We start from the raw sequence: 288358 nt of genomic DNA, 5'->3' as shown, positions 1-288358 counted from the left end.
GGTGGGAACTGCAGGGCATTCAATGATTCTGTAAGGGTAAGAGGAGCTAGTTATATCCCTAATCTACATTTATAACACCAGTTGTCACGACGATTCAAAACGACAAGGGACTTACATCTGGGTCAACAACTAATAAGAGCCGACTTAGGGGTCTCGACAGTGAAAAGTGATTTACGCACATTATGGAATTTGAGTCCAATACAGGGCCACCATAAATGTGGCACCTGTGTCTCATGTGCAAGCACAATAGAGGGGACTAAATTTGAACATAACTCCATTAGATGGAATCGCTACGAGTTCACTAATTGCAAAAGCAAAAACATTGTCTACGTAATACTTTGTCCTTGTGACAAAATATACGTAGGCAAAACCAACCAACAAATCACCCAGAGATTGGCCCAACATTGCTCCAGAATAAAGCAGAAAGTCATGACAGCACCAATGGTCCAACACTTCGTAGAGAAAAACCATACTGAAAAAGACCTACGTTGGTCTGTCCTATCTGGACTAAAAACTCCTCCGAGAGGAGGAAATGTGGAAAATCTGTTACTGAGAAGAGAAGCATACTTAATCGCTAAGTTCAACTGCGTGAATACAGGACTGAACGAACAATTCGAAATTTGAACGTACACTGATGTCCGCTGTAAAGACACTGATCCACTAATTTCAACTTAGGACCACATCTCCCACAATCCCCTTAACGGATGACTAGATTTAAACAGAAGTGGTCATGTGACCAAACACCACTGAACACCAGTTCGTCACGGAAGCAGGAAGGAAAACTACGAGCGTTCAAAAGACTCAAAGGTAAGGGCAATAAATCGCGGGGCAAACGAGGCGCCAACACGGCACAAATTCCAAATAAATCTTTCCGCCCTCTATTATTGTTTTTTTAGTTACACGTGAGCTCCATGAAAATAAATCCATAGGCGACACTGTGCACTAAAAAAAGCGGCGGCGCCCGGCGGACTAAACCCACAAGTAAGCAAGTCTAATAATAGGTTTTCGTCTTATGATTAGAAAATATATGAACTGTTTACTAAGGATTCTCCACACGTCTCATTAGAAACAGACCCTGCCGCAGCAGCCCAGAATAACGAGACCCAAAAAAAAGGAAAAACAAAGCACAAAGGAAAAACAGACTCCCATCTTTAACACAAACAACGAGGTTCCAATAACGTAAGTCCCTTATCGTTTTGAATCATCATGACAACTGGTGTTATAAATGTAGATTAGGGATATAACTAGCTCCTCTTACCCTTACAGAATAATTGAATGCCCTGCAGTTCCCACCACAATAGATTCAACCCAACGCACATAAAGGTAATACCATCGCAAACGGTTTTTAGTACAAAACTGATGCAAATGCAAGGTCCCATTGTAAATAGGATCTCCCCTCAATCTTTTAGGTACCCAATTAACAAAAGCCCTGAAGAAAAGTCTGGCGAGCAACACACAGGCTTGGAAACGCGTCGGCTTGTTTAATACTTGATTCGTTCTCGAACATTTAATGCGCCAAGGGCCATTAGTCGAACACTGTGAATTCACACAGAAAGGTGCATGAAAAGTGGCATGCCCTGGCGCAACCAGTCCTTAATTATATTGAAGTTATACAGTCACGGCCTGGTAGCAAAAATTGTTAGTAGGGTTCAACAAAAGCTTGTTGCACATCATATGTAAATATATGTAAACATGTATAGTAATGTATAGTGTTGTTGTTCAAATCGTTTGTTTGAATGTTTTTTGTAAAATTTGTATACAAAACATCAGCTTCTGGTGATTGAAGAAAAAACCCTCGGACTAATACATTGGTCTATCCAAGTGAAGCAACTTGCAAATGTGGTTATGAATTAATAATTCACAACACCCACGAAAATAAATAAAAATTGGGTGTAATCTGCTTCAAATAAAATAAAGCAGTAGAAAGAAATAGCGACTGGGTTCCTTTTATTTGATACTTTTAGAAGGTGGACATTTCTCTGCTCTTATGGCTCTGTGTGCCTTGCAGCCTGTCTCCAATACACGTTTGGGATGGGTGACAGCTACACTTTGTGCATTTTCTCTAGACAGTCACAAACACACAACGGGTGGGTGTGACAGAGAACTCATCTGCATTCATCTACATTCTGATAGCTCTTCTTGGGCAGGAAGAGGGAGGGGGAGCTGACACCTACACCTGAATAGGCAATGTCCTGTATCACACACAAAGGGCTGATTTCCAACCACAGATATCCTTGCAGACAGGTTTGGGATGGGATGAAAGAGAGCCTGCTCTGAAGTCATTCCCACTTTAAAGACACATTTGGGTTTAAGTACTGGGGCTCTGACCCTACCAAGACAGTACACTAATGGACCTGTGAAGAACTCAGTCAGAAGTAAATACTGATGTGCTACAAGGATTGCCACTCTGCTTGACTGAGTGTTCTGGAGGAACTGCTTCTCTGCTTTGCTGAACTGCCCTGCTGCCTGTGGATCTCTGCCCTGCTGAGGACAAGGACTGGACCCATCTCACTTGAACCCAGAGTGACTCAAAGGGCTTGATACTGCTTTCAGAAGTCTCAGGGTCATCAAAGACTTTCTACTACTCTTCTGCCATCTGAAAGTCAGCCTCAGAAGTAGGTTCTGCAGCTGTTCTTCAAAATTGACGCATCAATGACTCTGCGCCGAACGGAAACTACGCAGCACCCTTCTCTGTCGACACAATGCCAATCAAAGGACATCCCTGAGAGGCTCGTCAACTATGCGGGACCCGCCAGTGAGGTTCGACAACAACGCAACGCCTGTATAGTAAAGGGTTTGATACCAATGTGGGACCTGGCTGCGAGGCTCCAGGATGATGTATTAATCTAACTGAATCAGAACCGACGCATCGAATCCTCAACACTGACGTTTGCCCCATCCAAGGTACTTTTTCAGCCAACCCTCCATGGGTCTCGTAGCTAGCCTGCCCATCATTATGGTCAGACAGAACTTTGGATTCACCAAGGTCTAGCATGACCTCAGGTAACCTTTTTGCGCTATTGACCAATTTTTGGCATATTCTTTAAAAATTCCGAACTCGGTTCTACTTATCGGATTTTTGTTGTTTTGGTCTTAATTTTCTCATTACAATATTCTCTATTTTCAAAGCCTATGTGGAGTCTTTTGTGGTGTTTTAATTGTGTTACTGTGTGAGTGTGTTGCATAAATACTTTACACATTGCCTCTGTATATAGGCCTGACTGCTCTGTGCCAAGCTGCCCTTGGGTGAGCACAGGTTATCTTTTAGTGTTTATCTAGCTTACCCTGACTTGGATTGTTGCCCCTACTTGGACAGGAGACCCAATTTCTAACACCGCTGCACCCAGAAGAATAGAGGTGAGCAATTAGACATTGCACCAGCATAAGTGGAAAGCAGGTGTATTCTGAAGCACCAAGGCAAAAGAGGAGAAGGAAGTGTGACCTGCCGGTTCATACTGGGAAGCCTGATGACTGACCTAGCCCAGAAGAAGGGAAGCTCAAGAGTGGACAGGCCTGGAATGCGGGCTTGAGAGGACTCGAGCCACAGATGGAAAGCATTTATCCACACAAAGAAGCCACCAAGGTGGAAAAAGAATGGCACAGCTGCCCCCACGACCAAGCTGCAAGTATGCACAAACTGAGTCTCTGCCCCAAGCCCATTGAGAGAACAGGGAGTAATCCACAAGCATGTGCACTGAGTCTCTGGCCAACACGTCCCAGCATAACCGTCCATACATTGTAAATGGTGACTCAGCAACCCAGAGTATCAAGGCTGAAGGATAAGGGTGTCTCCACAATGAAAAATGTAAGTAGCTGGCAACCATCACTCCACGTTGTTGACGACCCATGAAGGAATGCTCATGACCATCTAGGCAAGTCATCACTACCTGTCATACAGGATCACCACGCAACTGGCAACCCCATCATGCCAGTCCTGTCTAGTGCATCATCACTACCACCCAATGAGCATCAAAGAACCAGAGTGGAGTCCGACACCTTTGATATACCAACAGGCAAGAAGCACCAGTCACACTCTAAAGAATTGATCTACCAATGACCACCTGCTCACCCTGCCTACACCCTGATCCTGGTGGCGACAGCATGTCTTGACCAAGACCCATCTACCCCAGCAGTTTCATGGGCGACTAGGCAGTGGCTCTTCAGTGGTCTTACAGCAGCCCAGATGTGGCATACATGCAACCCCGGTGCATACCACAAGCAGTCCCATGGTAACCAAACCAAGGGGCCTCTACAAGTGCAAGAGATGGACTTTCCACTGCCCCACAGAGGATATCAGGAGCTAGTGGGGACTAAGAGTGGAGACTTCAACAGATTGTAGCACGCCAAGACTGTCTTCAAGGAGTCAAGCAGCACCCACAAAGCAAGCTTTGTGATGGAATCCGACAACATTCCTAACACACACTGGTCTTGAACTCTTGACATCAAGCACAAATTATCCAGAGCATCAGCAAGGTAACCAACTTTACACAATGGACATGACTCGAGCTGCAAAGCAGCCAGGAGGTTTTGGACATCCTTGAACCAGTGTTCGTGTCCTGTCTCACAAAGGTTAAAGTATGAATGCGAGCAGAGATGTCCTGTTACAGCTAGCGTCATACATCCATGCATCTATTGCTGTCTTGCTGAGTGGCTCTAGAGACGGATGGACTACATGGTATCCTGTTTGTGTTGTTTTCACACGCTTAGACTTTTTGTCCTTTTTGTTTGGATTTAGGGAGTATTGTAGTGTCCTGCTGGACACATCATATGGCACCCCCCTTTAATGGCAGTGTCTAGACTCACCCAAAATAGGCATCTGTAGTGAAGAATAAGCGGACATAGCTTTAAGTCATCACTGAGTTTATTTGGCAGATAACAACCTGTGTCTGAAACCCCAGACACATTCTTCATCGCAGTTCACCAACTGACATCAAAACCGGTCATGCCACTAATCAAAGCCTCTTCCAGCACCTATGACATGAACAGGATTCCACAGACACACATTTTAAAGGCCAATGTTAAACAAGCAATTCTACAACAAGCCTATAGTACAACACACCCCTTTTCTTTCCAACAACAACACAACAGAACACAAGAACAAAACACTCCACTCCACATAAACACAAAGAGGAGCAAGATCTCACCCAGACATAGGGAAACAACCTCAAACCACATCAGAGTAGACATAACGTAAACAAAGTAAATGAGAGGCACGGATAAGCCTGCAAACATACAGTACATATAACACACATAACATATAGACTACCTAACTAAAAGCATAATCATCCCACCAAGCAGGGACCTGCTCACCCGAGCCCCTTGCAGACCGGTGTAATCACCTCTCACTCCAGCTCCCACAACTCCTCTAGCATCACTCATTTGAGAACTAACAAATTAATTGTCATCCATTAACAACCAGCCTGAGCATTTCTCCTCCTTCTCAGACGATGGGACCATGCCTTGCCCATACTTCTAAAATAATGCTGCCCCCCTGAGATTCCACGTTTGTCCATTTTCCAACTTCATCCAATTACCTCCAACTTCTTTAACTTTATATGGGCCACATAATTTGGATTAGCAACTCACACCTCCAGATTTCACCTTTACCCAATCATTAGTTTCAATCAAACTCTGACCCTTATCCACAGTCTTGACCTTGTCCACCAATTTGAATTCACTCTCATGCAAGCATGATGGAACAAATTTAGTTCCCGGCTTTCTGACCCTCATTAACTCAAGAGGTATTTTTCCAGTGCTAGAATTTCATGGTGTTGCCACAACATGTGTTTGATTGCCCTCTGCATGTCCAATCCAGCTTTATCAGCTGATTCCAAGGTGCCTTTCGTAAAACTGTTCAGTCTCTTGACCTGGCCATTGCTCTAGAGGTTAAACATGTGAGGTACACATGTGTTTGACACCCAATTTGCCCAAAAATGTTCGCATCTCCGTGGAAGTCAACTGTGTACAGTTGTCAGTAATTAATTTAGACTGTATGCCTTCCCTTCTGAAAATGTCCTCCAACACGGAAATGGTGGCTTCAGTGTTAATAGTTTTCATGAATACCACCTCTAATCATCTAGACCACCACCGTTACATACCTCCCAAACTCTGAATGGCCCACAAATGGCCCAATGAAGTCCATGAATAGTTTGTCCCATACATGATCTGCCTCAACAACATGCTGATTGAGGTCAGTCACTCCCAACCCGACTTTAAATATTTTTTCAGATTTTTTACATGCTTCACAACTCCAACCCATTTTGTTGCTTGGATGCACATCTTTGGCCACCAAAATCACTCTTTCTATCTTTTAATTGTAAGGTTTTAACCCAAATGTCTTTCATATGCGAACTCTATGAGTCTATTTCTTACTGCTGTAGGTGGCACAAATCTTTCCTTCGGCATAATCAAACCTTTCCTCATAAGAGATAATTCTTCTAGGGCCTCGTAAAAAGGTCTAATAGACTTCGGTATTGTACTTTCTTTTCTCACTTCTCCTCTGAGCATTTCCTTCACTTCTTCAAGAGCCTTGTCACTATCCATCGCAACCCTCCATTCATTCATGGATACCCATACATGAAGGCCCTCAGTGGCATCCTGCATATCAGCCGCCACCTCTTCTGAAACAAATGTGCATTCAAAAACACCTTTATCAGGCAATCGATACAAAAGGTCTGCCAGTTTATTTCTCCAACACTGTAGATATTCCACATAATAATCATACTCCGGTAAGCTAACTGCCAGCCTTGCCAACTGACCTGAACATTTGGTTGTGCCATTTGGCTCAAGTACTTGTAACAATGGCTTATGATCAGTCCTCAGCTGAACTTTCCCACCCCAAATGAAAACTCTGAAATGATTAGTGTCCCAGGCAGCTGCTAATGCCTCACGCTCAATGACTGAGTGGTTTCTTTCCGCCTCAGTCAACAAGCACGACCCAAACACCACTGTCCTTTCCATCCCTTCATGTACTTGTGACAAGTCTGCCCCAATACCATTGGCACTCGCAGCAACAGTTAAGATAGTTTTTAGGCCAAACTTACACAGAACCAAGATTCCGGAATGAGCAATGCTGAAAAGCAATTTGCTAGACCCTTCCCCATTCAAATTGTTTTCTTTTCTTCAACAAGATCTGCAAAGAATTTGACTCATGAGCAAAGTCCTTCACACACTTTGAATAATATTCAGGAGATCCAGAAACGATCTCAACATGTCCTTGTTTCTAAGAACGTGAGCATTCACTATTGCGCTGATCAAGTTCATTTTAGGTCTTATGCCCTCACTAGTAATCAAGTGCCCTAGATATTCTACTTTCTTGACTAGGAACTTGCGCTGGTCCTTGTGTAGGGTCATGCCTGCCTCAGCTATCAAGTTTAATACTTCGCGCAAGACTCCATTGAGATCAGTAACATCCTCTCCAATGATTAGAATGTCATCTTGAAAAAAGACCACATTGCTTATCCCAGCAAACAGGTGTGTCAATAGTCTCTGGAATACGCTGGCAGCTGACTATAGGCCAAATGGTAACCTGTTAAACTGTAACACCCCCTCAGTGGTGATGAAAGCAGTCAGGTGTATAGAGTCTTGATGCAGCTTCACCTGATGATAGGTGCTCCTAAGGTCTAATTTGGAAAAATATTTGCTTTTGGACAATTGAGGGATTAGTTCATTTTTATTTGGCACAAAACAGTCCATGACCATAGCCTGATTCAGACTGTGCAAATCCACACAGAACCTCAGGGAGGTATCCGCTTTCTAAGTGGTAACTATGGGGGACACCCGTTGAGACACTTCCACAGGCTCAATGATTTTGCCCTTTAGCATTTGATCTAAAATAGGCTTAACCTCTGCCCGAACTGCCAATGGTACTTTCCTTAGAGAGTGCTTCACTGGGAAGGCATTTTTCCTTAGAACTATTTTGTGTTGAGAATCTTTGGCTTCACCAATTCTATTCTCAAATTTGTTTTCAAAGTTTTTGAGTAAAGCTTTTAGGTCTCCCTCCTCAATGAACAACACTTGTCCTCTGGCTCTAGGATTCACAATAATGTGCATGTCATACGGATGAGATCGACCCAAATACAGAGAACCATCGGCTGCTATATAAACTCTCCCTTTGGTGGTGCAATTTTTGGATTTTATCTCTGTAGTGAACTAACCCATAACAAGATCACATCAGAGGCGCTTAACTTTTCCTTCGGCCATAGATTGTCAAACATGTGCCTCAGTAAAATCATATACAAGGAGCCTGAATCTACCATTAACACTGCGACTTTGTCATTAATCTCGAATTCTGCCTTGAGTCAAAATTTTCTTTTCTCATGCTGGTACTCCTCTTCTCCTACAACCAATAATCTGAGTTCTGTCCCCTCTTCCACTTCTTCTGAAAGATAAACTCTTTTGAAAGATGCTTTGCAACCATGTGGAAAGTGACCTCTTTTCCAACATATGTGACACTCTTTGCTTATTGCAAAACAGTTTTCATAGTCTGCCATGTGAGAATAGCTACTGTACCTGTCACAAGAACGGTTACTTTGAGCCTTCTACATGTTGGGATTAACATTTGTTTTTACATAGGTGCTCTTCCCCACACATTTACTTGGACCAACATTTTTTTGAGAAAGTTTTTTTCTCACTGCGTTAACCAACTCATCACCATAATCAACTCTTGCTACAAGACCATCAGGTTTTATTTTTGACCTTTGCAACCCTCTCATGAATCTTTCTGACTCCTCCACTAATGAAGCTATTTTAATTGCATCTTTTTTTTAAACTCTTTTTATTAATGAACAAAACAACAAAGAAAAATAACTCTCAGGTGAAAGCAGCCAATTACATCACTTAGGTTCATGTGGCACAATACAGGATAAAACAGTCAAAGATGAACACTAGGGTCAAGGGGATTCCTGCGCTACTGGGTCCAGGACTTGTGTAGGCGGTTCACAGAGTCCCCCACGATGATTATTCCATGCTTCCCAAATTTTCCCCCACTTCCGAGGGCAACCCCTAGCAACATAGACTGCCCGTTCTCTGAACATGCAGCAATGAAGGCCCTCCGCCCATTTGTTGACCCGGGGCGGCTGAGGACCACCCCACAATTGTGCAATATTGTGTTTGGCCACCATACATGCTAACTTGACCCACTGCTTCTGGTAGTCATTTATGTCAGTCGGCTCCAACACGTTCAACAAACATCTCCGGGCCTCCAGTCGCACTTCCAGCCCTACCACCTCTCTCAGCTCATCGTGAATCTTCACCCAATATTATTGTATTACCGTACAGTGCCAAAGGACATGCATCAGGGTGCCCTCCTCCCCACACTCTCTTCTACAAGCTCCGCTCTCAGCTCGCCCCATTCGCACCAGACGCGGCCCGGTCATATAGGACCTGTGCAGTATTTTCAGATGCACCAGGCGGAGCCGCATCTGGATAGCAACTACCCTGGAGGAGGACACTGTTTCAGTCCAATTATCATCATCTAATTCCAACCCATCCGCACTCCACTGAGCCCGAAGTCTCACCAACGGGTCTTCTGTGTTGTTAATCAATTTCCAATAAATGAGAGAGATGGTTTTCTCCGGAATATGCCCGCCCAACACTCGGTCCTCAACAGGGGATGCCTCCAGGAGCTCCGAGCCCTTGGGGACATAGGTGACAAGAGCATGCCTCACTTACAGATACCGGAAGTATTCATTCTGATGCATACTTTACTGTTTTGCTAGGGAGTCGAACGTAAGTATCAAATTCTTCCCCCACACATCCTTAATCTAGGTAATTCCAATGAGGTCCCACCTATCAAACCCTTTAGTTTTCCACAAATTACCTAATTTTTCCGAATTCAGCAAGGGAGTGGCAAGCGTGAGTTTGCCCTCCCAACCCAAACATTTGGTGGCAGTGTGCCATACCACTACCGCATGCGCCGTCGGGCCTGACAGCGGATATCTCCCTAGCCTTGAATAAAGCGCTCTGTCTATCTTCCCACCAGGTGCTTGACTCCGGCCCATGGCATAGCCCGGATCTCCAGGGAGTCCGTAAACGATTTGGTTCACTGTAGCTAAGTGCGAGGCCCAGTAATACCTACGCAGGTCAGGAAGTCCTATCCCGCCATCATACCAGGAGAGAGTTAATTTATTGAAAGCAATACGGGCCCCACCATCCCACAGAAGCTGCCTCTGAAGAGCCTCTATCTCCTTGAAATACACTACCGGCACGGGGTCCATCCAATTTTGCGCGGCATATAAAAACCGCGGCAGAGCCATAATTTTGAAGAGAGTGGCTCTGCCAAGCAGGGAGAGTGGAAGGGTTTTCCAACGCTCCTCATCGCATTTACTCTGAGCCAGTGGGGAAGCCAAACTATTATCGTAGCACAACTTTGGGTCAAGCGTGATAAATATACCCAAGCATTTAAACCCTACCGTCTCTACGTGAATAGGGCAAGACCGCTGGACCTCCCGGGGATCTCCGGCCAGCACAAAGATCACCGATTTATTCCAATTGATAGCTAACCCAGAATACCTTCCAAAGATTGCAAGTACATCAAGAATAAAACGGAAGGAGTCCTTGGGCCTTGTGAGAGAAAGCAGGACGTCATCTGCATACAACGAGATCTTATCCTCCCAGTCAGGCGTCCACCGCAGACCGCGTATTGGTATGTCTCATCTTTCCCAGGCCGCCAATGGCTCCATCGCTACCACGAAGAGCAACGGGGACAATGGGCATCCCTGTCTGGTGCCCCTCCCGAGGGAGAGATCACTCGATTTACAGTTGTTAACAACCACTCTCGCTAGGGGGACAGTATACAACAGGCGCACCCAACCGAAGAAATCACACCCGAAACCCAACTTCGCCAGTACCGCAAACAAATAAGGCCATTCCACTCTATCAAAGGCCATTGTGGCGTCTAAGGATACCAACACCGCCTATTCCTGTAGTTTGGTGGCTGCCCCAAGAATACTATCTAGTCTACGCAGATTTAAGGCTGTGCTGCGGCGCGGCATAAATCCGGATTGATCTGGATGAATCAAAGTCGTAATCACCTTCATCAATCTGGTAGCCAGGAGTTTCGACAATATTTTGGGCTCAGCGTTAAGAAGCGATATGGGCCTATAGGAGGAACACTCCGTCTTTGACTTATCGGCTTTATGGAGAACCACGATATTAGCCACTCACTGGTCATACGGAAGTTCTCTGTTCTCCCTGCTTTCCACGAACATGGCACGGATGTAAGGGGCGAGTTTATTGGTGTTCAATTTATACAGTTCGACAGGTATCCGTTGGGGCCTGTAGCCTTGCCGAACCTAACCTGCCGAATCGCCTGGGCAACCTCATCATCGGTCAGCACCAAATCAAGATAACTCCTATCGTCGTCCGATAGGCGCGCATAATAACATCTTTAATCATTTCGCCATTCTCCTCTTCAGTAAAGTCACTACCCGCCGCATACACCCCTCAATAGTACTCAGCAAATTCATCCGCCACGACCTGTGGATCAGTGATCTTACCCAGCTCTGGCCCTACCAATTCGGGCACCAACCGAGAAGCATGTTCCCCTCTTTCAAGCCATGCACTCAACTTACCCGCCTTATCACCGTGTTCATAAATACGGCTCTGGGTGGCATTATGTTGAGCTACCGCGCATTCCCTAGCGAGATTCCTATACTCCTCCTCTCGGAGTCTCAACAGATGGAGGTCTGCCGTTGTATGCGACTCTGCCACCCTCTCCTCCAAAAGCAAAACCTCCTCCTCTTTCCGAACCACAGCCGCCTGTCCCTCTTTCTCCTTCCTCGACACTATGGATAACACCTCGCCTCTTTCAACAGTTTTATACGCTTCCCAGATTGACCCAGCAGAGTCCACTGACCCCTAATTTTCCATAAAATACCGATCCGACATCCGGAAGACTTCCTTCTTAATCACAGGGTCTTTACACCGCTAACCCCTATAGGAGCAACTCTGCCCACGGTCGGCAACTCAAGGGCGAGACTAAGCCACAGCAGGGAGTGGTCTGATATTCCTCTCCCAAGATATTTGACGTCTTTAATCGAGGGCGTCATCGCCGCCGGGATCAGCACATAATCCAGTCGAGATAGGGTGCCATGCGTGGCCGAGACATGCATGTAGTGTGTGTAAGCTGGATTACGCACTCGCCAACTGTCAACCAACCCCAGCGTAGCCAGAAAATCAGACAGCCACCTCTGCATCTGCGTGAGCACCCGGGGCGGTCGACGATCAATCTCCCCATCCACCACAGAATTAAAATCGCCACCTAATACTAGACCTCCAAGGGGAAGGGCGAGAAAGATAGCACTCAAATCTCAGAACGTCTCGGTCTGAAGGCCAGGCGGCACATATATCGACAGTAGAGTGATCTTCTGGCCCCCAACCTTTCCAGAAACGCCAGCATATCTGCCCCTCTGATCAATCCAGGTCGACTGTATGGATAATGGGAAGGAATTCTTAACCAGGATCCCTACTCCCTTGGAACCGGAAGTGAAGCCTGCGTGAACCACCAGTTTGTACCCCCCTTTATAGAGAACCATAGATTTATTGCCCACTAGGTGTGTCTCCTGGAGTAGTACCACATCCGGGGAATGTAGCTTGAAGAGCTGACTGACCATCCCACTCTTGATCTTGTCCCCGAAACCATTAACGTTCCAACTCAACACTCTCATCCCCGACCCATGAATATCACGAACCCACGTGTAAAATGTAGCAATACGTTAGTTTCACCTGAGATGAAATGATAATAACCAACAAAATCACTCACGCACATACACATACAACACATCACGCCCCCTTCCCCCCCACCCTGCACCCCTGCACGTGGCCATCGCCAACCCCCAACTCGCAGTGTGCCTGTCGCCCTTTCATCTAACTAAACGACTATCTAAAAATAGATCTGAGGAGGAGTTCGGTCCTCCGCTGCCCCGCACACCCCCGGGATGCTAGACTCAGCCTTATCAATTTTATCAACAACATTTACGGGAACACCCAACAACTGACCCCCCACCCGGAACTCCCGGCTGCACAGAAATCAATCGCGCTCATTATTACTGTTCTTGCGAGCCCCCTTCTTCTTCGCTGCTCTGTCTCTGAGGGCCTCCCCGAAAGGGTAGGCTCTCCACCCAGTCCGAAGCAATTTCGGGGTTATCAAAGAACCAGACCTTCCCCTCTGTCTCAACTCGCAGCTTGGCAGGATACATCATAGCGTATTTAAACCCTTTGTTGCAGAGTCTCTTCTTGACTCCTATGAAACTCTGCCACTGCCGCTGAACTGCCTGTGTAAAGTCTGGGAAAAAGTTAAGGGTTGAGTTCTCAAACTGTAAAGGCCCCCCGGCCCTGGAGGCCTGCAGGATAGCGTCTCTGTCCCTGAAATTGAGCACCCTCGCAATCATCGGTCGAGGTGGGGCCCCCGGTCGCGGTCTTCCTCCCGGGATCCTATGTGCCCATTCCACCATAAAAAAGTCACTTAGTCCCTTCGGATTCAAATGGTTGACTATTATGTCCTCCACAAATAGATCAGGAGCTTGACCCTTGGCCCTCTCTGGGACACCGATAATTCGCACGTTATTCCGCCGGGCCCGTCCTTCATAATCATCCAGTTTACGACTCGCCATTTCACTGGAGGCCTTGAGGTTCCGTACCTCCTGCTGCAGTTCTGCCACGTCGTCGGTCAGACTTGTTGTTTTAATGTCCAGCGACTTCACCTTCTCACTAGTTTTAGTAAGATCAGCACGGATTAGGTTCACCTCAATGGTCGCACTCTCCAACTTAGGTTCTAGTGACTCCATCTTCTTCCCAAGAGAGGTCTGAACCCCTTTTATGGCTGCCATCACGTCCGACAACGTAGGTTGTGATGCTGGGCCCGAGGCCTTCCCACCGCCGTCTTGTGACTTCCCAAACCCTTCAGGGGAACCCCTGGGCTGTGTGTATTGGTCTAGTTTGTTCGACTGGACAAGCTGGGATCCCCTAGATTGCTGCTTATCCGCCTCCGGCTTGGTCGCCATTTCACCCTCCGGCCCGGAATAAGTCGCCCAACCAAAGAAGCACAACGTCTCTTTGTCCTCCAGGCGGATCACAACACTTGAGGTCTCTCACAGCCCTTTGCAGCAGCAACTTTTCAAATTAGAAGTACACAGGCCTCCGGGCCACTCCTCTGCCCCAGAGCCCGACACCTCCATCAGCTGCTCTGCAAAAGTGCCAAAACCGTGGTGTCTATATGTTCCTTGATTTCTGCAAACGTGCTAGCACGAGTCTCTACTAATCCCGTTAGATGGCTTGAGCCGGCCCGGGCGGGAGGCGGGGACGAAATGGTAACTTCCGGTGATTGGTCCCGTTGTTGTTGCACTCGGGCTGGGGTCCTACACCCACTCGAGGCCCCGGCTTCCTGGCTAGTAGGCCGTAAACTTTCACTCGGCGCTTCTCAGGTCCCCGGGGGCAAAAAGTTCGCAGAGATCAGCATCCAAGTACACTCCGCTCACTAGTAGCAAAGAGGGGGAAAGGGGAGTTGGAAGAAAAAGAGAGACTGCACCGCTTCTCGTCTTCTTGACTGTCTCGAGTTGTTGTCCTCAAGAACTCCTGAAACCCAAAAACATTATTTAACACCTTCAAATGACACTATACCAACTTTACTAGTACTCTTATCAAATACCTGTCATTCGCAGTGCCTAGCAGCTCTCTGTTGGGATGGATATAGGAAAATAGAACTGTCCTGTACCCTTCCTATGTGGCTGTCTAGTTACTATAATTTCCTGTAAAGAAATAAATCACATTTGTAAAATCTGTAACCAACTAACGGATTCCCTTTTCTTTTTGTTTTCCCAATTACCTGCGCTCCAGTAACTTTACAGTTAAATAGGTTTTCTCTTTATAAAGCTCTTTCTGTATTGGGGGACCTCTATATTCTTCTTTCTCCTAGCTTAGTTGTTTCAGGTCTCAGTCCTCTTGTAGTGTGGCTCACTGGTTAGAGGCGGCAGACCCGAGAGCAGAGGACGGCCCGGGACCAGGGTTCGATTCCCGGTGCGGCAGGTTTCTGGACCAGGGTCAGCGGACTCGATAATTCTCTCGCCTCGGTGCCCACTCTGATCAGCGATCACACTCGGCAACTCTGGGCATTAGCTTGCCTCATCTTCACTAACGGCCCCACCAGACCGCCGGGGATGCCTGGTCTCACCCTGGAGATACCCATTAAGGGGCCATCTCTCAGGGAAGCCAGGAAGGGTTTCGCAGCGGTCGAAGCGCCTTGGGACCCTCCGGGTAAGTAGTGCGCTATATAAATGCCTATACATACTTTACATTTTTGTTGGTAAGAATTTTTATATCTATACGTATACATATAACTACACCTACAGGCTTTGAGTCTTTAGTGTGTTTACAATTGAATTTGCTGCTGTAATGTAATTCTTCCTCTTGCTACAGGCTTACACTCCGAATATCTCTAGTCAGAAAACAATTGTAATCCTTAGAACTTCACTTACGCCACTAAGTTCCTGTATAGATTACTGTCTTGGTCTACTGCGTCACTGAACTTCAGAGATAAATACCTGAACTGTTCTTTTCTCTAGTCTCCAAGCTTCAATTGAAAAATAATGACTTACTTATGTTGCAGACTGCCTTTTTCTAAAGCTGAACGCTGGCCAAAACTCTGCTTACTTCGAACTGCGCGCCTGCCAAAACTCTGCTTATTTCGGACTGCGCACCTGTCAAAATGCTGCGGACTCCCAGCTGCTTCTAGTCTGACTGAAGTTCAGGTTTTGATCAGACAGAATCGCTGGCGCTCGAACTCCTCACCATGAAGAACTGGAGCATTGTTAAACCTCCAGAGAATGGTAAAAAATACTGGAAAATGGAGCGTGAAGTAGCAGCGGAAAGCAAAAAAAACAACTATGCCCCTGCACTGTAAACATTCAGTGAGTGAATAGTATTAGTGTAAGTTTTTTAGGAAAATAATAAAGGCATTAGGACAAATCTAAACATTTAGTGAATCTCCGAGAATGAGTATATGTGCATGGAGATACATAGGTGGAGATACAGTCTGTTCTTGGTGCAGTCACTTCTGTTTATTGTTCCATTTCAAAAGCCAACACGTGTTTCATCGCAGGGAACAAACTGCAAATCTTCAGGGCTGGATGAAAACATAAAATAAATTTTTTGGGAACATGTTCTTATTGCGAGCACATTTAGGTAGTGACTTGATAGTGTCAACCCCGTGTGACAAAAACATGCCATTTATGTGACTTGGTGCGGTGAAAAATCAAATGACTTGGTGACGTTTGTGGGTGAGAAATATGTTAGATGTCTACAGGGACAGAGAACACTGGCCGGATCAGAAGGTGAAGTGGCAAGGTGACAAAGTGTTTTTCTCTTTATGTAACGAGACCCCGAGTGACTTGCAAGTGGTGTTGATAAGAACAAAGGAAAGAATGGCAGCATGAATTCCAATTTTTAACGCGTCGGACATTGTGCACATATTTCCATACATGATTAACTCTTTCTAAAAAGCATACTATTGTTATTTGTGCACTTGTTTTTAAGAAACCTTAAATCCCTCTTGTGTAAGTAAACCATTTTATTTGGTAGAGATCCTACCTTGATTGAAAAAAACTTATGGACTAGCTGCAATCCATCCAGATGTTTAATCCTATATCACTTTTATGGTGATGAAATTTTAGGGAGATGGCCGGTCAGTGTGCAGACTCTGTTCAGTGTCTACAAGGAGTAATGGAAAATGAAAAAAGAAAGAAAAATGAGAGCAAGGGAGATAAATTTGTGGGATATGCTGGGTGCTAATCAAAATACGCTACAATATGTAGTGTACTACAGAATGGTTTCGTTGTCCGCTGTTATATACAGCGGAGGCCATATTTGAGGAGATGCACATGAAAAATAATCAACACTCACCCTCGTAGGAAAACGATATGGCTAAAGTTCGTTATGCAAAACGCCCAGTCCGGGCATTGCGTGGAATCCTAATTCGGATCTCCAAATTATTAGATCGGGCTGTACGAAATCTGGGGAATATAACGTGTACATAACCCCGTAAACACAGTGTCTCATCTATATATCCTTAGATATGTACGTACACAATCATGAGAGATAAGATGCCTTGAAGGGAGCATACCTCGTTAATTCTCGAGTGAGGCGGCAACAGGGAGGAGAAGTACGTTTGTGGATGGGCGGGTGCGCCGTTTTGTCCACGTAGGCAGTTCACCTGGTTGTAAATAAGGGCAGTAATTAGTCGACAAGAAATGGTATGAGATTATAATCTCATGTCCATTATGACGGAAAACGTCAACCCTTAATTCCAATTCTGGAAAGCGGGAGCTCGCTTACCTAGTCTTTGTTGATCTCCCTCTCTTAGGTTTCTCGGCGCTGTGTATCAGGTACGGACATGTGACCGGAAGTCAGGCCGGATTAAATACTGGTGTTCAGAATGGAACAGGAAAACAGCTAGAACGTCAACTAAAATGCTTATTCTTAGTAGCTGGCATATGAAAGAAGAAATACTATACTCCCTGAAGTGTGGAGTATATTAGGGATTTCTGTTCTGAGATGTTTCTGTGACAATACTGACACTTGTTTACGGGTATATAGGACAAAAGGCGTGACCGGACAGTTCTTCCCCAATTTATGGCATTCGTACAGATATTTTATTTATTATTATTTTTGTCCGCTTTTGATGTAGTAAAAGCCGGTATAGGGCAAAAACAAAAGAAGGAGATTTGTATTAGATATCCTATACGCGAGGGTACTTGTGGAGTGCCATGTGTATTTACTCGTCTGAGTGTCAATCCATGGGGGAACGAGCGAGGTGAAAACGAGCACATTCGTATCGTGATGAAACCCAGCAAAGACCTTTTAAAGGCGACAAGAGGGTTAATGAGAGCATAGTTATGCCCCTTAAAATACTATTGTATAAATGTTGTTGTTAACAGTGTAGGCATACTAAAATATAAGTGCCATGTATCAGAATTATTCCGTATCTCAGTTGATCAATATTCTTCGGATACAAAAAATATTTTGTTTTGCATACTGGAGTTGCATAAGTATCCCTCTCGTCTATGCTTACTAAGCACCAAATATCTTATGTGAACACCGAGTAAGTGACATAAATATATACGAACAATGTCTAGTTATGAACACAAACGAAAACAAACGTTACTGCAAGGAGGAAAGTTTTGAGCATGCAAACAATTACAAAATGTTTTCTTTTTTTTAAAATCAAAACAGATAATTATTAAATGACAAAGAGGCATTGTTCTGATTGCCTGGTGAAAGAAAGATCCCAATGAAACCCTATTTCTCAAAAATCAGTTGGGCCTAGTTTCCCAGAAAGAATTGCAGTTCAGGGTCATAGTTTAGGCCTAGCTCAATGCTTCGAAGACACATATTCCAAGTTGCTTCTTTACATCTCAAAGCTAACTCACGATTGCCACCCCTCACATGGACGGGCACAGTTTCAATTCCGAAAAATGATACTTGGAAATCTTCGATATTCGCTTGACATTTGGCTACATGTAGAGCTACTGGGTATTTAGGGTCCTGTTTTTGAATTGCCCTCATGTGTTCTGATATCCTGTCCTTCAAGGCCCTTATTGTACTTCCAACATATTTCTTGCCGCATTGGCATTCAATGATGTAGACAACATATTTTGTAGTGCAGCTAATATTCACTCTGATATCATATATTTCTTCAGACGGGCCCTTGAAGTGCTTGGTTTTATGTTTAGCCCACTTACACATGGTGCAAAAGCCACATTTAAAGAACCCATTGCTGCGTTGTGTTAACCAGTTAGGGGTTATGTCGATGCGTGGGACCGTAGGACTCAGCCTATTCCTCAGTGTTCTCCCTTTGCGAAATGTGATCTGAGGGGTTATTGAGATCATTTCTTTTAATGTCATGTCATCTCTTAGCAGACCCCAGTGTTTAGTCATACTGTTCCTGATCAAATAGTGAAGTGTGTTGTATTCCGTGATCATTCTCACTGTTTTGTCAGTCGCCTTCTGGTTGTCTTTAATTCTCAAAGTATCTGGTCTCTTAATTTTGTTCAATTTCCTTTTGGCTTTAGGAAATTGAACAAAATTAAGAGTGTTTGATTGATTCACCTTTCTGTGTGAATTCACAGTGTTCGACTAATGGCCCTTGGCGCATTAAATGTTCGAGAACGAATCAAGTACTAAACAAGCCAACGCGTTTCCAAGCCTGTGTGTTGCTCGCCAGACTTTTCTTCAGGGCTTTTGTTAGTTGGGTACCTAAAAGATTGAGGGGAGATTTTATTTACAATGGGACCTTTCATTTGCATCAGTTTTGTACTAAAAACCGTTTGCGATGGTATTACCTTTATGTGCGTTGGGTTGAATCTATCGTGGTGGGAACTGCAAGGCATTCAATGATTCTGTAAGGGTAAGAGGAGCTAGTTATATCCCTAATCTACATTTATAACACCAGTTGTCACGATGATTCAAAACGACAAGGGACTTACGTCTGGGTCAACAACTAATAAGAGCCGACTTAGGGGTCTCGACAGTGAAAAGTGATTTACGTACATTATGGAATTTGAGTCCAATACAGGGCCACCATAAATGTGGCACCTGTGTCCCATGTGCAAGCACAATAGAGGGGACTAAATTTGAACATAACTCCATTAGATGGAATCACTACGAGTTCACTAATTGCAAAAGCAAAAACTTTGTCTACGTAATACTTTGTCCTTGTGACAAAATATACGTAGGCAAAACCAACCAACAAATCACCCAGAGATTGGCCCAACATCGCTCCAGAATAAAGCAGAAAGTCATGACAGCACCAATGGTCCAACACTTCGTAGAGAAAAACCATACTGAAAAAGACCTACGTTGGTCTGTCCTATCTGGAATAAAAACTCCTCCGAGAGGAGGAAATGTGGAAAATCTGTTACTGAGAAGAGAAGCATACTTAATCGCTAAGTTCAACTGCGTGAATACAGGACTGAACGAACAATTCGAAATTTGAACGTACACTGATGTCCGCTGTAAAGACACTGATCCACTAATTTCAACTTAGGACCACATCTCCCACAATCCCCTTAACGCATGACTAGATTTAAACAGGAGTGGTCATGTGACCAAACACCACTGAACACCAGTTCGTCACGGAAGCAGGAAGGAAAACTACGAGCGTTCAAAAGACTCAAAGGTAAGGGCAATAAATCGCGGGGCAAACGAGGCGCCAACACGGCACAAATTCCAAATAAATCTTTCCGCCCTCTATTATTGTTTTTTTAGTTACACGTGAGCTCCATGAAAATAAATCCATAGGCGGCACTGTGCACTAAAAAAAGCGGCGGCGCCCGGCGGACTAAACCCACAAGTAAGCAAGTCTAATAATAGGTTTTCGTCTTATTATTAGAAAATATATGAACTGTTTACTAAGGATTCTCCACACGTCTCATTAGAAACAGACCCTGCCGCAGCAGCCCAGAATAACGAGACCCAAAAAAAAGGAAAAACAAAGCACAAAGGAAAAACAGACTCCCATCTTTAACACAAACAACGAGGTTCCAATAACGTAAGTCCCTTATCGTTTTGAATCATCGTGACAACTGGTGTTATAAATGTAGATTAGGGATATAACTAGCTCCTCTTACCCTTACAGAATCATTGAATGCCCTGCAGTTCCCACCACGATATATTCAACCCAACGCACATAAAGGTAATACCATCGCAAACGGTTTTTAGTACAAAACTGATGCAAATGCAAGGTCCCATTGTAAATAGGATCTCCCCTCAATCTTTTAGGTACCCAACTAACAAAAGCCCTGAAGAAAAGTCTGGCGAGCAACACACAGGCTTGGAAACGCGGCGGCTTGTTTAATACTTGATTCGTTCTCGAACATTTAATGCGCCAAGGGCCATTAGTCGAACACTGTGAATTCACACAGAAAGGTGCATGAAAAGTGGCATGCCCTGGCGCAACCAGTCCTTAATTATATTGAAGTTATACAGTCACGGCCTGGTAGCAAAAATTGTTAGTAGGGTTCAACAAAAGCTTGTTGCACATCATATGTAAATATATGTAAACATGTATAGTAATGTATAGTGTTGTTGTTTAAATCGCTTGTTTGAATGTTTTTTGTAAAATTTGTATACAAAACATCAGCTTCTGGTGTTTGAAAAAAAACCCTCGGACTAATACATTGGTCTATCCAAGTGAAGCAACTTGCAAATGTGGTTATGAATTAATAATTCACAACACCCACGAAAATAAATAAAAGTTGGGTGTAATCTGCTTCAAATAAAATAAAGCAGTAGAAAGAAATAGCGACTGGGTTCCTTTTATTTGATACTTTTAGAAGGTGGACATTTCTCTGCTCTTATGGCTCTGTGTGCCTTGCAGCCTGTCTCCAATACACGTTTGGGATGGGTGACAGCTACACTTTGTGCATTTTCTCTAGACAGTCACAAACACACAACGGGTGGGTGTGACAGAGAACTCATCTGCATTCATCTACATTCTGATAGCTCTTCTTGGGCAGGAAGAGGGAGGGGGAGCTGACACCTACACCTGAATAGGCAATGTCCTGTATCACACACAAAGGGCTGATTTCCAACCACAGATATCCTTGCAGACAGGTTTGGGATGGGATGAAAGGGGACCTGTGCACTTCGAGAGCCTGCTCTGAAGTAATTCCCACTTTAAAGACACATTTGGGTTTAAGTACTGGGGCTCTGACCCTACCAAGACAGTACACTAATGGACCTGTGTAGAACTCTGTCAGAAGTAAATACTGATGTGCTACAAGGATTGCCACTCTGCTTGACCGAGTGTTCTGGAGGAACTGCTTCTCTGCTTTGCTGAACTGCCCTGCTGCCTGTGGATCTCTGCCCTGCTGAGGACAAGGACTGGACCCATCTCACTTGAACCCAGAGTGACTCAAAGGGCTTGATACTGCTTTCAGAAGTCTCAGGGTCATCAAAGACTTTCTACTACTCGTCTGCCATCTGAAAGTCAGCCTCAGAAGTAGGTTCTGCAGCTGTTCTTCAAAATTGACGCATCAATGATTCTGCGCCGAACGGAAACTACGCAGCACCCTTCTCTGTCGACACAATGCCAATCAAAGGACATCCCTGAGAGGCTCGTCAACGATGCGGGACCCGCCAGTGAGGTTCAACAACAACGCAACGCCTGTATAGTAAAGGGTTTGATACCAATGTGGGACCTGGCTGCGAGGCTCCAGGATGATGTATTAATCTAACTAAATCAGAACCGACGCATCGAATCCTCAACACTGACGTTTGCCCCATCCAAGGTACTTTTTCAGCCAACCCTCCATGGGTCTCGTAGCTAGCCTGCCCATCATTATGGTCAGACAGAACTTTGGATTCACGAAGGTCTAGCATGACCTCAGGTAACCTTTTTGCGCTATTGACCAATTTTTGGCATATTCTTTAAAAATTCCGAACTCGGTTCTACTTATCGGATTTTTGTTGTTTTGGTCTTAATTTTCTCATTACAATATTCTCTATTTTCAAAGCCTATGTGGAGTCTTTTGTGGTGTTTTAATTGTGTTACTGTGTGAGTGTGTTGCATAAATACTTTACACATTGCCTCTGTATATAGGCCTGACTGCTCTGTGCCAAGCTGCCCTTGGGTGAGCACAGGTTATCTTTTAGTGTTTATCTAGCTTACCCTGACTTGGATTGTTGCCCCTACTTGGACAGGAGACCCAATTTCTAACACCGCTGCACCCAGAAGAATAGAGGTCAGCAATTAGACATTGCACCAGCATAAGTGGAAAGCAGGTGTATTCTGAAGCACCAAGGCAAAAGAGGAGAAGGAAGTGTGACCTGCCGGTTCATACTGGGAAACCTGATGACTGACCTAGCCCAGAAGAAGGGAAGCTCAAGAGTGGACAGGCCTGGAATGCGGGCTTGAGAGGACTCGAGCCACAGATGGAAAGCATTTATCCACACAAAGAAGCCACCAAGGTGGAAAAAGAATGGCACAGCTGCCCCCGCGACCAAGCTGCAAGTATGCACAAACTGAGTCTCTGCCCCAAGCCCATTGAGAGAACAGGGAGTAATCCACAAGCATGTGCACTGAGTCTCTGGCCAACACGTCCCAGCATAACCGTCCATACATTGTAAATGGTGACTCAGCAACCCAGAGTATCAAGGCTGAAGGATAAGGGTGCCTCCACAAAGAAAAATGTAAGTACCTGGCAACCATCACTCCACGTTGTTGACGACCCATGAAGGAATGCTCATGACCATCTAGGCAAGTCGTCACTACCTGTCATACAGGATCACCACGCAACTGGCAACCCCATCAGTCCTGTCTAGTGCATCATCACTACCACCCAATGAGCATCAAAGAACCAGAGTGGAGTCCGACACCTTTGATATACCAACAGGCAAGAAGCACCAGTCACACTCTAAAGAATTGATCTACCAATGACCACCTGCTCACCCTGCCTACACCCTGATCCTGGTGGCGACAGCATGTCTTGACCAAGACCCATCTACCCCAGCAGTTTCATGGGCGACTAGGCAGTGGCTCTTCAGTGGTCTTACAGCAGCCCAGATGTGGCATACATGCAACCCCGGTGCATACCACAAGCAGTCCCATGGTAACCAAACCAAGGGGCCTCTACAAGTGCAAGAGATGGACTTTCCACTGCCCCACAGAGGATATCAGGAGCTAGTGGGGACTAAGAGTGGAGACTTCAACAGATTGTAGCACGCCAAGACTGTCTTCAAGGAGTCAAGCAGCACCCACAAAGCAAGCTTTGTGATGGAATCCGACAACATTCCTAACACACACTGGTCTTGAACTCTTGACATCAAGCACAAATTATCCAGAGCATCAGCAAGGTAACCAACTTTACACAATGGACATGACTCGAGCTGCAAAGAAGCCAGGAGGTTTTGGACATCCTTGAACCAGTGTTCGTGTCCTGTCTCACAAAGGTTAAAGTATGAATGCGAGCAGAGATGTCCTGTTACAGCTAGCGTCATACATCCATGCATCTATTGCTGTCTTGCTGAATGGCTCTAGAGACGGATGGACTACATGGTATCCTGTTTGTGTTGTTTTCACACGCTTAGACTTTTTGTCCTTTTTGTTTGGATTTAGGGAGTATTGTAGTGTCCTGCTGGACACATCATATGGCACCCCCCTTTAATGGCAGTGTCTAGACTCACCCAAAATAGGCATCTGTAGTGAAGAATAAGCGGACATAGCTTTAAGTCATCACTGAGTTTATTTGGCAGATAACAACCTGTGTCTGAAACCCCAGACACCTTCTTCCTCGCAGTTCACCAACTGACATCAAAACCGGTCATGCCACTAATCAAAGCCTCTTCCAGCACCTATGACATGAACAGGATTCCACAGACACACATTTTAAAGGCCAATGTTAAACAAGCAATTCTACAACAAGTCTATAGTACAACACACCCCTTTTCTTTCCAACAACAACACAACAGAACACAAGAACAAAACACTCCACTCCACATAAACACAAAGAGGAGCAAGATCTCACCCAGACATAGGGAAACAACCTCAAACCACAACAGAGTAGACATAACGTAAACAAAGTAAATGAGAGGCACGGATAAGCCTGCAAACATACAGTACATATAACACACATAACATATAGACTACCTAACTAAAAACATAATCATCCCACCAAGCAGGGACCTGCTCACCCGAGCCCCTTGCAGACCGGTGTAATCACCTCTCACTCCAGCTCCCACAACTCCTTTAGCATCACTCATTTGAGAACTAACAAATTAATTGTCATCCATTAACAACCAGCCTGAACATTTCTCCTCCTTCTCAGACGATGGGACCATGCCTTGCCCATACTTCTAAAATAATGCTGCCCCCCTGAGATTCCACGTTTGTCCATTTTCCAACTTCATCCAATTACCTCCAACTTCTTTAACTTTATATGGGCCACATAATTTGGATTAGCAACTCACACCTCCAGATTTCACCTTTACCCAATCATTAGTTTCAATCAAACTCTGACCCTTATCCACAGTCTTGACCTTGTCCACCAATTTGAATTCACTCTCATGCAAGCATGATGGAACAAATTTAGTTCCCGGCTATCTGACCCTCATTAACTCAAGAGGTATTTTTCCAGTGCTAGAATTTCATGGTGTTGCGGTGTATCCACAACATGTGTTTGATTGCCCTCTGCATGTCCAATCCAGCTTTATCAGCTGATTCCAAGGTGCCTTTCGTAAAACTGTTCAGTCTCTTGACCTGGCCATTGCTCTAGAGGTTAAACATGTGAGGTACACATGTGTTTGACACCCAATTTGCCCAAAAATGTTCGCATCTCCGTGGAAGTCAACTGTGTACAGTTGTCAGTAATTAATTTAGACTGTATGCCTTCCCTTCTGAAAATGTCCTCCAACACGGAAATGGTGGCTTCAGTGTTAATAGTTTTCATGAATACCACCTCTAATCATCTAGACCACCACCGTTACATACCTCCCAAACTCTGGATGGCCCACAAATGGCCCAATGAAGTCCATGAATAGTTTGCCCCATACATGATCTGCCTCAACAACATACTGATTGAGGTCAGTCACTCCCAACCCGACTTTAAATATTTTTTCAGACTTTTTACATGCTTCACAACTCTCAACCCATTTTGTTGCTTGGATGCACATCTTTGGCCACCAAAATCACTCTTTCTATCTTTTAATTGTAAGGTTTTAACCCAAATGTCTTTCATATGCGAACTCTATGAGTCTATTTCTTACTGCTGTAGGTGGCACAAATCTTTCCTTCGGCATAATCAAACCTTTCCTCATAAGAGATAATTCTTCTAGGGCCTCGTAAAAAGGTCTAATAGCCTTCGGTATTGTACTTTCTTTTCTCACTTCTCCTCTGAGAATTTCCTTCACTTCTTCAAGAGCCTTGTCACTATCCATCGCAACCCTCCATTCATTCATGGATACCCATCCATGAAGGCCCTCAGTGGCATCCTGCATATCAGCCGCCACCTCTTCTGAAAAAAATGTGCATTCAAAAACACCTTTATCAGGCAATCGATACAAAAAGTCTGCCAGTTTATTTCTCCAACACTGTAGATATTCCACATAATAATCATACTCCGGTAAGCTAACTGCCAGCCTTGCCAACTGACCTGAACATTTGGTTGTGCCATTTGGCTCAAGTACTTGTAACAATGGCTTATGATCAGTCCTCAGCTGAACTTTCCCACCCCAAATGAAAACTCTGAAATGATTAGTGTCCCAGGCAGCTGCTAATGCCTCACGCTCAATGACTAAGTGGTTTCTTTCCGCCTCAGTCAACAAGCACGACCCAAACACCACTGTCCTTTCCATCCCTTCATGTACTTGAGACAAGTCTGCCCCAATACCATTGGCACTCTCAGCAACAGTTAAGATAGTTTTTAGGCCAAACTTACACAGAACCAAGATTCCGGAAGGAGCAATGCTGAAAAGCAATTTGCTACACCCTTCCCCATTCAAATTGTTTTCTTTTCTTCAACAAGATCTGCAAAGAAGTTGACTCATGAGCAAAGTCCTTCACACACTTTGAATAATATTCAGGAGATCCATAAACGATCTCAACATGTCCTTGTTTCTAAGAACGTGAGCATTCACTATTGCGCTGATCAAGTTCATTTTAGGTCTTATGCCCTCACTAGTAATCAAGTGCCCTAGATATTCTACTTTCTTGACTAGGAACTTGCGCTGGTCCTTGTGTAGGGTCATGCCTGCCTCAGCTATCAAGTTTAATACTTCGCGCAAGACTCTATTGAGATCAGTAACATCCTCTCCAATGATTAGAATGTCATCTTGAAAAAAGACCACATTGCTTATCCCAGCAAACAGGTGTGTCAATAGTCTCTGGAATACGCTGGCAGCTGACGATAGGCCAAATGGTAACCTGTTAAACTGTAACACCCCCTCAGTGGTGATGAAAGCAGTCAGGTGTATAGAGTCTTGATGCAGCTTCACCTGATGATAGGTGCGCCTAAGGTCTAATTTGGAAAAATATTTGCTTTTGGACAATTGAGGGATTAGTTCATTATTATTTGGCACAAAACAGTCCATGACCATAGCCTGATTCAGACTGTGCAAATCCACACAGAACCTCAGGGAGGTATCCGCTTTCTAAGTGGTAACTATGGGGGACACCCGTTGAGACACTTCCACAGGCTCAATGATTTTGTCCTTTAGCATTTGATCTAAAATAGGCTTAACCTCTGCCCGAACTGCCAATGGTACTTTCCTTAGAGAGTGCTTCACTGGGAAGGCATTTTTCCTCAGAACTATTTTGTGTTGAGAATCTTTGGCTTCACCAATTCTATTCTCAAATTTGTTTTCAAAGTTTTTAAGTAAAGCTTTTAGGTCTCCCTCCTCAATGAACAACACTTGTCCTCTGGCTCTAGGATTCACAATAATGTGCATGTCATACGGATGAGATCGACCCAAATACAGAGAACCATCGGCTGCTATATAAACTCTCCCTTTGGTGGTGCAATTTTTGGATTTTATCTCTGTAGTGAACTAACCCATAACAAGATCACATCAGAGGCGCTTAACTTTTCCTTCGGCCATAGATTGTCAAACACGTGCCTCAGTAAAATCATATACAAGGAGCCTGAATCTACCATTAACACTGCGACTTTGTCATTAATCTCGAATTCTGCCTTGCGTCAAAATTTTCTTTTCTCATGCTGGTACTCCTCTTCTCCTACAACCAATAATCTGAGTTCTGTCCCCTCTTCCACTTCTTCTGAAAGATAAACTCTTTTGAAAGATGCTTTGCAACCATGTGGAAAGTGACCTCTTTTCCAACATATGTGACACTCTTTGCTTATTGCAAAACAGTTTTCATAGTCTGCCATGTGAGAATAGCTACTGTACCTGTCACAAGAACGGTTACTTTGAGCCTTCTACATGTTGGGATTAACATTTGTTTTTACATAGGTGCTCTTCCCCACACATTTACTTGGACCAACATTTTTTTGAGAAAGTTTTTTTCTCACTGCGTTAACCAACTCATCACCATAATCAACTCTTGCTACAAGACCATCAGGTTTTATTTTTGACCTTTGCAACCCTCTCATGAATCTTTACGACTCCTCCACTAATGAAGCTATTTTAATTGCATCTTTTTTTTTAAACTCTTTTTATTAATGAACAAAACAACAAAGAAAAATAACTCTCAGGTGAAAGCAGTCAATTACATCACTTAGGTTCATGTGGCACAATACAGGATAAAACAGTCAAAGATGAACACTAGGGTCAAGGGGATTCCTGCGCTACTGGGTCCAGGACTTGTGTAGGCGGTTCACAGAGTCCCCCACGATGATTATTCCATGCTTCCCAAATTTTCCCCCACTTCCGAGGGCAACCCCTAGCAACATACACTGCCCGTTCTCTGAACATGCAGCAATGAAGGTCCTCCGCCCATTTGTTGACCCGGGGCGGCTGAGGACCACCCCACAATTGTGCAATATTGTGTTTGGCCACCATACATGCTAACTTGACCCACTGCTTCTGGTAGTCATTTATGTCAGTCGGCTCCAACACGTTCAACAAACATCTCCGGGCCTCCAGTCGCACTTCCAGCCCTACCACCTCTCTCAGCTCATCGTGAATCTTCACCCAATATTATTGTATTACCGTACAGTGCCAAAGGACATGAATCAGGGTGCCCTCCTCCCCACACTCTCTTCTACAAGCTCCGCTCTCAGCTCGCCCCATTCGCACCAGACGCGGCCCGGTCATATAGGACCTGTGCAGTATTTTCAGATGCACCAGGCGGAGCCACATCTGGATAGCAACTACCCTGGAGGAGGACACTGTTTCAGTCCAATCATCATCATCTAATTCCAACCCATCCGCACTCCACTGAGCCCAAAGTCTCACCAACGGGTCTTCTGTGTTGTTAATCAATTTCCAATAAATGAGAGAGATGGTTTTCTCCGTAATATGCCCGCCCAACACTCGGTCCTCAACAGGGGATGCCTCCAGGAGCTCCGAGCCCTTGGGGACATAGGTGACAAGAGCATGCCTCACAGATACCGGAAGTATTCATTCTGATGCATACTATACTTGCTAGGGAGTCGAACGTAAGTATCAAATTCTTCCCCCACACATCCTTAATCTGGGTAATTCCAATGAGGTCCCACCTATCAAACCCTTTAGTTTTCCACAAATTACCTAATTTTTCCGAATTCAGCAAGGGAGTGGCAAGCGTGAGTTTGCCCTCCCAACCCAAACATTTGGTGGCAGTGTGCCATACCACTACCGCATGCGCCGTCGGGCCTGACAGCAGATATCTCCCTAGCCTTGAATAAAGCGCTCTGTCTATCTTCCCACCAGGTGCCTGACTCCGGCCCATGGCATAGCCCGGATCTCCAGGGAGTCCGTAAACGATTTGGTTCACTGTAGCTAAGTGCGAGGCCCAGTAATACCTACGCAGGTCAGGAAGTCCTATCCCGCCATCATACCAGGAGAGAGTTAATTTATTGAAAGCAATACGGGCCCCACCATCCCACAGAAGCTGCCTCTGAAGAGCCTCTATCTCCTTGAAATACACTACCGGCACCGGGTCCATCCAATTTTGCGCGGCATATAAAAACCGCGGCAGAGCCATAATTTTGAAGAGAGTGGCTCTGCCAAGCAGGGAGAGTGGAAGGGTTTTCCAACGCTCCTCATCGCATCTACTCCGAGCCAGTGGGGAAGCCAAATTATTATCGTAACACAATTTTGGGTCAAGCGTGATAAATATACCCAAGCATTTAAACCCTACCGTCTCTACGTGAATAGGGCAAGACCGCTGGACCTCCCGGGGATCTCCGGCCAGCACAAAGATCACCGATTTATTCCAATTGATAGCTAACCCAGAATACCTTCCAAAGATTGCAAGTACATCAAGAAAAAAACGGAAGGAGTCCTTGGGCCTTGTGAGAGAAAGCAGGACGTCATCTGCATACAACGAGATCTTATCCTCCCAGTCAGGCGTCCACCGCAGACCGCGTATTGTTATGTCTCATCTTTCCCAGGCCGCCTATGGCTCCATCGCTACCACGAAGAGCAACGGGGACAATGGGCATCCCTGTCTGGTGCCCCTCCCGAGGGAGAGATCACTTGATTTACAGTTGTTAACAACCACTCTCGCTAGGGGGACAGTATACAACAGGCGCACCCAACCGAAGAAATCACACCCGAAACCCAACTTCGCCAGTACCGCAAACAAATAAGGCCATTCCACTCTATCAAAGGCCATTGTGGCGTCTAAGGATACCAACACCGCCTATTCCTGTAGTTTGGTGGCTGCCCCAAGAATACTATGTAGTCTACGCAGATTTAAGGCCGTGCTGCGGCGCGGCATAAATCCGGATTGATCTAGATGAATCAAAGTCGTAATCACCTTCATCAATCTGGTAGCCAGGAGCTTCGCCAATATTTTGGGCTCAGCGTTAAGAAGCGATATGGGCCTATAGGAGGAACACTCTGTCTTCGACTTATCGGCTTTATGGAGAACCACGATATTAGCCACTCACTGGTCATATGGAAGTTCTCTGTTCTCCCTGCTATCCACGAACATGGCACGGATGTAAGGGTCGAGTTTATTGGTGTTCAATTTATACAGTTCGACAGGTATCCGTTGGGGCCTGTAGCCTTGCTGAACCTAACCTGCCGAATCGCCTGGGCAACCTCATCATCGGTCAGCACCAAATCAAGATAACTCCTATCGTCGTCCGATAGGCGCGCATAATAACATCTTTAATCATTTCGCCATTCTCCTCTTCAGTAAAGTCACTACCCGCCGCATACACCCCTCGATAGTACTCAGCAAATTCATCCGCCACAGCCTGTGGATCAGTGATCTTACCCAGCTCCGGCCCTACCAATTCGGGCACCAACCGAGAAGCATGTTCCCCTCTTTCAAGCCACGCACTCAACTTACCCGCCTTATCACCGTGTTCATAAATACGGCTCTCGGTGGCATTATGTTGAGCTACCGCGCATTCCCTAGCGAGATTCCTATACTCCTCCTCTCGGAGTCTCAACAGATGGAGGTCTGCCGTTGTATGCGACTCTGCCACCCTCTCCTCCAAAAGCAAAACCTCCTCCTCTTTCCGAACCACAGCCACCTGTCCCTCTTTCTCCTTCCTCGACACTATGGATAACACCTCGCCTCTTTCAACAGTTTTATACGCTTCCCAGAGTGACCCAGCAGAGTCCACTGACCCCTAATTTTCCATAAAATACCGATCCGACATCCGGAAGACTTCCTTCTTAATCACAGGGTCTTTACACCGCTAACCCCTATGGGAGCAACTCTGCCCACGGTCGGCAACTCAAGGGCGAGACTAAGCCACAGCAGGGAGTGGTCTGATATTCCTCTCCCAAGATATTTGACGTCTTTAATCGAGGGCGTCATCGCCGCCGGGATCAGCACATAATCCAGTCGAGATAGGGTGCCATGCGTGGCCGAGACATGCATGTAGTGTGTGTAAGCTGGATTACGCACTCGCCAACTGTCAACCAACCCCAGCATAGCCAGAAAATCAGACAGCCACCTCTGCATCTGCGTGAGCACACGGGGTGGTCAACGATCAATCTCCCCATCCACCACAGAATTAAAATCGCCACCTAATACTAGACCTCCAAGGGGAAGGGCGAGAAAGATAGCACTCAAATCTCAGAACGTCTCGGTCTGAAGGCCAGGCGGCACATATATCGACAGTAGGGTGATCTTCTGGCCCCCAACCTTTCCAGAAACGCCAGCATATCTGCCCCTCTGATCAATCCAGGTCGACTGTATGGATAATGGGAAGGAATTCTTAACCAGGATCCCTACTCCCCTGGAACCGGAAGTGAAGCCTGCGTGAACCACCAGTTTGTACCCCCCTTTATGGAGAACCATAGATTTATTGCCCACTAGGTGTGTCTCCTGGAGTAGTACCACATCCGGGGAATGTAGCTTGAAGAGCTGACTGACCATCCCACTCTTGATCTTGTCCCCGAAACCATTAACGTTCCAACTCAACACTCTCATCCCCGACCCATGAATATCACGAACCCACGTGTAAAATGTAGCAATACGTTAGTTTCACCTGAGATGAAATGATAATAACCAACAAAATCACTCACGCACATACACATACAACACATCACGCCCCCTTCCCTCCCCCCACCCTGCACCCCTGCATGCGGCCATCGCCAACCCCCAACTCGCAGTGTGCCTGTCGCCCCTTCATCTAACTAAACGACTATCTAAAAATAGATCTGAGGAGGAGTTCGGCCCTCCGCTGCCCCGCACACCCCCGGGATGCTAGACTCAGCCTTATCAATTTTATCAACAACATTTACGGGAACACCCAACAACTGACCCCCCACCCGGAACTCCCGGCTGCACAGAAATCAATCGCGCTCATTATTACTGTTCTTGCGAGCCCCCTTCTTCTTCGCTGCTCTGTCTCTGAGGGCCTCCCCGAAAGGGTAGGCTCTCCGCCCAGTCCGAAGCAATTTTGGGGTTATCAAAGAACCAGACCTTCCCCTCTGTCTCAACTCGCAGCTTGGCAGGATACATCATAGCGTATTTAAACCCTTTGTTGCAGAGTCTCTTCTTGACTCCTATGAAACTCTGCCACTGCCGCTGAACTGCCTGTGTAACGTCTGGGAAAAAGTTAAGGGTTGAGTTCTCAAACTGTAAAGGCCCCCCGGCCCTGGAGGCCTGCAGGATAGCGTCTCTGTCCCTGAAATTGAGCACCCTCGCAATCATCGGTCGAGGTGGGGCCCCCGGTCGCGGTCTTCCTCCCGGGATCCTATGTGCCCATTCCACCATAAAAAAGTCACTTAGTCCCTTCGGATTCAAATGGTTGACTATTATGTCCTCCACAAATAGATCAGGAGCTTGACCCTTGGCCCTCTCTGGGACACCGATAATTCGCACGTTATTCCACCGGGCCCGTCCTTCATAATCATCCAGTTTACGACTCGCCATTTCACTGGAGGCCTTGAGGTTCCGTACCTCCTGCTGCAGTTCTGCCACGTCTTCGGTCAGACTTGTTGTTTTAATGTCCAGCGACTTCACCTTCTCACTAGTTTTAGTAAGATCAGCACGGATTAGGTTCACCTCAATGGTCGCACTATCCAACTTATGTTCTAGTGACTCCATCTTCTTCCCAAGAGAGGTCTGAACCCCTTCTATGGCTGCCATCACGTCTGACAACGTAGGTTGTGATGCTGGGCCCGAGGCCTTCCCACCGCCGTCTTGTGACTTCCCAAACCCTTCAGGGGAACCCCTGGGCTGTGTGTATCGGTCTAGTTTGTTCGACTGGACAAGCTGGGATCCCCTGGTGGTCTTAGATTGCTGCTTATCCGCCTCCGGCTTGGTCGCCATTTTACCCTCCGGCCCGGAATAAGTTGCCCAACCAAAGAAGCACAACGTCTCTTTGTCCTTCAGGCGGATCACAACACTTGAGGTCTCTCACAGCCCTTTGCAGCAGCAACTTTTCTAATTAGAAGTACACAGGCCTCCGGGCCACTCCTCCGCCCCAGAGCCCGACACCTCCATCAGCTGCTCTGCAAAAGTGCCAAAACCGTGGTGTCTATATGTTCCTTGATTTCTGCAAACCTGCTAGCACGAGTCTCTACTAATCCCGTTAGATGGCTTGAGCCGGCCCGGGCGGGAGGCGGGGACGAAATGGTAACTTCCGGTGATTGGCCCCGTTGTTGTTGCACTCGGGCTGGGGTCCTACACCCACTCGAGGCCCCGGCTTCCTGGCTAGTAGGCCGTAAACTTTCACTCGGCGCTTCTCAGGTCCCCGGGGGCAAAAAGTACGCGGAGATCAGCATCCAAGTACACTCCGCTCACTAGTAGCAAAGAGGGGGAAAGGGGAGTTGGAAGAAAAAGAGAGACTGCACCGCTTCTCGTCTTCTTGACTGTCTCGAGTTGTTGTCCTCAAGAACTCCTGAAACCCAAAAACATTATTTAACACCTTCAAATGACACTATACCAACTTTACTAGTACTCTTATCAAATACCTGTCATTCGCAGTGCCTAGCAGCTCTCTGTTGGGATGGATATAGGAAAATAGAACTGTCCTGTACCCTTCCTATGTGGCTGTCTAGTTACTATATTTTCCTGTAAAGAAATAAATCACATTTGTAAAATCTGTAACCAACTAACGGATTCCCTTTTCTTTTTGTTTTCCCAATTACCTGCGCTCCAGTAACTTTACGGTTAAATAGGTTTTCTCTTTATAAAGCTCTTTCTGTATTGGGGGACCTCTATATTCTTCTTTCTCCTAGCTTAGTTGTTTCAGGTCTCAGTCCTCTTGTTGGTAAGAATTTTTATATCTATACGTATACATATAACTACACCTACAGGCTTTGAGTCTTTAGTGTGTTTACAATTGAATTTGCTGCTGTAATGTAATTCTTCCTCTTGCTACAGGCTTACACTCCGAATATCTCTAGTCAGAAAACAATTGTAATCCTTAGAACTTCACTTACGCCACTAAGTTCCTGTATAGATTACTGTCTTGGTCTACTGCGTCACTGAACTTCAGAGATAAATACCTGAACTGTTCTTTTCTCTAGTCTCCAAGCTTCAATTGAAAAATAATGACTTACTTATGTTGCAGACTGCCTTTTTCTAAAGCTGAACGCTGGCCAAAACTCTGCTTACTTCGAACTGCGCGCCTGCCAAAACTCTGCTTATTTCGGACTGCGCACCTGTCAAAATGCTGCGGACTCCCAGCTGCTTCTAGTCTGACTGAAGTTCAGGTTTTGATCAGACAGAATCGCTGGCGCTCGAACTCCTCACCATGAAGAACTGGAGCATTGTTAAACCTCCAGAGAATGGTAAAAAATACTGGAAAATGGAGCGTGAAGTAGCAGCGAAAAGCAAAAAAAACAACTATGCCCCTGCACTGTAAACATTCAGTGAGTGAATAGTATTAGTGTAAGTTTTTTAGGAAAATAATAAAGGCATTAGGACAAATCTAAACATTTAGTGAATCTCCGAGAATGAGTATATGTGCATGGAGATACATAGGTGGAGATACAGTCTGTTCTTGGTGCAGTCACTTCTGTTTATTGTTCCATTTCAAAAGCCAACACGTGTTTCATCGCAGGGAACAAACTGCGAATCTTCAGGGCTGGATGAAAACATAAAATACATTTTTTGGGAACATGTTTGTCGACGTGGGGGTGTGGCGGACCGGAATACCAAGCGCGGAGGCCGTATGTAGTGGGCAATGTTTGTTTTATTTCTAAACCTCTGGTCAAACAGGGTAAGTATCAGTCTCGAATGTTCAACAAAATAAATCCACAGCTCCTCGGTTGGAGGGATGATCCTGGTTCGGGACACGTGCCAAGCTGGTTCTTCTTTAGTTCCGGTTTGGGGATGTCCTCGGAGGTACCGGGAGGGGGAACAAAGAAACAAAAGAAAGGAGCCGTTAGTCCTGCCGGACTTCTCTAGTCGGATCCCTATTACCAACACCCGGGTCCGTGAGGGGAATGAAGACGAAAGTGAGGAGGGGACGGTAGGGTCGGGGTAGGAACGGGACACAAGCCGGGTATCGAGATGCAGTAGGGGTGCTGAGTGGAGGGACGTGAAGGGGCGAGGATTTTATTACAACGTGAGCTGGTGCTTTACAATATCTACACAGTGCTACGGGTGACGACGTGATCCTAAGGGGTTATCTACACAAAGGAGTTATTTACACTGCACCTAATGTGCTACAAGGGTGGTTCTGATTCACTCACCCGCTCCGCCGCAACTCTCCAAGTTGAGTTGCGGCCGCTCCCCAGCAACCTCCGGGGGACTCCACCAATCTTCTGACCAATCTTCTTACTCTTCGGTCGCCTTCTCCTTCGCCGCTCCGGTCGGGGTCTCCTGCCACAAGCTCAATCCGACGTCTGACTGTTTCCTGGTTCCGGCTTTTCCAATGTCCGGGTCTCGCGAGGGGGAGGTGCTTCCGGGGTCGGGAGGGTGTGCTTCCGGGTGTCCGCCGTTCCGGATTGGGTCCTGGAACAGAGGACAGAGGGTTGGACTTTTGGTGGGTCGGGCTGTTGCTATGGACGCTCTGGCTGGGACTTCCGCATTGCACGAAGGGCTGAAGTTACGCGGACCAAGGACGGCATGAGAGGACGCCGCACCACATCGTTCTTATTGCGAGCACATTTAGATAGTGACTTGATAGTGTCAACCCCGTGTGACAAAAACATGCCATTTATGTGACTTGGTGCGGTGAAAAATCAAATGACTTGGTGACGTTTGTGGGTGAGAAATATGTTAGATGTCTACAGGGACAGAGAACACTGGCCGGATCAGAAGGTGAAGTGGCAAGGTGACAAAGTGTTTTTCTCTTTATGTAACGAGACCCCGAGTGACTTGCAAGTGGTGTTGATAAGAACAAAGGAAAGAATGGCAGCATGAATTCCAATTTTTAACGCGTCGGACATTGTGCACATATTTCCATACATGATTAACTCTTTCTAAAAAGCATACTATTGTTATTTGTGCACTTGTTTTTAAGAAACCTTAAATCCCTCTTGTGTAAGTAAACCATTTTATTTTTATTTGGTAGAGATCCTACCTTGATTGAAAAAAACTTATGGACTAGATGCAATCCAATCCTATATCACTTTTATGGTGATGAAATTTTAGGGAGATGGCCGGTCAGTGTGCAGACTCTGTTCAGTGTCTACAAGGAGTAATGGAAAATGAAAAAAGAAAGAAAAATGAGAGCAAGGGAGATACATTTGTGGGATATGCTGGGTGCTAATCAAAATACGCTACAATATGTAGTGTACTACAGAATGGTTTCGTTGTCAGCTGTTATATACAGCGGAGGCCATATTTGAGGAGATGCACATGAAAAATAATCAACACTCACCCTCGTAGGAAAACGATATGGCTAAAGTTCGTTATGCAAAACGCCCAGTCCGGGCGTTGCGTGGAATCCTAATTCGGATCTCCAAATTATTAGATCGGGCTGTACGAAATCTGGGGAATATAACGTGTACATAACCCCGTAAACACAGTGTCTCATCTATATATCCTTAGATCTGTACGTACACAATCATGAGAGATAAGATGCCTTGAAGGGAGCATACCTCGTTAATTCTCGAGTGAGGCGGCAACCGGGAGGAGAAGTACGTTTGTGGATGGGCGGGTGCGCCGTTTTGTCCACGTAGGCAGTTCACCTGGTTGTAAATAAGGGCAGTAATTAGTCGACAAGAAACGGTATGAGATTATAATCTCATGTCCATTATGACGGAAAACGTCAAACCTTAATTCCAATTCTGGAAAGCGGGAGCTCGCTTACCTAGTCTTTGTTGATCTCCCTCTCTTAGGTTTCTCGGCGCTGTGTATCAGGTACGGACATGTGACCGGAAGTTAGGCCGGATTAAATACTGGTGTTCAGAATGGAACAGGAAAACAGCTAGAACGTCAACTAAAATGCTTATTCTTAGTAGCTGGCATATGAAAGAAGAAATACTATACTCCCTGAAGTGTGGAGTATATTAGGGATTTCTGTTCTGAGATGTTTCTGTGACAATACTGACACTTGTTTACGGGTATATAGGACAAAAGGCGTGACCGGACAGTTCTTCCCCAATTTATGGCATCGTTACAGATATTTTATTTATTATTATTTTTGTCCGCTTTTGATGTAGTAAAAGCCGGTATAGGGCAAAAACAAAAGAAGGAGATTTGTATTAGATATCCTATACGCGAGGGTACTTGTGGAGTGCCATATGTATTTACTCGTCTGAGTGTCAATCCATGGGGGAACGAGCGAGGTGAAAACGAGCACATTCGTATCGTGATGAAACCCAGCAAAGACCTTTTAAAGGCGACAAGAGGGTTAATGAGAGCATAGTTATGCCCCTTAAAATACTATTGTATAAATGTTGTTGTTAACAGTGTAGGCTTACTAAAATATAAGTGCCATGTATCAGAATTATTCCGTATCTCAGTTGATCAATATTCTTCGGATACAAAAAATATTTTGTTTTGCATACTGGAGTTGCATAAGTATCCCTCTCGTCTATGCTTACTAAGCACCAAATATCTTATGTGAACACCGAGTAAGTGACATAAATATATACGAACAATGTCTAGTTATGAACACAAACGAAAACAAACGTTACTGCAAGGAGGAAAGTTTTGAGCATGTAAACAATTACAAAAATTTTTCTTTTTTTTAAAATCAAAACAGATAATTATTAAATGACAAAGAGGCATTGTTCTGATTGCCTGGTGAAAGAAAGATCCCAATGAAACCCTATTTCTCAAAAATCAGTTGGGCCTAGTTTCCCAGAAAGAATTGCAGTTCAGGGTCATAGTTTAGGCCTAGCTCAATGCTTTGAAGACGCATAATCCAAGTTGCTTCTTTACATCTCAAAGCTAACTCACGATTGCCACCCCTCACATGGACGGGCACAGTTTCAATTCCGAAAAATGATACTTGGAAATCTTCGATATTCGCTTGACATTTGGCTACATGTAGAGCTACTGGGTATTTAGGGTCCTGTTTTTGAATTGCCCTCATGTGTTCTGATATCCTGTCCTTCAAGGCCCTTATTGTACTTCCAACATATTTCTTGCCGCATTGGCATTCAATGATGTAGACAACATATTTTGTAGTGCAGCTAATATTCACTCTGATATCATATATTTCTTCAGACGGGCCCTTGAAGTGCTTGGTTTTATGTTTAGCCCACTTACACATGGTGCAAAAGCCACATTTAAAGAACCCATTGCTGCGTTGTGTTAACCAGTTAGGGGTTATGTCGATGCGTGGGACCGTAGGACTCAGCCTATTCCTCAGTGTTCTCCCTTTGCGAAATGTGATCTGAGGGGTTATTGAGATCATTTCTTTTAATGTCATGTCATCTCTTAGCAGACCCCAGTGTTTAGTCATACTGTTCCTGATCAAATAGTGAAGTGCGTTGTATTCCGTGATCATTCTCACTGTTTTGTCAGTCGCCTTCTGGTTGTCTTTAATTCTCAAAGTATCTGGTCTCTTAATTTTGTTCAATTTCCTTTTGGCTTTAGGAAATTGAACAAAATTAAGAGTGTTTGATTGATTCACCTTTCTGTGTGAATTCACAGTGTTCGACTAATGGCCCTTGGCGCATTAAATGTTCGAGAACGAATCAAGTACTAAACAAGCCAACGCGTTTCCAAGCCTGTGTGTTGCTCGCCAGACTTTTCTTCAGGGCTTTTGTTAGTTGGGTACCTAAAAGATTGAGGGGAGATTTTATTTACAATGGGACCTTTCATTTGCATCAGTTTTGTACTAAAAACCGTTTGCGATGGTATTACCTTTATGTGCGTTGGGTTGAATCTATCGTGGTGGGAACTGCAGGGCATTCAATGATTCTGTAAGGGTAAGAGGAGCTAGTTATATCCCTAATCTACATTTATAACACCAGTTGTCACGATGATTCAAAACGACAAGGGACTTACATCTGGGTCAACAACTAATAAGAGCCGACTTAGGGGTCTCAACAGTGAAAAGTGATTTACGCACATTATGGAATTTGAGTCCAATACAGGGCCACCATAAATGTGGCACCTGTGTCTCATGTGCAAGCACAATAGAGGGGACTAAATTTGAACATAACTCCATTAGATGGAATCACTACGAGTTCACTAATTGCAAAAGCAAAAACATTGTCTACGTAATACTTTGTCCTTGTGACAAAATATACGTAGGCAAAACCAACCAACAAATCACCCAGAGATTGGCCCAACATCGCTCCAGAATAAAGCAGAAAGTCATGACAGCACCAATGGTCCAACACTTCGTAGAGAAAAACCATACTGAAAAAGACCTACGTTGGTCTGTCCTATCTGGAATAAAAACTCCTCCGAGAGGAGGAAATGTGGAAAATCTGTTACTGAGAAGAGAAGCATACTTAATCGCTAAGTTCAACTGCGTGAATACAGGACTGAACGAACAATTCGAAATTTGAACGTACACTGATGTCCGCTGTAAAGACACTGATCCACTAATTTCAACTTAGGACCACATCTCCCACAATCCCCTTAACGCATGACTAGATTTAAACAGAAGTGGTCATGTGACCAAACACCACTGAACACCAGTTCGTCACGGAAGCAGGAAGGAAAACTACGAGCGTTCAAAAGACTCAAAGGTAAGGGCAATAAATCGCGGGGCAAACGAGGCGCCAACACGGCACAAATTCCAAATAAATCTTTCCGCCCTCTATTATTGTTTTTTTAGTTACACGTGAGCTCCATGAAAATAAATCCATAGGCGGCACTGTGCACTAAAAAAAGCGGCGGCGCCCGGCGGACTAAACCCACAAGTAAGCAAGTCTAATAATAGGTTTTCGTCTTATTATTAGAAAATATATGAACTGTTTACTAAGGATTCTCCACACGTCTCATTAGAAACAGACCCTGCCGCAGCAGCCCAGAATAACGAGACCCAAAAAAAAGAAAAAACAAAGCACAAAGGAAAAACAGACTCCCATCTTTAACACAAACAACGAGGTTCCAATAACGTAAGTCCCTTATCGTTTTGAATCATCGTGACAACTGGTGTTATAAATGTAGATTAGGGATATAACTAGCTCCTCTTACCCTTACAGAATCATTGAATGCCCTGCAGTTCCCACCACGATAGATTCAACCCAACGCACATAAAGGTAATACCATCGCAAACGGTTTTTAGTACAAAACTGATGCAAATGCAAGGTCCCATTGTAAATAGGATCTCCCCTCAATCTTTTAGGTACCCAACTAACAAAAGCCCTGAAGAAAAGTCTGGCAAGCAACACACAGGCTTGGAAACGCGTCGGCTTGTTTAATACTTGATTCGTTCTCGAACATTTAATGCGCCAAGGGCCATTAGTCGAACACTGTGAATTCACACAGAAAGGTGCATGAAAAGTGGCATGCCCTGGCGCAACCAGTCCTTAATTATATTGAAGTTATACAGTCACGGCCTGGTAGCAAAAATTGTTAGTAGAGTTCAACAAAAGCTTGTTGCACATCATATGTAAATATATGTAAACATGTATAGTAATGTATAGTGTTGTTGTTTAAATCGTTTGTTTGAATGTTTTTTGTAAAATTTGTATACAAAACATCAGCTTCTGGTGTTTGAAAAAAAACCCTCGGACTAATACATTGGTCTATCCAAGTGAATCAACTTGCAAATGTGGTTATGAATTAATAATTCACAACACCCACGAAAATAAATAAAAGTTGCGTGTAATCTGCTTCAAATAAAATAAAGCAGTAGAAAGAAATAGCGACTGGGTTCCTTTTATTTGATACTTTTAGAAGGCGGACTTTTCTCTGCTCTTATGGCTCTGTGTGCCTTGCAGCCTGTCTCCAATACACGTTTGGGATGGGTGACAGCTACACTTTGTGCATTTTCTCTAGACAGTCACAAACACACAACGGGTGGGTGTGACAGAGAACTCATCTGCATTCATCTACATTCTGATAGCTCTTCTTGGGCAGGAAGAGGGAGGGGGAGCTGACACCTACACCTGAATAGGCAATGTCCTGTATCACACACAAAGGGCTGATTTCCAACCACAGATATCCTTGCAGACAGGTTTGGGATGGGATGAAAGGGGACCTGTGCACTTCGAGAGCCTGCTCTGAAGTCATTCCCACTTTAAAGACACATTTGGGTTTAAGTAATGGGGCTCTGACCCTACCAAGACAGTACACTAATGGACCTGTGAAGAACTCTGTCAGAAGTAAATACTGATGTGCTACAAGGATTGCCACTCTGCTTGACTGAGTGTTCTGGAGGAACTGCTTCTCTGCTTTGCTGAACTGCCCTGCTGCCTGTGGATCTCTGCCCTGCTGAGGACAAGGACTGGACCCATCTCACTTGAACCCAGAGTGACTCAAAGGGCTTGATACTGCTTTCAGAAGTCTCAGGGTCATCAAAGACTTTCTACTACTCTTCTGCCATCTGAAAGTCAGCCTCAGAAGTAGGTTCTGCAGCTGTTCTTCAAAATTGACGTATCAATGACTCTGCGCCGAACGGAAACTACGCAGCACCCTTCTCTGTCGACACAATGCCAATCAAAGGACATCCCTGAGAGGCTCGTCAACGATGCGGGACCCGCCAGTGAGGTTCGACAACAACGCAACGCCTGTATAGTAAAGGGTTTGATACCAATGTGGGACCTGGCTGCGAGGCTCCAGGATGATGTATTAATCTTTCTGAATCAGAACCGACGCATCGAATCCTCAACACTGACGTTTGCCCCATCCAAGGTACTTTTTCAGCCAACCCTCCATGGGTCTCGTAGCTAGCCTGCCCATCATTACGGTCAGACAGAACTTTGGATTCACCAAGGTCTAGCATGACCTCAGGTAACCTTTTTGCGCTATTGACCAATTTTTGGCATATTCTTTAAAAATTCCGAACTCGGTTCTACTTATCGGATTTTTGTTGTTTTGGTCTTAATTTTCTCATTACAATATTCTCTATTTTCAAAGCCTATGTGGAGTCTTTTGTGGTGTTTTAATTGTGTTACTGTGTGAGTGTGTTGCATAAATACTTTACACATTGCCTCTGTATATAGGCCTGACCGCTCTGTGCCAAGCTGCCCTTGGGTGAGCACAGGTTATCTTTTAGTGTTTATCTAGCTTACCCTGACTTGGATTGTTGCCCCTACTTGGACAGGAGACCCAATTTCTAACACCGCTGCACCCAGAAGAATAGAGGTGAGCAATTAGACATTGCACCAGCATAAGTGGAATGCAGGTGTATTCTGAAGCACCAAGGCAAAAGAGGAGAAGGAAGTGTGACCTGCCGGTTCATACTGGGAAACCTGATGACTGACCTAGCCCAGAAGAAGGGAAGCTCAAGAGTGGACAGGCCTGGAATGCGGGCTTGAGAGGACTCGAGCCACAGATGGAAAGCATTTATCCACACAAAGAAGCCACCAAGGTGGAAAAAGAATGGCACAGCTGCCCCCGCGACCAAGCTGCAAGTATGCACAAACTGAGTCTCTGCCCCAAGCCCATTGAGAGAACAGGGAGTAATCCACAAGCATGTGCACTGAGTCTCTGGCCAACACATCCCAGCATAACCGTCCATACATTGTAAATGGTGACTCAGCAACCCAGAGTATCAAGGCTGAAGGATAAGGGTGTCTCCACAAAGAAAAATGTAAGTACCTGGCAACCATCACTCCACGTTGTTGACGACCCATGAAGGAATGCTCATGACCATCTAGGCAAGTCGTCACTACCTGTCATACAGGATCACCACGCAACTGGCAACCCCAACATGCCAGTCCTGTCTAGTGCATCATCACTACCACCCAATGAGCATCAAAGAACCAGAGTGGAGTCCGACACCTTTGATATACCAACAGGCAAGAAGCACCAGTCACACTCTAAAGAATTGATCTACCAATGACCACCTGCTCACCCTGCCTACACCCTGATCCTGGTGGCGACAGCATGTCTTGACCAAGACCCATCTACCCCAGCAGTTTCATGGGCGACTAGGCAGTGGCTCTTCAGTGGTCTTACAGCAGCCCAGATGTGGCATACATGCAACCCCGGTGCATACCACAAGCAGTCCCATGGTAACCAAACCAAGGGGCCTCTACAAGTGCAAGAGATGGACTTTCCACTGCCCCACAGAGGATATCAGGAGCTAGTGGGGACTAAGAGTGGAGACTTCAACAGATTTTAGCACGCCAAGACTGTCTTCAAGGAGTCAAGCAGCACCCACAAAGCAAGCTTTGTGATGGAATCCGACAACATTCCTAACACACACTGGACTTGAACTCTTGACATCAAGCACAAATTATCCAGAGCATCAGCAAGGTAACCAACTTTACACAATGGACATGACTCGAGCTGCAAAGCAGCCAGGAGGTTTTGGACATCCTTGAACCAGTGTTCGTGTCCTGTCTCACAAAGGTTAAAGTATGAATGTGAGCAGAGATGTCCTGTTACAGCTAGCGTCATACATCCATGCATCTATTGCTGTCTCGCTGAATGGCTCTAGAGACGGATGGATACATGGTATCCTGTTTGTGTTGTTTTCACACGCTTAGACTTTTTGTCCTTTTTGTTTGGATTTAGGGAGTATTGTAGTGTCCTGCTGGACACATCATATGGCACCCCCCTTTAATGGCAGTGTCTAGACTCACCCAAAATAGGCATCTGTAGTGAAGAATAAGCGGACATAGCTTTAAGTCATCACTGAGTTTATTTGGCAGATAACAACCTGTGTCTGAAACCCCAGACACCTTCTTCCTCGCAGTTCACCAACTGACATCAAAACCGGTCATGCCACTAATCAAAGCCTCTTCCAGCACCTATGACATGAACAGGATTCCACAGACACACATTTTAAAGGCCAATGTTAAACAAGCAATTCTACAACAAGCCTATAGTACAACACACCCCTTTTCTTTCCAACAACAACACAACAGAACACAAGAACAAAACACTCCACTCCACATAAACACAAAGAGGAGCAAGATCTCACCCAGACATAGGGAAACAACCTCAAACCACAACAGAGTAGACATAACGTAAACAAAGTAAATGAGAGGCACGGATAAGCCTGCAAACATACAGTACATATAACACACATAACATATAGACTACCTAACTAAATATATAATCATCCCACCAAGCAGGGACCTGCTCACCCGAGCCCCTTGCAGACCGGTGTAATCACCTCTCACTCCAGCTCCCACAACTCCTCTAGCATCACTCATTTGAGAACTAACAAATTAATTGTCATCCATTAACAACCAGCCTGAACATTTCTCCTCCTTCTCAGACGATGGGACCATGCCTTGCCCATACTTCTAAAATAATGCTGCCCCCCTGAGATTCCACGTTTGTCCATTTTCCAACTTCATCCAATTACCTCCAACTTCTTTAACTTTATATGGGCCACATAATTTGGACTAGCAACTCACACCTCCAGATTTCACCTTTACCCAATGATTAGTTTCAATCAAACTCTGACCCTTATCCACAGTCTTGACCTTGTCCACCAATTTGAATTCACTCTCATGCAAGCATGATGGAACAAATTTAGTTCCCGGCTTTCTGACCCTCATTAACTCAAGAGGTATTTTTCCAGTGCTAGAATTTCATGGTGTTGTGGTGTATCCACAACATGTGTTTGATTGCCCTCTGCATGTCCAATCCAGCTTTATCAGCTGATTCCAAGGTGCCTTTCGTAAAACTGTTCAGTCTCTTGACCTGGCCATTGCTCTAGAGGTTAAACATGTGAGGTACACATGTGTTTGACACCCAATTTGCCCAAAAATGTTCGCATCTCCGTGGAAGTCAACTGTGTACAGTTGTCAGTAATTAATTTAGACTGTATGCCTTCCCTTCTGAAAATGTCCTCCAACACGGAAATGGTGGCTTCAGTGTTAATAGTTTTCATGAATACCACCTCTAATCATCTAGACCATCACCGTTACATACCTCCCAAACTCTGGATGGCCCACAAATGGCCCAATGAAGTCCATGAATAGTTTGCCCCATACATGATCTGCCTCAACAACATGCTGATTGAGGTCAGTCACTCCCAACCCGACTTTAAATATTTTTTCAGACTTTTTACATGCTTCACAACTCTCAACCGATTTTGTTGCTTGGATGCACATCTTTGGCCACCAAAATCACTCTTTCTATCTTTTAATTGTAAGGTTTTAACCCAAATGTCTTTCATATGCGAACTCTATGAGTCTATTTCTTACTGCTGTAGGTGGCACAAATCTTTCCTTTGGCATAATCAAACCTTTCCTCATAAGAGATAATTCTTCTAGGGCCTCGTAAAAAGGTCTAATAGCCTTCGGTATTGTACTTTCTTTTCTCACTTCTCCTCTGAGCATTTCCTTCACTTCTTCAAGAGCCTTGTCACTATCCATCGCAACCCTCCATTCATTCATGGATACCCATCCATGAAGGCCCACAGTGGCATCCTGCATATCAGCCGCCACCTCTTCTGAAAAAAATGTGCATTCAAAAACACCTTTATCAGGCAATCGATACAAAAAGTCTGCCAGTTTATTTCTCCAACACTGTAGATATTCCACATAATAATCATACTCCGGTAAGCTAACTGCCAGCCTTGCCAACTGACCTGAACATTTGGTTGTGCCATTTGGCTCAAGTACTTGTAACAATGGCTTATGATCAGTCCTCAGCTGAACTTTCCCACCCCAAATGAAAACTCTGAAATGATTAGTGTCCCAGGCAGCTGCTAATGCCTCACGCTCAATGACTGAGTGGTTTCTTTCCGCCTCAGTCAACAAGCACGACCCAAACACCACTGTCCTTTCCATCCCTTCATGTACTTGAGACAAGTCTGCCCCAATACCATTGGCACTCGCAGCAACAGTTAAGATAGTTTTTAGGCCAAACTTACACAGAACCAAGATTCCGGAAGGAGCAATGCTGAAAAGCAATTTGCTACACCCTTCCCCATTCAAATTGTTTTCTTTTCTTCAACAAGATCTGCAAAGAAGTTGACTCATGAGCAAAGTCCTTCACACAGTTTGAATAATATTCAGGAGATCCATAAACGATCTCAACATGTCCTTGTTTCTAAGAACGTGAGCATTCACTATTGCGCTGATCAAGTTAATTTTAGGTCTTATGCCCTCACTAGTAATCAAGTGCCCTAGATATTCTACTTTCTTGACTAGGAACTTGCGCTGGTCCTTGTGTAGGGTCATGCCTGCCTCAGCTATCAAGTTTAATACTTCGCGCAAGACTCTATTGAGATCAGTAACATCCTCTCCAATGATTAGAATGTCATCTTGAAAAAAGACCACATTGCTTATCCCAGCAAACAGGTGTGTCAATAGTCTCTGGAATACGCTGGCAGCTGACGATAGGCCAAATGGTAACCTGTTAAACTGTAACACCCCCTCAGTGGTGATAAAAGCAGTCAGGTGTATAGAGTCTTGATGCAGCTTCACCTGATGATAGGTGCTCCTAAGGTCTAATTTGGAAAAATATTTGCTTTTGGACAATTGAGGGATTAGTTCATTATTATTTGGCACAAAACAGTCCATGACCATAGCCTAATTAAGACTGTGCAAATCCACACAGAACCTCAGGGAGGTATCCGCTTTCTAAGTGGTAACTATGGGGGACACCCGTTGAGACACTTCCACAGGCTCAATGATTTTGTCCTTTAGCATTTGATCTAAAATAGGCTTAACCTATGCCCGAACTGCCAATGGTACTTTCCTTAGAGAGTGCTTCACTGGGAAGGCATTTTTCCTCAGAACTATTTTGTGTTGAGAATCTTTGGCTTCACCAATTCTATTCTCAAATTTGTTTTCAAAGTTTTTGAGTAAAGCTTTTAGGTCTCCCTCCTCAATGAACAACACTTGTCCTCTGGCTCTAGGATTCACAATAATGTGCATGTCATACGGATGAGATCGACCCAAATACAGAGAACCATCGGCTGCTATATAAACTCTCCCTTTGGTGGTGCAATTTTTGGATTTTATCTCTGTAGTGAACTAACCCATAACAAGATCACATCAGAGGCGCTTAACTTTTCCTTCGGCCATAGATTGTCAAACATGTGCCTCAGTAAAATCATATACAAGGAGCCTGAATCTACCATTAACACTGCGACTTTGTCATTAATCTCGAATTCTGCCTTGCGTCAAAATTTTCTTTTCTCATGCTGGTACTCCTCTTCTCCTACAACCAATAATCTGAGTTCTGTCCCCTCTTCCACTTCTTCTGAAAGATAAACTCTTTTGAAAGATGCTTTGCAACCATGTGGAAAGTGACCTCTTTTCCAACATATGTGACACTCTTTGCTTATTGCAAAACAGTTTTCATAGTCTGCCATGTGAGAATAGCTACCGTACCTGTCACAAGAACGGTTACTTTGAGCCTTCTACATGTTGGGATTAACATTTGTTTTTACATAGGTGCTCTTCCCCACACATTTACTTGGACCAACATTTTTTTGAGAAAGTTTTTTTCTCACTGCGTTAACCAACTCATCACCATAATCAACTCTTGCTACAAGACCATCAGGTTTTATTTTTGACCTTTGCAACCCTCTCATGAATCTTTCTGACTCCTCCACTAATGAAGCTATTTTAATTGCATCTTTTTTTTAAAACTCTTTTTATTAATGAACAAAACAACAAAGAAAAATAACTCTCAGGTGAAAGCAGTCAATTACATCACTTAGGTTCATGTGGCACAATACAGGATAAAACAGTCAAAGATGAACACTAGGGTCAAGGGGATTCCTGCGCTACTGGGTCCAGGACTTGTGTAGGCGGTTCACAGAGTCCCCCACGATGATTATTCCATGCTTCCCAAATTTTCCCCCACTTCCGAGGGCAACCCCTAGCAACATACACTCCCCGTTCTCTGAACATGCAGCAATAAAGGTCCTCCGCCCATTTGTTGACCCGGGGCGGCTGAGGACCACCCCACAATTGTGCAATATTGTGTTTGGCCACCATACATGCTAACTTGACCCACTGCTTCTGGTAGTCATTTATGTCAGTCGTCTCCAACACGTTCAACAAACATCTCCGGGCCTCCAGTCGCACTTCCAGCCCTATCACATCTCTCAGCTCATCGTGAATCTTCACCCAATATTATTGTATTACCGTAGAGTGCCAAAGGACATGCATCAGGGTGCCCTCCTCCCCACACTCTCTTCTACAAGCTCCGCTCTCAGCTCGCCCCATTCGCACCAGACGCGGCCCGGTCATATAGGACCTGTGCAGTATTTTCAGATGCACCAGGCGGAGCCGCATCTGGATAGCAACTACCCTGGAGGAGGACACTGTTTCAGTCCAATCATCATCATCTAATTCCAACCCATCCGCACTCCACTGAGCCCGAAGTCTCACCAACGGGTCTTCTGTGTTGTTAATCAATTTCCAATAAATGAGAGAGATGGTTTTCTCCGGAATATGCCCGCCCAACACTCGGTCCTCAACAGGGGATGCCTCCAGGAGCTCCGAGCCCTTGGGGACATAGGTGACAAGAGCATGCCTCACTTACAGATACCGGAAGTATTCATTCTGATGCATACTATACTGTTTTGCTAGGGAGTCGAACGTAAGTATCGAATTCTTCCCCCACACATCCTTAATCTGGGTAATTCCAATGAGGTCCCACCTATCAAACCCTTTAGTTTTCCACAAATTACCTAATTTTTCCGAATTCAGCAAGGGAGTGGCAAGCGTGAGTTTGTCCTCCCAACCCAAACATTTGGTGGCAGTGTGCCATACCACTACCGCATGCGCCATCGGGCCTGACAGCAGATATCTCCCTAGCCTTGAATAAAGCGCTCTGTCTATCTTCCCACCAGGTGCCTGACTCCGGCCCATGGCATAGCCCGGATCTCCAGGGAGTCCGTAAACGATTTGGTTCACTGTAGCTAAGTGCGAGGCCCAGTAATACCTACGCAGGTCAGGAAGTCCTATCCCGCCATCATACCAGGAGAGAGTTAATTTATTGAAAGCAATACTGGCCCCACCATCCCACAGAAGCTGCCTCTGAAGAGCCTCTATCTCCTTGAAATACACTACCGGCACCGGGTCCATCCAATTTTGCGCGGCATATAAAAACCGCGGCAGAGCCATAATTTTGAAGAGAGTGGCTCTGCCAAGCAGGGAGAGTGGAAGGGTTTTCCAACGCTCCTCATCGCATCTACTCCGAGCCAGTGGGGAAGCTAAATTATTATTGTAACACAACTTTGGGTCAAGCGTGATAAATATACCCAAGCATTTAAACCCTACCGTCTCTACGTGAATAGGGCAAGACAGCTGGACCTCCCGGGGATCTCCGGGCAGCACAAAGATCACCGATTTATTCCAATTGATAGCTAATCCAGAATACCTTCCAAAGATTGCAAGTACATCAAGAAAAAAACGGAAGGAGTCCTTGGGCCTTGTGAGAGAAAGCAGGACGTCATCTGCATACAACGAGATCTTATCCTCCCAGTCAGGCGTCCACCGCAGACCGCATATTGTTATGTCTCATCTTTCCCAGGCCGCCAATGGCTCCATCGCTACCACGAAGAGCAACGGGGACAATGGGCATCCCTGTCTGGTGCCCCTCCCGAGGGAGAGATCACTCGATTTACAGTTGTTAACAACCACTCTCGCTAGGGGGACAGTATACAACAGGCGCACCCAACCAAAGAAATCACACCCGAAACCCAACTTCGCCAGTACCGCAAACAAATAAGGCCATTCCACTCTATCAAAGGCCATTGTGGCGTCTAAGGATACCAACACCGCCTATTCCTGTAGTTTGGTGGCTGCCCCAAGAATACTATGTAGTCTACGCAGATTTAAGGCCGTGCTGCGGCGCGGCATAAATCCGGATTGATCTGGATGAATCAAAGTCGTAATCACCTTCATCAATCTGGTAGCCAGGAGCTTCGCTAATATTTTGGGCTCAGCGTTAAGAAGCGATATGGGCCTATAGGAGGAACACTCTGTCTTCGACTTATCGGCTTTATGGAGAACCACGATATTAGCCACTCACTGGTCATACGGAAGTTCTCTGTTCTCCCTGCTTTCCACGAACATGGCACGGATGTAAGGGGCGAGTTTATTGGTGTTCAATTTATACAGTTCGACAGGTATCCGTTGGGACCTGTAGCCTTGCCGAACCTAACCTGCCGAATCGCCTGGGCAACCTCATCATCGGTCAGCACCAAATCAAGATAACTCCTATCGTCGTCCGATAGGCGCGCATAATAACATCTTTAATCATTTCGCCATTCTCCTCTTCAGTAAAGTCACTACCCGCCGCATACACCCCTCGATAGTACTCAGCAAATTCATCCGCCACAGCCTGTGGATCAGTGATCTTACCCAGCTCCGGCCCTACCAATTCGGGCACCAACCGAGAAGCATGTTCCCCTCTTTCAAGCCACGCACTCAACTTACCCGCCTTATCACCGTGTTCATAAATACGGCTCTGGGTGGCATTATGTTGAGCTACCGCGCATTCCCTAGCGAGATTCCTATACTCCTCCTCTCGGAGTCTCAACAGATGGAGGTCTGCCGTTGTATGCGACTCTGCCACCCTCTCCTCCAAAAGCAAAACCTCCTCCTCTTTCCGAACCACAGCCGCCTGTCCCTCTTTCTCCTTCCTCAACACTATGGATAACACCTCGCCTCTTTCAACAGTTTTATACGCTTCCCAGAGTGACCCAGCAGAGTCCACTGATCCCGAATTTTCCATAAAATACCGATCCGACATCCGGAAGACTTCCTTCATAATCACAGGGTCTTTACACCGCTAACCCCTATGGGAGCAACTCCGCCCACGGTCGGCAACTCAAGGGCGAGACTAAGCCACAGCAGGGAGTGGTCTGATATTCCTCTCCCAAGATATTTGACGTCTTTAATCGAGGGCGTCATCGCCGCCGGGATCAGCACATAATTCAGTCGAGATAGGGTGCCATGCGTGGCCGAGACATGCATGTAGTGTGTGTAAGCTGGATTACGCACTCGCCAACTGTCAACCAACCCCAGCGTAGCCAGAAAATCAGACAGCCACCTCTGCATCTGCGTGAGCACCCGGGCGGTCGACGATCAATCTCCCCATCCACCACAGAATTAAAATCGCCACCTAATACTAGACCTCCAAGGGGAAGGGCGAGAAAGATAGCACTCAAATCTCAGAACGTCTCGGTCTGAAGGCCAGGCGGCACATATATCGACAGTAGAGTGATCTTCTGGCCCCCAACCTTTCCAGAAACTCCAGCATATCTGCCCCTCTGATCAATCCAGGTCGACTGTATGGATAATGGGAAGGAATTCTTAACCAGGATCCCTACTCCCCTGGAACCGGAAATGAAGCCTGCGTGAACCACCAGTTTGTACCCCCCTTTATGGAGAACCATAGATTTATTGCCCACTAGGTGTGTCTCCTGGAGTAGTACCACATCCGGGGAATGTAGCTTGAAGAGCTGACTGACCATCCCACTCTTGATCTTGTCCCCGAAACCATTAACGTTCCAACTCAACACTCTCATCCCCGACCCATGAATATCACGAACCCACGTGTAAAATGTAGCAATACGTTAGTTTCACCTGAGATGAAATGATAATAACCAACAAAATCACTCACGCACATACACATACAACACATCACGCCCCCTTCCCCCCCCCACCCTGCACCCCTGCACGCGGCCATCGCCAACCCCCAACTCGCAGTGTGCCTGTCGCCCCTTCATCTAACTAAACGACTATCTAAAAATAGATCTGAGGAGGAGTTCGGCCCTCCGCTGCCCCGCACACCCCCGGGATGCTAGACTCAGCCTTATCAATTTTATCAACAACATTTACGGGAACACCCAACAACTGACCCCCCACCCGGAACTCCCGGCTGCACAGAAATCAATCGCGCTCATTATTACTGTTCTTGCGAGCCCCCTTCTTCTTCGCTGCTCTGTCTCTGAGGGCCTCCCCGAAAGGGCAGGCTCTCCACCCAGTCCGAAGCAATTTCGGGGTTATCAAAGAACCAAACCTTCCCCTCTGTCTCAACTCGCAGCTTGGCAGGATACATCATAGCGTATTTAAACCCTTTGTTGCAGAGTCTCTTCTTGACTCCTATGAAACTCTGCCACTGCCGCTGAACTGCCTGTGTAAAGTTTGGGAAAAAGTTAAGGGTTGAGTTCTCAAACTGTAAAGGCCCCCCGGCCCTGGAGGCCTGCAGGATAGCGTCTCTGTCCCTGATATTGAGCACCCTCGCAATCATCGGTCGAGGTGGGGCCCCCGGTCGCGGTCTTCCTCCGGGGATCCTATGTGCCCATTCCACCATAAAAAAGTCACTTAGTCCCTTCGGATTCAAATGGTTGACTATTATGTCCTCCACAAATAGATCAGGAGCTTGGCCCTTGGCCCTCTCTGGGACACCGATAATTCGCACGTTATTCCGCCGGGCCCGTCCTTCATAATCATCCAGTTTACAACTCGCCATTTCACTGGAGGCCTTGAGGTTCCGTACCTCCTGCTGCAGTTCTGCCACGTCGTCGGTCAGACTTGTTGTTTTAATGTCCAGCGACTTCACCTTCTCACTAGTTTTAGTAAGATCAGCACGGATTAGGTTCACCTCAATGGTCGCACTATCCAACTTATGTTCTAGTGACTCCATCTTCTTCCCAAGAGAGGTCTGAACCCCTTCTATGGCTGCCATCACGTCCGACAACGTAGGTTGTGATGCTGGGCCAGAGGCCTTCCCACCGCCGTCTTGTGACTTCCCAAACCCTTCAGGGGAACCCCTGGGCTGTGTGTATCGGTCTAGTTTGTTCGACTGGACAAGCTGGGATCCCCTGGTGGTCTTAGATTGCTGCTTATCCGCCTCCGGCTTGGTCGCCATTTCACCCTCCGGCCCGGAATAAGTCGCCCAACCAAAGAAGCACGATGTCTCTTTGTCCTCCAGGCGGATCACAACACTTGAGGTCTCTCACAGCCCTTTGCAGCAGCAACTTTTCAAATTAGAAGTACACAGGCCTCCGGGCCACTCCTCCACCCCAGAGCCCGACACCTCCATCAGCTGCTCTGCAAAAGTGCCAAAACCATGGTGTCTATATGTTCCTTGATTTCTGCAAACGTGCTAGCAAGAGTCTCTACTAATCCCGGCAGATGGCTTGAGCCGGCCGGGCAGGAGGCGGGGACGAAATGGTAACTTCCGGTGATTGGTCCCGTTGTTGTTGCACTCGGGCTGCGGTCCTACACCCACTCGAGGCCCCGGCTTCCTGGCTAGTAGGCCGTAAACTTTCACTCGGCGCTTCTCAGGTCCCCGGGGGCAAAAAGTACGCGGAGATCAGCATCCAAGTACACTCCGCTCACTAGTAGCAAAGAGGGGGAAAGGGGAGTTGGAAGAAAAAGAGAGACTGCACCGCTTCTCGTCTTCTTGACTGTCTCGAGTTGTTGTCCTCAAGAACTCCTGAAACCCAAAAACATTATTTAACACCTTCAAGTGACACTATACCAACTTTACTAGTACTCTTATCAAATACCTGTCATTCCCAGTGCCTAGCAGCTCTCTGTTGAGATGGATATAGGAAAATAGAACTGTCCTGTACCCTTCCTATGTGGCTGTCTAGTTACTATAATTTCCTGTAAAGAAATAAATCACATTTGTAAAATCTGTAACCAACTAACGGATTCCCTTTTCTTTTTGTTTTCCCAATTACCTGCGCTCCAGTAACTTTACAGTTAAATAGGTTTGCTCTTTATAAAGCTCTTTCTGTATTGGGGACCTCTATATTCTTCTTTCTCCTAGCTTAGTTGTTTCAGGTCTCAGTCCTCTTGTTGGTAAGAATTTTTATATCTATACGTATACATATAACTACACCTACAGGCTTTGAGTCTTTAGTGTGTTTACAATTGAATTTGCTGCTGTAATGTAATTCTTCCTCTTGCTACAGGCTTACACTCCGAATATCTCTAGTCAGAAAACAATTGTAATCCGTAGAACTTCACTTACGCCACTAAGTTCCTGTATAGATTACTGTCCTGGTCTACTGCGTCACTGAACTTCAGAGATAAATACCTGAACTGTTCTTTTCTCTAGTCTCCAAGCTTCAATTGAAAAATAATGACTTACTTATGTTGCAGACTGCCTTTTTCTAAAGCTGAACGCTGGCCAAAACTCTGCTTACTTCGAACTGCGCGCCTGCCAAAACTCTGCTTATTTCGGACTGCGCACCTGTCAAAATGCTGCGGACTCCCAGCTGCTTCTAGTCTGACTTAAGTTCAGGTTTTGATCAGACAGAATCGCTGGCGCTCAAACTCCTCACCATGAAGAACTGGAGCATTGTTAAACCTCCAGAGAATGGTAAAAAATACTGGAAAATGGAGCGTGAAGTAGCAGCGAAAAGCAAAAAAAACAACTATGCCCCTGCACTGTAAACATTCAGTGAGTGAATAGTATTAGTGTAAGTTTTTTGGGAAAATATTAAAGGCATTAGGACAAATCTAAACATTTAGTGAATCTCTGAGAATGAGTATATGTGCATGGAGATACATAGGTGGAGATACAGTCTGTTCTTGGTGTAGTCACTTCTGTTTATTGTTCCATTTCAAAAGCCAACACGTGTTTCATCGCAGGGAACAAACTGCGAATCTTCAGGGCTGGATGAAAACATAAAATACATTTTTTGGGAACATGTTCTTATTGCGAGCACATTTAGGTAGTGACTTGATAGTGTCAACCTAGTGTGACAAAAACATGCCATTTATGTGACTTGGTGCGGTAAAAAATCAAATGACTTGGTGACGTTTGTGGGTGAGAAATATGTTAGATGTCTACAGGGACAGAGAACACTGGCCGGATCAGAAGGTGAAGTGGCAAGGTGACAAAGTGTTTTTCTCTTTATGTAACGAGACCCAGAGTGACTTGCAAGTGGTGTTGATAAGAACAAAGGAAAGAATGGCAGCATGAATTCCAATTTTTAACGCGTCGGACATTGTGCACATATTTCCATACATGATTAACTCTTTCTAAAAAGCATACTATTGTTATTTGTGCACTTGTTTTTAAGAAACCTTAAATCCCTCTTGTGTAAGTAAACCATTTTATTTGGTAGAGATCCTACCTTGATTGAAAAAAACTTATGGACTAGATGCAATCTATCCGGATGTCTAATCCTATATCACTTTTATGGTGATGAAATTTTAGGGAGATGGCCGGTCAGTGTGCAGACTCTGTTCAGTGTCTACAAGGAGTAATGGAAAATGAAAAAAGAAAGAAAAATGAGAACAAGGGAGATAAATTTGTGGGATATGCTGGGTGCTAATCAAAATACGCTACAATATGTAGTGTACTACAGAATGGTTTCGTTGTCCGCTGTTATATACAGCGGAGGCCATATTTGAGGAGATGCACATGAAAAATAATCAACACTCACCCTCGTAGGAAAACGATATGGCTAAAGTTCGTTATGCAAAATGCCCAATCCGGGCGTTGCGTGGAATCCTAATTCGGATCTCCAAATTATTAGATCGGGCTGTACGAAATCTGGGGAATATAACGTGTACATAACCCCGTAAACACAGTGTCTCATCTATATATCCTTAGATATGTACGTACACAATCATGAGAGATAAGATGCCTTGAAGGGAGCATACCTCGTTAATTCTCGAGTGAGGCGGCAACCGGGAGGAGAAGTACGTTTGTGGATGGGCGGGTGCGCCGTTTTGTCCACGTAGGCAGTTCACCTGGTTGTAAATAATGGCAGTAATTAGTCGACAAGAAATGGTATGAGATTATAATCTCATGTCCATTATGACGGAAAACGTCAAACCTTAATTCCAATTCTGGAAAGCGGGAGCTCGCTTACCTAGTCTTTGTTGATCTCCCTCTCTTAGGTTTCTCGGCGCCGTGTATCAGGTACGGACATGTGACCGGAAGTCAGGCCGGATTAAATACTGGTGTTCAGAATGGGACAGGAAAACAGCTAGAACGTCAACTAAAATGCTTATTCTTAGTAGCTGGCATATGAAAGAAGAAATACTATACTCCATGAAGTGTGGAGTATATTAGGGATTTCTGTTCTGAGATGTTTCTGTGACAATACTGACACTTGTTTACGGGTATATAGGACAAAAGGCGTGACTGGACAGTTCTTCCCCAATTTATGGCATTGTTACAGATATTTTATTTATTATTATTTTTGTCCGCTTTTGATGTAGTAAAAGCCGGTATAGGGCAAAAAAAAAAGAAGGAGATTTGTATTAGATATCCTATACACGAGGGTACTTGTGGAGTGCCATGTGTATTTACTCGTCTGAGTGTCAATCCATGGGGGAACGAGCGAGGTGAAAACGAGCACATTCGTATTGTGATGAAACCCAGCAAAGACCTTTTAACCCCTTTGATGCGGCGCAAATATCCCTCCCCAGTGCTGCGCTGTCCATTGGAACTAGTGCTGAATGGACGTCCAATGGTCGTGCGCAGCACTGGGGAGGTAGTGCATGCGACGACCGTTGGACGTTCGCAGCACTGAAGGGGTTAAAGGCGACAAGAGGGTTAATGAGAGCATAGTTATGCCCCTTAAAATACTATTGTATAAATGTTGTTGTTAACATTGTAGGCATACTAAAATATAAGTGCCATGTATCAGAATTATTCCGTATCTCAGTTGATCAATATTCTTCGGATACAAAAAATATTTTGTTTTGCATACTGGAGTTGCATAAGTATCCCTCTCGTCTATGCTTACTAAGCACCAATTATCTTATGTGAACACCGAGTAAGTGACATAAATATATACGAACAATGTCTAGTTATGAACACAAACGAAAACAAACGTTACTGCAAGGAGGAAAGTTTTGAGCATGTAAACAATTACAAAATGTTTTCTTTTTTTTAAAATCAAAACAGATAATTATTAAATGACAAAGAGGCATTGTTCTGATTGCCTGGTAAAAGAAAGATCCCAATGAAACCCTATTTCTCAAAAATCAGTTGGGCCTAGTTTCCCAGAATGAATTGCAGTTCAGGGTCATAGTTTAGGCCTAGCTCAATGCTTCGAAGACGCATAATCCAAGTTGCTTCTTTACGTCTCAAAGCTAACTCACGATTGCCACCCCTCACATGGACGGGCACAGTTTCAATTCCGAAAAATTATACTTGGAAATCTTCTATATTCGCTTGACATTTGGCTACATGTAGAGCTACTGGGTATTTAGGGTCCTGTTTTTGAATTGCCCTCATGTGTTCTGATATCCTGTCCTTCAAGGCCCTTATTGTACTTCCAACATATTTCTTGCCGCATTGGCATTCAATGATGTAGACAACATATTTTGTAGTGCAGCTAATATTCACTCTGATATCATATATTTCTTCAGACGGGCCCTTGAAGTGCTTGGTTTTATGTTTAGCCCACTTACACATGGTGCAAAAGCCACATTTAAAGAACCCATTGCTGCGTTGTGTTAACCAGTTAGGGGTTATGTCGATGCGTGGGACCGTAGGACTCAGCCTATTCCTCAGTGTTCTCCCTTTGCGAAATGTGATCTGAGGGGTTATTGAGATCATTTCTTTTAATGTCATGTCATCTCTTAGCAGACCCCAGTGTTTAGTCATACTGTTCCTGATCAAATAGTGAAGTGCGTTGTATTCCGTGATCATTCTCACTGTTTTGTCAGTCGCCTTCTGGTTGTCTTTAATTCTCAAAGTATCTGGTCTCTTAATTTTGTTCACAAAATTAAGAGACCAGATACTTTGAGAATTAAAGACAATAACGATTAGGTAAGCGAGCTCCCGCTTTCCAGAATTGGAATTAAGGTTTGACGTTTTCCGTCATAATGGACATGAGATTATAATCTCATACCATTTCTTGTCGACTAATTACTGCCATTATTTACAACCAGGTGAACTGCCTGCGTGGACAAAACGGCGCACCCGCCCATCCACAAACGTACTTCTCCTCCCGGTTGCCGCCTCACTCGAGAATTAACGAGGTATGCTCCCTTCAAGGCATCTTATCTCTCATGATTGTGTACGTACATATCTAAGGATATATAGATGAGACACTGTGTTTACGGGGTTATGTACACATTATATTCCCCAGATTTCGTACAGCCCGATCTAATAATTTGGAGATCCGAATTAGGATTCCACGCAACGCCCGGACTGGGCGTTTTGCATAACGAACTTTAGCCATATCGTTTTCCTACGAGGGTGAGTGTTGATTATTTTTCATGTGCATCTCCTCAAATATGGCCTCCGCTGTATATAACAGCGGACAATGAAACCATTCTGTAGTACACTACATATTGTAGCGTATTTTGATTAGCACCCAGCATATCCCACAAATGTATCTCCCTTGCTCTCATTTGTCTTTCTTTTTTCATTTTCCATTACTCCTTGTAGACACTGAACAGAGTCTGCACACTGACCGGCCATCTCCCTAACATTTCATCACCATAAAAGTGATATAGGATTAGACATCCGGATGGATTGCATCTAGCCCATAGGTTTTTTTCAATCAAGGTAGGATCCCTACCAAATAAAATGGTTTACTTACACAAGAGGGATTTAAGGTTTCTTAAAAACAAGTGCACAAATAACAATAGTATGCTTTTTAGAAAGAGTTAATCATGTATGGAAATATGTGCACAATGTCCGACGCGTTAAAAATTGGAATTCATGCTGCCATTCTTTCCTTTGTTCTTATCAACACCACTTGCAAGTCACTCGGGGTCTCGTTACATAAAGAGAAAAACACTTTGTCACCTTGCCACTTCACCTCCTGATCCGGCCAGTGTTCTCTGTCCCTGTAGACATCTAACATATTTCTCACCCACAAACGTCACCAAGTCATTTGATTTTTCACAGCACCAAGTCACATAAATGGCATGTTTTTGTCACACTGGGTTGACACTATCAAGTCACTACCTAAATGTGCTCGCAATAAGAACATGTTCCCAAAAAATTTATTTTATGTTTTCATCCAGCCCTGAAGATTCGCAGTTTGTTCCCTGCGATGAAACACGTGTTGGCTTTAGAAATGGAACAATAAACAGAAGTGACTACACCAAGAACAGACTGTATCTCCACCTATGTATCTCCATGCACATATACTCATTCTCGGAGATTCACTAAATGTTTAGATTTGTCCTAATGCCTTTATTATTTTCCTAAAAAACTTACACTAATACTATTCACTCACTGAATGTTTACAGTGCAGGGGCATAGTTGTTTTTTCTGTTGTGTGGATCAGCTTGCTGGTCCCCTTTGGAGCGGTTCAGAGGTATTACCGCTCGCCCCATTGCCTAAACTGACTACCGTTTAATATATTACCTTGCGGCCACCTAGGAAGTGCGCCCAGTAAGTCTGGAAAACTAAAAGACCTCTCAGCTGTTTTTGAGCAGGGAAAAGCAAGGCTGCCTACCTCAGCACGAATTCCAGTTGAAGTGAGCAGCGTTAATATCAAACGCACGCGACGGCAGCTGTGGTTGTCTCTCCAGCAGATGAACTAGACCGCCAACCTTTTTGTACAATAGCGGCAGCCATCTTGGGATTCCGCGATAAAGGAGACAACAGTAACCTGAACCACAAGGTCACCAATCTCATTGGAACTGAATGTCGAAGTCTGGAACACAGGTAAGTAGGGGAACCACCACCCGCAGAGCTATGCCTGAACCCGGACTGGCTATTCCTGACTCCCACATTCCCTCCTGTATTTTTTTACTGCTGTATTGTACGATTATCTGGTCGCTAATCATTTCTTCCGTCATGAAACCAAATTTTCATTTTGCTGCTAATTCAGGGAATTGAGCTACAACATCATCAATCGATTCATCCGGTTATTGTGGCTGCATATAAAACATGTGATGTCTCATTAAAATATTGACAGTATTAGCAAAGCGATTATGTAATCTCAATTTAGCTTCTTTGGACACATCCTCTATAACATCACCATTTTGTTCATGTGCCTCTGGTAAGTATTTAAAAATGTGTTTGATTTCAGGGCCCAAACAGCCCATCAAAACTGCCTTTTTCTGGGCAGGTGAAAGATTAGTGCCTCCAAAAGCTAGAATGTAGTTATCAAAAATGTCAGCCCAATCTTTCCATTCAATGGGTGGATCCTCATTGTACAGTGATTGATTGACTGATATTCATAGTGCTGAAAACAAAAACTGTAACTCAGATTTCAGGGATAAAAAAAACAACAAAAAATAACAATAAAGGTCCCCCAAACAGTAGGTAGCTCTGAATCCAAATAGAGCAGCACTTAAACCATAGAGCATAACCACAGGAAAATTCTCAAAAACAGGAAGTCACTGCAGCACACAAATCAGCAGCCAGCATGAGAAGTACAAGAACAGAGCAAGTAAATAGCTAACTTGTGGGAAGTGGGCTACAAATGGTACTGTCAAAATATTCACTCTGCTGCCAAACTCCTGATTCTGAGGCAGAGCAGAGTGACGATGGAGAATTTTCAACTGAGGTGGCAATTGCAGAGGCAACGCACTGTAGAAATCCTGTATGGAGCACTAAGCTCAGGGACAAACAAAGGTAGAGTTACTCCCTCTCTTGTAGGTAATATGACAATAACGCCGGGTGGTGACAGCAGGCGCTGAGCTCAGGGGAAAAAAAAAGTCTACCTTTGGTAAAAAGATCTCACCCTCCAGTATCCGTCAAACGTCATCTACCAGCCGACGTCTTCAGTGGAACACTGCAGCGAAAGGACGGCTAACATACACCTCTATTTGCTGTAGTAAGGGGATATCACCACGTAGAGCAGCTCCTAATTATAGTGATGGCTGCGGTCTGTAGCACAGGCTACACTCTTCTCCTCAAGCACCTGTAGGAAGCTGGCCCTGTATATACTATACCACAGTAAAGTATAGTGTGCACAGAGTCCTGTGGATCCCCAAAGGCTTACAGAGGTAAATGTAGATATTACCTTACTCTCTATTTGTGGTAGTGTGGGTGAGCAGTAAGGCTTTATCAGAGGGTAGTGTTAAGCATTTACTGTACACACTCAGGCAGGAAATTGTGTCACACACTGGGGGGCGCTAGAGGGCACACAGCAAAATGGCGCTCTGTAGAGCAGTTCTGCAGGTCGAGTCACTAATCCGCCCACAATCCTTGCTTTCCTACCCGTCTAGTTTGCCCAAAGTATACAAAACAACAAGCAGAGCATTGCGGGCTGCTTTGGGTGACCTGATCTGCTTGCTACGTGGTTGTTTGACTGCAGGCAAGACTGGTGCATCATCGGGCCCGTGCCGGCGGTATGGCAGCCCGGTACGCGCTCTGAGTGCCAGGATGCAGCGGACTGTGAGCGGTGTTGGCGGCGACGACTGGGCGGCGGAAGAAGGTCGCGCTGCAGAGTTGGAGACCTGTGCTCTGCTTGGCTCGGGCGGAAGTGGCAGACCTGGTGCACAATTACCTGGCACTCGAAGAGCGGGCCTGCTCTCGGCCTGAGCGGAACACCAACTGTTGTCTACTGGTGGCGGCGCGGCCCAGACTGCGGCCAGGGCTGCCGCTTGTCCCGCCTCGTGGCTGCTGTGGACCCCGCTGGCTTCGGATCGTCTGTACGGGTGCTGCGGAGTGGCTCGGTTTTGTGTGCGGCCCACTCTGTGCTGACTCCTGTTGGCCCCACACCCATTGTACCTGGAAGGCTTCCTGTGTTCCTCGCAGCATGTTCTGGTGAACGGCTGCCGATCGGAGAGATCACTGCACACCGAGTGCACATTTGAGTGGCAGTGATTACAGTCTAGAGCAGCGAACCCATGTGTGTGGCCTACCTTGCAACTATATCCACCTGGGCCTACCCCTGCTGTGGCGGGCAGCCCCTGCTCATCTCTGCTGAGTGGCTTGCTAGGGGTTCGCTAGAGTGGAAGACTCGATGCATGCTGGCTGCACCTGGATTTAGTAACACCTTACCCCTTCACCAGCGGTAGGTGTACTCATACTGGCCTTCACTGCCATTTACCCCGATCTTTCCCGGCAAAGATCACCCACATTGCGACTCCTGCCTGTTCCATCCTGTGCAACTGCGGGGGGTGTGCGGCCCTGAGAGGGTCAAGAACTGCCTTAAAGTTTATCTCTATCTCAGACAGTGCTGCTGGGTTGCGGAAGGAGACACGTGCAACCCCCTAGCGATTGGCAGAGGCCCCTACTGCCTGTGTCACTATTGGATGTGAACCTCCCTGCAGCCTGGGCGACGAACAGGTTATTTGGCACAGTGCAGCTGGCAGTCCCCTGTCTGCAAAACACCCCTCATATTTGTGCGCATTGATCCAGCATTGCCACCATGGGGAAATCGGAGCGCAGCCACCCCCCTTCACTTTCGAGCCCCGCAATTCAGGCGAGGCCTCTCAACACGCTGCCTCTGATTCAGAAGCAGATGCGCCTAGTAACCACCTAACTAACATTGACAAAACCCTTCTAGCAGTGCAGGCCAGCTTACAATCCATTGATGGGAAAATCGATAATCTCAATCTGCACATGGATCGCTGGACAAGCATGCGATGTGCCTGGGGGAGGCAGAAACACGCATTTACAATGCCAAGGACGGCCTGCAACAAGTGACATCCAGGGCATCATCTATGGAGAAAATGTTGGCTGTGATACAAGTCCAGAATGAGAATTTGGAGGCCAGATCCAGGCGCAACAATGTGCAAATTAATGGCCTGCCAGAATCTACGAACACAGCCCGACTTGAGACCTATGTTGAGAAGCTCCTCCAAACGATATTCAGCACGGAATAACTATCTCAGGTATTATTCATGGAAAGGGCTCATCGTTCGCTGGCTGCGTGCCCCCCACCTTCCCCATGCGCTCCTCCATGTCCCATCATAGCACGCCTGCTCAATTATAGGGACCGGGATGCTGTTCTTTGCATGGCACGCGAAAAAGGCACCATCACCCACGAAGGAAACACTCTTGCCTTCTATCCGGAGGGAATATCAACCTGTCAAAAAACTCCTCCTCTCGGAACGGACACTTATGCGATGCTTTATGCGGCAAAACTGCGCATTGAGGTGGATGGGAAGCCCAAAATATTCACTGCCCCAAATCTGCGATGGACTTTGCCGAGACTCTCAAACGTTGCAGCCGGACCCCCTATGGCATAGCGGACGATGTCGGTGGGGGCACATCGAATGCGGCAACTGGACTATAACTTAGATGGGTCATGTGAGTTGTGGGCACATGTGCACTCTCGCCTTGCTGTTATTGCTGTGATTTATATTTGGTTGTGTATCAGGGTGGGTCAGGGCGACTGTGATATGGACTATATATAAGTACTGGAGCTGTACTGAAATATCTATCCTGCTGATCAAACTCAAGTCACTTCCTCCTATTGGGTGAGTCTAGTATTGTTGTATGATGTTGCAATACAATGGGAAGGAAATTTGACTATCTTTGCTGGGCCACCTCCTAGTACACTGGGAGGGCTATTGTGCTCCAGCAATCCCCCCATGGGTGCTCCCCATAGCTGTTTCTTCCCTTGGTGTTATACTCAGGAACTGTTCTGGGATGTTCGCGATGACCTTGGCAAGTTGGGGTTGCTAAAGTGGTTGGGGGGTGATGGTGGGAGGGTGGCATCAGGAGTGTTAGTTTATGTGGCTGATTGTATTTTGAATGCTGTGAGGGTTGCTTATGTAGCATTATGTATTACAGTTAAAACATGCTCAATGTATAACATGTTAAAACTCTGCACCTGGATCACACACTGATTACCTGTCTCACATGGAATGTATGGGGGCTTAACTCACCTAAAAAGATCTGTCAGGTCTTGGCATATCTGGATCGTCATGAAGTGTCAGTTACCCTTCTGCAGGAAACGCACCTGACCCCGCGGTTTGAAACACACGTAGGAGCACAGTGGGCTAGTTATCGCTTGGCCTACTCCTGCTCATTCTATTCCAGCGGCGTACTCACACTTATTAAGAAAAGTATCCCCTTCACAATGATCAAAACTTGTGTTGATGATGCAGGACAGTACGCCATTGTGCATGGAAAACTGGCCAGCAGTTTACTTACTATTGTGAACACCTATAGCCCCAACGTAGACGATTCCTCTCTTTTTGAACGCATTATCTCCACCCTGCGAGACTGACCTGACGCTGTGATTTTATGAGAAGGTGACCTTAACATGTATTTAGATCCTAGTAGGGATAAGTCAAGCGGCATAGGGGTCAGTCCCCCGGAACGGCCCGGGTCATCACTGAGAGAATGGCCGAGTTGGGGCTCTTGGACGCATAGGATCAAAGGCATGCAGAGACATTGGAGGGCATACACATTTCCACTGTGCATGGTAGTTGGTCTTGGCTTGATGAATGGCTACTGAATGAGAGTGCAGGGGGGTGGGTGTCCGGCGTAGAGGGTCTGCCTCGCACCCTGTCTGATCATAATCCTGTTCAACTCAATCTCCTTATCCCATACATTGTTCACTGAGAATTCACGTGGCGCTTTCGTCCTGGAGTGCTATTAGACCCCATATATGTCACCACGATCCGCGAGGCCATTGTGCAATACTTTGACCATAATAAAGGTTCGGTTGATAGTGCTGCGACCCTCTGGGAGGCATTTAAAGCCACGATTTGTGGCACCTGCATTGGCACATCAGCAGGCATCCTACGAGACTTAAGTGGCCAACTCACCACAGTAGAAACCAAATGACAGCACCTTGAGCATGATTATGAACACTCACCTTGCGATCTGACATTGGCAGACATTAAACAATCCATATTAGAATACATTGAGCTGGCAGAGGGGGAGATGAGGTACATCTCCAAACGTCATGTAGCTTGTGCTTACGACACCATTTAGCTAACAAAATCAAGGCTTGCATAGACAGCAACATTATCCCCAAGATCACCGACATGGATGGCCAGGATCACTACACTAACCAGAGTATTCTAGCACAGTTCAGGAACACCTATGCAGAATTGTATACCTCACACGTTACGATTGATACTACTGAAATGGACACTTATTTACGGGCTATTGCCATTGCGTGGCTTTCAGATGGGCAAAGGGAGTTTCTCAGCCAACCGATTGCCATGGAAGACATCCTTGAGGCAATCAAAACCCTTCCAAAAAAAAAGGCCCCGGGCCGGACGATTTTCACAGTAATTTTTATAAAGAATATGCTGAAGAGCTAACCCCCCATTTGTTAGAAATGTACTCGGAGGCGTATGACACGGGCATACTGCCGCTGACGCTCCGGGAGGCTTTCATTATCACTTTCCTGAATAAGACAAACCACCCTCTCATTGTGACTCATATCGGCCGCTGTCACTTATCAATACTGACGCCACAAAACTGCCCAAAATCCTGGCTACTAGACTCCAGCCTCTCATGCAGGGCCTGGTTCTCCTGGACAAGTCCGGATTCATTCCCACCAGGTCTACCTCTCATAATCTACGCACACACTTCGCTATGTTTCATATTCTTCATCAGGGGCTTCAGGCGGCGGTGGTGATGCTTGACTCAGCCAAGGCCTTCGATTCCATAGAATGGGGTTATCTCTTTTAAGTTCTGCGGCGGATGGGGCTTTCTCCTATTTTTATCAACTTGATGCACCTGTTGTACACTGATCCCGTAGCGCGGATACGGGTGGACGGTCGTACCTCCGACCATATACGAATCACCAGAGGGACTAGGCAGTGGTGCCCCACCTCCCCACTTCTTTTTGTGCTGACGCTGGAGCCACATGCCTGTATTATTGGGCAGCGGCACAGATCCTCGGCCCTCCAGTTTGGTCACCGCCCCGTCAGCATTTCACTATACGTGGATGACATGCTGCTTTTTATTCGGGAACCTCACACTTTCATGGCACCAGTTCTGCGAGAATACATTTGATTTGGGCTGTTTTCGGGGCTCACTTTTAACTGGGCCAAGTCGGTGGTAGTACCTCTGATGGTGGGCACTGTGAGAAAGTGCCATCTTTCTTGCACTGGTATGCCCCCACTTTTTTCTGAACTGCTGATGTGCTTTGACTGAGTGTATCCTGGGTTCCTGCCAACCAGGTACCCATGGCCTGTGTTCCTTCCCTAAAAGATGTGTTGAAACTAAAACCAAATTGGCATCTCTGCCCACCTGTCAGCCCCTAGTAAATGGCACCCTAGGTACCCAGGGCATGGTGACCAAAGAAGACCCCTGAGGACTGCAGCACTTATTGTGCCACCCTCAGGGGCCCTGTATCCTGACACCCATACACAGCCTTTGCAGGCTGAGTGTCTAAGTACAGAACTAAACAAAGAGTCGACATGGCACAGATCCCTGTGTGCCATGCCCACAGAACCCACTGCCCTGGCATACTTCAGTCACCCCTCTAGCTGGGTGCCCTATGCCAGAGGTGTGGGCACAGGTGCATGAGCCCTGCGCCCCTACAGTACCCAGGGCCATTCCTGTAAGTGCAGTAATGCCATTAAGAGTATATGGTGCTGGGAGGTTGTCATTACGAACTCCACAGCACCGTAATGGCTACACTGAAGACTGACAAGTTTGGTACCAAACTTATCAGCACATTAAACCTGCACTGAGGCCAGTGTGGCATTTAATTTAAAATGCACCAGAGGGCATCTTAGAGATGCCCCCTGAAAACCTAACCTACAATCCACGTCTGGGCTGAGTGGCTGCAGGGGCTGCCACACAGCAGACATGTTGCTGGACCCCTGGGTGGAGAGCCCCCCACTCTCCTGGGCTTGCAGCAATGCACATCCTGGGCGAGGTGCTAGGTCTCCTCCCCCAGGATGGGCCGGGGGAAGCTTCAAAGGCATGCCGCCTCTGTGAGCTTCTCCAGACCATTTGCTGTACCAAGCAACTGGCCCCCACCAGTCCTGACCCCGACTCGGGCAGGAAGACTGGCAGGAATAACTACGTCAGGAAGGGGGGTGTGCCAGCCTGTGCCAACCCCACCCCTCAGGTGGGGGAGACAAGGTGAAGCACGACCCCGGGCTCAGGCCATCTTGAAGATGGGGAGCCCTGCCCAATCACAGCTAGGATCCTTCCCTCCTCCTACAGGAGAAGAGCAGGCTAAGGGGTGTACCCACCCCAGGACAGGGACCTATTGGTCCCTGTCCTTGCCTTACCTGTAACGCCCCTAAATTCAGTATTTAAGGGGTCGCTGAACCTTCTTTCCTCAGATCCCGATACCAAAACAAGACAGAAGATCAAGAAGAAGACCCGCCGCGCAGCTGCTAACAACAGGCTACAACAACTGACTTGGCCCCAGCCCTACCGGCCTGTCGATCCTGGAACCTGCTCCTGCCTAAATCCCGGCGACTCCTGCGGACAGCAACCTTGGGACAACCAGAGGACCTGCCTGCCTTGACCCTCTTAAAGACTGGGACTCCCATCAGCAGAGGCTCTGCTACCACAACCCCCCTGATGCCAGCCAGGAAGCTCCGGACCAGCCCACTCTGCACCCGCCGAGCCCGGCCCATGCCCGAGTGATCCAAGACCAAGAGGACGTCCCCCCGGGGACTGGGACCCGAAGTCCAGTGCCCAAAGACCCTCCTCGACGAACCAGATGACGCCTGCAGACTCAGAACCAGGGGCCCCCCAAACGCGACCAGCTGAGGGTAAGCTTTTCGGACACCCAAAGACACCCCTGCACCCGGCGCCCTACAGCCCCCTGTGCCTCCCTTTGGGGTACCTACCTGTGCTCCAAGATCCCAACTTAACTCTCGACATGCTGGTCGCCCCTGAAGAGTCTCCTCCCCCGAGCCTGCAGCCTTTGTTCCCTTTTTACCTTTTCCATTGGATCACATTGAGCGCCAGACGGCTCAAAAGCACTCTGCACCCAGCCTCCCGAGTACCGCTGGCTGTGCCACCTTTGTCCTATCCTACTTCCCCCTTTGCCCTGAGCAATCGACCAGGAGCCCAACTCCCACAGCTGCGTGGCCTGCTAGCCAGCAGCCACCAACCGGAGGCCCCCTGTCCCCCATTGGATAACATTGGGCCTAACTACCTCTGCACACGGCCGCCGCTGAGGGTGAACCAACTGTACCTACCTGGCCCTGGGGGACCCCTGAGTCTATGCCCAGAACCACAACTTCACCAGTCGAGTACCCACCAGGAAACCGGTAACTCACTTCCCTGCCATTGAATAACATTGACTGGTTTGACTCGAAAAATCTTCTGTCTACTTTTGAAAACTTAAAATATTCATATAAAATCATCCGAATTCCGAATTTCGAAATACTCACCTGTGATCAGGAGAGGAGCCAGTACTGTACCTTGTAGCCCAGTGCTGAACCGCAAAAGTAATCCCTAGCGGGTTTACTAGTGACTTGTATTTTCTCCATAGGATTCAATTGTCTGCTTTTCTATGAAATTTCTTCTAAGTGTCTACTTTTGAAAACTAGAAATATTCTTTAAAAATCATACGAAAAACTGAAACGTAATTACTTACCTGTTTTAAGTTGAGACCCCAGTACTGGCCCCAGGAGCCCAGTACTGGATTACAAAAGTAACAAGAACGTACTTTACCTGCAACCTGAATTTTCTCCCAGTGGATAACATTGCCAGATTTCTGTTGAAAAGTTTCCAAGTGTGAACTTTTAAAATAGCTTTTTATTCCTGGAAAATCACTGCAATACCTAAAACGTTTTTGCTAAACTGTTTTCAGCTTAGACCCCAGGACTGAATCTAGGAGCCAGTCCTGGAATTACCAAAGTAATCTACAAAGTAATCATCTGTGTTTATACAAGAAAATCTATTGAACTCAATACTAAATTGTGTGTAGAATTGTGTTGCCTACTGCAGTCCCTGTACCTATTGTGTTTAAAAAGTTTACTGCCTTTCTGCAAAGTACTCACCTGAGACCTCTCATATTGAGAACAGTATATTTTGATACCTGTTGGTTCTGTATCTTTGATAAAAAAAACAATTGGCCTGGAGTTCAGTCTTTGAGTGTGTGAAACCTTTTGCTGACTAAGTGTGTACAAGTGCTTTACACTGTCCTCTGGTACTGCCTTACTGCTCGACCAAGCTACCACTTTAGAGAGTAAGGTCACACCAGGCTTTAACCTCTGTTATACCTCTGGGGTTTGTGGATTCTATACACACTGTACCTTATTCTGGTCCAGTGTATATAGAGTCACTTTCTAACAGGCACCCTTCCCCAAATCCTTAAATTTCCGCTTGTATGGTCGACGGAAACTGTAAATTATTTTGGGGTATAGGTTCATAGAGACCCTGGCACAGTTGCTTGCGAGAATTATTGCCCAACCTACAGGAAATTGGAGCAAGAGGTGGGTAGATGGGTGACGCTTCCGCTATCCATAGCTGACCGCATACCGCTTATCATGGTGGTCGTGTTGCCTCAATTTTTATATCTTTTTAGTAACATACTGTTAGAGCTGGCACCATTGGCGTGGGTCTCCCTTCTATTTTTTCACTGTTGCCTCCTATGTTTTTGCTATATTTTTGCTTTGGGCACTTTGCCACTGCTATTCAGTGCCAAAGTGCAAGTGCTCCCTATTGTAGTGTTGTATTGGATTAGTGACTCCATGATTGGCCTATTTAATTTACCTGTCAGACCCTAGTACAGTGCATCATGTGTGCCCAGGGCCTGTAATTCAAATGCTGCTGGAGGGCTTGCAACACTGATTGTGCCACCCACAGAAGTCGCTTGTAAAATGTGGCTCAAGCCTGCCATTGTAGAGCCAGTGTGCAGTCTGGGACTGCCATGTCGACTTGGTTTGATTTGATTTATGATTTCTATAGTGCCCGAATCACCCCAATCAGGGTATCTCAGCACTGTAACTGCTTATGGCCAACCAAGGAGAGTTAGAACAAGTGAACCCACTTGCCAGTCCCTAAACCTTCCCTTTTCTACATATTAGTCACACCAAAGGTAGGCCCAAGGTACCCCCATTAGGCATGGGCGGAAAATCCGTTCCGCTCGAGGATTTTGCGGATTTTCGGTAAAATTCGCAATCCGCGAACGCTCGTGAATTTACCGAAAATCCGCAAATTCGCACGCAGCGGATTTTTTTTTCTTGGTGATACAATTTTGCGGCGTGCGGTGTAAGTTCGCAATTGCGAACATGTAGGTGCGGCGGGCAGCAACAATCTCGCACTCGCGAAATTACAAAAATTGCTATTCTGCACAAGAAATCTACTAGCAAGCAGCATAGACCTTCTGAAAATGATGATTTTTATCAGAATAACTCCTCAGGTTGACATTTGCCTGCACTTTTTTGGATTTGAGGCCTTTTGATTTTCTTTGGATAACTTTTGGATTAGAAATCAACTTTCTCATATAAGCTTGTTTGGGGCATTACAGTTGCTGTAATGCTGTTCTGCAGAAAAACGAGTTTTGCAAAAGTGAAAGCATTCAGCAGGTTCAAAAGTTCAAACTCATCATTAGTAACCATTCCCTGTAGTGCTTCCTGACAAGGGCCCCTCCAGAGTTCAGTTGCTAGTTGCAACAATTGTATGACCCTGCTCTGACCCTCACAGCAGGCTCATAGAATAGCTACAAGTAGGCCACAAAGGACCTGGAAAAAAAAATTGCACTGCAACAGAAAGCAAATTACAGATAAGGAAGCAGGTGCCAGACTGGAATTTTAAAACAGTGACACATTAATAAATCAACCCCAAATTAATTCATGTCAGTTGAAGCAGGCAGGTGTGCTTGCTTTCCCCCCCCATAATCTACAGTGATGATGAACCAGAGGGTGGCATTGATGTACCAGAGGGTGGCATGGGTGAAACAGAGGGTGGCAGGGGTGAATCAGAGGGTGCTGGGAACCTGTGATGATGAACCAGACGTAGAAACAACATAATCGCGACCGTTGCGAGCCGACATGTAAGTTCGCAATTGCGAACTGGTACAAAACCCCCGCGAACTGGCAGGAATCCTTGCGAACTGGCAGAAATCCTTGCGAACACAAAAAAAAATCCACAAATTCGTGAGAATTCGCGGATTTTGCGGATTGCGAGTTCGCAAATTCGCAAAATTCGCGAACGCCAGATTCGCAAAATTCGCCCATGCTTAACCCCCATGGGCGGAGTGCATTGAATGCAAAAGGTAGGACATGCCCTGATGTGTGTGGCAGGTCCTGACAGTGAATTACAACCAATTTTGTTCTTCACTATTGCAAGGCTACCTGTTCCTATAGGCCAAAATAGGCAGTTTGATTATAACATCTTGTAATCCTAACTGACTCAGGGAACGAGGTAGAAATTTGAGTTTAGTATGCCTGAACTCAGAATGTTAAAATACATCTTTTAGTGAAGATGGTTTTTACATTCTGTGTTTGAAAATACCACTTTTAGAAAGTAGGTATTGTTTGCCTAACCATCCAGCATGCCTCTGCTAGGTTTGTGTGTTCAATATCTGGTTTGTGAGTAACAGGGGGCTGAAGAGGGCCTTGGCTCCAGCAGTCTAATGGGTCAGGGCTGGGCTGAATTGGGCTTGCATTGAATAGAGAGTGGGGGCGGAGATTTCCTTTCACTGACCTGATCCCTCATAGAATAGAGAGTAGGGGGAGGAGATTTAGTTTCAGCTACCTAGGCAAGTCTGCTTTCAACAATGCTGCACAGAACTGGTTTTGGCTTGGCACAGGCTCCCTCTGCCCTCAGAGGACAAAGGATTTATTGGTATAAATATTGGGGCCCAGACCCCAGAACATAAGATTACTTCTGGGAATCAAGACAAACCTTTGTCAAGGAGTAGAACCAAGGAAGCTAAAGGAGGCGACTGCCCCTGTGCTGATTGCTATTTCTGGGGTTGGCCTGCAGTGTTATGTTAAATGTTATGTTAAAAAAGCTTGTAAAGCGCACTTACACCCAACGGTTTCATGGCGCTGTGAACAAAGGAGGACGAACGTTCAGCAATTAAGGCAGCAGAGGAAAGAGGGATTAGTCATAAGCTATATGGAATAGGTGAGCTTTCAGAAGAGATCTAAAATGGGCATAAGTGGTAGTGGATCTGAGCTCCAGAGGGAGCGCGTTCCAGCGGGTGGGGGCAAGGAACGAGAATCTAAGGCCCCCGTGCTTCCTGCGTTTAAAAGTAGGAGTCGTAAGCAAGGCGAGATGAGAGGAGCGGAGATTGCACGATGGGCAGTAATGATGGAGAAGAGAGGAAATAAAAACCGGGGCGAGGCCGGCCAAGGCTTTGAAGGTGATGCAGCTGATTTTAAATTCGCACCGTTTGGCTACCGGAAGCCAATGGAGGGTTTTGAGCAGGGGGCGAACGTGATGGTGTCAAGGCTGGTGAAAAATCAATCTCGCGGCCTGGTTTTGAACCAGCTGCAAGTGGTTCAACTGATATGCGGGGATGCCAACGTAGAGAGAGTTGGCGTAATCGATCCTGGAGATTACAAGGGCCAAAAGGGCCAAAGTAAGGGCCTCCGTAGTGAGGAAGCAGGAAAATCTTGCTGATCTTTCGGAGGTGGAAAAAACTAGAAGAGACCACTGCATTAATGTGGGGCTTCATCGAGAGGTCCTTACAAATAATAACTCCCAGGCTCTTTGCAGAGTCAACAGGGCGGGGAGGTAGGCCAAGACCTGGTGGCCAGAAGTTGGAGGTCCATGGATGTGGGGTGCCCCCGATCAAGACCAGCTCGGTCTTGTCGGGGTTGAGCAGTGGTTACTTTATTTGCCAAGGAAAGGGGAAAAGGACTTTTTTGTGAACTTTTCATAATCTTAAAGAGGAATATCTAAGGGCTTGAAGTGTGCTTGCCTCCGGCTTGAAGTCTCAGGGATACAAGACTTCACCACCAGCTCCCCTGAATTCCCTTGCTGGGAATTCTACCTGCAGAGAGGTGCCTGCTGTTGTTTGGGCCCTCTGAGAAGACTGCGTGTTGCTGGGAGCTGGAAGCCTGCGCAACGAGGAGAAGCGTGTCGCCGCTGCAGCAGTTGCCGTCGTATCGCTGAAGAAGCGTGCCGCCACTGCATCACTGGAGAAGCGTGTCGCCGCCGCAGAGGTCGCTGTCGCATCACAGGAGAAGCGTGTCACAGGGCCTGTCGCAGCTCAGAAGTTACCAAGTTCGCCGCACGGACGTCGGCCGTGCACTCATCGCATCCAACTTTGTTGCATCACCTCAAAGACGCCATTTGTGTCGCATTGCACAGGATCATCACATCGCGGCACCATCTTGTTGCATTGTCACCGGGCCGCAGTAAGAAACGAAGCATCAACTCCCCACACATTAAGGAAGCAAGCCTCAACTCCCCTGCCCAGCAGTAAGGAACCGACGCATCCACTCCCCTGAGTGTAAGGAACGGCGCATCAAGTTCCCTGCGACCCTTTTGTTTGTTTTGCGTGACACATCTAAGGTACTTTGAGAGTAAAGTGTTGCATATACCATCTACATTGAACAAAGCTATTTTCTACCATTTTAAAGGCTTATTTTTGTTCACAGTATTGTGGATTTTTGTCCTTTGGTCTTGTGTTAAGTCTAGTAAAGATTACTTCTTTTTCTAAACTGGTGTGGTGTACATTTGTAGTGTTTTCACTGTATTACTGTATGTGTTCAAAAATGCTTTACACACTGCCTCTGAGATAAGCCTGTCTGCTTGTGCCAAGCTACCAAGGGGGGGGGGGGGCAGGGGTTATTTTAGGAGTGTAGCCCCTTACTCTGACTAGAAGCAAGGCACCCTGTTTGGATAAAGGTGCAAACCATTGCCAACTAGAGACCCCCATTTCTAAAACATACCATTAACATTAACCCAATAATTATTTAGCACGGAACGCTCCCTGCTTCTCCGGTTGGTTTGGGGAGGCAAGCAAGCTTGTGTGAGCTGGGAAACCCTCACTTTGGACTACAAGCACAGGGGCTTCAGTGCCTGATCTTTATTTGTAGTTTTTGTGCCTTCATGCGCAATACGCGCACTACTGGATTGGCTCTCACGACTTTATTCCACACATAGCGGTGGGTGGAGGATGGTGATGTGCACCCTATTCCCTTGAGCTCTATATTGACACATGCTCGCCGACAAACCCCCCGCTCAGAGATTAACACTGTTGATACTACAATAGTGGCCTGGCAGGCGATAGGTCTTATGACCGGAAAGTTGCCAATGTACTCCCCTTTATTGCCGCTGGCATTTCACTCGGATCTGTCGGTGACACATGAGATGGGAGCTATGCATACGCTAAAGCTAATGGGGATAACTAAAATGCTGGACCTACATCCTAATGGTGTTTTCTTGACGGATGACAATCTCAGTTATGTGCAGAATAAGATATTGTTATTTGGATTCCTTTTCCACAGGTTAAAAAATGAAATGCAAGCACACTATCATACTTTTCCCGGGGAGCAACCCACATTGCAAACTTTGCACACCAGGCTCATTAGCGCAACACGACGCAAGCTTCTCATCAAACTTTATCAAGATGCCCAGGCTGAGAAGCCCCTGTGGCATAACAGAAGTATAGACAAATGGAATGAATATTTGGTTCCACTACTGACACAGCAGGATTGGGAGCACTGCTGCCAGCTAACCGGTGCCCTAACGTCCAATGGCAACCTCTGCATAATACACTTCATATACATACATCAAGCTTATTACACTCCATACAAATTGTTTAAATATGGGCTTAGGGATACTGATGCATGCAAACAATGTGGTAATGCGGCTGCAGAATTCTGGCATCTAGCCTGGATGTGCCATAGGGTAGCGGTGTTCTGGGCTGACGTGATATGTAAATTATCTAATATGATTGACTTTGCATTGCAGTGTTCTCCACATGTGGGTCTACTGTGCCTGGTGCCATTCCTAAAAGGTGCAACAAGCAAATTTGTGAGAGTGGCTCTGCTTTTGGCTAAGAGACGTGTGGCAATGACGTGGGATGGTACGGCTGGGCCTACAGTTGCATAGTGACTTAAGGATCTAGTGCGCTGCCGAGAGAACCTAGTGTTAAAGGCAGAGGAACTTCCAACCTCTTCTAATCCTAATGACATTTGGTAGCCCCTGTTACAGTACTTGAGAACTGCTGAACAGGCCCCTTAACATGCGGAATGTTAAGTGTTTATCCTTTGGTTGTATGTGTGATACCTCACTATGATATACTATTCAGTGATCTGTTGCTGCAATTTTATATATGCAAGATAGCCACAAGAGGTTCTGTTTGTTTCTTAATTGCATGTGCTTTTCGATGCTGCTTTTTTATACTGCATATGACTTAATTAAATCTTTATAAACAAAAAGAATTGTATCACACACTCAAAGATTGAACTCAGACTAATTTTTTGTATCAAAAATATTTCTTTGGTGTATTTTTATGTATATAACCAAGTAGGACTTGGCACAGGTAAATATGGTTGTACTTTTCAAGACAGATTGTTAAAAAAAGCTGGATGAATATTGACTTTCCTTACAGGTTTGCAAAATATGCAAATACAGTTGTAAGTACTTTTGGATTACTTTTCAGGATTACTTTTTCTACTCAGTTTGATATGCCTATATCACACTGGGACATTTCCTGGATGAAAGGTAAATAAGTCGGTTTTTGTCAAAACACAGTTTCTTAGGCTTTCATAAAATTTTCAACTCCACACATTACTTTTTCAACAGAAAACCAGTCTATGCAGTCCTATGGGAGAAAATCAGGTTATCGGTTTAAAGGGGAGTAATCAGTCTTGGGAGTGGGATTTCTGAGGTTAGAGCTAGAGTTCCCCCAGGGTCAAGGATGGACTCAAAGAGCACCCTCAGTGGCACTAGGGTGGCCGGGTGCAGAGTAATGAAGCCCAATGTTATTCAATGGGGGATACAGGACCTCTGGTTGGTGGCTGCTCATGGGCATGCCACTTGGATGTGGGAGCAAAGCTCCTAAGGTTTAGCTCGGGACAAAGGAGGATCCGACTTAGCACACAAAGTGCAACCAACAGCGGCACAGAGGCAGCCGGTTGCAGGGTGCTGATTTGGCTTTAGGTGCCCTGTTTTCAATGGGAGTTGCCGGTTTGGTGGTCTTGGCTGCAATGTTGGTTCAGGAAGTGTTCCGGGAGGAACCAACAGCTGGGCAGGTAAGTTTGTGGGCTCGGGATGTGGGTGCACATCATGGTGCAGGGCGGCCGGATGCATGGGTGCCTATTGAGGTCGGATTTCACCTTACCGGGTCATTCGTGGTTGAGGGGGTCTCCGTGCAGAGGCTGCAGGCGACGTCAGGGAGTCCAGGGGGGGTCAACCCACAGTGGACTCGAACTCTGGAGTGCTTGGGGACCTTGCTGGGACTGGTGGGCCACTCGAACTCGGGTCATGGCAGCAGGTGCAGTGGTGGTTCCAGGAGTAGGGTTTCTTTGCCCTCAGCAGGCTTTATTTGGTGATTCTTTTGAACAAAGCTGCTGTTCACAGGAGATCAGGTCTTTGTTGAAGGCAGGCAGTCCTCCCAGGGGTACTGTAGGTCCCTGGATGCAGAAAAAAGGCGATATTTGGCGCTGGATATCTGGAAACTAAAGACAGGCCATTAGGGCTAGGGCCAAGTCAGTTCTTCTTTGCAGTCTCCTCTGCTGTTCGTCTTCTTTCGTCCTTCTTCGTAGGTTGCAAGAATCTGCCTTCTGGGTTCAGGGCTGCCCCTTAAATACTGTATTTAGGGGGCATTTTAGAGGTCTCAAGGTTAATAGCCATTGGGCTACTGACTGGTGACTACATTGTTGGCGTGCTCACCCCGTGTGGGGGAGTGGGCACAATCCCTAACACTTATTGGAGAGGGCCTGCCATCTGCAAAATGGCGGGCACAGAAGTGTGGGCTTCACCTCCCCCACCTGAGGGGTGGGGTTGGCAGAGGTGGGCACACCTTCTAGGCTACACAAACATGAGATGGAAGGTGCACACAATTAGAGTCCAAAAGAAAGTGGTATATTTTATATCTTCTTCTTTATTTAACAGTATTCGTCAGATACAGGCACAGCCAACGCGTTTCGTTCCATTTGCCTTGTGGAACTTCGTCAGGGCGAATCTATTCAGATTGAAGTTGTCAACCTATTCGGACAGAACCGTGTGGATCAAACAGCAGGTGGCAATTGTTGGTTAGAGGCATATGACCTTCATATATTATAAGGCGGTGTTCACACTAAGTGCGAGTGAGTCAGCCCAGTAGGTATCCCAACGTTATGTTCAATAATTTTCAGGGTTTGGCAGATTTCAGGTACTCGATACAATGGTATTTCGAAGTTGAGCAAAAGCCCACCGGGGAGTCTAGTGGTTCCCAGGGGAAATTTCTTGTTGCCCTCGTAATTTTGTTCTCCGGAAAGGGGACGCCGCTACAAGCAAGACTACTGAACCCGAGCACCCGACTACAGGTGCTCTGTGGTTATTACCACGAACACCGCGCCACACTGCAGACCGGTGTCTTCTACGCCTTTACTCTGTGCCCTTTCCGGGCTCAACTTCGAAATACCATTGTATCGAGTACCTGAAATCTGCCAAACCCTGAAAATTATTGAACATAACGTTGGGATACCTACTGGGCTGACTCACTCGCACTTAGTGTGAACACCGCCTTATAATATATGAAGGTCATATGCCTCTAACCAACAATTGCCACCTGCTGTTGATCCACACGGTTCTGTCCGAATAGGTTGACAACTTCAAACTGAATAGATTCGCCCTGACGAAGTTCCACAAGGCAAATGGAACGAAACGCGTTGGCTGTGCCTGTATCTGACGAATACTGTTAAATAAAGAAGATATAAAATATACCACTTTCTTTTGGACTCTAATTGTGTGCACCTTCCATCTCATGTTTGTGTATCTCTGATTTATACACCTAATGGTAGCAGGTGTAGGAATAAGTTTGCACCATCCAGAATTTAGAACGATAAGGATCCGTAGTGCTTGACCTGGTCTGCTGCCTTGGTCTTTTGGAACCACACCTTCTAGGCTGTTATAATTTTCCCACCTGTCCTCCTGCCAAAAAGAGGGGTGAGACAGGAAGGGGGCCTGCTCCTGAAGCAAGAGAGGCTGGGGTTTGCGTTACAAAAGCAGCAAGGCCTTTGAAGCTCCCCTGCCACAGGTGGCTCTTCCTGACCTGGGGGGGAGGGGGTGCAGCCACCTCCGCACAGGAAAGGCTTTGTTTCTGGGCCCAACCCAGGGGTCCAGAACATGTCTTGTGGTGGCAGGCTGGTGTTTACCAGTCAGGGAACACACCAGAGGCTGGCCATTTTTCAGGGGGCATCTCTAAATGCCCCCTGAGTGCATGGTATAATAAATCCCACACTGGCATCAGTGTGGGTTTACTATGCTGAAGAGTTTGCTACCAATTGTTCCAGAATTCAATGAAGCCATTATGGTGCTGTGGAGTTCGTAATGGCAAACTCCCAGACCATATACTCTTTATGCCTTAACTGCACTTACAATGTCTAAGAATGGACACATAGGGGTACAGTGATTATGCAACTGTACCCTAACCAGTGTTATGTTGCACCCAGCTAGAGGGTTTTGTACCTATACCATAGGCAGTGAGTTACATGCATGGCACACAGGTATGTGTCCCATGTCGACTCTTCGCTTTTCTCTTTACCAAAACATGCAGCCTGCAAAGGAAGTGTGTGTGTGTTAAGGTACAGGACCTCTAAGGATGGCACGATATGTGCTGCTGCCCTTAAAGGCCTTTCCTTGTCACAGTGTCCTTGGTACATGGAACATTTTACAAGGGACTTACATGTGGCCAAAGAGGTGCCAATTGGGGGCACAAAGGTACAGTTTTGGGAAAAAGCATAATCCCTGAGAACCTGATTAGTAGGGACCCAGTGCACATCAAGTCAAAGTGCATCAGAAACCTGGAAAAAAGAGTGGGGGGTTACTGCAACAGAAGGGTGAGAAAGGCTGCACATGATGTAAGCTGCAGCCATTAGCTGCTTTGTCACTCCCAAAGGGAACACACAGGTTGTTCTGCTGCACAGTAACACCACACCGGGCAAGTGCCTGGCTGATCCCTTGCTTGTCACCAGCATATGTAGTGAAGAATACACAAACACACCTTCAAGTCTTCACTGAGTTTAGTGAAACGCCAGACACCTTCTTCATCGCAATTCACCAACTGACATTGAATCGTGTGATGTCAATACCCAAAGCCTCTGGCAGTACCCGTGAAATTCCACAGACACATTCCAAGGGCCATAACCCCTGCACTCCCCCATACCGTGGGGAAGTATCTACCCCAAGACCAATACCCCAGGCATCCCAATAACTTAGCCAACCAGGTCGTAGTTGTTGTGGTGGTTGTTGGCCGCAGTTTTATTGGGTTCATAAATCATATCTGTGTCATATACATGTCAACCCAATATCCTATAAATTATATCTGGGTCATAAACATGTCATACAACATATCTTGTCATAAATCATACATGCCATCGCCGTGGTCATAAATCATATCTGGGTCATAAATCATACATGCCATCATTTTCATAAATCATATCTGGGTCATAAATCATAGATGTCATCATCATTGTCATAAATCATATCTGGGTCATAAATCATACATGTCGTTTTCATTGTCATAAATCATATCTGGGTCATAAACATGTAAATCATCATATTGTGCAGATCAATATCGTGGTACATTCAGTTCGTAGATGGCACGCCTACCAAACCAGTTCTTTCGTTGATCCTAGGTAGTCCTCATTGTCGTGTTACCTCTGGGACCACCATTTAGCTGGTCACCCACGCCCTTTGCGTGTAGGGAGGGGTAGCATCTCCAAGGAGTTAGGCCCAACTCGCTACCTTTTTGTGCCCTGCCGTCCGGCCGGGTCTGGGCCGCGAACGCCGTCTCCGTTCGCTACTCCCCTTCTTGGCCCGGCCACCTCACCCTGCCGTGCGGCATCCCAAAATGAGTGGCCTACTTCTACACACCGCCCTGTTGGTGTGTCTCCTTAGCCATCCGTTGTAACCATTCCGGCCACGCCGCAGGGGGGCGCACGTCTTCCTGCGGCTCCCCCCAGCTCCCGTGATTTTTGTGGCTTACGTGCGCAATTGCGTCACCGGACGGCACCTCGCTGACTCTCATTCCTCCTTCCGCCAGCCACACTCAGCCGTGGCCGAGAGGGTCTGAGCGACCTTGGCAAACCCCACTGTGAAAGCCGCCATACATATTCTGAGCCGGCCTTGTGGACCTGCGCGCAGCTGTGCTTATTCCTTCATTTGTGAGGCCGGCCCCCCTTTTTCACGCCGAGGTGGGCGCAGGATCTGCGCTCGGGGCCACTCGCACCCGGCGCAACAATCACCTCTCGTTTCCTTGCGGTATTCAATGGCAACGCGTGCCCGGCAGCCCTCTGCCTTCCGCTCCACATTTTTTTTATTTTTTTTTAAATCGCTGCTTGGCTCTGTCTGCCGCGTGAGAGCCGCCTGTGTGCGTGTTTATCATCACATCCCTCTACAAATCGCTCAACCACTATGCTGCGTTAGCTGTCCGCCTGTACACAGCCCTTGCCTGGAAGTTAAGCACCCTGTGTGAGCTGAATATTAACGGGGGCTTTCTAGGCACTGTGGCCTTCCGAGATTTTGTGCGTTACCACGCTTAATAATGAAATCTGACGGCCGTAGGTGTTGTGTTATTCGCATCTTCTTGCTCCACAGGGTACCGATAAGAGCTTCATATCTCTTCTCTTTTTTTTTTTTTTTTTAAATAACTCACGGCTTGCTGCAAGACAGTAGGTAACTGACGCATGCGCAACCAATATACCAAGTTCCTCACGCAATATAATCTCACTCGGCTGTTCAAAACACGCCCCTGCTTGTTTTTTGACGCATCGCTCTCTTGCTTGCTAAAGTAACGTAGTTAGGCCCCAAGAAAGCCTTGCCTACTTTAAACCCTTTAAAATGCCCGGCGTTCCAAACACAGTACCACTGGAGCACTTGCGGTGGTGTGCGACAGTTTGCTACCATTCTGCCGCTCTCAGCCATGGCTCTGGGTCGGCGGAGGTCATTAGCAGTGACTGGTTGGATCGGTTGTTCAGATTCATTAGCATGACATAACCGAACATGTGTATTTTTGAACGCGCGTTCACCTCGCTGCTGAAGGACAGCTGTTTCATGTTACCCCCACTACGTATTCATTTTTATCGACCCCAGATGAATGAGAGGCTGGGTGGGCCCGCCGGGATTTGAACCTGTGCCCATGAGGCCTAACACCGGCTCCGGCGATGGGTACAGAAATCCACTGATACACCAGATGGGGCCTCTACAAATGTGACGCTTGGGAACAGAGGGCAAGGAAAGTGTTCCGATATTGCGCCCACTGCGTGGACTCCCGCATGTGTTTTACATCCGCTGGACTCAAAGGCCCTTTGGAATGCTAGAACTACAATTTCTCAAACATCTTTCACAGTGAACAAACACTTTAACCTGGTGTTTCCCCTGTGCTGACTACCGCCCCCAGTGACACCTGGTGATACAGGCTTGGGGCTCCCTTGGCAGCGCTATGTAATTTCGGCTCCGGGTGCCTAAAACCATACCAACTGGACCGGCCCCTTTGGACGGGCGCCAGAAGGCTGGGACGCGCGGCGATGGTAGATGACGCGCGCATGCTTAATTCTACTCCTATGTCCTGTTAGATGATGCACTGTTCGGACGCACGCGATTTGCATATTGGGAGATGCCCCCCCGCCTCCTTGCGAAGCGTTTTGTATCTTCTACTTATAGTTCGGTGCTTTTATACAGCGCAGGCTCGACCCGAAGGTACTAGAGCGCCTTCTATGAAAACCTGTTACATTACACGTGCAAACGCTCGTATTATGGCACGGGAACTGCTGCTACCCTGCCAAGTGGCTTTCAACACGCAGCATTATTGTAACCTGGTACATAAGTTACTTGCCTTCCTAAGTGTCGTGATGGTTTTAACCCTAGCAAACCTTGTTTTATTGTCCCCCAGTCAATTGCTGGCTTAAGGAATTGACATTTGCATTTTTTGCTCAGTTCTGGGAGAAATACTCGCTCACCGTCACATATCCCTAAGGTTGATGTGTCATTGTGCATCCTCTGGGTGCCTGTAATGGTGATGACGAGGGACTGTTTCCTCATTTTGCAATGGGATAGTTGTTTTGTTACACTGCATTCTGCGTGCGCGTGTCAGTGCTGCAGTCGCCTCCTCAGAAACGCTCCCTCCCCCGAGAGGATGCTGACGCCGCCCTTTTCACTGGCCCAGTGGCGAGTATTTCACAAGCTCCTGCGGATTCCTTTGATCCGCTGTTCCTCCCCCTCAGCAGCACTTCGCGCTAACCTCACAGAAGTGTCGCCCCTGGGCCTCCCCCTTTTGCACGCAGTTTCGTGTGGCAGCATTTTCTATATTCGTTTACGCGCTGACTGTTTCAAAAGAACTTCCCTTAGTCCCACCGGCTAAACTCAACTCATTGGTGGGCGCCGAGCTTAGCCTCGAGGCCCGGGATCTTTGCCGAGGCACGAACTCGGACTCAAAGTCGGTGGCTCTGCCCCTTACGCCACGTCCGCCCCATGCCGTTTGTAAAGCGGCAGTGCCCGCACCGTGTACAGGTTGGATTTAGAAAAACGTACATTTGCGCTGCACATGCTCCTCTATCAGCTAGGTTTCTGGTCAGGAGGTATAATAAGTGGCTGTAATTCTTATCCTACCAGTGTCATCGCGCCACTGTGGAACGCATGAACACCATTTTAGTGATGGCAGTAGGGCATCGCAGTTTCTACCTGCCGTAATTGCTTTTACTTAAAATCTACACTGCACTTCTTATCGCAGGAAAGAGGCGAGCACGCTGCAGCGTGGTGCCAGCCAGGAGCCTCGAACCTGGAATCTTCTGCTTCGTGGGCCGGCGCGTTATCCATTGCGCCACTGGCCCGGTGCCCTATTAGAATTAAGAGGCCGCCCATGCCTAATGAGGGCCCTGGTAAAGCGAGTGGGCATCGCTAAGGCAGAACTACCGGGTTAAGGCCAACAGCGTGCCGCCCGTTACTTGGAGGCATCGTCCAATCAACCACATGAAGCCATTTTGGACGGGTTATACTTCTCAGCTGGGGCCGTGAGCAATTCCATACCTTTGCTTTTAACTGTAGTCCAAAGATTGCGTGTGTGGGTTACTGGCGTTCATGGAGGCTTCACCCCCCGTCACCCCTCACAAGTATGGTGGACCACATGACTTTAGAGCCTCAGTGCTGACTACGGCCCTCGCTCCCTTACTTTATTTATTTATTTAATTATTACTATTATTATTATAGCGCGGACTTTACCCGAAGGTGTCAAAGCGCTTCACAATAGGAAGGTTAAGGATACATGAGGAGAAAAACACAAGTGAACCAATTTACCAAAGCAAAACGCTCGCCTTACTCGCTGGGATTCCAAGAAAGACCTTTATCTGCGAACCTCCCGCTTAGCTGCAGATAGCGCAGCAAAACCCACCTTGCCACCACAGCTCGTCTCTGGAGCTGAGCGCCTCCTCCACTGATGTCCGTGGACGCCGGGTGACGTATGTTGGGCCTCCGGACCCGTCTCGTCGTGGCCCTTTAAGTTCTGGTCGCGCATCATGGTAGCCGGGCTTCTGGCTTGCGCGAGGTTCAAAGACCCGGACAGACCGTCGGGCCTCCACAAAGGCTGCGCCTCGAGGGACCTGCGCCGATATCGATATATGCGGGCTCTTCCCTGGGCCTGCGTTGTTTCTTCCACCTTCTCCCCCGGTCTGCCGCAGCACTTCAAGCACTCTTCTCTCGCCCAGTGGTGCCCCCACCTCCCCCCCCCCCCCCAACTCCGCATGCTCTTCTGAGGGGGGGGGCGAGAGGCGGCTACTGGATACTTGCTGCCCCGGTGATGAGAAAAGGCAGGCCTTCCTCCTGAAACTGCCGCAAGCCTCTCGAGGGTTTCAGCTGGAGAATTATCGAGCGGGGGGTTGTGAGCGGGCGCACCTCACCTTCTTCCGTCGTATTCTCGAAATCCCCCAAGCCATGCTGGGCTTTGCTTCCTCAGTTTAAATTCGGGTTTCCCTTCCAGGCGTAGTAAAGACTGCCTATCCTTCTTCCAAAAATTCAGGTGCCCCGCTTCCCCCGCTCCACGAAAATTAGGAGCTATCTGAGGGAAGCGATGGCTTATATCCCCCCCATCTGCTCGTCCGTTCCGTGCAGCTGGTCCCCCATTGGGGGGTTTGTACCATGCTGTACACCCTATTGGCTGGGGGTTCCTTGGTGCCAACAGGATGCTCCCCTGTGAGGTGTTAAGTCTTCCTGCCGCTTCTGGGCGCCCAGAACCGGTTCCCCCACTGGGGCTCGGCGTGGGTTAAGGCGCCGGCCCTTGAGCCCCCCCCCCCCTTCGGGGGGGGTGCGGCGGCCTCTGCAAATAGTAAACGCAATTCTACGTTAAGCCTACAGTACAACAGCGGCACCAGTCAGGTGACCCTGTCAATATAAGGGGACAGGAACAGTGCCCTGGGCCAGTTATACCTTCATGTCCTTATTTCATTTGCATAGGGGCCTAGGGCCCGTGGCACAACACACAGGTAAAACCTGATTTGCAAGGGCTCCATCAAGGAAGAGTAGGGCTCGGTGTAATGGGCTTGTTTTTTTCAATTTACATTTCCTCCTGTAAGTGCTCATGTTTTGCAAAGTACAAATTCTGATTTGTGTGAATACGGTGAGCAGAGAAACAGCTTCCATCAAAACATCTATGCAGACAAAGGCGTTAATTGCAAACTTAGGTCCGCTGTACTTTCTGTAAATATTTTTGTTTAGAAACGATCTGCCTACTGAATGCTTTTGAAAACACCACAGAGTTCAAAGTAATTCCGCACCAGGAGAGCATTGTGCTAACGAGCTCTTATCTCCCGCTCCTCCAATGCTTAACTGCCAACTCGCAGGATGCCACCTTGTGTCACACGATAGTGGCTACAGATCACCCCGTGAGGAGCCTTATCACACAGTGGCACGCAGAGTTGATTTCAGCGCGTTTCCCGAGGCTTTAAACAGCCCTCGTCCATTAAGTGGTGTGAAAACACCGCATGAAATCGGCACCTGGCTAGTACGTTTTTTTTCGAGGGCACTTAGGGGTGGTGTGGTGGCCCGGGCACACGGTAAGATGTTGCTCATGTTGTTGACAGGTGTGCCTACGGACTCGGAGAAAAAAAGTGAAATGGTTAAGAAAGCATTGCCCTTTAGGCTGAAAATATTACTGAAGGAACGGCCATGAAATATCTCGTGTTCAGTCAAGCGCCTGTTTACGTTCACAGCGCACACGGTCTATACCTTCCTGCTAATTAAACATAGCTCTTTACGCCTTTCCTTTGACCGGCTGCCAAGGTAGAGGCGGGAGGGGATGTGACGATTTTCGCTAAGGATTGTGGGATGACAGACTCAACCTAGTCGTTCCAGTTCATACGAGGGCAGAGAAGAAAGACAGTAGACATATTGATGTAAGCTGCACTGTAAGTGATTGGCATGCGCGTTGTTTTCTTCCGTGGGGTTCACAGTTCACTTGAGTGCATTATTGATGCATACATTTTTTTTCCAAGTATCTTTTTTTAAGGGCTTAAACGGCGTTGCTTAATTTTTAGTAATTGCTGAGTGGTGTGTTTTAAGCAGGTTGAATCGTTTTGGGATTCGTGCAGGTTAAATCTACCTGTCATCTGCTTGTACAAAAAGCGAAATAAAATTACATATATTTTTTTTGGTTGGAAATGCGTCTTTTTCTTAAAGCAGACTCGCCTTAGAATTAGACGCAGGTTGGAGCTGCCGATGACGGGTGGTGGGCGTTTCCTGTGCATGCCCGTACATGCTGCAGATTGCCTCGATATTGGACAAAGTTCAAGGCTGCAAATAGGGTGTGTGTGAATGAATGGTCGTGTTTTTTTTTCTCTTTCTGCATGTTTAAAAAAACATACCAAATACAATAGGTGTTTGATGAGTGTATTTAATCAAGAAATGACGTGTTATTTAACAGTTCGTTGCCTACTAGATTATTTGCTCAGCAGAGCATTAAAGGGTCGATCTACAACTAAGAACAGTCTTTGGTCTGCAGCACCCTTGCCTGAAGGTGCTTTTGAAATACCAATGTTGGTATAAATTATTCATTTCATTTGTTGCTAAATAATATTGGAGTGTGCTCTATGCTTCCGATGCAGACCTGGTCCCTTTTAGCAGTCGTATACAGACTTCTTGATAGGCAGCTGTCACCAGTGGGTATAATCTTTTTTCAGAACGGCCGTTCTTGTACTCAATGTTAGACTTGCTGAACAAGGGGAATGGTGAAATATCCAAGAAACGGGTGACCGGGAAATTTTATCCAGCTGCTGTATTTAGCGATTGATGGTAATTACATCAATATTTGCCAGCAATGTGCTGTACCAACCAGGCACTGGTGTACACAGCACGGTAGCAGTGACCTCATTTAGGATGTATCTCATCTTTTTCAGGAATATCTAGATTGAAAATGGGTGCTTGTCGTCAGAGAGTGGAGTGGGGCTGATGCAGTTGGGTTCTGAGCCCTGCAGAAAGTTTTATTACCGTCTCTCTCAGAAATTCCTGACTTTGGGCTTCATGTTTGAGTCTAGACTGATGCATATTGTGGAGAAGAGTAGGAAAGTTAAACAAACTGTATTAGTCGTGCCATGTCCCACAACATCATTTAATCTCAACACTTAGGAATAATATCCTTTAAAGCCTCTTTTGATAGATATGCATTTTTTTAGACATTCGCCCCATGATCACCAACACTGATAAATGTTAATGCTGCCTTTTCCTAGTTCCCTTTAGTCTCCTGGAGCTACATTTAATTCATGCTCTTCCACTGTTGACCCTGTTAATTGGAAAGGTAACCTAGACACATTAACGCGCTACTTTCTAATATTGATGGTTGTTCTTTGGCATTTGAATGCCCATTTGTCATTAATTAGTTGGGTTAGATAAATGGAAGGAACTGAAATACTAAATTTCAGGGATAAGAAACATGGTTTAAGACTTTTTATAAATCTAAATTTGCCTTGAGACATTCTGTCACCAAGTAGGTTGCCCCAGTGAGTAGAAGTCGACATTGTTAAAAATTGCCCTTCTTTTTCCAAACTCTAAAAAGTGGAAAGCAGAATACATCTATTGTCGCGCAGGCCTTGAAAAATCATAACATTTTACCAGACCTGCATATCTGGTGACTTTTAAATAATCTACTCAACCTAACTGTAAAGTTCTTGACTCGTGCACTGGTCTCAAATTGTGTGATCCTAGGCAAATATTTTATTTTGCAGTCACATTTTTTGTTTATAATCATATATGAGAGTACCTTCAAATATGTCAGTTCAGCGTGTACAAAAATATTTTGTTTGATTTAATAAACTAAACCTTTGCTACATGTAATACGAATCTAGCCCACTTATATAGGGTACACATGACTCCTGAATTGCCTCTTAGTTTATTAATAGCACTGTCATGATGGAATGCTTCTAGGTTTATGTTTAACAACTTTAACTTCTAGTAAATATTTTACTTAAGTATTATGTGCTTGAGCACTGTCATTTACAGACAGCACATTTTCCATTGAACTGGCCACAAACGTTCCCACTGACATGCAGTTTTACTGATAAAATGATATAGTGTACAAATGGTAATATGTGGAAATCGGGATTCAGCATATATTTATTATTTACCTAGCAAAGTATTCTGATGTTAAAATCTTTGTTTCCCTCACACTTCTAAATTACAGTAAAAAATATGATTTTCTACCTGCTGATATATTTAGAAAATTCCTACAGTTAATTTACAAGATATTTAAATGTTTGAATTTTTTTTTTACATTCTACTGCCTTTCATTTCACAGTCCCTGTACCTCCGCATGATTGTAAGACAGTTCACTGTATTAAATCCTTTAACCTTGCAGTGTGAGAAAGAAAAGTAAACATACATTTCCAGGATAAAATAAGCAGCAATATGTTAGAAAATGTAAGATGACATTTGACCTCGATCTTTGATGACACAAGAATTGTGACAAGATTAAAGCAATGTTTAAAGGCTCCCTTATTGCGCATTCACTTTCTGAATGAACTGAAAACCTGTTGTTGCCAGCTCAAGTTCTCTTGCCTGAAGGGGGCCAATAGGTCCTACAAATAGCTTGCCTTATACATTCTGACTAACACAAGTGTCAGTAGATTTTTCAAGACCTGTTGTAGTATGTGAAGTGGGACTTGGCAGATGATATTGGCATGTTGGGATTGGACATCTCATGTTCTTGTTTCTTGGGGCTTGAATTTACGAGTCACTAATGTAGCAAAATCTTCCCTGGATATATGTCCCATTGCCTCAGCAATATTGTTACATCTTTATTTCACACCCTTGGTAGTGTTAGACCAATAGTCACAATATAGTGAACAGCAGGATCAGTGTCTCTATAAGAAAATATCAGGAACAGAAAGAGGGGCTCTATCACTTCAATAATGGAAACACTGAAATGTGACACCTCAATTGGATACCATGGAGTTGCTCCAGTCATGATCCCCATGTTGGCTCTATTAATTTCAGTGTCTGATGGGGGTTCCTGGGTTGGCTTGAAGTACTGCGATTGCCTATCTTGTTGATGACTTTGCTATGGCACTTCATTCTCTGCAGTTTACACTTTGCATGGCAAGTAAAATACACTCTCAAGAAAAACTCAAGTCAACCAGGAGTTGATGCCATTCAACCTGCCGCATCTGTTATAGCTTGTGCCCCCCTATTCTATGTGGTAACATGGTTTCTTTCTTCATGACAAAGTCTAATCAGTCTTGGCATGCATGATGTCAACCAGCTCTCATTATGAACCTTGATTGAATCATAGTGCCACTGCCCACTTCAGTCCCACTTTCAACCTGTAACTGTAATGTTTGTAGAGATCACAACATTAATGTTTGTTATTCAAGAAGTATACATCTTCACTGTAAGGGTTACCACCGTGACCCCATCCGTTGTACCACCTAACCCAGGTCATAAATACTTGATTACATAACCGCATACAGTCTCTCACATTTTGAACAAAAAATTGAATGCCGATCCAGAGGTCATGCCCATCTACTGGCTTTATGCCAGGTCCACTGTGTTAGGGGGGGGATTAAAATGGTGGTTTATCTGAGCTTAAATTACACTTGGAATACAATGGCTTTATTGATGATTACCATTCAAAGTTTCAACAATGTCCCCAGAAAAAATTACCCCAGTAAACATTGGGGAATGTCTTGCTGCCATCCTTTGTCACCCTCTGTTCCGGGTACCTCACATAACGGAGTTTGATAATATTTCACCTGCACAGCTACTCATTCATGAGCTCCCTCAGTTAGGTGTTCCATCCCTACCACACCGCCCTGCTAATGGATGTGCTCCCTACCCATTGGGCAAATATCTGTTCTTAAGCATAACAAAATCAGAATGAGTAAGAGTCAGATCACTTTGCGTACATGGCTCTAACCATTGGAGTTCACTCTTACTACATAAAAGGTGGGACACAGGTCCTGAAGAGTCGCACAGCATCAAAGGCACATCTTTTCCACACTGCCTCTGTTTCAAATGGGATCTGATTCTCTGCTGCCCAATCTATGCAAGGCACCCATCAAGCATGTTTATTGACAGATCATCGTCAACTGAAAAGGTTAAGGCTAGATCTCCTGCCTACACACAAACTAGTATGTACAATCTTGCCTAAGTAACTTTCTATTCAGTTCTATTGCTTCTCCAATGCAACTTTTATTTAAACTACCAAGACTGGGCAACTAGACCTCGTGTTCATCAACGTAGCAATTCATTGATTGCTTCATAGCACAGCATTTGATTATGGTTTCCAGGTAAGTAAGGCCTCCTTTTTGTTTTCATGTTCTCCTAAAGTGTTTCTCTGTGCATTAGATAACGTAACATAACATGTGTATTTTAAAGCACACGTTCACCCAGAGGTATCTTGGCGCTGAATAACAGATGTTTATTGTTACCCAACTCATTGGTACTCATTTTATCGACCTCCGATGGATGAAAGGCTGAGTGGGATTTGAACCTGTGACCATGTGATCGAACACCGACTCCTGTAGTAAATGCATTAGTCCACTGAGCCACCAGACCCGGCTTGGAGGACAAACATCAGCAATATAGACAACTAAAGCTGAATGCTTGAAAGAAATTAATAACAATTATATCCCTTCACACCGTCCGTTATAAGGATACGAAGATAGAGGGCGATATATTGGTTGATTAATTTTATATAGTAGTCACATGTTTCGTTTTTCTATGAACATGGTACGAAACTGTGTGCTAGTGTTATAAGTATAGTTCGTAGGATGGTGACAAAACCAAGTTTTGAGACATAGACCGTCGGGTTTGTAGAGTCACCAATTAGTCTTCCATCTTAGGCCTGCACGGCGCTGTTGTTTGCTTGTTGCTCAGCAGCAGGATGTGGAGAGCAGGTGTTTACCTTTGTAATCCCAACGCTTTTCATTCCTGACGGAGCTTCGGAGTGGTCTTCTAATTAGAGGGTTGACACCTGAGATACTTTTGTTCGACAAACATGTCAGCAGCTGCACGACCAAAAGTTAAAAGAAAAATGGTAAACATGTATGTGTTTTCACCGGGGCTAAACTTCAGTATGAGAGCTTTAATATTTTGTAACCATTAAAATCCAAGCTATTCTGATATATTGCCTGTTAGGGAGGCCAAGGAGTTAGGTGCAATTCATTACAACGCTTTATCTAGATTTGTTGTTAAGGCCAAGGATAGGTAATTTGCTCGTTATATACATATGTGTTCGTATAGGAGCAAAAGTGCACAAATATGTTTTGTTTTTACACAGGTTGCTTCCAAGTCATATTCTAGAGTACGAACGACAAGAGTGAAGCCTGAGTGTTTTGGTACCCCAATGTGGAAGGAAAATAAACTTTCTGATAATTAGTAATGTGGTGTCACATATTGATTTCCATCGTCTCCACCTCATAACCATGAACAGGCAAAGTAATTGCGGAAAGCAGGTGTCTTAAGACATCCGTGTATGTACCATGCCCATCTCCCTGTACTTGCCACTCCTTCTTTGAAATATAGTTAAAGTAATGCAAGGTCTTCTTCCATATCCCCACACCTCCATTAGTTTCATTTATCTCAGTCCAATCCAAATTAAGAACAGGACGACTTGTTTCTTGCCACTTCCCTGCTCCCTCCCAAGGGCTTTAAGTGGGATGAAAAACTGAAGGTTCTCTCAAAGGGGCTTGGCCGATGTAATTATGAGCGTGGCTCAAAAACACATGCTACACATTTTGTTTTTTGTCTAGTGTACCGCCCGACTGGTATTTTGCTGCTTCTGTCATTGCATCCAGATATATAATAAAATAAGTAACATTATACTTAGAACAAGCCAGGGTTATTGGCTTTGTCAATGGCTGTTAGTTGCACAAGATAAAAAAAAGGAAAGCAACAACTGTGGCTTCGTTGTACATAATATTGAAAATGCTTCAGTTCTAAAATGATGAGACTGTGAAATAACTATAACCAGGCTCTTTGAAGCTACATCAAAGACATTAATAGGTGGCACTGCTGCAGAATTAAAAATGTTATATATATCAGACTTCCTCAACGCCGCCACCCAGCAAGCAGGGACAGGAAAGACCACGCAAGTCCAAACGTATTGTCGGCAAAAATTTATTAAAAGAGAGTTACCAAATCTGACGCGTTTCGGGCGTCCGCCCTTGCTCACAGATCGTCAGGTAAAATATATATATATTTTTACCACAAACAATAAAGTGATGGCACTCCACTCTGTAGTTGTTTAAAGTTCTTTATTCCAAACTGTGATCGCCTACGCGTTTCGAACCTGAGTTCTTGTTCACGGCAGTGTTTTTACAGTTTGTCCCTCATCTCTTTCTCTATTTATACTGTCGACCCGTGCAGTGCATTATGGGATATGCAGTTTCTGCATTTCATTACATCAAACTTTATGTGTACCCTTTATATTAACAATTGCACATTTCGGGAGACCCGTGGTGTATATTCACGAGACCACATTTGTGAACACTGTGACTTTGATACCGTATCAATTCACTGCGTGTATCTGCTACCTATCTGCCTAATTGTATTACGCAGATGCGTTTTCGCCGTGTTCATGTTCGTCGCTATGTGAAAGCGCATTACTTGGGCTGAGTGCCCTTATCACCACTTGACTGTCTTCCTAATGTGTTTGTCCTATCTGATGTTGCGGGTCTGGAAAATGTGTATGTGCGGCTCGTGTCTTATGGTATATGTGTGTGTACTTGTCAGGATTGTTTGGATCTCTATCTTTCCTATGTTCTTAGTATCTTTCTGGTCAAACGGTGTTGACGCTACCACTTATATTACCACCCAATGTTTTGTCTGAGTGTTAATTTATATGCCTATGTAATGATATCCCAGTAATCTTCCAGGAGGGGTTCATCCTTAGTGTCAAGAAAAACTGTTGTCATGGATCTAGTGACATGGGAGGAGAATCTCTTGATTTTAATCATCTCGCAATACACAGCACGGAAGACTTTTTTTGGTGGGAACTCAGCTGTGTCCGGATGGGCCCAGAGTTCCCCCATCCCCATATTTGACAACAGTGATTTGATTTCAGACAACCAGGGAATCCTGTGTGAACAACCCAACCCCCTTACTTCCACCAGAGCTTTGGCATACAGGGAGAGCTCTGGAGTAGTCTAGAGATCTCTCCAGAATGCCAGAGGTCTGAAGCGTGCTGTGTCCTCAAGAGCCTGACAACCAAGATCCATCAAAAGAGAAATTTGTGGTGAAGATTGGGGTAGACCTACTATCGATCCCAGAAATTTGTTCTGGGCAATGATAAGTGGGGACAGGTTGCTAAAGCCCAAGATTTCTGCACCGTACATAATCGCGGGCAAAATGTTCAACTCATATATTTTAACAATGGGGGCAATGGGCTTAGTTAGGGACATCCTATGCTCTTTAATCCGTGTACCAGCTAGCTGGGAGTGCTTTAATGCTAACATGTCAATTTGGGGCTTCCAACTCAGTTTGTCTCTGTATGTGACCCCGATGTAAGTAAAAACGTCTGTCTGCTCCAGGGGGTCCCACCCATGAAAACCCATGCTCCAACAGACTTCGACCCATGGAGCACCATAAACGTAGTTTTCCCCACATTGACCTCCAACTCATGTTCGCGGCAAAACACCTCAAAACGAGACAGTGCCAGTTATAATCCCTGTCTCGTTTTCGAAATAAGTAGAGTGTCGTCCGCAAACATGAGAAGGGGGACTTTCATGCCAGCTAGTGTCGGCACGTCAGTCGGGAAGTTAGCAAAGTACTGGACCACCCCGTTGATGAATAAAGAGAACAGGGTGGAAGCCAGCACACACCCCTGTCTGACGCCTTTACCTACAGCAAACCTGTCGGTGACCTCCCCCCGGTTTACCCCATCGAACCTGTGCGTAAGTGTGTTCGTGGAGATTAACAAGGATAGCAACCAGTTCGTTAGGCATCCCCAGCTCCGAAGTATTTCCACAACCTTGTCCCTAGGCACTAGATCAAAAGCAGATCTAAGATCCACAAAGGCCGCAAACAGCATGCCCCGACCTAAAAACACCTCCTTCCAGTACAGTAACACAAATCTAAAAGCCTGATCAAGGGTCCCTATATGTGACCGGAAACCCGCCTGTAGAGGAGTAAGGATGTCGGCTTCACTCATCCAGCACTGCATTCTCCCTAAAACTAATCTTGCTACAATTTTCTGCACAGCATAGATTAGACTGATTGGTCTATAGTTGGCTGGAGCAGAGCGATCACCTTTCTTATAGATCGGTAAAATCTCTGCTCCAAACCATGACTCAGGAACTGGTGCGCCACTAGCAAAAGCATTTGCTAGAACAGTTATATAGGGAACCCACAGATCCTGGTCCAGCTTAAATATATCTGCTGGGATACAGTCACCCCCCGGGGCTCTGCCACTCGGAATCACTTTCAGCACAGACTCCACCTCTTTATGTGAGAATACCAGTGGATCAGCAAGGCTAGGGGACGGGACAGCCTTGTTATTACTGTCAAGAATCTTAAATTTGATTACCAAAATAGGTTACCCTATACCTGTGGTTCGACATGATTACACAGAGTCAATAATTGTGGGCAGTTCCCCCACTTTAGTAGATGCCAAAAGTGGGTCATATTCCGACCATTACATGCCTGTAACAGCTCATTCAACGGTCTTCATCCCACATTTATTTAGCTAGTTTCTGCACTGCTTTATAAGTGGCCCTGCATTGCTTAATGTGGTCCTGCGATCTAGATTTAATAGCTTCCACCAAGGCTTTTTGGGCCTGTCTACAACTATTATTATACCATGTACTAGGCCTCGGGATTTTATTCTTTTTACTAGGGTTATTTTTAATAAAATGCTTTTTAAGGCCCCTGAATAGATCGCTGTGGATGCACAATAAGTTAGCATTAAGCACCTCTTCTGACTCGCAACCATAGAGTTTCGACAGAGAGCTTGAAACCAATTCCCTAATATCAGCACGGGCCCTCTCGTTTGTAGCTACCCTAGGCCACCGTACCCTTCTTTGATCATTAGTAATAGTTACTATTTCCTGGGCCGTAGCACCTTCCCTCATAGGGGAGCTACTAAAACTGATGTCATTAAATGACAGGATCAGGGGGTTTTGGTCACTTTCTGACCTACTCTCAACCACCATATCTACAATAATGGGCCACATCTCCACATTTACTAGTATGTAGTCAATGCGGCTGCCAGATCTGCCGTTATCAAATGTCATCGCTCCCTGCCTATCTGACGGAGTCCTTCCATTGACCACCCTCAGACCCTTGTCCAAGCACAAGCCCTTCAGTTGGAGTGCTGCCTCGGACCATTTCCTTATGGGTTGTAAGTCCAGGCAGGGAACACCCCATAAAACATCCACATCTTCGGAGAGCTTGCCATCGTCTAAGTCTAGGGGCTCAAAGCACGTGTTAAAATCACTGGCAATAATCCGGTTTCTAAAATTATCTTCCTTGTTCAGATGGCTTTCCAATAAAGAAACAACTTGAGAGCTCCTACCACCCGGGAGTCCCCTTGAATAAACGTTATATATGGACACGTCTTGGCCTTTTGTTGAACGAACCTGAATAGCCAGTATATTGGGGCTGTTAATAAAAACCTTTTCCACCTTAATCCAGTCACATTGCCGTAATCAAAGGGACAGCCCACCAACTGGTCTGCCCCTTGGTCCCTTTACTGCTGGTTTGAAAAAGTTTAAATATCCCAAATGAAATGCTCTTTCCACAGACCAAGTCTCCTGGAAGGCCCAAACATCCGTGTTCTCTATAAAGCTCGCCCATTCTGATGAAGGAAGTTTAGATTCCAACTCCGCAATGTTCCATGAGGACAGGGTCACAAGTGGTCTCTTTGAACAGGGGCTCACTGGTGGACGAGCTTCGAGGATGACAGTGGATTCCCGCTGAACAGGGTCCTGGCAAGAATTGCCTGTGCTGCCAGTTAGCTTTGCCCGGGAGGAATCACTCCCCTCACACGACTCCTTATGGTTACCATCTAAATACCTCCTAACCAACCTCCCACCCCCTGGTCCTTGGGCCCACTGTGGAGTGACACATTCTCCCAGTCAATCAATATCTTCTAATGTGGATAATAGCCCAAATCGATTGCTCAGCTGGGTCGGATAGTCAACCAAATTGTAGTCCCTATTGGGAACCCAGGTTTCCTTGTATCTCGGGATCCTGCGGGGGTTATAAAAAAACCCTAGAGGTAGAATTCTGATATCATCAGCAGCAGGGGGGTAGAGGGAATTGAATTGAATTGAATTGAAAGAGAATTTGTAACGCGCAGACAGTAACCCGAAGGTATCAAGGCGCCTATCAAAAGATCAGAGAATGATCAGGACAGGACATAAGACCCTAAACATATGCTTGCTGAAATAAAAGAGTTTTTAAGGCAGTGCGGAAGTTCTGTAGGGACGGGAGAGATCTAAGATCCAGAGGAAGTTCATTCCACCACTTAGGAGCAAGGGTGGAGAAGGCTCTGCCGCCCCACTTGGCTCTTCGTACACGGGGGGCTGCCAGAAGCAGTTTCCCGGAGGAGCGCAAGTTCCTTCGGGGAACATAGTGGGAGATGATGGATCCTATTCCAGTGTCGCTCTTTTTGGCGATGGCTCTGTAGGTCATACATAGGACCTTAAACCGGATACGATATTCTACCGGCAGCCAGTGCAGCGCTTTCCTGGCTGCAGTGGCCGAAGAGCGTCTGGGAATATCCAGAACGAATCTGGCTATGGGCAACAGTTTCAAGCACATGTTGTACAAAGGAAGGAGACCTAAAGCTTAGAACCACGCAATCACCTGCCAAGGATTGGTGTGAATGGCCAACCCAGTTGATGCGCTGCACCATTTTAAATTCATCAAATAGTGCATTGCTAATCCCAGACTTTTTCCTCAAAAAGTAAAGTGCTTTATTTTTAAGGGTTGACCAGTGTTCGTGGGTGCCCAAGGGAAGTGGGGGCACATTAGGTAAGATAATGGTGTAGGGTGTGGCTTCGGGGGGAAGGTAGAGGCTGGGAAGCATATTACAACCCCTTTCCAACCCGGCTTCGTCCCTCCTCTCATTACCTACTACCTCATTCCGCTGCACTGGTGGAGTCTTGGGGCAGGTATTTGAATTCAGCCGAGCTGAGTCCAAAGTACTTGACACCTGGGGGACCCGATCAGGGTATACTTGAGCATTTAAAATATCACCAGCTAGCACAGTGGTAACAGCCTCTGGGGGATTACTTGGGGCCCCCTCTTTGGCCTGGGTAGTAGATTGTCTTGGAGACCTTTACTTGTTCGATTTTTTTTTTTCTTGTTTTTTTTTTTTTAAAGCCTCTCACCAGTCGAGTCTTTTAAGGATGGGGGCAAGAAGGGCACCTAACTGGTCCTTTAATATACTACACGAATTGTCGTGATTAAACTGGACATTGGCGCCACCATTGGGATTAGCTACGGGAGCATTAACCCCTTTGTTCCCAAAAACATATACCCCATTATTTCCATTTGCAGCCACTAGATCGGTTTTTGTAGCTGGGCAACGACCTTTCCTTTTCTTTGTTGGTGGTCGGCCCCTACCCCCTTTAGTGCTTTCCTGCCCCTTGTCTTAACCATAGCCGGACTCTGGGTACTACATTGGGGTAACAAAGTTCTAGAAACAGGGGGAATCGGCACCTCCAATAGCGATCTAGGTGGTGTAGTCTTGCCAGAGAGGTCTGCATCTATACTTGTTTGAGAGGGGGGTGGTTGGGCACAAGGCAGGGAGCCACCCCTGAATGAAGCTGGGTCCAAGGAGAGCCTGCGTTCAGTTTCCTGAATCTCATGTATTAAAACTGATTCAGCTCGATTTAGAAAGGCATTGAGAGTACCCACCACCCTATCTCCGACCTTTCTTTTACTCATGACTACTACACACAGTTTACAAAAGGCCCCCAAAGGTTTAAACCAGGCAATTAACACAATACAACAGCAGATAGTAATAGTAACAGACCCAAGGGATTAAAGCAGTCTTACAGTTCTGCAGATGTTAATAGTGTGGTCCAGCCCGGCCTCTTCTGGGCTCTGATGGGCGCGCCCGGGCACGCCCGCGTTCCGCGGGAGGCGCAGGGTTGTTTTAAGCGCCTTCGCGCTTGGCAGTGATGCCCTAGATGTGCGTGACCCCAGTCTCCCTGGGAGTTGAAGTCCTTAGGCGGCCGTCCCGCGAGGCAAGGTGTCGGTGATATCGGGCAATGCCGCAATCCAACAGCTTAGGGGCGGTCCCCCTGGCAGTAGCGACAACAGGTAGGGCAAAAGGAATGGAGCGTCCCGGGCAAAAGGAATGGAGCGTCCCCAATCGGTGAATCGGCTATTACTGGTTATGCTGCTATTAGAACTGTACAAAAACAAAAAGAAATACAAGTGAAAGTTCCCTAATTTGTGCACATATATACAGTGAGGGGTAATTATATCCATAACAAATGTAGAAGAGACATCGTTTAAGCAGAATATCAGACAGATAATATCAATTAATCCGAATATTCTTGGAGTTTCAAAAAATATATTGCATGAATCAATTTACAGTTCATGCTATACAGATAACCTACCTAGAGTATGAGGACTTTAGGAAAATTCACCTACCCTGGTGCACTGCTACTTCTTCCCCTCGATTCAGTCCCCCTGGCATCTTAGTCTGTAGGTCAATTATGGTGCGTGATTCTAATCTACGTATTTTAGAGACCCTGCCCCCTCCTCTAGGGTTAATCGGTACGCAATCGAGGCCAAAATATTGCAAAAGATCCCTGTTGCTTTGATTTTTCTGGGCGAAATGCCTGGCCACGGGATAGTTTACATCCTTATTGGTTATGGCTCGTTGATGTTCTAAGATGTGCACCTTCACACTATGTATAGTGCTCCCTATGTACCTCAGTCCTCAGGGACACACTAAACAATATAATGCGTGCGATTTAGAACCGGTAATAATTTGCTGATGGTTTTGGGTGTCTTTAGGCCCGCAATATTATAGTTTAAGACCCTCTTACTGCTAGCACACGCTCTACATTTCCCACAGGGAAAGAATCATTTCATCTCTTTCAGTGTACCACTGGTGGACGTGATAGGGGAAAGATGACTCTGGACTAAAGTATCCCTGATAGACCTCGCCTTACGAAAAGTGATAAGGGGTATCCCTGGGATGTCTTTGCCTATTACTGAATCTGTTTGCAGTATATTCCAATTTCTCTTTAGTATACTCCTGAGTTTGTTGGCGTCATTGAAATAGGTAGTTATCATCCAAAACTGCCCTTTTCCTGTATCAGCTATTTTGTCATCAGTGATGCTAATGTTCTTATCTTTCAGTAGGTCTGTTTGAGGGATTTTTTGAACCCGTTTTAAAGCGCTGTCCAACAAGGTTTGATTATAACCCCTCGCTCTAAACCTAGAGAGGCAGCTGGTTGCAGCCCTTTGAAAGTCTGCTGTGTCAGAGCAATTGCGTTTCAGGCGGAGGAGTGCTCCGTACGGGATACTTTTGATCGGTTGGGGTGGGTGGTTGCTGTCGGCATGCAAAATAGAATTGCCGACGGTCGGCTTCCTAAATAATTCTGTCTGTACCAACCCTTCTTTGATGTAAACCCTCAAATCCAGATAATTAACTGTTTCATTGCTTGCCTCATAGGTGAATCTAAGATTGAGGTTATTCTCATTTAGTTCCTGAATAAACTCTTTTGCTTGCTCCATTGAACCCCTCCACACAAGGAAGAGGTCATCAATATGTCGATGCCAGGTAACCACATATTCCACCCATTTGGCCCGACCATCGACGAGGGCCACCTGCTCCTCTCACCAGCCTGCGAACAAGTTTGCATAGCCGTGGGCAAAGCAAGTGCCCATCGCCGTGCCGGAGATTTGTCTATACAGTTGTTCCTGGAATAAGAAAATATTATGAGACCAGCAGAATTCAGTAAACTCTGTCGGCATGGTATTATTTTCAAGGAGCTTCATAGGTCTTGTGTTAAAAAAAAAGTTCATAGCTTCGATGCCCTGCCTGTGATTAATAGACATGTACAGGCTGGTTATGTCCAGAGTTATCAGACCAAATGTGGGATCCCATTGTATACCGTCTATTTTAATGATGAAGTCCTTGGTATCTAAAACATAAGAAGTTAATCGTGATACCATCTGAAAAAGAAAAGAATCGATGTATATGGACATGTTTTCAGTTAGTCCTCCCATGGATGAAACAATCGGCCTCCACGGTGGATCCTTTAGGTCCTGAGATTATGCAGCAGGGTTTCCTGATCTTTGTTTAGGTTCTTCATAAGTTTGCTTTTCTGATTGGTACAATTGTGACGAAATGTTAACAAATCCCGCAAGACTGCCTCAGAGAAAGAATCTATGGCTTCATAGGGCATCTGTGGATTAAATTGTGACATGGGTTTGAAGCTAGTTACTGGTGCCTCTTGTGCAACCCCTACTCTTCTTGTTCTTTGACCCATATCGGTCCGTCCAATGTCATCAAGGACCTGTTCAGTGCGTAGTTCTTCCAACATTTCAAGCAGGTCCAGGTCCTGTGAAGCAAGGATATCAGTGTCCTTCAATTGAGATTTATTTTCCAATTGTCTGGCCTCTGTAATAGAGGGCTTCAATTTGAAGAATTTGTGTAGCTTGATCTTTCTGATGAACTTAAACAGGTCAATCCTGGTTTGAGTGAATTCCAGTCTGTTATTTGGGCAGAATGTGAGTCCTAATTTGAGTGGTTCTTCTTCTTTTGTTGTTAATTCTCGGTTCGTCAAATTTATTATGAAAAGATTGTCAGCGGTCTCTACCATCGGGCTCCTCTCTTCTTGCGACTTCCAGAGGTTGCTGTTCTTCCCCTTCCAGCCCCCACATCGTGTTCTTCTTCTTTTTTGGGTGGCTTGCTCCCCCCCCCCCCCCCCCCCCCCCCCCCTCTGAGCCAGGTTTGGCGGATCAGGTTGAACTTCAAATGAAAAGGAGTCTTCACTTTATTGCTCTGTCCTGTTGATGTTTCATCGCCAGATTGTTCCCCCTCCATTACTTCAGACTCTGAGGTCTCGACTCTTTCTTGTGGGGCAGCGATGTTCTTTTTCGTTAGTTCTCTGCGGGGTCCATCACATTTCTTAGCGAACATCAGGATCCTGCCTTGACTGTAATCCCGTTCGTCTCTTTCAAATTTCTCCTGTTTCCTTTGCCGAATCTTGAGTTCATATTTAGCCAGCCGTTGCTTCATCTGCTCTCTCATCTCCTCCATTTTGCTTTAGTCGTTATCTTTTGATATCTCTTCCTCCAGGTTCGCAATCTCTTCCAGGGCTTTTGCCCGATCACTCCAAGCGAACTGTTGGACGTCTTAGAAAAGTCACTGATGAAGGAAACGAAACGCGTCTGTCTTGAACTGTTGTTGGCTAATTAAAGATCTGCTACGCTACCCGATTGGAGTGCTTTTGACTTGTTTGGAGAAAAGAGGGAAGTTGTTTGGAGCACTGATATATATATATATATATCACCTAGGGGGATGACAAAAATGGAGAGCCCGATAGGGACCCGTTTCGGCACCTGCTTTTTAGAACTGCCAGTGCTGAGCACTGGCAGGACTTGGCCCACTTAAAACCCTGTCCTCCCCAAACGCTGAGAGCAGTCACTGTGCTACTCAACACCACTATCCATCGACTGAGATATTATAAAGCGTAAGCACATTACATTGATTCTCTCTTGTGTTCATAGTCTCTGGTCCAATTGGGAAAGGCAGAATGTGTTGAAACAGTGGCACCTGCTCTGTTCCGCTTTCCTTGAGATGTGCTGTTGTTTCCATGGGAATAAAGTCAAGGTGAGGTGACGTGCTTTAGTACCTGCCTTCCATTTTACTACTTTCATATTTTGAGTGGACTGGAGGTGAGGAGAAGATGCTGAGAGTGCAGTAACAATCTTGTCCTATTTCCTTCAATATATTTGGGACCCAGAAAGGCAGGCAAAGCCACAGAACTCCCTTTGCTGACAGTGCATATGATAACTTAATTTTGTCACCACTACAGATGCCACAGCAGTTAACAACTGGTCCCAAACTGTTCTGCACAATTTCTTCCTATTTAAAATATGTAGAGTTACAAGTTACAAGAGCGAGCAGATAATTCTATCTCGTAATAAATGTTTTATTTTGTTTCTCGTCTGGTCAGTCAGGCTTTAGCAATGGAGTGTGGAGAGCACTCTTTGTGTGCATGCGCATGGGGGGGCTTTAACATTGGAGGCCATGCCACTTACAACAATACGGCCTCTCTGCACTGATGACTTCCCCCGTCACTGTGATTGTGATTGTGATTGTGATTGTGATTGGGTTCTTATATAGCACGCTACCACTCCAAGGAGTATCTTGGCGCTTCGACTCCTAGTTGTCAAATATGTGCTGAGAGATAATGATGGTGAGTCATCAGACATAGAGAGGGTCATAGCAGTGCTTTGTAACCTGATTCCGACAGAGGGTAGATCCAGGTTTTTAGGGCTTTCCTAAAACTGAGTTCAGTTGTACTTTGACGCAGAGACAAAGGAAGGTTGTTCCAAGCCTTCGCCCCGATGACTGCAAGGGATTTCCCTCCCTTGGTCGTTAGCCTAAATCTAGGGACGTGAAGTAGATTGGTGGTGGATGACCTAAGGGTTCGTTTCGGCTGGTAGGATTTAAAGTACTTCCTCAAGTACAGCGGGCCTAGTTGGTGGTAGGCTCTGTAGGTGATGATAAGTACCTTAAAAAGGATGCGCTTGTGCACCGGAAGCCAATGCAGTGAATCTAGTGCTGCCGATGCCGAGGACTTTCTGGGCAGTTTCAGGACAAGCCTGGCTGCTGCATGCTGGACCATTTGTAGTCTATGCAGGGCTGATTTATTCAGCCCTGCATACAGACTGTTACAATAGTCCAGTCTGGAAGTTATGAGCGCTACAGCCACTGTCCGCCTGGCACTCAGCGGGAGAAAATCAAAGAATTTCCTGAGGCTTTTGATGGTTCTAAAACAGGACCCTGCTACTTCTTTGGCTTGTAAATTGAAAGACAGGGTGTTGTCAAACTTGATACCCAAGTTACGAACAGCATTAATTGTCTTAGGAGGGGCTTCCACCATTTCCGGCCACCAGTCCTGTGGTGAGAAGCAGTTATTAAGGCCAAAAGGGACGATCTCCGTTTTTGCTGAATTACATTTTAGATGATTTTGGGTCATCCACTCAAATGTTGCTGATAAACACTCTTTCAGAGTTTGTTCGGCATTAGTTTGGTTCTTGTCAAGTGTCAGCCCAAGTTGGGTGTCATCGGCATAGGCAATTGTACTGATGTTATAGGTGGAAATAAGTTCCAGCAGGGGTACCATATAAAGGTTGAAAAGGGTTGGGCTCAGGCTTGAGCCCTGCGGTACCCCAGATGTCAGGAACTTCTCCTCAGAAAGAAAATTGCCTAGCATGACAACCTGCCGCCTCTGCTCCAGATAATTCTTAAGCCATTCGAACACGGTTCCTGCTATGCCAGGTTTAGTCAGGCGATGTAAAAGGATAGCATGGGACACCTTGTCGAAGGCCGCAGATAGGTCTAATAGGATCAGGGCAGCAATTTTGCCCTGATCTAAGGCCGCACGAATGGTTTCAGCTGAAGATAGTAGAGCTGACTCGGTGGAATGGTGAGCCCTGAAACCAGCTTGGCACGGATGTAATATATTATTGCTTTCTATGTGAGCCATCAGTTGTTTATTGACAAGGGATTCAGTGATTTTACATACTGCAGGGAGGAGGGAGATGGGGCGCAGGTTGGATAATGTCGAGGGATCAGATATTGATTTCTTCTGTAGTGGCCTGACAGCGGCCAGTTTCCATTGCGGAGGAATATCCCCTGATTGCAGGGACGCATTAATGATGGAATTAATGCAGGGGTTGACCTCCTGTATTATAGTTCTCAGAAGCGTGGGGGGACAAGGGTCAAACGGGGAACCAGATTTTGTGGCCAATTTCCTTTGGTGAGATTCTTCCAAACTAATATGGCTAAACTTTGTCCACCTTAGATGTACTGAATTTGTGCCGGAGTTGGCCTCAGAGTCTTTGAAGTCTGGTTGAGGGTGTCAATTTTTTAGTCAGGGTGTCAATTTTTTGGGCAAAGTAGTTGGCGATGTCATTGCACAGGGTCTGGGATGGTGGAATTTCTCGTGATAGAGCTTTAGGTTTGGTGAAACTATTGACTATTTTAAAAATGTCCTTATGTTTATTTTTTGATGCTTCGATGCAGGAGGTAAAATAGGTTTTCTTTGCGTTTTTGATCATTGCATGATAGAGTCTCCTGGCATTTTTATAGTCCTCTTTCGCTCCACTCTCATAAGTCCGGCGCCATTCACGTTCCAAGTATCTAACACCGACTAGATGTTCTTTGAGTTTGTCGGAAAACCAAGGGGAAGACTGTCTTTTTTTGTTCATAGTTCCTTTGGTACCTGGGTTCCTGATCTTATTGCCAATATTGGCCATCCATCCCTCGAAATTTTGATTATCTTCTAGAGTATCCCCTGATAAGATGGGTTTGCTCTCTTTGGTCCATTTGTCGAGGTCAGGGTGTTCCAAAATTTTCCCCCCAGCAGGGGAGGTTTGTCCCTTTTTTTACCGCCACCTTTGTGTTTGATCTGTTTCCCTTCAAGGGGATAGAAAATTCAATAAAAGGATGATCCGTCCAGGTTTGGGGCTTCGGGGGTTTAACTAGTATCTCAGTTAAATTCGAACATATGCAGTCGAGGGTGTGCCCTGCATTATGTGTAGCAGCAAGCATTAGAAGTTTTAGCCCTATAACCTGTAGCGTTTCTTTAAAGCTTGAAGCATAACAATCAGTGGAATAGTCAAGGTGGAGATTAAGATCTCCCAACAGGGTAAAATTAGCGTATCTGAGAGTCAGGTTGCCTAACACCTCCCCCACGTTTTCAAGAAACTGGGTGGGATGTCCAGGAGGGCGATATACCAGTATCCCTGCAAAAGTAAAATTGTCTAGAACTTGTATGCAAAAGCTTAGGCTCTCAGCGCCTCTTATATCAGGTGGTTCTTTCATAGTGCACTTTATAGAGTCTCTGTAAATAATAGCTAGACCGCCCCCACGCTGTTCAGTGCGATCTTGCCTGCATATCGAGAAAGCCAAGGGAAGGGCGTGAACTATATCAGGGTTTGACCACTCGCGGAGCCAGGTTTCAGTAATGAAAAGGCAATCCAAATCATTTTCCGTGATGAGGTCAAATATGTGTAAAGAGTTCTTGACCATTGATCGTGCGTTAATTAGGCCACATCTTAGATTATTTGGGCTTTCTTCCTTAGTGGCAATGTGATATGGTTCTAGTATATTTTTACATGCATGGCAGCAGATAGGACCCACCCATTTATCTACGTTCAAGGAGTGAGTGCATCCATTATATGCATAATTATTTAACGCTAAAATATCCAGTTTGGATAAGTTGGTCACCTGGGTGTCCTGTATGGCCCCTAGACCGTTCTCCAGCCCGTCCTCAGCGGGGACGGGCGCAGACGGGCTGGACTCTGGCGTGACTCCGGCGCTGATCCGCGCGCGTCCGCTGCGCGGAGGCATGCCGTGGTTCCTTATGTAGGGTAGACTGGAGCGCTACCAATTGCAGCCATCCCCCCACCCAAGATGTCTGCTCTCGGCAATCTCCGTTCGGGTCTTGGTCCTCAGCCCTAAGATCGGCTGTGACCGTCCGAGCTGCCAGCGAGGGGAATGGAGCAGCCAAACTGATGGTGAGTGCTCAGGAACGTGCAGGGAGGTGAAAATCGTGTTTTTAAAAGTTTAAAAGTCGCCGCAAAATAATGAAATGGAAATGTGCAACCTAGGCTATTAATCAGCTAAGTACACAGTACACAGTTGTGGGATCACTGTTGACCGCGAAACTACCTCCCGGCTTCCGCCTCAGGAGGGGTCCACATTAACTCACTCGACACTGCAGGAATCAATCGACGCTTTTAATGCTTCATCGACGCATTAAAAACTCTGTGTCCCAGGTGTTATTTAACTAGGTACATTACAAAATGTCGCTGAATCAGCTTCTGTTTCTTGAGTGGTATAATACTACCTTTTTTCCTTCGTGAAATAATTTATTTACATTTCGGTTTCAGAGAGCCTGTATAGTAGCAAGTGAAATTGATTGGGATAAATGAGAACCAACAAGAGTGGAGAAAGTCTGTTTGCTAACAGTCTGGCTAATATTTTAAAGTGCAGATGTAACATGGATTAGGGGTGGTATGAATCCATCTCAAGGAATCTCTCCCTAGTTTATATAGGGTTATTATTATTATTGCTTCATGTTATGTTATGTTAAGGTGAGCTTATAAAGCGCTCTGTCACCGTGGGTTTCCTGGCGCTGATCTGGTGCTGAGGGAGGCAGGGGAGACATTCATGGAGAGGGCAGCACTCCCTTGTCTCTTGAGTTCTTTAACATCTCCAGCAGTTGGGCATCAGTATAGCCCCATAACTAGTGTAAAATTATTGCGGTGACCCATCGCTGCCAGACGTTTTTCCTTTTTACTGGCCCTTCAGGGCTGGCGTAATTTCTTGTAGCACTAACAATACTTCTAGCAGGGTTCCCTGATCAGGGGAAATTATATTAAGGTGCGTATTACATATATACTTTCTTTGACATTCAGCAGAGCGTGTGCCATAGCGTCCATACAGTCTGAAGTAAAACCTAGGTAAGCTTCATTAATGTCTAATTGAGTGTTCACAAGTGCATTGTCTCCATTTCCTAATAGTGTCTGCCAGTAATTTTACTAGGTATTGAGGCAGGTAACCTCACATACACCTCACACACACCCATACACTTCACTCACTCCCATTCATTCACACACACCTACTCACACCCATTCACAACACTCACTAATAAATACACATATTTTCATACATGCACGCACCAAACAAAACAAACGCATACAACTTATCTCAACAGTACCTCTCTGACAGAGAAGCCTCCGAGGTCCCACAGGGGTTGGGACTGCTACCTTCCCTCATTGGCATTCCTACAGTCAGCCAATGAGGAAAGACAGCAGTCCCGATCTTGTTGCGAAGTGGGATAGGGTCATTGAGACTTCCGACCCCAGCCCACTACGTGACTAGGTATCACTGATTGAGGTACGGCCCTGGACCCTTCGGTGCTTATAACTGAAGCGCCCAGGTCTGAGTCAATCGGTGGAGCTTCTCCCTCATCATGAGGGGGATGGCCTCAAGGTACTTTTGCCAGGCTAAGTAGGTCACACCCACAGTGCTGTGAAATCCTCAGCCTGTCAAAGTTCAGCTCAGACAGCCAGGAGCCTGCACTTTTAGCACATGTCTAGATATTCTTCAGGCTTGGAAAAAGTTGGGGAAGTGGCGTGACCTGTCAAGCCGTATGGATGGGCCACTACTGGTTCCTAAAAATCCTGTTGTGCCCTCTCTGAACTAGCCAACTAGGCAAGCATTTTCCTGCTTTATCACCATCACTATTTTTCCTGGCTTTATAATTATGACACCCTTACTTATCCACCAGTTCCGTATGTTGCAGAGTTAACAATAGACACCCAGTCTCATTGGTCATAGCCTCTAATATCAAAACACACGCAACATACTCTCCACAGCAGCAATCTCCCTTTACAACACTTTTGTAACTCCACGTGGCATACTCCTGCTCAATCCCCTCATAGAGACCTTGAACGCTTTCCATAAGCGCTCAGATCCGCTAGTTGTCCTTTTGTTCTCCATGAAATAATGTAAGATTGCAGTATGGAGAGAGTCTCAATGGTACGTCACGGAGTGCTGCAAGCTGCATCAACATGCTGGTATTCGAGCATCCCACTCCATTACAAATTTTAGGGGACAGTGGTCTTAAATATATATTCTGAGGCCAACACTTAACTCCACTTCCACACATCAAAGAAACGGATTGATTCTCGTGTGCAGCATATGAACGTGTGAATAGTTAGAATATTCCCTCACAGCTGGGTACAGCTTCCACCAAGCATCCTCCAATCCCCATTTAATGCACTATCATGTGAATCTAATTGCTGCCTATGTCTTCTTAAGTGGTGGTAGTAGTGACCGTCTAGTTCAGTATTAAGAACATAGTTAAAATTATCTTCACTGCAACTTATCACACTCTGGACTCTGAGCTACCGCCTCAGCCACTATATCCAGAAAATCGTGCTGGGCGAAATTTGGCACATAAACATTTACCTGTCACAGAAGGCACCCATCTAATGTTCCTTCTAAAGAAGTATATCTGTCCTCCTTGTCGCTAATGTGTTTAGATAGCTGAAATGGAATAACTCATGCTAACCAAATAAGTATGCTGGGCATGCATTTCTATCCCCTTTTTTCAAAACCACCACCAGCCGCTGCCAAGGGTATCAAAGCTTAAACTCCATTCAATAGCCCACTAACGTCTTCATGTAGGTGCTACCTTATGATGCACAAAATTAAACAATCTGCTTCCTCAACGATCTCCTTCCTAGGGACCAGTGACAACTCGGATACAACCACTATCAACCATAAACCGATCAAACAAAATTATGTGCACCTTTTTAGTCAATGAGCTAGGTATTTGCTGAGGGGTACAGCCTACTTCACAATAATGTCTCAGGCACCCCCATTCCCAGTTTAGCTGCTAGGTAACTCTAGGACATGACAATTGATCCTCCATCTTTGGTCCCACCCTTCCTGCCACAACATTCTCTTTAACAATCATCTACGTATTACGGCTTAACATACCAAGGCCATACAAAATGTGGCCATTCCAACCTACATGGATGTTAAGTAAATTAAATAATCTTAACACTGAGATGTTTAGAACCCATCACATTTTGGAAAACCATTGAGACAGTTTAGATCATGGTATCACCACATCTGAGGTCCTCTGATTCACTATTGGCATGTCCAGTTTCTCAGTATCCTCTTTCTCTTTTTCAGACCCCGAGAATCCCTGCCAGATACATCATCACAATCAGAAGGAGGAGATATTTCCAGCTGGCCTAACGCAAACTCGCTTGCAGCTGTGATCTTCTCCGGACACCAGGTAGAAACTTTATCTAATAATTTGAGCAAGTCTTCCCTTGAATAGCAGTCCATATGCTTTCCTGATAGCAAAACAGCTGATGCCGTTCTCTTTGGGTCCTCTTGCTTTTACTCATGTGACAGTTTTGGTTTATTTTCCTAAAAACATTTGTAATGACTAGAAGCTTTGTTTTAAACTTCACCGTAATATGTTGCTGATGGTGCTTGGTTCATGATGTATCTAGCACACAGATCTGTGTTTAAACGAATTGTCCGCTCATACAGCGAACAGGTATCAAAACAAGATTAATGTTGCTTGTTTTCTTTGGTTACTATAAGCTTAAACAAAATGTCATCAAACTTGTAAGCCTTCACCTATATCCCAACCGCTGGATATCTTGTAGCAGGTGAGGTCTTTCTGATTGTACATCACACGCATTTATGAAAATTCCTAGTGCTAATTTATAAATAGACTCAGAGGAACCTGATAGCAGATCTGTCACAGTACAGAAGGTGGGCTTTGACTCCCTATCAACAACAACCAAATGTGGACCTGGTATGTTAAGTAGTTCAGGAGCAGAGCCACCTCAGTCACTCACTTTAAAATCTTTTAAATAGGCAGAGATTTAAAATTAAGTTAAGAACTATCGTGAGCAGGAAATGTGAACATACCTGACAACCGGCTAGTTTTATTTTTTGGTATGGTTCACAAAAGTGCATTGTCCCAAGTACTTCTTCCATTCATTTTATTGTTTCCTAACTTGGTCTTACTAGGGTTTGTTTTAGGACTTAGAAAAAAATTGTTGTTAATGTTGTCCAAAATCATGTAGGTCAGAAATTCTATCCTACATAATAAGTTCTCAGATCTGCCGGGCTATGTAAGAAGTCCGCTGCATATCTTAGTAAAGCCAATATGATAATTTGCCGGCTTGCCGGTGGCAATGGGATGGCCAGTCTCTAGAGGATGGTCTTCCTCCCCCTCCATGAAGGGACAGGGATATATAGTTTTGTTCCTTGTTCCCATGGTTGCACGGCAGCTATCCCATGAGAACACATTGCTTATGTGCGAGTGCATGGTAACTCATTGTTGAGCGAGCGCATGTAGTAACACTTATTAATAATACATGTAAAATAGATCTTAGCCCAAAGAGTATACTTCTCTATGAGCAAGAATAAGGCCATGAATTTCATGCTATAAAGGATAGCAATACAGTGGGTGCATAAAAGAACGGAACGGAACTGAAGTGATGAGTGAATATGGCATATCTGGATTTTGGACTGTTAAGTGGAAATGTTTGGAAGTGAGAAAGGGCATAGGAACAAGCAATGGCCATGAAAGGAAAAGATGTAAGTATTAGAACATTTGTCACATGAAAGTTGCAAATCTAATAAGTTAATTCTCCAACACTCAAAAGACATAAGATGTATTGGGCAGGACTGAGGGAGAAAGTCTTATAAGTCGTATATAGATGATTGTGATGAGATCAATAGGAGCATATGGCAGAGCAGACAAAGTTATTGGCTAGATATGATCTCTACTGATCTGACCTGGAATCAAGAGTCAAATTGGGGTCCCTGTTGACCCTTAGTTCTCGAGGTGGAGATCAATTGATTCGGAATGGGTGCCAGAAATTAAATAGATGGGAGATAGGTGTGCTTTCTTTATTCAGAAACGGTAGCCTCATCCCTTCATTGTATTTTAGGCAAATGCACTTGATGTTTCTTCAATGATTTGATGACAGTTTTGCAGGCTATAACATTTTGAGTTGGTGAATAAGTAGACTTCTTAGTAGTCTGATGTGTTTTCTGCTTCAGTTTAGTACAGGAGATTGTGGGTTTTTTCTCTCCACAAGGGGCATAAATGGATGTTCAAAAGCAATGATGATCAGACTTGTCTGTATTTCAATACTTTATTGAGTTTTTCCATGGCTATATCAATAGTGGGACAATGAAAATAAATACACAGTCAAGTCGCCTCACAGGGCAAGGAATCCAACAAGTAAAAATTCAAACCCATAATTAATCTGCATACCAGGTCTCTTGAAGGACCTGCACAACAAAAAGAAATACCAGGAATAGCAGAGTATAGATCTTGGAGCAGACACAGGAGATGGGCAAATCGGTAGCAACTCCTAGTTAAGCAACTTAAACGGTGGGGAAAAGGGAAAATGCAACCATCAGGGGGAAAAAAAGAGGAACAATCTCCCACTGGGGCTTACATGAAACATGGAGGAAGACGAGATACTCAAGAGGGCCCTTCCGTGTGTGGGTGTATGTCTCCTCTGTCTTTTAGAAAAGAAGCCCAAAGCTCCTCATATATCTACAATTTATCATTTAGCGTATAAATAAGGTGTTCAAAGCATGCCATGTCATACATGTTGTCCAGCAAGGTCTGTAAGGTGGGGTTTTTATTCGAATTCTAGTGTTGCAGAATCACCAATTTGGCTATCCCTAGGGCATGGAGATCCATCTATTAACATGTTGGGTCTCTGAGGAGAGATCAGAAGTTTTGTGCAATAGCACTTGCTGGGCTCCCAAAGGCCTGTCTAACCCAACATCCTTCCTCATTTGGTACCAAACCTGCGATGAGAAGGCTTTGAGCCATGCACATTACCATAAAATGTTTATGATATCGCAGTCTGTTAAGCTACATCTCTAACATCCACGCTAAGACGAGCCCTGTATAACGTTGCCGGGGACCATTGCCAGCGGTGGAGGATCTTAAAACATATATACTTAAGACATGCCTCCCATGATCTCTTATTATAGTTAACCTGAAGGGTTTCCCAGTCATCATCCGAGAATTGCGTATTTAGACAAATTTCCCACCATGTACATATTGCTATAGAGGTTGAAGTGGAGAAACAAGGACCCAGCAATGCAGCATACAAACTCGCAATAGTTCCCCCAGTTTTTCAAAGTGTGGGTACGTTGACTAATGGGCTAGCTAGTGTAAGGCCAGTATGTGCTTTCCCCAAGACCTGTGATAGAGAGTGGGGCAATTGATTGCTTCTCCATAACTTGGAACTTGGAATTGCAAATTCCCGTCTTAGTCCGGGGAGCGAGTTGATGGAGCCTTTAGAGACAAGGTCCTCGATGTGGTGAATTCCATGGGTAATCCAGATGAACTGGTGAATCTTCCCCCCATGATGGCTGCATTGCTCCACAATGCAGCTTTAGAGTGAATACAGCTCGTAACTCGCACCAACCGATGAGGCCTATGCCACGTATACTGGAAGTATGAATGATCGGGTTGAAGAGAGGGTTAATCACATTATCCAGAACAATGTCTTCCAGACCTCAGTTAATATGCATCCCAAGGTATTTTAAATGGGACTAAAGCCACTTAAATGGTAAGTTACCCAGAGAGTCTCAGTGGTGGTGGACATTATGGGTAAGGCCTCACATTTCGACCAGTTAATCTTGTAGCTAGAAAACTGGGAGAAAGAGTCCCATTCAGCTGGTTGAGAAATCACAATGGGTGCTGAGGGCAAGATGCCTGATGATGTCAAGAGAATTTCATTCACTTAGTAAAAAGCCTTAACCTCGCCCACTGTTGTGTGAATGCCTTTAATGCTGTCATTACATTGAATATTTCTAAAGACCAAATGTATTTATCCTGTGTATCCTTCGCTGTCTAGGGACCACTGTCTTTAGAAATACTGTATATACTCATGGTCCCTGACCAAGTGCTCGAATGGGTTTCCCTTGTGCCTTGAAACGTCATTACATTGAATTGCACTTGCTAACGGTTCCAGAGACAGCAGAAACAACAGCGGAGAAAAGGGACACCCCTGCTTGGTACCACAGTGGATGTCACAATATGGGGAGGAGAATCCCCCACATACAAAGATTTAGTGGTTAATGTGATAATGTGATAACGTTGCATCCTATACTCCCAGTCGATGCAATTAAAAGCCTTTTCAGCATCCAATGTGAGAAGGACCCTCTTCCACCTCCTCCTTCGCCTTCCAAATAATATGAGAGAGATTGGCAAATGGTTGGTCGAGGAGAATCCAGGGACAAAACCCACCTGAGAAAAATGAATAATGGCCGCAATAACTTTATTCAAGAGCGTCGCAAAATGCTTAATGTCCACATTTATTAAAGAAATCTGGCAGTAGCTAGATAAGTTTAGGGGGTTATTCCCCAGTTTTGAGAGCATCTTAATTCGAGTTCTGAGGAACTCTGGAACAAGGTACCCATTGTTTAGGGCCTTCTGATAGACCGAGACTAAGATGGGGATGGTCTGGGCTTTGGTAGCTTTATAAAATTCTGCCTTAAGGTCATCCTCACCAGGATCTTTCCCAGTGGGCATGGCATCGATTTATTTATTTATTTTATTTATTTTGCATATTTATAGAGCGCTCTCATACCCGGAGGTGTCCTGGCGCTAGAAGGATAGACTGGTGTGAGGGAGCGTGCTTACTGAGTGAAGAGCCATGTTTTTAGACCTCTTCTAAAGGCCATCAGATTCTGGGTCTGTCTGAGCGCAAGAGGAAGTTTATTCCAGGCCTCCGCCGCCCCAAGAGAAAAGCTCCTGCCTCCCCAGCGAGCTTTTTTAATTCTTTTTTATCTTTTATCTTTCTAATTACCGAGGCGATTTCCTCCGCCAAGATCTCTCCTTCCAATTCAGCAGATTGGGCAGGGGTCAACTTTGGTAGTTGCAGGAATTTCAAAAAGGAAGAATCGGCGTCTGGTACTGAAGGCGTTCCAGACGTGTAAAGGGGATCATAGTATTTCTAAAATTCTGCCACTATTGCTTTTGGATGGGTGACGAGACAAACCTTCTGTCTTGGATGGCAGGAATTGGCCCAGAAGAGTCTTGTTGGCGGAGTTGGTTTTCACCCCTTTGGTAATGTCTCTGTTGTATGCGGAAGAGGCATTTCTCCGCATCTGTTGTGCAGAGTGTTTTCAATTGATATTTAGCCAGCAGAAGCTCCCGTAGAGTGAACAAACTTGTAGAGGTGTAAGAAAATGTTAGGAACTGGATCTGTGTTTCCAGCTGCTGTCTGGAGTCTGAAATACTCAGTTTGGTCAGCGCCAAGTTCCCTCATTAACATGCCACAAAGGACAGCTTTCCCTGCCCCTCACAACGTGTGCGCCGAGGCCACCAAACCCCTGTTATCCTCTAGGTACCAGTCTAAATAGTCTGTGATCTGACTTTTCGCCTCCCGGTCTTTAAAATGGAAGGCATTAAGTTGCCAAGGTCCTCGCTCAGGTGTACGCGGATCCAGGTCGAAGTGCAACTCTATCAGGTCATAGAGACCCCGCAGGGGATTATACTCGCATCTGTCAAATGCTGGGTTTCTAAAAGTGTGCAAAGAAATTAGTAAATGTAGTGAATGTGGGTCCGAATATTGTGGGGGCAGGAGGTAAAGGTGTAGACTCTAGCTTGTGGATGCAGAGAGCATGGTCCTGCATCAGGTCACATAGGGCGTGGTTATGGTGTAAATCCCGCCTGCCCAATCTGTCCAGGAAACGGTTGAGTGTCGTGATCCAGTCCCTTCCAGTGCTGTGACTGCTTGGACCCTATTCTGTTTTCAGACTATGCTGGCAGCCTGTGCTTCCCCAGGAAATCTAAGGGTGACTCGCCATATTTGTTGGCACCTAGCTCGCAATCCGTTCAGACTCCATTCATGATATAAGATTTAAGGAGGATTAGGTGATCACAAGTGTCAAAATGGCAGAACTTTATTTTTATTTGGTGTGCCCACCTATGTGAGATCGTTAGTGATGGATTTCAATGCAATATTCATTGATTTACCCTAATTGTGTTGTGCAAGAAGGGCATTAGAGGCAACATAGTGTTTTAGCTGAGCATATTTAAGACATTCTGGACCACCAGGAAAAAATTAAAGGTAACATTACAAATGTTTTCTTGGATGGGACAGCTAAAGATATTTGAGTGGAGTGGAGGTTTCAGCAGAGTGCTACAATAGAGTAAAGGGGTTAATTAAAAAAAAGAAGTAGCAGAGAGGAATATGGCACTCAATGTAGATATGGCTAGCTAGGATCAGTTTTAAAGCTGAATATGTAGAGGTACATAGGTGAGAGTAAATCAGCATGCTCTGTTGGAAAAAGGCATATTTTAGACAGTTGCATCATTGAAGTGACCCAGAAAAAGAGACGCAAATTAGAATAATTTTGGTTAGCAAAGTATAGATTCTAAAAAGTAGATTCTGCGGAGTAGAAAAGAGTGCAGATTACATGAAGACTTGCTTATCTCGATTCCATTTGCCTTGCAGCAAGACTGTGGAGAGTTGGGTTAGAGTTAAAAGGGGCTTGATAGAAAGAGCAGTGTAGAATAAAATATTTATAGTTGGGTTACATGAAACACTTGCCTACACTCTTGGGATGGAGCAGCTGTTTAGGTAACTATCCACTTCTTTCTCTTCTTCCCACTTGTTATTCCATAAGCAGTAGATGGTTTAAACCCTTGCTGCAAGCAAGGTGAGAACTGCGAAGGAGTTGTTTTTAGCTACTTAAACAGTGTGATTGTATTTCAAAGTGAATCAAATTAGCGTTTTACCTGACAAAAGTATCACAGCAATCGCCACCTTGCTCCCACTACCACAATTTATAGGTGGCGAGGGAGTCTGCAGTGAGTGATACAATCCCTTCTAGTCTGTTGTGCATGTCTTGAAAGTGACTTGTCTGCCCCTGGGACTCATCGATGGCCAGGCTAGGGTGAAATAGGTCACCCCTTTTTTTATCCTCCCTTGTTATGGATGCACAATCACGAGAACTCCCACGGACTTCCCCCTAGTACTACTGAATTTATGCATGTATGGCTTTACTGGTGGAATTCCCATGGTTCGCCCATACCCATTGAGTGAGTGTGTGTACCAAGTGGAGGGCAATCCAATGGGTTTCCTATATCACTAGATCTTGATAATTGCTGCGAGATCTCTGCACAGTGCTTTATATTCATGAAATGCAGCACAGTGCTAGCTGAGAGATTTCCCTTGCCAAGGGATCCGTCTACATACTCTTGAGAATGGTCAGGCTACTTGTAGAGCTGAGTTCATCTAGACTTCAGAATCATTTTTAGGTCGAGCGTCAGCGAAAGACCTATTGTTGGCGGCTTGCCGAGAATGTGGCACAGGGGATGTGCACGCGCTTTCCTTCGCTGATTTCACCTCGTGGTCGCGCACGCCCAGCCCAGCGCCGTGCACATCCCCTGTCCCACATTCACCGCAAGTCAGCCTCTCTCAATCACACGCGCGCACACACAGCCACACTCACGCATGCACACACACACACACAAACACGCACACACACACACGCAGGCACACACGCAGGCAAACGCACTCAGGCATACGCGCACACTGCATACACACACGCGCACACAGACACACATACCGCCGCCGCCCCCCATCCCGCCCCACTTACCGTGTCAGCGGCCTCAGCCGCCACTCCTGACTTCTGCTGTGCGTCACGGCTGCTCCTGGGCCATCCACTCCGTGGGCGCGGGCTTCGCGGAAGACGGAAATCCCGCCCTACGACAGGCGTGACGCTCCTGAACTTCCGGTTTCGGGATGCACACGCTCACGGCTTGTATATATTCACACATATACACACACCACTAAATGCAACACTGCTACATCCCGGTATAGCATACAGTGCTCTAAAGGGGCTCGCCTCAGCGTCCCAGGCTCCAAGCAGCGGGCATCCGAGGACCTGCCCTTAACCCACTGATCCCCGATACCATAATGCTTTCTGATAAACTAATTCTCCGTAATACTCTAATACTATGTAAACGCGAGCTTGACCCCAACCCTGCGAGACTAATCCCACTAATTAGGCGCATACTTAAAGAATTGGAGCAGAAACGGATTATTCTGCACAGTGACTCCTGTGAGCAGACTTCTGTGGCTCCCTCGGTCTGTGCCGGGTCTGTCCCGGCCCCGCTGCTCGTACCCCAGACTCTGAGTGAGAAGTGTGGCTGGTCTCAGGACAGCGCCGCCGAGTTGGTGAGATTCACTCCTGTGATGTCAGGCTTGCTGCTGGCAGCCCTACAGCGCCCCCTGCTGCCGGACGATGCCTTTAGTCGAAGATACAATATTATCCAACGAGGCGCCTCACGATCACTATAGCGCCAAATACCACCCAAATAGCAAAGCGCTGCCCCCAACATCAAACTTACATTCCTCACGAGTGGGTCTTTCACGTCTGCAATAAGCTGTATGACTGCCTCAGGGCAGCCATCCATCCTACAAGGCGAAGTGATACTACAAGACACCAGTAGGCGGCGCCACATTTCAAGACTAGACAATGGACTTTAAATACAATAAAACATCAAGTAAATTGAGCTGAGAGCGATCAAACGGAAACATATATTTGTACTCGGTGCACTAAAAATCCTCGCTAAGTCTTAACTCCAGAATTAACCTTAATCAATCAATGCATCATTTTTAACACTCGTAACGCCAGAGCAACCTTCCAAAACTATTGCCAGAAAGTGTGAGACTTCCACTGATTGCTGGATGTTTGAAATAACTTTACTTTGATGAACATCTCTCGAAGAGTATGTGTGATTTTAATTCTCAGTATTGTTGTTGAGCAACATAGAAATACACGCTCTGCTCCTGGCAAGCCCAATGTTATTGTAAGGATGAAATGCTTGCACTGTGCGGTCAGTTGTACCCCCGTCCCGTTTCACTTTTGTGAATATTTCTCTGTGTTTTTCTCTGTAAGCCTCAAATCCTGGGGCAGGTAGGTACCCTTTTCTTGTGCTGCCCCTTTCCCCAGTAGTCTGCTGAACAGTGGGTACACGCAAAGCCAAGGAAGTATATGCTCTGTGACAGTGGCTAGCTGTCTGGGCTACAGGCTGTCCTGATCTGGGGCCCACCTAGAGCTACAGTCAGATTTCTAACACCCTGGTGCAAGGACTCAGTTCAATGCTACAACGCGAGTTAAAAATGCAGTTAGACTTATAGGTGGAAAGTGGTACAGAGGTGTGTACAAAAATGTGACAAAGTAATGGGCTTAATGCAAAATGCTGTGTAGTATGATACCTCATAAAAAGATTGCACAAAAAAATGCAGTTGGACTATGACCCGTACATAACCCACTAAGCAAAACTGTGCGGGGTGGTGTTTTCTGGTCATAATTAACCCCTCTAGATAAGCTCGGGGGCACAGCAGAACTCAAAACCTCCTTTCATTAATGAATGACACTCAAAATAGCACTAACAAGCACAGGGCAACATTTTATAGTGAATATTTTTTTTAAATTCTAGTCTAGAGAATAAAAAATTAATGGTGACCACACAGAACGAGAGAATAAATGCAGCAATGCATAACATGAATAGAATATGAACAGTCCTAACATGGGGAGGACATTCCTAGCATCCTAAGACCCTATCAGCACTTCTGAGCACTATGCTAAAGTTTAGCAGAAGCAGAAATGAGCAAGTCTACATATTATGTGCCCGCACTTTGAGCCCCCTAGGAACCCTCGACAGGGTCTGGTTGCAGCAAACCAGCGGGACCTCTGGCCTGATGGTCTGCCACAAAGCCTCTACAAACTATGACCTAGACCAAGGGATTTTACAGCACATGATCAGTTCCTTTGATCTCATGTTTTTAAGTTCAGTGACACTAAAGTCCAAATAAAATAAAATACATTTGGCATAGAATGCATCATTTCAATCCACATAATAGTGGTTCAGCCTGCGCTGTAAGCGCCATATTAAAATAGCAGCGACCATATTATAATCAATCAAAACATGTCAACCTAGATAGGAGGCCGATATGATGTTGACACTTCTGTACATGCCTAAAACATCACACTGTCTAATAGAAAGAGGTAAAAGAGTTTTCCAACCAGCATGCTATAATAATAATAATATAGAAGTAAAAACGGGCCCTGCCACAATGTTGATGACAAGGCCTTTTTAAGCCTGGGTTGACTGCATCGCTGTCAGACCTGTTTTGAACCCCATCCATGGACTCGGCCCCTTTCAACCATTTACTTTCTTGGACCAGCTTCTTTCTCCCATTGGCTTAAGGATTTGTCAATCACGCTGTGAGTCAGCTCAGTGGAGTATTCATCTCTCACCTAATGCTAGTGCGAAAAACACAGGTTGCATGTTTCAGGCATGTGTTGCATGTGTCAGACCTTCCTGGTGTGGTGTTTGTGAAATATTCAGCTGTCTTATTTTAATTCCCCCCGTTGCTATTTCACAGTTTCATAATTCCTCTTTCTCAACCATTGTGTTGATCTTCCTTGACACCCTCTGCCCTAGCCCACAGTTCCATCCTGCTGTTCTCCTGCAGATGTGTGTATGTGCTTCTGTTTTAACACCATGTCTCTGATCAAAGTCATAAGAGCCATAGGCAACGTTTTAAGTTTGTATGTTGCACAGGCATGCACAATGACAGCCATCCCTGCTCAAGCTGCTAAAGAGGAGAGCTTGTGAACACTTGGTGACCAGTAGAGGCTGAAATGCAGACATCACAGAATTCCCTGGCACGCTCGGGTGCACACTGTGAGGAGCTAAATCGTCTCTCAGCAGCTCTGGTAAAAGGACCTGGCACCGTCACCAGTAAGGTATCCTGCAGGCCACCTCAAGCACCGACTTCCACCAATATTGTAACCAAATGCTCCACCCTTCCCATCATTACTGTAAGTCCAGAGCCTACTTCCCCCAGATCCCCCTTTCCATCATTGATGTAACCCCAGAGCCCCCACCCTTCCATCGCCCAACCACACCTTCACTCAGCACCACAACAGCATCACTCAGCACCACAACAGCACTGTCCTTGCTTGCTACCAACAAGCATTGCTATAGCCAATAGGACTCACATTAGGAAAATGTAGGCTATTGGCTTTGTGAATAACAATGCTATTAATTTATATATTTTCAAAGCCAACACATAAAAAAAATTGTCATTTACAATACCAATAGCTCACACTTTCCTAATGCGAGACCTATTGCATTGCAAATGCTTGTTATATTGTGTATGCAAAATTGAAGGCCTCTTTTTAGGAATTTGTTTGTAATCCTCAGTTATAAGTGGATAGGAGGTTTCCGTGTATAGTATTTCGGCACTGTTTACAGGCCAAAATATGCGTCCTGTTTTAATCCAAACCTGAAACCTGCCCTTAGTTGTGCCAACTCTTTTTGGTCCTGTGCGTAAACGAACCAACTGCTGTTTCCTTATTCTTTCTTCCAACATGAAATCAAGTGAGTCAATTACAGTTGTTAATCAAACAGGAAAAATAAATTGTTATACTTCCAGCACTTTACGTTATGTGGTGGAGGAATGATGCATGTTCTCTAAATTGTGTTGTAATGTCACTGTGTGAGGAAGTTACAAATGAACTGAAGAAATCAAATTGCGGGTTTCTTTACTCAATTTCTAAGACAGAGGGTACAGGGATTTAACGTTATTTAGTTCTTCTTTTCTGTGCAGCAGTTAGTAATATAATTTTGCTACTCAAGACTTAAAAAAGATGTGTATTGTATTTAGCTTACGTTTTCTTGCAATTAGAGACCATTTTCTTTTAGAATGTTGAGATCTTCCGTTTTTTGCGACAAATCTTTGCAAATAATGATTATACCTTAAGTGTAATAAAGAAGATAGGCATAGATGCATCAAGCATCCATTCTGCGAATCCTAAATTCTTGTCTCAGTCTCACGTTTGTAGGCCTTTCCCCTGTGTGCTCTCTCTCTCTGACAAAACCCCACTAATCTCTCTCTGTCTCTCTCACTCTCTTTCACTCTTTCACCCACACACTCACTCACACTTTCAAACTCACTCTCTTACTCTTCCCTGCAATTATTCCTCAAACTTGGCCCTCTTTCCCATCTTCATTGTCTCTCACCTCTGCTGTCTTTTTATCAACTGTCTCTCCACAACTCTATGTTGCTCTCTTTCTGGGCACTCTGTAGTTACTTCTACCTCTCCTCTTTATCCTTTGTTGTCTATCGTTTTGCATCTCTACTCTCTTTTCGTGACAGTGAGAGAAGCTGGGGTGCCTATTCACTTAGCCTATATACATCATCAATAGTAAGTCTACGTATTGCCAATGTATGTTTTCTGTTCTTCGTGCTTGCATATCCAACACGATACAAAAGGGGATGATGGACGGAGCGTTTGAGCCAATCAAATGCGTATCCAACACAGCAGGCTGAATCTGGTTGTCAACAGTTGCTATTGTTTGGTTGGACTGCTATCCATGGTTACTCTGCATGTGTTGAGGGTGCCCCTCCATACCAGGGGGGCAGCAGGAGGGGGAAGAGGCGTGTAGTGTAGTTCCTATATTCTTAATATGCTCTGCGCATTGGAATAATATACCCTATAGATGTGAAATAGGACTGAGGTCAGTATGTCTCTATCGAATATACTAAACATAATTGTGGATGCCAGCTAGCTCAGAGGTCACTAAAAACTTTCTCAAATACACAAGAAGGGATTAGTTTTTGACAACGGCATAAACATGACAACTTTGTTTCTCTAGGACTGGAACACATATCTTCAGAGTCGTGGAAACAATAGATATCTATTTTACTCAGCCAATCGTGCACGCTTCGTTTCTACAGAGTTGCACAGAAATAGAGATACAGGCGTTTCAATAAAAGGGGTTTATTGAACAGTCTTCTTTCTCATGCAAGAGAGGTGAACTGCTACAATTATTAGACAGAATGCAAAGTATAATGCGTACAGCGTAAACAGTACTATACAATAATACTGTAATAGCATTGTCTAGTGCTATGACATATAAAAATACATACATAAATAACACAGGCTAAAATACTCAACTGGTGCTTCTAAAATACGGCTACCCCAATATACCTAACCTAGGTCTAGTACCAGGGAAGAAGTAAGTGTGGTCTTTAGCATAGGCTTTAGTTCTGCCAAGAATTCCAAAGGTTTCTCTAGGTTCTAATCCGCTCCATACCTTAGAATGAAGGAGGTTGGTATATCTGTCTCGGACTCGATTTCCCAACACCCCGCAAGGGGAGTCAGAAACACTGGAGTTGGATTCTCGGCAGAGGAGGACAGCTTCTGATCAGTGCGTCAGCTGGAGAGTCAGCTTCCTTCAGCACTTGCTGTAGCGAGCTGCGTCGGGCAAGTAGGTAGTCGAACTGCACCGAACAACACTGTGCTTTGCTATAGCAAGTGAAGGTATATTTATACCTTGAAGGTGTTTAGGGAGCCAGCTTTGAAGTAAAGTCGGGTATATGAACGTCATGGATGAACCCCTAAGGAATAGTTGTTCATGCATAATAATGAGTTTCTTGGACAAATCAATATCCAGGCTAGGGGGAAGTCCCTTCTGCTTAAGAGTCTGGTTTTCCAAGAATTCATTGTAACGTTTCATGAACGGATGGAAGTAGCCATGCCTGTATTTGGGTAGCATGAGCTATGCCTAAATAATGGCTTGATTTATATGCCAATATAATGGCAACGCGAATTGTACCTATTTAAGGGCATGAATCGGGAAAATTCATTCGGAGTCTAAAACGCCATACAACAGGAGGTGTTATGCCATGCCTCTGGTATCATGTGTTAGTAGTACACAAATGAAGTTGGCAGCCAGAGATCCAGCCTTAAAATATGGTGGTTTTGAGAAGCTCTGGAGATCAACTTCCTTTTTGGTGCATGGTTGGGGTGCCATGGGAATTGGGAGGCATTTGTCTTGAGCTTTCTAGAGACATTGCTTCGTTGACTGAAATTCATCAGGATTTGTGAAGGAGATATTCCAACCTTCAGGACAAACTGCTATACATGGAACATGCTGCAATTAACAACCTAGCAAGAGAGCCAGGAAAGAGGCAAACAAGTGTTCAGCCCTTCTGCGAGCAGTAAGGGGTGGTAGACATTTGCGCTCTGTCTTTTAGAGCTGAACATGACTTTTCACATACAATGTGAATGCACCCTACACACACAAGTAAAGGGGTTTCATGTTGTAAATACATGGCTGCAAATGTATTTTTGCTACATTGGCATTTACATAAAGTTTGTTGCCTTGTATTTGTGATTACTTATTTCCCTGTTCCATCATTATCTATTGATTGTCATTGGAAGGATAAAACACTGGCTGTCGGTCTCGATTCCAACTGGAGACCTCTAGGGTACTTTGGTATTACTGCAACATGCATATAAACCCACTGGGCTGTACTTGTACCTTTTATGTGCACAACATTCTGGCTATATTATTTGTTTATTTGTAGGTATTTGTGGCACAAATTGTCTCATAGGCCTGTAACGCTTGAACCATTGATGCGTATACATTTAAATGAGGCCTTCAGTGTTCATGTTTACTTATCTGGGATTTTTTTACCGGGCGCTTCAGCTGCTGTAATCTAAAGGCACACAATGCAGAATGATATCTTTGGATTTTAGAATTTAGCTTTCCCAGCCAGCATGGGTAGTCTGTGTAGCAGTTACTCATCCCAAATTATCTTCCATCTAGGTCGTCTCATGGCCCATATTGTACTACAGTATTGTTCTAGGAATAAATATAGTTATGTTTTTAGTTTATGTGCACACTAAGGAATGTTCACTGAAGTTAAAGGTTTGAGCTGATCTTGCGAATCTGATGTTGCAATGTTGTCTGTATAAATGGTTAGTGTACTGAATGTAGATCAAGAAGTATGGACCATTACATTCTCACGAGTTAGTTATCTCAAAAAAGATCCAGTGGAAATAATTCTGCATTTATAAAGTTAATTTAAAATAATTGTATTGAATTTTCAAGAAAAGCAAGCAAAACGTAAAAATGTGAACGGAACAAATATCACGTGGTGGCCAAGCATCAGGAAGCATGGTTATGATAAAGAAACATAACATCAATAACAAGAAATCATCTTCCAGATTGAGAAAGCAATAAAGGGATATAAAACAGTGGCAAAACAGAGAACATATAATTTACACACTACAGTGGCATCAACATTTTATGGAACTAATCCATTCTCAGCAGTCGGTGCCCGATATTCTGCTTCCTCAAACTCCCAACAGGGTCTCCAGATATCCCTAGGTCTAGTCCTCCAGGCTTGGAGTGATGTATACATTTCTGCCTGTTAATAGCAAAAAGTAATATCTTTTAACCAATTTTCGGGGTAGTTGGGGGGGGGGGGGGGGTCCTTTCAACCATATACTGGAAGCGCGGCGCCAGGCAATTAATAACAGCAAGGCCATCAACCTTTTTCTGGAATGTGGAATATCTAGAGGGGAGCAAGGAAGCATTATGTTATTTATTTCCCAAGCGTGTTAGCAACCAGAAAGCCCGGCTAGTGGGACAAGCCTTGGCCTAACGCATGAAACCTGCTTGGTCAGCGAAACATTGGGCACATCGCGAAGGCATCAACCGGTCTATCACATGCAATCGGTATTGGGTGTAATACAGAGGTGAAATACACCACATAATATTTAAATGAGTGAATCTGTCTGTGGCTAATGGAGGCACATTTTATTTGTTCACAGCATTGACCCCCAATCTTGAGAGGTATCCCAAGGTCCACGTCCAGCCCACAACCCTTAGGTGCACCTGTAGTGGAGGGGAGCAAGCCGTCAGTTATGACAACCTTTGTATCATGCTATTCCTCTGATGGAGATTTTCTGGCTAGCAACTGCCTTTTGTAGACTGTGCTTCAGTGGAGGGATCTCTGAACACCTGCTGATTACTTTCTCCTTTTTTTTTTTAAAGTTGCTGTTCTTGACCATCAGCTAGCAAGATGTCGAGCAGAGGTGGGAAAAAGAAAGCAACAAAACTGTCACGGTCCGCGAAGGCTGGGGTTATTTTCCCAGTAGGACGAATGTTGCGTTATATTAAGAAAGGACACCCAAAGTACAGGATAGGTGTCGGTGCCCCAGTGTACATGGCTGCTGTGGTGGAATATCTTGCGGGTAAGTCTAGGAAAGCTACTTAATAATGGGTCAGCCAATAATGGGCATTGTGTTGTTAAGCTCATGAATTTAGCATGGGGCATTACATTCTGTGAAACATTTGTAATGAATCAGTACATCTTTAAAGCGCCTGGAGACCTGTACATAGATAACATCGTAACTGCTGCTTGTTGATATTGCTCGGTTTCATGTGGTTTTTCAAGTGCAGTTAAGGTACCTATTTGTAATTTAGGCTACAACAATTATCACTTTAATACATTTAAATTGCATGCATAGTCAGAAAAGTAAGATTGATTGAACCTCTTTAAAAAGCAATAACTTGTTTAATTGCACAGTATTATGAATAGTTTTGGATGTTTCTGTAGCTACATGTAAATCATAGGGGAAACTTTAGCATACCCCATTTTCCTCTAAATATATTGGCGTTAAACAGAGTTGCCTATTCACCTACTGCAGTTTGTAGTACTTTTACTAGTACTACAGTAGTACTGTTCACAAACTACAAAATGCTATTCACAAAGCTACATGTAGGGGTCTCCGCTTCTTCTATCTTATCTATGCGGCGATCTCCACCCCGATTGTGGAGATCTCCATACACATACGCCGAAGTTTTAGTAGTAAATGTGAGCAGGACTTGGGAGTGGCATAAAAATTAGATCTACTAATAAAAGGGTGCACGTTTTGGGAGGAGTAAGAGGTTAAGGGATGAGGTTAGGAAGGGATATGCACCCACCCATAAAAGAGTACGCCCATTTCTGCTCACAAACTTCACTTATAAATGTACTGGAGCCCAAAGTCTCCAAACAATAGTAAATGTCCTCCAGCTCAGACCTGGAGTAAGTGCAGCATTACCTTACATTAATTCATAACGTCATAAAGAAGTCCTGCTTCCCCAGACACTAATCGTCACGCAACCGCTGAAGTAAAAGTTCCCTCCACTCATCCTGTTCATAGAAGCCTAGACGCTGCCAGACTTAGTTGGCCTGGAAAAGACAGGGTGGATGTCATTAATTAAAGTGGGGGAGTAGGACTCAGAATATTATACTTACTGGTAAGTAATTGTGACATTATCTCAGTCTCTCCCTTGCTTGAATTCATAAAAACATGAAATGTACTAAAGGTAATCCAGTACAACTAAGGTTGCATGCGCAAACCAAAATTATAATTCATAATGTACACACATATAATATTCCTCAATTCACTTCACCCTGACCCTGGAATCAACAATGTCCTTCAAATTAATCTCTTTGACAATCCTATCCATTATATAATCCTATTATGTTTAGCAAAGGTTGAGAGAGTCACCCAAAAGACTGACCTGCAAACCTTCCTAATCCAGGCCCCCAAGTTTCTGCTGAAGATGCCCCCCCCCCACCCTTGTAGACCTGCATTGAAGTCCCATACCAAACAGCTGACCTTCTTCATAGGCTAGTAAGAGCAAACATTTGACCCATCTGTTGACTGAAGCCTTCCCACTCCTGGCTCAAAATGCACAAAAATTGCACCTGAAGCCCTAATAAAAGAGACTCTGACCAAGTAAATGAGGAGGGCTCTTCTCACTTCAAAATTACAATCCTAATCTTTTCTTCTGACTTGGAAACAATTAGTGTAAAATGACTTCCTGTTTCTTATGAAATGCATAATTAATCTTGGAAACCAAAGAATGACTAAAGCCTAAACAATTCTGCAAAATTGAAGTCGAAAAGAAAGGCACCCTATTCACCTAGCCTCCTAGTGGAAGTAATTGCTACCAAACCAAAGTTTTCAAGGTCAAAATCTTAACATGCACCACCAACATGGGTTCCAAAGGTGGATTTTGCAAGTCATCTAAAACTAGCAAAAGATCCCAGGCTGGAAGCAGCAGAGAAATCACAGCCTAGATGTTACAAATCTTTTAAACAAGTGCTGAACCACCCCTCCTAATCAGGAAGGTTTTCCCATGAAATCCGGGAAGCTTTTATTACTACCCATTGAATATTCATTTGGGGCACTTTAAGGCCTAAGTGAAAACCGTCCTGTAGGAAGAAAATCCCCTGAACCAAAGCAACATTCTTAGTATGCAATTGGTTAAAACCACTCCACTTACTAAAAGATGCCCAACATATGATATATAATTTGAGTTGATCCCTTTCTTGATGTTTGCAAACTAGAAGCTAATTAATCTGATAAGCCTCTGTTCGTCATCCCTAGCCTTTCAACTTCCAGGCCCCTAATCTGAACCTCGACAGAGCCTCCTGACGTTGAGTTGGAACTGCTGAAGGAGCGAGAACTGTGGGGAAAAGGTTTTCCTGTGCTACCCTCAACGATATCGGGAGAGGAAACCAATTGCAGCGGGTAATGCTGGAAATATCAAACTTACAGAATCTTCTCCTTTCTTACACTGACCTGAATATCGGGGGGGGGATGAAAGGCTTTCAGAAGACCGTGAGACCACAGGCAGAACAGAGCATCCACTGCCCAGTCCTCTTCTTGGTTTCCCCTAGAACATAATTTCCTCACTTCTATTACTGGTTGACCCCAACACTGAACTATCTGTGAAACTATTTGAGGATGGAGTAAAAATCCAGAGAAGTTGAAATGTCCCTGCTCAAAATTTACCGCTAAGTATTGCAGATCCCCTGGATATAGACTCCGAGATCAAGCACACATGCTTCTCCACCCACATAAAAATCTTACCTGCTGTTTTAGCTAAAGCGAAAAACCTTGTCCCTCCCTGCGTGTTGACACATGTGTTTGCCTTTACATTGTCATTAGACCAACACCATTTTCATTGCAAAGAGTAAAGTTAATCATAATCAGGGAATTAGCTTAAACTAAATTATAATAATCATAAATATAAAAGGACAACTTGTGACTAGCCCTCACTATAGAAGAATAAATAGCAGTTCTCTCTGTTCTGATCAGAGATAGCAGAATAGACCACTAATAGAGCAATGTCTCAAATAACAAGCATTTGCAATGCAATAGGTCGCGCATTTGTAAGAGTTGGGGCTATTGGCGTTGTAAATGATAATGTTTTTTACCTGTGTGTTTTGTTTTGGAGTTAAATGGATGTATGTGGTGTGGACTAGAGCGGAGATATGCAGGTTGTATTCGAATTGTTAGTTGTATATTTGTGTGTTGTCTAGTTTATTTGTATAGTGCAATTGTATGCCATGGTGAATAGATAGTGGTGAGAGCTGCAGAGAATAGATAGAGTGTACGAAGCAGGTATTGAACTTGAGACAGAGGAGCAGAAATATGTATGAGAAAGATAGAAAGAAGGTGAGAGCAGGTCGTTGAAACCTAAAGAGTGAAGTTTTGTGTATGCAGAAGACACCTTAAGAAGAGGAGCAGAGCGTGGGTCGGAGGGACAGAAAGTTTGAAAAGTTATGGTATAGAAACTTTGCTTGAAAACCTGAGTCAACCACTTGAGAGAGGCAGAAGTAGTGTGTGAGAGAGCCAGAGGGTTGTGTGAGAAAGAGTACAAGAGATAGAGGGACAAGTGGAAGAGACACGGGGGGGGAGGCGAGAGGTGGCCTAGCGCACAGAGTGAGGAGGTATGGGGAGGTAGCATGTGTGAGTAGGCAGTATAGAGAGGAGACAGTTTGTGTGAGGGAGGGATGAGAGAGGGCAGTGATATTTCGAGATGAGTGGGTAGAGGGTGTGGGAGTGTGAGAGAAAGATGAGAGGGGAAGTGGGTATGTGGGGGAGAGGTGACTGTCCATGTGGGACAAACAGACGCAGAGCAGTAACAAAAACTGCCTATTGAGCAGGAGCAATACACATTTTACACTGACGGAGTACAAACACACTGATCCATCTACAAGTGAAACACTTCAAGGGAAGGGATGCCGTTTGCTCAGGAAAAGTACCCCTCTAAAAACTCAGAAAGGCACTCCTGTTGACTTTTGAAGGCCTGGTGTGGGGCTGCTTATGTTTCCTGCACTAGAACAGGCTATGGATGCAAACTAGGCCTCCTCTGTGGGCATGAATCACCCAAAAACTCCTCTGCAGGGACAATTACAGATAAGACCATCGGACCAAAAGTCATACAAAACCAGCAAGGCTGTGTGCATATTTCACACCCTATAAACAAACAGACAAGTAAACACAGCTGGGAGTAGAAAAGTAAGAAAATGCGAACCACAAAAAAGTTGCAAAACGCAGACACTACAGTAACATGGAGGCTGCATGGATTTCACAACACAAACAACATTAAAAAAAAGAATGTGCCCCTTGTGTACACCGCACAACATACACCATAAAAGTTCACTCCATATAAGTAAGTTTAGATGTTCAGGGGGGCAGAAAGAGCCACAAACCACCCTCGCTCGGCCACTCAGCGCGACATAGATGGAGTTACAGCCCGGGCCCGGGGTTTCAGAAGGAGCAGAAAAAACAAGGTCAATGTCCTGGCTGTTTCGAAACGGTGAGCTCTTGTAAATGACTTTCTTTGGACAGAAACATGAGCAATGCAACTTAATACTAGTGTCTGTTCTGTGCATTCATAATAATAAACACTAAGATGGAGGTTTGGCATATTAACATTCAAACTGTGTCAAATACATCTTCCTCGATAAGGAAGCTAAACATTATTCAGTATCTACATCCCGCTGTGCTGGTGGCTCCAGCCACAATCCCCTGTACTCCGCCCATCTATTCCATATTTTGTAGTGCTTCCTGGGGCAACCTCGGGCCTCAAACACTGGACGCTCCAGTCCCATACCGTAATCTAATCCCTTTTTCCACACTCCCACCGGGGGGGGGGGGGCCTAGGGTCCCTCCAGGCGCGGGCCACATCCCTCTTGGCCACGGTAAGGCCGAGGAGCAGTAAGTGTCGTTTGTAGATATTGCCACCCACTTGTTCCATTACATGGAGAAGGCCCAGCTGCGGTGTACGGGGGAGCCTCCAGCCCAATATTTCATCTAAGCAGTCCCAAACACTTGTCCAGAATCTCTCCAGTGCGCCACAAGACCATACCGTATGTAGGAAGGTGCCCACCTCTCGGCCACATCTCAGACATTCGGGGGACACAATCAAACCCGCTCGCCACAGTCTCTTTCTAGTGTAGTAAGCTCTATGTAGATATTTATAGTGGATGAATGGAAACGTACGGCAACAGCCTCCCTCCAATCTTCTTCCTCCAGCTCTCCCACATCTCCCTCCCAGGTGGTCCGCAGTTTGTCAAGAGAGGAGGAACAATGTGTAACCAACGATTGATAGATGCGGGATATTTTCTTTTCCTCTAATTCTCCCATGAATAGCTTAGCTTCCAGAGGGCTGAACTCGGGTAAGGAATCTAGTCCTTCCAGGGCAGGGGAGATGGCATGTCAGAACTGCAAGTATTTAAAGAACTGGGTTTGGGGCATATTACATTCGTCCCTCAGTTCTTGGAATGATTTTAGGGTTGTGCCGTTCATTACATGGCCCAGCTCCGAAATCCCTATTGCGTCCCAGCCACGGAACCCCTGCAGGGACGCCAGAGCCGTTAAGCGACCCTTCTGCCACAACGGGGTCTCCTCAGCGACCCTTCTGCCACAACGGGGTCTCCTCAGTCAGCCTGTTCCACCATCCCATGCGGTGAAGCGCTCGCCGCCAAATCTGAAAGACCACCTGTGTGACCACCCCGAGCCTACTCCTCTTCCTAGCCGAGTACAATAATGTATGTAGGGTGTCCGGCTCTATCAAATACCTCTCCAAGGCGTAAGCCGGGTCGGCCCGATCCCCATACCACCACTCATTCAATACCAGCAAGTGAGACGCCTGATAATAGGACAGGACATCCGAAGATGCTAAGCCGCCGCAATATGTAGAGAGGAAACAGGTACGGAGCGCCACTCACTGCACCCCCGGCCCAGAGAAACTGGCCTAGCGCCGAATTAACCTGGTGAAACCTCTGCGGCGATATAGGGTAGGGGTGGTTCTGTAGTTGATAGAGCAAATGAGGGAGGGCCACATCTTGAAAATGGCCGAGCGCCCATATAGATTCAAGGGCATACGGGACCATGTTTTCATGTCCGACCGAATCCGGTCCCAGACAGGAATGACATTGCGCTCCCACGAGACTCCAGGTATGTACGTCAGGAACACCTCAAGATACTTAAGGCCTCCGGTCGCCCCCTGCAGAGCCGATGCCCAGGTACCCAGCTCTGTACCGTCCCCCAGAGTCCACAGTGTGGATTTCCGCACATTTAGATGGAGCCCCGATACCTCCCCAAACACCCGCATAATTTCAAGGACCCTCGGTCCTGACCTATTAAGGTCCGTGAGGAAGGAAAGCACGTCATCAGCGTAGAGCGCGATCCTGTCCGATGGCCCGGCCTCCCATTCGAAGCCCCTCATCTGTGCGTCTATGCGCACCCACGCCGCCAAAGGTTCCATGGCAAGGGCGAACAGGTACGGCGAGAGGGGGCACCCCTGTCGGGTGCCCCGTCCGATAGGAAAGGCTTCGGATAAAGCCCCAGCCACTCTCACAGACGCTGTCAAGTCCGTATACAACAGCTGTATGTATGATAGAAACTGGGGTCCAAGATTCAGGCGAGGTAGGAGTGCATGTAAATAAACCCAACTCAACGAGTCAAAGGCTCTATCTATATCAGCCAGTAGAAGAACCGCCTGGGTTCCCGTGGCCCGCATCATCCCCAATGCCACCTGAGCACGCCTAATGTTGTGTCTCGTTGCTCTATGCTCCAGCGCTTAGAGACCCCTGTGGTTATAACGCGCCATACAAATTAAATAAATAAATAAATAAATAAATAAATAAATCCTGCCTGTCCGGATGGACCAAGTTAGTGATTAACGGAAGGAGGCGATTGGCGAGGGCCTTAGCCAATATCTTCGCCTCAACATTTAGAAGCTAAATGGGTCTATATGATTCATGACGTTCGGGGGGCCTCCCTGGTTTATAAAAAAACACTATTTCGGCATGCCTCGAATCCGCCGGTAGGCGGCCAGACTCCCTGGCTGCATCTAAAGCTTTCTTATAATGCGCCCCTAATTGGAGGTGGTATTTCCTAAAGAACTCGCACGGGAACCCGTTGGGTCCTGGGGCTTTCCCTGCATTCAATTTTCCGAGGGCCTTTCCGAATTCTTCTGCAGACAGCGGAAGCTCAAGGCGATTTCGCTCCTCCTCTGATACCGCCTGTGGTGGGAGATCCGCAAGAAATTTATCAACAGCGTCTGCTGGGAGGGATTCCCTAGGGGCATATTGCGCCGCATAATAGCACGCAGAGCTATCTGCAATCTCCTCGGGGGCTGACAAAGGATCCCCAGCCTCGATTCGAAGAGCCGGCAGTGTCTGTACCTGGAAGGTGCCCCGGCAGAGCCTATACAGCAGCGTGCTGGACTTATCTCCCCATTGGTAGATTCTGCTCTATGTAGCAAGGCACACCTGACGTGCCTCCTCAAGGTATAGAGAGGCAGAATCCCGCTGCGCCTGCAGCAGCCTTCGCACGTCTCCACCATCCCCAGTCGCCGTGCACCGCTCTTCCAGGTCGCGGACCCTATCAGTCGCCCTCTCCAGGCCCTCCCTACGCGTCCTAAGAGCTGCCGCACACCAGGCTATATCTACTCCTCGGAGTGTGGGCTTCAGAGCCTCCCAGAGGGTCACATCGTCCGTCTCCGATCCATCATTATCTTCCCAGTAGTGGGCTATGGCCTCTCGCATGTGAGACTGGTAGTCATCTTGTTGCAGGTGCCAAGTAGAGAGGCGCCACCGAAATGGCTGCCGCCTTTTATCTAGAAGGATATTAATAGTAATGGGGGAATGGTCAGAGAGACTGCGCGGCAGTATATCCGTCGAGTCTACCCTCCCAATCCGAGTGCCGGGGACAAACAGGTAATCCAACCTTGAAAAGGATTTATGTACTGCAGAGACATATGTGTATTCCCGACTATGTGTATGTTGATAGCGCCATGCATCCATCCAGCCCATTCCCCTCACCATGTCATTCAACCTAGATGGGGCGCTCACCATCTGTCCACCACCGGGTCTGCAGCGATCCATCTGACCATTCATAACATCATTCCAGTCACCCCCGATGACAGCCATCACGTCTGGGATCTCGGCCCAGATGGTGAACAGTTTCTCTACAAGTGCCCATTGCAGCGGGGGAGGAGCATACACTCTTCCAAAAACCACTGGTTCACTTCCAATCATTCCTTTGACAAATACGTATCTGCCCTGAGCATCCACCCACTGTGTCGAGTGGACGTAAGACACCCTGCGGTGGATCAATATCGCCACTCCCTGGGAGCCCCTAGCAAAGCCGGCGTGGAACACCTGTTGATATCCATAGTGCTGCAAACTAAGGGTTTTGGTGCCCAGGAGGTGTGTCTCTTGCAACAGTAGGATATCTGCCTTCTCTTTTTTCCCCTGTCGCAGCACAGCGCCCCTCTTAATTTTATCCAGCATACCCCTTACATTCCAGCTCACTAATCATAGCGATGCCCTGGGGAGCTCTGGTTCGGGACCTCTAGCCGCCATCCATCGGTTGGAACTCTAATTGTCTGGGTGTCCGGAATTGTAACTGCATACATACCCACAATAGAGCCTGGTGAATCATCGTGCTGTAAAGAACTGCCCCAACCCCCCCAAACTCTTACCTCCCCCTGCCCCCCACCCCCCTCTAATCCCCAGCCCAACAACTCCTCAACTTCTAGCCTCCCCCCCACCCCTATACCTCAGCAACGTTGAAGTACCTGTCGCGGTGCAGGAGCGCTCCGACCTCCAACGGGAGTCCGGAAGCCACCCACTCCAATGGATCCCCATGAACTACACACTCAACCCCCAACTTACCCCTTAGGGGCAATAAACGTCTCTGAACTCTAGGAGCGTGTCCGCCAGCCAGATCGTTGCCCCCCCTTCATACCCATCCCCACCCAATCTCAGGTTATTTGGAATAGTGCAGCATCAGATGTGGCTAGTCCCCCATCCTTCCATTGTCTCCAGTAGGAGCCAGGAAGTGCCACTCGCCCACCACATATGAATAACTGCAGATAGTGTCCTCAGGTCCATCTCGGTATTTCAAGGATCTGGCTTCCGAAGGTCTGGTGTATCCGGTCCCTCATCTAGCCCCTCTTGAGAAGGGGGACTCTTCCTGGACCGGGACCTCCAGTTGCTCGCACTCCGCGATCTCCGGGAAGACTGCCGCGACGCCGCCGTCGAGGATGAATCCGAATTATGACTAGGTGGCATGTGTGCTCGGACCCTAACAGTTTTGTCGGTCCAGTTAAACACCTCCTCTGGTGTGTTGAAGAAAAGGGTACGAGACCGATACACCACCCGTAAGCGGGCCGGGAAGAGCAGGGCATATTGAATCTTCAGACGCGCCTTGGCCGCTGTAAAGGATTGCCGCTGCTGTTGGACTTGCTTAGTGTAGTCCGGAAATATAAGGATCTTCTGATTGTCATACATGAGGGGCTCTTTTGCACGTGCTTACCGCAGGATAATGTCCCGGTCATGGTAGTTGAGGAGCCGAGCTATCACAGGTCTTGGGCGGGCGCCCACCGGAGGTTTCTTGAGGAGCATTCGATGTGCTCGCTCGACTATGAAGCAGCGGGAGAGGGAGTCCGCCGGCATCCACCCTTCCAACCACTGGGTCAGGAAGGCCTCCATGTTGTCTTTCTCGCAACCTTCCGGAAAGCCAACAAATTGCAAGTTGTTGCGCCAAGCCTGTCCTTCTGCATCTTCGGCTCGGAGCACCAGGCCCTTTTGAACCCCTTCCATATTGGCCACTTTTTTCTTTAAGGTCGCCATGCCGTCCTCTACCTCCGAGAGTCTGGACTCTGCTTCAGTAATGCGGGTCACAGCATTCCGTAGGTCCTGGTGCAAGAGGGTGACGTCATCCCACACTGCCCCAATCTTTGCGTCCAGCATATCCCTGGATTGCGTGATCGCCGCCATAAGGGCTGCGTTATCTGGCCCCGATATCTGGGGGCCTCCGGAGGCTCCTGGTCCCCCGCTCGGGCCTGCAAAATTGTCCATAGGCCCCTGTTTCGAGGTCCCACCACTATTTCCTCCTCTGGTCATGGTGGTATCGGTCTCCCCGGGCGTGTCACTCGGCCTCTGCTGTGTCGCTGGAAGGGGGCCACGTCCCAGGATTATCGTGCTGACCATGTGCTCTAGGGGCGGCCGCAGTTCGACGTCCAAATCACATCCACGCCTCACTGCCTCTAAGATTCTTTTGCCAATGCCAGCCGGTCACTCTTTCAGTGCCACGCACTTACTCCGCAGCAGTCACAGAATGGCGTCGCGGTCACAAAATGTCTTGTCTCAGTAGTCCAGTGCCAGCACGGCCAGTCTCCGCTGATGTTTAGTGAGAAGCGTACAATCCCCCACGGCTGTAGCTCACCTCCCGGTCCGGCGCTATTCCTCTGACAGTCGCCCCCGCACTGTCCCAGTCCCCAGCGGGGACCAGGCCGCCCCTCTGGGAAAGAGGGCCCCTCGCTTGTTTTCAATTACCTCCGCGGCCCGATCCGGCCGCCGGGGGGAGGGGGAACGGGGACAGTCAACACTCAGGACCCCCCACCACTTGAACCTCCACTGTCTCTGTTAGGAAACGGCTGCCAACACCCGTATCCTGCAGCCACAAAGGATGTCCGAGTCTGCGCTCCTGGCTATGGGCCAACTGCACCCCGCTTAGAGGTCCCTGTTGCCGCCAATCTGGTAGTGGCCGCCCAGCTCTATATCCAGCATGTGTGTCGGGGACCCACGCAGCGCCTCAGCCAATGCGGCCCGGTACAGCCGCCGACCCAGGTGCGTCTCCCTCCAATCTTCGGATGACCCGCAGAGAACACAGTGCACCATGGTCAAGGGCCCCACAGACGTCCCACTCCCTCCGCCGCAGCCCGGAGCATGACAATGGCGGTCCACAGTCCGGAAGGATCCACCCGCCCCACCACCGGTAAATATCAGCTCCCTACTCACCCCTCAGGCTGCATGTCCCGCTGCGCCCAAGACACAGCGTCTCGTGGTGGCTCCACCGGAAAGGGGGGGAGGTGGGGGGCGAGTGCCGCTCCGGGCCGACGCCCAGATTCATCCACGGGCGTGCACCGTGCCACAGTCCTGCCGCTTGCCTGCCGGATGATCTTTCGGTTCCTCGCACCCGGGGGCCAGTACTTCCACAAGACCTCACTCTGCCCTCAGGGTCGCCAAACTCCAGGTCCCGGCTCCAGCAGTCGCACAGGCCTCACCGTCCAGAGCCCAGTGCCTCCGCTCCACCCAGGGTCGCCGCGTTCAGTTGTCCAGTCGTGCGGCACAGCACCGGGCTCCCACGCACCAGGTCAGCCTCCCTTCTGCCAGCCGATCTCGCCGCTCCCGGGTCCGGGCCAGCACCCTCGCGGGGGGCCTCTCACGGCCGCCGGGCCGCCGAAATCTAGGTCCCGGCTCCCGATGATCACTCAGGCCGCACTGTTCGGAGCTCCGGATCTCCGCTCCCAGCGCTCGCCCATCTCTCGGACTTGCTGTGCAGCTCAGCGCTGGTCTCCCAATCAGGAAACTCGTAGTTTGGGCTTTCGGGGACGGGGGAAAGTAAGGATAAATGCAGGATCTCTGATCGGCGGGACGGAGCTGTCCTGAGCCACGTCCGCCATGCTGCCGCGCTAAGCCACGCCCCCAAACATTATACTTTTGCACATACAGAGACACCATTGCAGCAGTAGAATTTCAATGTTTTTCTCAAAACCAAATGAAAAGAAGAACCAGTGCACAACATTTAAACATGCAGTTTCAGGAAGGCCTGGGTTTGCTACTGTATCAAACCTTAAGCATTATTTTTGAGAAACGGGGTTCCAAAGCTGTGGTTGGAGCTGATTGGGACAGGAGACTGAGATTATGAGCTTGGATCTTTACTGTCCTATCCTCTGGCAGAGTAGCCAATACCAAATCTAACCAAAACCCTGCTTCAATGAAGTGTCGGTCCTGAGATGGTATAAGGTGTGACCTTTCCCATTATTTGACGAAACCAGAAACAAAATTATGAGATCACATCCTTAGACCAGCTTAGCCATGCCATGGATGGATCTCACAGTACACCCACAAGATCTATTCATTGGGGCCTTACCTCCTGGAAAATGGATGTTATAAACGCAAGCTATAAACATTAGGCTATCACATAGAGCGCATGCACCCTACTAGAAAATACATGCTGCTGAAAGGTGAGGATGTAGTGATGAAGTCCACAGCCAGGATGTAATTTTATGTTGATTTATTAGTTGTAGTTACATGTAGATGAGTTGTAGAGATGCAGCCCCACCAGGAGCAGTCAGCCTGCTGCTCAGCCCATACTCCAACTGACACACTCAAGCATGCAGGCACCCAAACATTCCATTCAAGACTCTCACACCAACATTCAATGCATCACATTCACACTGGCTGAGCAGCTAGGGAAAAAGTAACTGAAAGTAACCTGATAAATATGATAGAGGTTAAAACAGAGGGCTACAGAGCTGGAAAACTAAAGGGATTGAACACTGGGGATATTGTTTGCATGGGTCAGCCTGGGAAAGGTGTGTCTTCTTGGGCATTACCTGAAACTACCCTACATTTCTTGAACTTTGACGGAAGGGTCTGCTGTAACATCTTATGTAAAAACCCTTTTAAATGGACATGAAAGCAATTGGAGTTTTTGTGGTTTAGTATCATGTTTTTTTAAAATTATTTTATTTGATATGCAATGGTTTTAAATAATTTATGCAAATAAAGATACATACATACAGAAACCATGTTCCTGCAGCACTGTGAGAACAGTCACCTGCTGCTTTTCTTATAGGTCTCTTGGCAATGAGTGATTCAGTCAATTATTTAAGTAAGGCTGAAGGAAGATTTCCTTGTGATGAAATAGAGCCAATACAGGAGCCAACACCTTTGTGAACACCTTCGGACTGACTTCAACCCGAAAGACAGAACCCTGATGTCTTCCACTGCAAATAGCAGGAGCCACTGATGTTCCTCCTTGATCAGAATATGCAAATACACATCATGAATGTATATGGATGCCTACAAGTCCTGGCTGTTCATCATTGGGACACTTGTTTGTAGAGTGACCATCTTCAGCTGCATAGTTTGAAGCCAGGAATGTACCTTCTTTGGGTCCAAGTCTGGTGTATAGACCCTAATGACTTTTGGACTAAGAACAGATTGCACTAAATTCCTTTGGTAAATTCCATTGGTTTGCCCAAATTGAGGCATTTGAACAATGGATTTACTGTCCCGTAAAACAAAAATTCCTTTAAATACTGCTTTGTACTTGATCGAATCCCCGGGAACAAAAGTATGGATGTTCGCCGGGTCTGGAGGAGATTCTTAAAAGCTTATGTGATAATCTCTACTGACGATGTTCAACCCCTATTATCGGGGATGGTTTTCTCCCAAGCTTGGAGAAATCCTGTGAATTTTCAACCCATCACACCTGGGCTGACAAAGAGACAATCATTTTCAGGACTTCCTTTGGAAGATCCAGTTTGCTGAATGGTTCTTTGCTACAAACTTCTTGCTTTGGAATTTCTTCCTTCCCTTTGTTAAGAAGATCTTCAATACTTCTTTGGAGATCTATAAGAACAACATTCCAAGACTTTTGAGATCTTTAAGATTGCCCCGTATTGGGTCAGTTGTATGTATGTAAACACCTTCACAATCATTGTATCCATGTGGGCCCAAAATAATTTCTTCCCATCAAAAGGAATTTTCAGCAGAATGATTTTCATGATGCTTCTGCATTCCAGCCTCCATTCAGAGATTCATTCTTTTAAACAATTGAGTCCCTGCTGTCATTACAATAGATGTCAGCAAATCTGAGGACACATCAGTTAGAAACTGGGCCTCTTGGTCTATTCGAATATGAGGCCAGACAGTTCATGCCCTCCTGAATGCTACTGCAAGATTTTGAACGTCCTTCACAAACGACTGTGTTGTATATGCCAAGTAAATACCAGCCTTTTTAATTGAATTCACCATTTTCTTGGCAAACAGTCGTCTGTTTTTATGGCAGATCGACCATTCAGAGTTGCCAAAGTGACATCCACCTTCAAATTTATGCAGAAGCTCTTCTTCCGACTCTGCCAGCGAATACGTTTTCTCTAAAAATCATCGAACATTAGCTTGGTCCACCTCTTTTAGTCGCCTAATATCAACAATTTCTTCTTGTGTAAACGCATGGCATAGGAGGGTGGCTTGCAGAAAAAGACCTATCACGTCGTCAGGAGAGGCAAATGGAGGGACCCCCAGTTTGTCTAAGATGCGCCCCAGTACTTCAGGTACCTTCTCTTTCTTAGCGCCAGATGTAGGAGCCCAAATACCGGTCGGTAACGACCGATTTCGGCCGTTACCGACCGGTATTTAGGAATTGGCATGTAGGGGCCCTATTTTACCTAATCAGTAAATTTACCGAATCGGTAAAATACCGAATCGGTATTTTTACAGATTCGGTAACTTCCTGATGTAGGGGGGACTCTTCTGAGTCCCAAAGACCTTACACATTCGGTATTTTACCACCCAATCGGGTGGTAAAATACCGAATCCAGGTGTGCATGCACATGTGTGCATGCACACCTGTGCCATGTGACAGACAGAAATGCCCTTAGGGCATGTATGTGTGCCACATGGCACACATGTCTGTATTTGGGAATGCTAGAGGGTGTCAAAGTGACACCCCCATTACCCTTGCAGGATTCGGTATTTACCGAATCGGTAAATACCGATTCGGTAATGCCCATTGATTCCTATGGGCTTCAAGATTCGGTAATTCAATTACCGAATTTACCTAAATCTCCCTCCTTCAATTTTACCGATTCATAAATACCGAATCGGTAAAATTCGGTATTTATGAGTCGGTAAAATATACTTACCTACATCTGGCCCGTATTTGCGTGAAGATGAGAATCTGGGGGTTCCCTTCTCCCAGCAAAAATCCACCTGAAGTAACCGCACCTCTGCACAAAACCATGCACAGTGAGTCTGGCAAGACAAAATATAAACAAGATGGATGAAGGGCCCTTTTATTTCAACAGTTGAGTGGTGATTAGCGTCTAGGGAGTCAGGACTGTTGTGAGAAAGTGCCATCTTTCTTGCCTTGGTATGCCCCCACTTTTTCTCTGAACTACTGATGTGCTTTGACTGAGTGTGCCCTGGGTCCCTGCCAATCAGGTACCCAGGGCCTCTGTTCCTTCCCTAAAAAGAAAAGCTATGCTGAAACAAAATACCTGTCAGCCCCTAGTAAATGGTACCCAGGGAATGGTGACCAGAGAAGACCCCTGAGGGCTACAGCACTTATTGTGCCACCCTCAGGGGCCCTGTACCCTGGCACCCACACACTGCACTGCCTTTGCAGGCTGAGTGCCTAAGTGCAGAACTAAAACAAGAGTCGACATGGCACACATCCCTGTGTGCCATGCCCACAGACCCCACTGCCCTGGCATACTTCAGTCATCCCTCTAGCTGGGTGCCCTATGCCAGAGGTGAGGGCACAGGTGCACGAGCCCTGTGCCCCTACAGTACCCAGGGCCATTCCTGGGCACTGTAAGTGCAGTGATGCCGTTTAAGAGTATATGGTGCTGGCAGGTTGTCATTATGACCTCCACAGCACCATAATGGTTACACTGAAGACTGACAAGTTTGATACCAAACTTCTCAGCACATTAAACACGCACTGATGCCAGTGTGGGTTTTAATGTAAGATGCACGAGAGGGCATCTTAGAGGCCCTCCAAAACCCGAACCTACAATCCACGTCTGGGCTGAGTGGCTGCAGAGGGTGCCACACAGCAGACATGTTGCTGGACCCCTGGGTGGAGAGCTGAGCTCGTCATGAACAATGGGAATAAATCGGAAGTAGCACAGAGGGGGAATTGCTGCAGCACTGATGGTGTTAAGTGTGAAGTTTTGAAAACTGAAAACATTCCTATAAAATCAGCCAAAATCCGAATTCCGAAGAACTCACCTGTGATCAGGAGAGGAGCCACCACTGTACCTCTCAGCCCAGTACTGAACCGTAAAAGTAATCCCTAGCGGGTTTACTAGTAATCTGTATTTTCTCCATAGGAACCCGTTGTCTGCTTTTCTATGAAATTTCTTCAAAGTGTCTACTTTTGAAAACTGCAAATATTCTTTAAAAATCATACAAGATACTGAAACGCAATTACCTACCTGTTTTGAGTTAAGCTCCCAGTGCTGACCCTAGGAGACCAGTGCCGGGTTACAAAAGTAATGCGATCGTACTTTACCTGCAACCTAAATTTCCTCCCATTGAACAACATTGTCAGATTAACATTGAAAAGTTTCTAAGTGTGAACTTTTACAACAGCTTTATATTCATGAAAATTCACTTCAGTAACTAAAACGTTTTTACTAATCTGGTTTCAGCTTAGACCCCAGGACTGAATCTAGACTCTAGTCCTGGAACTACCAAAGTAATCCAAAAAGTAATCAACTGTACTTATATGTGAAAAACCCATTGAGCTCAATGCTAAAGTGTGTTTTAAGATTGTGTTGCTTACTACCAATACTGTAATCATTGTGTTTACGAACCTTATCGCTCCTTTGATAAGTATTTACATGAAAGTAATCATAACCAGAAAAATATATTTTTATAACTGTTGGTTGTAAAAATAAAACAAGTATATCTGTGGGTATAAAAACAATTGGCCTGAAGTTCAGTCCTTGAGTGTGTGAAACCTTTTGCTGACTGACTTTGTACAACAAATGCTTTACACTGTCCTCTGGTACTGCCGTACTGCTCGACCAAGCTACCACTTTGGAGAGTAAGGTCAGTTCTGACTTTAACCTCTGTTATACCTCTGGGGTTGGTGGACTCTATACACACTGTACTTCATTCTAGTCCAGTATATATAGAGCCACTTTATCACAGCTGTTTCATGATTTTATGAAATAGAGCGAGAGGGACGAGGATCTAATAGAGGTAGGGATTTAAAATAGAGCTGAATATGAACGAATTTTAAAATACAATAATATTTATACAATAATATACTACAATAACATATTTAGACTTAAATATATATTATGTTTAATAAATGTTAAAACATTCATATACATTTAAAATAATTATTTGTTTAGTTTAAATTTTAAAATTAATGTAACTTGATTTTTATTAGGAAATTAATTGAATCCATTTAAATAAATGCTAAACATACCTTTTAGTAATCTTTAATACGAAATAAAAAAGTAAACATTTTAATTTAAGGGCACTTTTTGGTTTTATATTCAAAATAAATTAATTCAATATGTAAGTAATTCAAAATTAGGGTGATAGTGATAACGTTTTCCTACATTTAAATTAAATATATAAAATTACTTTATGTTAATATTTATCTTTAAAGTATTTCTACTATTTTTTATTATGCTTGAATACACTTTTACACTTTTACACTTTCCCCTACACTTTACCATAGAGAGATTTCCACCCTGGAGGTGGAGAATTCTTCCCTCATATGAAAAGTTACAAGTAGTAATGTTAGATTTGTAAATTAGGCTCCACCCCCTGGGTTCAAGAGGTGGAAACATGTAAGCCTAAACGTTGTAGTAATTTACACTTGTAAATTCTTGAATAGCCCAAAGTAGTAAATTTACCTCAAAGTGTAAGAATAAACTTAAACATGTAGATTTATTCACATGTGAATTAGCCCCAGAGTGTTTTGCTTAGTGATGGCAGGGTTGTATAACATGTTTGTCCTGTACACAAGGACATGTTGTGGCCAAGATCAATACATGTGGGATGACATTTGTAGCTTTTGGAGGTCAAATTAATAGCTTATTTTTGGGATCTTGAGACATGTTTTAGTGACCACTCTGATAGGTTGTGTAGGCATACTTTGTAGTTTCTCAAATTCACACTAAAATGCACCAGGCAGAGATTTTGGTTGAATGATTAACCAATTTGTTTTCCTAATTTTCATTTTAATGAATTTGATCAATAACTTGGTGGGGATAGCTTTTTGGTGCAAGGTGTGGTCCTTGATGGGCCTGTGCAGCTTTACGGTAGTAGATGGAGAAATGTCCACTATTCTCTAGATTTCTTGGCCAAATTGAAAACTTGTGAACCACTTTAGCCTCATTTTTACTTGGATATGCTGCACATTTGCCAGTTAAAGGGGCCATCCAGTGAATTATTTTGCAATAATAGAAATGGACACCCTGTAATTCCTTGAATAAGGGTAATAAAGCCATAAAAATACATGTTCCACTGGGTTAACAATTCAAACCAAGCTTATTTTCGAGACATGTATTTCGTATTAGCCTGGAGAATAAATCAATGTTGTATTTTTAAAGAAACTATTTGTTGCAACCATAATGCAAATGTTTCGATTCTGTATTTTTAATTGTTCATGCAAGAGACTGATCATCTTGTTATTTATAAACACATCAAAAAGGTGCAGTGAAAAGTGAAAGTCAGTGAGCATAACAAAAAATGACATAGAGAATAAATATTTACAAAATATACACAAAGATTGCCCAAACCCCTTGGATGTTTTTTATTTGATGGCTTCCCACTGATCCTGTTCCAGGGTCTGGACTGCCACCAGCTGCATCTCCAAAACGACCTTCCCCAACACTGTGTCCGCCGCCAAGTTCCTTACCGGTACCTACCGGTAGCGCTTCGCCAATCCTCTTTCCGGATGACACAGAGCTGGTCTGACATCCACCAATGCTGAGACCGCTATTCTGAAGGGTTAGGAATAGATGAGGAGGATCAGGATCCCTTAGAAATCCAGCAACCTCAAGACATGGACTGGTATGAGGTTATGGGTGATGTCAGTGGCCTGGAAACCTTCCCAGATACTGGTATGCTCTATCCCCTAACCTGGCTATGGAGGAGAGGGCATCATTCGCTATCGTGGTGCGTAGGGCTGCGGAGGTCTTGGACCTGCAGCTCCCTATGGTGGCAGTCAAGACTGACGTCTTGACAGAGGTCCTGCAGCTGGCTGTCTCCAGCTCTGAACCCTTGTTGCCTTTCAATGAGGCCTTGAAAGACTTTCTTCCGGGCACCTGTTCCAAGCCCAGCACGGAGGTTCCTGTGAATGGAACGATTGCCCACTGCCATCGCCTTGCACCGGGCGACCCAGTTTTCCTCACCTCCCAACGCACCGCACAAAGCTTTGTGGTTCAAGCTTCCACTTCCCGTGGTGCACCCCTGGACAGGGATTCCAAGAGACTGGAAAGCTTTGAGAAAAAAATGTTTGAGGCATATGGGCTGCAGATGGTACATTTATGAATAGATCGCCATCTGGTGTTGGGCTCGGATGATTGCACTTGTTTTTCTCTTGGAGAAGTCTTTTGTCGTCACGAGACCGATGACTCCTCCTTTGGGTGCTAGTGCGCATAGGCATCGGCTCCATCCTTAGATTGTTTTTTTCCGCCATCGGGTTCGGATGAGGATCGAGGCGCTCCGTATTGACTACGAGAAAAAAGTGATATTTCGGCGCGTATTCCCTTTCCAATTCGACGGTATTGTTATCGAGCGCGAGTTCATTTCCATTTCGATGCGCTTCGACGTCTACAACAAAATTTCAAACTTCTACGTCGACGAGACCGGGAGGCCTATCTCGACGTAGTCCAGCCCGGAGTCCATGGAAAGGACTCAATTCAAAAGATGTCCAATGTGTGGTGCTAAACCGCCATCTGGTGAACCTCTGAGGGGCCGTGGACGTGGTTCACCCCGGCCCCGAGGGTCGGGAGGCCAGAAGTTGAGCCAAGCCATGATCTCCTCCTCCTCCTCCTCCACCGCAAAACCCTCCTAATCCAATCCCCCAGGATCATTTGCAACTAGTTGGTGGCAGAATACGTCGTCATCTGCACCACTGGCGAGACATGACCTCAGATATGTAGGTGTTGCAAATAGTCCGAAGGGGCTACTCCCTCCCTTTCAAGACTGACCCTCCATCCATGCCTACAGTGTAAGACCGGCTGACAGAGGATCACCTTGCCTTACTCCGTGAAGAAGTCAAAACTTTCTTGGCCAAAGGATCTATAGAGAGGGTTCCCGGGCCAGAAATAGGCTCTGGTTGTTATACCTGCTATTTTCTGGCCCCAAGGACGGACAGAGGTCTTTGTCCTATCCTTGACCTCAGAGCTCTCAACTATTTCCTCAAAAAGGAGAAATTTAAGATGCTCACCCTAGCTCAGGTCCTGTCTGCCCTGGAGACAGGATGGTAGCGCTGGACTTGCAGGATGCATATTTCCATATCCCCGTCCTGCCTGCCCATTGTTGCTACCTGCGGTTTACGGTGGGCCACAAGCACTTTCAGTTTGCCGTACTCCCCCTTCGGCCTCACCAGTGCCCCTCGGGTGTTCATAAAGGTGATGGCAGTGGTCGCAGCCCATCTGCGGATATCGGGGATTCTGGTCTTCCACTATCTCGACGAGTGGTTGTTGAAGACGGGCTCATCCCAAGCAGTCGTCTCCCACCTCCAGACTATGGCAAACCTCCTGCATTCTCTGGGTTTCACTATCATCATGCCTGTCAAGCCTGACTCCCTCTCAGATGCTCCTTTTTATTTGGACGGTTCTGGACACAGTGCAGTTTCGGGCCTGTCCTCCCGAATGGCAAGTCAAGGATATTCAGGCTATGATACCGATGTTTCAGCCTCTATCCTGGATTTCGGTGAGAATGACTCTGAGGCTGTTGGGCCTCAAGGCCTTCTGCATCCTTCTGGTTGGCTATGCACGGTGGCGCCTGCGGGCTCTGCAGTGGGACCTGAAGTTTCAATGGGCACCGATTCAAGGTAATCTCACTAACCTGGTTCATATATCAGAGGGCACTGCGAAAGACCAGCAGTGGTGACTGACAAACCGCAGTTGGGTCAGAGAAGACCCCTCTTCCTTCCCCACCCTGATCTCACAGTAGTGAGTGATGCGTCTCTTCTGGGATGGTGAGGCCATCTGGGGGAGGCGGAGATCAGAAGGCCTTTGTCTCCGGCAGAAGCCAAGCTCCATATCACCCTATTGGAGCTTTGTGCGATCCGACTGGCCCTGAAAGCCTTTTTACCATCCATCAATGGAAGGCTAGTTCAGGTGTTCACGGACAACACTACCGCCATGTGGTACTGCAACAAACAGGGCGGAGTGAGGTTGTGGACTCTGTCAAAAGGTCCTGCTCCTCAGAACTTTTCTGGAACAACAGGGCATATCCCTGGTGGGTCAACATCCAGCCGGTTCTCTGAAGGCCAGAGCAGACAAACTCAGCCAAAGGTGCCTTGCGGATCACGAGTGACGTCTCCATCCGGAAAAGGCACAGGGTCTCTTTCAGCGGTGGAGAGAGCTTTGGTTAGATCTGTTCACCTCCGAAGAGAACACTCAATGTCAGCAGTATTGCGCATTGGAGTTTCCAAAGCGACTCTCACTCAGCAATGCTTTTTGTCACAAGTGGAGCTCAGGCCTCCTGTACGCTTTTCCGCCCATACCACTCCTGCCCAGAGTGCTCAAGAAGATCAGGAGCAACCGGGCACAAGTCATTCTTATGGCTCCGGATTGGGCACTGAGAGTTTTGTATCCCAAGCTTCTGGATATGAGCATCGATCCTCCGATCATGCGACCCCTTAGGGAGGACTGTCGCATCACCAGGACAGGGTCCTCCACCCGAACCGGTCCACTCTCCGCTTGAGATTGAGCAGCGACAGACAGCTTTGACCTTCCTCCCTAAGTCTGCAATGTTGTTCTGGCAGCCAGGCTTCCCTCCATGAAATCGGTATACGCCTGCAGATATAACGCATTTGGTAAATAATGTACAGAACGGTCTGTTGACCCCTTATCTGCTTCTCTGGCAGATATTATCCTGTTTATTCTTTCCTTGGTCCAGCAGGGCTCTGTTTTGGCAATTTGAAGGGCTACCTTTTGGCCATCTCGCCTTTTCTTCACCTGCCAGATCAGTCTTCAGTTTTTTGAAGGGGCTAACCCACTTATTTCCTCCTTCTCCTTTTATTATGCCATAATGGGACCTTAATTTGCTCTTTATTTTCTTGATGTGTGCACTGTTTGAGCCGCTACACAACTGTCCTCTGCAGTTGCTCCCTATGAAAACACCTTTTTGATGGCAATAACCTCTGCCAAGAGGGTCGGCGAACTGCAGGCACTGTCATCACAGCCTCCTTACCTGACAGTCTTTCCGGACAAATTGTGGCTAAGAACTAGGGCCTCTTTTTTGCCCAATGTTGTAACTCCCTTCCATCTTGAAAGTCCTTTGCTTTGCCCACTTTCTATGCACCTCCGCATCCTTCCAAAGAATAGGAGCGTCTCCAGCGTCTGGAACCCAAAATGAGTGTTACTACTCTATCTTGATCGCACCAAAGAGTTCCGGGTGGATGATCAACTCTTTATAGGTTACTTTGGAGCAAAGAAGGTACGTGCTGTCCAAAAGAGGACCGTATGACGCTGGGTTATCCTATATATCAAAATATGTTACACCTTATCAAAGAAACTGCCTCCTGAAGGTTTTAAGGCCCATTCCACCACGGGAAAGGCAGCCACCATAGCCCTCCAGCGTGGTGTTCCAATTACTGATATCTGCCAAGCGGCCATGCGCGCATCTCTGCACACGTTTGCCAGAAACTATTGTCTGGATTCTCAGGTTCGCAGGCAGGGTCTGTTTGGCCGATGGGCTCTTCAATCTATCCGAGAAGATCTTAACCCTTGCAGAGGAAGGCATTTTAGCGAAAGGTTTATCCTTTGTTCCCACCAAAAGGACTGATTTCATAAAAATGAAAACTGAATTTATTGAATTTTGTCGGAAATTGCGGCTGAGACTTTTCTTCTCTGAAGCAGACACGCAACCTGTGGTGGAAGTGACAGGCTTGCGAAACAAATCCTCGTTCTGCCCGACAGCTAATAAAGTACCAAAGGAGGTCACAGTCTTTGAAAAAACGGTGTGAGCAGCAATCACGGAAATGGAGAAAAAATCGAAATATGTGAAACCCCACGTCTCCCGCGAACATCAACACGCATTGATCTCCTTAAAAATGACCGATCAATAACAGTAAAACAAGCGGATAAAGGTGGCTCAATTGTTCTTTGGAGCACAAAAGATTACACAGCCGAAGTCCAAAAGCAATTGGGGAATCCCGAATGCTACAGAAAAAGTTCTAAGGATCCAACAGCAGAACTACAAGGAGAATTGTTCTCCATCTTGGAGGAAGGGTATGAACAAGGGATCTTGGGTCCTAAAGAATACAAATTTATGCGAAACGGACACCCAAGAGGGCCTGTATTCTATGTCTTACCCAAGATTCATAAAGATGAAAGTCCCCCCCCCCCCCAGAAGACCAATAGTGTCGGGTTGCAGTTCTTTATTAGAACCAATTTCCAAATATATTGATTTTTTCCTTAAAGAATTTATGGGCTCAGTCAAATCATTTCTAAAAGACACGACAGATTTTGTCAATAAACTGGAAAACATTCCCTTCAACACCGAGACAGATCTATTGGTAACGATGGACGTCAATGCTTTATATACTCAAATTCCACACGATGAGGCAGTGGCAGTCCTCACGCATTTTTTGGAAAAACGGGAAAAACCAAACAGAGTACCAACTGAATTTATTACTAAACTAGCCTCTTTTGCATTAAAGAAGAACTACTTTATGTTTGGTGATGAGTTTTTCTTTCAAATTAAGGGTGTGGCGATGGGGTGTCCTTTTGCCCCAGAGTTGGCAGTACTGTTCATGTCAATGTACGAGGACACCTTCATCTACCAAAACAACCCTTATGGACAATGTATTAAGACCTGGCTACGTCGATGACGTTTTTTTAGTCTGGGCTGGCGATGAAATCCAGCTTGCAGCCTTTCATGATTGGCTCAATCAGAGGACAAATGACATCAAATTCAGCATCTCCCATTCTCCGCACAAGATACCATTCCTCGACGTGGAAGTTTACCCCGCAGGAGGAGGATTGATTACAACATTGTTCAAAAAGAAAAATGACAGGAACAAAGCCCTCCTTTTTTCAAGCAACCACCGAGGAGTCTGAGGGAGAATTCGCCCTGCGGGCAATTCTTAAGAATTAGACGACATTGTTTTCACTGGGATGATTACACCACAGATGCCACCAAATTGGCTGGTAATCTGCGGGATCGCGTATACCCTAAAAAATGAGTAAAATCATCTATGAAAAGAGCGCGGTGTACCCCCAGGGAAACCTTACTTGAAAGATGGGCGAAAGCGGCAACACAACGCCAAGTATGCGTGACGACATTTTGTCCAAATTCTAATCACCTTAAAAAGGTAATTCTCCAAAACTGGCACTTGATCAGCAAGCTGGACGACAACTTAATCACGATACCATTGTTTGCTTTCTAAAAAGAAAGTAGCATCGCCAACCACATTATAAGAGCTGCAATCAAAAGCCCACTCAAACCAACATTAAGGGATATGATGGTTTTACAACAAATAAGAGGACATCACAAGTGTGGTACTTGTGTATGTTGCAAGCAAACTGTAGAAGGATCCCTGTTTTCCCATAAAAATATCAATTGGAAACAAGAAGCATTTACGAATTGTAAGACAAGATGGGTCGTGTACGGCATTTTTTGCCCCTGTGACCTATTATATATAGGCAAAACGAATCAAGAAATAAGTCAAAGAATCATCCAACATAAATCACCCATTCGCAAATCTGTTGAAATAGCGCCCCTGGTTAACCATTGGTTAAAAAAATCACACACCGAAAGGAACTTACGCTGGACAGTAATTTCAAAAATTGATCGGGACCCCAGAGGAGGTGATATGGACTTAAAACTATCCCAGAGGGAAGCAATGCTAATTCTGAAATTTGATACCGCAGTTTCAGGCCTTAATGAAATTTCAGAACTTTTCCGTTTGTAAACCAGTGTACAGGCAGATGGTAGTCATTAATACCATCCACCGCATGTATCCTTGAGGGGGTCACGTATTCGACAGCGCGCGCTTTTCATCAATTTTTCAGTATTGGGGTTGTTCCATTTCTTGTTTCAACATGCGTGTAAAGAACGAGGAGTCAAATGAAAGATCCCAAGATATGCAGTTTATTGGGAAGCGAGCAGGTCCGTCCTTTCCAGTCAAGCACAGTACATCAACAGATATTCTCCCCACATTCTGGAGCTTGGATGTGGTGCATCATCTATTGCCAAGGTAACCACAAGGTGCACCACGAGCATAGATGATGCACCACGAGCCCAGCACCACGAGCCCAACACCACACCTTCCCTCTTTATATTGACAGAGAAACAAGAGTAACAAAACTTCATAAAAAAACAATTAAGATAAAAGTAACGTTAAGATAAAAGTAATCGGCACAACCCACACCTCCCCCTTATCTAGGAATGAAAGACGATGTAGAGAAAAATATATATATCTTTGCGTGGATTCTCAGTCTTCCTGCTTGCTGATGTTGGATCCCATCTTCAGTCGCCAAAATGTAAAGAACGAGGAGTCAAATGAAAGATCCCAAGATATGCAGTTTATTGGGAAGCGAGCAGGGCCGTCCTTTCCAGTCAAGCACAGTACATCAACAGATATTCTCCCCACATTCTGGAGCTTGGATGTGGTGCGTCATCTATTGCCAAGGTAACCACAAGGTGCACCACGAGCATAGATGATGCACCACGAGCCCAATACCACAATGCGTGCAGTTGCATCTTAAAAATATTGAATCCCTTTTAAACTTATAATTATTACGCCATCTATCTGGACTTCATTTTCTATACAGATAGTTATGACCGTCATCAGCACATGACCTTTCAACCCCCCTAGTTCCGATTTGCCGATTAGGAAACTACTTTTCCCATCGGCCCTGGCAGCGCATTAGTATGCGTCGCCTCCGTCAGAGCATCCATCCCGGAACTGGTTGCCGGTTGATCCAGCTAGGGAAAGCGTCAACATTTGAGCCGGTAGGCCTGGTTCTGCATACCCCGCGGTTCCACGCACTTACACTCACTCGGGCCACAAATGGACTTTTAATCCACGATTCTTTGCATTGCAGCCAGCCGCTGCGCCAGTTAAATAGCCCTGCGAGCGAAGCCTCCTCGAGCAGCATGACCTCTTAAAAAGGTATGTTTCCATCGTGTCATTTCCGGCCCCCAACTCCGTTGCCGTTGTAAATGCTGGGCGAATAACCTCTGCCCCCCCCCCCCCCCCATTTTTTACACAGGTCCGACCCTTGTCCAGCTTCAGGGAAACCCTGAGATTCAACTCTTCACAATACGCTGCGCTTGAGACAGATTTTCAGTAAGCATGATTCACTTTCTGGGACATTTTGTTTGTACCCAGGGGCGCAACTAGACCCAAATTTCGGGGGGGGCTAACACTTCAAATGCTGGAGGCGGAGCCAAATTCAGAGTTAGACTAAAAATTGCTGGTGGGTCATCCTGTCATTGTAGTGGTATAATGCATTGGAGTTATTTTTTGCTGATGAATCACAGCTCAATTCAAAGCACGCTGGGCTCTAACATTACTGTATTCATAATAGTATTTAACACATTTTGCAGGAAGTTTAGGGCTTTCCTTTAAGGAATTCTAGTAGAACAAATATTAAATGTTGTATTTTAGTACACATTTAATAAGTTTACCTACTCTCACATGACATTTGTTTTTATAATTACAGTTTTGCCAACAATTAGTGACATATGATACACTATAAAACACCTGAGGTGAATTGTATTGGCTTCAACCATTAGACGTTCAAAATACTTTAAAAAGATATTTGGGTTCCTCCATCGTCACACCTCCCAGAGTGGTTTGAAAAATGGTGTCAAATAGTGCAGTTTAAGCACACTTCTATAGTTATTGTTTTACTGAATGAAATGAATGATTGAAAATAATATGTAAAGTGCACTTTTACCCTAACCAAGCAGCCTTGTGCTGAGCAGTAAATGAAGCAGAGGTGGAGAGTGCACTAATATGGAAAAGGCACCTTTTTTTTTTTGGAAGGACTGGAGTCTCTGGAGCTCGGGAGCCAGAGAGTTACGGTGCTTTGATGCCAGAAAGGAGCAGCATCAGCATCCAATAGGCACTTGCCTAATGTTAGGAATGCAGGCATTTGACTACTGCAAAGCATAGGATATTGGAAAGAATATAAAGAATGATACAATGGTGAAGAAGCAGAGAACCTGTTTTATGGAGAGCACCAAGATCTAGGAACAACCCTTTGAAGTCACATTGTTTCACGCTCAAAGGCAATTGACAGAACAACAGTGAGTGAGAAGAGATTGTGAAGCAAGTGGGCAGTCCTCAGATGAGGCATGAAGGATGGTTTGGAATGGTTTGAAAGCAGGAAGCCCAAGATAGACTTCCATTATCTAGTTGTGAGAAAATAGTTGAATTTATAGCAGTCCTATGATTGCAAAAAGAGATGGTTTTGCATAACACGAGGATGCTGTTTATACAAGTAGATAATGTGCCTGATCTGTTGAAAGAACGAGAAAAAGTAATTGAAAATGAATCCAGGATTTTTTGCTGAGTCAACCTCGAGTGGGCGATGGGTCCATCTCCACCACCACCAAATTGAAGACCATATTTATTCATTGAAGATTCCCTAAAGATGAAGCCCTCTGTGTTGTCACAATTGAGTTTTGATTTGATTTGATCCAGGAGGCAACTGTGAAAAAGCAAGATCCTAATTTCTCTTGGGCAGACCCCAGATCATTGCCAAAGAAAATGATCCTATGATATCATCTGTGTAGGATATCACAGAGAAACTAAAGGGTTGTATAAATAAAGCAAACTTAATAAGATAAACAATAAACAATATAGGGCTCAGAGAAAAGCCCTGTGGGATTCTGCAAGTGAGCGATCTCGAACATGACTAAAATACGGGGATGTGGGCTGTTTATGCCCTCTCAGATAGAAAAAAGGTAAGACACTCCAGGGCAGTATCTTCAATGCTACATTGCACCAAATAATTGGTATTTTAATAAACATTTTATAAAGTTTAAAACAATCATGTTATTACAGTGCATATGAATATCACCTTAAAGCACATACATTGTTATTTTAAAATGTACTCTTTATTTGACACATTCTATTTTTCCATAAGTGCAGACAACAAGATGTATACCTCAGTAAACAATACAAAAAAACTTTGTTGGGGGTCAGCTTTGACCCGTTTTTAATGGGTGATCACAACTATGCAATACCATAGGATACTGATTTGGACCCCAAGTAAACTGGGTCTCTCGCTGGCCGTAAGTCTATTAAACTCAATGGTGTATCTGCTCTTCCGGTGAGTAGTGTGCGTCCATCCCTTGATTACTTTCTGCCTCTTATACAGTCTATATTTAATTGCTAACCACACACCAGTATAGTGTTTTATGCAGTTGGGAGGGCCAGTCATTGAGGGTGGTAATAATCCGAAAGCCTTTCAGTTTACAACATTATTTTTTCACCCTATCTGTTCCATGTATGTGTATAACTGAGCTTCTCACTGTTGTACATTCTGCCTCCACCCATTTCTTTGTCTTCCTCAAACAGTTTTTTTTGTTAAGTGCTATTGTTGCTCTTCATGACACAGCTATGCTACATGTTGCTGCGACTATGGTCAAATCTGCACACTTGAATAGTCTTCCTTCTTTTGGCTCTAGGCATCAATACCTCACTGTCTTTTCTTTCACCCACTACTTTTGCTGTTGTTTGAGTCATGTTTCCAGTAGTCTAATACATTCTAGCACTCCTAAAGACAGACAGATGATGATCAAATCTATCTTTAGACCCTCATGTCTGAAAGAATATTCTTTAATCTCCATATCTTTCTGAGCTTCCTTGGGTGAGATAGTTTTGATGAAGAAAATTAAATTTTATTAATTTGAAAAGGGCAATGATGCCACTGCTGGTAAGTGTAAAACATCTAGGAGGGCTGCCATCCAGTAGACAACTCTCTTAGAGTTCAAGGAAGTTTAACTGTCCAAAATTAAGCCATTTTGATCATGAGACAGAGCAAGGGCAACAATCTATTTGCTAGCACCTTCCCCAGGATTTTATGCTGTATAGTCATCACAGAGAGTGGATGATTCAAAGTCCTATCAAAACTATCACAGCCAGATTGCAGAATCACTACTAGAATCTCTGTCATTTGCGGAAGCATGAGTAAAGTTCGAGCCTGGTTATAGACATCCAAGAGCTGAGGAGCCATCAGTCTTTTGTATGCTGAGTACAATTAGTTTGGCAGGCCATCCGACCCTGGATTCTGGCCCTCAGTTATCACTTCTATAGCATGAGCAGTTTCAGCTAGGGCTAGTAGTGCCTCCAGAGCAAGTCTTTGATCTTGTGATGAAATGGGAAGAGCTTGATGCCCTTAATTCTTCGTGCGCCCTATATCTCACATGATAGCGCATCCAAGCAGATGAAGCAATTAAGAAAGCTTGCTAACAACCAGCCTGATCTATCAGCCTCTCAGAGTTGCTCGGCTGTGAATTCCTTGAAAGCAAATGGGGTTCAATCTATGTTTGATCAGCTTGTACCTTTCCCTACATGCTATTAATCTATCATTGCTCTTAATGTCAACCCCAGTATCCCTCAGAGGAGTATGCATGGCAGTCTCTCTCTTGCATACTTCCCTCTCTAGCATCACTCAAGCTCCAATTACTATGCTGATACACACTAAACGAATCATTAGCTTTAACACTTATAATTGGCATCCCTCACAGCCCCCCCAAAAATTGCATCACACAGCCCTACCACCTAAAGTTTCCATGAGTGAATGCTAACAGGCAATATACCCCAGCCCAGGTTAACTAAGAGCAGCCAGTGGGCCTTATTCTTGTGCATACGTACTGAGCTTTAGCCACGAGTCCCATATTCAATCAATCAATCATATCATTTGTAAAGCGCACTACTCACCCGTGAGGGTCTCAAGGCGCTGGGGTAGGGAATGCTGCTACTGCTTGAAAAGCCAGGTCTTGAGGAGTTTTCTAAAGGTCAGCAGGTCTTGGGTCTGCCGTAGGTGGATGGGGAGGGTGTTCCAGGTCTTGGTGGCGAGGTGGGAGAACGATCTGCCGCCTGAGGTTGCTCTTCAGAAGCGGGGGACTGTAGCGAGGGCGAGGTCGGCGGAGCGGAGCTGGAGGGTGGGGGTGTAGAAGCTGAGTCGTCAGTTGAGGTACGTTGGTCCGGTGTTGTGGAGTGCCTTGTGTGCGCGGGTGAGGTGCTTGAAGGTTATCATCTTGTTGACCTTGCAGGTCTCTCAGGTGGAGTGTGATGTGGCTGCGGCGAGGGATGTCGAGGATCAGGCGTGCAGAGGCGTTCTGGATGCGTTGGAGCCGTCTCAGGAGTTTGGCCAAGGCTCCTGCGTAGAGGGCGTTTCCATAGTCCATATTCAGGAACGTTTCCGGGTCATCTGTGTTGCCACTAATCACCAATGTGCTGTCTCCTAATCCACTGGTGATAATCAAGCCCAGCGATTCATGGAGTGCCTCCACTGCTGCAGCAGCCCTCTCAGCTTATGTAGAGTAGCGGATGGTCTGTTAGCCTTTTGTGCTTTTCTCCTATGTTGCGGTCTGGGTTTCAATTTGTTCTGGGATGACCAATAAATAGGGCTTCCCGAGTTTGTCAGAGCTTCAGCTCATTTCCATACTGCTGATGTATCAGTATAGATGTGGGATTTCTCATTGTACAAGACTTTCAGGTCCGCTGGGAATGAAAACATGTGTAATTCAGGGAGTTGTTTCTTAACTTCCAGATATGCTTTCCTCTGTTGTTGCACCATTGGAGTGTAATCTAGAAAGTGTTGCATCAATTGTGTATGGTCCATCCAGGCCAGACTGGAGCTTTTGTGGAGCCCTGACCCCAAGAACCTGGCTATCTATAATGCCTTAACTGTTTGACCCTGGGCAATTGCTTTCCTTCACTGTAGCTCCTCTTTCAGGATCATTATATTTTAAGGCACCTTCAAATAATTGTTCAGGATACAAACTGTGCAGAAACCTATCTTGTATATTGTTTAATGCACCATAATGTTGCTCAATATATAGCAATAAAGGCCTGGCTGGTCCTTTGGATGGCAGTAGTTATAATATGGGCCTATGTCTGTTCAACTGAGAAGAATGTTGTCAGGTACTAGGTTGTAAATGTTGTACTTAGTAACCATTCCAAAAACCATTCAGTGCTAAACCCCCTTGTTTGTTTGGTGAGACCACCTATCTGAATGTTGGTCCTCATAGTTTTCCTTCTGCATCTTCGGCCCAGTTTTGCTTCGGCTTCTGATACTAAAACTGCCAGTTTCTTCTGATCCGATTTAATCCTATATCAAGCACTAGAGTGTCAATCTTTGTCACCAGAGCTGCATAAGTATGCTTTATAGTGAGCAATATAGGTTCAATATGTCAGCAGTGTCCTCAGTTGCAGTTCACCCTTTAACCTCCATGCCCTAATCTTCAACTGTCAGCTCTCCCCTGTCTCTTGCCTTCTTCCATGCATGTCTATGTCTACCCTTTCTTGCGGAGCATTACTTTTTCTCACTGATTATTCCCCTCATACACTCACCTTTCCCCCTGCTCTCTCCCTCACTCCTATAGCCTGTTACTTTCACTCAGAGGCTCTGCCCCACATTCATCCATTTTTCCCTCCATGCTGTAATTTCCCATCGGATTGCCACCTGGCCAGTCTGTTACCTAAATAGTGGATATTTTTAAGTAATAGCTGGTAAAAAAAAACCTTGGAACTCATAGTTATTCATGTTTGAAATATGAGGTCCAAGCAGTTAATACAGGTATATAGCCAGAGCTACTGGAGGTATGTAAATGTATGGCTTTGTTTTTTTCTCTCGCAAAGTTGAATATTTGCTGCATTTGCCACATACACTATCATCTGCCTCACAATCTGCAGATGTTAACAGGAGAAAAAAAAGTTTAGCTTAAACGTTCAAAAGTTACTAAAAAAGCAGCAACATGTTGCCATGCAACCTTTGCAAATGGTGACCGGTCACCTTTCTGTTGCTTATTTCTGTATTTGAGTTTTGAACTGGTATTAATGAGATGCAACCAATGTTTAGACAAGTGTTAAAAAGTGTCAAAATTACAAATTAATACAGTAATGCTCTCACAAAATGTGCAGAATTATGCCACATAATTTACTCAACCTTTCAGCATAATTTGGCTCTCCCCTGCTGCAGAATTTCAGTGGCCATGCATATGTCCCATCAAAATTATTACCAAGCAACATACACAAATCCTAAATTATTATTAAAGGTAACAGAGTCTTACTCTTAGCTGTTTAATATTTGTCTCTAAACATTTGATGACCTGACTTTATGACCTCGATACTCAGTTGTTAAATGCAATAATTGCAGCTTCACATTCACTGTGCTCCAGATGACGTCTTATTTTTGTTGTCTATAATACAAATTGTGAACTCCTCAAGACTACTATACTTTCTATAACACTCACTGTACTGTTTTCATTTAAAATCCCACTGTCATTTAGTTTGGTGACATTATAAAATAAAATTAAATTGCTTGAGCAAAAAAGTTAAGAGTTGTGTGTGTTTTTTTTTAAGGCTAACAGCAGATTTAGTTGCTATTCACTTACCAGCCTCGTCCCCATTTGCATCTGAAAATGTGGCAACGCTATGTATATCATAGGCCCACTTTAAAATTATCTCTCCCCTACATTCTTTGCGAAAATCTGTTGTGATGTGGGTGTATTTCTTTTTGTTTGCAGGATACTCTGTTCATTACTGGAGGGGGGAGGTTGACTGTACTTAACACCTTTAAACCGTTTAACTTTGCCAGTCTCGCCGCTGTTGTCATGCAGATACAGCCATTAAGGAATGAAAGGGTCATGCAGGGGAGACTACTAAAAGAAAGAAAGAGGTAAATAGGATAAACACAAAAACAAGAGGAAATCTGCGACCGCCAGGGCTTTAGGACGGATCGAGTTAAACCCTCGATGAACCTTGACAACTGCCTGGCAGCCTCAGCCCGGCCCACGGAACCTGACGGGGGGGGGGGCTAAAGCCCTTTCAGCCCAATGGTTGTTGCGCGCCTGTTTGTACCATCTTCCCCAAAAAGACACGACTGTTTCATTTTGGTTCTTTCCGTTCTTTTTATTTGTTTTACAGATTCACTTGAATAATTTAACTAATAGAAACTCCACGTTCGTGGCACCTTTGAGATCTAGGTAAGTTGTGGTTGAAGTGGTAGGCGCTAGTCAGCTACTCAAAAATTAAAAGCTTGTCAATGTTCTGACATATGGCTTTTTTCTTTCTTTCCTTTAGTGTTGTTTGGTCCTGATGAGAACCCCATACCAGTGGGGTTTGAAACGCGTAGACCCTTTTTTTGCTCCCAAAGAACCCTATTAAGCTTGTTTTTTGTACAAAGATTGTAGCTTGTTTACAAATCAATCCTCACAATTGTGGTATTAATCAAACTAAACCCTCCGTTATTGCTTAACTGTAAGCTGTGATATATTCACGATTTGCTCCTTTTTTTGTTTTTTGGTATGAGCTGTGGTCACTGTACTGAAACAGGCCACAGTGCCATTTAGGACTTATGTAGTGTTGTGTGTTTTGTAAGTAGTGCGAATGTGGAATGTATGCAAAATAGAGTGAGTCTGAGGGACTGTGTGTAGAAATTTAATGTGAATTGTTTTTTGTGTATTGTTCTTAATACTGTTTTCCCTGATCTGTTTGTATATATCAATTTAAATTCATTTTTTTGATATAGTAATAAAGGCAATTGATAAGCCTTAAGGTGCAGTGTTTTGTAATTCTTGCTCTCTTGTCTACATAAGACGGTACATTATCATCAGTATTGGCATTTTCTTTGTTGGTTGGTTTAGTGGACTCAGCCTTACTGATTAGAGTCAAACCTATTGTTGTTGCAGGTCATGTTTAGGCAGCAGCATGTTTTTTGTCTACTTCTATTCTTTGAATTTAGCTGGACATGTTCTTGAGTATGTGTGCTTCTTTCATTGCGGTTGTATAACTGGTCGAATCCAAGAATAGAGCTTTGGGGTAACATGTGAATGCAAAGATGAGTGACAAGAGTGCATGTTTAATGACGTAATAGGTGCTTAAACCAACCAATGACCGAAGAAGGTCTTTCATTTGTAAATCAGACCTATTGGCATTGTCAGTGCTTATTGTGATAATAGGGCACTTTATCCCTTTCCTAGATAAAACAGGACTATTGCTTTAACCTTGCAGATTTTCTCCATTCTTGCCTTTCTGAGTAGACGAGCTGTACAATGCCAGTTTTGGTTACAATGTTTCTGCATCTGTGTTGTATCTACTTATTTTTTTCACGACATTGAGATTGACAGAAACAGCAACAAGAAATGAACAAGGCATTTCCGAAATGTTTCCCGTCCGCTAGTGGCAAACCTTGACTACACTCGGGGGCATGTGATCCAGATGTGTAGAAATGTTACTTAATGATTTTCCTAAATCTGCTGAAACCTGATCATAAACATAAGGAGAAGCGCAACAGCCTCATCTACGTATAAAATAAACCTTTACTTCCTGTATAAGAACCGAGTTTATGTGGCCCGGAATAACCTGTCATTTATAAGTGACGATCTAGAGCAGTTTATTGCAGACACGCTCTCTCTGTGGTTAGTAGGTGAATCACTTCCTCTTTTATTTCACCATGAGGACCCGGCAGCAGTGCGGTGCCCAGATGAAAACAATCTGACCTAACTGGTGACATTACAAGAAGAGGAGGCCAACAACCAGATCACAAAAGCCACCTACATATTGGCCACATTGTTACTTGTTATCACGCATTTCTAAATGTTCACAAACGTATCCTAAATAACAAAAACTGTATTAAAACTCCAAATATATCTTGTTCGCGCTATATAAAACGTTATAAATAAATAAGTAAATAAGTTGGTATACATTTATTTGAAAATGTTTTTACATATATAAGGAAGAAGGCTATGCCGACTATATGCCGAATTGCGCTTCGTTAATAACAATAAAGAGTAAAAAATGTTGTTTTTATAAGTCTTAATCCCTTGGCTTTCACATCTCAGCACTGTATTTTACAAATTGTACTATTAACTAGTCCGACATACTCAATTTGCATAACTCAGACTGACGGGTGGAAGACTGTATTGTCATTGCAAGAGTTCTAGACTGACAGGGGGGGTGGTGTTACAGCAGTTATCAGTGGCAAGCGGCGACTGGTTGATATTGTATGCTTTGTAGTGAATACTTTCTAATGATGCCTGAGTGGAGGTGAGACATCCCTTGTCGCTTGGCGCGAAAGGCACGGTGAAGGATGCTCATAACTGCTTTGAGGTGCTGACGTGCCAGGCCACGGAAAATGGTAGGTCAGCATCAGTGGGTGTGCTCAGAGTGTACACTTTCTGTTGCACAACATTCAAGATGTCGACCATGACTGGAGACACTCAATTCCTTTTGCCGGTTGGTCAACGCTACAGGTTATAAGACCTAGCAGATGCAATAAAGCTCAAGTAAGCCAAGACAAACACTAGTTATAGAGATTGCCACCTCACTGAATTTGTGTGTGTCTTGATGAGTAAAGGAGCTCCAGGAAAAAGGGATTTCAATGTGAAGATGAAGGAAAAGACAATGCAGAGAGGACACATCCTAGAATAAGAGATAAAACACTGGACCTGCTGGAAATATATCAGAAACCTTAGTGCGCTCCATGGCACAGGTACTTATAAGAATGAAGAAAGAGGGAAGGCACTTGCAAGGAGGCAACAGAGCAATAGGGTAAATGGGCCAAAGGTCAAGGCCTGTAAGAAACGGGGAATGCGGAGAATGACCTAAAGAGACCACAAAAAACGAAATCTAAAAGAAAACAAATCGAGCAGAAAACTGCTTTTATGGCAATTATGAAACTATAAGAAGCACATCTATTGATTTCCACCAAGGAAGCGACATACCATTGAAATATGTGGATGGTTTCAGATGCACCTCAGAGAGACAAGGTGCAATAAGGTTGCAAAAGGGAAGTAAAAGAGTTAGGTAGGAGTTTCTTGAAATGCTCAACTTCCAGAATCTCCTAATTTTAAGAAGGAATTGAACCTGGGCTTCATCCTTTTTCCTGCTCAACTGCGTGCTGTAGGCTATGTGCGTGTTAGAAATAAACGATGGTGAATATTGTATTTTCTATTTTTCTTTTGAGATATTTCCTGACTGCAGCATATTTTTCTTCCAAAACACAGACATAAGGACAGAGTGAGTTTTAGAGGGATACCTTTCATCAGTGTGACAAATTTATCTCTAAATTTGAACTTTGAAATTTTTGAAATTTTGAATTTTGAAATTTAATCTTTATTGTTTAGTTAATTAAAACCATAACAATTTGTATATCGCACGACCATTGTAAACATTTATAAGCTTTTTGTTAAAAAATAGAAGAATGAATTAAAAAACATTATAAAAACGGGTAATAAAACTCAATTATATTCCTGAAGTTATTCTCATCATTATAGAAAATCACAGTAGCAAGAAGTCAAATCATTAACAATTCAAATCTCCATGTTGTTTAAGGTGTTTTTCAAATGCCTGCATGAACTTCACCAGCTTGCAATGTAAACGAGGAGCAATTGTGTCCAGGCTTCCAATAATGGCAGATCTACATGTTCGTAGCCTCTTAATCCGAAAACTAGGCTTTAAAAAATATGTACGTTCCTAGGTCAATATCTTACAATGACAAATTATATGTATTAGATCTTCTTTGGGGCTACCACACAGTCGACATGTGACAGCTACATGCTGTTTCCAGCCAGGTTCCTCAGCTAATGTTGGGAATTTGCCTAGCCTCAATGCCATCAACTTTCTCTTTGTAAAAATGGAATAAGTTGTTTCCAAATACAATGCTGGGGTTAATGTTTTATAGCTGTTTATCACTAACCAAGAGTGGGAACGATGTGAAAAAATTTCTTTATCCAAAATCAGTGAATGAGGTTTGGCCACTTTGTTTAAAACCTGTTTTAATACTTCAAATGACAGATTTTTATCCCATAGGGTTTTTGTGCAAGTAGTCTCCAAAGCATGTGTAAGGAATTGATTTGCTTTTGATTTTTTTTGTGAATTAAGCTCTTGCCATAGATAGGTATTAAGATTATTGTTGATTGCTTTTTCCTTGATCTGGTACCACACCTTGATGTACGAATATAATCTTCCCATTGTTTCGTTTTTCAAGCCAAATTCGAGACGTATTTGTGCTGGTGATGACATGCTGGGTAATCGAAGAACCTTCTTGTAAGTTTTAGTTATTAGACTGTTTAGTAGGAACGCATCCTTTCCATGCATAGCCACACTTGCATACGTCAAACTTGGAAGGACTTTGTTGGCCATCATGATTAATTAAGGTTTAAGTGATGGGCCTTCCAATTTCTTTGTCAAAGTACTTAGTCCAAATATCAGGGCTCCCGCTCTTTGCGTCAGATATTTCTTCTGATCTTTTAAGTTAAGCTTATCATCTAGAAAAAAAAACCAAATATTTGTATGCTGAGACTTTCTCTAGTATTTTTCCTTTTAGCCAAATATCTTGACGAGATCCACAGCGGTTAGTTATCAACATAGTTTTGGTTTTTGAGACATTTAAAGCCAACTTGTTTGCCGGCAGGAAATCTGAGAGTTCTGATACTTATCTGGTTAAACCCACCTTTGTTAAGCTCATTAATACTATACCATCAGCGTAAGCCAGATGGGTGAGCTGTAGATCACCTAGTTTCGGTGGATGGGCATTACAATTATTCAGTTTCCCGGAAAGATCTGAAATAAAAAGCTTAAATAAATGAGGCGCAAGGACACACCCCTGTTTGAGTCCAATCGATGTAAAAACTTTTCTCGACAGCCGTGTGCCATCCCCTATTTTTACTTGCAACCAGGTATCTGAGTAAAATAGCAACCGACCCCTTAGAATACTCTCCGGTATGGCCCATGCTTTCAGTTTCGACCACGATAAATTACGATCTACGCTATCGAAGGCGGCCTGAAGGTCAATAAAACACAAGTTCAAGTCCTGTTTACTACTCATGCACTTCTCCGCAATCATAGTGATGGATAGGATATTTGCTGTTGTTCCAATCCCCTTCCTGAACCCCGTTTGATTAATGGGAATCGGCTCTTTTTCAGCTGACCAAGTGACCAAATCGTTTAAGAGAAGCGATGCAAAATATTTTGCCTCAACATCCTGCAACGCTATTAGATGATAGTTATTCGGATTTGATCTTTCACCACCTTTATAGATTGGCATAAATATGGATCCTTGCCAGCTTTCAGGTACTCGGTTCAGGTTTTGCACATCAGCAAACAGTTCAGCCAGACATGCTCCCCAAAATTCTGGTGCGTATTTATACGCCGCTTGCGGGATACCATTCGGGCCTGGTGCCCCATTAGATTTCGCTTTTTTGATTATTTTAATTATTTCTTCCGCCATACATGAATTATTCTGTAGGTCGGTACTTAGTATGTTGCTGTGGTTACTAGCCAAAAGTTGACTCCCCTGTTCATATACGGGGCACTTTTTATTTTCACTTTTTGGGCAAGGATCACTACTTAGTGTATTTGCCGAGGTATCTGTAAACTTTGTCGCAAGAAACGTTGCCCACTCCGATTCCTGCACATTCGATGTAAGAACGTTACAGGGTCTTGTTAGCTGATTTATGGTTTGCCAAAATGTATTAGTGTTCCGGAGTTTTGAAATAATTTGGACCAAAAACTCTCATTAGTTATCCTTTTAAATTCCCACACCTTATTTTTATATTCTTTTCTTTGCGCACGAAAAGTGGCCCGTTGGCATACACCACTTTAGATTCTTTTGAGTTTTTCGAAGTAGTCTTCGCAAATCTTGTAACTCTTTCGAGTGTTTTTTGTGTGGTTCGTCAGTGCTAGCTTTCATAACAGGCAGCTTCATTTTTAGTTTTAGTTTTAGCAAGAAAAGAGACCATGCCTGGATCACATTTGTTGCAGCATTCCCAATCTCATTCAGTGTATCCGTCATTATAATAAACCACTCGTTTTCATTGTGTTAGACTAATTTATACGTTTCAGGTTAGCAGAGCTTAGATGGCCTTCCAGTAAATATGACGGTTGCAACCTTTCCTTGTTGAGGTTAAATATGGTGTGTTGCATTGCATGATCACTCAGCAGGGTGAACTCAATTTGAAAGCTGATTACCAAAGGGCTTATTGAAAGACTAACCATTGAAAAGTCCATGGTAGATTGGGAGTGTGGACCATAGTACGTTTTACTGGGGGGTTGGTCTTCGGTAAACCTCCCGTTCAGTACACGCATACCAAGAAACTGTAATTCAGTCACTAATTGGATTGCTGGTTGATCCTTCCGTGTTCCTGCACCACCTTGTATCTGTTGTGGAACACCCCAATAGATATTATCCGTTGATATTTTATCATGTTCGTCCGGTGATAGGATCAGGTTGGAGTTAAAGTCACCAGTGATTATAATGTTGGAAAATGGATCCGTAGTGCGTAAGTCCATAATAACATTGCACAATAACGCATTTTTTTGACTTTTTTTGCTTAATTTTAGGTTGCGTGTAATAATTAACCAGAATTGTTGACGTGGAATTATTGGTGTTTTGATCTGTTAGTTTGATTAACTGAATGCTAGAATCTGGTGATTGTAATTGTACTGAATTAATTTTTAAGGATGTTGACACATATACTGAAAGGCCACAAATGGCACGGCCATAGATCTTACGTTTTTCAGCAGCTACGCTATGATGTATAAACCCAACAAGGGAGATTTCTTCTTGTAACCAAGTTTCCTGTAGCGCAATTATGTCACATCCGCGCCATTCTTCCAATGGTAATCCTCCTTCTAGTAATCTTTTTGCACCTGCAATGTTCCAGGATAACACATGTATATCCTTATTAATTTGTTGTTTCTGTTCTCTGTTAAGCGGTCAGACTTTCCGTTTTTCATTTAACATACCAGGGAGCCATTTCCAGTTATCCATAGTATTTTGTGAATCCACATAGCCCTGTTTTGTTTCTACACACCCTAGTGGGGATTCACTTCTGCCCTTTGCATTGAATAGAATTGAGTAAACAGGCTTTTGTTGATTTGTATGTGCATCATCAATTTTCCTGATAAGTTGAACTCCACCCGACCTCATCAGTGGTGGTGGGTAGCGTGGGGAAATTTGGTGAGTTATTTGAATACCCCAAGATTGAAAAATATCTGATTTTCCCATAATTGCTTCGGCAATTTCTGTTGATTTCCAGATTGTCAAAGTTTGGTCAATAGATGCGTCTTTAGGGCTTTTAAGAAAATGAACCTGCTCAAGGTCGCCTGTTTTAATTTCTTTTAGGTCCTCAAATTCAGCCAACAGCTGCAGGATGTTGCTCCTATTCAGTGTATCGTGGTAAATTCATCTCTAGAATAAATGAGGATCAGATAGTAGTTTGGAGGGTGATAAACATGGATCTTTGACTCCAGTGGATGGCATACATGAGCTCATACTTGTGGCTCCTGCGGATGCCCTTGCAAGTTCAAGCATGCGTTGCCAATATGCAGTTGAAACCAGTGGCTGCTACAATAGTACAGTGTACCAATGAGGGGTTATCCAATGGAGGACAAGTATCGAAAGGCATTTTGGGGAAGGCTCATAATTCAATTATGCTGTAAAGGTTAGCCGGTTGGATGTAATGCTACCTGTCAGGTAGGGGGCATAAGGATTCAGTGAAGGATTTAGAATACCATGTGAAGGCCCAGAGAGAGGAAGATTGACTCGGGATTGGAGGTCTGTCAAAGACCAACGAACTGAGGTTCAAATCGTGATAGAAAAAGAGGCTCAGAAACAAAGGACAATTGGCCCTTTTCAGGAATATCCAATAAATACTTATTTGTTTACCTATGACTATAGTACAAGAAATGATGGCTGTATTACTTTAGGTTGATGCACCACCTGTCTTGGCCTTAGGGTACATCAGTAAATGATTATATTGAACACAAATAATGTTTTGTGACATACTTCAGTCTAGGCACGGTGATGCAACTGGTAAGAGGATGTGACATTGTGGCAAAGTGTAATATTTAATCTACATTATGGTTGCTTTCGGTACATCCTAAGAATTTTTACCTCATAGGAACAATGCAGTTTAAAGAGCACATATACCTGAACATGGCCGTACTCATGGGTTACATTGAAGCATGTATGCCTTTTTGAAATGACTAATGACCCTATAGCAAGTTGAGTGATGAGTTTACCCTTTAAGAGTGAACACATACACTCATGGGATGAGATCCTAGAGAGTGACATTCTAGGGAAAGATTTATCTTTTAACATGCTAGAGAAAACTTCTTCTTTGACCCGTTAAACACAAAATTGACCCCTGATCCATTTCATGGTATTTGCATTCTTGTCAGGTGTCGCCTATACTGAAATATTCCTTGACAGTTTTGAATCAACCGGTGGAGGGTTCAAAACCAAGGTAGAGGGACAAAGTAATAATCCTGACCTCATCCCCAGATCTTCTACAAGAACAGTAAGCTCGAAGAGACACAGGGCAATAGGAGAGATAGACAAAACATTTCTAAGAGAATAGAGGGGTATGTGGGGGGAAAAGAAGAGACGTATGGTTGGAAAAATACTTAATTTGGTTAAAAATAAGGCTTGTGGGAGGATATGGCTATTTTGTCAGGAAGTGGCAAAGGAAGGACTAACCGAAAAATGTTTGAGTTGAAACCAATATCACATTAGGAGCACATTATCAGAGAAGCTGAAAATGAAGATGCATCTGATGAGCTATTTGTGTGACCGGATACTTATAAAAATGTACCTTTTTAAAAACATGTATTTATGTTGATTTATTGAATTGCAGTTATTGTTATTTGGCATTTGTATACCCACATCTTTCATTACTACTGCATGGTAAACAAATGCAACATATTTAAAATTAAACAAGTTCTTTGTAACTCTTAAGGAGTATTACACTTGCAAATATTTACTTTTAGGGCAGAGTCCGCCCCGTTGATCATATGCAATCTTGTACCATTTTCACTTTTGTAAACTTTCAGAAAAATCATACACATAAGGTCTGTTTTTATGATTGTAAGCATGGTTAAATTATTACTGGCAGAAATGTAGTCGTAAATGTCACTGCTGATTTACGTTCTGAACCTTTCCATGCTAGCTGAAGTTTTGGAATTGGCCGGAAACGCAGCAAGAGACAACAAGAAGGGTCGAGTGACTCCAAGACACATCCTGCTAGCCATAGCCAATGACGAAGAGCTAAACCAGGTGAGCAACTAGCAGTGTATACCTCTCCCTTGGTTCTGAGAGTAATATCTTGGAGGAGTCTCAGGTGGCTATGTGGTGCGTAGAAAGCGCGAGAACAATGTCCTTTTAACACTTTGCAGAAATTCATATTTGCCATTTTACTCGCCATGTTACAGATGCTGGCCTTTATTTTCTAGCCTTGAAACTTTATTGCTTTGAAGATACGCAATCTACACCACTGTAATGCGCAACAAAAAGGGTGAAACGCAAACAGGCTTATAGAACATCTTTAAGAGTCATTTTTTTAAAATATTCACACTACCATCAGAGTTGCCCATGATACTAGACTTATGCTTCTCTTTATTTAGTCTAAAAAATGAATCTTAGTGACTTTTTGCATAACCATAGTTTCATCTTGTACCCTAATTACATATTGAAAAATGTCAATAGAAAATGAAGTGGGCTGTGTATTCTGTCATGGGAATCTGTCTTGTATGCTTCACTTTGTGCTAAACTTTGTGCCAGTTCTTTATTTCAGTCATTATACCACGAAGTTTGTTTTACAGTAAGCTTCAAAATAGGGTGTTGCCTTGGGCTGGTCAAAAGTCAAGATGATGTTGAAAAAAAAAAGCAGCATACATCATCTCTAACCGCGAATCATGATCTTTGTTTACGTAGTTATTGAGAGGCGTAACCATAGCCAATGGTGGTGTATTGCCAAATATTCATCCAGAGCTGTTGGCAAAGAAGAGAGGATCAAAGGGTAAACTGGAAGCAGTCATCACTCCACCTCCTGCGAAAAAAGCCAAAGTCCTTGTCTCTAAGAAACCAGTAAAGAAATCAGTAGGCAAAAAAGGAGCAAGGAAGTCAAAGGTAGGTTTCTTTATTTCATTTTGCCATAAATACAAGACTGCCCCAGAATACACAAGGATACTCATTCAGTGTTAGTTGTCTAAATACCTAGAATTAGATGGAAAATTAGCTGGTTACCTTTGTCTTACACTGTCTCCCAAAGAATGTTTAGTTGCTTTTTTAGGTGATAATTTGTCACAATTCTCTTATCTAACTTGCTTTAAGTTGATATGGGGGTGTACTTTTTGCACCAAACTAGTAATTAACAGTAAGAATAGCACTTAAGTCTAACTTTTTACTGTAGTTATGTGCTTGTAGCATACCGGCAGGTCAGTGATAATTGAATGTCCATGTCAAGCCTATTTTGTTAAACCTGAGCCGTTTCTGGTCAAACAGCAATACCGTGTTAGGCTGCTGTGTATGACTTTACCAGCAAGGTGCTTTTGTTTAACAACAACAAAAAAGCAAATTTGGCTTAAGTGCCATGGAATGGGATTGCAAAATGCCACTTTGCTTAAGTCACAAACACCTTTTTATCAGCTCTGCCACACCATAGGATAAATCAACAGGAGAATACCATTACTAAATTGTAATGCATCTATTGGAAACCTTATATAAAATTTGCAATTTCTGGCAGTTCATCACTTTCAAATTCATTATTAAACGGTTTTAGAAATCTAGTTGTTGAGAGTGCTGCATGTTCAGCATAGAATGCTTTGAGAGACCATGCAATATGAGGAGTCTTGATCCTGAGCCGTCTACGTATTGCCCATTGAATCTCTGGTAGATTCACTGGGTTATTTGTGTAAAGATTTTATGGAGCACTTCTGCACCCAAAACTACTAGCATGCCTCACGTGAAGTTAAGAAACATAATTTAGTGCAACAATTAGCTTAATTAAGTGAAGATCAGTAGATAGGCAAAAATAAACAGACATTTCTATTTCAGATATAGCCAGAACTTCTGAGCTAGTCACAGATGGTGTTGTCCTTGGATCTGCTGGAAGAGCAGAGTGGCAGCCTTTTCAGGACAGGGACCACAGTTGTGGCTCTCTTTGTCCTTTAATCTCAGACTGATCTTAATACCGTGAAGAAAGCTTTCACCAGCTAGCTATTTGAGATGTTTTTTGATTATCTGCACCATGAGCACCTGGAGTAGGGTTTGCAAATGCCGTGATTAATCGAAGAGTCTTCCAGGAAAGTTGTATTGGCCTTGCATTGTTGTACTTCTGTGTAGAGAGAGCCTCCCTTAGTCCTATTTGTCGCCTCAAGATGAGCAGTAGATTGACCAGGTATGAAGGTTGATTCAGATGCATGTCTTTTTAGGCGTGGAGTCTGATTCTTGAGTCTTAGACAGGCAATGAAAGCCGGAAGGCATTACAGTAGTATGTTGAGCTTTCTTGTTGAAGACATCTCTCTTATTGTGGAGCATAAGATGGTCCTACATCGATTAAGCAGCGATTGTGGCATTCTGATAAGAATGGCATTGGCAGAGTCCAAGCAGGAGGTAACGAATGGGTGCACTGCCATTCTGAGATGGGAAGTGAAAGGAAGAGGTTCAATTATTTTAAAGAGATTGACATAGAAATTTTGTGTTTGTGATTTTGTGTATGCTGGTATCCCTGGAAAGAGAAGAGCCCAGAGTTAAGCTAAAAGCTTTAGTGTATAAGATATGAAAGTAGTTAGTTGTTTGGGCTTACGCTATTTTCCTGTCTGACATAGCAAATAGCAGGCATGGCGCTTTCTTCAAGAGATCAGTAACCGGCTCAGCATCTGGTGAGCATACATGTTTCTGTAGTAATCATAGCCGGCGGCTTTGACCCCTCTTCGATGATACATGAGGGCAACACTGTTTTCAGAGTAGTTCCGTCTTATTGCTTTGCTTGTTTATTTTAGCCATATAATATTTGTAGTAAAACTTACCTGAACTATCAGATCTTATTTTCAATTCTAGCATGACGGTGTCCCTTTCCTCTCAAACGGTTGATTGCTTCACCTTCTTTCTGTCCCCATATGAACCCTCCTCTACAGGTCGTCAGTGACGTAACATTAATAATGGGGTGGCCCTGCAAAATGTGAGGAGGGACCCCTGAGCCTTCTATATCGCGCAGATAATCATTGGCTTTAGGCAAAATATTGCCCATCCTACGGGATTGGGGCACTTGCAGGGTTGTGGGCTCCCCTGCACCACAGAGTCTACAGGACCCTGGTTACGCCCCTGCAGGTGGCCACTTTTACGGACCAAGTCTTTCTCACCCCATGATTTGAAAATGTTCATAGTTCATGATTTGAACCTTATTTTCTGTACAGAGTAGGCCCAGTTCTGTATGCAGGCTTTTACACCTAAACCAAGCCGTTGTCGCAAGACTCCAGTATTATGGTAATCTTTAAAACACTCACACATCATGTAAGGTGGAAACGAGATCATGCTGAAGTGCGTTAAGTATGAACAAAAACACGTTTTCATGTCCTCTTTTAAGAAGGTAAGCATTCCCAAAACAGCTGGATCTTTTGTTTCAAACACGTTTATGATTTCCACCATTTATATGTTTTAATCCTGCATTTTGTCTTTGTATTTACTGTTTTTGTCGCATTATCATAATATTGCTTTGTATGTTTTTTGCAAGAAGAAGCGAGGAGAAAACAGCAAGACAGCCAATGCAGATAGTAGTACAGATGGTAGTGTGGACGGATTCACAGTCCTGTCCACTAAAAACCTCTTCCTTGGGCAGAAGGTACGTCCGTTCAATTTTTTTGACATCTTTAAATCACATTAAGGTGTGATGTAAGACAGAGGATGAAGCCGAGCTGCTTGATAGCTCTGAGGTGACAGACGGAATGAAGGTTTATCATTAGAGCTGTAATCCAACAAGGGTAGCGCATCTGTTTTTTAAGAAACCACTGAAGATATTGCTAAAATACACACCAGAACTCGATGGAAGAAAATACATTTAAAATCAGAATACTCTGACTTAAAAATGCACAATTGTCAGTATGCATCGCTGCCAGAACTGAACCTGTGTTTTGTGAGCTGCTTTTGTTTTATTACTGTTGGACTCGAAGAGCAATAAGGAGTTCAATAGTGAAACATCTTTTACGACCTTCATATGGTTCATTGAAAAAATGATGGACAAAGCCAGGAAACAGTAGTAAATCTCCAGATGCGTAGGCGCAGGTCTGCGTTATGCGGAAAAGTAGAACCCTGCAAATTGAATTTGCAGTGGTGCCATGCCTTCAGGGGAAAGATTTGTGATTTGTTGTGAGTTCTTTGGGGTACTCCTGTCTTCGGTATTCGTGTGTTGATTCTCTACATTTTAGATTCATTTGTTGGTTTAAGATATGCATTTCTGAACTCTCACTAATATCTTTAACTTTATTCTTCCCATGTAAAACTGTATTGCATCCGACGTCATCCTAGAGCCCTTCCTTTCCACACCATTAATATGAGGTGCTATTATCTGCACTGCCCTGCCCTTTCTGCACGCTTAATGCATGGTTGATTGAAGTGTAGGTTTAGAAGTGAGGGAAATGTGGAAAAAGCGTAGCAAATATTTGTGAATACACACACAAGCTCACACGTTACGGCTCAACGGTGTTCTTCCAGTTTGCACAGCTCGCTCACTAGTTAATTCTCACTAAGTCTGCTATGTTTACTACTGAATATAGGGAACATAAATTCGATTTTATAAAGCTGAATGCGAGCTTATCATTTGAGTAGTATACGCTTTTTTAAACATTGTCATTTGTTGCATGCCATGGGAAGTCAGCTTTAGATCTGCTGGCTGAGGTCTCAATGTTGTGACTATTAGGATTGCTCAAACCCAGACAAGTGTCAAAATGTGGTTAAGTAAGACACTTGCTGCCAGCAGTAAACCAACAACAAAAAATCAACTTTGAAAGTCCCAGTGAAAGGCCCATTGGAATCTATATGATCGCGTGAGTAAGCCTTTTAGCCTGAAGCGGTAGATTGTGTCACTTCTTTCGTCAGCTTGTCATATTCATGTGCTATAGTTGAAGTTGGAGCCAATAGCGACTGTCCTGAGATTCAGATCTAGTTTTACTTCCAAAGTGCTCTGTAATCAATAAAATGCAGACATTGTTTTCTCTGCACATATTTTACTAACAAGTTACTTCACTGTATGACTTTAAAGCCAAAGAACGTGCATGTTGTAGGTGTGTAGGCCCATGACATCTGTCGGCTGAAATATGCACTGTGCTCCTTTGTGAAGTGACCACACACCACAGGACGTCCCAGGATCAAATGTCTACTCCATCTTCCAGAGTGACGAACGTCTATTGAGGAAGTGCATGTTCCTTTTTTTCAGAGACAAAGGAGAATGCCTCTGCCTCTCTTCTCAGTTGTCTTGCTCCTCCACCTACATATATTTTATGCTAGGGAGCAGGAGACGCTCATCGATTAGGGCGGAGGAGCAGCTCCCCATTAATTAAAATGCCACCAGTAAATGCCCCAGACATGATAAGTTAAATGGTAATAAAGTACATTTATTACCATTGGATTTTTCACTAACCTGCGTCCTGGGCTATTTCTTCTGAATGGCAGCAGCAGGGAGGAGTGGTGGGCTGGGCATGTCACTTTGGTCGGCTGTTTTGCGACGGCTACTCGGACATGAGCACTTTAAATCTCTCCAACGAGAGCAAGCACAGTGCTACAGCGCCCTTGAGAGCGCTGAGAGAGCCACTCCATCCAGTCCTGGAGCTTCTCTCATGCTGGTTAACAGCATGAGAGCTGCATCAGGATTGGTTAGGGGAGTTGGCTTGGGCCTGCGCTGGAGGAGAGAAGAACACCAGGACTCGAGTGAGAACGTGCAGCAAGGTAAGTGACTATTTTATTTACTTTTTAAACTTATTGAATGACTGTGCTAATGTATGCTGAATCACCGTCATACATTACATTACTGTTTTAAAGATAAATATTTTAACTTTAAAATGATAATGTAATGCATGTTGGCAATTTAGTTAATTTCATCGGGCGTGCATGCTCCCACCCATTTGCCTGCCTCAGCACTCTCCGTAGCTGGCTGCCGCCACTGGCAGGGTTGGTGCTCAACCATTTTCTGGCCAGTTTCTGAGAGAGACCTAAGTCTACCTTAAGTACCTATGCAGGATCGGGTAAATACATAGGAGATGCAAGTTTCACTGATTACTATTAGAGTTCTGGAGAATTTCGAAACTTGATTTCATCTGTGCTTTGTATGTTGACCTGCCTGCAAATAAGGTTCAGCGAGTGCCAAGAGCTCAGCAGCCTGAGCCTGATTAATTTTTGTGTTAAAAAAACAGAGAATCAGCTGCGGCGCTACCAATGGCATCACTGGCTTCTAGTGAGGGAACAAACTGAGCCCAATGCCCATTCTATAGCCAAGACCCTTTGATTTCAAAAATATACATGTCCAATATACTTATTTCAAGGGGCTTTCAGACAATTTTCTTCATCCATTGATCTGTTGGTGTGTCATTTACATTTCGCCCACTAGAGCATAGAGCGCTCTTCAGGCGCTTGATAACTTCACTATGAATGACTGCATTTTGCTCTTTCACTAGGAGCACATCTACACAATAGTTAGTTCCTTTCTGTGCCAATTTTCTTTTTTTCTTTGTATAATTTATTACTTCGATGTTGCCTTTGTGTTTAGAGTCTGATGTGACAGCAGGACGGTACACAGGCCACTTTCCACACTTTATTAGTTCCTTACTCCTGCCAATGCTGTTGTAAATTCCTTCTAGAGTGTTCTTTAGTTACTGTTTGACTGCTGGTATTTTGCAGCATAACGGATTGTGTCCATTTGAAACTGTTCTGTAGTAAGTTATCAAACGCTTCAATAGTGTATAAGTGAATTCAATAGGGGATAAGTGTTCAGAACATGTTTATTCTGGTCTCAATTTCACCAGTGGTTCTTTAACAACCTTTGTACAGGAAGAAAAACTGCATTTATCATGATTAATTTGTAGCAGTTTGTATTGCTTTCTTTTGTTCTTCCTTCCTTACTTTATTTCCTTCTTTCTTGGTTTATTTCTTTCATCTCTTCCTTTATTTCTTCCTTTTCTTCTTTCATTTCTTCTTTCCGTCTTTCTTGCTTTCATTTTTTGTGTTCATTCCTTCTCTCCTTTCTTGTTTTCTGTTTTTCTTTAATTTCTTTTTCCTTCTTTCTTACCTTCCTTTTTCCCTTCATTCCTTATTCTTTTATTCCTTCTTTCATTACTTCTTTGCTTCTTTCTTGCGTTCATTTTTTCTTTTAATTCCTTCTTGCATACTTTATTGCTTACCTTTTTTCTTTCATTACTTTATGCCTTCTTTCGTCCTTTCTCTCTTGCCTTCCTTTCCTTCCCTCTTGCCTTCTTTCTTGCATTAATTCATTTCTTTGATTCCTACTTTCCTGGTTTCCTTTTTTCTTCCCTCTTGTCTTTCTTGCTTCCCTACTTTCTTTCTCTTTCTTTGCCTCTCTTTTTCTTTTTTCTTTTCTGCTTCCATTCCTTCTTTTTGTTTTCATTCTTTCATACTTCTTTGTTTCCTTCCTTCTTTTTTGTCTGTCTTCATTTCTTTCTTTCTTTCTTTCTTTCTTTCTTTCTTTCTTTCTTTCTTTCTTACTTTCCTGCCTTCCTTACTTCCTTTTCTACTTGCCTTCCTTATTTCTTGCTTTTCTTTTTTGTCTTCTTTCTAAATATTTTTTGTTCCCTTCTTCCTTTCTTTTGATCTTTCCTTCTTTCGTTCCTTCTCTGTTTCTTTTCTGCTTTACTTCTTTTATTTTTCTTTCTTTCCTAGTTTCTTTACTCCTCCTTGCTTTCCTTCTGTCTTTTTCAATGGCAAGAGGCTGGTAGCCAGTGACACAAGAACTACCTTTTTTAGTTCAGTGTTAGGCAAGACCTTTTGATTTTACTAAAACTATGTGTATAACATAGCTACCTATAGGGATTTTCAGCCACACTTTTTCCATTTGCCTGTGGTTGTGTCGTTCACATGTTTTTCCAACCCACTTGAGGGGCTAAAGCGTCGCCCACTTCAACCATTGGCTGACTTCACTATGAGTTACGGCATGCTCCCCTGTTAAATGGAGCACGTCTACACACAAAGTAGTTCTCTATCCGTGCAACAGAGTACTATTGTAATGTGTTTTTTTCAGGTTTTTTTTCTCAGACCCAAAAACATTATTGCCTTTAGTAAATGCTTTTTTTAAGATTGACAAACTTCTGGCAGCTTCACAACAATAATGTGTTGCAAGGCCATGACAAAAGCGAACAAGAATTGCCAAAAGGTTGGCATAGTATTAGGGCAGCCTTATGCTGATTCAAAGTATTTCAGAGATGGCCTATGCATGTGTCACTGAGACCTGACAGTGAGCAAGTGGTGTTCTGGGAGACACTATTGGTCTCACCAATGAAATATGTGTGAACAACCACAATGACACCACTTCGTCTAGCAGTGTTCTTGCTACTGGGCATGCAGGCAGAGGTCCCATTGGTAAATCCCACAAAAGACAATTTAAATATTGATTTTTCAAAAATAGATTACGTCTGATCGCACAATTGTGATTCAGCCATTTCCACCATCTTCATTGGGGTCAGAAGTATCCCGCTTTTTCCACAGTGAGATTTCAAAAGTAATGTCCAGAGTGGCAGCACTGGGATTGGACGTGGTACTAATTTAAAATGCACAACAAACAAAATAACTAAGCTAACACCATAAGAACCAAACGCAGCACTCCTTAATGGGGAAAGGTCAGCAACAAAATACAGGAAAACAGAATTATTAAATAACAAGGATTGTATGAGCCAGTACGTTTGTCATTCATTGACCACCAGTCTTTTAGCTTTGTTAATGCTGGTTTTGTCATGAGTTTTGCAAACCTTTAGTGTTGGAGAAAAACATCGATTAAAAGGAAAATCTATAAGCAACATTTTTTTGATCTCAAAAAGCACACTCTGCCTCAGTAGTCCCTGGCACATAGGGGAACTGCAGTGTGAGTAATATTAAATGGCAGAACGGCATCACTCACTGTGAGGTTAACCAGTGGTTGAAGTGGGCTGATTTATTGCCCCATGCTGCATGCTCTAGTAGGCAGAAGAAAAATGCAAATGAGACAATATTAGATAAATAAATGAAGAGCGCTGTCTGAAATCTCTATTAATAATTAAATACTGAAACATATTAATTGTCATAAAATCAAAAGGTCTTGACCTAAAAATTTGTTTCAAAAGAAAACGTATCATTAAACATTATGTATTTGGGACACGAGCTGAGTATTAGGTTTGTCATTATTTCTGGAAATATTCATTAGCTAGTATTATATGACACATCCACACTTCAGCGTTGTAGAATTGAAACCCACAGTGGCAAATGCATATGGCAGAATGTACAAGAGCAGTTGGTCGTGCTGCTGAAATGATCACCTCGAATCATACAAGTCTGAGTAGGGTAATCTTTCCTGGTGGGGTTGGAACGGTTATGTTAACTCATAATACCCTGCTTTAGAAATTCCACAGCAAACCTGGGCATGAAGGCGCCCTGCAGACCCCTGATGCAGGATCCTATCTCAAGGGATAGTAGAGTCCTCTTGCCTGCACATAGAGACTGTAGTGTTTGCCATTGGTTGACTTAGTTGTCCATTTTGATCAACCCCATTGTACAACCTCACAGGAAGAGTTTCACTTTCAGAAGACATGGCGAGCCACCCATCGTCATCTCATCGGCAGCAGCTCACGGAGGAGGCACTGGCAGCACACGACGCCCAAGCACTTAATGACAGGCACTCCGCCACCACTGACACTCATACAGAGGTGTCTGGCTCAATGGACAGCTTGCCGCTGTTCCCGAAAATTACAGCCCAAATGGCAGAGGAGTTCTGATTTGCTGAGAATATGATCCCCTCCAGGTGGTAATGTATACTTGAACTTCCCCCCCCCCCCCCCCCCCCCTCCTTTCGCATGTGGTGGGTTGCATGGGGAACCCACTTTGTTGAGGACTAACGAGCCCATGCAGACCGTTCAATGACAGTCGACAGAGGCCTGTCACCCCCCGGTATGCACACGGACTCAAATGACTTGTGCCCACGTTGGGCACCACAGTTTGGATCCCGGGCACGTTGGCTTGGGGACCTTTTTGTTCAGGGGTTATTTGTTTTCACGACACACTCACCTTATCTCAACGCAGAACTGACATGGGGCCCAGGGCGTTTCACTGGGTCACACCACATAGATGGTTATGGGGCCACTTAATAATTACCAACTGTGCACCTGGAATGTGCGTGGCATGGGAGCAGTCCAGAAACGCCATAGAATTTTGGCCCAGCTTAACCGCAGGGGAACTCAGATTGCATGCCTGCAAGAGACACATTTGAACGCCTCTGAAGCTGCGCAAGAAATGGAGGGGACAACTATTTGCTACCTCCTATTCTGCGTTTTCAAGGGGGGCAGCGATTTGGTTCCGTGGCTCTGTCCCCTTTCAGATGTTAGAGCATAGAATCGATAAAGAGGGCCGATATGTATTTGTGCGGGGGCTGTTAGACGGGGATGCTGTTGTATTTGGGTGTGTTTACTCGCCGAACTCTAATCAATCGGAGTTCTTGTTGACGGTGATTGGGGTGCTGACGGAGTGGGCTGATCATCGATGGTTTATTGGGGGTGATTTTAATGCTGTGCTTGATGTTGCGCTGGATAGGTCACATCCCCCTTTACAGGCGACTGAGAGTAGGAAACAAGCGGATGCTCTTAATCGGTGGGCTGAGGGCTGGGACCTGACTGATGCATGGCGCAGTACACACTCACAAGAGAGGGAATATACCTTTTTCTCCCCACCACACCAGCTTCATACCAGAATTGACCACATATTCTGTTCCCGCTCCGTAGCAGATACAATTGTTCAGGCCCAACACATGGGGAAAACTCTGTCCGATCACAGCTCTGTAGAACTCACATGACAGTGGGGCAGGCGACTAGCCCCCATCCCCACTTGGAGACTGTCCCCAGATCTCCTTGAAGACTCAGTATTCCGGGCCTCCCTGTACGATGCTATAGTAACATATTTCTCCACAAACATGGACACGGCCAGCACCCGTCAAGTGGAGTGGGACGCATTTAAGGTCTGTCTTAGGGGGGCAGCCATGGCCGCTGGAATGGGCAGGAAAAGGGAGATAATTAATCAACTGAAGGAGGTGGAGGGCTCCCTAGCTTCCCTAGAGAATGAGGCTGCCGGCACACATGCACCCTTCACGCCACTACAGGAGGCTCACATTCGACACGCAGAGCTACTGGAAGACCTGAGGCTCCTAGACTACAGAGAATATACGAACAGGCAGCATGCACAAGCGGATAGAGCTGGCCCCCTCCTAGCCCGCCTATTACGGGACTCCCCAGTGAGCCACCCCATTCTGAGAATCTTGGACCAAGCAGGAAATCCAGTCACCACCCAGGTCGGGATCAACACTGCGTTCAGGGAATACTACACAACGCTGTACAGTCCCCCACAGCCCCTTCCCGAGGTTGCATTCGAGGCCTTCACGAGGGACTTAGCCCTGCCTCGACTTACAGACGGGCAGGTCAAAGACCTTAAGCGCACCATTACTATAGCTGAAATCAGACAGGCAATACGCGCCCTTCCTAAGGGCAAGACCCCTGGGACAGATGGCCTACCAGCCGACTTTTATGCAACATACATAGACCTACTAGCCCCACGGTTACACGCTATTTACTTGGAAGCTCTGCGGACAGCCACCCTACCGCAATCGTCTATGCAGGCGTTAGTCACGTCCCTTTTGAAGCCTAATAAAGAAGGGCTTCAGATGGCTGACTATAGACCCCTGTCCCTTCTCAATACTGACTCCAAGATATTGAGCAAGGTGCTGGCATCGAGGCTCGTGCAATATGCACCTCAGCTGGTCCACTCGGACCAATGTGGTTTTGTCCCGGGCCGCAATACAGCCATGAACCTCAGGCGTCTAGCTCAGCTCATGCTCGGTGACCGTGAGGACACGAGCTCCGAAGGCTGCATCTCCCTGGACTTGAAACAAGCATTTGATTCCCTTAGATGGGATTACATGTTCGACACACTGTCGAAATTTGGGATACCCCCCGAATTCCTCGCTTGGGTCAGATTGCTGTATACAGCCCCCACAGCTAGAGTGCGCACCTCAGGTCATATATCAGTTCCTATAGCTATCGCACGGGGCACCAGACAGGGCTGCCCACTTTCCCCCCTCCTATTCGTCCTTGCCCTTGAGCCGATGCTCTGTAGGCTCCGCCACATGGCCCCCCGGTTTGGCATTCTGCGTCATGGGACGGCACATATAGTGTCCGCTTATGCGGATGATATTATCTTATATTTCCGGGACTTGAGGGGCGACTTGAGCCCTGTTGCCCAGGTATTTGAGGACTTTAGGTCGATCTCAGGCCTGACCATAAGCGAATCCAAATCATATGGATTCACATTTGCAGCAACTGGTCTGGCTACTACGCTACCCTTCGCCCCCCACGAGTTCCGGATAGCTGAAACCACCTTCAGATATCTGGGGATGCAGATTTACAGGGAAGCAGACCAGATGATCGACGGTAACCTTGGGAGGGCCATCAGAGCACTGAAGTCGCAGATACAATTTTGGCTCACACTACCACTCTCTATACCCCGCAGAGTGGCGATATCCAAGATGGTGATGCTCCGCCGCCTTCTCTACCACTTCACTAACTTGCCACACCTGATCCCGGCAGCAACCTTTAAGACCCTAGACACTCTACTCACCGAACTTGTGTGGGGGCACGGCCGCAGGCGTATAGGTCTGTCCAAGCTGCAGCTCCCCTCTGACGCCGGTGGCATGGGTTTGCCTGATTTTAGGGCCTACAACTATGCGTGTCAACTGCAATGGCTGGCCTTCTGGGTAGCGGGTCGCAATCTTCAGGAGATCAACATGACGGATAGGGATCATGCATTGGGGAGAATACACACGTTACTTTTGCCCAACTCGGTTATACCGAGGGATGTCCCGCCTCTCCTCAAACTGGCGATAACTTACTGGCGAAAGGCGTTAAAGTACACGTCCCCTGGGTCGTCCTATGCCCCCACGATCCCGCTCTTGGGTATCCCGCTGGCCACGGGGACTCTGTCGGCGGACTCGCTGGAACAATGGCATGACGCGGGAGTGTCGCACGTAGGTGACCTGTTCGCGGAAGAGCACCTACTGTCCTTTGCAGACTTTAGAACTACCCATGGAGTCCCTGGAGGCACCTTCCTGCTACACTCTGGCCTTCGCCACTATATCACACATAAGTGGTCCCCTAGGGGCATGGAGCCAGCTACAAATCCTCTCATCACCATGCACTACCTGATGGGCACGGGCGCCCACCTTACAAGGTGGCTCACTGCTAGTATTAAGAAGGGAAGGGCTTTCGATCTGTCACCACTCCGGGCAGCATGGGAGGGGGACATTGGTAGGCCCCTGAGAGATAAGGAGTGGGAACGTATCCTTCAGTTTCCCAAAAAAGTAGCTAGGAACCCCAAGTTTAAGTTCATTCAATCGATGCTCCTACACAGAGCCTACCTGACCCCACGCCGCATACACATGATGTTTCCTGATGCGAAAAGTAATTGCCCCCGATGTGACACCGAGGACGCAACACTAATACACATGCTTTGGCAATGCCCCAAACTAGGATACTACTGGACCACGGTCCATGAATCGCTCCAGAAAGCGGGTGCTTTGACCCGATCTCCTACACTGGAAGGCACGTTACTGGGGTTGGGGCCCTCACAGCGCACTAGAACCGTGGCGGCACGCTTCGCGGACCTGGCCCTGTTGCTGGCGAAGCGAGCCATCACGATGAGGTGGAAGTCACCCAGACCTCCCAACCCGGAATTGTGGAGGGCAGAGGTGGTGCGATGGGGTAAGGCAGAGGGAGTTGCACTGCAGAGGGAGGAATACAGAGGCCTGAGGAAAACGCCAATTTCACTGGACTGGTATACCATATTAGGTATGTTTGAAACTGGGGGAGACGGGGAAGACGAGGGTACAGGTGCCTCTTCGAATGCACGATAAAGGTGTCCTTGGCCGGACTGACATGCACTGCCACTAACCGTGGTGCGCTACTGGGAGGTGCGAGGGGTCCCCAATTTACAATCTCTGTACTGGTCTCGTTCCACCTATGTGTACAGTCGAATGGAGCCATATGTTGTGATTCTGTATGTGCCCCAGTCTAATGATTGCTCAATCATATGTTTTTGTGAGAGTGTCGGGTGGGTTTGTTGAGGGTGGGGGGAAGGATAGTTTTGACCGGGGTTTGTATGAACTGTGACGATTACTGTCACCAACAAAATGAAAAATCGAGACATATGTTCTAAGCAACCTTGTGTATGTATTACTCTGTTTCCCTCTGGGACTGGAAATTTTTGTGACTGCTTTACCTACTATGCTAATAAACAAATTTTCAAAAAAAAACAAAACAGACTTGCACTTGTGAACAGTCAGCAAATCTACCGGAATCCTCTCTTTCATCACTGACGCATGTGAAAGCAGCCTCCAAAATACAAGGTTCAATTCGGCATCAGGCATTGGCAGAAACTCAAGTTTATTTTCTTCCTCCAGACTGGTGTGTGCAGCAAAAAGAATGCATATATTTCTTTCTGTGTTAATCTGTGAGGGGTATTGGTGTAAAGCAGCAGTACAACCGGACATATCAAATAATGAAACAGTTTCATTATTTGACTTTGGTTTGTTCCTCTTTACCATTTTTTACAAATCATTATTTTTGTGTATACATTTGTGTGGATTACAGCGTTTGTACTGCACATACCACTGCCTGGATAGATTTTGATGCGATGCAAAGTGAGTTTCTCAATTAAAGCAGAGTGTAGTGTAGGAATGTACTGCATTAGATTGAACAACTAGTAATAACCATCTTCCCAGGAGCAGAACACAATGTCGCACAAATACAGTTCGGTCACCATGTGGTTGGTCCTCCTGCAATAAATTAAAGTGTTCAAAAATATGCATTTGGGTAGTACTGCTGCTTCAGGGAGTTTTGTATTCAAAGGTGCTTTCTACGTCCTGGGTTTTAGTTACTGATCCCTCTTAAAAGCAAGACACACTCTCGACTTGGTTCGATTTGTCCTCCTTTAAATGTAATGTGTTTCTTTGATGCATAGTGTCTGTGTATCTAACCTAAAGCCTTTGTTTGAGCTGCATGCTGGTCTGCACTTTACTTTGCGGTGATGCTTACGTTTCTGCTGCTTGGCTGTCATTTCCCGGCTTTCCTGTTATCTCCCACGTCGTGCTTTTCTTTTCAGCTGCACCTTGTCCACAGTGAGATCAGTAATTTAGCCGGCTATGAGGTGGAGGCTGTTATCAATCCTACCAGTGCAGAAATTGACCTTAAAGATGACCTAGGTAATTGGGAGCAGGGGTGAAAGAGCCAAGAGTCAGGTGAAAATTATGGAACACGGTGTTGAATCTAATAACCAAAATGGGTTATTAGTTGCTTGATCCTCAAATTGAACTGAACCTGTCTTGGACATTGGCAGCTGTCCAGGATCAATATGTAATACATCTATGCTGTCTCCAAAACATGTAGAAGTTATTTAATTCGTTTTCTTAGTCGACATTTACAGCAACATAACCTGATTTATACTGTTTTCCATGACCCTCAGTGCCTGACTGTTGACTTTAAAAAAAAAAGTTTCTTATGTGTTCTTGAAAAAACGCTACTCTATTTATAAGGTTACAAAAAGAATTAGCTTCTCCATTTTGACTTTACAGTCCCGAGCGGATATTAAACTGTAAGTGGAAACAGGAGTAATGGATCAAAGTAATCAAATATTGGCAACACCACAAAGATGCCTGCTCTGCTTGTATTCCTCGAACTGCTTCTTTTTGTGCTAGAGCGCCATGTTGTAAGTCCCATAAGATTGATTATTCCTGGTACAATCTAATGGAGCTCCATCTGAAACTACTCGCTCGGCCTTTATTTTCACACTATTCACATTTAAATTGATAAATGTTTTTGATGTATTTAGAGATAAATGTGGCTTGGATATGGTGATGTTTTAACTTTGATATCTTCTCTGACAACAGAAAAATGTGCAAGTTTTGTATGGATAAATAGAACAGCCGAGTCTGGGAGTAGTCACTCTTTTGATGAAAAGTGTATTCCCTCATGCAAGGTGAGGTCTACATAATGGCAGAAGTATGTGGCAGACGGCTGTGGCTCTTCTGGCAAGCTGTGCCAAATTCCACCTGCAAGCAGTTGGTATGGTTCTTGTACTGCTGTAGTGGAAAGTGAAGTACCATCCTTCCTATGGTGGCAACATGATTATACATGCTTGGAAGATGGGCATAGATGGGAAAGAAAAAGGTAAACACACAATGTTGTCAGATATATAATAACATCTGCCCGTGAGTTGAAACAGTACCGCATACAATAATAGTATCTCCAATAAAACATCGCCAAAAAAAATATATATATGAGATGTTGATTTCAGTATTCTAATTTTGATGCTAAATCTGCTGTAATTCGGCATGATAAATGCAAATAAATGTTCATGTTGAACTATAATCCAAAGATCTTAGGGATAATAGATGTGATGGTTGATACATGACGGAGGAGGAAAAGGGGCAGAAGAATGACTAAGTTCCGAACGAATAACAAGAAACAAATATCAGATCATAAGGGTACAGAAGACGGGAAGGAGGGTGGGGGGGCGGACGACAAGGGGGTCCTTCACCACAGTGGGGAAGAGGAAATTAAAAATAGGTATAAATAGGCAAACTTTTTAAACCAATATTATTATTTAATTATTTTTATTTGTTACTGATATCACCATAATATAACATAGAACCAGTAAAATGTGCAATTAAACGTTGTTGTTATGATATACATATATACACACACACAACCATGGGTTAGCAATTCATTTTAAGAAAGCAATACATTGACATCTGTGTAACTCTTTTCTCTTGTTCCTGATTTTTGTTGCTATGAGATTCTTACATTTGTCATACTTATTTTTAATTATATCGCTTTACTGATTTCATTGTAATTTATACGTGTTATTATGTGTATATATGTATGTTTTAAGGTTAAAACACACATTTTTAGGCAGTATTATTACTTTTGAATACCTACCTGTGATGTTATGTCCAATGCAAAGTAGTGACACCCAACATAGTATGGGAATACTTACAAATAACATACTGATTTGCGATGTAGTGCCTGCGATGATGACCCTCGATTTATGGTGTACACCAGTGTGGGAGGTATGTTCATGCTTCTTTGTGAGGTTCAATTATAGAGCATAATGGATTTTTAGGACTGTCGCACCTCGTGAAATTTGGTCAGTGAGTGTTGCACAGCAGCCATAAACCAGTCTCAGGGGTGTTATGTAATGTTATCTGAATTTGTAGAGCATACCTAATCACCTACGAGGGCATCCCGGAATGGAGTAGGGTAGGCCTGAGAGGGAGGAGGAGGAGATCATGCCTGATTCATCTGGAAGAGCCATGTCTTGAAGTTCCTTTGGAAGTCCATTGGGTGGGCATTTGATGAGGTGTTTCGAGATGTCGTACCAGGTCTTGGCTGCGAGGTATGAGAAGGAGCATCCTCCGCTTTTGATCTTCTTGATGCAAGGCAGGTGTCCGTTTGCCTGGGGTGCAGATCAAAGCTGTCTGGTTGGTTGGTCGAGGTTGAACTTACATCCTTCCTGGACTGGGAGCCAGTTGAAAATTTTGATGTGTGGAAGAGGTGGGTATTTTGTGGGATGTTCAGTAAGAGTCTGGTGATGGCATTCTGGGTGGTTTTGGAGTTGGCTTAGTACATGAGCTGGGATTCCGATGTAGAAGGAGTTTCTGTAATCCAGTTTACTTGTGATTAGAGCCTGGGGGACCATTCGTCTGGTGATCAGTGAGATCCACTTGAAGATCTTGCATAGCACTCGCCGGATGTGGAAGTATAAGTAGACGGTGATGAAATGAAATGAAAATGAAATGAAAAATTGCATTTGTATAGCGCATAACCGCCCTGGGGCCTCGCTCATGCTCATGAAGAGGTTGGTGTCCAGGATGATTCTGTGGTTCTTGGCATGGTCTGCAGGATTAGGGGTTGAGGGGTTGCAAGCTTGGAGAGCCACCAAGAGGCGTCCCAGGAATAGTGGTTGTTGCCGAACATTGGCACTTCAATCTGTCTGTATTCAGCTGGAGTCAGTTGTTTTTCATTTGAGCAGCGACATTGCACTGTGCTGGTTGAGTTGGTAAGGGAGAGGATGAGCTGTGTTTCGTCGGTGTAGGATACTGTGTTAATGCCGTGGCTTCTGATGAGGTCCGCAAGGGATGTCACCTAGACGTTAAAGAGTTTTGGGCTAAGCGACGATCCTTGAGGGACTCCGCAGAGGAGTTTCTTGGGTTCAGAGGTGTATGGGGGAAGTCTAACTTGTGAGTTCTGTCTGTTAGAAAGGAGGCTATCCACTTGAGGGCCAGTACACATTTACCCAAATGCTGAAGCGTTCTGATGAGTGACTTGTGGGAGACCGTATCGAAAATTGTGGAGAGATGGAGGAGGATGAGGGCGACCATTTCTCATCGTTCGAGGATGCTTCTGATGTCATCGGTGGCTGCAGTGAGGGCTGCTTCTTTGCTGTGGATGGTGCAAAAGCCTGATTGAGAGCTATCTAGGAGTTGATGGAGTTCTAGGTGGTTTGCAAGTTGGGTATTGATGGCTTTCTCCATGACTTTAACTGAAAAAGGCAGGATCGAAATGAAACGGCAGCTGCCTTAGGTGTCCACTGTTGGTTTCTTCAACAGGACATTAAGGTCTGCATCTTTCCAGCAAACCGTGAAGCTGTTGGTGGTTATAGAGATGTTGATGATAGCGGTGAGCGCAGGGGAGATAATCATTCTTCCAAGGTTGTATATAAAGTGGGACAAAACAACAGCAAAGGGTCTTGATTCTACTCAGTAAAGCTGAGCCAATATACAGCAAACCAAATAACATTGCCAATACTGATAACCATTTCAACCCATATTAGAACACAGGACCAACGAAATAAATCAAAGGTACCTGACAAACATATTTCTATTCTCAATTTTATTTTTATTTTTAAAAATTCTTTTAAATTATTTTCAAAGAATGGACCACATTTGTATTTTTCAATCAAAATTATAATGCAATATAAAACCTATACAAGTACATATAATCACCACAGAGACACCTCACCAACTTTACAACTCCATACTGTCTATACACACTCATTTATAACCCATACAATGCTTCTAACATACAAAATATTCCCCAACATGTTAAACCACCATAGTTTTTGTTTTTGAAGGGAAAGATCAAAGAAGGGGAAAAAGAACAAGCAGCCAAACAATGGTGAAAAGTTTTCACTACAGTCTTTTCTAATGCACACAAAGCTATAACAATCATAAATTGCAAAGTGAACCGTAATTATTTACAGTGCACCAAGATCATCAACATTTTACAACACATTTGTTTGACACTTCAGGACCAAAATATCTAAAAAAGAGAGAAACACAATCTCTTACTAACCAAGTCAAGATGTATGTACAATACTCATAAACAAGGCTTCTCAGAACATAAAAACACCCCAGTGTTCTCTCAGCTTACCTTATAAAGTGGGGGCATGTCTCTGAGTGGATAGTTTTCATCTGGTTTTTGACTTTTTCATTAGAGGGGCTTTGAGTTGCTTATGTCCTGTTTGGCGATGAAGGAGATGTCTGGCTGGTCATATGAGTTTGTATCGGTATGCTGTGGGTAAAATGTGTTGAAGATCTTGGCTATTTTCTTTTTAAAGACGTTTGAGAGGTCTTTGCAGAATGCATGGGATGGAATGATGTCATTATTGGCAGCTGCGTGATTGGGGAACTCCTTGACGATGAAGAGTTTTTTGCTGTTGTTGGAACTGGCTTCAAATCTAAGAGTTGGGGCCTTTTTCTTTGCTTTTCGTAGTTGGTGTTAGAGGTTGAGTGCAACTTTGTATGTGGATCTGGTGGCAGTATTTTTGTTGAGTCTCCATTTTCTCTCAGTTTGTTTGTATTGGCTCTTGGACTGCCTGTGGTCATTTGTGTACCAGCTAGGTAGTTAGTTATTTTTGTAGGTCTTGTTTCTGATGGGAGCGGTGCAGTTGGCGCAGGCAGTGAACCATTGATTGAATATCTTCGTATCAACATTGAGGTTGCCGGTGTGGTTGGGTGAGTGCTCCTGTAGGGTATTGGCCCAGTTTTCTTCAGATATTTTGCCCCAGTGTCTCGATGGTGCTTTGGGTTTTTCTGGCTGGGGTGTCTTGGTCGGCGGGTATCTTGAAATGTATGGTGTAGTGGTCGGACCATGTGAGCGAGTCGTGTGAGTGGTGGTGATCCTGTTGTTGGAAGAGGAAAATATAGGGTTGAAGGTGTGGACTACTCCGTGAGTTGGTCCTTGGGCGGCCTGGGTGAGTCCAAGTTTTCTGAGACTGCAGAGGAGGGCCGTGGATTTGTGGTGTCTTCAAGGTAGAAATTGAGGTCCGCGAGCAGGATGTAGTTGGTTGATCTGATGGAGAGGGAAGTGATGAAGTCAGCGAGCGGCACCAGCTGGTTGTTCCTATCTGCAGGTCTCATGCCCTAGTACGATGTAGAGAAGTCTCAGACCTGTGTTTTTCTTCTAAAACACCCCAAATAGCCGCACGGCTAGGGAAATTCATAGAAGCAATCCGGGCAGCCTTGTCACAGAAAACTGAGTCACTAAAACAAAACCAGCCGGGCTTCAAGCAAGAGAGACTATAACAATACTCTCCACAAAGTTTTATGTACTTGCATTTTACTGCCATTTTTTGATAATCGTTTTTAATGTTTTAAACTTCTCTACAGTTTGTAGCAAGTTGCCTGATAATTTTAACTTGTCTTCTTTTTTTTTTTCCTTTTTTCTTCTTTTCTTCTTTTTTTCTCTTCTTTGGAAGATTATTTTGTAAAAATAGTATATTGTAACGATTTTAAGTAATTGAACAATAAAGCTTAATACCAAGAAGTCAGTGATGGGGTTACAGATTTCCGCTCTGGGGGATGATAGGCCATTGTTCCCTTAAGGATGGCGTTTTAGTCTGTACTAACAAGAGGAGGTTTTACTTGAGGTTGGTGTCTGAGGAGGTGAAGGTGGTGCAGTCAATTGCATTTTTTGTAGATGATTGCTAGTCCTCCGCATGTTTTGTGTGTTTGTTCTGGTGAATCAATAAATCAATTGGGATTTATAAAGTGCAGCTAATCACCCAATAGGGTATGCAGGTGCTTGCGGGCCCCATAGGCTTATTTGAACAGCCAGGTCTTAAGAGCCATTCGGAATTCTGGAAGTTTAGACTTCTCGATGGTTGGTGGAAGTTCATGCAGTGGTTATTGTAGGCGGGTCCTTGGTTTTGTGGAGCCTCGTATGCGTGGGTCAACAGCTTGAATTGGCATCTCTTCTGTAGAGGGTGCCAGTGGAGTTTCCAGAGGTTGGTTGTGATGTGGGTTTGTTAAGGATGGCAGAAGAGGAGTCTGGCTGTGTCGTTCTGTATGATCTCTAGTCTCTGTAGAAGGTGTCCAGCGATCTCTATTTAGTAGGCATTGCTGTCATCCAGTTGGCTGGTGATGAAGGCTTGTGTCATGGTGTGTCTCGTGTGTAGGGGTAGTCACTTGAAGATCTTATGTAGCATGCACAGAATGAGGAAGCAGGCGGAGGAAACCGCGTTTATCTGTGATTTGATGGTGAGCTATGATTTGTAGGCAAACAGGCTGGGTTGAACCATGTTACGCTCAGGATGAGATGGTTGGGTTTATTGCTGTTGAGGAGGGCCCATATTTCAGTGCACTGTTTCCTGAGGGATCGGACGTTGAGTAGCATGTCGGGCAGTTGGTGTGTGGGGGTTGGAGGGGAAGCGTGGGTGGCGTGGGTCAGTTGTTTAAAGGTGGTGGTGTCGACGTCGGAGGTGTCAAGGGTAAAATCCCAATGGGTGCAGGAGAAAGGACCTACTGCTGGGTGATGCGCGGCAGCACTGTATTTGTCGAGTGTGTTGTTGAGGTCGTGGATGAGTAGTGGCGATGTTGATTGGCACTGGTGGCGACTGTGGTTGTTGTGTTGGATGAATGTGGGGCCAGGATTCGTGGCGCTGGATGTGGTCCAGGTGCAGACACGCTGCCTGCAACCAAGGCGGCCTTCATTAGGTAGGTCATGAGTGGGTGGGGCTTCTTTTGCTGGGAAAAAAATTAGCGGGAAATCCCAGGCAGCGACGGTGTCACTTGGTCAAAAGTGGCAAGCTAGGTGCCTACTAATGCTGTCAGTTATCATCTTTCAATCATGTTTCTCCCACAATAAGCAATCATTACCAATCTGCTGCACTGTTTCCTGAGGGATCGGACGTTGAGTAGCATGTCGGACAGTTGGTGTGTGGGGGTTGGAGGGGAAGCGTGGGTGGCGTGGGTCAGTTGTTTAAAGGTGGTGGTGTCGACGTCGGAGGTGTCAAGGGTAAAATCCCAATGGGTGCAGGAGAAAGGACCTACTGCTGGGTGATGCGCGGCAGCAGTGTATTTGTCGAGTGTGTTGTTGAGGTCGTGGATGAGTAGTGGCGATGTTGATTGGCACTGGTGGCGACTGTGGTTGTTGTGTTGGATGAATGTGGGGCCAGGATTCGTGGCGCCGGATTTGGTCCAGGTGCAGACACGCTGCCTGCAACCAAGGCGGCCTTCATTAGGTAGGTCATGAGTGGGTGGGGCTTCTTTTGCTGGGAAAAAAATTTGCGGGAAAACCCAGGCAGCGACGGTGTCACTTGGTCAAAAGTGGCAAGCTAGGTGCCTACTAATGCTGTCAGTTATCATCTTTCAATCATGTTTCTCCCACAATAAGCAATCATTACCAATCTGCTGTGCTTTTCTTTCTTGGAAAGAGTCATAACTGTTAGATCTTTAGTCACTTTAAACATAGATTACTCAAATTGGTTATACCGAACACTGCTACCTTACCTAACCCTCACACTCCAATGAGTAAAAATCATGGCCGTCAGGTTACTTCTTGAGCGTGATCAAACAGAACATATCTCTCTAGCTTTAAACTACTGATTACACAACTGGTGCATGCACAGTTCATTTCACTGCACTGTGCACAATACACCAAATGTTTTTGTAAATTGCCTGAACTCTTCAGGAAAAGCACATCAAATGCATCCCTTGATGTTCACTTGGATGTACCAGTACACAACATTTTACAGTATAGTACTGAAACGGCTATTACTCGTATAGTAGATGACGCCCTAAAAATGCTTGATTGGACTGATGCATGCCTTCTAATCTTCCTGGACTTATGGTATGATCAAGCATGATAACCTACTAGAATTACTGGAACGAAGGATGGGTCTCTCCGGCCTTGTTTTAAATTGGGTTGCCTCCTTTCTCAACAACAGAACGCAAAGATTTAAAGTAAATCACTCCCTTTCCAACTCCTTGCCATCCACTCTTGGGGTTCCTCAGGGATATGCTCTCTCTCCCACGCTCTTTAACTTGTTCTTGGAGGCTCTTACGGTTTTACTCAATTCTTCCAACATTCAGTATCACATGTATGCCGATGACACCCAACTTTACATTAAAATCTCTTCCCCTGACAACATCAAATCACTGAACTCTACCTTACTCAAAACTCAACACTGGCTGACTACCCAACGTCTTAAGCTTAACTCCTCCAAAACAGAATTCCTCCTGATAGCACCAACCCAAAAGACGGCCATCATCGCTGATTACTTGAAACACTTAACAGCTCTCAACTGTACCCCTCACATTATTGACTCGGCTAGGTCTCTTGGAATTATACTTGACAAGTATTTGAGCATGCAGGAATACATTAGTACAGCCACCAAAGAGGCCAACTTCCACATGTCTATTCTACGAAAGATAAAATCCTTCCCCCCCCACCCGACGACCTTACGTCTGCTGTGCAAGCTCTAGTATCTCCAGTCTAGAGTATGGCTGTGCAACTCTGTGGGCTACCCAGATACAAGTTGGCTCCGCTCAGGGCTTCCCTGAATTCAGCTGCAAGGCTCATCACAGGTGCCAGAAGAAATAGCCACGTATCGCCGGTACTGAAATCTTTAAACTGTCTGCCTTTGGAGGCTAAGATTGATCTCAAGATTGCGTGCATGACGCATTAGGCCCTTCACTTCAACAACCCGATGTACCTAGCCCAAAAACTGGAGCTCTCTGGTGGGAGCCGAACTTCTAGTAGTTCTACCACTCTGTTGCTAAAACCTAAAAAAATTCCAGAAAAAGAAAACTTCTAACCCTCTACGACGTCTTTCAAAAAAGAAGTGAAAGCCCTGTGGATGAATGCCCTTGTTTGACGGCACCTACCTCCATTGACTATTCCCACTCCGTTGGCTTGTGCTCAACTGCTGTTGGTTTGTTGCTCGTATATTCTACATTAGTACCCTGCTTATCATTGTTGTTTTACCTGCAACTCTGTACAGCTGTAAAGCGCTTTGATCACATTTGCGCTATATAAAACTTTATAAATAAATGTCTACAGAAAGCAACAGAGCAGGAGTTTGCTCAGTCCCGTAGAAGGCATTCTGGTACCCATGCTCCAGACACAACCACATCATGTCACACAAACTGACATCCATGAAAATGCAGAAAGCACCTCTTCACAACCTAGACATAAACTATGACTGCATTTGGTATGTCTCCATTCTGCATAACACAGTTCCTAATCCCTACTAAGAGGATACTACACACACATACACACTCACTCACCCACACACTCACACACACTTGCACTGTTCCCTAATCCACACAAGCCTGCCATATGAAGTCGCTCGAAACATATACATGTTCACACATGTAGCACATTCTTGCTAACCTGGAACCACTATTACATACACAATCACCTTTGACACAAAACTTATTAACTGCACTCGACTCATTGGTAGTGATAAATTGCCTTTCCTTTCTGTCCCTTCGCACACCTGTGCTCTTTTGTACTTTGCCATGCAGTTCCTTCTGTGACTCTAACCACAATATTGTTATTTTGCCTTCAGCACTCACCCTTGAGCTTCTGTCCCGTATCACGCTGATGCTGTTTCTGTACCTCACCACATTTGTTCTCCTCTGTCCTTTAACTTATACCGTATTGTATGTTTCTGTCATACAACGCTTATCACTCCACGTTTCAGTGTTCCTTAATATGGCTGTGTATCTATTTGCTGTAGCATATTGAAAAGCATCAAAATATTCCTATATACAGAAAGGCACGCATATAGAAATTTCTTTCGCTGATTACTCTCAGATGGCTTCACCATAATAACAAAGATCCCAATTTTATTTTAAAAAATGATTAGCGATTAAAAAAAAGTTGCAGTTTAATTGTAGTTGAAGGACAACTTTATAATGTTGCCTTTTTTTTGCTTTAATGAAAGACACCCTTTATACCAGAAGAACAGGTAACAGTAATGTCAGTTTTACGGTCTTGAAGTGGATACATTATGTTGGAGTTTAGGCCAGATTAGGATTTCTGCATTCAGTGGCAGTGAATTTAATAAGAAATAATCGTTTTGAGGCAGAAAGAACAGATCTAATCATCTTGTTGTGGATTTGGACCAAACCTGTACCCTGCAAAATAGCAGAATTTTAACAAAAGCCGTGATCTCGTTAAAGAGCAGATCGTGGAGCTTTGGCGTTGAAGTAATCACACGAAACAGTTCACGATTGGGTACATGTAGGTGTACTAATTACCGGTGAGCTCTCTTATAAGGAACCGAAATTCTGGAGCATTCAGGAACAACTATTTAAGGCGTGCTTGCTTTTGTCTGATAGTCCTAATTCATTGCCTTTTTATAAGTTCCAAAAATGAAAAGATTGCTCAGTCATTTACAGCAGGGGGGCACTGTGAATTTTGATTTTTTTTACTTCAGAAATGTAGCCAAATTCCTGCTGCCACCGTCACTAATGTCACATCGGAAAGCGATCAGACTTGCTACAAATGTTCCCCGCTAAAATAACAGAACAAAAAATACCCAGCAAGTTGAGCTTAATTCAATTGTTGTTATTTTTTTCTCCTCCCAAATGCGCAGTTTTGAATCTCAGTCATGAATAATCAGAAATTAGATCTCTCAGTATACAGTTTGGTTTTCGTTTTTAATCGGTAAGCACGTTTTCTGCACAGAGCAGCCAAGATGATCAATGGCATCCCACCGAGAGGTAAAATCTGGAAATTTATTGCTGCTGACAAAATGGAGAAACTAATTGTTTTGTTTGGCCTTGTAAACCATTTTCTTTTGTGAGTGTTAATCCCATTGCTGGTTCTACAGAACAGATCTCTGCAGATCAAATCATGGTGTTTGATTTTTAGACCTAGTTTTGTGTTTCCTCTGTCCCCTCATGAAGGCTACATGTCTTTCAAACATGTTATTTCAACCATGTTCCCTACCCCTTTCAACACATTCATACACAGAGTACTATAAATACAGTGTTGGCATCCACTTCTAAGGTTGACGTTGCTTAAGGCCATGCGACGGCTTCAGTAGGAATATGTAAAGCAACTGGGTGGATTCCTCATCCAACCATCTTCATGTACATTTGTTTACCTGTTGTAGTTGCAAGTTGCAAAAGCGGACATTGCCACGGTTGAAAGTGATGCTGTTGTTCACCCAACAAACTCTGACCTCTACACCGGTGGGGAAGTAGGTAATGAAAAGTTTGGTGCTGCTGAATTTTGGTGTGTATGCATGGTGGGTGAATCACCAGCATAATGTTGATTTTTTTGTGGGTTTGCATTACCTTCCTTGTTCCCATCAGTCCTAGCAATTCAGAAGGAAGACTACATTTATATGCCAATTCTATTAGACGGCCATTTCACAAAAAGATATTGGTCTTGGGACATTTTTTTAGGAGATAGATTTCCGACAAGCTTAGTGGGCAGCCTTAGAAAAAAGTTCAGCTAAAGTGACTATTGCGAGTGATTTGGATTGTAGAATATAAATATAAAAAGACTGCGGTGCATTAATAATTAAGTGTAGCTTGCTTCTGAGGTCATCTCAGAGCTTCCATTAGAAGCATATGTTTGATAGTAGCTACCACGTATCGCCTCTGTTAACCATCCCTGATGCATTTCTAACACACTGGCATCCCTTCTGTCCCTTGTATCTGGCAACCTCCATGAGTAGCTAGGCGTGGAGGCATGGATGTAGATTCGAATATAAAGGGTTCATTGTGATGACGGGCGTAAAGTCTCTGCCCTACAGTAAGAAATCTTCCTGACTGCGTCGGAGCCCTTCGACCAACTCGGTCAGTTTACAGTCCGACTGCCCGATTACAATGTTTGTGGTCTGAACCTAAATGGCCTGTCGTTCCGACTCGCTTCCAACTGACTCACAGAGTATTCCTGCCGCCCAGTATTGAATACAAAATTACATTTTAAAGTTCATTTTAATGGCTAAAAGTTCAGATTTGCTCGGGAGGAGCAGATGGAAAGTTGATTAAATTCCAAGTCCACTTGAAAAGGTAAACATGATTAACACACAAGCTTCTTATTGGTAGTAACTGTTGGAAGAAGGATTGCAAGCCCACAAATGCTTAGCTTTCAATTCTTAACCTCAACTTGCTTTACATCCTCCTCCCTCTAACCAAGAGATATATTACGGGCTGATACTAAATCTGCAACACTATATTTGTGCTTATGCTGTGATTGAAGCCAATTAACCCTCAGCTTGCTTCACCTGACTGAGAAGCTGCTTGTGCTCCTGAGAGAGTAACAAAAGTGTAAGGTTGTCAGCAAAAAGGCTCCTCAAACACTAGAGCCTTCCTTTTGTTCGGTGACTATGAACATTGTGCATGGTAAGGGAAGCCCTATTTCATAACGCTGTGTGCTCAGTCTGTCAAAATATAAGCAGTGACCTGGTTCATGAAAGCAAGCTCGGGGAAAAAAAGAATAAAAGCAGTTTACCCAACACCCAAAGTGTTTCTTGGAAACGAAAGCAATAGTTGTATTTTTTAGATTAAAAAAGTGAAAAATAAAATGTAAATAAATATTCTGTGGGGCATTTTCCCTTTACACTATAGACTGCTGATAATTCAGTTGTTAAAGCACCTACCATGTGCCACCTGCAATTGAATATGGTTCCAGTAGTACAGAATTTATTGTACAGTCTGAATGCCGGCAAAGATAAAAATCAGCATTGAAGCATACAGTATGCTGGATCTTTATTTATTTATTTCTTTATTGAACGCTACAATCATCCGGGGGGGGCGGGGGGGGGGGGGGGCGATCAAGGCGCTAGTAGCACATGCACTGGCAGAGCTGAAGAAAGGGTTGAGCAGATGATTTTTAGTATTTGGGGAACAAATGAGTCTTCAGTTTTTTCCGGAATGATAGGTAGTTGGGGTGATGGCTCTGGCATTAAAATGCTATGTTACGAGCCACTTAGTAATTGCAGGAGCCAATGTTAGCAATCTGTGCGAAACTGCAACAGCACTGAGGTGTTCACATACAAAACCAGTGTCAGATAAATGTGTTACCTGATAGTGAATGATCGTCTTGCTCTCTGTCTGAAGTCATATCAGTAGCAATTCTGTTTTGCTCTGTGGCTGAGCAAACTTTACAAAACGGTTTCAGTGAAAAAATAATTGACACAATCATCCCCCACCAAGTGATATTTACTTAGATTTGGTATGGTTCTAGAACATCGAGTGTTATATATCATGCTACAAAAATATTACAGCAAAAATATTGACAACGGAAATATGGACAAGGTAAATATACATAAGTAACTATAGGTTTGCTATACTTAAGTCCACATTTTGGTATGTTGACTATATATGTTCTTTAACCTTTGTTTTTTTCTGTTAATTTCCAAGGTTTTGTTAACATAAAGTAAGGTTTCTCCATGCCTAACTATGCCAACCTGTTGCAGTACACGGCCTTTAGCCATGCCTGGTGGAGGGGTTAAGTGAAGGGACTGGTCTGTGACCAGACTCTGCTTCCAAGTCTTTGGCGGTGCATGGCATGAATTTGGGCTCTCAACCCCCTATGGCAACCAACTCTCGCAGCGCATGGCCTTCATCTATGCATCTGGGGGTTTTGGGCTTAGGGCCTGGACTGTAGGGTGGCCCTGTGTCCATTCTCCCGCAAGCAACCAACCACCCATTGCTGACGTACCTCTCACAGTCAGAGAAATCACCAATTGACACCCACCCAATGTGTTTTGAGAAAATATTTTGTTTCCACTTTGGACAGAAAGGTTCCTCTCCCTAAGATCACACCTCCTTAATGTTGTTTTATTTTATTTTTCAGGACACAGCCACCAAGTTCAGGCTCCTAAAATGGCAGTTGCAATATTTTTCTTCCTGTTAAGGCCAACCAATTACAGTGTTCAGTGTTCTGCCTGCGCGACCTGTCCCAGTACAGCAGAAACAGCCAATTAGAAGGCTTGATTGTAATCTTTTCCCTGTATAGTTCCTCTGTACTCCTTTGGTACCCTAAAGAGTACAGCAAGTCTGCAGCAGTATGAAAAAACATGTTTTTGTACTCTGATCCCAGGGAAAGGTGGGTTCCCTTTAGAACCTCACCCCACCCTGCCCCCTTATATGCTGCATTATTTTAATATTAGGGACATGGGGACAGAGTCTTAAAATTGCAGCCTCAATATTTCTCTTCATGCTGCGGGCTGCCAATACCAGTGCTTAGTCTCATGGGACTGCTCCTAGTTCCGTTGGACCAGCCAATCAGCATGCTTCATTTGTCATTGATTCTCTCTGTAGTGCCTTTGTACTCCACCTGTAGTACTGCACCGCTAGGTAATTGTAATTTTAGATCCTGGGTAAAAATCTAGCTTTCCAACAAATTTGGTGTCATTAGCTATTATGACTGTAGCGCTGTTCAATTTTCCTATGGTTGTTTTGGGACCTCCTCCCCTTCTTCTCTGCCCCAGCTTGACAGATCACTCTGAAAAAGCTTCCAGGAAGGAGCTGAGGCGAATGAAACTTTTTTTGTGGGAAGATTCATCAAATCAGTGGCAACCGCCATGAATGTGTGTGTGTGTGTGTGTGCGTGTGTATATGTATGTATGTATGCATGTATGTATATATATATATATATTATACATACACACACACACACACACACACACACATTTGTAGGTAATTATTTATACTTACTCCCGTGATATTCTGGTTGTCGATACTTTTGCGACGATATTCTTGTAGCACAATATTTCTATAGTCCGTTTTGTGTCATACCATAAGTGATGAGGTTTTCATGTAACGTTTGAACGTTGCATGATTTACTAAACTTTAAAACTTTAATGGAAACATTGTAGTTTAAATGTTGCAAAATTTAGTTGTATGAGTTAATGAAAAGCTGAAGAAAATCTTAAGCGCCATGGGTGTACACTTTACATTGACTCTTAGTTGAATATTCAAGTTTTTTTCCTTAGTTCATCAGCTTAGTGTATAACCAATTTACTAAGTAATACTGTAGTACCTAAATGAAACTGTGCCTTCTGACCATTAAAGGGTGTTGTATCCCACTCACTCTTAAAGTTGTTGTGTGTCTGCTGATGCAAAATAGGCAAGCTTCCCTTTCATAGCTTGTATATAGTTCTTGTAGTAAAACAGCATAACCAGCACAAGGTCCTCCCCATCTAAAGCATTAAATGATCATGTCATTTCATTCCTAGAATGCGGTATTCATTAAAGTTTGTACGTTTTCCTGGACCTTTGTTTCCTGATCTTTCTTTTGTTCCTCTCACTATTTCCAATGCAGTCAGAGTGTTTAGAGGCCTCTAGTTTCTAGAATGCTCTTGGTTCATGAGCAAGTTTATGTTAACATCTGTGAGAAGATAAAGGACCTAGAAAGATAGACTGTAATTTACCTGCAGAATATTGGTAGTGTTTACACTAGACATCCTCATAATTGCAATGATGTGAATGCTATGCACTACGAACCATGATCCCTACACACTCTGCTCACAAATCAGAAATGTGCATGTATTTTATGGAATACCATATTTCCAAATCTGTGCTTAGCCTTCCCAATCAGGTCCTTAACTGGTGGCCGCTGGTATCTCTTAGTGTATTTTGAAATCATGTGCATGTGAAATGGTTTTGGATGATGCTCTGTTTTTTTACGTTTAGCGCTGAAGTTAGATCTGCAAAGTAAGACACAGCCTGGGGTTGAATTTTGAACATGCGCCTTGAATGGCAGACATTTTCCTTGCGGAATCTACATATGGGTGGTTTCAAATCAATTAGGACATCAAATTAGTAGTCCTACAACATGATCTGCATTTCAACCTGCCCCATCTAAAATGAGGCTATTATGTTCCTTAAAGTTTCTGATGTAATTTTAGATTTATAAATAATGTTTCCATGAAAAGACTTTCATTGCTAGCCACCCAACTGAGACCGCAGAGCACTTTTGGGTGTGCGTACATATAAACCTAGTGGATTGCTGGATAGTTGTTTGCTAGAATCTGGGGAGGTAGACCCAGCAGTTCTTCCAGTAAGGTTGAGGCATGTTGAGGGAGCCCATGTTCAACATGACCTAAACGATGCTACAGTCTTAGAGAAACACATGTGAACTAAAAGCAGAGATTGTAGAGGGATCTCCTGAATCACAAGTTTTGCCTTGTGCCTAAGTTTGCCTAAATTATGGGAGCTAGTGCTTTGTTTTAATATGTGAGGTAGATTGAGGTAGATAATTTTAAAGCATATCCCAAGCTTGCATGAATATTTTTTTGTAAAGAAATCCAACTAAAGTATAATTAACTAATGGTCTTTAATTAGATAATTAAGTAATTACGTAATCTAACACTTGAAGAACCACAAAATAAGATGATGCAGTTTCATAACCTCTGGGAGAATATAGTATCTTGAGCACCAAATCTTTATACAAAAAGTTTCCAACCACAGTATTTCAGTTATTGTGCCTTTTATGGTATAACAACTGAAATACTGTACATGGGAAAGAACTAGATAAAGTACATGGGAAAGCAGTATCGAACAATATATGTTACTATTTTATGTTTACAAAAGCTGTGATCTTACTGTGCAGTTCTCAGCAAGGCATAATAAATCTAGGAAAATTGAAAAGAAAAACACATTTATTATTGAATTTGCAATACAAATCTAATACAAAATTATTCCTATTCAGGCAATGCATTGGTGAAGAAAGGTGGCCAAGAATTTGTTGATGGTGTTACAGAACTTCGGAAAAAGAATGGGGCACTCGAGACAGCAGGAGGTGAGAATTTGAATCCTGGAAAGTATTCTAATTGTTTGTGATTGTGGAAGAGTCATTGTATCAGATTTAGCAGAGCGCACCAGAGAGTGTTAAACGTTCTGTGTATTTTACATACATTTCTACAATTCCTGCTGAACACCTGATGCATGTCATGCAGAAAACTCCAATATCTTTCTTGATTTAGATGTGTTGGAGGCATTTGTTTTATGCAGCACAGCAGTGTTTAGTTAACACATTCTGCACATTTGTGAGTTTATTTTGAAGTGGACTACAACTTTCAGCCTTGTTGCAATGGCTGAGCGTGGATAGCAGAGATCTGAGATCTAATCACTTTTTCGGTGCAGAATCTAAACTTTTGGATGTGATTCTGGAGAAAACTCTGTTCTCCTTCTGTGCCTCAAACTGTAAATATATTTAAAATAAAATGCATTTATAGCAAAAAAATCTTGTCAAAAATATATTTCTCGCACACCATGAACCAGGAAAAATGGGGAGAACTTCCAAGACCCCATACCTTCTCTTACCACTTTCCCATACATCTTCATTGTATCTACTCTTGTTATAAGCAGCATATTTAGACCGACTTGATACATCACACATGACCCTGCTGCCAAATTCCTCTTTGAATGAATTAGGGCAAGAGACACTATAGGTGTGACCAGCCTGAAGCTGGGATGCATCTGCCTAAGTGGGTGGCAGCATGGCGCAACTGTTCTGGCACCAGAAGTAGCTACATATTGCCATTCAGGGCGCCCCATGATAACCTGACTGCTAAAGTCAGAGACCTGCTTGCCTTTTGAGGCTTTAAGCAAGGAGAAAGCTTAGTGGCAAATGTGATAATCTCTTGAATGTTTTAAACAACTTATTACTATTGATAGTATTTGCTTTTGTGCCCACATTGTTTGTATTTTTCCCCATTTATGTCTGTTTTCCCTAATATTTTTTTTCTACTGGGTTTCTTTTGATGCGCTGTCCTGTAAATTTGTCTTATTAAAAACAGATGCATAGTATGCATTCTCTAACTGCCCCCCCCCCACACCCTCCATATTTCTCTTTTGTTTTTGTAACATGGACTCAGCTGGATAATGCACACCTGGAGCTGAGTTACAGGTAGAACCCTAGAAAAGCAATGGTCTTTTGCTGATGCTTGTGCAGCTCTTTTAAAAATTTGCACTGGAGAGATGCCATTTTTTCCCATAATAGGGCTCACTGTCCCAGACGGCATCAGGCACATTAAGTTGAGTGTGCACCACTGCACAGACTGGGGCAGTAGACCAGACCTCTAATACGGCCCCAGATGTCTGGAAAGCACTGTACTACTCCTTGAAGCTTTGTTCACAGTATATCAATTACCTGCAATAAAGATATATACAATAACAAAATGCTTTTATATACTCCACTCACTGCGATCAGAGTACCAAATTGTTCTAGATCCATGACTATCCTGGGCAAGTGCAATTTCAGCAGGACCAGTTTACAAGGAGACAAGAGAGCCCTGTAAGTCGAGTGGAACTGAGGGCTTACAGATTGTTTTTAGAGACACTGATCCCTTCCACAATTGAATGTAAATAGTAATATAACACAGGACTACACTGTGAACTGTGTAAATTTACTCCAAATGGAAAATTATATGTTCGAGGCATATGGGCTGCAGATGGTACATTTATGAATAGATCGCCATCTGGTGTTGGGCTCGGATGATTGCACTTGTTTTTCTATTGGAGAATTCTTTTGTAGTCACTAGGCTGGTGACTCCTCCCTTGGGTGATAGTGTGCATGGGCATCGGCTCCATCCTTAGATTGTTTTTTTCCGCCATCGGGTTCGGATGAGGATCGAAGCGCTCCGGATCGACTTCGAGAAAAAGTTATATTTCGGCGCGTATTTCCTTTCCAATTCGACGGTATTGTTCATCGAGCGCGAGTTCATTCACATTTCGACGGGTTTCGACGCCAACACCGAAGACTTATAACTCTACGTCGACGGGACCGTGAGGCCTTTTTCGACGTAGTCCAGCCCGGAGTCCATGGAAAGGACTCCATTCAAGAAATATCCATCGTGTGGTGCTAAGTTCCCACACAAGGACCTACTCAAGGTGTGCAACCTCTGTCTGTCACCGGACCACGAATCCAGGGATTGTGAAGCCTGTGCAGCTTTCTCCTCCGAGTCGACGATTAGAAACTGTCGAGCCCGAAGATATGAGGTATCGAGGATGGAGTCAAATGCAATCCCAGAACTGTTCGAGGTTGAACACTCCGAGGAGGAAGAAGATGAGGACAGATCGGGGTCGGAAGCGTACGAGTCTGATGTTGAAGAAGTTGACGTTCATCAAACCGTGAGTGACGACGTCCCCTTACCAAAAAACCGACCCCGATTGGTGTCGACCCCGCCTTCGAGCCCGGTCAGACAACCGAAAAAAGTTTCCGACGCCCCACCTTCTGGCTCGGCACCGAAACTGAAATACTCGGTCCATCTATATGTCGGATCCGACAAACGGTCGACACCGAAGCTCCACACCAAAGAGAGCTCGAAGTCGAAACACTCCAGTTCGAAACCGAAACATGTTTCGACGTCGAAGATTCCCTCGACACCGAAAAGATCGGACTCGAGCAAACTTTCGGTGCCGAAAACACATAGCACCGAAACACAAGGACAAAAGCACCTATCGGACCCAAAAGCTTCGGTACCGACACAGGAGCAGGACATAGATCCAAAACAAAAGACTTTGTTTATTGATCCACAAACTGGCAAGGTGGTGGCAAAACCACCTAAAAGGAGGAAGACACAACCGTTGGAGGGGAAAGCTCCTCCTCCTAAGAAGAGAACAATGGGGACAAATACAACTCCTCCCCTTTCTCCACAGCCTATGGACACACCTTCTTCTCCTCTTCCTCATACTCTACCAGCTATCCCTAAACCTTTTACACCATGCCCATCTACACCTCAAACAGATGTAGAAAGCGACACAGGGGATGGGGACATTCTTGGGGAGGAAAACAATACTATCCCACAGGACACAGACCCATGGGAAGATTATGATGCAGTATCAGATAATAATAATGACCCTGATCTGTATCCCTCAAAACCCTCCCCACCTGATGATAATTCCGGTTTTGCACAATTGATTAATAGAGCAGCAAAATATCACAAGGTAGATTTACATAATGAACCTCAGGTAGAAGATGTTCTTCTAGAAACACTACCAGCTGCACAAAAATGTCCAGGGACCCTTCCAATGCTTAAAGGCCTCCTCTCTCACACATCAGAAATATTCAAAGATCCTGTGAGGGCTAGGGTGTTAAACCCAAGAATTGACAAAAAGTATAAGGCAGCCCAAAAAGATCCAGCATTTATTAAGGGCCAGATACCGTTAGACTCGTTAGTGGTCTCAAATGCTCGTAAGAGGGCGAACTCACTAACAGGGGAGGCTCCTCCTCCTGACAAAGAGTCTAAGTTAATAGATGCCTCTGGTAAAAGAGTAGCATCTCAAGCAGCAAACAGCAGGCGCATAGCAAATACTCAAGCGCTACGTGCACGCTATGATAGAGCTCATTACGATGAGTTAGAGAAACTCATTACACATCTCCCTAAGGAACATCAAAAAAGGGCAGAGCAGCTGATACAAGAAGGGAAGATAATAACCAACACTTCCATTAAGTGCGCCTTAGACGCAGCAGACAGTGCAGCAAGATCCATAAACACCAGTATCATGTTAAGAAGACATGCATGGCTTAGAGTCTCAGGGTTCAAACACGAGGTACAAACTTCTTTATTGAACCAGCCTTTTGATGGGAAAGCACTCTTCGGCTCAAGCAGAGAAAATGAAGAAAGACACTGAAACAGCTAAGTCAATGGGAGCATTGCAACAGTCATCTCAGAGAGGTTCCTTTCGAAGATTCACCTATAGAGGCGGATCAAAAAATACAGGCTCAACCCAACAATCAACCTCTTTCACACCAACATCACCTAGAGGTAATTCAAGAGGTAGTTACAGAGGCAACAACAACAAAGGTAGAGGTCGCGGAAACAACAACAACAACAACCGCAACTCTCCTACCCCCAAAACAGTGACTTCATACAGCTCCCCCTAGACCATATAACACCTGTCGGGGGACGCATATCACAGTTCTTGCCTGTCTGGGAAAACATCACATCAGACAGGTGGGTGAGACAAATTATCCAACATGGTTATTGCCTAGAACTCACTGCTACCCCACCAAACATCCCCCCAGACAGCGTCCAATGAGTCAAGATCATTTGACGTTATTAAAACAGGAGGTACTATCGCTACTACAAAAGAACGCGATAGAAGAGGTTCCACAACATCAACAAGGAACAGGAGTATACTCTCTATACTTCCTAATTCCCAAAAAGGACGGATCTCTAAGGCCTATATTAGACCTCAGACCTCTCAATGCATACATAAACTCAGAACATTTCCACATGGTCACGCTTCAACAAGTCCTTCCTTTACTGAAAAAAGGGGACTTTCTTTCTACACTGGATCTAGAAGACGCATACTTTCATATCCCAATTCACAAAGCTCACAGAAAATACCTCAGATTTGTAATAGAAGGAAGACATTATTAATTCAAAGTTCTTCCGTTTGGAGTCATAACAGCACCAAGGGTGTTCACAAAATGCCTAGCAGTGGTTGCAGCACACCTGAGAAGACAGCAAATACATGTCTTCCCTTACTTGGACGACTGGCTAATAAAGGCAACGTCACAAGAAGAATGTTTTCAAAACACACAAAAGACAATTCAACTGCTGCACCAGCTAGGGTTTACGGTGAACTACACAAAATCCCACCTACAACCAAACAAAGTTCAACAATATCTAGGGGCTACTATAAATAAAGAGAAAGCCATAGTATCCCCCAATCCAGTCAGGATCTAAACAATGATTACCCTAATTCAAAGATTTCAACCGCAACACTCATTACCAGCTCGAGTGTTCATGCAGTTATTAGGGATGATGTCCTCTTGCATACTGTTGATCCCATATGCCAGATTGCAAATGCATCCGCTTCAGGAATGTTTAGCAACACAGTGGAATCAGGCTCAAGGTCAGATTACAGATGTGGTGTTGGTGGACGACCGCACTCATCGCTCTCTGAAGTGGTGGAATACAACAAACATTTCCAAAGGGCGGTCGTTCCTAGAGCCAATTCCACAGGTAATACTAACATTGGATGCATCGCTCACCGGATGGGGAGCTCATATGGACATATACACAGTACAAGGGAGGTGGAGTGTACAGCACAAAAGACTGCACATAAATCATCTAGAGCTACTAGCAGTGTTTCTAGCATTAAAAGCTTTTCAAATGCATGTTCTCAACAAAGCAGTCCTGATCAGAACAGACAACATGACAGCAATGTTTTATATTCAAAAACAGGGGGGGGGGACACTCTCTCCAACTATCCAGACTAGCGCAGGAAATTTGGAGATGGGCCATTCCTCAAAACATCTATCTGTTAGCAGAACACCTTCCAGGAGTTCAAAATCAGATAGCAGACATCTTAAGCAGAGAATCAGAACAAGTACACGAATGGGAACTGCACAACCAGATACTGCAACCATTCTTCCAAAGATGGGGACAACCGGAGATAGATCTCTTTGCCACTCATCAGAACGCAAAATGCCAAAGCTTCGCATCCAGGTACCCACACCACCTGTCGCAGGGCAATGCATTATGGATAAATTGGTCCAACAAATTTGCATACGCTTTTCCCCCTCTCCCACTAATTCCATTAGTGGTTCGAAAACTGCCACAACATTCAATGACCATGATATTGGTAGCACCCACGTGGGCACGGCACTCGTGGTTCACCACGCTCCTACAACTCTCACAAATGCCACACCAAAAATTAAGGATCTCACCCATGCACCTTACACAGAACCATGGAGAAATAATGCACCCAGATCCCAAACAACTGAACCTAGTGATCTTGCTCCTGAGATCTTAGAATTTGGATACTTAAATTTACCTCCAAACTGTATGGAAATTATTAAGCAAGCGAGACGTCCCACCACCAGAGCCTGCTATGCAGCAAAGTGGAAAAGGTTTGCTGTATACTGTAACAGTAACAACAACAACCCTCTGGACGCATCTACACAAAATATTGTTTGCTACTTACTACACTTACAGCAATGTAACCTTGCTTATACCTCCATTAGAGTACATCTTGCTGCTATAGCAGCATACCTACAGAACAGACAACATTTATCTCTGTTCAGGGTACCCGCAATCAAGGCTTTCATGGAAGGCCTCAAAAGAGTTATTCCACCAAGGCTACCACCTTCTCCAGTCTGGAACCTTAACATAGTACTCACCAGACTAATGGGACCACCTTTTGAACCTATGCATAGGCGTGAAATACAATTTCTTACATGGAAGGTGGCTTTTCTTATAGCCATTACCTCCCTCAGGAGAGTAAGTGAGTTACAGGCATTAACAATACAAAAACCATTTCTACAATTACACCAAAACAAAGTGGTTCTTAGGACAAACCCAAAGTTCTTGCCTAAAGTAATTTCAGCATTCCACATCAATCAGCCAGTGGAACCGGCAGAGTCCGGCTCCACATCAACCTTCTGGAGCTTCGGTCGATTCATCTTTCACTCAAAGCATTCCTTCCCTCTGTCCGGAGAAGAGGAGTGCAGGTATTCACGGACAACACCCCCGCCATGTGGAACTGCAACAAACAAGGCGGGTGGGGTAGTCGACCCTATGTCAAGAGGCCCCTGCCTCTGGACATGGCTGTAACATCAGGGCATATACCTGGTGGTTCAACACCTGACCGCTTCACTGACAGGGCAGACGACCTCAGCCGCAGGTGCATGATGGATCACGAATGGCGTCTTCACCGGGAGGTGGTGCAAGGTCTCTTTCAACTGTGGGGAAAGCCTTGGTTAGATCTATTTGCCACCGAAGAGAATGTGCAATGTCAGCAATTCTGCACGTTGGAATTTCCAAGGCGGCACTCGCTAGGTGACGCTTTTCGTCGCAAGTGGAGTTGCAGTCTTCTATATGCCTTTTCGCCTATACCACTTCTGCCCAGAGTGCTGAAGAAGATCAAGATTGACCGGGCCCAAGTCATTCTTAGGCACTAAGAGTCTGGTATCCCGATCTGCTACAGATGTCCATTGATCCTCCGATCAGTCTGCCTCTTTGGGAGGATCTTCTGTTGCAGCAGCTGGGGACGGACCTCCACCTAAACCTGTCCAGCCTCCACCTCCTTGCGTGGAGATTGAGCGGCGGCAGTTGACGTCGTTTTACCTGCCTCCTGAAGTCTGTTATGTAATCTTGCCAGCCAGGCATCCCTCCACTAAGACGGTATGCGCCTGTAGATGGAACAGATTTGTGGCATGGTGCACAGCAAAGGCTGTGGATCCTCTTTCTGCCCCACATTCTGAGGTTCTCTTGTTCCTTCTTTCTTTGGCCCAGCTGGGCTATGCTCTGGGCACTCTTAAATACTACCTCTCGGCCATTTCAGCCTTTCTTAGGCTTCCTGATCAGCCTTCTCTTTTAAAGACCCCTATTGTAAATTGCTTTCTTAAGGGCATTACTCATCTTTTTCCTCCTGTTCGAATTCGTAATGCCTCAGTGGGACTTGAACTTGGTTCTTACTTACCTTATGTGTGCTCCCAATGAGCCGCTACATAACTGTCCTCTCAGGCTTCTGACTTTGAAAACTGCCTTTCTGGTGGCCATCACCTCTGCACGCATGGTGAGTGAGCTCCAGGCTCTTTCTTCTAAACCTCCTTTTCTGACTGTTCATCCTGACAAGGTTGTCCTTAGAACTTGTCCTTCCTTCCTTTCTAAAGTGGTTACTCCTTTCCATATTGGACAGACCATCACTTTGCCCATCTTCTTTCCGCCTCTGCATCCTTCCAAAGAAGAAGAGAGGCTCCACTGTCTCGATCCAAAGTGTGTGCTTTCCTTTTACTTGGATCGCACAAAACAATTCCGGGTGATGAACAGCTCTTTGTTGGCTACGTGGGCGCCAAAAAAGGTTGGGCCATGCACAAACGGACTAATTCTGGATGGGTTGTTTTGTGCCTCAAAGGTTGTTATTTCTTGTCAAAGAAGGAATCGCTAGTGGGGTTGCGCGCTCGTTCCACCAGGGCGACGGCAGCTACTACTACCTTGGGACGTGGAGTCCCTCTTAATGACATCTGTCAGGCAGCTACGTGGGCTTCGCTTCACACGTTCACAAGACACTCCTGCCTGGACAGCCAAGTCTGGAGAGACTGCTTCTGTGGCCGTTCTGTTCTCCAGGACTTTCTAGTGTGAACTTCGTTTGCAGACCCAGCTCCGGGGTTGATATTGCTGGGGTATCTATTCTAAGGTAAGGAATCTATAACTAAATGTCTCTTTCAGATGAACAAGTTACTTACCTTCAGGAAGTATATACCTGTAAGAAAAATAGTTTAGTTATAGATTCCTTATCGCCCCACCCATCCTCCCCGTTCTGCAAATTGACCTCTAGGTTTAAGGATTTCCTTTCAGGGCCCTAGTTTTGTGCACCAGTGGTCAGTGTCTTGCATGGCTCTGCGCTTCTGGCGTGGAAAGTCGTGTACAGAACTGACGTCAGCGCGAGGGCAGCGTCTAAGTAGCTACCGCAATGTTATCCCGGCGACCACGATGCCAACGACGAACGCGGAGCCGACCGACGCCACCTTTCGACACGCAGGGGTACTGCTGACGAAAAACTTTCCGAATCCAGTCTGACGCCTGGGGGTAATTCTAATGCAAGGAATCTATAACTGACCTATGTTTCTTACAGATATATTGTTAACAAAGGTAAATTACTTGTTCATGAAGGACTTTGGTCGCAAGTAGAAAATGAAAAGATATGCTGACAGAAGATGTCATGTAAAAGATGTCACCTTTGTAAGAGGAGATCTCTTGCTTGTCAGACAACACAGGAAGATACAATTTGATGCTCCTTTTGAGGCTGAGCTCTTTACTGTCACTAACACTAAACAGCACATGATGACTGTCCAGCGTCCTGAGAAGTCCCTTACGAGAGATTCCTCTCATTTTCGACATGTGGCCCATCACTCACAAAACGTCAGTGTAAAGACTGGGTCGAGACAGACTTTTGATGACTCTGTGTCTGCTCATGATTCCATTGCACATGTGCAAATCACTGACACTTTGACTTCCAGATTTCGGTTTCTATTGACCCGATCAGGATGCGCGATTCAGGTGGCACAACGATTAATTGAAGAATTTTAATTGCATGTATTGATTCATGTATTTATTTTGAAAAAGTTGTAACTTTTTATGAACTACACAGGAGATGTAGTGTCTTGAAAATAAAGAATGCTGGAACTCTTGGTTCTCACTTTAAACCGTAGGCCTGTGACGTATGTGCTAGAGAGATGAGTTGAAGGCACACTTAGAATGTTGAGCTCTGAGCTGGTAAGCTGCTAGAACCCTAAGTTGGCATGCTTTACCATTGGGTGCCCCTCCCTGCTAACCCTGTGATTGGTGAATGCGGAGGGCTCCACCCGGAGCTCTTTAAGAGGTTGTGTTATTTTTTAGTTTTATATTGAACACCTTTCAAATGGTAAGGTCAATTGGTACCCTACAAATGCTTCCAGGGAAGATGTTTAGTTTAATGGTGCTTCACTGTTGCAAAAATAAAACCAGGATACACAAACATCTTTTATAATGCAGATTGTTGTATAATAGATATTGTTATAATTTTTCTGCCCATATTTGTTCTCCCATATCTGTTTCGGGTATTCATCATGATATGCGTCCCATCTAAAAGGTCACTTCTGATTCCCTATAGTTCCCTAACAAACCTTGAAGAATCATAATCTGTAAAAAATAAGAGAAGATTGGTGTTAGCTAGCTGAAGAATAATTCTGTGAGGCTCCATAGTTAAAAGCCATGTTTTAAACAGTCAATGTGTGAAGGTTTTTCACTTGCAGGCTCATTTCATCATCTTTTCGTGGGCTTAAAACATCCAAATGCATATTATTAAAAGCACTGGATGAGTAATTTCTCCCCTCATGTATTGTTCAGTTTATTTTGTCATAATTTATTCAGGTGCGTTTGTTGTAAATATGGTAACTAAACCTGCAAATTAAGGTACCCAATGATCCTCCACTACTCGTGGAATCGTTTGTGGATTAAGACAAAGTTCAGAACTTCTCCAAACAGAGGAGTAATCCTACTGGTGCCAGTTTCTTGCTCTTGCCAGTGTGTGTAAAATCAATGTTAAGATATTTACGAGTGTCTTTGCCCGTACGACTTATTAAAGTTTGCTAATATAAGATGTTCCATTACTCACAGATCTCAACTAATTACAATCTAGCTTCTAGTCTTGCGATTTGGGGCGCTGCTTTGTAATCCCTGATTAGCTATGGAAAAATGTAGGCTTGAGAGTAAAGCTGCAACAAGGAAGATTTTAGGAGTGAATAAAATTGTTTCCTGAGTTACTTTGAAAATGTTAAAGAATGCATTGATTACTACTTTAAGAGTTGTGGTCATGGTAGGAATGCGGACTGGAGTAGTTTGGGTCTCTTGTTAATACTGAATGCGTTAAGATCCTACTTGCATTACATGGCACCTCATGCCATGTAACAGGTGTTTAATGAGGCTTGCAGCCATCAGTAGAGGGCTGCCTCTCCAGAGGTATTTGCCACTCTGATGCTTGTCAGGTCTGCGTTGGGTAATTCCCAGGTTCACCAGAGGAAACACATGGTTTGAGAGACAATGAAATTTCACATCAGAGCTGTGTTTACCTCCTGCAGTAAAAAGGTGACGAGGTGAGGTAGTGAGGTTACCACAGCCGTGACATGTGCTACATAAAGTTCCTTTTTGGAGTAGAGACATGTCAGCTCATTTTATTAGATTTTCTCGGATTTATGATACATTCTCCATCTGCCAAGCTTACCAATTGCATATAAATTACAACAAATTGGAACTGCCTCGTGCTAAAGTTGTTCAATATGTTCAGGAGGTGACCCGAACAAGAACTCTTGTTGATGCCACTCCGTGTACTTGCCTCCTTCTAGATTCCCAGCGGGAGCTAAAGATTAATGGCTCTGTTTTCGTACATTGTTGCTTATCTTGAATGCCCTCCTTTGCCGGTTCAGGGCACCTATATAGGTGACGCGAAAGTCACTTCTGGCGAAGACGACACTGACGACATCACGTAGAGCCGCCTGACGCCACCTACTGACGTGCAAGGGTACTGGGGGGTGGGGGAGGGGTATAAAGTGCTATGGCCACCTAACCACTCCTGCTATACTTGAAATGTCATGTTGTGAGCTGTATTATAGTAAAATAACCATTGATGTTGATTATTTAAACAAAAACAATCGTGAAGTGTTCTTAAAGATTACAGCTACTCACTCATAAACATGTTAGTAAAGATGGCTGCTGTCAAAAAGCTGCCTTTGGTTGGTGCCATGGTGCAGCTATCCCTCTTAGTTCGCGCTAATTAGGCCACTTGCCTGACTAAATTGTATTACTGACGAGTGAATGTGTTTTAAAGGCTGTATTGTCCCAATATGCGGAACACAAGACTTTCAAAATGTATGTTATTTCGGGAGATCCATCAATTAGTGCACAACATTTGTTTTATACCTGCCAGTAGAACCTTCGCACCTCTGTTTGCCCCCCCCCGAGTGTGTGTGTGTGTGTATATATATTACAGCTCCCTGGAAAGAGATTTTACAGAGGCCGCACAAAAAAGCGTGAAACGCTTTAGATCCCGCGGCTATTCTACAAGCGTCCTCCAACAAGCTGAAGAGAAAGCTAAAAAAGTTGAGAGACATACCCTACTGCAGGATAAAAAGATTGACACTTCCAAAGGAGGGAATGGCATTATCAGACTTATTACCAACTATTCGGTGGCAGCGAATAAAGTCAGAGCCATCATGTCAAAAACTTGGGGGATCCTCCAATCGGATACCATAATTGGGAAGGATCTACAAAAACACCCAATGATAACATTCAGGAGAATAAGATCATTAAAAGACAGATTGGTCACGAGTCACCTACCAAAGGAGAAGTCTAAAGGAGAACTGCACGCCATGCATGGCTCATATCCATGCGGGAAATGCAAGGCCTGCAGTAACAGTCAGAGGGTATTGAGCTATCAGGTGCCACATAAAGATTCCAAGATTAAAATCAACAAGTTTATCACTTGTTCTACCACATTCGTGGTGTACTGCCTGAAATGCCCCTGCGGACGGATGTACGTGGGGAGTACCACGAAGGCAGTTAAGCTCAGAATCTTAGAACACCAACGGGCCATCGCCAATAAGGATGAAAGCTATCCGATGGCCCGACATTTTGCTAGCCACCACAATAGCGATAGGACTCTACTTAGCTTCTTCAGCTTAGACTGCATCCCCCAAGACATCAGGGGTGGAGATCTGAAACGTAGACTTAGACGATTGGAGTCACGATATATTATCGACCTCCAAACGAAGTCACCAGGAGGACTCAACGCAGGGGAAGAGCTACTATCACACTTATAACACGATTATCGTACCTTGAACTGTGTCACTGTCTGAGAGATTTACACCTACACAAAATGCTTTAAGAAATTAATTGGTTTACAGTCTGACCCCTTTGATGAATAGACATTGGAATTGCTTCATTAGTCCCTTATAAAGTTTGGTTAATTTGATTTGCAGTCTCACTAACCTGGCCATCCAGGCCATAATCACTGAATCAATTCATTGCAGATTTATGGGGTTTATGAACTTTTTGAACTGTTTACCAGCGAAATACATTGACTAGTCGAGCAATGCATTTGATGCTGACTTATGGATTTAGGTTTCAACTTTAAACTACTAATTGCCGATCCAGGGCTAAATGTCAAAAGTAGATGATTTAATTTAAATTCAATTTGTATTGAAAAGCGATTAATTTGTACAGCTTTATATGCACTGCTAGAAATGAGTTTCTCTTGTATCGTAATGAGCGTTATTTCACCACTCAAAGATGGCGCTTTAATTATGCTTATGGTCCGTTTTTACTTTCTATGATTAATGCTTTATTTTACTTCCGCCTTGCCGACGCCAGCTGACACTGACGAAGGCAAGTGCTGAAACGCGTCTGGTTTTTTGAATTTATGCGCAAATAAACCGTATTTGGTTTAATCTGCTGTGAGTGCTGATTTTTGCCGGTTTTTCGACCTGCGGAGCTCGAATATATATATATATATATATATATATATATATATATATATATCTACATATATATCTACATATCTACAGTCTAAGATTGGTCAGTGGGTTGAGTTCCTGCTGCTGAGGTCTGTTTTCAGCCTGCAGATCACACTTTTGCATTCCACTAAGACCTATACAATATTTTACCACAACAAGCATGATAGTTAGAACTGGTAATGGAGGAGAGATTCATATCCTATTTATTTTAATGCTGAGAGTGGGGCGGTCATTCTGGTTGTTCGGAAGGTCCTATGCAGCTGATGCTAGCTCAGAAGTGACAGGTATTGGATTCATGGAGGTGTTGACATTGCTGGCACATTCATGTAATATTATTTACAGTTATAGATGGGTAGCTGTCAGTCACATGGTTGTTTTCCACATAGGGGTTCCAAGTGACATCGAATAGATAGAGATTGAAGGTGGAAGAGTACTGACTATTGACAGCTACCCTTCTTTAATGTTATCCTGTGCATGCTGGAGCTGTTTAGCTCATCTCCAAATGCTTACACAGCGTAGCAACGCTCATCCGAAAGTATTCATAATCAAATTCATTAGGCAAAAGCACACAATTCATTAGAATGTTTTCTAAACTCAGCGCTCAGCAGACTTTTCCCCGAGCCATTGCTTCCCAGCGACCATGTGGTTGCAGCCTTAAGCAGTGGTTAATTTATCAAATATTAAGGGCCAGGGCCCTCTTCAGGAGACCACTGCAGCCTACACTGCCCATTCCCCCTGCTAGTGCTACAATTGACATCACCAAACTAGCTACGAACCATCACACCCTACAAGTGTGACAATTCAGACTATTCCAGGCCCCCAAAGCTGTAAGATTAGCTCAGGCTGCGATGACCGTCTCCAAACAGTAGCTTGTGAGCTACTGTAGCTCCTCACCTACCTCTGAGTAGCTCACCTGTGTACATCCAGCTTATTCAATTAGAAAGCTTTTGCTTGGTTGAATTAATAGACATATAAAAAATGGAGATTATACAACACGAATAATTTTAGTAGCTCTCAAGGAGTTTCATTGAACATAAGTAGCTCTCAGTACAGAAAAGTTTGGAGACCCTTAGATTTTTAATGTATTTTGAATGTGTAAACAACTGTTCTGCTTTCTTTGAATCAGGCAAGCAGCCCACCATGTGGCATACTGCCATAAGTACTGCTGCTACCAATTAAGTGCTAGTGCCGAGCACCGGAAAACCACCAGCTCAAATTAAGCACTGGAGGAATGCTAGGCATTGAAATTTTGATAATTGTCCGACACCTTGTTGACGCATCTTTGCTATCTACTTGAGTGCGCAACTTAGGAAGTGGGCAATTATCTTCTGATAATATCCTTTACAACATGCCTTAACGTTACAGTTTACCTTGGATGTAAATAAACTGTGATATGCCTATTGGATTTATTCTTACAAGTAACAATATGAACTTTCAGCGGCTAATCCAATACCCATTTGTAGTTGAACTTTAGATGTACACTTCAATTTGATCCTTCACCTTGGCCAGTGGCCTCTAGAACGTGTTAAACGATAAAGTAGTGTTTCTGGATTTAGTTTCCTCCACAATTCCATCAGTTATGCTGTTGCAACCGGTAAATTAAACCCTAGGTTCCACTAAAGTGAATGAACTGTGAAGAATTGTTTTTAAAACCCTTGTTAAAGACTTGTGATGTGAAGACGACAACAATGAATGCTTCTTTTCTGCAGAAATAAATGTAGTGATTTGTGGTATCTGCTGGAAATAATATATTCTACTAAATGATTTTTGCATGGGGAAATGCATAACTAATACAATATACATATATTTTAATTTCCAAGTGGACTGCTAGCTAGATCTTGTCACCGTTATCCCCGCACTAACATCCAAGGAACAACCAGCATTGGCAAAGCCAATAGGTCTCACCTACGAAACGAGAGCCATTGGCTTTGCCATTGTTTAGCTATGTGTGGGTGCCATGCAGTATGGCTGAAAGATATAAAACAAGAAAATGCTATGACATAGCCAGCGCTGAGGCAATCAACACCAAGGGTGTGGCGGGAAGGAAGGTGATGGCAAGCTGCAACACGGACAATTGAGGGGGGGGGATCAGGGGCAGGCAGCAACATGGACGAGGGAAGTAAAGAGAAAATGAGGGCGCGGCAAGCGACAACACAGGCCAGGGAGGGAGGGTCGGGCAAGCAGCAACATGGGCAAGGGAGGGAGAGAGGGATTAAGCAGAAACAAGGACAAGGGCGGGTGGGCGCTCCCTTTGTCACCTTGCAACACTGACTAAGGTGGGAAAGTGGGGGCAAACAGCAACAAGGATGAGGAAGGGGAGGGCGGAGCGCAGGGTGGAGAACTACAGAAGGGAGCCAGCTGAAAGAACGCACTATGATGGAGTGCTTTAACACAAAGAAAACATGCATTGGCATAGCCAATAGGTCTCGCCTTTGTGACCTTGTAAGTGTTTAGTTATCCAGCACAATATCCTTGGTGCAACAACATCAAGTGTTGCATGGCTAAACACTTATAAGTTCCCAAAGGCGAGACCTATTGGCTATGCCAATGCTTGTTTTGTTATGGTATATATTGTTTTGAGATTCAAATCATAGACGTTGCTATGGCCAGTGGACCCCAGCTTCCAATAATGACTCAGTGGGGGTACTCAGACTACAATAATGATTCAGTGGGGGGGTCCATAGAGGTCAAAAGGTTAAGAACTGCTGATCTAGGGGATTTTCATAGAAAAACCTCTAAATCAGTTGCACGAATACCTCCAGCCCTGCATTGTTAATCAAGCTCTATGGCTATGCAATGGCAAGTTAGTAGAAACTCTTACAGCTCTGCATTATCTGATACAATGTAGGCCCTATAAAATGTGTAGTCTAGGTTCAACCACAGTTTGCATCCATATATTACAGCCTCACCTTTGAAGCACCAACGCAAACCAACAGAGCGGTTTGTTGAACACACATGAGCTCTGAGCGCAGTACTCTCCATGAAAGGGTCCACCAGGGGAACTGAGAGAACTCGATCTTGACTCGAGATACAGGTAAATCAAATTCATTAGATACAAGAAAAAGTAGCCAATTTGGAGCCACTCATGAGAAAGATGTTCACTAGAACAGTTACAAGAAACAAAACAAAGGCCAATACTGGACCTATTATCAAATATTTCGATGAAAACCTCTATGAATGAAACATGTCTGTCCATATTTTACTAACGTCACTAGTTGTTTATTTATTTAACACTAGTTATGCATTTTAATTTTAGATATTTTTTGAAAGATATTTATGCATGTACAAACATTTACAAAAATCAAAAGCACAATAAATTTACATATTTACACATGTCTATATACATCACATCCTACCTACAACATTCATACTTCTCTCACACCTATATACAAGAAAACAAAACAACAATGTGGACCCTTGTCAAAAGATATCTACAAGTATCTAAACCAAATAGATGGAAATGTTGGACTAATTTTTCAAATATTCAAGTTATATACATAGAAAACAAATTCATTGTTTTTTAAATTGAATTCTAATAGTATTTATTAAAGTTTGACAAAGAGTCCTGTCCAAATTAAGTCAAGTCAGGTCGACGCGTTTCAAACCCCTGGTTTATGGGGTTCTCATCAGGACCAAAACGTTTTCTACAATAAAAAACCCAAACAACAAGTTACAAATCAGTAGACACTCTGTCACAAAACTGAAAAGACACAAAAAGCAAGCCACCAGTCGGCAAAACAACCATACCTTTTGATTGCGGTCTAACAACATAGACCAAAACCTCACTGTTGGTAATCTTCAATAACGTGGTCACGCTGAACAGAAAAAAGACACAACATTAACCTGTTGCTAATTTCATCCTAGGAAGGTGGACCAGTGTGTGAATCAATAAACAGAACTCACCTCTATAGATGAGAGGAGCTGTGCACCTAAAATGGGGCAGAGAAACAACATTCTAAAAACTGCCTGAACGGATAATAGGAAAGAGAAGCAATGCCGGAATGCATGCTTACCCGGCGGTGGGCGGCTTCGTAGATGTAGCCCAAATCGTTTGTTTTATAAATTTCAACCTAGGGGATGAAAAATAGAGGGTCAGCTACTTCGGGAGAAATTGCAGGCAAGAAGAATGAAACTGCCGGCAAGAAAAGTAAACGGGGACGCTGTGAAGGCTTACCGTTTAACAGATGCATCAGTCGCGTAAACGCCGATTGGCAAGTGTGTGCAAGGAAACGGAGTCCTTCTGCAGTGTTTACTAGGAAGGATGCGATCACGTGATCGGAATGAAACAACACGTTTTTTTTTGTTTGTTTTTTTACTTTATTCTCATTTTTGTTCACTTTTGACAATGTAACATGAGCGGTATTGCAGAAAAATGCATAAAAAATGCAATGTGGATGTTCAAAAACTGAAGAACTGGATTGTGGTTAGTTGACACCAGTGGGAGGATGTAATTGAAACAATCTGAAAAAATCTCAGGGGTGTATTTTAAATATTTCTGAGATTTCATTTAAGCCGGAGGTTGCAGTGTTGTATTTCATTATAAGCAAAGCTTCTCGCTGGCTTAATCTTGCCTCAATGTCTCCACCTCTTAGGTCAGTTTCAATTTTTTAAATGACAGTCCATTTCAGTTCATCTTCATGGTGTTTTTGCGTCTGCCAATGTAAAACAAGTGGTGCATTTGGCGTCTGGGTCCTTATACGTGATTTGTGCTGCGTAATACGTTGTCGTGCTTCCTGGGTAGTTTTCCCGATGTACAGTTTCGGGCAAGGGCAGATAATTCCATAAATTATGTTTTTGGTTTGACAATTAGTGAAAGTTTCGTGTTTCCAATGGATCCCATTGAATGTAAAAAGGGATCCTTCAATCGTTTGTGAGCAACATGAACAATTGCCACACTTGCGATGCCCTAACACTGGAGGTAAACCTAACATGCCTCTCAAAGAAGGCTTTGGAGTAGTAGGTAGCGCTGCTAGAACAGTTAGTCAGTAAACTTACTAAGTGACCAACAACTGCAGCACTGCTGGGAACAGAAGATCATTAGATGAGTGAAAGACCGGTACATTTGTCAATTTCTGACTGTCTAGTTCACAAACAACTATGAAGATCATCAGCAGTATAGTTCTCTGCCAGTGAAGCCATGATTGAAAAGGCATGGACGTGCGACACTCTGCGGGAGATATCGGATCATTGAGGCACGCTATTTGGGGACGGATACACCAATTATAAAAGTGGTACAACAAAGTTGAAGGGAGGACAAGGCTCTGATCAATGTTCTTTTGTGGAAATATGATAGCCACCTGCATTTTAAAAAGGAGAAGAATACTGTGAATTTATATTAACTACACAGCTAAGATTTTGGTGTGCAGCAGTGGGTTTTTAACATTTGACCCCTTGGTTAAGGAGCAGAGAGGAGACGCTACCTTTTGGATCCGGGCACACTCCTGTACATGGTATCGCTGTGGGTGTTGTCCCACACATTATTGAGAAGTACTTTGCCCCTTTGATAATATTCAATTACAGTAAACCCAGGGTGCTGAGAACCAATGGTGTGATATCTGGCAAGTCCTGATGAAGGTGGCTTTTATTTCCTTTTATGCCACCGAAACGCGTTGACCAAGTCCTTTTACAAGCCTACCATTTAGTAGCAGCCCTGTATAGGGTCATAGAGACTAAAACCAACTAAACGTGGAAATTGGGATAGCTTTGTAAAGTTGTGAATGGGATATGGATGTAATTTGTATATATGTATGAGTGGTATGTGTGGGTTTGTTCTCTCCTGGGTGTGAATAGACTTTAATTGTGGAAAATAAGTTTGTACTAGAGACCATTGTAAACAATAGAAATATGTATTTTTGATAAATGTTGAAAATTAACAAAGATAAAGGAATAACATAGTAAAAATAAAAAAAAAAGTCAAAATAAATATGTTGTGATACGTTATTGATTTCTTGGTGAATAGTCCATGGTTGAAATCTATTTTGAAATTGAAAGTAATACCTTATAGGTCATGAGGGAGTATTCTATGTACTGAAAAGTCATGGACTGTACTACTTGTGTAGATGAGGCTGTGCCTGGCCTATTACCGTCCTCAGCTATTTCTATGTCCTAGCAGGGTGTCTGTGGATTGAGGTGCAGGGAGTAGACAGATGTGTGGAAGGGGTGACATAGAGATACTTACGTAGACGGATGAGAAGACTGTTAGTGTTTCTGCATGTATTAAAGAAAAGAGCAGGGGAGCTTGACAACGAAATTGAGCACGAAAGAGAGAAAGTGCAACAGAGCAAGACAGAAACAGGGAGAGTAAGACAGCCTGGGAGACAGAGGGAGAAAGACTGCAAAGGGTAAACAGGGTGAAATGCATAGAAGGTGCAGGAGTGTGAAAGTGAGAAAGAAAAAGACAAAGCACTGAAACATGGAGTGGATGGAAAGATCGATAGCTCCCTCTCCACTGTCAGATGGAAAGCTTAGACATCCATTCATAACTGCAAGGGGCTGGCTGTGAGCTAAACAACATAATTAATTAAAATTTGGACTTGCATTACGCCGAATCCTTCTTAATTTAATAAGTAAGCTCAGGACAAAATTAGTTAGGGTGATGAGGAGCAGAAATACAAAACTAAATGAATGCATAAATGTACAAAGTGAACGAGCATCCAGGACCGGGACTGGAGCTCGCCTCTGTTTAACCGATGTACTGCCTTTCTTCAAACATCATGGTTTGTTTATCTCTGATACAAGAAACTCTCGATACAAGCTCAGCGCCTTTTCTCCTCCAAACGTCCTCAAACATCGGATGTAATTAACAGAGGAGCCAGTGATGCAGCAATGAAATTATGGAAAGGCTGTCAGTCTCTAGTGCCTCGTTGCATGCCACCCGAGGGCCGCCGCCCCGGGGACAGATGCGCAGGATATTCTTGCACACTAGTTAAACAGCTCCCAAATGTGGCTTTGGCATCGGACAAGGTGCTGCCCTTGGGGGATTCCCGGAGAAGAAGTCACTGCATTTGAAGGTGGCAGGTACAGCAGCTAACAAGCCTGCTTTGAGGGAGAAGTCAACAACTGCAAGGCCTAATCGGTTCCCCAGACACCTCAGCCAGGGGCCAGAAGTGCCCAGAGGCCGGATGGTGGTAAGTGACAGGGAAGCAGGGGGCAAACACGCCTTTCACAGGAGCTGAAAAAGCATCAGCTCTGCGCCCAGGGTGCGTGAGGAGACCCACTGATGACATCTGGAAGAGGTAAGCGCCCTAACATGACAGCACATGGTTACTTGTCTGGTTTAAATTAGAAGTGCAGGGCATCACCCATCAATCGCAAGTACTCCCTCTCTGCCACCTAAAACATACTAAAGGCTACATCTTATTTTAAACTTCACCTCCTTGTAAGAGTGATGAGGGGGAAAAGTAAGAAATTATTCACAACCTGTGTTTATGATCTTTTCTACTCAAGTCTGACTCCATCATCAATTCACTTCTTCTTTAGTCGGGCTGATTCTGGATCCTACAACCACAGCCTCTGAGCATCTTCCCAACAAATGTAGAACAAGTGCGCGCGCCTCGCGCGGCAGCAGGGAGAGAGGAGGGGGCCTGCTCTGGTTTCCCTTGCGGGAGTGAGCAGGAACCATCTGTCAAAGCTCGCTCTCGCAAGGGAATCGTCAAACGTGCTCGCATTGCCATTGAAGGCAATGTAAAGCTTGCACGTTTTTAGCTGAAATGGCGAATTGATTGCTAAAAGTCTCCTTCCTGAGCAGCGCGCGCTGCGTAGGCGAGACCTAAAAAGTAGCCTCGATCAAAATGAGCTGAGGAAGGACACCAGTAATGCATCAATGCACCAGGAAACCGATAAATACACAAAGAGGAGAGAAGCCTGTGACAGCTACCCAATAAAAAGTAAGCAAATAAAAATGACAGTGAAGCCAACCCGTGGCAAGCAGTTGGCGTCCACTAATGCTACTGTTTAGAACATAAAATATGTTGCAGGCAACAGCTCTGTCTCAGGTGAGAATTGACAAGGGCTCAGCAATTTGTGTTCAAGTAAATAACATGAAAGCAGCGGCACATGTTTGTTAGCATTCCAGATTGTCCTCCAAAACTTCATTGTACAACAGGTACAATAAAGAAACACAATAATTTATTCTGGCCTTACAGTGGAAAGATACACAAAGCAGTCTGATGTCTGTCCATCTAAAATGTCTCTTGTTGCTTGCTATCAATGATTTAGAATTAAAGGGATCCCAGTACTCGTTCTCCAGAAACCTTTAGGAAACCATTTGGGCCTGTTGTTATTGATGAAGCAAGAGATAAATAATGTTAAAAACTATTACTTTTAAATGAAACAATGATGCCTAAAAAAAAATCACACAATTGGCAAATAAACCATTTTTAGGTGTCGCCTTTGTGAGCATGTTATTGCATGTGCTCTCTCTTGTGAGAGATATTATATTGAACAAGGGGCATGGAATGTGCCCATTGCTTACCATTTGTGGGCTTCCTTGTCACTCATTTGCTGTCTTCTTATTAGACAACGTGAGCTGGCTTCACTTACTCTTCTTTAGGATGGAGCACAGACCAAGTATAATTTGCTTCATCTGGATTAGGGTCCTTCCGCTGCTGGTGCCGTGATTGACGTGCATTTTTAAAAATGTTACTTCTACTTCTCTGTCCATGTTGTTTCTTTCTCTGTCCCTTTTGCTACTTTCCCCTCCCAACTTTTTCTTGTAACATTCTAAAAAGCGCTGTATGTTCACTCCTAGCAAGACTATCATCACCTCCTTACTCTACAGGCAGCCTTGTAGCATTATCAGAGACATTTCAGCATTACCGCCATGTACAGACCCAGGATCCTTTGCATATTTCAATTCAACTTTACTCAGAACTTTACTTATTCTTTACATTTATCATACTCTTTCTGGACATTCACTTATGTTTGGCAATATGTTGCCTTCGAAACTAAGGGCCCGATTGAAATGTTGGCGGTAAGCATACTCGGTCGAGATGGCAACAAAGTCTGCTTACTATCAACATTATGGTCTGCCTGCTACATTTAAAAGTGGGCGGACCCTAGTTTGACCATAACAGAGACTACTCCATCTCCTCAGTGGTCAAACTACTCTGACGGCCTGACTAATTAAAGACCCTTGAAGAATTGGCTATATGTCCTTCCACCCAATTAGAATGGGCAGACATTATCGCACTTGTTTACTGCTGATCACTGCAGATGGTGAGGGTGGCAGTAAAAACAATGGCTGCCCCCTCGCCATGGGAGATGATTCCCATGGCGTGGGGGACATTTTCTTTTTTATTATCAAAAAGAAAATCCCACTTTAAGATTTTCTTTTGAGAATGTTAAAAGAAAACATTTTGGTGCACGAGCACTTCACCGATCTGCAGAAAACGTTCCTGGCAGTTCCTGGCAATGCGTTAGGAAATTACTGCCAGCTTGATTTTGCGGACAGAGGTGCAGTCAAAGGGACTGAGTAAATTACTGCCCTGACCGTAATTCATCCTTCCACCATAATATAAACTGGCCCCTTGGTTATTTCAGTGCCCATCTCCTCTGTGAGACACTGAAATGTTAATGGAATTTTGGAGACACAAAGGTATCTATTTGTTACATGGACCTATTCCTGACCTGGGGATTGTAAAGATCCAGAGCTACCGCAGCTTTAGGAAGAGAGTCCTGCAAAGTGTCAATGTAATACTAATGAATTAATTTTTTTAAGCATTTCCGTATATTCATTGCTCAATTTTATCCACTTGTATTTCAAATGATGAAGTCATCAAAATGATATGGTATTACAGGTTCTCAGCATCTCATATCCAATCTGCTCAGTTGCCTATTCATCCCATATGCATAGTAAAGTGTTGGGGCACATGTCTGTGAATTGTTATTATACTATGGACTTAATTGTACTACTTTTGTTTGTTGTGTTTACACATTAGTTATCAGTACTTAGCTGTAGTTGCTATTTTGATCATGGGCTAACAAGCTCCTGTGTTCTGCCTTTGCCAGGGTTTGGATCACTATGGACTCCGTAATGTTCCTGCTTGTCACTGGTTTTAATTACTTATTTAACAGCTTGAAGAATTGGAACAAGTTTGTGGGTGTCTTTTTAAATGTTATGCAGATTACACTTGGGCATATCCAAGTTTGACGTGCAAACCCACCCACAATGTCATGGCTCTTCACATCAATTCTTAGGGTGGGGAATCCTGAGCCCACATTTAAAACATGCTTCTTTGTGCATCAAAAATGCAAGGCATTGATAATAATACCCTTGAAGCAGTATCTGTGTATTTGAGGTTTTTTTTTTGCCGAAAAGATTTTAATAGTTTACAATCTGATAGAAACAGCTAGCCACAGATTCCTTACCTCAGAATATCCCAGGCTTCGGGCTGGATCCAGAAGACTTTTACTCGAGCAGTACCCTTGCACGCCAGTAGGTGGCATCAGACGGCTCTACGTGATGTCGTCAGTGTCGTCTTCGCCAGAAGTGACTTTCGCGTCACCTATGTAGGTGCCCTGAACCGGCAAAGGAGGGTATTCAAGATAAGCAACAATGTACGAAAAACAGAGTCATTAATCTTTAGCTCCCGCTGGGAATCTAGAATGAGGCAAGTACACTGAGTGGCATCAACAAGAGTTCTTGTTTGGGTCCCCTCCTGAACATATTGAACAACTTTAGCGCGAGGCAGTTCCAATTTGTTGTAATTTATATGCAACTGGTAATTTTGGCAGATGGAGAATGTATAATAAATCCGAGAAAATCTAATAAAATGAGCTGACATGTCTCTACTCCAAAAAGGAACTTTATGTAGCACATGTCACGGCTCTGGTAACCTCACTACCTTACCTCATCACCTTTTTACTGCAGGAGGTAAACACAGCTCTGATGTGCAATTTCATTGTCTCTCAAACCATGTGTGTCCTCTGGTGAACTTTTCTTTCCATGCCAGCTAGTGCAGAACGGTGAAGAGAGCTACCCTCTGTCATTTTCTGCAGGCTTTTCTTTTGTTTTGTTGATACATTTTGGGGTGTAGGTTTTTCTTCAATGTCAAAGAAGACTTCTGGACTTGAACTTTGTGGTGGGTTCCATTGCGTTATGTTGGTGACGGATCTGCACCTAATTTGTCTCTGGTACCTTGAGCGCAAACATACGTTTTGCTCCGACTTCTTGGCCATGGTTCTGAAGGCTTTGAGGGAGCAGCCCCTAAAGCTGCTTGTGGCCCGGCATATGACTCCATGCCGTTCGCCCCGGAGGTCTTGTTCACAGTCAGGGTCGAAAGCAAGGTCCAGAAGTCTTAAGCCCTCATCCTCCCATTCGAAGTCTCCGGGCGGTCAGGTAAGAGGCATAAGAAACACAAGAAGGAGAAGCATACTGCTGTAGGCCTCATTCTGTGGAACCTACACCTAGTTCGTCTCTGCGTTTCCCCACCTTTCCAGGAGCTGGAGCGACTCCCACCCAGCTTAAAATTCTGATGCCATGTGCCTCATATTTTGGCAACCCTACACTCCTGGTGTGCCTTCCGGCACCGGTGGCTCGGAAGGGGCTCCATCGGGTTTCGTGCCGAGTGCTCTGGCCTCGGCACTGAAGCCCCTCTCAATGGATCCAGTGGTGGATCCAGACTGGTGCCGGTCGTGCCTCAGCGACCTTCCCCGGCGCCGGTCTCCACTCAGAGACTCCCAACGCCGCTGGCCTCATTCTTATCCCCAATGACTCTGAGCCAGATTAACCCTTATTGACGCCGACAGTACCCTTGGGCCCTAGGTTGATTCCTCATTCTTATTTTGAAAAGCTAGGAATGGTGGAAGATTGGCAGGGGTTTACAAGACCAGCCTGAGCAGGAAATGGACTGGTATGAGGAATTGGTGAGGCCAGTGGACTGGATACCTCCCAGATTCTGGCATGCTCCTCCCCCTCCCACCCCCCACTGTGGCTATGGAGGAGAGAGCTTCATACGCTATGGTGATGAGCAGGGCAGCCGAGGTCCTGGACCTTCAGCTCCCTTCACATGAAGTCAAGACTAACATCTTAGCAGAGGTCCTGCAGCTAGGTGTCTCCTCCTCGAACCCTTCCTGCCTTTTAACGAGGCCTTGACTGATGTCCTTTTGAGTACATGGTCCAAGCCCAGCGCAGGGGTTCCTGTCAATAGGACAGCCGCCCACCGTTATTGCCCTGTTACCGGTAATCTGAAATTGGTCCAGGCCTCTACCACACAAGGCTCGTTCCCTTCCGCACCCCTCCGGACAGGGAATCCAAGAGACTGGATAGTTTAGACAAGGTGATTTTATTTCTTCTGCCAGCCTTGCATTTTTGTCCATGAACACTGCATGCCTATTGGGCTGTTATGTCCATTCCTTGTGGTAAATGGTTGCATAAGTGCTGCCACAGGTCCTGGAAGAGGCCCAGGCTATTCTCTCTCAAGAGATATCCAACAGGAGATATGCGGCAAAGTTCACCATTCCTTGTGCGCTTGACACTACCGACTCACTGGGCAGAGCAACATCCTCTACGGTGGCTGTTTGAGGACACGTGGCACCCGTCGCTTTGGAGACCAGTCAGACATGGCCCTGGAGTACTTTTAAGGACTTGCTGGCTACAGCCAAGCCCTTGGGCCTTTTGGTAACCACCCGCCCCCTATCTGCTTTTTGCTTCTCTTGGGGACACGGAAGGGACTTGCAGTCACGCCAGCCATATCCCAGCCACAAGAGCACGCGAGTTCAGCGACCTCTGCATGGCCATGGGCGTGGCTTCTTTCCACACCTTGGGTCAGGGGGCCTGAAGTCTAGTCAGTCCTCTCCTCCCCCTGGAGCCTCTAAACCTTCATAGCCTGGCCCTCGAAGGTCATGGGCGTCCGTTTGGTGGCAGGATCAACCATCATCTCCACCACTGGCAAAACATCACATCGGAGGAGTGGGTTCTTCAGATAGTCTGAAAGGGCTACTCCCTCCCCTTTGAGACTACCCCTCACTCCATGCCTCCAACTTACGACTGGCTGACGGAGGACCACCTGAACTTGCTTCAGAAGGAAGTCAGGACTCTCTTGGCCAAGGGAGCCATAAAGAGCCATAGAGAGGGTTCTGGCACCAGAAGTAGGTTGTGGTTGCTATTCTTGGTACTTTCTGATCCCACAAATGGACAAGGGCCTTCGTCATTATTCTAGATCTGCAAGCCTTCAAAATGCTCACTCTGGCTCTGGTCTTGTCTGCCCTAGACCATGAGACTGGATGGTTCACAGTGCTTCCGTTTGGCCTTACCATTGCACCTCGGGTGTTCACCAAGGTGATGGCAGTGTTCACAGCTCATCTGTGCAGATCAAGGATGCCAGTCTTCCCCTATCTAGACGACTGGCTGTTGAAAACAAACCGGCCCCAGACTGACCTCTCCCACCTTCAGAATATGGGGAATCTCATGCTCTCACTGGGGTTCACCATCAACGTGCCGAATTTACACCTGACTCCCTCTCAGATGCTCACTTTCATCAGAGCTGTTCTGGACACTGTGCAGTTTCGACCTTATCCTCCTGAAGGGCAAGTTCAGGATATGATACAGATGTTTAAGCCTCTATTCTGGATTTCAGTAAGACTGACTCTGAGGCTGCTGGGTATCATGACCTCCTGCATCTTGCTCCTGACACATCCCAGAAGGCATGGGCGGGCTCTGAAGTGGGACCTGAACTTCCAGTGGGCACAGCATCAGGAAAATCTCTCCGACATGGTCCACATTTCGCAGGAACTGCACAAGACCTGGAGTTGTGGCTGGCCAACTGCAATTGGGCGGGTGTGGTCCTGGACCCTTTATGAGGGCTGGCGTCTCTTGACATGGCTGGAACAGCCGGGCATATCAATGGTGGTTCAACACCTGATAGGTTCCCAGAACGCCTGGGCAGACAAACTCAGCCACCGATGCCTAGAGGATCGTGAAAGGCGTCTCCATCCGGAGGTGGTGCAGTCTCTTCCAGTACTGGGGAGAGCCTTGGCTAGATATGTTCGCCTCCGCCGAGAATCCCTGAAATCTCAGCAGTTATGCGCGCTGGAGTTTCCAAGGAGGCTCTCGCTCTGCAATGCTTTTTGTCTCGAGTGGAGCTCAGGCCTCCTGTATGCCTATCCGCCAATACTACTTTTGTCCGGAATGCTCCCCATCAGGAGTAACCGGGCCCAAGTCATTCTTGTGGCTCCTCACTGAGCACGGAGAGTCTGGTATTCAGAGCATCTCCAACTGAGCATCGATTTTCGGATCAGTCTGCCCCTTCGGGAGGATCTTCTGTCGCAGCAGCAGGAGAGGGTCCTCCAGCTGAACCTGTCAACTGTACACTTTCTTGTGTGCCGATTGAGCTGCAGCAGTTGACAGCATTCAACTTTCCTCTCAAAGTCTGTGATGTGATTTTGGCAGCCAGGCATCCCTCTACTAAGATCGTGTATGCCTGCCAGTGGCAAAAATATTTAAAATATTTACAGAAAAATCTATTGATCGCCTTTCTGCTTCCCTATCTCAAGTCCTTCTGTTTATTTTGACCCTTGCCCAGCAGGGCTCTGCTATGGGTACTCTTAAGGGGTACCATTCAGCCTTGTCTGCCTACTTGAGGCTGCCGTACCAGCCCTCTTAATTAATATCCCCTTTTGTAAACAGATTTCGTAAGAGGCTTGTATAAATCTTCCCAGCTGCCTCATTCATCATATCTCAGCGGGACCTTAATTTGGTTCTCACCTTCCTGATGTGCACTCCATTAAAACATCTGCAAAAGTGTCCCCTCCGGCTGATTTCTATTAAAACAGCCTTTTTAGTGGCAATAACTTCTGCCAGGAGAGTGAGCAAATTACAGGCTCTGTCACCCAAGCCTCCTTACCTGACCATCTTACTGGATAAGTGTGTGCTTCGCACTAGGGCCTCTTTATTACCAAAAGTTGTACCATCATTCCGTGTGGGACAATCTGTCACCTTGCCCACTTTCTATGCTGCCCGCACCTCTCTAAAGAGGAGGAGCGACTTCACCGTGCGGACCCAAAAAGAGCGTTGTCGTTCTGTCTGGTAGACGACCAAGGCTTTGTGGCCTATATTGGATCAAAGAAAGGCTGTGCAGTGCAGAAGAGGACCATCTCACGTGGGTTGTCTTTTGCATCAAAATGTGCTACGCTCTGGCCAAAAAACAGCCTCCTGAAGGCTTAAGAGCTTATTCCATCAGAGCTAAGGCTGCGACCACAGCGTTGCAAAGGGGTGTTCCAGTCCTTCACATTTGTCAGGCAGCAACATGGGCATCACTGCACACGTTCACTAAGCACTACTGCTTGGACAGTCCAGTCCACAGCAGCAGCTTTTTTGACTGCTCTGTCCTGCAGGACTCCCCTGTCTAAACTGGCCCACAGTCCATCCTCCGAAGCAGTATTTTGAGGTTGCATTGAGTATGAAGAAAACCCTCTAGGAGTTAGTGGTGTCAATCTGAATGATCATTCTCTTTTGTTTGATGAGGGTGAATCTGAGAATATAGAAGCATGGACGGTCGTATTAAAGGTAATGATGAAACCTGCAAGAGTTGCCAGATGAGATAAAAAAAGTATGTCCTCCTACCATATTCAGAGATTACGTAATGGATTAAATATTCATGTTTAGCAATTTCTTATTATGTATCTTGAATATTATATGTTTTGCTTTGCTAAAATTTAAAGGGAAAAGATGTGTGATGGTGTAGATTACTTGCAGTAGTGGGGTAGAACTTTTGTTAGGTAAGAGTTCTGTGGGATTGGGGATGAAAGATTCGAAGGGCGACAGGTTCTACTGGAGGCAGTTGTGAGGAATCCTACTGCTGCAGAGCCAAGAAATAAAGTGTAAGCTTACATTCTACTGTGCCTTGAGCTTCACTGCAACAATCTCAGCCTGCTCCAGTTGTTCCAATGATTTACCCTGTATTAGTACATTGAAATATTGAGAGCTCTATTGAAAACAATGAAGTAGAAGTGGCCTATATAACCGTTATCAGCTCACTTCTCTGAACATTACAATATCCTATAACACAGCCTCAGCGTCTCTTTTCCCTGCCTTTCCAAATTATATGGCTTGGGCATTGGGAAGCGAAAAGCAGAACCTATGCATCAGGGCACACAGGAGCCTTTCTGCTGCCTCCTTAGCTCACAGTTTCACTGGAGCCTCGGAAGGAGGGAGGGGGAAAGCTGCTCAGCTCTTTGGTCTCAATGAACGAGGCTCTTTGGTCGAATGAACGAGGAAATGCAGTTTTACCAAATCCATGCGAAACCAGAGGCTGACTTCAGCCTCCTTTTACAGCTATTGTTGTGACTGTTCAAAAGCAGGTGACCTGCATGTGTTCTGTTGCACATTCACAGCAACTGATGTGAAACAAAAGCTTCACAGTCATGGGGCTGGGTGGGTGACGATTCCAACTACCTCATGTTTCGAGAGGCCTTTGTCTTTTTTTATTTAGGCGTTTGCCCTCAGGGTTAGAATGTTATAATAGACTTATAGCACACAAAAGCAGGGTATACCAACCATTTAAGGCCCTCTCCCTTGTGAAAGACCTTTGATGGCTGGTATAGCCCACTACTGTTGGCTCTAAAGCAGGAGGCTGCTCTTCTCCCACTTCACTCCAGAAGTCTTGAACCAACTCCCCTACCTCATCAGAGCAGCCAGCTCTATCCTCTAGTTCTGTAAAAAAAACAGAAACTCTGGCTCTTCCAATAGACCCTTCTCGAATGAGTCAAATGCTACATCCTCCGATTGTGCCAGAATGCCCACAAGGGTGAAACACCCACACTACAAATCTGTATAACATAGAATAGGAAGGCTTGTGCCTGGTTGCAACTCCATTATGCAAGCAGAGCTTGACTTTCATCTTCTTCAATGCCCTTGCGAACATGTTTGATAGAATAGACTGCTCTAACATCTTAACTTTGGAGTACACAATGGGGGTAGTGGATAATATGTAGCTGTTAATCTGATGTAGAAGGTTGTGCTGAATTAATCCAGTTAAGGATTCACCATTTGTGATGAAGGGACAACAACTAGTTTAATGAAGAATAGAACTCTGGTAAATCTTAATGTCAAGATTTCCAAAGATTTAATGAATTGGTTTTTTGAATGAACCCCCCAAAAATGTGTTATGCAAGGTAATGATTGACCTATATATTTTCACTTATTGAAATGTTGACAGTATACACATTTTTGTGGTATTGAGGTTCATGCAGCGAGGCATGCCAAATTTCTTCTGGCAAAGCATGTCTTCTCTTGTTTTGTTAGTCATACTTTTATTGTGTACAGGTGCTAGATTTTAGGTAGCACTACAAACCAGTTCTCAAGAACCTCAGATGATCTCTAATCAATTCAAATTGCAACGAAAACAGCTATGTCATTCACTGATAAAAGCAGCAGACTCCTTGACTTTGGTGAATTTGTTATACCGTGTGTAGGCTTCAAAGCTATTTATTATTTTTCAGCAATGTGATAGCATAAAAATCTAAAGAGCAAGACACCACCAGCATGTCATTGGTGACATTTCCTAAATTGCAACATAGGTTTCTGATTTCAGTTCCCTTCATGTTGATACTCCTTTTTTTATTGCTAGTGGTTCAAGTGCTAGTACAAAAAGGAGAAGGGACAGTGAACTTCCTTGTCTTGGTCTCCTGTGCCTTCTAACTGGGTCAGTCATATCTTCCACAAATAAAACATTTGACGGAAGTGGAACACATGTAAAAGGCACAAGTTCATTCTAAAAATAATCTCATAAGTTAATTTTGTTTTCCCAATTGGCACTACCAAATGCCTCCTGGGCATTTGTGTGTGTGTTTAATTAGCTGTATTTAGAATATAGGCATATTCAAGTGAATAGTATAGCAAAATGTGAAATGAAGCCAGCAATAATAGTAAAACCAAATATGCAGTACTAAAGCTGTTTATATTTTGTGAAATTTATCTGGAAAAAAAAGGAAGAAAGAGGAGAGAGAAAAAGGTGAATCAGCAACTAAAGACCGATAACAGTATTAAAGAATAATATGGAAAATATGTATTACAAAGAAATAGATGGTAAGTAAAAAAGAGAATGGAAAATAGAATAAAGTTAAGAATTTGAAGAGAATGTAAAGGTTCACAGTGGTTTACAATTTTTGGAAAGCATAGAATTAGTATTATGCATAGCTACTTTGTCTAAAAAAAATTGCAAATGACAACTAATATAATTTTCTATTTAATTGGTACATACAAGAGGAGGCAAAAGTGATATCTAATCTATGATAATTAAAAAAATTATACGATCATGCTTTAAATGCAATGCTAGAGGAACATTTGCTATTAATCGTAACTTGTTGAAAAGTTAAAGCTAACATAAGGTCAAACAAACTATTCTTATGAGCAGTTGATGCATCAAACTCATATAAACTTCCTAGAAAAAGCAAAATTGGAGACATAACACAGTGTATGTGAAACATATTTTTAAGTTGTTACCAGACTTTTTCTCAAATGATTGCAGTAAGGGGACATAAAAAAAGAAGGTGCATTAGATCTTCATTCAGATGACCACACGACCAACAAGCGTTATTATTAGTGTTGAAGAAATTGGCAATAGAAGATGGAGTATGATATATAATGTGATAAAAAACAAATAATGATTGAGTGGTGGTAGCAGTTCGTGAAATTCTAAACTCTAGACCAAATTTTATCCCAAAAGGTTATATACCAAGCTCATCCCAAATTGGCTTCCCATTGTAGCTCTGTCTTGGTGTTAGCTCGATAAAGATTGGGTGAAGAAAGAAATTTGTAAATAAGAGAAGCTTTAGGGGTAGAAGCCAGTATTCTGATTAGAGGCAGATCCGACTGAGAGAATGAAGGATTTGAAGGTAAAGAATAAAGAATTTCCAAATTGATATCTATAAGGATAGTAACAGTATACCAGAACGATCGAGGGCACTGAAAAGTTGCTTGGAATTGAGGAAAGGAGAGAGGATTGGATAAGTGAAGAACCCATATTACACCCTTTTGCCTCCAAGATTTCCAATATAGCGGTTTAGTTTTTTATGGTAAATAGCTGATTATACCAAAAGGGGGTTTGTAGAAAAGAATCATAAGATATGAAATGAAATTGACAATAAGATTTCAACAAAAGTATGCTGAAATAAACGTAAAGTGGCAGTAGCAATCATAGAAGAAAAAGAGAGAATTTCTCCAGTAGAGATAGGTGCAAGTAAGACTTGTTCAACGTCAAACTACAAAAGAGTGAATGAGGAGGGAGACGTAAGGAGCCATTTCGAGGCCTGTCTCAAACATAAGTCTTTAGGACACGTCCAAAAATCATGAAAATTTACCCCACTCTTTAGTTGTCTTTTTTTAAGATGGCACAGGGAAATCCTAGATCTTTTTCTTATGCCAAAGGAAGGAAGATAGGAGAGAATTCACTCTTTTTAAAAAAAATTACAAGGAATGTGTACTGGAATCATGGACAAGATATACAACAAAATAGGTGAAATCATCATTTTAATGGAGTCAAGACGACCCCTCCAGGAAGTGGATCAAGGATTCCAGGAATATAGTAATTTATCAATTCTATTAATTACTTCTTTCTTGTTTATATGTTTATATAAGTAATGAACCAAGTGCCTAAACATTTAATTTTAAAAGTATTCCAGTGAAAGCCAGTAGAATCAAAAGAATGTTTAAAACAGAATTTGGTAATGGGCAAAACCTCAGTTTTGGCCAAAAAATGTTTATAGCCCATACTAAAGAGAATTGATATGTATAAAAGCAAGGCAGGATTTGTACTGTGCGGATTACCGAGGCAACGAAGAATGACTGCAACTCCATACTAAAAACCTCTTATTAAATTATTTTTATGAATTTTGGACAAAGAATGCTGCAGGGCTAAAAAAATAAGAGTGGAGATAAGGGACAACACTGCTAAACGTCTCTTTTTAAAGGAAAATATTGGGAAGTTTGTCCATTAACCAATACAGAGGCTGTGGGCTCCTTATATAGAAGAGATAAGTGAGATATTAGGACCAAATCCATGCTAAGCAAGAGATTTAATGAAAGGTCAGTGCACTCTGTCAGATGCTTTTTCTGTATCCGTAGCAACAGCAGCCAATGGATAAGAAACAGTTATTTAATACATTGAAAATTGTCTAGAACTTTCTGAGACCAGTCTACCTTTAACAAAACCAGATTACTCCTTACCCATTAATTTAGGTAATACTGGTTCCAGACACAAATCTTACAATTTGGCAAAAATGTTATAGTCTACTTTTGCAAGAAAAATTGGTCTATATTTTTTTTTACTGCATAGGGTACCAACCATCTTTGTGATGAGACATATGTTAGCCTCCTGAAAAGTACCACCATCAGAACCAGACGTATAAAAAACCTGAAATCGCTATAAAAGTTTAGGTAAAAGCATATTTGAGTGCTTCTAAAACTCCACTGTAATGCCATCTGGTCGTGGAGTTTTACCTTTTTTGAGTGAATTGAGAGCTTTGAGTAGTTCTGAAATTGATAGGTTGTGTTCAAGGGATGCAACATTATTAGTGAGAAGGCGAATGATACTTTTTTAAATAGGCCTTGATAAGAGAAGGGTCAGCAGGGTATTCCGTAATATATCGGTTTTGATAACACTTCAGCAATTCCTCTAAAATATCTTGACCTTTTGACAACTGTTTTCCACTAGGAGACTGAATAGAATCATTTAAGGTATGTTGTTTTGGGTTTTTTAAATAATTAGCTAAGAGTTTTCCTTCTTTTTTATGCCCTCTATAATAACGAGTACTACTATGAAGTAGTATGAGGAAGCATTGTCTGTAGTTAGTTTATTAAACTGAACTTTACCAAAAACAATTTCCTGTAGATTAGAATCTTGAGCGTAAGTATAGAATTGGTGCTTTTTAATATTAGATAATAAGAACTTATGTTGTCTCGCAAAGTGTTTCTTTTATTTTGAAACAAAACCAATAATAAAACCTCAAGCTGTAGCTTTAATAGTATCCATAATAATTGGGGAGATGCATCTGATTCTTCATCAAATGCAAAAAAATCATCACCAAAAGAAGCAACAAAGGTAGAGAAAACTTGGTCAAGTAAAAAAAAAATATTGAACCTTCACCTACCGGATTCGGGATGTACTGGGAGTAGGTCCATATCTGCAATCACTGGGGCATGGTTAGAGATAACAATAGGTTTAATGGTAGAATTAATTAGGTTTTGTGAGAGTGGTTTGCTTGCAGAGATGTGATTTAGATGAGTGAGAATACCATGAGGAGGGGAATAAAAAGAAAACTCTTTAATAGAAGCATTGCATAATTGACATGCATCCAATAGGTGGTTATGGCAAATAGTAGATTTAAATTGCTTGTGTGCTATGGGGAACAAATCAAACTTGGGACTGACGATCTGTAAACTGAGCTACAATCTGGTTACAGTCATTGCCTAGAATAAAAAAAAATCATTGTTATATTGAAGACATTTCTTGGAAATGTGCCAAAATAGGTAATCCGGGTCGGTCGGCCCATATACATTGCAAACAGTTAAAGAGATATCGTTAATAAGGAGCTGAATAAATATCCATCTGCCTTTTGTATCAATCTCTTGAGAAACATTGCACTTCTATTTCTTGTGACGTAAAATATTTATTAGTGTTTCTTATTGAGAGCAGGTGAAACAAAAATAGAACCTACCCAATGACGCTTGAGTTTTAAGGATTCTAAATCTGCAAGATGAGTCTCTTGAAGGAGGACTAAGTCTGGATTATAAGAAGCTAAAGTTCTCTGCCTTTTTTAGCATTAACAAATCTTTTCACATTCTAAGAAACAACTCTGAGTGTTATAAGTAATCAATACATATAAAACTATTTGGTCTAGAATAACAACAGAAGAGATATCAAATATAAAGAAGGAAGAGGTATAGAAGGAGAATGGGTAAAGAGCAAGAGAGGGAAATGAAGACTATAGAACATAGAAGAGAAAGAAAATAAGAGAAAAAATAGAACAATAGAGAACAGCACATGTCAGAAACTAACAACTGAGAGCTTGTGCCTTGTTGAAGAATAAGAGGAATAAGGGGGTGGTGATGCACAGATGAAGACGGCACAACCAAATAGGGACAATGCGCCACACTGGGACGTTACACAGGGAGATGGGAAACAAGAACACATGAAATCGTGATTGCATGCAAAAGAATGGCTGGTATGCAACTTTGAAGGTGCAGGGATAAAATAAGCCATAGCGAGAACTCTTAGCCCGCAGCACCAGGCGAAGATTAAGAAAGCCTTTCCTCCTGTTAGCAGTAGCTGAGGATACATCCTGTGAGATAAATATCTTCTCACCAGACCACAGAAGTTGTTTCTTAGATTTGGTGGTAGTTAGAACTTTCAAAAGATCCATAAATTCTATAAAGAAATTAATTGCACCATGAGATTTAAAAGGAGCTGACTAGGAGGATGTGAGGACCTAGTCTCTGTGCGTGCTGGATGTTTAGGGTCGTGGAAGAAGGCAACTCAAGAAGCTTTGGTAGACATGAGGTAAAGTAGTCCACAGGATCTTATCCTTCAATACCTTCAGGAAGACTATATAAAGATTGTTTATTGTGTCTGCTTCTGTTCTTGGGGTCTTCTACTTCTTTTTTCAACATGAGGATACCTTTTTCCTAACCTGAGATTTTAGTAGTTTCATATGCGGACATCACTGACTCATTACTCCACCGATTATAATCTAGACTCCATATATGATCATTTATCTGCAAGGGTTTGAATCTGGGTATGTGTTTCCTCAATAAATTGTCTTAGGGCGCTAATCTCTTCTAGCACGGTTTCTAAAGAAATAGGAGTAGAGGTCTTGTCTGGAGAAGGGGTTCATGTTTGAGCCTTTTGTTAGCGGCAGAAGCTGAGTGTGTCTTAAAGAAGTAGTAGTTGTAGGAAAGGAGCAAGAATTAGAAGAATGTGCCACATTGAGAGAGAGACCTGTTACCCTCCATGACGGGTTCTCCAGAGGACAGACCCGAGTCCAATATTTTAATAGAAGGACTTTTGCTGGAATATGTGAATTTCCTAATTCTGCCCATAATAGAAACTTTTTTTAGCGCTCGAGGAGTGGCTATACGTATCAGAAGCTCTAATAGTGTTTGAGTAAGCAATGCCACTGAGACAGGATACAGAATATAAATAACCTTGCTACTCGAGCAATTATTTAATTGAAATATGAAACAAATACACTGCAAATAATAGACTTTCTACACTGCAGCCAAAGACACTTGCAAGCAATACAGTTGATGCGGTAATTCTCAAAACGGTGGCTGACACAAATCCCCTTGTTTGTGGAAAGAAAGACTAGATTTTGTGTCTAGCAAAGTATCACAGAAAGCCTGAAGTCACCTTATTATGGGATCAACGAGTGAGACTGAACACGGTATAAAAAAATGTCCTTTCTGCTCACATAATTCTTTCAGTGAAAGTCTATTGCGAGGGGTATTTGAAGTGATTAAAAATGCCAAATCTTGAGAAAATACAAAAGTAGCACAGGTGGTTAAAAAGGGCAATGAAGAAATAGCACATGGAAAAATAAAAAACTCACTAAGCGTGAATCAATGTAATTTGTCACTGCATAAACTTGTAGTTCATTCCCTCGACGTGTTCAATCACCAAATGACGGCCACAACATACTTAGAGGTGCCATCCGCTCTTTTGAGATCAATGAGGCTAGTTTCTGTGGAGGTGAGGTGTCACCAAAAGCCTGATTACTTCTTTCTTCTGAGACTGGATTAGATGGACCAATGTCCTTACTGCCCAGGTAATAGTAGTAGTAATAACTTTATTTGGTAGCCAGGTACCATCAAAGTATATATATACACATAACATTTCAATAAATATATCAAAGTGCATTTTAAAATATCGTCCATCATTGTTTATTTTCCCTTTTTTAAAAAAAAAGAGATATAGGCTATTCAAAATTCCTTTCCTTCCATTGTTACTAACAAGTAAAAGCAGAAGCTGTGGACAGGCTAGGCTATGTGCAGATAGGGCAAACTCTTTAAGACATGTAAAATGTACCTTTCGACTTGGTACATAAAATACATGCACAGGTAATTATTTCATGGATACGTTACTGTAAAGATAGGACAAACTCTTTAAGACATGTAAAATGCATCTTTCGACTTGGTACATAAAATATATGCACACGTAATTATTTCATGGATACATTACTGTGGTAAAAGAATTCAACTGAAACACCAAATCGTGATTACAGTAAAAAAAAAAAAGGTGAGTTGAATAGTGAAGGCAACCAAGAATTGGTAGGTTAAACTCACTGAAGAGGTTTCATGTTGTTGAGCACACTTCTGCCAGAGATGCGCTAAAAATGTTCCTCCTGATGCAGCAAAATCCAAAATGGTCACTGAAAATTTCAAAGCAGCGCCATCCACACATTTCAAGAGAAAAAAAATCAATATAATGCATCGGGCAAAGTGCCTACAGACACTGGCTGTTGCTGAAGGAGAGAACATCAGGTTTTCCAATTAAAAGCGCCTGTGACCGCACAAATGCAGACAGCGGTACCGGTAAGAAGCAGAGCCTCACATTCAGATAGCCACGCCCCAGCCTCATGGGCATTTGAACTCCATATTATACCACAAGAATATCTATCACTGCCAAGTTAGATGATGTCTATTAACTTTGTTATGTAATATGGCCCACTGGTCTGGTCTACCCTGGATTCACTCCCATTGGGTGCACCTGACACTAAATTGGGGTGGACCATATTACAGATAAAGTGTATTCGCTTTAGTGTAGGTGCAAATACGTGCCAGTAAGAGGTCCGCTTTGAACTGGACTGAACTTTAAGAATGGAGCAGGAATTCCTCTGCCTTTGGAACGACCCATGCTACTCTTCCGCTGTCTCTTCTCGGGGGGCACACTGTTTGTTCTACTTCGGGAAACAACCGTTAAAACACATGCATTACGATGCATGCTTTTACCCCGCATGCCATTGCAACGAAAATGGCTTGCTGTAGGGGGTATTAGGTGTTGGATATAACTCCAACACCTTTCCTACTGTTGTACAGAGTGGAGTTGGAATAGTAAATTATACTATTCCAAACTCCAGGGCACCCCAACAGCAAGTCAGGGAAAAAAATTTGTGTTGCAACGGCATGAGGGGTAAAAGCATGCGTTGTAACATCATACAACCTTCTACTTCTTATGTGGTGCATATTTTGTGCACCTTCTGTGAGCTTATTAGCCCCTGTCCACTCATTGATAATGTAGATAATATAGAGTGGGTTCAGGAGTAAAGACGTTCTCTAGTTTGCATAGGGGTTACGCCTGGGGTTGTTTGAAGCTGAGTTTGCTCTTGTATGATCCCCATTGAACGGTGATGGATTAAACCCAGATCTTTTGACTGGGTGCGAGTGTTTGATTGATTCAGATGCTCCGTCCATCACCACCCCCTTTTGTACCCCATTGCAGAAGGGGCAGTACTAGCTTCCTGAGCCCCCCTGTAAAATGGAGTGCCCCTTAGGTTCAAAAGCCCTGTGAGCCCTTCTAGAATAAGGTCCCTTGTCTTTGTATATCTATTTAGGAATGTATTGCTGGAGTGTTTTTGCCCACACTTATCTAAAAGCATAATCATAATTTCTTATAACTGTCCTTAGTAAAGCACCATGTCGGAGATCTATGTAAAATGCAATGTATATTTCCTTTTTACTGCTTTAATGGAGTTTCCCTGTGTTGTTTATCATTAGCTGCCATCAGTGCTGGCCACGGGTTACCAGCCAAGTTTGTCATCCACTGTAACAGTCCAGGATGGGGATCAGATAAATGTGAAGAACTTCTGGAGAAAACCGTGAAGAATTGCCTGGCTCTTGCGGACGAGAAGAAGCTGAAGTCTGTGGCGTTCCCCTCAATCGGGAGCGGCAGGTAAAAAGGCTACAAAGGCATATCTTTTAAACATTTAAAGACTGTTATTTTCAGTAGCGTCAACGAAGGGGAATTTTGTTAAATTAAGAACAATGTAATTTATGGTTCCTTGTGTAATTTTTCGAGTGAAGTAATCAAGGGGGTTAATCTTGGGTTTTTACTTATTGCATTATCTTTAAAATAATCTCGGAGTGTTTGTCATAGGAATTCTGTGATGAAGTCTGCAGCAGGGAATGGCAATAGGCCTGAGTCTTAATACACTAACCAACATCAGTTGAAATTCTAATGCTTCTCTGCGACACCCCAGAGCAACAGCTTGCAATTTAGGCACAGGGAACTTTGCGGAATAAATAAGTACATCAGATCCCATGCCTGAAGTGCCTGCTGTGTAAAACCCACCTGATTCATATTGCTTGTCGCTCCCGGCAAAGAAAAAGCGTCCTGCGCGCAGGAAGGGGAACGCTGGTCAGGACACTTGTCTGACAGTTGAAGGTGCTCTACCACACACGGCAGACCCTGGGGCCTTGACCAATGATTTAGCTAGTAATGTTACTCAGGAAGAGTAAAAACTAGGTAATGTTATGTTCGAGGCATATGAGCTGCAGATCTCACACTGAGCATTAGATCGCCACCTGGTGTTGGGCTTGGATGATTGCATGTTGTTGTCGTCTTAAAAGAAGTCTTTGTAGTCACGAGATGGGTGAATCCTCTCTTGGACGATAGTGTGCATGGCTTAGATTGCTTTTTTCTGCCACGGGGTTCGGATGTAACTTTTCCTCTCCGGTTCGAAATCTACTTTTCCAGTCGTTCGACGCGTAAAAATTTTACCAAACAACTTTCAATATCAATAACTATGGACTCGACCTCATCCCATTGATTCCGGTCGTCGAAGCGGGCTGTTGGGCCTATCCACACCATGAGGCCTACAACTCATGGAAAGGACGCCGTTTAAGATATACCCCGAGCGTGGAGCAAAATTTCCTCACAGAGACTATCACGAGGTGTGTAATCTGTGCTTATTGACAGAACACGACGAGTCAAGCTGTACAGCTTGTGCATCCTTTTGATCCAAGAAGACCATTCGAGATCCAAGGGCCCGTCGACACGATATGCAGAGATCGGCTCCGGAACCGGTGGATATCTTCGACGAAGGTCTATGTGTCCCAGAGGAAGATTCCGATGATCTCCAAATCGTATCTGAGGCAGACAACTCTGATGACTCCATACCTCTGGGTCAACACGTGAGTCCTACTGCCCCTGCCCCAGCACCTATACCTAAATCGAAGGCAAAGGTCAAAACTCTGCCTTCCGGGCCCAGTCGCGACAAAAACACTGCTTCAAAAGCCCGGCCATCGAGCCCGGCTCCGAAGAAAATATTAAAGCCTTCCGGTAGCTCGGGACCGACAAACCGCACGTGCCAATACCACCAGCTCCCTCGGCACTGAAACCAAAAGAAGTCCTGGTTCCAAAACACACTCTGATACCGTCGACTCCTAAAGACAAGACGGCTCCGAAAACAATGAAGCCTGTTTCTGATGCTTCCAAGCCAACCAAAACAGCTTCCAGCCCGAAATCTTCGGTGTCAAAACCCACAAAGCCTGCTTCTGATGCTTCCAAGCCCACGAAACAGGCCTCGACTCTAAAGACAATATCTTTGGTGCCGAAAACTACGCCAAAGAACTTCATACCAGCTCCTAAGGCTAAAGACAAGCTACAACCATGCCAGGAACCGAAAAAAATCGGTGTCGAAAGCAGTTCCTCAGGAAGAGGAGTTTTTCCAGCCTGATCCTTTGCAAAAAAGGATCTACATTGATCCACAAATAGGACATGTCTCTACTATGCCCCAAAGAAAGAGGAAATTGGATACAGCACCTACACCTCCAGTGCCTGTCAAGAAGAAGGATTCTGCCACATCACCTATGCACCCTTCTTCTCCTGTACCCTCTCCTTCACCTCCTCTTCCTTCAAACCTTTCACCTCAAAATTCGCCTCCTCATTCTTCACCTCCACATACACCTCCTCAGTATGATGATGGGTATACCATAGGGGAGATGGGAGACCCAGATGAGCCTTTTTTCCTACCCAAGTGATACACCTGACTGGGAGTACCCAAACCCACAGGGTGTACCAGATATCCCAGATCCACATCCATACCCATCCAAACCATCTCCTCCGCAAGACAATATAGGTTTTGGACATTTACTCAATAGGGCTGCCATCTATCATAATGTCACAATGCACTCCGATGAGGCAGAAGAAGATTTTTTGCTAGACACTTTTGAACATTCCCAAACGTCAGTTCAAATACTACCTATGATTAAAGGGGTCATTAACCCCTTCAGTGCTGATGACAAAGCCAGCTCGTCATGGGCTTTACCTGCCCTGTGCTTATGACGAGCTGGCTTTGTCACAAACAATGGGATCCTGGAGGATCCAGCACCCAGCGGGAAAACCCCTGGCAGCCAAGGTGTTAAGCATGCCCCAGAAGTGTTTAAAGATCCTGTTGAGCTAGGATCCTAAATCTAAGAATAGAGAAAAAGTACAGACCTGCTCCTGGGGATCCTGCCTACATTAAGGGACAGCTACCCATAGACTCCCTAGTTGTTTCAAACGCTAGAAAACGAGCAAACTCACAGACATCAGAGGAAGCACCACCTCCTGATAAGCAGTCAAAGATAATAGACGCTTCAGGCAAGAGAATAGCTGCCCAAGGTAGTAAAATCATGGTGCATAGATAATACACAAACCCTCCTTGCAAGATACGATGGGGCTCACTATGATCAGTTAGAAACACTTTTACAACATCTATTTGACCAATATAAAGCACAGGCAAATGACCTTATACAGGAAGGGAAGCTAATCTCAAATGCCTCGATCAAGTGCGCACTAGATGTAGCAGACACGGCATCTAGAGCAAAAAACACTAGGGTCTTACTTAGACGACATGCATGGCTACGCATTTGAGGATTTAAGCAGGAAGTGCAAACATCTATCTTAAATCAGCCATTCAACCAACAACAATTGTTTGGTCCAGAGGTAGACCCAGCACTTGAGAAAATGAAGAAAGACACTGATACAGCCAAATCTATGGGAGCTCTGCAGTCCACCTAAGCAAGAGGCTCCTTTTGTCGCTCCTTTTACAGAGAAGGCTCCAAGCAAGCTGGAGCGGAAAATTCAGCTTCCTTTAAGACCAACACACAAATGTCCTCCAGTAGAGGATATTTTCGAGAAGGGTATAGGGGCAACAACAACAAGGGAAGAGGTCGAGGAAATAACAATAATGGAACCTCTCCTAACACAAAACAGTGACTTCCTTCTGCTTCCCCAACAACATTCCACTCCTGTAGGGGGCAGATTAACACAGTTCCTACCTGTCTGAAATTCCATCACAACAGACAAGTGGGTAAGACAAATTATCCAGTATAGCTACTGCCTAGAACTTACAGCTACCCCTCTACATATACCACCCAGACAGCGTCCAATGTCTATACAACATCGAGCAGCTCTGCTCAAACAAGAGGTTCTCTCATTGCTTCTAAAAAATGCAATAGAAATAGTTTCATTAAAACATCAAGGAACAGGGGTTTACTCGCTGTATTTCCTAATACCCAAGAAAGACTGGACACTGAGACCAATTTTCGACCTCAGGCCCCTCAATCTATATATACACTCAGATCATTTTCATATTGTTGCAAAAAGGCAATTTCCTTACTACACTAGATCTCAAGGACGCCTACTTCCACATTCCCATACATCCTTCTCACAGGAAGTATCTAAGGTTTGTGCTAGAAGGACAACACTATCAGTTCAAAGTCCTTCCATTCAAAGTCACAACTGCACCAAGAGTGTTTACAAAGTGCCTAGCAGTAGTAGCAGCACATCTCGGAAGACAACACATCCATGTCTTCCTATATCTAGACGATTGGCTTATAAAAGACAAGTCGTTCAATCCGTGTGCCCAACACACATTACAAACGATTCAAACATTGCACAACTTTGGATTCACAATCAACTACACTAAGTCACATCTTCAGCCCTCTCATGTACATTAATAACTAGGGGCTACAATAAACACAGCTACAGCTCTAGCTTATTCCAGTCCAGCCAGGATACAGAGCATCCAAGATTTAGTCACAAAGTTTCAAACACAACACTCTCTCCGAGCCAGAGTGTTGGTGCAACTAATAGGCATGATGGCATCATGCATTTTTATTGTTCCATATGCAAGACTGCAAATGCGCCCATTGCAGGAATGTCTAGCACATCAGTGGAACCAGGCTCAAGGACAACTTCACGACCTGCTGTTGGTGAACAGCCACACACATCGCTCTCTGCAGTGGTGGAACACCAAAAACTGGTCCAGAGGGCGGCAGTTTCTCGAGCCTGTTACACAAATAGTACTTACAACAGATGTATCCCTAACAGGATGGGGATCCCATCTCCTACACCATACAACTCAAGGGAAATGGACAACTCAACAAAAAATGCTCCACATCAATCACCTAGAGCTGCTAGCAATATTCCTAGCACTCAAGTCCTTCCAAGTTTATGTACAGAACAAGACTGTCTTAATCAGGACGGACAACATGACAGCCATGTACTATATTAAAAAAACAGGGGGGGGACACTCTCTGCAACTGTCCCAGCTCGCACAGAACATTTGGAGATGGACCATTCCACAAAAGATACATCTGCTAGCAGAACACCTTCCAGGTGTTCACAATCAGATAGCAGATCTGTGAAGTCGGCAGACACAACAGATTCACAAATGGGAACTACATCAGAAATTTCTTCTACCATTTTTTCACAAGTGGGGTCATCCAGACCTAGATCTGTTCGCCACACATGAAAACGCAAAATGCCCAACCTTCGCCACCAGGTTTCCTCACCCGTTGTCCATGGGCAATGCGATATGGATGAACTGGTCAGGCAGATTTGCGTACGCTTTTCCGCCACTCCCAGTAATACCACTAGTGGTATACAAGCTAAGACAACAGTCTCTAAGTCTCTCAAGATAATCCTAGTAGCTCCCACATGGGCACGACAACCGTGGTTCACAACTCTGCTAGAACTCTCAATAGTTTCACACCAAAAACTGTGTCTAACACCATCCATGCTAATGCAGAACCATGGAGACATCAGACATCCAGATCCAAATCAACTGAATCTAGCGATCTGGCTCCTGAAGTCTTAGAGTTTGGTTACATTAACCTACCACCAGACTGTATGAATATCATTAAGGAGGCCAGAAGGCCTACTACTAGAGCCTGCAATGCAGCAAAATGGAAAGATTTGCTATTTACCGCAATAATAATAAAATTGATCCACTGGATGCTTCTATCCAAAATATTATTTGCTACCTTCTACACTTACAAAGATGTAGTCTAGCATATTCATCTATAAGACTTCATCTTGCAGCCATTGCTGCATACATACCAAATAGACAACATCTGTCATTATTTATTGTACCTGCGATTGAAGCATCTATGGAAGGACTGAAAATAATCATTCCTCCTAGGTTATCACCGTTTCCAGTGTCGAACCTAAACATTGTTCTTACTAGGGTCTTGGGACCACCATTACACAAATGCGAACTGCAATTCCTCCCATGGAAAATAGCTTTCCTTATTGTTATTAGCTCTCTCAGGAGAGTAGGTGAAATTCAAGCTTTCACTATACAAGAACCATTTTTACAACTACACCGTAACAAAGTGGTTCTAAGAACAAATCCAAAATTCCTTCCTAAAGTCATTACTCCTTTTCATCTAAACCAATCAGTAGAGTTGTCAGTGTTTTTTCAAAACCCAGGCTCTTTAGCAGAAAGAACTCTACACACCCTAGAGGTAACAAGAGCCCTTCTATATTACATTGATAGGACTAAAACAGTTTGAAAAACAATTGTTTGTAGCTTTCTCACCACCACATAAAGGCAATCCCATCTCTAACACTGGAATTGCTAGGTGTATTGTAAAATGCATACAAATATGCTATCAAAAAGCAAAACGTACATTAACAATACCTCCTAGAGCACACTCTACACGCAAAATAGGAGCCTCTATGGCCTTCTAAGGGAACATTCCTCTAGAAGACATATGCAAAGCAACAACATGGTCTACAATACATACCTTCACTAAACACTATTGTGTTGATGTGCAAGCAAAGCAGCAAGCTGCAGTAGGCCAAGCTGTCCTCAAAACTCTCTTTCAAAGTACTGCAACAGATACAGGCAACCACCGCTAGGGGAAACACTGCTGTATAGTCAATGCTCAGTGTGAGATCTGAAGCTCATATGCCTCGAACGGTAAATGCTACTTACCAGTATGCATCTGCTCTTGGCATGTAGAGCCGCAGATTCTCACACACCCACCCGCCTCCCCGGGACCTGTATCTGTTCCAGTTCTATCTTAATTAGATATATACACATGGACATCCCTTTTTCTATTTCTACTGACTCTATCATTTCCCATCATGGCGAAAAACCATCTAAGGATGGAGTCGATGCCCATGCGCACTATCGTCCAAGGGAGGAGTCACCCATCTCGTGACTACAAAGACTTCCTCCAAGACGACAACAACATGCAATCATCCGAGCCCAACACCTGGTGGCGATCTAATTCTCAGTTTGAGAATCTGCAGCTCTACATGCCAAGAACAGGTGCATACTGGTAAGTAGCATTTACCTTCTGCTGGTTATGGGCAGGCCTCACTCTTTAAAGGATAGTCTGCTGAACTCCAAACAAAAACAATCTGCCTGCCTAAGCTCCTGGTCAAGGATGTGAGCACCAATACTGGAATAAATGGGGGCCATGCAACAGAACAGAGGGATATTCCATCTCCTCCTAGTTCCACTTCACAGATGCAGGCGATGGAACAGCGCCCACCGCCAATTTGGGAGAGCTACAGCACATCGGGCTGTCACATGACTGCCTTAGGCAATGCAGTGATGCAATCTTATGGCCAAAGAGAGGCCTAACAAACAATACAATTTTTAATGGGCGAGCAGACTCTCCAGCTACGTCCTCAGGCCACCCCTTTTGTGCTGATCCTCAAAGGCGCACCCCCACTGAAGCCAGGTTCTCGGAAAGCCATGACCAACTGCTAAATAAGGTAGTGCACTGTGTAAGTACAGAGACGTTTTAATGCGTGGGCTGTGGCCCAGGGCCCCAGCTTTTCAGGGGGTCCCTGATGGAGCCATCTCTGTTCTGGGGAGAGTTTTGCCTTGATGACCACAAATGATTCTTCAGCAGATTGTTTTAAATATCATTTTCTTTTCATCTATTTTTAATGTGGGTGATGTGTGAGAGTCTATTACAGACATTTGTAGAGAAATGTTGTGTACATTTTATGCAACATCCATACAAAAGTTTCCTTTAGAACAAAACAGAACCACATATATGTGAAATGGGAGGGTGTCACAGATATTGTTTTCAGTAATATTAGTGAACTGCTACTGTGTTACAAGATTGAAAACACATGTCACTTCCCTGAATATTAGATGTACAAAACATTTAGAATTTCGATGAGTGTGCCTGTCAGTGACTTGGCCAAAGAGGACATGAAACACCTGACATTGGACCATAATTTGAAAGCTGTTCTGAACAGGAAACCCAAAATATGTTTGGCCCAGGGCCCCCCAAATCCTTAAGGTGTCCCTGTGTAAGTATGAGGATAGGTGGCCTAGGCCAACTACACAACAAGATTAATCATGTGCAGGGGGTCCCATGAATGGGCAATCTACCGAAGTCAGACAGTAACAACTGTATTGTCGCTATTTTTAAGACCAGTGGTACCATCAGTTATATTTTGCGCAGACTTAACTTCTCAATGCAATATTCAGCTATTGAAGTCCTCTCTCTGGGTCATTTTTACAGACCAGCCGCCATTCCCAGCTGCCTATGTCCAAGTGTCAAACCCTGTTACTACTAGGAATAGATTTCTGCCCCTAACTTGGTTAGATCAACTTGATTGACTTGCAAGTGAATCAGCTGTCCCAGAGTATTCCTTGTGCATTGATGCAGGAGGGGTTATGTCTGCTTTCCAAACAAGAGAAATTGACACTCCCCCAAACAATAAAGGGAAATTTAGCTAACCTGTACCCTAGTATTATTTGAGGAGAAGGGGCAAGATCTGCATCACGTAATGTGGCAGCGCTGGATGCAAACCTGGAGCATTTGTTCTTGCTAAATTTCATTAAACTATCCGCAGTTCTCTGCCTCCTAGAAACCTGGCTCTTGGATCCTTCTTTTATTGGCTGGTTTGTGACCTAGTTTACCTCTGCGGCTCAAGGAGTTATGGGCAGGGCCAAAGGAGGACTAATCTCACAGGTGGCCCTCACCTTTCCAGGCTAGATCATGTGGACTAATCTGGCCTTGCCTCACTATCAAATCATACTTATAAACTGTAATAAAGCTTATATAATATTGGTAAATTTCTGTAAGAATGTTTTTGATGTCAGCAACACAATTTTGAAAAAAGGGGACCCCTACTACTAATGCATTCACTACTTGTAGGGAATAATATGAACTCTCTTTTGTAAAGCAACTAGTAGTGATTAATAAGCCAGAACCTCAAGGAAACTTTACAATTAATCAATTAAATATTGTGACATGTACCAAAATAAACAAAATGTTTGTGATTAAATTGATTTTTTGGATTTTATTTCAATTATTTTCTTCATTTTTGTTAAACATTTCTTATATAAAAATACATATTTTGCATTAAAAAGTCAATCACGTGCATATTATATTTAAAGAGATATATGAAAAGATACTAAACCACAACAAAAAAGAAAAAAGGGGGGGTTAAACAAATGACAATGATCTTAAATAGGGCTAGTGGAGTAAGCAAAGCGGTGGATGGAAACTCTATTTGATGTCAGCAACTCCATAGTGAAATTATTGCAGGAGGATATAGAACATAGTTTGGGTAGTTTTCATAGCAGTTATGTGATTATGTTGTTGGGGGATTTCAATGCCAAACACTATCTAGTGCCCCAAAAGTCATGTGGCCTGTTGAGCATTGATGGGGAACCCACTACACACTTTGGCCTTAAACCATTCGGGAATTAACTTAACCTGCTGTTAATCAAGTACATCCTGATGCTTGCTTTTGATTGCTCTAGCAGGTGCTTAGTAGCTGCTCTCACTTTTTGGGGCATGGTTATTTTAGTCTCTTTGATTTTATTCTAAATTATGGGGTTTTGTATTCCTCCTGATCAATCACAGGCTGCTAGCTACCTCGATAAGCGATCCTTCTCTCAAAAACATCAGGTGATGGCCCATACATTACCATTACTCTTGTCCTTCTCTTCTAATAAGGGAGTCATCGTGAGTTGGGCGAAAGTAGACAAGGAATCCTTCCTTTCAAATTTAATAACTGCATCTTCTATTGATTTTATGAGATGTTTGGAGAAGATCAAGGATGAGAGCACAAGCTAATCAGCAGCTTTGATAAAATCTGTGGAACCGCACGTTAAATGCTCACTGTTAGACTGAATACCCATCGTGATAAATGTGCAAGGTGGTTCGATACCACCTGCACTAATGCCCACAAACTGCTACTGTTTTCACTCAAAGCTGTGCTAACAGATCTGGAAGGGGTCTGCACTTGTAGTAGGGGGTACAAGCCTGCCTTACAGGCATGAGAAAGGACATTAACATAGGAAGCCTACCAAGACCTAGTAAGGGCTAGCAACCTCAAAGATAGCAAGCTCTTCTTGCAAATTGTGGATAGAAATTACCTAGAGAAAGCTCAGGAAGCAGGCTTGATGCAGTGATTCCTCTGGAGGTCTGGGCCAGGCACTTTACTCAGTAATACTCCGACCCTGCCACCTTAGAGGGACATGCTCCAAGCAAGACCCTGCCAAAAACACCTATGGCCCTGATAGCTTCCATTCAACCCTTCTGAGATTAAGAGATCAATGTTACTGATGTGATCAAGGCCATCAAGAGATGCCCTGCTTCAAAAGCCCCGGGCCCCAACGGGATTCCGGCAGATCTTTGTGGTGCAAATTTACACCTTTGGGCCCCCCTCTTGACCAATGTTCTTAAGGCTGTCCTATTCAGAGGCCTGCCCAAGGCCTGGTCACATGCAGCAATAGTTCCAGTCTTTAAGAAAGATCCAAGGGGGATCCAAAGTGTTATCATCCCATATCATTAATAAATTCAGCTGCAAAGATAATAGGAAGCATCCTACTGGAACGGTTGCAAACCTGGGCAACTGATAACCACGTCCTTTCCGATTTCCAGTTTGGGTAGCGTGTCAATTTAGGGACCATAGATCAATGCCTAAACCTATACATGTTAATAGGAATGTATGACGTTACAACGCATACATTTACAACGCATGCACTTACAACGCAGTTTTTACATCGCAACATCCTCTACAACGCATTCCATTACATTACATGACACTACATCGCATTTAAAAAAACTACCTTTACAACCATTCCATTACATCGCATACTGCCTTAACAGTGCATACCATTACATTGCATTTAAGGTAAGTATTTGATAGTATAGGGGTAAAAATTACTATTCTAACTCCAGGGGGTGCAACAGTAGGGTAAGTGTTGGATAGTGTAGGGGTAAAAATTACTATTCTAATTTCAGGGATGCAACAGTAGGGTAAGTGTTGGATAGTGTAGGGGTTAAAAATTACTATTCTAACTCCAATGATATGTTTTGTAATGGTATGCGTTGTAATGCCTGTGTTGTAGTGTCATGCGTTGTAGTGGTATGTGTTGTAATGCCTGCGTTGTAGTGTCATGCATTGTAAAGGATGTTGCGATGTAATGCCTGCGTTGTAAGTGTAGTGCGATGTAATGGTAGCGTTGTAAAGGTTGTTTCCAGTTAATAGACAAGTACACATTAGTGAAGGAAGTCCAAATGTATGCAGCCGATATGGATCTGAGATCGGCCTTTGACTGTCAATAGGTCAAAACTGTGGGCAATTGTGGCTGAGCTTGGGATCAAGCCCAGTTTTATAAACTTTTTGAGGGAACTCCACTCAGAGGTAACTAGAAGTGTAAGATATGGCCCAGCTGGGAAAGCTTCAGAAGATTTTAGACTTGAACGTGGAGTGCGCCATGGGTGCTTACTGGCCCCCTTTCGCTTTTCCCTGTATGTGAACGGTTTGGAGAGGCAATTATTGAACTTTAGAAGTGGCTGCCTCATGGTCGGCAAATGAAGTGTACCGACCCTGGTATATGCCGACGAAATGTTATGTTGGTCAGGAGTGCAATTGGTGTGCAGTGATGGCTATATCAATTCTGTGCCTAAACTTGCTGGTAAACCAACCAAAACCCCACATTATGGTCTTTGGTCACCAATACCAGGAAAGCAGGGCTTTATTTGTCAATGGAAGGAAGATTAGCAAGGTCCCTTCTTACCCCTAGCTGGGAATAATATTCAACAATAGGCTGACCTGGAGCTCTCTGAAAGCCGGCAGGGCAGCTGCCTAGCTGGGAGCATTGAACCGGTCTTAGGCTTTGTTGCTAGACTGAGTAGCAGGCCACTCAAAGGGTTGCTGGAAATGTACAAGGCTAAGTGCCGTCCAGGCACAACATATTTGGCCAACGTCTGGGACATCTGCAACCAATCTGGGTAGGAGAAGGTAGAAAATAGGTTTATAAAAGGCTGCTCGCTGTACCCAAATCCACTAGCAACTATATATGCAACACACAAATTGGGCTAGAGTATACAAGCGACTTTGTGAGGTCCCAGCCTCTTTTGTTATGGTTGAAAATATGGACAATGGGGGAAACCATACTGAATAGCACAATTCTGGCTGACAGTTTGAATCTGGAAAAAAGTTCAAAAATACCTTGGTTCGCACATATATCTAAGATCTGCAACTGGCTGGATCTAGATGAGCTGTTCTCGAATCCCAGCACCTTCAGGGATAGCTTCTGCAGACTACTGACTAAACTCTTTTTAGCCAAATGTGCTGAGGAAAGGATGAGAAAAAACTCAGGAATGTCCACAGTCGCTAATCCTGTGCAAATCAGCACTTGTCCTGTTATTGAGCCTTACCTCTTATGGTATAATAATGTACACCACAGGTTCCTGGTAGTAAGACTCCGCATAAACACTGTCCACTTTCTTGTTGCATACCCCAGCCAAGGACTATTTGTTGCTAACCTGCCTGTTTGTCCTTGTGACAGATGTTCTGCACAGAGCACCCTGCACTTTATTCCCTTCTGGAAACATTACTCTTTGCTAAGGTCTGTGTTCATTCTACCACTCCTGAAGCAGGCAAACTTAAGCCATTGCAGATACCACTGAGTTTTTGCAAAAACTACCAATTGTGTGAGCATGCTTTTCAATTGCAGTTTTTATACAGCGGGCCGTACGCACTACTCTCTAGCTGCCCCATGAAGTTGTGCTTTATTTCTCCCTGTATTTACAACAAGGGGTGGTGAGGGACAGAGTCTCTGAATTAAGCAGAAAGCTCTCACCCAGTCAAGAGATCAGGGCTAGATCCAACACCGTTTTTTAGCTCACTGCACCATCCCAGTTTCAGAACCTGGCTGTATGCAAATTAGTCTGTTCCTGTCCCAGTGCATGATGGGAACAGGGCAAACCAAACTACAAAAGCCAATTCTTACACTGGGAAGGAAACAAGCTCCCGGGGACCGGTTTCTGGCATTACAGCCGTCTTCGGCCCGGTTTGCTTGAATCCTGATGGTGCAATGAGCAAGGGTCTCACATCTGAGAATACCCTTCCACGCTTAGGGTGGACAAAAATATTTACAACAAGGGGTGGTGAGGGACAGAGTCTCTGAATTAAGCAGAAAGCTCTCACCCAGTCAAGAGATCAGGGCTAGATCCAACACCGTTTTTTAGCTCACTGCACCATCCCAGTTTCGGAACCTGGCTGTATGCAAATTAGTCTGTTCCTGTCCCAGTGCATGGTGGGAACAGGGCAAACCAAACTACAAAAGCCAATTCTTACACTGGGAAGGAAACAAGCTCCCGGGGACCGGTTTCTGGCATTACAGCCGTCTTCGGCCCGGTTTGCTTGAATCCTGATGGTGCAATGAGCAAGGGTCTCACATCTGAGAATACCCTTCCACGCTTAGAGTGGACAAAAATATTTTCTCCCTGTGTCACAACTGTTGTTAGAGTTCTCTGAATTTATATGACAATGGATTTTAATGACTGAATTTACACACTTTTGTGTGTTTTATTGCTTTTTTAGGTCGGGCCTAGAGCAGTGTGCATGCGCTGCGAGGCTTCTTGTAAGTACTCTAAATTACTCCGTTTGGGTCTGACTCCTCCCACACATAGCATTGGCTTTTGCGTGTGTCTTTCAATAATGAAAGCACACAAATGGCTAAAAGCAGGTGCAAGTCCACCTCTTTTTTAATGTTCACTTCCATCACGTTTTGCTCTTGGGAGCAAGCAGCGGCGCGCAAGCCATCTGAAGGCACGGACTGCCTCTCCACTCCTGTTTTCATCCTGGCGCCACGCCCCCTCTTTCAAGCCTGGTCAGCCTGTATTTATCTGCAGGTTCATTAATCCATCCTCGTGAACATTAGTCGTCCGGCCCTTAAAGCGCCCCCCTTTGAGGGGCGGGTCGCCTTTGTGTCTGTGAGTCAGTAGAGAGGCTGGTCTCGGCTCTCCCCCTAACGAGGAACACATTTCAGAGACTCTGAAACGGCAGAAAGGCAACTCTCGTAATGTGCATCTCCCAACTGCAAATACGAAGTTGCTTGATACCAGCAAAGTGAAGCTACAACGAACCATGAAGCAGATGAACAGCATTCACAAGCAACAACTTCACAAGCCAAGACACGCTGGTATTAGTACCACGAAAAACGAGAATTTCCTCATCTCAATACCACAAGCTATTTGTATTTCTTGTATAATGTAGTCGCAGAAGTCCAGGTTTTGTTTTTGACCTGCCCCTATACTGCTTCCTTTCCCAAGTCTTCTGCTACCTCCATGGTGAGCTGTCTTTTCCCTCCTGCCCGCACTAAATCTGTTCTCGATTCCATCCACTCCTCATGCTTATATTTGCAGTTGGAACATGACCAAAGTGCTTTTGCATGAGCACTAATAATATTACACAAGAGCACATTCATTTTTATTTAGCTATGGAAATGTTAATAAATTATCTGTTCGAGGCATATGAGCTGCAGATTGTACACTTATACATAGATCACCATCTGGTGTTGGGCTCGGATTGTTTTTGTCTTCGAAGAAGTCTTGTAATCACTAGGCTGGTCACTCCTCCTTCGGTGGACAGTGCGCATGGGCTTCGGCTCCATCGTTGATTGTTTTTTTCCGCCATCGGGTTCGGATGTGACTTGCTGCACTCCGGATCGGAATTGTTCTGAAGCCCCTTTGACGCGCAATCACACTTACCAACGGTATTGTCTCGATCGCGTGCCTTCGACGGGCACCCTCGACAACTTCCAGTACTCTCCGACGCCTGCGAACCTCGAAGCGGGCCGTTCGGCCCACCCGCGCCGATATAGACGGACGTCGAAGGAACGGACTCCATTTAAAAACTCTCCACAGTGTGGTGCTAAATTGCCACATTCGGACCTCCATACGTTCTGCAGTCTGTGCCTCTATCCTGAACATTGAGAGGACAATTGTGAAGCCTGCCTCTCATTCAAATCAAAGAAGACCATCAGGGATCGTCGAGCTCGATGCCGCGACATGCAGCGAGGCACAGGCTCCATTCCGGACATCTTCCATCCAAGTCCGATAACCTTCCGCAGTCAGAAGAGATCCCGGACTCCGAAGCAGACGTCGAAGATGACATCACCCCGGCTCAAAGGGACATGAGTACTGAAAGCCCGGTCCCGACCAAGCCCACACCAATGGCACCGGTAACACCTTCGCCTTCGGGCTCAGGTTCACACCATACTAAAACTTCGAACACCCCGGGCCCGGCACCGAAGGACAAACATAAGCCATCCGGCTCAAGCCAACTATCCAGTATCCAAAAAAACACCCTCTGCACCGAAGGCCCAGCCGTCCGAGTTTCCACGCCCTCTTCTGTCGGCACTGGCGAAGCACTTGGCACTGAAATCTATAAAAGACCTCTCGGCACCGAAACACTCTGATAAATCATCAGCGCCTAAGCAACTCGATAAAACATCGGCGCGGAAGCAGCCGGGTAAACCACCAGCAGCGAAACAGCTGATAAAACCTCGGCCCGAAGCAAACCGAAAAATCTTCTGGACCGAAGCACATGGAAAAGACTTTGGTACCATCAAAACACAAGGCACCAAAAACTTTGGAACCGGGCAAAGCTGCTGTACCGGACAATGTCCCAAAACGTCCAAAAGCTGCTCCCAAGGACAAATCTACGACGGCAAGCAAGTCGGTGGAGTCCGAAGAGCTTTTCTTCCCGGATCCAAAGCAGACTACTATATTTATTCACCCAAAGACTGGTCATATAGTCACCAAGCCACCTACAAAGAGGAAACCAGAACATTTGCCACAAATTCCAGTTCCTCAAAGAAAATCCATATAGCTACTAACACTTCACCACCACCTTCACCTCCACCACCTGTTAACCCTAATTTAATTATTTCACCATCACACTCTCCAGATTTACAGGATATTGTTGATTCACAGGGGCATGGACAATTAGATGAAGACATAATGCCGTTAGGTCCTGACCATTCACCGCAGGAAACAGATCCATGGCATGATTATAATACTGATCCTCATCTAACAAATGACCCTGTAGAGGAAGATTTTTCATTGGGAACTTTTGCAGAACCACAAAAATCTACTCACGTCTTACCCATGCTACAAGGCCTTCTCAGACATGCTCCTGAGGTCTTTAAAGACCCAGTCAAAGCTAGGGTTCTTATCCCTAGAGTTGATAAAAAAAAACAAGGCAGCTCCCAGTCTACCTATCTACAATAAGGGCCAACTTCCCTTAGATTCACTAGTAGTAGCCAATGCACGTAAAAGGGCAAACCTCCAAGGTTGAGGTGACACGCCACCTCCTGACAAAGAATCTAAGTTATTAGATGCGTCTGATAAACGTATGGCGTCTCAGGCGGCTATTTAATGGAAAATAGCAAACACACAAGCCCTTCTAGCAAGATATGGCAGGGCTCACTATGATGAGCTAGAGAAGCTCATTCAACATCTGCCCCCAGAATATAAGGACAAAGCTGATGACCTTATACAGGAAGGCAAACTTATTACGAATACCTCAATCAAATGTGCACTGGAAGTAGCAGACACAGCATCACGTGCTATAAATACTAGTATTCTGCTACGTAGACACGCCTGGCTCAGAGTGTCTGGTTTTAAACAAGAGGTGCAACATACGATCCAAAATCAACCATTTGATCAAGAGCACCTTTTAGGACCTGCAGTTGATGCATCTTTAGAGACAATTAAAAAAGACACAGAAACAGCAAAGTCTTTGGGAGCCTTACAGTCACCATCTGCCAGAGGCTCTTTTCGTCGCTCCTTTTGTTGCTCCTTTTATTGAGCAGGTTCCAAAACCAATACGTCAGAACACCCTACATCGTCCCAACCAGAGCTCCTTTTCTAGGGGGATACAATAGAAGAGGTTACAGAGGTAACAACAATAAGGCTAGAGGCAGAGGTAATAACAGCCGCAACTCCCCTAACAATAAGCAGTAACTTCTCTACGCTTCCCCCCGATCATCCCACTCCTGTCGGGGGATGCATCTCACAGTTCCTACCTGTCTGGAATTCCATCACAACAGACAGGTGGGTAAGACAAATTATCCAGTATGGTTATTGCCTGGAATTCACTTCTACAACCCCCAACATTCCTCCAAGACAGCGTCCAATGTCATTAGAACATCTAACGCTACTCAAACAAGAAGTCTTGGCAATGTTACAAAAAGACGCAATCGAGCCAGTTCCTCTACTTCATCAAGGGACAGGAGTCTACTCCCTTTATTTCCTAATCTCAAAAAAGACGGCTCTCTTAGGCCAATACTGGACCTCAGACCGCTAGACTTTTACATTCAATCAGACCACTACCACCTGGTCACTTTACAAGTGCTTCAACTACTGCAGCAAGGCGACTTTCTCTCCACTATAGATCTAAAAGACGCCTATTTCCACATTCCAGTACATCCAGCTCACAGGAATTATCTCAGATTTGTGGTAGATGGTCAACACTACCGGTTCAAGGTGCTCCCATTTGTAGACAAAATAGCACCCAGGGTTTTCACCAAATGCCTCGCGGTGGTTGCAGCCCATCTCAGAAGACAACAAATTCATGTCTTTCCCTACCTAGACGATTGGCTCCTAAAAGCAAACTCCTAAACCAGCTGTGTTCAACACACACTTCAAACAATACAGTTGCTTCACAGTCTTGGATTCACAGTAAATCTAGCCAAATCCCATCTCCAACCATCTACAATGTAACAATATCTGGAGGGCAACAGTGAATACTCTCATGGGACTAGCATATCCCAATCCCATCAGGATAAATTCTATACAAACACTAGTTCAAAGATTTCAACCATAACACACTCTACCAGCAAGAGTGTTCATTCAGCTAATAGGAATGATGGCATTGTGCATTTTTCTCGTCCCTCATGCAAGACTGCAAATGTGTCCATTACAAGAATGTCTAGCACGTCAGTGGAACCAGGCGCAAGGTCAACTAACAGATCAGGTGTTGGTGGACGACTGCACCCATCGCTCTCTGCAGTGGTGGACCAAAAAAACCCTGCCAAAGGATGGTTGTTCCTCGAGCCACTTCCATAACTAGTGCTAACAAAAGATGCATCGCTCGCCGGCTGGGGAGCACATCTCCAAAACCGTACCACTCAAGGGTTATGGACCCCTCAACAAAAGCAATTCCACATCAACTACCTGGAATTATTAGCAATCTCTCTAGCATTGGAGTCGTTTTAACCACAACTCCCCAACAAGGCTGTCCTAATCCATACAGACAACATGACAGCAATGTATTACATACAAAAACAAGGGGGGACACACTCTCTCCAGTTATCCCGTCTAGCACATAGCATCTGGAGGTGGGCCATTCCTCGAAACATATACCTCCTAGCAGGACATCTACCAGGAATACACAATCAAATAGTGGATCTGCTAATTTATCAAACACAACAGATCCACGAATGGGAACGTCATCCTCAAGTTCTTCTTCCATTTTTTCACATGTGGGGACAGCCAAACATAGATCTGTTCTCCACACACCAAAACATAAAATGCCCAAACTTCGCATCCAGGTATCCACACCCATTGACAAAAGGCAATGCGCTATGGATGAACTGGTCAGGCAAATTTCCTTACGCTTTTCCGCCTCGCCCACTCATACCATTGCTAGTGAGGAAGCTTCAACAGCATTCCCTTACAATGAACCTAGTTGCTCCAACATGGGCAAGGCAACCATGGTTCACAACTCTGTTGCAGCTATCGGTAGTACCACATCAAAAGCTGCACCTCTCTCCCAAGTTTCTCACTCAGAACCATGGACAGAAAAGACACCCAGATCCCAATCAGCTAAACCTTGCGATCTGCCTCCTGAAATCCTAGAGTTTGGATACCTCAATCTTCCACCAGAATGTATGAACGTTATCAAAGAAGCTAGACGCCCTACAACAAGGGCATGCTATGCTGCAAAATGGAAAAGGTTTCTCATTTATTGCTCCCACAATAAAATTGACCCATTGAATGCTTCCATTTGAAACATCATCTGTTACATTTTGCATCTATTCTACAACAATGTAACCTAGAGTATACATCCATAAGATTACATTTAGCTGCCATAGCATCCTACTTGCAAAACAGACAACTTTTGTCGTTGTTTAGAGTACCCCCAATTAAAGCTTTCATGGAAGGGCTTAAAAGGATAATTCCATCAAGAGCTCCACCCTCCCCAGTGTGGAATCTCAATATAGTCCTTATCAAACTAATGGGTCCTCCATTTGAACCTCTACACAAATGTGAACTACAGTACCTTACTTGGAAAGTAGCATTCTTAGTCGCCATCACATCTCTCAGAAGAGTGAGCGAGCTCCAGGCATTAACCATACAAGAACCATTTTTACAAATTCATCATAACAAAGTGGTTCTTAGAACAAATCCAACATTTTTACCCAAAGTAGAGTCTGCCTTCCATCTAAACCAGTCTGTTGAACTACCAGTATTCTTCCCTCAACCAGACTCAGTGGTAGAGAAAGCACTACACACTCTTGATGTTTAAAAGAGCATTGCTCTATTACATTGAAAGAACAATACCCTTTAGAAAAACCAAACAACTTTTCGTTGCTTTCTCCCCACCTCATATAGGCATTCCTATATCTAAAACCGGAATTGCAAGGTGGTTTGTAAAATGCATACAAATATGCTACCTTAAAGTCAAACGCACATTAACCATTCCCCCTAGAGCTCATTCTACACGCAAACTAGGGGCATCTATGGCATTCTTAGGGAACATTCCCCTAGATGACATATGCAAAGCAGCAACTAAGGTCTCGCCACACACCTTCACAAAACACTATTGTGCACATGTGCAAGCAAAACAACAAGCTAGTGTGGGCCAGGCTGTATTAAAAACACTTTTTCAAACTACTGCAACAGATACAGGTAGCCAACGCTAAGGCGGATACTGCTATATAGTCTATGCATAAGTGTACAATCTACAGCTCATATGTCTCGAACGGAAACTGCTACTTACCAGTATGCATCTGTTCTTGGCATGTAGAGCTGCAGAGTTGTTCACATCCACCCTCCTCCCCGGATACCTCTATCTGATCCAGTATTATCCTAATTAGTTACATCACGCATGGACACCTTTCTATTTCTCACTACTCCATCTAACCCTACTGGCAAAACAATCTAACGGTGGAGCTGAAGCCCGTGTGCACTGTCCACCGAAGGAGTTTCTTTACTGCCAAGAAGCCCAGAACTGGCAGTGCGCTGTGTACATAAAATCATCCATTAATTAATTCAATCAGCACGGTGGAGAGTAGGATAGCATCGTGTTCGATAAACAGACCACATTGCACCGCCACTTCGATGTGCCAACGGTATTATTATATTTCAGTTGTACTTTCATAGTGCTTTCATACTCGCTGTGAGGCCCAAATTATGCGTTTAATAGATTTATGAGACATATTTGAGCAGAACTCACTGAGCCAATGGCGGCTATTTTCTTTCTAGTAGAGGGGCGATTGTGGGCTCGGCAGCATCTCTTCCTGGGTGGCGCCTTTCTGAGTCTTGGATAAGCGGTGACTCTACATGACTGCCCTGCAGCCTGCTTCTTTCTTGCCAAACAAGAGTTCCCTGGTGTTAGAGATTCCGGTCAAATCTTTTGATGGCTATCGAGGAGTGGGTGTACTCATATAAACACTGGGTTGCTGTGACCCTTCCCCCATTTTATGTTATCGAGGGCCGTTTGCAAATACTAAAATGATGTATACTTGTAAGGACTTTCATTCAGCCCTTTTCATCTGCTGATCTGTTGTTGTTGTTGTTGTTCACATTTTATTTATGCCCCCTACAGTAAACGCTATATAAATACAGTTACAGTTCACAACCTAGAGCACTGGCTCATCCCACTTCAGCCATAGCTAATTTAATTGTAAGTGACGGCATTCTACTCTTTTGCAAGGAGCACACCGACCAACCCACCCACCTGTCCATTCATCGCCAAGGACCAGTTGTTGACAATGTGTGCTTTTCGAGACCAAGAAATATTTTTTAGCCAGTGTTTAAAAAAAAAAAATGTATTGATCAGGACAACACCCCAACTATAATGTCTTACAAAAAATACCTCAAAACAAGCACTCACAAAGCCGAAAGGATGGCAGACTACTACCAGATCTATTGGCTTTACCAGTGCTCATGGGATATTGGTAAGTTGCTTGCTTTAATAGATGATCTGTGATTAGGTGATATTCACTCTGGGTGTTGTCTGTATTAGGGGTGAGGGCGTGAGCAGATCATATAAAAGTCACATGATCCTTGTTTTTGGTAAAACTGATGAGTAAGATGTTGAGGATTCTATTTAATTTACTGGTTCTTCTCATTTAAGAGTCAGGATCTGGTGCACAAAGTTTTCAGAGATACCCTCAGATGATAGTAAATCTTCCTTCCTAGTTGCTGTGATAGGCACTTTGGACAATGAGACCCTCCTTAAATGGTACTGAAATGTTATAGTGCTGTTAACTTGGATCAAGGCACCTGCCTTTGTCTGTGCATTAAGAAGCCGTGGAATGTGTCCATAAACGTTTCCTGAGGCAAGCACGTATTCCTGAACCAGACTGTGTAACCCAGTCTGTAGTAATTGTATAGAACTTCAATCCCTGGCAGTACAGCACTCCGAATAATGTGCTGCATGGCTAAACACGTATAAGGTCCCAAAGGCGAGACCTATTGGCTATGCCAAACCTTGTGTTTTTATAGCTGTTGGTTGATTGGATAATGAGCAATGTGAGAATTTTAAGTAAGGTTAAGCTTATAATAGCACTTTTCATTCTTGCACTTTAGATATGCTCTCTTCCATATAAACAACTAGCTCCTTATAAAGGCACAAGGATTCCTGCTCGCCTTTCTATAAAAGGCTCATTACTATTGGTCTGATTTAGATCTCGGCAGATGGAATTATCTTCAAACTGTGGGGCGCGCCAACCTGGGGGGCCGTGGCAGTGTTCCCAGGGGGGCGTAAATGCCTCAGTAAGAAGTAGTAAATTAAAATAGCCTGGAAGCTCGAATTTGTTGACCTGGAATATGAAAATTTACCAAGGCGGTGGCTACATCTTCATTACTAATCAACTTCAGATTCAGTTTTTCAGGCATTTTCTTGTTATCTGGTTGCAAGACCCCGGAAGCCGAAACCCACAGATTAAAAGGGATGGCGAAGTGATCTGACCCAAGCTAACCAAAGGGGCTTTCCTACCCTAATATGGTGATCATTAGAGAAAATCCCATCCAGGGTGTGGCCCTCCACATGAGAAGGGAGAGTGACTAGTTGAGAAAAGCCACAACCATTCATATTTTCTAAAAGGGATAGGGTATCATGATTTGTAGAATTCTCTAGGTGAAAATTAAAATCACCTAGCAGGGTGAAACGAATTCTGTCTAAATAAGGCTCCAAAAGCTTACAAAAATCCTGCGGATAGGAAGCCCTAGATCCCGGTTGCCGATAACTAAGCACTCAGGAGAAACTTTTGTTTGGGGTGGGTATTAATAGAGAAGTATAGGGCCTGATATTGATCGGCCGGAGATGTGAGTGGTTCGGAGCGACAGGTAAAAGAGTCCCTCCACAGAATGCCAAATCCCCCACAGCGTCTACCTACTCCATCAAATCTTGGTAACCGGCACCTTGGTCACAACACATGAGAGTCCCACACTCAGCTTTGCACAGCTTTTCCACTTCCGCTCGCCCAAGTCTTGCCATAAAGTTTTGGAGGGGGGCCCGACTTCAAAACATTTTCCTTAGGGGGGCTCAGAGCAAAAAAGTTTGAAGACCTCTGTTTTAGGGTATAATGGAATAGTAATCTGGTGGACGGAATATCCGTCATGTTTGTGATGGTCTCTGCCAGATTTAAATCAGGCTCTAAATCTTGTAACCTAGCAGCCCATTAGAGGTTTTTGTTAATGGATGCGTTTTGTAAGTAGCGGAACATGTTGCCATATTATACTTTGTTGTTATTCTCTTCCACGCACGTAGCACTTTAAGATCTGTCTAGTAGGTCGTCTCTACAGCTTATTTTACGTGGACTTTATTTCATGTAGAAATGCTCTTCTGCAGTCTTATGTATGATATATTTCTTTTGCAACTGTACTTTTATGATTTTAACTAACAGCGAATAACGGCTTTGAATGATTGATAAGGCAGCATACATTATCCTGCTGTTGGAGTTCCTGAATATTTGCTATGTCCAAATCTCAGTTGTTTGTGTAGTTCAGAGATCGCCTCTCCATTAAAGACAGCTGAGAAAGGGAGCAAAAGTAAGCACAGAATGCAGATTCAAGAGAATTTTCCATCAGTAGTTAAGGCTCTGAAAGATGGATTTTCAGCTGTTGGTGTGGGTTACATTCTTTGCAAGGGTTAAACAGTTGTTGATGGTCATGGCTGATACTAGCTCACCCAGCGTTACATGTTGTGGTTGGGAGTCACTCATAATAAGGTGGACATACTTTTCCTTCTCCCTAGCTTGTGTCGTCTCCTCATTTGTCACCTGTTGCAAACAGTGTACGAGGTAGTCAGCGGGTTTCCCTTTTCTGGGTTATAGGTGACTTCAAAGGAGAATTTTTGTAATTGCGGTATCCATGTCTTTATTCTCAGAGGGTGTATAGATACACACCCTCCGAACAGAGATATCAATGGCTTGTGATCTGTGCAGACACTCCCAAAGGATTGCTATATTATTTTTGTTTTTGAGAATACAGTTGTTTAGTTTTGGTGTGCTCATAACTGACACTCATTGATCTTTCAGCTATTTCTGAAGCCAGTAGGGCTAGTATCGGCAGAAAGCTTGGTTGGTTTTGCAAGAGTCCTAGAATTTCATGGTCATTTCGAACAAGAGGGCTTTTTTCGTGTCATGAAATAAATGTTCTTGTTCTTCCGACTAGGACCGTATGACATCAGTTCACAGGAGATTAGATTTATCAAGGAGATCAAATTTTGTCTAAAGGCCACAGTATGTCACCATCCCCAAAACAACATCCAACCACATATTTGTTTTGCTGTGGGAATGCCACTTTAATGTCGCTGACTTTCACCTTAAGGAATGAACTAGTATCCAAAGAATTTCACCTCTTGCTATAGAAACTTGCATTGACTACGGTGCAGTGTGAGTTCACTCTCTCGGACACAGGACAGTACTGCCCTGAGACGATTGTGGTATTTTTCAGGGACACTGCATACACGCGTATGTCATCACTAACATTGATTACTCCACATAGGCTCGAATGGTCTTCTCGGGTGCACTTCTTTGAAACGCCTCAGCTGCGCTAGAGATGCTGAAATTGAAGCGCTTGTACCTTCTCAAACCTACATGTGGGGCGAAAAGGGTTTATAAATCTTGATGACTTGTGTAGATGCAGAAGATGGTATCCAGGTTTTGATATCCATTTCTGAGAACCATTTTGCACCATTCACTTCCGTGATTGTCGTTATGGGTCGGAGTTATGTGGTGCGCCTTCTTTTTTGCTCTGTTAAGTATCCCTTTGTCTACTCAGATTTGTTCTTCACCTGGCTATTTTGGTTTGTGGGAGGTCAGGACTGTTTAAACCTGTGGGTGGACCCCTCAACCTTGTCTGTGAGTCTTGCATATTCCAGGTTTGTCAGCTCCCTTTCAAAGTGTCCACCCACTTGTCTGTGTGTGAAAGGTTGTGTTGATTAGTCACTGTGTAACTTATTACTTTTACCTTAAAGGTGGCCACTGCCTTAACAATTTCATCATATTCTTCGAACATTCTTTCCAAGGTGCACTCTTGCACCCTGAATAAGAATGCAATCAGTGGAATTGATTGAGCTGCATAAAGCGAATGCAAATACTTTCTTTTGTGTTCATCACAATGAATTATGTAGTGATGTTTTTTTGACAGTATAAGGCTGTCATCTTAAGGTGCCAGCAATTTTAAGTCAGACCAAACTGCAAATATGCTTAAACTGTGGTTAGAGTGTTCATAAGCACCGGGGCAGCGCTCAGTTTGCAGTAGCCTGGCCATATAATCACGCAAACTGTGGCCCGGTGTGAATGTGACAGACGATGAGCAACCCATATTTGAGCTACGCCCTGTAGTTACATTGTTTTGGGCCTTTTTTGTGGCCCTGTTTCCAAATCAGACTCATTGATCAGATCATGGCTTGCAGTGTTATGCACTTGTTTGATGACTTTGTAAGGATTAGTTGCATGCCACTTGGTCACTGGCTATATGATGATCCGCAAACTTTAGCAAAATGGTTGGGTTTGCCTCAAGCTTTGAGACTAAGCATGGTTTTCCTTTGTCTTGACAAGCTTAATGCAGTAGTGCCCCTCTACAAGAGCCACAGGGCTCGACCAGTTTTTAGATTTATATCTTCAGCAAACCATTACAAAATTCATTAGCAGGCGGAACTGGATCCGTTTTCGGAGGCTAAACCCCTAGAGAGGCCTCCATACGGTACATGCAGCAGAAGGGTAGTGGGACCATCCAAATGTAAGCATGGCCGGTACAGTAGCAGCCTTAAATCATATAAGCTCTGATTACCTCATCTGTGTCACCCAACTTACATCTGCTGGCCAGGTTTTTGTGGTGAGCACAGACTGCATCAATGGGTTTGTTGGATTCTTATTTGGCTTGTCATAGAATGAAAAGCTTGTAGCCTGAATTAGATTGTGTCCAAATCTGTTTGTTGATCGCTGCGAGCTCTGCGTTATAGACATTAGATGGGCCATTGTTCGGAGATGACAAAAACAGTTTGAGCACTTATTCCTCTCCACCCTGGAGACATAGGGTTCTTTTGGTGGTAGGATCTGTTTCTATAGTGGCAGAGCAGTAGTGCTCTAAATGGATCACCACATTCTCAACCTCAAGGAGATAAAGGATGTTAAATGTTAGAATGGCTGCTTCCGTGTTCTGTAGCTTGACTGCTATTGGTGCTTTTAATTTAACAAGCAAGGAGCAGTCATGGGCTTAGCGCCAAGGTTGGTTGAGTGAATGTTACAGAGATTGCTCAGGTGGGCCGTAGCGCAGACAACGTAGAGCGAGTTCATACACCCTACAGATAAGAGAATATTGTGCTTTCTGCCTCTCTCTCATCTCATCATCCTGTTTTTCGCCAACCAAATCTCTTTTTTAAAGAGGAGAAATACTTTAGAATTCAGACTCCAGCAATCTGGTGAAGCGCAAAAAAAATGAGACTCTATCAGTCCCGTAGCATGAAGTCTTCCCTCTGTTGCGATGCCAACAATGAACCCTATTTGCTGCTGCTTGGCCTATGCTCGTGGGTGAATAACTGTCTGAAAGGTCCTCATCTTATATCGCTCTCGGATATACGAGCCATTGCTCCATCCTCAATTAAGTTAACCTGCTTTAATTTACAACTTTAAAGTACTGCACATTTTTTTGTATAAACAAAGAGCGTATCATTCATTCCCCTCCTGGCCTCGGTTTATCACGAAGTGTGGAGAACACTGGTTTTCTGTACCTTGCATTAAAGGAAATACTCTTCCATTTCATACAAAAAGACCAGTGAGCCTTATTATGTCCCCACCTGTATGTATGGAGATGTAAATGGAAACAAAGTTTAGGGTTTAGACTTACAATCCTCTTTTTCTGTGGCCCCAAACAACAAACCACTATTGCGTCACAAGTCTCCCTTCTAGGCAGTTCCATTAAAGTAGGCTCTTTGTGCTTCTTCTTTTATTCTAATGCTGTTATTAATATCAGTATATCAGTCAGTAAATCGTACTGTACTAAATAAAATATTAACTTCGGGGAAACTGATGTACGTTTTTTAATAAAAGCTCATGTCATCTGTGTCTAACTAAAACCCAGCTACTAAATTCTTTGACAGTATCTGGAAAAATGCCACTATGTATTATTACATATGGTTAGGCCAAGTTATTTGGCTGACCAATACTTTATGAACTATTGTCTTCTCTTTTTTTTGCATAAACTGATACACCAATGGAAACTGGAGTAGTTCAGATTTACTAAGGTTAGAAGTGGTATGCAGAAACAAGTCTAGCACCACGGTGTACCATTAACGTTTGTCAATGAACTGTAAATGATGACACCAAAATAATGTGTTTTTGATGCCTTGTTGGCTTGATAGTGTTCTGGTTGAAAGGGGGCCTGGCTTGGCAGATTGGGATAGATGGTTACCATTGGAGCAGGGGCCAAAGCTGGTGTGCCTGGTTCTAATCCCAGGTGGCAAGGTGAGCAAAAATTGATGGACTGGGATGCAGCCTGAATAATTACAAGAGGCTGAGATTAATTCACCTATTACTTTTTGTATTCTTTATTGTGTTAGACATAGCACTAGTAGGCCACCATTTTGTTCAGATTTTTACCATGGAGACTATTGTCTTCTTTATTAGTAAAGAATTGGGATTATATAGGGGCATGTTGATCAAATGAACCATGTTGTATATCAAGAAAGGCAGTGAATCATCTTTTTGTAGGAGTTAATGTAATTTTTTCAGCTTCGTTATTATTTTGAAACCTGAATCCAATAGCCTGACATGCACCCTGTTATTAAATCCCTCTCACTGAGCATTGTGTGACTGCGAGTAGTATCGCATCTGAAAGAAACAGGTTAGTGTTGGATTCCTTACCTTAAAATATACCCAGGCTTCAGGCTGGATCTGGAAAGTTTTCCTCAGCAGTACCCTTGCACGTTAGTAGGCGTCGTCTGCAGCTCCGCGTCCGTCGTCGGCGTCGTGATCGCCGGGATGACGTCCTCTGAGTACTTAGACGCCGCCCTCGCGTGCTAACGTCAGTTCTTCTTTTTTTCGCGCCAGCCAGCGCAGATCCGGCAAGAGCAGTACTCTTAGTAATTTTTTGACTAACTTTTTGGTCTATTTTTAGATCTCTTTTTCGAGTTGACTTCAACCCCTGGTGCCGTGGGGATGCCTGGCTTCAAGCCGTGCGACCCCTGTCACTGCCTGATGTCAGTGATCGACCCCCACCATCGGTGTCTTTACTGCCTCGGGCCGACCATGACGACAAGTCGTGTCCCGACTGCCGAGCCTCGCCCTCGAAAGATAGGCGGGAGCGGTCCCGCAAGCTACTCGAGATCCGGCAGTCTGCTCCCGGTCCCGGTCGAGGAGGAAGTCGAGGGACCGGTCGCGGAGCCGCCGTCATTGCTCGTCGAGCTTCAAGTCCTCCGGTAAGTCGAGGCACTCAAAGAAGTGGTCAAAGAGGTGACATCGCTTTTCAGACTCTGGTCGCCCAACGCGGCTGAGGGTTCGGGCGACACCGCCCACACGGCTCCGTCGGGGCAGCAGGCGCCGCCTCCAGGTCCATACCCTCCGGTCCCTGGCCTGCGAGCGACACTTGAGGAGATTTGTGATTTCCTCATTGCCAGGAGGACTCACTTGCCTCCTTTGAGGCCTGCTGGCACACCTTCGGGCCCCGCAGACCTGACTTGGGGCCTTAGCGGGCCAGTGGCTCCGGCCCCGGCGCCGTTGGGTGCTTCGGCCCCGGCACAGTCGTCGACTTCGGTCCCGCCTCCGCCGCCCCCGTGGGATCCGTGCCTGGATCCCGGTCGACGCCAGTTGACCTTACGACTCCTCCGCTGGCACCGACCCCAATGGTGTCGCTCCCGGCGCCATCCTGGAACGACGTCGGCACCAGTTTCAGTCTGGGTCCGACGTCGGAGTGGTGTCTCTCAGCGCCGTCTCCGGCATCGATGGGTGAGGCCTTCACCTACGACCCGGCTCTGTCATTCCAGCCTGTTTTCCAGGACACAGATGAAGGGGAGGACTGGGAGGGGTCTGAGGACCCTCTGGCACAGCAGTGACAGTTGAGCCAGGACTGGGCAGATGAGCTAGGGGAGGCCAGTGGTTTGGACCCATCGCCCGACACTGGATTCATCTCTCCGTGGCTACCGAGGAGGGTGCTACGTATGGTGTGGTGTTACGCAGGGCGACCAAGGCCTTGGCTCTTGAGCTCCCTGCTGCGGCCTTGAGGACTAACCTCCTCACTGAGGTGCTTCAGCCGCCAGTAAGCTCCTCGGAGCCTCCACTGCCGTTCAATGAGGCCCTCACAGACGTTCTGTTGGGCACCTTGTCCGAGCCCTCCACAGTGCTCCCTGTGGATTGGAACGTGGCCCGACGCCACTGCCCGGCTCCGGGCGACCCTAGCTTTCTGTCCGTGCACCCCACCCCCGAGAGCCTGGTGGTCCAGGCATATACGTCCCAGACCGCATTCCCGACCGCTCCCCTGGATCGGTAATCCAAAAGGTTTGATCAGTTTGGGAAGAAACTGTTCTCCTCACTGAGTTTGGGGTTGCGGTCTATCGACACCGCTTTTCTTTTGGGCCGTTACACCCACTCTTTCTGTGACACGGTTGCGAACGTGCTACCCCAGTGCCCGGAGGACGTCCGGGCCCGGCTCGCCCAAGCCCTTACGGAGGGGCGGAATGCGGCGTGTTATTCCATCAGGTGTGGACTGGATACCACGGACTCGCTGGGAAGGGCGATTTCCACGACAGTGGCGGTTCGCCGCCACGTCTGGCTGAGGTCCGCCAATTTCTCGGGCGATGTCCAGGCCACGCTCAGGAATATGCCCTTGGATCGCCGTAGCCTCTTTTGCGACCACACAGACAGTGCACTTGAGCGTTTCAAGGACTCTAGGGCTACGGCCATGTCCTTGGGCATGTCTAGCCAGCGCCAGCAAACTTCTGCTTTTTGCCCCTTTCGCGGCCAAGGAAGGGGCACCCCCTCATGTCCTGCCATCCACAGGCCGCAGAACCAGCCTCAACGTGGCTGCGGATGTGGTAACCGCTGTCGCGGTGCCGGGGGACATCGGCAAGGTCAGTTCCCATCCGCTCCTGCAGCATCTGCCTCAAAGCCTTCCTAGTCCGAGCTTTCAGGCCCATTCAACGCCAGAGGGGGGCAGGGTCCGCCATCACCTCCTCCACTGGCGCTCCATCACGTCGGACAGGTGGGTGCAGCAACTCGTCGGACGGGCCTACTCACTCCCCTTCGAGGCGACCCCTCCAGCCATGCCACCGCAGTACCACCGCATGTCGGGGGATCACTTGCAACTTCTGCAGGAGGAAGTTATGTCCCTGTGGGCCAAGGGGGCCATCGAGTTCATTCCTGGGCCAGAAGTAGGATGTGGTTGATACTTCTACTACTTTCTGGTACCCAAGAAGGCTGAAGGAGGCCTACGCCCTATCTTGGACCTCCGGAATGTCAACAGCTTCCTCCGGAAGGAGAAGTTCAAGATGCTGACTTTAGCTCAGGTCCTAGCTGCCCTAGACCCTGGAGACTGGATGGTAGCGTTGGACTTGCAGGATGCATATTTCCACATCCCCGTCCTGCGGTTCACAGTAGGCCACAAGCACTTTCAGTTTACCGTGCTCCCCTTCGGCCTTACCAGTGCCCCTCGGGTGTTCACGAAAGTGATGGCGGTGGTCGCAGCTCATCTGCGAAGATCAGGGGTTTGTCTTCCCCTATCTCGACGACTGGTTGTTGAAGCCGGGCTCGGCTCAAACAGTCGTCTCCCACCTCCAGACTATGGCCGACCTCCTGCACTCGGGGTTCTCCATCAACGTGCCGAAGTCGCACCTGTGCCCTTCTCAGAAGCTCCTTTTCATCGGAGCGGTTCTGGACTCGGTGCAGTTTTGGGTTTATCCCCCCATACCGCGGGTTCGGGATACTCAGGCTCTGATTCCGATCTTTCAGCCTTTATCCCGGGTTTGTCAGGTCGGCGCTGCGGCTACTGGGGCTGATGGCCCCCTGCCTCCTTCTGGTGCATCACGCCAGGTGGCGGATGCAGGCTCTGCAGTGGGACCTGAAGTTTCAGTTGGCACAGCATCAGGGCAACCTGTCTGACCATGTCCTGGAGGGCGCTGCGAGTCAGTTGCAGTGGTGGCTCACGAACCACGATTGGGTCATCAGCAGATCCCTCTCCCTACCCCAACCGAAGCACGTAGTAGTGATGGATGCCTCCCTCCTGGAATGGGGGGCCACATGAGGGAGGCGGAGATCAGAGGCCTCTGGTCTCCGGCGGAGTCCCGGCTCCATATCAACCTTCTGGAGCTGCGGGCGATCCGTCTTGCACTTAAGGCATTCCCTCCCTCTGTCCGGGGAAGTGTAGTGCAGGTGTTCACGGACACCACCACCGCCATGTGGTACTGCAACAAACAAGGCAGGGTGGGGTCGTGGACCCTTTGTCAGGAGGCTCTGCCCCTCTGGACATGGCTGGAACACCAGAGCGTCACTCTCTTGGTTCAACACCTGGCCGGTTCCCTGCATGCCAGGGCGGACGAACTCTGACGTGGCGCAAGGTCTCTTTCGGCAGTGGGGAGAGCCTTGGTTGGATCTATTCGCCACCGAAGAGAACGCGCAATGTCATCAGTTCTGCGCTTTGGAATTTCCAAGGCAGCACTCGTTCGGAGACGCTTTTCATCGAGAGTGGAGCTGCTGTCTGTTGTATGTCTTTCCGCCTACACCACTTCTGCCCGCAGTGCTGAAGATCAGGCGAGACCGGGCCCAAGTCATCCTTGTGGCTCCGGACTGGGCATGAAGATACTGGTATCCCGAGCTACTCGGCATGCCAGTAGATCCCCCGATTCGTCTGCCTCTTCAGGAGGACCTTCTGTCGCAGCAGCAGGGGACGGTCCTCCACCCGAACTTGTCCAGTCTCCACCTACATGCATGGAGATTGAGCGGCGACAGTTGAGGCCATTTGACTTGCCTCCTGAAGTCTGTGATGTGATTCTGGCAGACAGGCGTCCCTCCACAAAATCGGTATACGCCTGCAGGTGGAACAAATTTGTGGCATGGTGCACGGCAAAGGCTGTGGATCCACTCTCTGCCCCCTTTTAGAGGTTCTCCTCTTCTTTCTCTTGCCCAGCAGGGCTCTGCTCTGGGCACTATCAAAGGCTACCTCTCGGTCATTTCAGCCTACTTGAGGCTTCCTGATCAGCTTCTCTTTTCAAGTCACCTGTTGTAAATAGATTCTTGAAAGGCATCACACACATGTTTCCTCCTGTTCCTTTTGTGATGCCTCAGTGGGACTTGAACCTTGTACTGACTTATCTGATGTGCGCTTCCTTTGAGCCACTTCGTAACTGCCCTCTACGTCTTCTAACTCTTTAAACATCATTCCTGGTTGCCATCACCTCTGCCTGGAGAGTGAGTGAGCTCCAGGCTCTATCTTCTAAACCTCCTTTCCTGTCTGTCCATCCGGACAAGGTTGTTCTGGAGGACTCGTCCTTCTTTCCTTCCCAAGGTGGTTACAGCCTTTCATATCAGGCAGTCCATCACCTTGCCCACCTTCTTTCCGCCTCCGCATCTCTCGAAAGAAGAAGAGAGGCTCCACCGTCTGGACCCGAAAACGTGTGCGCTCCTATCTAAACTGCACACGCTAGTTCCGTGTGGATGACCAGCTCTTTGTTCGTTACGTGGGCGCTAAGAAGGGATGGGCGGTGCACAAACGGACCATCTCTCGGTGGGTCGTTTTGTGCATCAAGGTTTGCTGCTCCTTGGCGAAAAAGGAGCCTCCTGTGGGGCTACGCGCCCATTCCACTCTGGCCACGGCGCTACTACTGCACTGGGTCGGGGAATCCCCCTGCAAGACATCTGTCAGGCAGCTATGTGGGCCTCGCAGGAAACGTTTGCTAAGCACTACTCCCTGGACAGCCAAGTCCGGAGAGATGGCTTTTTTGGTTGTTCCGTTCTCCAGGACTTTCTGGTGTGATCTTGGTTCGCAGACCCACCACCGGGTTCACATTGCTGGGGTAGCTATTCTAAGGTAAGGAATCTAACACTAACCTGTTTGTTTCAGATGCACAAGTTGCTTACCTTCGGTAACGATATATCTGTAAGAAACAGTAGTTAGTGTTAGATTCCTTTCTGCCCCAGCCATCCTTCCCTTTCTGCGATCCGATATCTAGAGTCAAGGTATCTCCCTTTGAGGGCCCTAGTTTCCAGGCACCAATGTCGGTTTCTTGCATAGCTCTGCGTTCCTAGCGTGGAAAGCTATGTACAGAACTGACGTCAGCACGCAAATGCGGCGTTTAAGTACTCCGACGAAGTCATCCCGGCAATCACGACGCCGACGACGAACGTGGAGCCGCAGACACCTACCGACGCGCAAGGGTACTGCTGACGAAAACTTTCCGGATCCAGCCTGACTCCTGGGGATATTCTAAGGAAAGGAATCTAACACTAACTACTGTTTCTTACAGATATATCATTACCGAAGGTAAGTAACTTGTGCTTTTATGTAAGTTATTGTCAGCCCCCCTAGATAGGGCAGCATAAGCCAGTGAACAGCAATATTCTTATATTGGAAAGCATTGTATCTGATAGATACTTCTAGCTGCAGAGTCCTTACCATTGATTTTCCCAGGATTCAGGCTGGAACTGGAATCTTTTGCTTGAGCAATACCCCATGTGCGTGCTATTGGGTGGCTCCTTTTGGCTCCGATGTGACGTCGTTGGCGTCGTAATCGTCAGTTATGGTGCAGTCATCTATATAGGTGCCACCCAGGCACGCGGATGTCAGTTCTTTTCTTTTGACAGGCCTTTTTTGACTTTTTGTCGATTGTCATTTTTACATTTTGTGAGAGGATATCCTCAAGGAAGACATGGTTTAAACGGTGGGGTGCCCGTCACTGCGCCATGTCTGTAACCAACCCGCACCTCGTATTTTTTTGTTGTCTCGAGCGAGACCATGACTCAAAGTCTTGCTCGAACTGTCGGGCCATGGCTCAGAAGACATTGCAGGAGCAGGCTATAAAGCTGCTTGTGGCCCGGCAGTCAACATCATCCAGAGAGACTCCGTTGAGGTCCCGGTCCTGATCGAAGAATAGGAAGTCGCAAGTCCGCTTCCGGTGTTCAAAGTCCTCTTCATCCCACTCGAGGACATCGGGACACTTGGGGAAGAGGCACAAGAAAAAGTCCAAACGGACTTCATCTTCACCTCGACTGTCATTCGTCGACCAACGAGGTAAGGGACACTGACGCTCTAAGCATGGTTCTGCGGAGTCAGGGTCGACTTTGTGCATCACTCCCATTCCTGGAGCTGGAGCGACCCCCGCTCAGATTAGAGATTTTTACGAATCCATGTGCTACATATTTGAGTGGGCTTACCCCTCTGGTGAGCCCTTAGGCCCCACGGGGTCAGAAGAGGCCCAATCAGATTTGACGTTGTCTGCCCCTGCCATAGTGCCAATGGGGCCTCGAGGATCCAACCCCGAATCCAGGACGGCGCCGGTTGTGCCATTCAGCCTTTCCCCGGCGTCAGACCCGAAGTCTGTGCCTTCAGGGCTGCCAGTGCCCACCAGTGGCTCCAGGCCGACCCTTATCCCTGACGACACGAGCCGATTTCGATGTCAATAGAACCCAGGGGTTCTATGTTGTCACCTGAACATTTTGATTGTTTTAGGCACAGCAGAGTATTGGGAGGGGTCTATGGACCTTTTAGAACACTATGATGGTTCTGTAGAGCAGAAGGACTGGTATGGGGAACTTGGGGAGGTCAGTGGACTGGACACTTCCCCAGATACTTGCATGCAGCCTCCGCTAGCTGTGGCTATGGAGGTGGGGGCATCTTATGCCCTGGAGATCCTCGGACTGGAGTTGCCCTATGTTGCCCTCTGTGCAGGTCAGGACTAATCTCCTGACTGAAGTGCTTCAACCTGGGGCCTCCATCTCTGAACCCCTTTTGCCCTTCAATGAGGCTCTTACTGATGTCCTTCTAGGCACATGGTCCAAACCTAGCACAGGGGCCCCTGTGAATAGGACAATTTCACCCGCCATCGCCTGGCTCCGGGGGTGACCCAGAGTTTCTCAGACAGCACCCCATTCCTGAAAGCTTGGTGGTGCAAGCTTCTCCCTCCCAGGGCACGTTCCTTTCCGCCCCTCTAGATAGGGAATATTCCTCCAGCCTGGCATTGCAGTCGGTGTATACCGCATGCTTATTGGTCTGTTTCTCCCTCTGCCTTTGGTAGATGATTGCACAAGTGCTGCCACAAGGCCCTTAGGAGGCCTGAGCTGTGCTCTCTCAGGCGGTTAAGGACGAGAGAAATGCAGCAAAATTCACCATAAGGTGTGGCCTCTACACAACTGATTAGTTGGGCAGAGCGATTTCATTCAACAGCAGCCATGCAGCACCACGCCTGACTTGGAACTTCTTGCTTTTTGTGTGATTTTCAGGCAAGCTTGATGGACATGCCGTTTGATGGACTTTGTCTTTTTGGGGACAAGACAGTCCCAGCCCTAGAGCGGTTCAAGGCCTCTCGACTAATGGCCAGATCGTTGGGCCTCTTCTACAGCTCATGGCCAGTCTAGCTTTTGCCCTTTTCATGATATCGGACGGGGGGTTCCAGCCGTGTCAGCCCTGTCCCAGCCACCGTTGTGTGAAGACTTCCGAAGTTGTGTGGGGACATGGATGCGGTTCATTCCCTCCTAGGAATGGAAGCTAGAAGTTGTCGGCTACCCTGCCCTCTGCAGCTGCAGCCTCCAAGCACTCCTAGTCTGATTCTTCAAGATCACACTACTCCAGTTGGTTGGAGAATCCATCATCATCTCCCCTACTGGAGGTCCATAACATCAGTCAAGTGGGTCTTGCAGATCATTCAGGAGGGTTATTGTCTGCCTTTCCTTTCTTTTCCTCCTTCCATTCTGCCAAATCAAAAACCTCTGGTGGAGGATCATTTAAAATTACTCCAAGAGGAAGTTATAGCTCTCCTGGCCAAGGGAACTATAAAAAGGGACCTGGATTCAAAAGTAGGCAGTGGCTGTTATGCCCACTATTTCTGATTCCGAAATAGAACAAAAGGTTGCAGCCTATTTTATATCTTCAGACCGTCAATCTCTTCCTCAAGAAGGAGAAGTTCAAGATACTTACTTTAGCTCTGGTCTTGTCAGTCCCAGTCCTAGACCAAGAAGTTTGGATGGTACCGTTGGACCTTCAGGATGTGTATTTTCACATCCCCTCCTGCCAGGCCACAGGCGTTACCTGTGGTAGAAAGTAGGCCACAAACACTTTCAGTTTACTGTGCTCCCCTTCAGCCTTACCAGTGCCCCTTAGGTGTCACCACGGTGAAGGCGGTGGTCGCAGCTTATCTGCGCAGGTTAGGGGTGTTATTTTTTCCCCTACCTAGACATCCGGCTGTTGAATGCGTCTTTGCCCCAGGCTGTCGTCTCCCACTACTGTGAACCTCCTTCATTTGCTGGGGTTCTCTATAAACGTACCAAAGTCACTCCTAACTCCTTCTTAGACGCTCCCTTTCATCGGGGCTGTTCTGGACGCAGTGCAGTTTCAGGCCTATCCTCCCAAGCAGCGAGTCCAGGATATTTAGGTTATGAATCCGATGTTTCAGCCGCTATCCTGGATTTCGGTGAGACTGACTCTGAGGCTGTTGGGCCTCATGGCCTCCTTCATCTTGTTGGTAAAGCATACCAGGTGGTGTATCCGCGCTCTGCAGTGGGACCTGAAGTTCCAGTGAGCACAGCAATGGGGAAATCTCACTGACGTGTTCCAGATCTCGGACTTAACTGTGAGAGATCTGCAGTGGGGATTGACGTACCGTTATTGGGTCAATGGCAGACCCCTCTCCCTTCCCCAACCAGATCTCACAGTCATGACAGATGCATCACTTCTGGGATGGGGCGCCATCTGGGAGAGGTGGAGATCAGGGGACACTGGTCTCCGGTGGAGTCTGGGCTCCACATGATTTTGTTGGAACTTCGAGCGAATCAGTTGGCATTGAAGGCATTTCTTCCCATCTATCAAGGGGAAGCTAGTGCAGGTGTTCACGGGCAACACCACTGCCATGTTGTACTGCAACAAGTAGGGCGGGTGGGGTCGTGGACTCTTTGTCGAGAGGCCCTGCTTCTCTGGACATGGGTGGAATAGCAGTATATAAACCTGGTGGTTCAACAACTGGCAGGTTTTCTGAACGCCAGGGTGGCTAGCTCAGCCATCGATGCCTAGCGGATCACGAATGGTGTCTCCAGTTGGAGGTGGCGCAAGGTCTCTTTCAGAACTGGGGAGATCTTTGGCTAGATCTGTTAGCCTTCGAATAGAACGTACAGTGTCAGCAATACTGTGTGCTGGAGTTTTCAAGGCGGCTATCGCTCGGTGACGCCTTTCGTTGTGAGTGAAGCGCAGGCCTGCTGTACGCTTTCCCGCCCATACCACTTCTGCCCAGGATTCTGAAGAAGTTCAGGAACCCCTGGGCCCAAGTCATTTTTGTGGCTCCGGACTGGGCAAGGAGAGTCTTGTATACCGAGCTTCTGAAAATGAGTTTTGATCCTCCGATCAGGCTGCTCCTTCGAGAGGATCTTCTGTCACAGCAGCAGGGGTTGGTCCTTCACCGGAACCTGTCAAATCTTCACCTCCTTGTGTGGAGTTTGAGCGACGGCAGTTGATAACATTGCATACTTCATGAGGAAGGTTAAAAGCTATTTTGGCGACCAGGCGGCCCTCCACTAAAACGGTATACGTCTGCGTTTGGCAGAAGTTTGTATTGTACAGTACAGAGTCTATTGACCCTCTTTCTGCTTCTCTTTCCACTGTTCTTCTATTCATTCTAACCCTTGCAAAGCAGGGCTTGCTTTGTGTACTCCTACGGGTTATCTTTCTGCTCTATCCGCTTTTTTACGGCTGCCAGACCAACCCCTTCTCTCTTTAGCTCTCTATTTGTAAATAGATTTTTGAAGGGGCTGGTTTACTTGCTTCCACCCACGCCCTTTGTTATGCCGTTGTGGGACCTTAATTTTGTCCTCACTTTTCTTTTTTGTGCTCCCTTCGAGCCTTACACAGCTATCCCCTCTGGCTGCATACCATCAAGACAACCTTTCTAGTGGCGAGAACATCTTCCCGGAGGATGAGTGAGTTGCAGGCGCTATCTTGTAAGCTTCCCTACATGATGTCTTTTCCAGATAAAGTGGTGATGTGCACCTGTGCTTCATTCTTGCAGAAGGTGGTGACCCCATTCCATCTGGGTCAGTCTAGCCCACTGCCCACCTCCACTGTTTGGATCCAAAAGAGCGTTGTCATTCTACCTTGACTGCACAAAAGAGTTCTGGGTGGTCAACCAACTCTTTGTGGGTACGTGGGAGCTAAGAAGGGTCACACAGTGCAGAAGAGGACCATCTCTCGCTAGGTTGTTCTCTACATTAAGATCTGCTATGCCCTGGCTAAGAAGCAGCCCCCTGAGAGATTACGGTCCCATTCCACCAAGGGAAAGGCTGCGACTATGACCTTGGCTCAGAGTGTCCTAGTCCTGGACGTCTGTCAGGCAGCAACATGGGCCTCTTTGCACAAGTTTGCCAAGAACAACTGCCTGGATAGCCTAGTCCGCAGGGACAGGCATTTTGCTCCTTTGGTCCTGCAGGACTTCCTAGTGTGAGGAATTGGTTCGCGACCACCACCGAGAGAGTAAGGCTTGGGTATCTAATTTGAAGAAAATTAATCTGCAGCTAGAAGTCTCTATCAGATAATGCATTATTGAAGCTCGGTAATTTGTTTATCTGTCACTCATCCTCAAGGTATATATTAACACTATTCTGGAACTCATCAAATATTTTTACATCATACGCAGGTGTTACCCAGATAATACTTAAATTGGAAAAACCTTACGACCTTAAAGTTTCAGAACTAAGTGGTTGTCTCAGAGCCGTTGACCACTGGATGATAATAAACCACCTCAGACTCAATACAGCTGTTGAGACGGAGAAAGTCCTCTGTGCAGTTGGAGACATGTCCTCTTGCCCTGATGGCCCAAATATACTGTTTTCTGTATCCCTAATGCTGATTTTTTGTCAGAGGCGAGCACGAATAATGTGTTAGTGCCATGACCTAGGCCTGTTTCATGTATTGCAATCATGTTGGACTGGAAGGGGTACCCTAACCACTACCCTTATATTGGTAAAAGGCTACTGCCTTTACCAGGAGTTGAACAGCACAAGTGCAGTGGTGGCAGCATACCCTGTAGTGTTCAGTAGTAGTGTCAGGAATTTTTTTCCCTAGGTCACTGGGATGAGGCCTACAGGCTCACTCACCTTTTTGGAGTTCAGCTGCTGTGTGCTAAACTTACCAATTGCCCTACATCAGGTAGCTGTGGAGGGCTGCACAGGGCGGGAGTAGTGGCTATGTGAAGGTTGTATCTGTGCCTGGGAATGGTACATGTGTAGAGTTAGAAATAAAATGCTTATTGTGTAAGTACAAAAGCAAGTATTTAACTGGACATGGATTTATTGTTCATACTGTGTGATCTTTGAAGTCTTTTTCAGTGATGTGTCTCTACACTCCCCTCTAGGGAACCTTGACTGCTCGACCACAGCTACCATTGAGAGACAAGTGCAGGGGACCAGTTGCTTTGGATCCTTAGTAGTCACGGCCCTGGGACATCTGGAATAAAAGGCCTCAACCTCCACATTGGGCCTAGTTGGCATTACGTGCCCCATGGCCCTCGCTAGGGGGTTCTGACAACACCAAAAACCGAGATGCTAACTTGCTGAAACACTCTCTCGGGGGTGGGAAACACTATGGCAACTTTGCCCACAGAACTAGGACCATCACCAACAGTGTTTTGTTTTTTAATAGAACTGTGCTTATTTATATTTTGTAGAAAAACATAATTATCCACAAATGTATATACATAAGCACAAAAAATGATCCACTTAATTTGACTCATTGCCCAGTTGGGCATCAACACAGGTCCAATATACAGCGAAGTCCATGGCATGGCTTGAGTAATATCATTCCTCTGGGCAAGGCAAGATGAATAGCTGATTTCCTCCCTCCCTTTCCTCCTCTACACTTGCAAGAGGGTCCAACTGCTGTGAGGGCGACCCTGGGCTGGTCTTCCCTTCCCTGTGTACTCCATAATAGGATCTCCATCTCCACCACACCTTCACAAATTTCTGGGGATAACCCATGGTTTCATACACCACCCTGTCTCCTTCGCAGGTCCATATCCCCCTGAGAATAAATTGGGGAGAGTTCGGAACCAGCGGTCCCAGAATCATCAGAGATCCCAAATTATCTCTTGCCAGTATTGTTGAATATGTAGTCAATCCCATAAAGTGTGTAAGAAAGAACCTTCCTCTGAATCACACCTAAGACAGTTAGGGGAGCAAACTACTCATCTTGAATAGGCAACTCTGATTGTAGTGTATCCAATGTAGTACTTAAAGCTGAATGAGTTGAAAGCTCACCTTAATCTCTTTTTTGCGTGGGAGCATAAGAGTGCTCTTCCAGTCTACATCTTCCATTTGGCCCACATCCACCTCCACCTTCCACCTACCTCTGAGACACTGCAGGTTGTCTGGACTATTGTTAAGCATGCGGTATGTGTATGAGACTGCCTTTCTGTTCACTTCCTCCACTAGCATTCTGTTTTCAATAGGGCTACTGTCCTTCAGGCCTTACCAGTCAATCAAAATCCACTTTTAGAGCATGATGTACCTGGAAGTCAGTGTTTTGCTGAGAGAGATCCAACTCGAATTCAACTTGCAACTCGGGAAGGATTTCATCTCCCCACTTCCCGCAAGGTCCCTTAATGTGGATATACCTGTGATGTCAAATCAGACATAACTCGCAAATTACTGCAGCTCTTTTAGCTTATTACATTTCCAAAAAGGGGTCACCTTTGACTATCTCTGGCTCCACACCACGTACTTAGTGGCTTTATCCCCGGCCTTCAGTCAGCCCCAGAAATCCAGCATGCTGTGCCATAAATGTAATGTGTTGTGTGTTTGCTTCCATCACCGACCATTCTACCCTTGTTACTGGGTCATCCCTGGGGGTGATACCCCACTCATTTAACGCATGAAGCTGTGAATTCCAATAGTACGCCGTGCCGGCGTCAGGTCCATGATTCGTCTTCTGAGGAGGTTCCCTCCTTTCCAGAGGTTTGTCATCTGCTGGGTTCTTCCTCTCCGGAGACAGGGCACCGCATTGTTGCTTTTTCACTGGCATCTTCCAGGGAGGGCTCTTCACCGTCCCCGCAGCCTAAGCCCTCGGCCCTTCTTTTCTGCAGTCTGCAGTGGGACCCTCCACCGGCTTCTGCACCCTGCCCGGGGGTCCCTCAGGTTCCCCACTCGTCCGTAGATCGCCCACCATTCCGGGGCTGGCCGCTCTCCCCTACAGCTGGATTTTGGGACGGACTGCTCAGTTTGCAGCCGTCACCCACGGAGGAATTGCTTTCTCCCCGCGGCGCCCTACGGAGGCCAGTGTCGACTTCGTTCGGGCTATTTCTACGGCTGCTGGCATTCTGCAGATGGGCAAGCATGTCACCCCTTTCCCAACAGATAATCTCTTGGAAGTTCTCCACCAGGCTCTGTTGGACGGGAGCTGTTCCTTCCCTTTGAAGTGTAACTCCACAATTCTCTTCTGGGAATGTCCTGCCACGGGCGACCCGGTGCCTCAGCCTCTCCTGCATAGTCACAGTCCTGCGCCGCACGACCCAGTCTGCCTTTCCTTCCACCCTTCTACTCAAGGCGCTCTTCTGCGGACTGCCTTTCCGTCCTTGCCTGTGGTGTTGTTTCCTCCGTCTCGGGAGGCCCGGTGGTTGGATTCCTGGGGGCGTAACATCTTTGCTTCCTCCAGTGCTGCCTTGCGGGCGCTCAACACTCTGTGTGTAGGCTAGGACGACCTCCAGCCTGTGGGATTCTGCGGAGTCCCTTCTTTCTCATGTCTCCCATGAGGGTGCCAACACTGATCTGTGGCACCATGTGTTGGATGGTCGGGAGTTGGCCGCGTTTATTCTCCGTGCAGCCTTGGATGTTGTTGATGCTCTTGGCAGTGGTATGGCCACTTCTGTGGCTCTCCGTCACCATGCTTGGCTGCGGGATGCTGTTTTTCCTGAGAATATTAGGGAGCGTTGGGTTGAACTGCCCTTTGATGGGGTTCTTTTGTTTAACTCTCATGTGGACTCCGCCATTCAGCGTCTCCTTGCGGGACTCCGTCCGCCTCTCCTTTCAGTAGGTTGGCTTGTTGATCGTCCTGGGCTTGATGGGAGGCGTTCTCCTGTTTTTGAAAGGCCTGTTTATATATTCTGTGTGATTTGACGTGCCTTCGGGGTCCCTTGGTTCGCCCCTCTCTTCTGCTGGCTATTGGTCCAGTCCTTTGGCAAGTGTGTGATTTTTGGCTGATTGCTAAGCCATCTGTAGTTCCTACTGCAGGTTTTGTGTTCTTGTCCTCTGATGCAGGATTTTTTCCCTAAGAGGGGTTCCCATGTTTTCAATGGGCCGTGCCTTGCCCTAAATGGGGTTCTTGTAGTTAGTGTATAGCTCTGTCCTACGCTGGGAGGGTGTGGATTGCCCTTGTGGGGTCCTCGCCTTTCTTCGCATCGCTGTATACCGCTGATGCGGTTCTTTGTTCTTTTTTGGAGTGTAGCTTGTGCTGCTCCAGGGTCGTTTCAGTATCCGCTGCATCGCTGCACCAACTTGACATGCTGTTTGCGACGTTGTGCTGTGGCGTTTTCGCCCTTTTTTGTCCAGCGATTTGGCGTGGTCCTCTGTCTGGTGTTCCAGGGGGATAGGATTTCCTGGTATTATCCTGGGTTCTGGTGGACGGCTGTCCGTCCTAGGTATTTCTCCTCCTCTTCTCTATTGTCGTCGTCGTACGACGTCAGGGCGGAGTCACTTGGTGTGGATTTTGGGGGTCTTTTGGGGGACCACCCAAAAGGTGCAGGGTCACCCGATAGTCCACCGGTCCGGAATATCGATTGAGACCAACTCTGGAGCACGGAGAGAAAGGATATTTATTACAATCTCATGAGATGGAGAAAGCATCAACAACAGATACCCATAGCTGTCTGAGGAGGCAGTCTGCAGAGTGTTCTTACTTTGCATCTTATATACCCTCTATCCTGCTCCAGGCATGTAAGGGAGTTGTACCAATAATACTTTATTACATTCCTCAACAATGGTCAATGTGGTGGATCAGCAGGTCAGTAGCCTTTAGGGGTTTTCGCAGGACATGGGCAAAACATTATAATTACATAGTACACAGAGGTCAATCTGATAAGTTTGTAGGGGGTAGCAGTGGGCCTCTGCAGGGCGTAGCATGATTATATGTCAAACAAAGGTTAATCTGACAAGCACAGGTGGTAGCGGTGAGACCCCTGCAGGGTGTAGGAGAAAAGCATGTTCATACAAATAAGTCCACAAATGATAGTTGTTTGGACCCCTGCCGGGCGTAGTGTGCAGGGTGAGGACGATAAACATCTGGGAAACTCCCTGTCTGACTAGTTGAACATGGGCTGGTCAGTTTGTGGCAGGCCAAAGCACGAACAGGGTGTGAGTGTCTGTATATGGAATGTGACGGGTCAAAAGTGGAGCTCCAGAGTGTTTGTGATACAGAGAGAAGGTCAGTCATGAAGGGTATAGCACAAAATGGTGGAGTGAATGGCAACGTAACAGATATACTTTTATTCCGAGTACAAAATGGCTGAGCGAGTGTCAAGATAGTCTATTTTCTACAGTGGTCTAGCCCCCCCCCCCCTTCCCAGTGTGCAGAGATGCTGTGGCAGGAAAGTATTTCCGGATCCAGTCTCACGCCTAGGGATAATTCTACGTTAAGGAATCTGTGTCTAGAATCGTCTCCACCATATACATCGTTACCGAAGGTAAGTAACTCGTACTTCTATCATTGTTTAATTTTTTATTTGCCGGCTGTAAGAGAGCTCTGTAGGGAGGGGCGGGTCTGAGGCATGGGAGGAAGTACGAGGAGTGCTATGTGCCGTCCCTAAGTGCGCATAGATGTGTTGGCCAGCTGTCTCAGGCCGGCCAAACACACGTGCGCACTTAGGTTTCGCCAGCCTGGCTGCTTTGAACAGCCAGGCTGGAGAAACCCCACAGACTCCCTGGTCTGAGTGGAGCGTCTTCTCCGCCTGCTCAGGCCAATACTTGCTCTGCACACAGGGATTGAATGGGAGTCTGTCCCAAGGGCTGCTGCACCCAGGAAGAGGACAGGAGGTGCAACGTGTAAAGTGGCCGGCGGCTTCAGGTAAATTCTTTTTTTTTTTTAATATATATTATTACTAACCCCCCTTTGCAATCCCCCAGCTGTTGCAAACCCCGAAACCCCAATGCATCCCCCCACCCCTGTGATCCACCTGCCCCGTTCCCTCAAAACGCCCCGCCACCTTTTGTTTGTGGCGGACGCCACTGGGCGGAGAAGGAATTATTCAGCAAGCATTCAGCCCGGCACATTCAAACCACATACCACCGGTGATCTGGTGCATGCCAACAGCCACACATGTTTTTCTGAGAGTAAACCAAATTATTCCTTTTTTCTCTGTGCACCTCCCATGGATGGCAAGCATTCATGTCACCTACTTCGGGGCTGAGACAGCAAGAAGAGGGGGTCAGCCTTAGTGGGTGTTGGTGTGGTGCTGTTCCCTTGCTGGGGCATTAGTGGCAGTGATGGGCCTTAGCATTGAGTATACACTGCTCATCTACAGGGCAAGTACCTGCTCCAGGGGCAATACCTGCTACTAGCTGCACCCCTCTGCATTGCCTGCTGCATCTGGAGCAAGCATCTACTCACTGTGCAGTATACCCCCATCCTATTCCCTCATGTAACACATTAATCCCAAATTAGATTGTCTCCTTGTTTACCAGTTTCCAGAGGAAAATCACTATTACAAAATGCAGAGCTGCACAGAGCTCCTGTTGGTTGACCCAACATGTTAAAGGCATTTCAAACAAGTTGGGATTGAAATGGGCTTATCAAAACAAGTCAATAGGTGAAGAGTGCTAACCCAGACCTCATTCTCTTTGTATTTGTGTGTAGTTGACATAAGATATTTCATGGAGCTCAACTTGTTTGTAGCAGTTCTAAAAATACTCTTTATGTGGACTGATCGTCTCAGCCATAAAAGCAGAGTTCCAATAATCAGATCTGCAATACGTAGACTTTGAAGTGATGTATGAGCCCTTAAGTGCTCTTTCTACAAACATCCTACAATATATTTAAAATGTAGATAATTGTACCCAAAATGTCCTACAATCCTTCAAAGTTTATAGCACGCTGATTGAAGAATGAAAGGAATTCTTGCCACGTTATGGGTTAAAAGGTCTAACACGCGTTTATCACCAACTAGCAGCGCGCCCCGACATTGTCCGGGAGCAATGAGGCTCAGTGTGCAGTCCTCCGGAGCGCAACCACCACCTTCAGGGCCCCCACAGACCTCCGGCAGCATGTTGCGTCTCAAATCCCAGTTGACAATGAGGCTCAGCGTGCAGTCCTCCGGAACGCAACCACCACCTTCAGGGCCCCCACAGACCTCTGGCAGCATGTCGCGTCTCGAATCCCAGGCCCCCAACCACCTGAGCAGCCGTGGGCCAAAGACCAGGTGACACTCACCACCACCGCCGCTCCTCAGCCACGCGCTCCTGGCCGCTCCTCCCCTCGCTCGTGTCCGCTCCTCAGCCTCGCGCTCGTGGCCGATCCTCCCCGCGCTCGTGGCCGCTCCTACCCCTGGGCATGTCGGACCTCTACCTTAGCCCATCGCGGGCGCCGCCGCTCCTCAGCCTTGCGCTCCTGTCGCTGCTCCTCGCGCTCCTGGCGGTTCCTCCTCGCGCTCCTGGTTTACTTCCTCAACTTTACCAAAATGTCTGACGGTGATGTCAGCACGTTCCTCGTTCGCGCACACGCCCACCTCAGACATGGCACTACTTCCAAGGGACTACTTTGGCAAAGAACGTACTTTGCCCTTGTAACATATATTTTTTGCTGATATATAGCCTATGACCATCTGCTTACCCTGACCTTTCCAACGCTGTATTGGGTGCTTTGATTGGCGCTGTGGTTCCCGAGTTTACCCGCCTCAAAGGTTCACAGTTCTCTCTTTATAATAGTAGTATAGATATAAAGTGACATAACTATATATAGTCTATAAATTATTTATATATTTACTGTACATAGTGGCTTGGTAAATTATGTTTATAAAAGTCAACTTTACTATTTTGAAGACGTTTTCTTTCTTTTGTCGACTCTTCAAAAGTTTTCATTGGAGAATCCGATATTATGATGAAATATTCTTGTCTTTTTTTTTCCTTTTTCAGAAATGGCTTCCCCAAGCAAACTGCTGCGCAGCTGATCCTGAAAGCTATTTCTACCTATTTTGTGTCTACAATGTCTTCTTCAATCAAGACGGTTTATTTTGTGCTGTTTGACAGCGAGAGCATAGGTATCTATGTCCAGGAAATGGCCAAGCTAGAAACAAATTAAACCCGGATGACTAGCAAGCTGACCCCACCTTCCTCCCTCCCCTGAAGAAGGCGCTCGTTCTTCCCTAAGAGGCAGCACGTTAAGGAAGCAGGCGTTTTGAGTCTCTAAAATGTTGGCACTGATATGTGGGGTTACTGCCCGCGATGCTCTGCACTCGAAGCATTGCCTGAAGTTAACATCACTTGCAGGATTTTATACTTTTATGTGACTAAGTATAGAACATGGTGTAAAAAAGGGTAGTCGGGATGTGTCTTTTGTATGTGATGGAACACCTATTTTGTACCTGTGTTATGGTGCTATATTGTTCATCTAATGTAGTTCCATTTATTCCCAAACATGGGTGCTGCACACCCTTTTATGTTTCTCATCATCTTAATATAGTTTGACAGTATAATGTCTGTGATGTTATGTGAAATTGATTAAACGGTTGTACTAAGTGAAGGACTGTGTGCCTGTTAGTGATTCCGAATTTGCATCTGACATTCATATCTGGCTTGTTTTAACTATAAGTTTTTTTCATGCAGGTTTTTTTTCTAATACCAGCAGCAGAATTACAGCGGTGTAGCAGCAGTAGTAGTAATAGTAGTAGTAGCAATAGTAATGATGATGATAATAATTATTTGCATGTTGACAGATGTGACCACCAATGGAATCTCAACCTACTTAAGTCAGCCAGTCATATTTTCTTTCAGTTTTTACTCACTTTTTAGATTAATATCTTTGCAGGTTACAATTGTCGATGAGCAGAATATCAAATGCAAATCCATCAAGGATTTTAGCATCCATCTTCGTAGGTTGTTCTACACCTGTACCTCTTGGTGCCATTAGTAATTAACTTTAGGGCCCACACAGCACATCTTCTAGACCTTGCCTTGCTTTATCCTAGGTTACTGTGCAAGCAAGCAAAGAAACTCCTTCTGAGAAACGTGTTCAGGAGGTCGAAGAGTGACTGAGGACCTTGTGTCTTGTGACTGCTATTAAAGTATCTGCACGGGGGGCGTGGCTTCAAAGCCGAACATGGTGGACCCAACTCCTTAGAGCTCCGCAGTTCGCTCCTTCTCTGGGCCAGAATCCTGCATAATCCTTGACCCCTGCTGCTGTTCCCATGGGTCACTCACTGCAGAGCGCACCATGACCCTGCTGACGAGGTTTGGTGGCGGTAAAGGGCTGGGATTGCCTCGACCTGTGCCTGACAGGTGGCGACTGCGCTGAAGGCAGAGCAGAGGAGGCAGTGCCTCGGTTGCCGTTTACTTTCATCGCCGGTGAGACCGCTGCAGCGGCGGTGGCCCTGTCTAGTGCGGCCCCTGGGGTGCACGGGAAGCGGATCAGATCCGGAGAGCGGCTGCTGTATGCAGGCTAAGCGGAGGGCATTCATCGCCGCCACGGCACCATCGTAGTGCTCATCCCCCACCGCCCTGTACATCGGCGCCTGCGAAGACGACGCTCTGCCTGGTCTGCCCAGGATACCATCAGGGACTGATCAACCTAGCTGGAGTTGCGGAGTCCGCCACTGGGGGTGCACCTATGCGAGGGTACGCCACGAGACCCGGATTGGGGGCGACTGATATCTGCACCCGACCTGGGCTGTTGTACTGGGAGACCACCTTGCTGCTGAGATGTTGGCCGCCTGTGGCCCTGTGTCTCTGGTGAGTGGCCCGACATGTGACCAGTACCTGCTGTGCTGCGCCCTGCAGCTGCCTCTCGCACCTGCTTTCCGGAGGAAGCGGGTGCGACGTGAAGCCTGTGAACCTGAGACTGCCCGACTGGCGGCACGCGTGTACGGCCAGACTGTGCCATCCTTAGTCGGCCTTCTCCCCGGGACGGGAGCCCCTCTGCAGCACCTGGGCTGCTCTGGTGGTCCTGTGCATTCATTGTGGGCCTCTGTGTGTGTGACTGCTGGAGACACCGGGGTGGTGCCCTGTGATTAGACCCCGGGTGGGGTGACGCTTACCGCAGATTGCTGCACGCCTTTCTCCTGCTGCCTACCCTTCAGCCGTACCTGCGGTGGGGGCCGACCTGGTGCGGGCCCCTTTGGTCTGCTCCTCCAGCCGCCATGGGCAAAGTCAGGCATGGTGCGGCGGCTCCAAAGCAGAAGACTATGGATCACTACACCACCACCCCTGCTGGGAAGGAAGCTGCGGAGGGCCTGCCGTCTGACACGGCGATGCTGCTGGCGGTGATTAACCAGTCGCGGACTGCTCTCGAGGCCTAGATCGGGCCTTGTGCTCCGAGGTATTGTTTCGCCACCAGGATCTCCGAAAGGCGGTTGACCGAATCACTGAAGCGGAGACAGTGGTCTCTACTGTGGAAAACACTGTATCCACCCTCCAGAAGAAGGTAGACAAACTGGCCATGGTCTTACAGGAGCTGGCGGTGCGGGTCGAGGATGCGGAAGGTCAGGCCCCCCGCAACAGTATCCGCCTGGTGGGTTTCCCAGAGGGCTGTGAGGGGACGTCGATGGATAACTTTTTTTCGGACTGGCTTCAGGGGCTAGAGCCCCCAGAGGACATGTCTTCCTGCTTTGTGACCGCGAGGGCCCACTACGCTCTGACCAAGAAGCCGCCTGGGAAGCGTCCGAGGCCAGTGATCGCCCAGCTCCTCAATTATGCTGATCAGGATGCTATCAACCGCTATGCCCGGCTCCATAAAGACAAAATGACCTTAGATTCCCATCCCATCATGGTCTTCCCTGACTATACCAGGTTGGTCCAGCAGCAGCGTCAGTCCTTAGTGGCGGTCAAGTGACGATTACGAGAATTTAACCTATCCCACGCACTGCTGTTCCCTTCCTGGATGAAGGTGATCTACAATGCCAAGGCATTCTTCTCTGATACCTCAGAGGAGGTCTTCCTGTGGACAGATGAGAGACTCAACTTGAAGCCTCACTTGCCGCTCCATTTAGGCTCGTACGTCTCCCAGGGCTCACACCAGAGCGGTCGTCAAGGCAGAGACACGGCTATGAGGCGCAATAGATCCCGCTCCAATTGACATGCCCAGAGTCAGACGGGCACCGAGGACTGAGGTAGCTTTGGGCATATGGACATACTTTATCCTGTTCTTCTTCACTTAATGGGAAAAGTCGCTGGCCCCATGCTGGGTTGCTCCAGGTCCTATGGGTTGGGGTCTCTACTATCAGCCCTGGAAGTTTCCGGACATAGGACGCCCTGAACGTTTTAATGTTGGATGATGTTGGGTGGGGGGGATCCATTGGAGGAACCGCTTGGGTCATCATGTTTTGGGCATGGGAGGAGATTCCTCCACAACAGATACTCCTTGTTCCTGGAAGTATGGGGGTCTGGGGGGCCATTTGTTGTTAGTTCTATGTTTTACGCACCATGCACGCACTTCCATGCTCCGTCATTCTCACATTGTTTATCACTAAACACTTTGAGGACTACATTGTTTATCACTATACACTTTGAGGACTAGGTATGGCCCTCACAGCGGATGATTCTTCGTTGGGGGTAATCAACATTCGTGCATGGAATGTGGCGGGTTTACTGAACAAGGTCAAACGGGGGGCGGTGCTCAATCTAGCAAAGCGCTATTCGGCCGACATCCTACTACTACAGGAGACACATCTTCTGGTCACTAATGCTCCTTGTCTCTCTCGATATGGGTTTGCCATGGTGTACCACTCCGGCTTCACAAGGGGTGCGTGTGCCACAGCAGTGCTTATTCACCGCAGAGTTCTGCTCCAGGTTACACGGCACTAGTTAGATCCGGGTGGCCGTTTTACGGTGGTCTCTGGCATCATCGCCAGTGAACTGATCACAATTGAGTGTCTACGCCCCTCACCGCTAGGCCAGACATTCATAGACAAACTAACACCGCTATGGGGAGATCTCCTGGGCGCTTGATGATACTGGGTGGTGACTTGAATGACATCAAGAACCCCATGGATAGGTGGCGAGCTAGACCACCAGATTTACCCCCTTCTAGATCCAAACTGAACATACTGGCACATACACTGGGCTGGGCAGACTCGTGGCGCGCCTTTCACCCTTCGGAAGCTGGGTTCACATATGCATCGTCAGTCCACCCCACTCTTTCATGCCTGGACTATCTGTTCCTCCCACACAGTTATATACACAGAGTGTTGAAAAAAAATGGGCCTGCAAGGGATTTTGTTTAAATTATCAGTGTCAGCAAGTTAGGGACTCTAGTTAATTAAGAACCCACACTACTGCTAGTCAGTGGCTGAAAATAGTTACTCTAGTACGAGTCAATAATGTTAACACACTAATAAAATGAGTAAATATAATAACCAGGTTTTTTTTAATCAAAAAGTTATTATTTTCTTTAAGACAAAGAAATGTAATCAGTGATAAAACAGGGTACAGGAAAATGCATTTGGAATATCAAAGGAGTGTCTTATATACTCCTATAGTACATCAGAAGGTAGGTCTAGACTGCTAACAAATGATAACAC

The 288358-nt window shown here is 45.0% G+C and overlaps 1 protein-coding gene across 8 annotated transcripts; it reads left to right on the top strand.

Annotated features, from left to right (window-relative positions):
* Positions 1–85774: 85774 nt before the first annotated feature.
* Positions 85775–284367, top strand: MACROH2A1 (macroH2A.1 histone). 8 transcript variants are annotated; one of them, XM_086931512.1, is made up of 10 exons: positions 85775–85812; positions 108828–108933; positions 124576–124775; positions 166808–166914; positions 167572–167766; positions 170375–170479; positions 193330–193420; positions 198885–198974; positions 237889–238063; positions 283761–284367. In XM_086931512.1, the coding sequence occupies exons 3-10, from the start codon at positions 124604–124606 to the stop codon at positions 283924–283926; spliced, it is 1101 nt and encodes a 366-aa protein (XP_086787638.1). In that variant the 5' UTR covers positions 85775–85812; positions 108828–108933; positions 124576–124603; the 3' UTR covers positions 283927–284367. The 8 variants fall into 8 exon arrangements, with proteins under 8 accessions (XP_086787638.1, XP_086787634.1, XP_086787636.1 ...); XM_086931508.1 differs by lacking the exon at positions 193330–193420 and adding an exon at positions 182026–182125; XM_086931510.1 differs by having other exon boundaries at positions 170372–170479.
* The last annotated feature ends 3991 nt before the right edge of the window (positions 284368–288358 follow it).

This window comes from Lissotriton vulgaris, chromosome 7 (genome assembly GCF_964263255.1).
Source record: "Lissotriton vulgaris chromosome 7, aLisVul1.2, whole genome shotgun sequence".
NCBI classification, from domain to species: domain Eukaryota; kingdom Metazoa; phylum Chordata; class Amphibia; order Caudata; family Salamandridae; genus Lissotriton; species Lissotriton vulgaris.
The sequence above is the reverse complement of the archived record's forward strand: the minus strand, read 5'-3'. Positions and strand labels throughout refer to the sequence as shown.

Bases quoted from the DNA above. Each gene is read 5' to 3' on its own strand.
- MACROH2A1 (XM_086931506.1), top strand. From the start codon at position 124,604: ATGTCGAGCAGAGGTGGGAAAAAGAAAGCAACAAAACTGTCACGGTCC. The intron at 167,767-170,371 runs GTAGGTTTCTTT...GTTTTTTGCAAG, and splicing joins AAGGAGCAAGGAAGTCAAAG to AAGAAGCGAGGAGAAAACAG. The intron at 238,064-283,760 runs GTAAAAAGGCTA...TTCCTTTTTCAG, and splicing joins CCCTCAATCGGGAGCGGCAG to AAATGGCTTCCCCAAGCAAA.